This window comes from Manihot esculenta, chromosome 11 (assembly GCF_001659605.2).
Source record: "Manihot esculenta cultivar AM560-2 chromosome 11, M.esculenta_v8, whole genome shotgun sequence".
NCBI lineage: Eukaryota > Viridiplantae > Streptophyta > Magnoliopsida > Malpighiales > Euphorbiaceae > Manihot > Manihot esculenta.
In genome coordinates, this window is record NC_035171.2 from 8,354,097 (window position 1) to 8,605,659 (window position 251,563).

General features: G+C 30.9%; 12 protein-coding genes and 1 non-coding gene across 26 annotated transcripts; 9 read left to right on the forward strand and 4 right to left on the reverse strand.

Moving 5' to 3' along the window:
- Positions 1-2,948: 2,948 nt before the first annotated feature.
- Positions 2,949-99,673, forward strand: LOC110607891 (receptor-like protein 15). Of its 11 annotated transcripts, XM_043961934.1 has the most exons (10): positions 2,949-3,092; positions 3,170-3,240; positions 49,732-49,831; positions 51,414-51,491; positions 62,731-63,169; positions 63,388-63,543; positions 66,030-66,167; positions 68,421-68,558; positions 70,994-71,131; positions 71,232-71,710. In XM_043961934.1, exons 1-10 carry the CDS (start codon positions 3,030-3,032, stop codon positions 71,348-71,350), a joined length of 1,440 nt encoding a protein of 479 aa, XP_043817869.1. In that variant the 5' UTR covers positions 2,949-3,029; the 3' UTR covers positions 71,351-71,710. The 11 variants fall into 11 exon arrangements, 3 of the variants coding, with proteins under 3 accessions (XP_043817869.1, XP_043817871.1, XP_043817870.1); XM_043961936.1 differs by lacking the exon at positions 71,232-71,710 and having other exon boundaries at positions 68,524-68,558; XM_043961935.1 differs by lacking the exons at positions 70,994-71,131; positions 71,232-71,710 and adding an exon at positions 68,635-68,774 and having other exon boundaries at positions 68,421-68,569.
- A 1,448-nt stretch (positions 99,674-101,121) lies between these two features.
- Positions 101,122-110,370, forward strand: LOC122721289 (receptor-like protein 15; the record flags this gene model as incomplete). Its single annotated transcript, XM_043961416.1, has 9 exons — positions 101,122-101,287; positions 102,366-102,509; positions 102,594-102,668; positions 104,324-104,461; positions 105,934-106,077; positions 106,122-106,250; positions 106,380-106,454; positions 107,926-107,997; positions 108,097-110,370. Coding segments are annotated over 9 exons (3,093 nt in total), but the record flags the coding sequence as incomplete, so codon positions are not given.
- A 660-nt stretch (positions 110,371-111,030) lies between these two features.
- LOC110626369 (glycerol kinase) lies at positions 111,031-114,348 on the reverse strand. Its single transcript, XM_021772209.2, has 4 exons — positions 113,983-114,348; positions 113,432-113,653; positions 112,073-113,039; positions 111,031-111,431 (listed from the first exon to the last, which is right to left on the reverse strand). The coding sequence occupies exons 1-4, from the start codon at positions 114,117-114,119 to the stop codon at positions 111,186-111,188; spliced, it is 1,572 nt and encodes a 523-aa protein (XP_021627901.2). The 5' UTR covers positions 114,120-114,348; the 3' UTR covers positions 111,031-111,185.
- A 10,498-nt stretch (positions 114,349-124,846) lies between these two features.
- On the forward strand, positions 124,847-130,822 carry LOC110625528 (pyrophosphate-energized vacuolar membrane proton pump). The gene is made up of 8 exons (XM_021771153.2): positions 124,847-125,217; positions 127,192-127,766; positions 127,848-128,227; positions 128,918-129,004; positions 129,090-129,420; positions 129,608-130,018; positions 130,120-130,179; positions 130,263-130,822. The coding sequence occupies exons 1-8, from the start codon at positions 124,959-124,961 to the stop codon at positions 130,467-130,469; spliced, it is 2,310 nt and encodes a 769-aa protein (XP_021626845.1). The 5' UTR covers positions 124,847-124,958; the 3' UTR covers positions 130,470-130,822.
- A 24,326-nt stretch (positions 130,823-155,148) lies between these two features.
- LOC110625567 (arogenate dehydrogenase 2, chloroplastic) lies at positions 155,149-156,274 on the forward strand. The gene has a single exon (XM_021771203.2). The coding sequence runs from the start codon at positions 155,153-155,155 to the stop codon at positions 156,272-156,274; it is 1,122 nt and encodes a 373-aa protein (XP_021626895.2). The 5' UTR covers positions 155,149-155,152.
- Positions 156,275-159,691: 3,417 nt separating this feature from the next.
- On the forward strand, positions 159,692-161,656 carry LOC110626265. Of its 2 annotated transcripts, none has more exons than XM_021772070.2 (3): positions 159,692-160,014; positions 160,263-160,840; positions 161,233-161,656. In XM_021772070.2, the coding sequence occupies exons 1-3, from the start codon at positions 159,978-159,980 to the stop codon at positions 161,377-161,379; spliced, it is 762 nt and encodes a 253-aa protein (XP_021627762.1). In that variant the 5' UTR covers positions 159,692-159,977; the 3' UTR covers positions 161,380-161,656. The 2 variants fall into 2 exon arrangements, with proteins under 2 accessions (XP_021627762.1, XP_043817587.1); XM_043961652.1 differs by lacking the exon at positions 159,692-160,014 and adding an exon at positions 160,055-160,190.
- A 2,125-nt stretch (positions 161,657-163,781) lies between these two features.
- On the forward strand, positions 163,782-163,853 carry TRNAP-UGG. The gene has a single exon. It is a non-coding gene; the product is annotated as a tRNA-Pro (tRNA).
- A 6,524-nt stretch (positions 163,854-170,377) lies between these two features.
- On the forward strand, positions 170,378-174,694 carry LOC110627130 (disease resistance protein RPV1). The gene is made up of 5 exons (XM_021773375.2): positions 170,378-171,026; positions 171,114-172,206; positions 172,321-172,752; positions 172,845-173,774; positions 173,875-174,694. Exons 1-5 carry the CDS (start codon positions 170,533-170,535, stop codon positions 174,565-174,567), a joined length of 3,642 nt encoding a protein of 1,213 aa, XP_021629067.1. The 5' UTR covers positions 170,378-170,532; the 3' UTR covers positions 174,568-174,694.
- Positions 174,695-176,506: 1,812 nt separating this feature from the next.
- Positions 176,507-190,034, forward strand: LOC110626503 (leucine-rich repeat-containing G-protein coupled receptor 4). Of its 3 annotated transcripts, none has more exons than XM_021772422.2 (16): positions 176,507-176,661; positions 178,128-178,426; positions 178,514-178,642; positions 178,738-178,945; positions 181,522-181,668; positions 182,390-182,464; positions 183,132-183,203; positions 183,557-183,628; positions 184,013-184,084; positions 184,201-184,272; positions 184,870-184,941; positions 185,631-185,702; positions 186,780-186,923; positions 188,438-188,509; positions 188,972-189,118; positions 189,440-190,034. In XM_021772422.2, the coding sequence occupies exons 2-16, from the start codon at positions 178,229-178,231 to the stop codon at positions 189,622-189,624; spliced, it is 1,737 nt and encodes a 578-aa protein (XP_021628114.1). In that variant the 5' UTR covers positions 176,507-176,661; positions 178,128-178,228; the 3' UTR covers positions 189,625-190,034. The 3 variants fall into 3 exon arrangements, with proteins under 3 accessions (XP_021628114.1, XP_021628115.1, XP_021628116.1); XM_021772423.2 differs by lacking the exon at positions 176,507-176,661 and adding an exon at positions 176,744-177,160; XM_021772424.2 differs by lacking the exon at positions 176,507-176,661 and adding an exon at positions 177,221-177,858.
- Positions 190,035-194,308: 4,274 nt separating this feature from the next.
- Positions 194,309-203,953, reverse strand: LOC110626254 (topless-related protein 1). Its single transcript, XM_021772051.2, has 27 exons — positions 203,788-203,953; positions 203,170-203,305; positions 202,879-203,058; positions 202,661-202,774; positions 202,425-202,583; positions 201,845-202,022; positions 201,638-201,764; positions 201,409-201,518; positions 201,050-201,221; positions 200,818-200,927; positions 200,640-200,709; positions 200,457-200,530; positions 200,267-200,362; positions 200,095-200,190; positions 199,802-199,929; positions 199,445-199,679; positions 199,199-199,360; positions 199,017-199,115; positions 198,783-198,929; positions 197,703-197,813; positions 197,419-197,598; positions 197,206-197,334; positions 197,027-197,122; positions 196,437-196,625; positions 196,182-196,348; positions 194,754-195,031; positions 194,309-194,480 (listed from the first exon to the last, which is right to left on the reverse strand). The coding sequence occupies exons 2-26, from the start codon at positions 203,247-203,249 to the stop codon at positions 194,818-194,820; spliced, it is 3,423 nt and encodes a 1,140-aa protein (XP_021627743.1). The 5' UTR covers positions 203,250-203,305; positions 203,788-203,953; the 3' UTR covers positions 194,309-194,480; positions 194,754-194,817.
- Positions 203,954-211,468: 7,515 nt separating this feature from the next.
- LOC122725011 lies at positions 211,469-215,989 on the reverse strand. The gene is made up of 3 exons (XM_043961417.1): positions 215,725-215,989; positions 215,368-215,562; positions 211,469-211,509 (listed from the first exon to the last, which is right to left on the reverse strand). Exons 1-3 carry the CDS (start codon positions 215,987-215,989, stop codon positions 211,469-211,471), a joined length of 501 nt encoding a protein of 166 aa, XP_043817352.1.
- A 25,050-nt stretch (positions 215,990-241,039) lies between these two features.
- LOC110626853 (amino acid transporter AVT6E) lies at positions 241,040-243,426 on the forward strand. The gene has a single exon (XM_021772984.2). The coding sequence runs from the start codon at positions 241,355-241,357 to the stop codon at positions 242,861-242,863; it is 1,509 nt and encodes a 502-aa protein (XP_021628676.1). The 5' UTR covers positions 241,040-241,354; the 3' UTR covers positions 242,864-243,426.
- A 1,878-nt stretch (positions 243,427-245,304) lies between these two features.
- Positions 245,305-249,868, reverse strand: LOC110625941 (pentatricopeptide repeat-containing protein At4g02750). The gene is made up of 4 exons (XM_021771653.2): positions 246,922-249,868; positions 245,657-245,743; positions 245,519-245,583; positions 245,305-245,403 (listed from the first exon to the last, which is right to left on the reverse strand). The coding sequence occupies exon 1, from the start codon at positions 249,783-249,785 to the stop codon at positions 247,029-247,031; it is 2,757 nt and encodes a 918-aa protein (XP_021627345.1). The 5' UTR covers positions 249,786-249,868; the 3' UTR covers positions 245,305-245,403; positions 245,519-245,583; positions 245,657-245,743; positions 246,922-247,028.
- Positions 249,869-251,563: the final 1,695 nt, after the last annotated feature.

Here is a 251,563-nt window from a genome sequence, read left to right on the forward strand (position 1 = left end):
GGGAAGTTTTTTAATTAGCAAAGCGATCTCCTACTTAAAAAAATAAATTAATTTTTAAGTTTGAATTTCTATACTCAATCTCCTACTTAAAAAAATAAAAATACATTTATATATATAATGTATAATTAGCAAAGCGATCATAATATATATAAATTATGAGTGATTGCACTCTTATGAAATGAAAGTTTTGTGTAGAATAACTTAATTTTAATAAAATTTAGATTTTATATGATTTTATAATTTTTATTTTTTATAATTTAAAAAAAAAAATTTTTTTCTCATTTTAATCCAGAATATTGAAAAAAAAAAAGTATTGAAATGCCTATAAAATCTTTAATTTGAAAAGAAGTATGGGAAATCACAAAATTTTCACTCACCCAATGTTACTAACTAGTCAACCAGCTTTCTCTAGTCCTAGCTACCAATCGATATTAAAATTCGAGCGGCCCAAATTATGATTTGTTCGGTTGAGAACTTGAGATCTAAGGTTTAATGAGTTTTTATTTGTATTTTATTTTTTATAAAAATTTAAGTAATTATTTGGACAAAAAGCTTCAAACCCTTAATTATTTCCCCTCCCCTTCTTTGGACAAAATAAGGAACAATATTACAATATTTTTTTTTTAAAGAAAAGAAACAAAATTGAATCAAATAAGATATAGGATATGACACTTTATAAATAGCATGAAGAAAATGAATTTAGAGAATTTAATGAGTATTGGAGAATAATGTATTTTACATATTTAAGATTTTTTACTTTTATAGTATTGGAGAAGGATGGCAATTTTTTTAAAAATTTATTTGAAAATGCTTTTTGCCTAATCAATAATTAATAACAACTAATTTATTTTCAGATATTTTGATATAATTATTTTTTAAAAAAAACAAAATTCTGATATGATTATCGAGTCACATTATAAATATTGAAAAGGACAATTAAACTTCCAGTGAAAGTGTGTCTTGATACTTAAAATTAAACTATTGATTATCCAGATACATAATGTTTAATATGAACAATCTAATTTCAATCAAGTATGTCTTGATACTTAAAATTACATTAAAAGCTGAATTACAAGTAGAAGAATAACCATTAATTATATGAATAAGGTCAATCAAACTATATTATAAAATATTGAATAAATTCTCATAGAGATTGAAATTGAAATGTCAATGGCCTAAATATGTCAATGGCCTAAATTTTTTTATTTGGAATTAGATGAGTCACTCAAATTAAAAATTGTTGGACCCTCAATACATCAGGATATGTAATATTAGATTTTTTGAGATGATTCTCAATTTGATTTTCTAAACTTTCTTCTTAAATATCTTTCATTTTCATTAGAAATGAACCTTATTATAAGGATCAAGTTAGACGGAATATTATATTTATTAGTGAAACTAATTTTTTACAGAATTATTATTATTTTTAAAGATTAATCCATTGTATTCAAAATTTGAAGGCAAAGTTAATGTAAAATCAACTTGAAATATTTAATTTAGTAACTCAATTTAATATTATGTATATTAATTTATAAATTTATAATATATACAAAATTATAAATTTATAATTTTTGTATATTATAAACAAAAATATAATATGATTAAAAATAAAATATTCAATTTAATATTTAAAATATAATTAAAAATTATTATATACGAGACTGTGAAACGAGTTGTCATATCACAGATTTTAGCTTTTTTCCGTACTGCACTTAGCTCTAACCTTTTATTTACCATTTTTTGTAAAAATTATTTATATTTAAAAAATAAAAAAATATTTTCTATAAAAAAATATTTTTCAACAAAATAAATTATTTTTTATTATTTAATTTTAATTTTAAAAATAAAATTTATTAATAAATTTATATATAAAAATAGTGTAAAAAATAGTTTTTTTAGGAAGGAAAGTTATTTTTTTAAAAATAACTTATTTCTTTCTTTAACTATTTTCGATTAACTAAATTATTTAAACATTTTATATGGTAGAAAATATGGAATTTTTTTTAAATAAACAAAACTTAAAATTTAAAGAATATCGTACATAACCTATTTTGTAATGTATAATTTTATAATTAGTTTAATAACTGTAAAAAGTAAAAAGGCCAAATTTATCTTTCAATTATTAATAAGATAAAAAAATATAAAATTTAATTTCTTTATCCAAAAATGCCTTTGAACTATAGTTAAAAAGTCAAATAGGAAAATCATGCTCCATCTGATTTATTTTGCATTATTTTAAATAAATTTAATTTTTTAATGATAATTTACGGATATTTTTAAACTGAAAAATAAATTTAATATTTTTGACACTTATGAATAGAGGTGAGCAGTATTCGGTTTAAACTGAAAAAACCGACCGAATCGAATTGATTTAAAAATTTAATTCGGTTTTTTATATATTTCGGTTCAGTTCAGTTTTTAATTTCAGAAAATTTGGTTATTTCGGTTTGGTTCGGTTTTGATCAGAAAAAAATCGAAAAAACCGAACCGAACCGATTAGTGATAATAATATATTTTTTCAATAATATTGAGAAATTAAATCATATTAAAATTAAAATATTTTAATTAAATTTTAAAATACTAAAAATAAAGTGTAAAAAATAAAAAATTATTAAAAATGAAACTGATCAAATCGAATCGAATCGAACTGAATCAGACCGGTTCGGTTCGATTCTGTTTCTGACCGAAATCGGTTTGGTTCGATTTTTATAAACACTAAAATTTCGATTTCCGGTTTTTTTGTTTCGGTTTGATTTTAAACCGAACCGACTGAATGCTCACCCCTACTTATGAATATAAATTTCACCATTTAGCGAATTGAAAATTAAACTAAAGTTGGGCCGTATAGAGAGCTTTTCTGGGCTGGCCTGCTTCCATTTAAAGCCTATATCTGCTACTCTTATTCTCTCCCTTGCTCGCTCGCTATAGATGTAAAACAACAGTCGTTTTTCTTCATAGCTTTGTTCGTTTTCCTTCCTTCCCTTTCTCCTCCCAATTTATGTCTCTTTTATCGGCCATTGTTTTGCCCTATGCTTCCTATTCTCCTTCGATTCCTGCGGTTCAGTTTTCCTTCCTTTGATTTGAGAATGCACGTATGCTATTTTCACCAGCTCTTTCTTCTCTTTGCTATTTTAGTTTTGATGTTAAATTGAGTTGTTTTCTCTTTTAGAGGTGCCGAGTGGTGGATTCAACACTTCGGGAACTCTTTTTCCCTTCCAAGTCGGGTGCCATTTATCAGTTGTGAAAATTATGAATTCCTTGGTATGTTTGGCTATTCAGTTACTGATAAACTGGATGCTCTTTTTCTATATTGATTTTTGGATTGCTAATTGTTTGAATTTTTTACTTTCAGTTTCATAATTCATTTAGATTCTGAGTCATTTTGGGCTAAATGCAGTTTAAATGTACTAAGAGTCATTTGGATTTGAGAAATTGATGAAACTGTGAACTGTGTTTTAGGAAGAGCATTGAAAGAGCTCGGTTATGAAGTGAAATCAGATGTAATGTTCATTTAATCAATTTTGTTTTTGATATATAATGTAAATCTTAAAATCAGTATGAGCTAGTATTTTGGAATGCTTTTAGCTCTTCAGAGCTATATCTGTAGCAATTTGTCACAAAAGCTATCATAATAAACTCTTAAAAGGACAAGCGAACTTTGAATTTTTTATGTTGTATATATGCTTGCTATATTCCATTTGCTTTCACTCTTCTTGGTTAGTGTGTTCAGTTAACATACCTTTTACTATATGTTTATTCATGTTGAGGTATAAATACTACATGTTCTGGTAGGGTTACTTTGTCATTAGGATTAATTACATTTAACTAATATTCATGTGTTATAAATTATAGGTTCTATGCCATGGATGATTGTGCTGTTCAGTTTGAATTTGGAATTCTTTTGAGGATGCTGGTAGCCCTGTGCTTATACTGTCATCTAATTCAGAAGTGGGTTAGTACAGATGGTGCCATTCATGCTTCATAAACATCATTTCCCTTGGTTGCTCCATTATTAGGCGTGATTTATGGTGGAGAGCTGGTGAGTATTTTTCTAATGTTGATGGGTAATCGAGTTTTGTTCTTGCTTTCTCTCTATGTCTAAGTTTATTTATATTTATGATTTTCATTTTTTTTCTTTTCTATGTCTTGCTGTGATTTATTTTTGGTTTTGATTGGGAGATTCTGCAATGATAGGTAAGTTGAGGATGTAACTAATGCTTCTCTAATTGTTTGCTTATTTTATTTGTTTTGAATGATTTGCATGTTTTTTTATCCTCCATTCAGTCGTTTAACTGCGGTTTCGTTTATCTTTAATTTTCGTACATTTTTAAGTTTTCTTTTGTTTTATTATCTACTTTTTCCTTAGAGGTTCATGGGTTGTTTATTTTCTTATTCTTTTTCATGTTTTCTTCCTTCCTTTTGTCATCATTTTCTTCTCGGCTTTTGTGGTTGTTCTACTAATTAAAATTACAAAATTTCTATTCCACTGTGATCTAGTGTGTGTATGCTTCTGGTCTTTGCTCTTTAGTTTACCTATTGTGGCTTGATTTATCTTTAATTTGCGAAATTTCTGAAAAATCTCTAACAAAACTTTTGTTATATTTGTGTAGTTACACAATTCATTACCATTGTTATTCCTTTAAAATGCAGTGCTGTCTTTTTTTTTTTTTGTCATGTATTTTTTGCCTAGACTTTTTGTTGGTCGTAAGTTGCTGCTAAATGTGTGCAAGGAGATATTTCAAATACATTTGGTTCTTATGGTATGGTGTATTGGATGCATGACTTACCTATAACAAAATTTTATATGCTCAATGTCCTTGCTTTTGTTTCTTTCAGGATGCTTCTTCTCTAATGTGATTATCAGAAAAAGACGAGAAGCATCTTAAATTGAATCATGTCTCCAGAATTATATATGGAGTTATGGACGACATACTGTAAGTTTATTTCTATTAAGATTTATGCAGCTTTATATGTTACATACTATAGTAACATGTTGATTATAGATCAGAGGAGTTTGAAACACATATTTCATTTTGTACCTTGTATAGGTATTTTATCATCCTCATTATTTGCAGTTTAAGCTGGCTTCTTATCTTAAGCAATGGGTTATAGTCATGTAAATTACTTTGGTTTTTCAGGCGATTGAGCTTCACATATTAATACTTTGCATTTCATATATTGGAGGGTTGTTTTTGCATACGTAAAGGTGCAGCCTATTTTATATGTTCCCCAAATAAAGACAGTTAGAAGATGCTTTTATGTACATATTTATCAAGTGATATGGCCTTTGCAACTTTTAAATCTGCTTCAGTTAGATATGTTAAACGCATGCAGCTGCTAGCTTTAGAAATTTGTATATTTGTAGTGCACATAGAAGCTCAATGGTCAATGGAATGGGTGCAAGATTGATGTGAAAAAGCCCTTTACGGATTTCTGCTTTCTTGCATAATTCAATGCTAAAACTTTGTAATGAATTTATTTATTTTTGGTATGTAATTTATTAATAAATTCTGAGAAATGTTTATCTTGATAAACCCCCTTTTTGGGTTTAATTTTTAGTGCTTTATTGCTGTAAGAGGATCGCTTACACTCATCAATGGCTTTGAGTTGATTGGATGCCTTCACTTCACTTCACAGGTATGTAATTAATTTCCTTCCTTTGAGCATACTTACCTAATAATACTTGATCTCTCTCACACTTTCTTACATTCTATTTCCACCCGAGCTGATTGACATTTGATAAATAAACAACGAACTACTGATTGCCTTAAGAATGGTTTCTCGTCAACAACAAAAAAAATTCTGGAACTGTCCAACTCAGGGCAGTATCAACAAAAGAATATATAATGAAGTGTGTGTATGCAGAGAAGTTATACAATGATAAAGATATAGGGGGAAAAATATAATCTTTAATCATCCTAATCCATTTCTAAGCATGAAAATTATTTACCTGATCGAAATTTTCTAAGATTTCCTTCACATTAGTTACTTCCTTATTTTGATAGGAGTAGGACTAGAAAATACCAATTCCTCAATTTCAAATTTTTACTACTTCTATGTCTTGGTCCACTATTTCACTAATACACTAACATCATACATACTTGTTATAATGTTTAATAACCGTAAGTTTTACTCCACAAATCCTATCTTAGTGTTGCAATTATAAAAGCTTCGATCCATCTCCCCTTCAATGCTTTGTTGATGTCATTAAGATTGCTGAACTGATTTGACTAATCACCAACATCCTGAGATGACAGATTTTTTTTTATCTATAAATGCACATCTTGAAACTCACCTTACATTAATTTAGCATTTAAATAATGTTAGAGTCAAAAACAAAAGTATACTAAGTAGATATTTTATATCAAATTGCTAGCACAATATGGACATTTAATGAATGTCTATCTCAACTTTTCTTTCAAAGTGGTGAAATAATGGATGAGAATGCGAAGAATCATATTGAAATGGTTATCATTTAGGAATTCCTAGTAGTCTCTCACATGTACAATGCCTTACTATGCCAATTCCATCCACGTAAAATAAAAGTTATGTTTACCAAACTGTAAAGAAAACTTCGAGAAAAATGATTCAAAAAAATCCATACATGACAAGACCGACAAACGTGAATATAGTAATCGAACTACCAAGAGAAAAATTGGGTTGATTTTACTAATAGATTCATAATCCGTTATCCGTTGATAAAGTCTGCAATAAAATCTCAGATTTTGAAATGTTTCAGGCTCACTAAAAAAATGTTTCAAGCTCACTAAAAAATTAGTACGAAGTCATATATTTATAGTTATTCCTTATATTATAGAACATTGAATAACTACATGAGTGGGCCAATTAAATTGAGGTGGGTATCTTAGGATTGTTGTGCCATTGATGATTACATTAGAATATGTAATATGAGATTCTTGTGATAATTCTCCATTTGATTTTCCAAACTTTTCATCAGGAATTCGAACCTTACCATGGGATCAGCTATGAGTGGAAATTTGATTAGTCAAACCAATTTTTTAAAAGAATTAAAACACTAAAAATAAGTAGTATTAACAATATTATTGATAATTTGAAATTATAATATTTTGAGAGAGATAAAGACATGGAGAGACGACCGAAAACAATAGAGAGAAAGAAAGAGACCCAAGAAAATTGAAAGAAAAAAAACCATATAGATTATTATATACGTCAATAATTATTCTCACGGATCAAAATTTTAAAAAAAATATTACCATTGAAGAAAATAAATCGGTAAATACTTAATAAAATTCCAAGTCTATTGCAATGATTTTTTTTCCTTCTTTAACTTGTATTTTTTCAATGACTTTTCATCCGAAATTATTTTAATTTAATTTCTAAATATTTTTTTTCTCTTAAAAAGTCCCTTCATTAGATAAACTATTTTTTTCTCTTAAAAAATATATTTTCAAATTTTTTTATTGATTCCTTCTATTTTTTTTGAAAAGAATCTGTAAAGAGATATTAAGTTTCTATTAATAAATTTAAATTTTAAAAAATTAATTTTATTTTATTTTAAATTTTAAAAATAAAATTAAGCATAGAAAAATTTTGAAAATAAAAATTCATTAGATTTTACTTTTTTTTTTCAATTTTATATATTCTAATTTTAGAAGTCCTAATAAATTAAAAAAATAATAAAATTATAAGTTTTACAACTAGTAATTAATAAGAAAAAAAAAATAATTGTGAGATGAGAAATTTATAAAATGCTTCAATCTCACTAATAATTAGTATTTTTTATATTCCATGTATTATGCAATATAATTAACCTCATTTAGATGAAGAATGGACTAAATTTTCTCGTACCCAATTGGGTGGGCCACTGGGCCACTTAAATTGAAGTTGGTTATGAAGTTTGGGTGGGCCACTTAAATTGAAGTTGATTATGAAGTTTGGCCACTGAATAGTAAATGGTAATTAGGAAATTTTGAATAAATATGGGACTGCATTTGATGTCTCAAACTTGCTTTCTATACTAATAATATTTTAAATTCATTCATAAAGTAAATTATTATTTAATTATTTATTAAAACGGAAATGTTAAGTTTAATATGAAAATATTTTTAAATATATTTCATTAATATATTTGTTGTGTTTTTTTAAAAAAACATAAATAATAATGCAAAACAATCCTAATTAAAGTTTGGTCTTGATACTAAATTAATAAATTATTGGGATGCTCATCTAAAAAGAAATTTTTAATGATTTCAGTCAATACGAATAGATTAAAATTCTTGAAATTTTTATTATATTATTATTTTAATTAAAAATTTTGAGAGAATATAATAAACCACTTATCTACCATTGACCTATAGTGGCTCACCAAAATATCATTGTTTAAAATTATTTCAATAATAAATAATAATAATAACATATATTAAATAGTTTAAAGCACTTTGTAATTAAAATAATAACATTAATTTTAATTTCTAGGCAACTTCAACTCATCTTAATTTTTGGTAACTTTTTAAATATATATATATATATATCTTAAATTATTTTTTGTAGTTCCAATAGTTCACTTAATGAAAATGGGATCAAAGCATTCTAAATTACCTCAAACTAATTGATGTTTCAAAATTTTAAACTTGCTTTCTACAATAATTTTTGGTAACTTTTCATATATATATATATTTTAAATTATTTTTTTTGTTATGTCCAATAATTCTAAATTATCTCAAACTAATTAAACTTGCATGTTCACGTGTTTCAAACTTGCTTTCTACAACAATAAAATATATTTTAGATTCATTCATAAAGTAAATTATTATTTAATTATTTTTTTAAACGGAAATGTTAAATTTTAATATGAAAATATTTTTAAATATATTTCATTAATATATTTGTTGCATTTTTTTATAAAAAAAAAAGTAAATATCAATGCAAAACAAATAGTGGTACTAATTAAAGTTTGGTCACATATAAAACAACTCACACAGTATTAATGAACTGTTGAAATTGATGTTTGTATTAAGTATTTACTGCTATATTTATACAACAGAGAGTGGTTACTAAGGATAAGATTTACAGATACAAAATACTACATGTATATCAAAATACAACAGAATAACAAACTATGACTTATTTGTATTTGGTGCTTCAACACTCCCCCGCAAGATGGAGGGTCCTCGGCACACTCCAATCTTGAACCAATTAGCTCTGAAAGCAGTTTTAGCCAATGGTTTAGTAAGAAGATCAGCAAGCTGATCCTTGGTAGACACATGAGCAACCCGTAGCTTATGCTGCTATATGAGCTCTCGAAAAAAATGTATATCGATCTCGATATGCTTCATTTTTGAATGATAAACTGGGTTCTTGCAGGCATACGTCGCAGAAATATTGTCGCAGTAAATAACTGGTGAGGAAACTGTCACACCAAGTTCTTGGAGTAAATAACCTATCCACACAACTTCAGCCGCAGTGGTAGCCACCGCTCTGTACTCAGCTTCGATGGAAGATCGAGCAATTGTCTTCTGTTTCTTCGAAGCCCATGAGATTGGGATATCTCCAAAATACACAACATACCCAGTAGTTGAATGTCTATCAGTCGGGTCTCCAGCCCAATCCGCATCCGAATACGCATGGAAAACAAATCGAGATTGCGGTTTGATTATAACGCCATAATCATACGTAGACTTGAGATAACGCAGAAGACGTTTTAGAGCATCCCAATGGTGAGCCGTGGGACTCTGCATAAATTGAGAAAGCTTATTAACAGAAAAGCTTATATCTGGTCTAGTCCACGTAAGATATTGCAAAGCACCAACCAGCCGTCTATATAACGTTGAATCAACCTCATGGTTGTGAACAGTATTTTTAGATAACACTGTGGTAGTAGCAAAAGGTGTGGAAACTGGTTTTGCACCATCCATCCCAGATTGTTCCAGAATTTTCCGAACATAATGATGCTGAGATAAGAATAAACCGCCACTAAAATGATGAACATCAATGCCCAAGAACAGACTTACCTGTTGTGGTTCTTTCAATGAAAACCGGGCTGCTAGCTCTGCAATAAATCGCTGAATAAAATCTGAACTACTGCCAGTAAGCAATAAATCATCCACATAAATAAGAAAATAGCACACAACATCATCTTTGCGAAAAATAAATAGAGAGTGATCACTCCTTGACTGTTTAAAACCAAATTCAAGAGCACATGTTGTCAACGCTTGATACCAGGCTCTGGGTGCCTGACGTAGCCCATATAGTGCTTTAACCAGCTTACAAATATATGTTGGTTGTGCAGAATCAACAAAACCAGGAGGTTGGAGCATATAAACCTGTTCTTGCAGAGGCCCATGCAAAAAAGCATTGTTTACATCTAGCTGATAAATTCGCCAGCGATTTGAAATCGCTAATGCCAAAACCAAACGAATCGTAGCAGGCTTCAAAACCGGACTAAACGTCTCTCCAAAATCAACTCCAGGCCGTTGATTGTAACCCTTGGCAACCAGTCGTGCTTTATATTTGGCTATAGTCCCATCTGCATTCCTTTTGACCCTGAAAATCCACTTACAACCAATCAAATTAGTAGCATCAGAAGGAGGAACAAGCTCCCAAGTCCTATTAGACAGCAACGCATTAAACTCAGAGGACATAGCCTCTCTCCATTCTTTGATTTTAAGAGCTTGGGACACACATGTTGGTTCTATAGTGGGAGGTAGTGGATGTTTGGAAACAGAGTGAAGAATCTTTGGTTTAAAGATGTTGTTTTGAGACCGGGTAACCATGGTATGATTACGAGTAGGGTGAGGTGGTTCAATTTCAGCTGATGACGCAGAAGAATTGACAGGCGAATGAGAAGAAGACTGAGAAGGGATCGAACTGGAGGACGACAATAATGGAGAAGACACAGCCAACATAGGCGATACAGGAGAGACCGACTCTTGGGGACAACTCGAAGAAGACAAAGAAGACAAAGAAGATGGAGTTGTCGAACTAGGTGATGAATCCGACAATCGTGAAGACTCGAGAGAACCAGAGGGAGACAGATTTGATAAATCCCTAGAATTGAAAGAAATAAGATCAAACCCCTTTGCAGAAAGCGGCAACGTTTCATGGTCTGTGGACAACTCCAAATTTGGTTGAGGAATATTATACCAACCACTAAAACTCAAATTCTCTGATTTAAAGTTTATTCCTGGAAAGCTAGTCTCCACAAAGACAACGTGACGAGAGACATAAACCCTTTGACTTTTTATCTCATAACAAATATAAGCACTCTGATTTAAGGAATACCCCAAAAATAAACATGGTTTCGATTTGACCTCAAATTTCCCATTGGTATACGGCCGAAGAAAGGGATAGCACAAGCAACCAAATATCTTAAGTCGATTATAATTAGAAACTTTATTAAACAATTTAAGAAAAGGTGATTGCATTTGAAGCACAGGTGTTGGTAACCTATTAATAAGAAAGGCGGCTGTTTGAAAGCATAACTCCAAAATTGATGAGGTAAAGAAGCAGAGTGTAACAAAGTGAGTCCAGTTTCTACTACATGCCTATGCCGCCGTTCAGCAGCACCATTGTGCTGTGGAGTGTGAGGAGGTGTGTTTAGATGAGTAATTCCAGAATCTTGAAAAATTTTCCTTAAGGCAACATATTCCCCTCCCCCATCTGTATAAATACTAACAATCTGAGTATCAAACATATTCTCAACTAATTTCTTAAACACAGGAAAAAGAACGGCAACATCAGACTTAAGTTTCAAAGGGTAAAACCAAATGTATTTGGTAAAATGATCAACAAAAATAATATAATATTTAAAACCATCAATAGATGGAACGGAAGCTGGCCCCATAAATCAGAATACACCAATTCTAAAGGACGAGAACTAGTAAGTGATGAAACTCCAAAAGCGAGTCGATGACTCTTATTACAAAGACACGAATCACAATCAAAACCAGAAGATGACTCAGGTAAATTAAATTTGGACACAACATAACGACAGACTCTATTGGCAGGATGACCGAGGCGTTGATGCCAGACATAGGAAGAACCATGAACAGAGGAATATGCAGCAAACGGAGACCGAGCTTTTGGAACTGTAGAAAGACGATAAAAAGAGTCTTTAATTCTACCATTTGTGAGTATCTCCCCCGTGACCAGATCCTTAACAAGAAAACAATCAAAAAAGAATTCAATCGAGACATTATTGGCAAGACAAAATGCAGAAACAGAGATCAAATTCTCAGTAGCACGAGGAACACACAAGACATTATCCAAAGAACAAGTTTTTGAAGGAAAAGAAATGAATTTAGAACCAACATGTGTTATACGTAAACCTTTACCGTCAGTCAGATGAAGCTCATCAAGACCCTCATAAGGAGCATGTATGGACAAGTTCTGCAAATCATGAGTGACATGGTGAGAAGCTCCTGTATCTAATATCCAATTCTGTGGTTCAGCAGCAGTGACTTGATTAGCACGCGGCTGAGGAAAATTGTCTTTGAAAAACTCTTTAGCACGAAAACATCGCTTCGCACCATGGCCAGGAAGTTCACATATTTGACATAAAATTGAGGAACCACCAGAACCTTTTTTATTTGTTGTTTGTCCAGAATACTGCCGAGAACTATTTTGAGCTAATGAGTACTCCTGCCTACCACCACGATTATTAGAAAAATTCTGGCGATTACTAGAATTCTTTCGCACATTATGAGCAACAACTGGTGCATGATCATCAATAGAATTAATTCGTTTCAAATATAACTCATGAGACAGAAGCTTTTCCTGAAGAGCTTCAAATGAAATTACTGTGTCTCTAGCTCGAACCGCAGCAGCAATATCCCTGAAATCAGACCCCACACCATTCAATACATGAATAACAAGATCAATCTCAGAAATCGGACTCCCAGAAATAGCCAAATAGTCTGAAATTGCCTTAACCGTCTGTAAATAGTCAGATACAGATCGATTTTCACGTTTCAGATTAGCAAGCTTCTCACGAAGCAACAGAATTCTCGTGGCATTCCTATTAGCACATGATGATTTGATTTTATCCCATGCCTCCACTGAAGTCTCTGCAGAAGAGACTACATGCATAAAAGAGAAACTAGTGGAAGCAATAATCGCTGCCAGTATCAACTGATCTTGGCAGACCCAAAACTCATGATCAGAATTAGGTACCTCTTTCCCTTCCTTTTGAACACCTTGAGACGGACAGGGAAAGTTTCCATCAACATAACCCATTAGATTATGCCCACGCAACACCGGCACGATCTGAGCGCGCCAAGCAGGATAATTTTCTCTCGTAAGCTTCAATGGAAACTGTGATGCAGCATTAAGAGAGACTAGCATCTTTCCAGAAGAATGAGTAACACCGGTTGTGTTCGAAGCAGAAGCCATTAAAACAGAATGGATTCGCAGAGGAAGAAAACTAGATCTGTAGTGGAAAACTCAAGAGTTTTCTAGCTCTGATACCATAAAACAACTCACACAGTATTAATGAACTGTTGAAATTGATGTTTGTATTAAGTATTTACTGCTATATTTATACAGCAGAGAGTGGTTACTAAGGATAAGATTTACAGATACAAAGGATAAGATTTACAGATACAAAATACTACATTTATATCAAAATACAACAGAATAACAAACTATGACTTATCTGTATTTGGTGCTTCAACAACATAATGGTAATTAGAAAATTTTGAATGCATACCGAATCATATTTGATTTTGATTTAAGAAATTAATGAATTATTGGGATGGTTATCTGAAAAAGAATCCCAATCAATACGTTTAGATGGAATAAAATTTTTTCAATTTTGATAATATTATCAATTTAATTGGAAATTTTGAGAAAATACAATAAATCGCTTATATATTATTGATTGTGGTTGTGAAACATTAATAATTCATTGAAATTATTGTCTGTACTGAAAGATTTAAATATCCCGGTCAACAAGTTTGGATAGAATAAAATTCTCAAAAACTTTATGATATATAACTGTTTTGATGAAAAATTTGAGAAAAATATCACACATCAGCATTTTTGAAGTACAAAATATTAGCAATAACATAATTCAAGAGTAATATTTTAAATTTATTTATAAAGTAAATTGTTATTTAATTATTTTTAAATTTTTATAAACGGGAAATGTTAAATTTTAATATGAAATATTCTTAAATATATTTCAGTAATATATTTATTATATATATATTTTTTAAAAAAAGTAAAATATCAATGCAAAACAAATAACAATCCTAACTAAAGTATATGCACTCATATATACTCATTGGAAATTATCACTCATGGAAACATAAAAGTTATTTTTTTATCAATTGGTTGTATTTCATGCATTTATTTTATTAGTAACAGAGTTCTTCCAAACATGTGAGATTTTGAATTTGAATATTAGTTAAAATCAATTATTAAAAGAATGAAATATAATAAAAAAAATATAAAATATAATTTACATACTTTTTATTAATGCACCATATATTTTATTTAACCAAAATTCATATGACTAGATGAGAGTTACCGAAGGATATTCTAAAGTTCAAAATTCAGTATAAATATAACCAAACTAAAATATAAAAATAGAAATAAATCAAATCAACTAGCCAACAGGTAAATCAAATCAACTAGCCAACAGGTAAATCAAATCAACTAGCCAACAGGTAAATAAAATCAAAAAACAAATAGTCATGATTAACTACTGACTTTGCCAAACTACACCGCCACAACATCGATGACTCTCATCCGTATCCTGTTGTGAAGCGAGCACAACAATAAGTAAACAATAAGCAAAGAAAACAATCAATACCAAATTCAGAAAAAATAAAAAAATATATATATAATAAGAAAAAAAAAACAAAATAAGAGTCTTATCATCCAAACACTACTATAATGGAAAGGCATTCAGCGCTCAGCAAAATAATGATATACGGGAGCAGAGATCGTTGGACGTAATAAGAGTCTAATGTTACTGAAATCAGACTCTCTTTAGAGTCATATAAAAACCCTCAAGCAAATCAAATTTATAACAACATGTAAAATAAAAGCCGTCCTGTAAGGAAAATTAGAAATAGAGATTAAAAAAAATAATTATAATCTAACAAAATCACAAAATATAAAAGCACCAGAGTCTAAATTTGGAGAGAGATAAAGGCATGGAGAGACGAATGGAAATGATGGTGAGAGAGAAACTGAAAGGAAATTGAAAGAAAAAGAACTATGTAGACTATTATACACGTTAATAGTCATTTTTGGACCACAATTTTAAAAACATCACACTCCGACAAAATAAGTTTGTAAAGACTTAATAAAATTCTAAGTCTAGTGCTATCATCTTTCGTTTTTTTAGCATTCTTAATTTCTTGTATTTTTTTAAATGATATTTCATCTGAAATTATATTAATTTAACCCATTTTACTTCCAATACTAGAAATAAAGATAAAATTACATAATTTTTTCAATTCTCATGAGTGTCAATAATTGCATCCATCACCACTTTAACCATATGTAAATAATAATAATAAAAAATAATATAACCTTTTCCACTTCAACTATATGTGAATAATAATAATAAATAATAATATAAACTTTTAATAAAATCGATTGTTTTATTTTATGAACAAAAGATTATTATTTAAACTTATTAGTTGATTTTTCAATTTTGAAAAATATATTAAAACGTTTGAAAAATACATTAAAACGTCCCTCACTCACATTTTAAAAACACTACTAATTAGTTTTTTGTTAATGTTAATCGTTAAGTATTATAAAAAAAAATTTAAAATGTCCCTGATATGAAAAAATTAATTAGTATATTTTTTTTAAATTTAAGAGATTAACTAATAAGTTTTTTAAAATTATAAGAATTATTTAATAAAATATTTAACAGAAATATTAATTAATATACTTATTAAAACGTCATAAATATTTTAATATATTTTTTAAAATTAAAAAATCAATTAGTGAATTTTTCCTAGAGATTGAATAGTAATTTTTTTTTTCATTTATTAATGACACCCTATTATTACATTGGAAATTAGATTGTGACTTGAGCACATTAAACCAAAGATTCCATAAATGGATTTTTCACGTACTTTATCATGTTTTTCCTCTCTTATTTGGGAAAAAAAATCCCTTCATTGAATAAACTATTTTTTTTTATAAATATATTTAAATTTTTTTATTGATTTTGAAAAAAAATTAAATTTTAAAAATAAAAATTAATTAAATTTTACTTTTGTTTTTTCTATTTTATATATTCTAATTTTAAAAGTATTAATAAATAAAAATATAAAAAGTTCATGAGTTTTACAACTATTAATTAACAAGAAAAAAAAGTTTTATACTCATAATTAACCTCATTTAGATTAAGATTTTCATACAGAAATGGTCTGAATTTTCTAATATGAAATTGGGTGGGCCATTTAAATTAAAATGATTATGAATTTTGGCCATTGAATAGTAATTAGGAAATTCTTTTTTTTTTAATTTTGATGATATTACCAAAAAGTAAATTATTATTTAATTATTTTTTAAACGGAAATGTTAAATTTTAATATGAAAATATTTTTAAATATATTTGTTGTATTTTTTAAAAAAAATAAATATTAATGTAAAATAGATAGTCGTCCTAATTAAAGTTTGATCACAAAATGGTAATTAAGAAATTTTGAATGCATATGGACCATATTTGATATTGATTTAAAAAATTAATGAATTATTGAGATGGTTATTTGAAAAGGAAATTTTGATGATCCCAGTCAATACGTTCATATATAATAAAATTTTTTAAAATTTGATAATACAATTTAATTAAAGTTTTGAGAAAATACAATAAACCACTCATCTATCATTGACTGTGGTTGTTAAACATTAATAATTCATTGAAATTATTGTGGAAGACTTAAATATCCCAGTCAATAAGTTTGGGTAGAATAAAATTCTCAAAAATTTTATGATATATATAGCTATTTTGATAGAAAATTTAAGAGGAATATGACACATCATTAAAAATATTGGCAATGACATGGTCCCAGAATAATATTTTAAATTTATTTATAAAATAAATTATTATTTAATTATTTTTAAATTTTTATAAACGGAATATTACATTTTAATATGAAATATTTTTAAATATATTTCAGTAATATATTTATTGTATTTTTTTATAAAAAAAAAGTAAAATATCAAGCAAAACAAATAGTAATCCTAATTAAAGTATATGGACTATCATATATACTCATTGTAAATTATCACTCATGAAAACATAAAAGTTATTTTTTTTATCAATTGGTTGCCATACTCCATCGCCACAGCACTGATGACTCTCATCGATATCCCGTTGTTGTCGACCAATACGGAAGCGAGCACAACAATAAGCAAAGAAGCAATCAACACCAAACTCATAAAAAATAAAACAAACATAATAAGAAAACAAAACAATTAGCATGCAGTAAATTGGAGAAAGCCTTCGAAATAAAACAAGAGCGTTGATCATCCAAGCACTACTATAAAAGGAAGGCATTCAGAGCTCAGCTAAATAATGATATATGGGAGCGGAAATCGCCAGACGTAACAGCACGATCTCGGGAATCTAATGCTACTGAAATCAAACCATCTTTGGAGTCATATAAATACCCTTAAGTAAATTAAATTTATCGAGTAAATCTCTCATTGTAGAAAACTAGAACATGCAAAATAGAAGTCGTCCACAATCGACAAGGAAAATTAGAGATAGAAGTTAAAAAAATAATTATAAATTTAACAAAATCACAAAATGTAAAAAATCACCAATCACAAAATAACTCAGCAAATTGTAGGCAAAGTCGAGGAAGTTACCAAACTCAATCATGATGAGTAATGATAATTTGCACAATATCAAAATAAAAAAGAAAAAATAAATAAAAAGATGTCAATGAATCAAATCATTTGATGACAAAGCCTAAATCATTCCAAATCCTGAATTCCAAAATAGAAGTGACTGTGGTCCATATACCACACCAAATTGCACTCCTTTTCATCTCACTCTCTTCTATTTTCGTTTTCCAAGTCCATCTGCTATGATTTATGATTTATGATTTTTTTTTATATTCTTAACTTCTTGTATTTTTTTATGACTTTTCATTTGAAATTATATTAATTTAATTTCTAAATATTTTTTTTCTCTTAAAAAGTCCATTAAATAAACTATTTTTTCTCTTAAAAAATATATTTTTAGATTTTTTTATTGATTCCTTCCATTTTTTTTAAAAAAGAATTATTGTAAAGAGATATTAAGTTTCCATTAATAAATTTAATTTTTTAAAAATTAATTTTATTTTATTGTAAATTTTAAAAATAAAATTAAGCATAGAAAAATTTTGAAAATAAAAATTCATTAGGTTTTACTTTTGTTTTTCAATTTTATATATTCTAATTTTAGAAGTCCTAATAAATTAAAAAATAATAAGTTTACAAGTTTTACAACTAGTAATTAACAAGAAAAAAAGAAAAAAATTGTGAGATGAGAAGTTTATAAAATGCTTCAATCTCACTAATAATTAATCTCATTTAGATTAAGATTTGGATGCAGAGATGGACTGAATTTCCTTATATGCAATTGGGTGGGCCGGTTAAATTGAAGTTTATTATGAAGTTTGGCCACTGAATGATAAATGATAATTAGGAAATTTTGAATAAATATGAGACCGCATTTGATGTCTCAAACTTGCTTTCTATATTTATAATATTTTAGATTCATTCATAAGGTAAATTATTATTTAATTATTTTTTAAAACGAAAATGTTAAATTTTAATATGAAAATATTTTTAAATATATTTCATTAATATATTTGTTGTATTTTTTTAAAATCATAATTAAAATTTAGTTATGGTAATTAGGAAATTTCGAATGAATAAACTACTTATCTCAATAATTTATTAATTTTTCTCAAAGTTTTCTTAATAAATATTTTATTGAGATGGTTATTAATTTTTAAATTATTGAGATGGTTAATAAATTATTAAATATTTCCATTTGATAGATTACATTTAATACTGATTTATGAAATTAATAAATTATTGAGATGATTATTAAAAAAAATATTTAATGATTTCGGTCAATTCGTTTAGGAGAATATAATAAACTGCTTATCTACCATTGACCTATATAATTGACATCAAGTCAATACAATTACTTTTTTTTTTTTTCTAGTGACTTACCAAAATATCTCACTCTAAACATCTTTAGTCTGTCTGCAATATATAAAAAAAAATATTATAAAATATTTTTTTAATTAATATTTTTTAAATATAAATTATTTTTTACGGATAAATAAAATCTAAATCACTGAAATTAGTATTAATAACAATATATAAAATAATTTATAATTATAATATTTGGAGAGAGATAAAGAAATGAGTTTTTTCATACTATATAGATCAAATACTAACTTTTCCTTTTTACTAATAAAGCCCCTACTGATGCATTGGAAATTAGATTGTGACTCGGACACATTAAACCAAAGATCCCTTAAATGGATTTTTCACCTCCTTTATTATTTCTTTCCTTTTATTGGATAATTTTTTTTAAAAAAAATATATTGATTCCAAAAAATTTTAAAAAAAATATTATTGTAAAGGAATATTAAGTTTCCATTAATAAATTTAATTTTTTTAAAAAGTTAATTGTAAATTTTAAAAATAAAACTAAGCATAGTAAAATTTTGAAAATAAAAGTTAATTAAATTTTACTTTTGTTTTTCTATTTTATATGTTCTAATTTTAAAAGTACTGATAAATGAAAATATATATTACAGTTATTCCATATATTATAAAACATAATTAGGCTCATTTAGATTAAGACTTGCATACAGGGATGGTCTGAATTTTCTTATATAGAATTGGGTGGGCAATTAAATTAAAGTGGGCAATTAAATTAAAGTGATTCTGAAGTTTCTTATATAGAATGGTAATTAGAAATTTTCTTTTTTTCTTTTCTGAAAAAAATATCAGTCAATACGTTCAGGATAAAATTTTTGAAAATTTGATAATATTATCAATTTAATTAGAAATTTTGAGAAAATACAATAATAATTCATTGAAATTATTGTCTTTACATGAAGACTTAAATATCCCAGTCAACAAGTTTGATATAATAAAATTAATTTTCAAAATAAAAAATTTAAGAGAAATATCACACATCACTAAAATAGAAAATTCATAATAAAATACTGTAATCTACTAAATTATGAAACAAAGAGTTTATTATAAATTAAAATGGCTGAATATATAATTATATTTTATATTAATTGTGATTAATCTGCATTAAAATTTTAATTTATTCAACATTAAAACTTATAAAAATCATAATAATTAAACACAAATTAATTATATTATTTTTTATAAATAATTAATTATATTATTAATAATTTATTAAAAAAATAAAAATTGATCACATATTACTAACCGTATTTTAAATTTTGCTATGCTATGAATTATTATAAATTAATTATAATTTTATTATTTTATAAAAATTTAAAATTTAATCAGTAAAATTTTAAATACAATTAATAATAAATTAAATATGGGCAATAACATGATTTCCAAAGTAATAACAAACCACTCCGTTTTGAAATACAAAATATTGGCAATAACATAATTCTCAGAGTAATATTATAGATTTATTCATAAAATAAATTATTATTTAATTATTTTTAAATTTTTATAAATGGAAATGTTATTTTTTTAAAAAGAAAAAGTAAAATATCAATACAAAGCAAATAGTAATTCTAATTAAAGTATACAGACTATCATACATACTCATTGTAAATGATAACAATAGAGGAAAAAAAAAACGTTATTTTTTATCAATTGGTTTTATTTCATATCTTTATTTTATTAGTAACAGACTCCTTCCAAAGATGTGAGATTTTAAATTTGAATATTAATTAAAGTCAATTATTAAAAAAATAAAATATAATAAAAAAATATAAAATATAATTTGAATATTTTTTATTAATGCACCATATATTTCATTTAACCAAAGTTATACGAGAGAGTTACTAAAAGATATTTAAAAGTTTAAAATTCAGTATAAATCCAATCAAACTAATATTTAAAAATCAAAATCTAAAAAATTAAAATCTAAAAAATAGGAATAAATCAAATCAATTAGACAATAAATAAATCAAAATCAAAAAATAAATAGTCAAGACTAAGTAGTGACTTTATCAAATTCTACTGTATCAAAAAACAAATAGTCAGGACTAACCACAGATTTTATCAAATTCTACCGCCACAGCACTGACTTTAAAATATATAATAAATTTCATAAAGTTGATTTAATATATTAAAATAAAGAATTGTTATTATCTTTAATAATGAAAATAAAATATAATAAACTACTGCATTTTGAAATATAAAATATTGATAATAATATGTTTTTTAGAGTAATATTTTAAATTTATTTATAAAGTAAATTATTATTTAATTTTTATAAATGAAAATATTAAATTTTAACATGAAATATTCTTAAATATATTTATTTTATTTTATTTTTTAAATTTCATAAATATATATGAACGTTTACGCCAGCGATCTTAGTTTTCCACAATCTTTTTAAAAGAAAAATATTTTACATTTTTAACATTTAAGTCAATAAAAAAATATTTAACAAAAATATTTTTTTTATCAAAATAAAAATATATTATTTTCTGTATTTTAAAAATTTTATTAAAATATCAATATATAAAATTATTAATATATTTTAATTTTTAAATTAAAATTAATTAATAAAAAATAAATTATTTTGTTATAAAATATTTTTTTTGATTGATATTTTTTAAATATAAATTATTTTTTATAAATAACTAAAATCTAAATCACTAAAATAAGTATTAGTAACAATATATGAAATGATAATAAAAATGATGGTGAAAGAGAGAGAAAGGAAATTGAAAGAAAAAAAATCATGTAGACTATTATATACGTTAATAGTCATTCTCCAGACCACAATTTTAAAAACATCAATGTATGGAAAAATAAGTTTGTAAAGACTTAATAAAATTCTCATAGAGTGGTAACTGTATCCATCACTTCACCACTTTAACTATATGTAAATAATAATAATAAATAAAAATATAAATTTTTAATAGAATAGTTACTTTATTTTATGAAGAAAAAATTATTATTTAATTTTTATAATATGAGAAAATTTATTAATTGATCTCTCAATTTTATAAAATATATTAAAACGACTTTGATCTTTTAAAAAGTCTACTAATTAGTCATTCTATTAATTTTAACCGTTAAATATTGTAAAAAAATCTAAAATATCCCTAATACAAAGGAACTAATTAATATATTTTTAAAAAAATTTAAGGGATCAACTAATAAATTTTACTTTTATTTTTTTCTATTTTATATATTCTAATTTTAAAAGTACTAATAAATGAAAATATAAGAAGTTCATGAGCTTTATTACTACTATTAACAAGAACAAAAAAGTTTTAAACTCATATATATTTTACAGTATTATGGAATATAATTAACCTCATTTAGATTAAGACTCTTGAATTTTCTCATATGGAATTGGGTGGGCCACTTAAATTAAAGTGATTATGAAGTTTGGCAATTGGTAATTAAAATTTTTTTCTTTTGAAATTTTGATGATATTACCAAAAAATAAATTATTTTTTACACGGAAATATTAAATTTTAATATAAAAATATTTTTAAATATATTTTATTAATATATTTGTTACATTTAAAAAAAATAAATATCAATGCCAAACAAATAGTGGTACTAATTAAAGTTTGGTCACAGAATAGTAACTAGAAAATTATGAATGCATACTTAACCATATTTGATGTTGATTTAAGAAATTAATAAATTATTGGGATGGTTATTTGAAAAAGAAATTTTGATGATTCCAGTCAATACATTTAGATATAATAAAATTTTTAAAAATATTGGCAATTAATTGAAAATTTTGAGAAAATACAATAAATCATGGTTGTTAAACATTAATGATTTACTGAAATTATTGTGGAAGACTTAAATATCCCGGTCAATAAGTTTGGGTAGAATAAAATTTCCACAAATTTCATGATATATAGCTACCTTGATGGAAAATTTAAGAGGAATATGACACATCATTAAAAATATTGGCAATAATATAGTCCCCAGAGTAATATTTTAAATTTATTCATAAATAAAATAAATTGTTATTTAACTATTTTTAAATTTTTTAAACGGAAATGTTAAATTTTAATATAAAATATTATTAAATATATTTCAGTAATATATTTGTTGTATTTTTTTATAAAAATAGTAAAATATCAATGCAAAACAAATAGTAATCCTAATTAAAATATCATTTGGTTGTATTTTATTCCTTTATTTTATTAGTAATAGAGTTGTTTCAAAATTGTGAGATTTTGAATTTAAATATTAATTAAAGTCAATTATTAAAAAAATATAATATAATAAAATTTAGATATTATCATTTAAATATTTTTTTTATTAATGCACCGTATATTCTATTTAACCAAAGTTTATATGGCTGTATATGAGAGAGTTATTGAATAGTATCCAAAAATTAAAAATCCAGTATAAATCCAACCAAATTAAAATCTAAAAATAGGAATAAATCAAACCAACTAGACAATAAGCAAACCAAATCAAAAAACAAATAGTCAGGACTAAGCACTGACTTTGCCAAACTCCATCGCCACAGCACTGATGATTCCCATCGATATCCCATTGTTGTCGATCAATACTGAAGCGAGAACAACAATAAGCAAAGAATGCAATCAACACAAAACTCAGAAAAAATAAAACAAACATAATAAGAAAATAAAACAACTAGTATACACTAAATTGGAGAAAGCCTTCAAACTAAAACAAGAGTGTTGATCATCCAAGCACTACTATAAAAGGGAAGCATTCAGAGCTCAGCTAAATAATGATATAGGGGAGCAGAAATCGCCGGACGTAACAGCGCGGTTTCGAGAATTCAATGTTACTAAAATCAAACCCTCCTTGAAGTCATATAAAAACCCTCAAGTAAATTAAATTTATCGAGCAAATCTCTCATCGAAAAAGACTAGAACATGCAAAATAAAAGCCGTCCACGATCGGCAAGGAAAATTAGTGATAGAAGTTAAAAAAATAACTATAAATCTAACAAAATCACAAAATGTAAAATCACCAATCACAAAGTAACTCGGCAAATTATAGGCAAAGTCGAAGACCTTACCAAACTCAATATGATGACTAATGATAATTTGCACAATATCAAAATAAAAAAAATAAAAAAGAAAAAATAAATAAAAAGAAGTCGATGAATCTAGTCATGACGAAGTCTAAATCATTCCAAATTCTGAATTCCAAAATGGAAGTAACTGAGGTCCATATACCACACCAAATTGCACTCCTTTCCAAGTCCATTTGCTATGATTTATGATTTATGATTTTTTTTTTCTTTTACATCCTTAACTTTTTGTATTTTTTTATAACTTTTCATTCGAAATTATATTAATTTAATTTTTAAGTATTTTTTTCCTCTTAAAAAGTCTCTTCATTAGATAAATTATTTTCTCTCTTAAAAAATATATTTTTAGATTTTTTTATTAATTCCTTCCATTTTTTTTAAAATTATTATAAAGAGATATTAAGTTTCTATTAATAAATTTAACTTTTAAAAAATTAAGTTGAGGTGGGTATCTTAGGATTGTTGGGCCATTGATGATTACATTGGAATATGTAATATGAGATTCTTGTGATAATTCTCCATTTGATTTTCCAAATTTTTTATTAGGAATTCGAACCTTACCATGGGATCAGCTATGAGTGGAAATTTGATTAGTCAAACCAATTTTTTAAAAGAATTAAAACACTAGAATGAACAGTATTAACAATATTATTGATGATTTGAAATTATAATATTTTAAGAGAGACATGGAGAGACGACGGAAAACTATGGAGAGGAAGAGATCAAGAAAAATTGAAAAAAAAAAAAAGAATAATATAGATTATTATATACGTTAATAATCATGCTCACGGATCACAATTTTAAAAATATCACAGTCGAAGAAAATAAGTTTGTAAATACTTAATAAAATTCCAAATTTACTGTTATGATTTTTTTTTTTTTGTGTTCTTAATTTATATTTTTTCTATGATTTTTCATTCGAAATTATATTAATTTAATAGATTCACAATCCATCGGTAAAATCTGTAATAAAATCTCAAAGTTTAAAATATGTTGGACTCATTGAGAAAATGCTTCAAGTTGACTAAAAATTAGTATGTTTTATATTCATATATTTGTAGTTTTTTTAATCTTAATTCATATATTTATAGTTATTCCAGATTATAGAACATTGAATAAAACCTCATGCAGATTCAAATTGAGATGCAGATGGGCTAAATTTTCAAAAATTGAGTGGGCCAATTAAATTTTCATTATTTATTTTTTTTATCAAAATAAAAATATATTATTTTCTGTATTTTAAAAATTTTATTAAAATATCAATATATAAAATTATTAATATATTTTAATTTTTAAATCAAAATTCATTAATAAAAAATAAATTATTTTATTATAAAATATTTTCTTTGAAAAATTATTTTTCATAAACAAATAAAATCTAAATCACTGAAATAAATATTATTAATAATATATGAAATGATTTATAATTATTATATTTGGAGAGATATAAAGATATGGAGAGACCAATGAAAATGATGGTGAAAGAAATGATGGTCTAAAATAATTGTTAATTATGCTAGAAATGCTCTCTCTTCGTAAGTCTTGTGCTTCACGTTTTTTGTTCAAAGTCTAGGGTTTTCCTAGGGTTTCTGCATTTTTCTTCTCCCATGGCAGATAATTTACAGCATCTTTCCTTATCTGATGAGGAGGATCAAGTCCTGGAGGTTGTACCCTTGGTGGATACTTCTTCTTTTTCCTATAATATGTGCTTTGTGGGTATGTTTTTGACATATAGTAGGATCAATTTTAATTCAATGCGGGACGTTCTTGCTGAGTTTTGGCATCCTCTTGGGGGAGTTAGTATTACTGATCTTGGTGCTAAAAGATTTTTGTTTCGGTTTTATATCCTTGTTGATTTTGAACATGTTTGGAATGGAACTCCTTGGCTTTTCAATAATCATCTCTTGATTTTACACCCTCTTCAACCTGGGGAGGTTCCATTATTGGTTCCTTTAATTTACGTTAGTGAATGGGTTTAGATTCATGACCTCAAGGCGGGATTTTTTTCTGAATCAGTGGCACATTCCTTGGCTAATTTTATTGGGGACTGGACCATGATTTGACCAGGGTTTCTACTATTGAATCGGAATCTTATATTAGGGTTCGTGTCAGGATGGATGTGAGGAATCCTTTGAAAAGGCGTCGTCAACTAGTTGCTCCTGATGGTACTTCTTTCTTTGCCCGTTTTGCTTATGAACACTTTCAGGTTTTTTGTTTTCTGTGTGGACAGTTGGGCCATACAGATTATTTTTGTGACCTTTTGCTCCATCATAAGAAGGAGCCTTTGACGCCTCAATGGGGTCCTGAGTTAAAAGCTGTTCAGCGTAGGTACCAACGTCCAACTAGCTCTTGGCTGCGGTTTGAAAATTTGAGTTTACACTCACAGGCTCCTGCTTCTGGTGGAAACTCTTCTTTCCAGAACCAGTTGCCTTCACAGGTTTTCCTTAATTCTTTATTGTGAGCGCTTGCTACGGATGGTGAAAATGATTTTAGTGCTGGTTCTATGGAGACTGATTGTAATGGGGATAAGCAGGATGCAGGAAAGAATGATCCTTTATACAAGCCTGATGATAGTAAGAAGCGTCAACGGGTTGTTTCTACTGTCATTGTTTCTGATACTATGGATTCAAGGTCAGGCTCTTCTTCTCTATTGGCCGAACCCGCTAAGCGGGTCGCCCGTCAACAATGAGGATAATTTGCTGGAACTTCCAAGGTGTGGGCAATCCTCAGGTAGTAAATGCTATGGTGGATATTGTACAGTATTATAAACCATCTACTCTTTTTCTTATGGAAACAAAAGCTAATGGTGTAAGGATGGAACAAATAAAGTCTTTATTACGTTTTTCTCATTGTTTTTCTGTTGATTGTGTTGGTATTGGGGGTGGTCTCTCTCTTATGTGGAAAGATGATGTCAAGGTAGCCATTACAGGTTATTGCTGTAACGCCCCGAAAATCGGACCGCTACCGGCGCTAGGATCCGGGTCGACTTAAGGCCGCCGGGACCCGTAGCAAGCCTAACATGCATCCTGTGAACCTGCTTAATCCCATACATGATCAACAAAAAGCATAAAAATTAAACTTTCCTTTGCATACTCATCAACCAAACTCAACCTGTGCATAACATAAACATAACTTTGATCCCTCTGTGGGATCTCATCTGTGCCCTCAATGGGTAACATACATCTGTTGAGCTGGTTTACATAAACATCATCAAAATCTCTAAGATCATGTACAAAAAGGGATACAACATTCTATGGTCAAGCACATGCTAACATCCATAAAACTCATTACAACTATACTGTACTTTTACATTACAATTTGATCATGTCCATTTCTATCTATTACATAGGCATGACTTCTTCACTCTATTCGAACTCCCGCACTATATCCTGTACCTGTAAGCCTGGGGGAAAAGGGAGAGGGGTGAGCTAAAAGCCCAGTGAGTAGAGCTAGTAAAACACATTTAACACTATGCTCAAATGGGATGCATCATAACACAAACAATTCACATAAGGGTTGGGTGAACTCGTCACCAATTAGTCCAAGTTAACTCTGTGCCAGGCCTGTAGAATGGGGCCTGGTCTTCCTGTCAGAACATACATCACTTACCATTTTTCCAGGGCCTCCTCTGACTCCTGGTCTTCAAGTCCCATAACCGTGCTAGACCATAGGATGAAATCCTGGTCTTTCCTTACTCTGTGCCAGGCCTGTAGACTGGGGCCTGGACTTGCTTACTCTGTGCCAGGCCTGTAGCATGGGGCCTGGACTTCCTGTCTTGGACTAGTTGGGTCATCCAACATTCACCCACATCAACAACAATTTATGCAATGCGGCATATTCGTGAAAACTAATGCAATCATCCTATTGCATAATCATGATGCATGAAACATGATAAAACATTTAATTTAAAAGATTAAGTTTTAGTTCCACTCACCTCTGGCAGACTCTGACAACACCGAAGCAGCTGAACTCACTGCTGGGGTCCTCGGTTCCTCAGGTCCGAACCTACACAGGTGGACTCAAATGAGGGACCAAACATATATAAACATGACTCTAATATATCCCCCAAAAACCCCCTAAAACATCCTGAAAACATCACATAAAAACATGCAAGAAGTGGCTGAACAGGGCACTTTCGGCGGCAGGTTCGGCGGCCGAAAGTCCCTCCAGAGCCGAAAGTCAGGCAGGTTCGGCGGCACCTTCGGCGGCCGAACCTCCCAGACAGATCCGAAAGTCTTCTTTCGGGGGCAAGCTTCGGCAGCCGAATGCTGCCTCCACAAGGGGGTTCGGCGGCCGAAACTCCCTTCGGCGGCCGAACCTGGTTTCTGCCAGAAGGGCAGAAACTTGGTTCACATGAACCTCTTGCCTCCCAAAACCTCAAATCATGCATAAATCTCAACTAAAACATGCATACAAGTTCCTAGGGGCCTCAAACATGCATATACCCCATCTACAACACTTCAAACATACTCAAACAACACACATTGTTCAAAACATCAAAATATATCCATAACTCAACATATACCCTAGCATGCATTTCTACCCTTTAAAACTTCATAAAACTTGTTAAAATCATACATTGAGCTTAAGATCGGCTCTTACCTCTTGAAGATCGAGGGTTGAGGAGATCTAAACTTGGAGATGGGAGAAGTTCCAACTTTTGGTCTCCAAGCTCCAAAACTCGTTCTAAGCTCAAAGATCTTCAAAACCAAAGTTATAAACTTGTAAAGATCATGGAAAAAGGAAGGAAAAACTCAAGATTGGGGAAGGATAGCGGAATGCTCACCTTGGCCGAAATGGGGAGAAAAAGCTCGCCCATTTTCGGCTAAGGGACCCTTTTATAGTGGCTGGCCAGACCACGTTCGGGGGCCGAATGTGCCTCCGCATCCATGCCATGTTCGGCGGCCGAACATGAGGTTCGGCGGCCGAACCTTGACTTCCCTCACTCATGCTTTCGGGGGCCTAAAGTGTCTCCAAAACGCATGCATGTTCGGCGGCCGAACTTGACTTTCGGCGGCCGAACCTGGGTTTTCCTCCAAGGACTTTTCTTATAAAAACTCATTTAATTTCATACTTAAAATCATAAAACACCTTAAAACATTTTTATAAAACATGATTCTACCCTCCTAGAGGTCTCCGACATCCGAGATTCCACCAGACGGTAGGAATTCCGATACCGGAGTCTAGCCGGGTATTACATTCTCCCCCCCTTAAGAACATTCGTCCCCGAATGTTCCTCAACTAGCACATGCAAGGCATACAACATAACATACACATAAAACACATAGAGACTAACCTTAGAAGAGGTGAGGATATTGCCGGAGCATAGATTCCCGTGTCTCCCAAGTGCATTCCTCTATATTGTGGTGGTTCCACAGGACTTTCACCATCGGGATTTCCTTGTTCCTTAGCTTTCTGATCTGGGTGTCAAGGTTCCGTACTGGCTGCTCAACATAGGTGAGATCCTCTTGGATCTCCACATCAGGTTCACTAAGAACCTTGCCCGGATCTGACACGAATTTTCTCAACATAGAAACATGGAAAACCGGATGGATTCTCTCCATTGAAGCAGGTAAATCCAGCTTGTACGATACATTCCCAATCTTTTGCAAGACTTCAAAGGGTCCGATGTACCGCGGAGCCAGCTTACCTTTCTTCCCGAACCGAACCACTCCTTTCATTGGAGACACCTTAAGCAACACCAGATCCCCCTCCTGAAACTCTACTAGCCTTCTGCGGATGTCTGCATAACTCTTCTGTCTGCTTGTAGCCGTTTTGATTCTCTCTCTGATCATGGGCACCACCCTGCTGGTGATCTCTACTAGCTCGGGTCCTGCTAGGGACCTCTCTCCTACCTCTTCCCAGCAAACAGGTGATCTGCACTTCCTTCCATATAAAGCTTCATATGGAGCCATCCCGATGCTAGCATGATGGCTGTTATTGTAGGCAAACTCCACCAAGGGTAGATGCTGCCTCCAAGAACCGCCAAAGTCCAGTACACACATTCTCAGCATATCTTCTATGGTCTGGATGGTCCTCTCTGACTGTCCGTCAGTCTGGGGGTGGAAGGCAGTACTGAAATCCAACCTAGTACCCATGGCATTCTGCAGACTCCGCCAAAACCTGGAGGTGAACTGGGGCCCTCTATCTGACACTATCGAAACAGGAACCCCATGCAGTCTGACTATCTCATCAACGTACACCTGCGCCAACTTGTCCACAGAATAGCCACTCCTGACAGGGATGAAGTGAGCAGATTTGGTGAGTCTGTCCACAATCACCCATATGGAGTCCAATCTGTTGGACGTCGCCGGTAACCCCACTACGAAATCCATAGCTATATTCTCCCATTTCCACTCTGGAATGGGTAGCGGGTTAAGCATTCCGGCCGGCTTCTGATGTTCCAGCTTCACCCTCTGACATACTTCGCAGGCTGACACAAACTGTGCCACTTCTCTCTTCATAGCTGGCCACCAATAAACTTTCTTCAGATCTTGATACATCTTGGTGGCTCCGGGGTGAATGCTGTATCTTGCATTATGAGCCTCTCTCATAATGTCTCCTTTTAGCCCAATGTCATCTGGTACACATAATCGACTCCCATAGCGGAGGATCCCCTTATTGTCGAATCTGAACTCACTGTCCTTGCCTGACTGAACAGTCCTGGCAATCTTCACTAACTCTGGGTCCTCATGCTGTTTCTGAGCCACCTGCTCCAGAAACACGGGTGTCACTTTCATCTGAGCAACCAAGGCACCTGTACCAGACAACTCCAACTGTAGACCTTCCTCAATGAGCTTGTAAAACTCCTTCACCACTGGTCTCCTCTCTGCCGTGATGTGGGATAGACTGCCTAGTGACTTCCGGCTTAGGGCGTCTGCCACGACATTCGCCTTACCCGGATGATACTGAATCTTGCAATCATAGTCACTCAGCAGCTCTACCCATCTCCTCTGTCTCAAATTCAAATCCCTCTGACTCAAGATGTACTGCAGGCTTTTATGATCTGTGAAGATCTCACATTTTACCCCATAGAGGTAGTGCCTCCACATCTTGAGTGCAAAGATTACTGCTGCCATCTCAAGGTCATGTGTGGGGTAATTCAACTCATGCTTCTTTAGCTGCCTAGAAGCATAAGCAATCACCCTCTCATTCTGCATAAGCACACAACCCAGTCCCACACGGGACGCATCACAAAAGACCGTAAAGTCCTCACCACTAGATGGCAGAGCTAAAACTGGTGCTGAAGTCAACCTTTTCTTGAGCTCTTCAAAACTCTCCTCGCACTGGTCGGTCCACAGAAATTTCTGATTCTTCCTGGTTAGTCTGGTTAGAGGAGCTGCTATCTTTGAGAAGTCCTGGACGAACCTCCTGTAGTAACCTGCCAAACCCAAGAAACTCCTGATCTCTGTCACTGAAGTGGGTCTAGGCCAGTTAGCCACAGTTTCTGTCTTCTTGGGGTCTACCTCTATACCATTCTCTGACACTACATGCCCCAAGAACGAAATGCTCCTCAGCCAGAACTCACATTTAGAGAACTTGGCATACAAGCCATGTTCCCTCAAGGTCTGTAAAACCAACCGCAGATGATGGGCATGCTCCTCTGCATTCCTGGAATACACTAAGATATCATCTATGAAGACAATAACAAAGTGGTCCAGGTACTGGCTAAACACTCTGTTCATGAGATCCATGAATGCTGCAGGGGCGTTAGTTAACCCGAACGGCATTACAAGGAACTCAAAATGCCCATATCTGGTCCTGAAAGCTGTCTTTGGTACGTCCTCTTCCCTGATCCTCAACTGATGATACCCGGACCTCATATCTATTTTGGAGAAACAACCCGCTCCTGCTAGCTGGTCGAATAGATCGTCGATCCTTGGCAATGGGTACTTGTTCTTGGTAGTGACTTTGTTCAACTGCCTGTAGTCGATACAAAGCCTAAGGGATCCATCCTTCTTCCTCACAAACAGAACTGGAGCACCCCAGGGTGAGGTACTCGGTCGGATGAAGCCCTTGTCTACCAGATCCTGCAACTGCTCCTTCAACTCTTTCAATTCAGCTGGTGCCATCCTGTAGGGAGGGATAGAGATCGGTCTGGTACCAGGCATTAACTCAATCTCGAACTCTATCTCCCTAGCAGGTGGTAACCCTGGCAGCTCGTCCGGGAACACATCTAAGAACTCTCTAACCACTGGCACCGAGGCGGGCTCTCTAACCTGACCATCTAGCTCTCTCACATGAGCCAAATACCCCTGACATCCCTTCCTAAGCAACCTACGAGCCTGAAGAGCTGAGATCATACCTCTAGGTGTACCCCTCCTGTCTCCTCTGAAGACAACCTCTGATCCATCCTGACCTCTGAACCTGACTACCTTGTCCCTGCAGTCCAAGGTAGCACCATGGGTAGATAACCAGTCCATCCCTAGAATGACGTCAAAGTCTGTCAAATCTAGAACCACAAGGTCGGCGGACATGCATCTCCCCTCAACAAAAACTGGACTACACTGACAGACTGACTCTGCCACTGATGGATCACACTTGGGTCCACTGACCCAGAGAGGACACTCTAACTCAGAGATCATCAACCCCAACCTCTGGACGGCTCTCGGAGCAACAAAAGAATGAGATGCACCAGGGTCCATCAAGGCATATACATCTGAACAACCAATAATTAAGTTACCTGCCACCACGGTGTTAGATGCATCTGCCTCTTGCTGTGTCATTGTGAAGATCCGTGCCGGAGCTGATGGACCTTCACCTCTGAAACCCGCTGAAGAAGAGGCTGCCCCTCTCCCTCTGCCTCTGCCACTGGCCTGAGTCATGGCTGGAGCTGCTGGCTGCGCTACACTGCCTGAAGCTGTCTGCTGGGACTGAGCCATTGGGGCCGCTCTTGGACAGTCTCGAGCTATATGCCCCTCCTGACCACATCTGAAGCAGGCGTTCGTCCCAAGCCGACATATTCCCTTGTGTGGCCTACCACACCTTGCACAAATTGCATTATCCGCACCAGAGCTTGAGCCACTCCCAAATCCCAGACTGGACTTAACTTTACTCCAGAACTTATTCTTCTTACCCTTGGGTTTACTCCATCTTTTACTGCCTGAAGCTGCTGCACTCAAGGTAGAGGGATCTAACCTTCCCCCACCCGGAGTTTTGGAACCAGAAGCTTGTGCCACTGTCTGCTTAACTGTCCCCTGAATGATGGCACTAGCCTCCATTCTCCTAGCCATGTCTACTATGGCGTGAAAACTTTCTCTATCTGCTGACTGTACCAAGGAGGAATACCTGGGATGGAGCTTCATGATATACCTCCTCGACTTCTTCTGGTCTGTGCTAAGGTCTTGCCCTGCAAATGGCAGCAACTCCATAAACCTGTCAGTATATTCGTCTACACTCATGTCATCAGTTTGCCTCAACTGCTCGAATTCTATCATCTTCAATTCCCTTGAACTATCAGGGAAAGCCCATCCTGCAAACTCGTTTGCAAACTCTTCCCAAGTCATGTTGTCCACTCTCGGGTTCACATAATTCTTGAACCACTCCCGTGCCTTCTTGCACTTAAGCGTGAACCCGGCCATCTGAATGGCTCTACTATCATCCGCCCCTATCTCATCTGTAATTGCCTTGACCCGCTCCAAGTACACGAACGGATCATTACCTGTCTCAAACTGGGGAGCACCCAGCTTCATATAGTCTGTCATCTTAACCTTGCTCCCACTGGCTGAGCTAGGTCTATGAGGTTGAGCAACTGGGGCTGCTGGTTCTGCAGGTGGTGGAGGTGGTGCAACATCCCCTGGGGTAGGGTTTGCTGTACTGGTATAGGGAGGTGGAGGTGGGTATGTGGGGTACTGAGAGTATGGTGGGTAGTAAGGTGGGTATGGCATGTGTGGAGGATAAGGGCTAAAACTGGGGTAATCCGATGTACCTCCCATCGAATACCCTGGATGGTGTGAATAGGGTGGGTAGTGATGTGGCTGGACATAACTCGAGGCCTGAGCGCCTCCTTCTGATTCTCCCATGCCCTCTTCCGGCATGCTCACACCGAGACTGCCATCCCTTCTCTGATCTACTTCCATATCCTCAGACATTCCTCCCTGCACTGTTCCCCTTACTGATCTGCTTCTACCCAGATCCAAAGACCTTCTAGGGTCTCTTGCTACTCTGTCCCTGTTGGACCTGCTAGACATTGCCCTAGGCAATGCTGGAGGACGGGCGCTCATGCCCTCATCCTCAGGTGGTACTCTAGTCAATCTTGCTGATCGACGAGTTCCTCTCATCCTGTTTTCTGAAAAACAGTACACATCACAAGCAACATTAGCATCATATGGTTCATGTGGGCACACATGAACCCTCATCACATACATCACATATCATAGCATATCATTAATGCACATGCATAAAATCATGGCATTTCACATCATCATGCAAGACAGGACTCCACATCCTATCCTAGTGGACATGACCTTTTCCTATTGTGCTTGACCTTCTATAACCTCTATGAGCCCGACACTCTAGGTCCGACCATATGAACCTAGGGCTCTGATACCATTCTGTAACGCCCCGAAAATCGGACCGCTACCGGCGCTAGGATCCGGGTCGACTTAAGGCCGCCGGGACCCGTAGCAAGCCTAACATGCATCCTGTGAACCTGCTTAATCCCATACATGATCAACAAAAAGCATAAAAATTAAACTTTCCTTTGCATACTCATCAACCAAACTCAACCTGTGCATAACATAAACATAACTTTGATCCCTCTGTGGGATCTCATCTGTGCCCTCAATGGGTAACATACATCTGTTGAGCTGGTTTACATAAACATCATCAAAATCTCTAAGATCATGTACAAAAAGGGATACAACATTCTATGGTCAAGCACATGCTAACATCCATAAAACTCATTACAACTATACTGTACTTTTACATTACAATTTGATCATGTCCATTTCTATCTATTACATAGGCATGACTTCTTCACTCTATTCGAACTCCCGCACTATATCCTGTACCTGTAAGCCTGGGGGAAAAGGGAGAGGGGTGAGCTAAAAGCCCAGTGAGTAGAGCTAGTAAAACACATTTAACACTATGCTCAAATGGGATGCATCATAACACAAACAATTCACATAAGGGTTGGGTGAACTCGTCACCAATTAGTCCAAGTTAACTCTGTGCCAGGCCTGTAGAATGGGGCCTGGTCTTCCTGTCAGAACATACATCACTTACCATTTTTCCAGGGCCTCCTCTGACTCCTGGTCTTCAAGTCCCATAACCGTGCTAGACCATAGGATGAAATCCTGGTCTTTCCTTACTCTGTGCCAGGCCTGTAGACTGGGGCCTGGACTTGCTTACTCTGTGCCAGGCCTGTAGCATGGGGCCTGGACTTCCTGTCTTGGACTAGTTGGGTCATCCAACATTCACCCACATCAACAACAATTTATGCAATGCGGCATATTCGTGAAAACTAATGCAATCATCCTATTGCATAATCATGATGCATGAAACATGATAAAACATTTAATTTAAAAGATTAAGTTTTAGTTCCACTCACCTCTGGCAGACTCTGACAACACCGAAGCAGCTGAACTCACTGCTGGGGTCCTCGGTTCCTCAGGTCCGAACCTACACAGGTGGACTCAAATGAGGGACCAAACATATATAAACATGACTCTAATATATCCCCCAAAAACCCCCTAAAACATCCTGAAAACATCACATAAAAACATGCAAGAAGTGGCTGAACAGGGCACTTTCGGCGGCAGGTTCGGCGGCCGAAAGTCCCTCCAGAGCCGAAAGTCAGGCAGGTTCGGCGGCACCTTCGGCGGCCGAACCTCCCAGACAGATCCGAAAGTCTTCTTTCGGGGGCAAGCTTCGGCAGCCGAATGCTGCCTCCACAAGGGGGTTCGGCGGCCGAAACTCCCTTCGGCGGCCGAACCTGGTTTCTGCCAGAAGGGCAGAAACTTGGTTCACATGAACCTCTTGCCTCCCAAAACCTCAAATCATGCATAAATCTCAACTAAAACATGCATACAAGTTCCTAGGGGCCTCAAACATGCATATACCCCATCTACAACACTTCAAACATACTCAAACAACACACATTGTTCAAAACATCAAAATATATCCATAACTCAACATATACCCTAGCATGCATTTCTACCCTTTAAAACTTCATAAAACTTGTTAAAATCATACATTGAGCTTAAGATCGGCTCTTACCTCTTGAAGATCGAGGGTTGAGGAGATCTAAACTTGGAGATGGGAGAAGTTCCAACTTTTGGTCTCCAAGCTCCAAAACTCGTTCTAAGCTCAAAGATCTTCAAAACCAAAGTTATAAACTTGTAAAGATCATGGAAAAAGGAAGGAAAAACTCAAGATTGGGGAAGGATAGCGGAATGCTCACCTTGGCCGAAATGGGGAGAAAAAGCTCGCCCATTTTCGGCTAAGGGACCCTTTTATAGTGGCTGGCCAGACCACGTTCGGGGGCCGAATGTGCCTCCGCATCCATGCCATGTTCGGCGGCCGAACATGAGGTTCGGCGGCCGAACCTTGACTTCCCTCACTCATGCTTTCGGGGGCCTAAAGTGTCTCCAAAACGCATGCATGTTCGGCGGCCGAACTTGACTTTCGGCGGCCGAACCTGGGTTTTCCTCCAAGGACTTTTCTTATAAAAACTCATTTAATTTCATACTTAAAATCATAAAACACCTTAAAACATTTTTATAAAACATGATTCTACCCTCCTAGAGGTCTCCGACATCCGAGATTCCACCAGACGGTAGGAATTCCGATACCGGAGTCTAGCCGGGTATTACAATTGCTCTAATTTTATTGATTCTACAATTGGGGACGATTCTGATTGTTGGGGGTTTACTGGGTTCTATGGTTGCCCTGAGTCGGGTCGTCGCCGAACTTCGTGGAATTTGTTGAGGGCTTTGGCTTATAGGAGTCAGCTTTCTTGGTTATGTAGTGGTGACTATAATGATATTGCTGATCCGTTGGAAAAAGTTGGTGGTCCTCTTCGTTGTATTTCTTTGATTAATGCGTTTTGTAATGCTCTTGCTGATGCCAATTTAAATGATATTCAGGCTATGGGGTCTTTTTTGTCTTATACATATAGAGAGGGTACTGATCAGTGTTCGAAGGAGAGGTTGGATCGTGCTTGTTCTAATGCAACCTGGGATGCTCGTTTTCCTGATGCGATTTTGTCTAATTTAGTTGCTCCAGTTTCTGATCATACTCCTTTATTGATTGAAACTGTTGGAACTCAAGTTAGGGAGGCTAATCAACGATTTCATTTTGACAATTCATGGCTTGAGGATGATGAGTTAGGGGAAGTGGTTTTGACGTCTTGGCAGCAAGGTTTGGGGTTGGATTTTATTCAACGTAAAGACCAGCTTGTGAAGCGTGTTCAGTATTGGGGGAAGAATAGAAACCGTATGCGTTGGCTTCAAAAAGAACGAATTAAGAAGAGATTGGGGGAGTGTTCTGAATTGCTTGATACAAGGGAAGTGCGGCAACTGAAGGATGTCTGGAATCAAATTTTGGCAGAGGAGGATATTAGACTACGCCAACAAGCAAAACAGTTCTGGTTTAGACATGAGGATATGAACTCAAAATATTTCCATAATAGTATCAAAGCTCGTCGCAGATGTAATCGGATTCAGCAAATTGTGACATCGAATGGTTCATTATCTTCGGATGTGGGTACTATTCAGGATGCATTTTTGCAATATTTTTCGAGTTTATTTTCCAATTAGCCTATTGATTTTGCGGAGCTTCTCCCTCTGGTTCAGCCTAGAATTGGGGCCGAAGATAATGTTGAGTTATTGGCAGATTTTACAAATGAAGAATTTCGTTCAGCGCTCTTTCATATGGACCCGAATGATTGGATGGTCTTAATCCGGCTTTTTTCCAGAAATATTGGCCAATTATTGGGGTGGATGTTTGCAATATTTGTCGGTTGTGGCTTGCACAAGGTACTATCCCTTCTGAAATCTCTAGTGCTTTAATTGTTCTTATTCCGAAATGTGTGAATCCTGTTGATGTGAAGGATTTTAGGCCTATTGCTCTCTGTAATGTGATTTATAAGATCTTGTCTAAGGTCTTAGTCAATAGATTGAAGAGGGTTCTGCATAAAATTATTTCGCCAAATCAGTCTGCTTTCATCCATGGGAGACTAATTACGGATAATTTTATTGTTGCTTTTGAGACCATGCATGGTTTGAAATTACAAAACAGGGGTAGTGTGGGGTTGTGTGCTCTGAAAATTGATATTGTTAAGGCCTATGATAGAGTTGAATGGTCATATTTGTTTGCTATGTTATTGCATTGGGCTTTTCTGATACTTGGGTTGGTTGGATGCGTATGTGTTTTTCAAACATGAGCTACTACATTGCTGTTAACGGAGCAGAGATTGGTCCTGTGGTTCCAAGTCAGGGTCTCTGGCAGGGGATCCCATTTCTCCCTATTTATTCTTAATTGTTGCTGAAGGACTGTCTTTGTTGATTCAGGATAGTGAAAATAGGGGCCTTTTGCATGGGTGTTGCGCGAAAGTTGGTTGCCCTCCGGTTTTTCACCTTTTCTTTGCAGATGATTCCTTACTATTTTTTGATGGTACAGTGGAGGAAGCTACATGGATTAAGCAAATTCTTATTGTTTATGAGAAGGCTTCAGGTCAGGTTATAAATTTTGATAAATCTGGTATCATGTTTAGTTCGTGTGTGTCTGAGGAAAACCGGTTGACCATCTTTGGTATACTTGATGTTCATCTTCCTTTGGGTAGCGGTAATTATTTGGGGTTACCATCTCTTATTGGCCGTAGTAAAAAAGCAAATTTTCTTTCTTGAGGGATCGCATTTGGAAACGTATTAGTAGTTGGAGTAATCGTTTTCTTTCTCGTGCAGGCAGAGAAGTATTAATTAAATCTGTATTACAGACAATTCCAACATATTGCATGAATGTTTTTTTTATTACCTGTTTCCACTTGCCGTCAGCTACAGGTCATGATGAATAAATTTTGGTGGGTGGTTGTCGTGAGGATGGGAGAGGGGTGAATTGGCTCTCGTGGGATTGAATGTGTGGGCGTAAATCGGAAGGTGGGATGGGCTTTCGGGATTTGGCTAGTTTTAATACCGCCTTATTGGGAAAGCAAGGTTGGCGTTTGTTGGTTGACACCAATTCTCTTCTATATAGAGTGCTCAAAGCTAAATATTTTCCAAATGAGGATTTTTTGTCAGCCCGGTTAGGTTCTAACTATAGCTTCTTTTAGAATAGTATTTTGTCTTCTCAGCAAGTGTTGCAACGTGGGGTAAGGTGGCGAATTGGTGATGGTAAGCAGGTTTTTATTGTTAATTGCCCTTGGATTCCTCGGGATATTGGTTTTATGCCTTTAGATGAGTCGATGTTTGTTCCTGAAGCCATGAGAGTATGTGATTTGTTTGTTGAAGGTGAGCTGCGTTGGGATGTAGAGAAGCTAATGAATATTTTTAGTGTTGCTGATATGAGAGCTATTCTTACTATTCCATTGCCTCTATTCCTAAAAGCGGATAAATTAATTTGGCACTTGCATAAGAAGGGTGTGTACTCAGTTAAATCTGCCTATTTTTGTGTCTTAGAATTGTTGGGTAGGACTGGTGTGCTGGGTTATACTGATGGGTGGAACTGTCTTTGGTCTCTTGATGTTCCTTCCAAAGTTCGTGACTTTCTTTGGCGTGCTTGTCGTGGAGTGCTTCCTACTCGGGATATTCTTTTGAGGCATGGGATACATGTACCTGCTGCATGTCTTTTTTGTGATCATGATAAATCTATTTCACATGTTTTTTTGCATTGTCTAATGGCTGTTGAGTTATGGAGACGACTTGCTGGTTTTTCTACTGCTGTTGATTTTCCTATATTCATGGATTTTTTTATTCATATTTATAATACTTTTGGCAGCACGTATGGCTATACATGCATGCATGGAAGTTATGGCATGCCAGGAATGAAAGATTGTGGGTGTCAATAAAGTTTTGTCACCTAGTGAGGTTCATTATACTGCTAGTTCCTATTTTAATGATTATGTGGCTTCACTTGTGTCTCGGCCAAGGACGTTATCCCACCCATCTATTTCTCGTGTGCTCCCATTGGTTGAAGCTACCACTCTTGAAGTTGATTGGATTGCATTCATTGATTGTGCAGTCTTTGCTAGTGCTGATTTGTTCGGTTTTGCAGCAGTATTTGAGGACTTGGAAGGCTTCTTTTCCATTGCAATTTCGGGTTTCTATGAGGGGGGTGGGCAACCTGTTATTGCTGAAACTTTGGCCTTGCGTCAATGTTTATCTTATGCTAGAGATTGTTTTGTTCAGGCTGGTTGTATTTTTACGGATAACCAATCCTTAGCCTTGGCTATTCGCTCCCCTTTGGATGACTTTTCGGAGTTTGGATTAGTTGTTTCTGATTGCAAGGATGCTATGCGGTCTCATAGTAACATTCATGTTCATTGGGTACGGCATTCAAAAAATAGAGCCGCCCATTTATTAGCTAGAGAGTCTATTCATCATGGTAGATTCAAGATCTGGATTGACATTCCTGATTGTCTCTTGGATTATTATTCTATAAAATAAATAAAGTCTTTCTTGATTCAAAAAAAAAAAAAAAGAAATGATGGTCTCCACTGAAAGGAAATTGAAAGAAAAAGAATTAATTAGATTACTCTATACGTTAATAGTCATTTTCCGAACCACAATTTTAAAAACATCAGTGTTTAAGAAAATAAATTTGTAAGGACTTAATAAAATTCTAAGTCCATTACTATGATTTTTCTTTTTTTTTAGCCTTCTCAACTTCTTGTATTTTTTTGTAATGATCTTTCATTGGAAATTATATTAATTTAATTTTTAGATAATTTGATAACTCATCTATGATTTAACCCATTTTACTTCTAATAATAGAAATAAAGATAAAGTTACATAATTTTTTCAATGAGTCTGCATCCATCGCTTCACCACTTTTAACTATATATAAATAATAATAAATAAAAATATAAATTTTTAATAGAATTGATTATTTTATTTTATTTTATAAAAAAAATTATTATTTAATTTTTATGATAAGAGAAAATTTATTAATTGATCTTTCAATTTTAAAAAATATATTAAAATATCTCTGATATTTTAAAAAAAATCTATTAATTAGTTCTTCTATTAATTTTAATCGTTAAATATTATAAAAAATCTAAAATATCTCTAATATAAAGGAACTAATTAATATATTTTTTAAAAATTTAATGAATCAATAAATAAATTTTTTAAAATTATAAGAATTATTTAGTAAAATATTTAACGGTTAAAACAAATAAAAGAATTAATTAATAATTTTTTTTAAATATTTAAAATATTTTAATATATTTTTTAAAATAAAAAAATTAATTAGTGAATTTCTTTATATTATAAAAATTTAATAATAATTTTTCAAGTCCCTATTATTGCATTGGAAATTAGATTGTGACTTGAGTACATTAAATCAAAGATCCCTTAAATGGATTTTTCACGTCCTTTGTCATTTGGGGAAAAAAATCCCTTCTTGAATATTGATTTGAAAATTTTTTTAAAAATATTATTGTAAAGATTCCATAGAGATATTAAGTTTTCATTAATAAATTTAATGTTTTAAAAAAGATAATTTTATTTATTGTAAATTTTAAAAATAAAACAAAAATTTTATTTTTGTTTTTTTATTTTATATATTCTAATTTTAAAAGTACTAATAAATGAAAATATATTTTATAGTTATTTCAAGCATTATGGAACATAATTAACCTCATTTAGATTAAGATTTGCATGCAGAGATGGTCTGAATTTTCTCATATGAAATTGAGTGGGCATTTAAATTAAAGTGATTATGAAATTTGGCCATTGAATGGTAATTAGGAATTTTCTTTTTTCTTTTCTGAAAAAAATCCCAGTCAATAAGCTTTAAATAGTATAAAATTTTGAAAATTTAATAATATTCTCAATTTAATTAGAAATTTTGAGAAAATGCAATAATGATTCATTGAAATTATTATTTGTACAGGAAGATTTAAATATCCCGGTCAACAAGTTTGGATACAATAATGATTCATTTAACCAAAGTTGATATGACTCTTTTCGACATCCCAGTCAACAAGTTATTAAAGGGATATGTAAAGTTTAAAATCCAGTATAAACCCAATCAAACCATACCAAACTCTATCGCCATAGCACTGATGACTTTTTTCGACATCCCATTGTAATCGACCAACACGGAAGTGAATACAACAATAAGCAAAGAAGGCAATCAACACCAAATCTAGGAAAAACAAAAGAAACATAATAAGAAAACAAAACAATTAACATGCAGTCAACTGGAGGAGGTGTTCGAAACAAAACAAGAGTTTTAGTCATCCAAACACTACTATAAAGGGGAGACGTTCAGAGCTTAGCTGAACAATGACATGCAAAAGTAGAGATCACCGAATGTAACAGTGCGGTCTCGAGAGTCCACCGTTACTGAAATCAAACCCTTTTCATAGTCATATGGAAATCCTCAAGTAAACAAAGTTTATCGAGTAAATCCCTCACCGGAGAAGCCGTCTACAACCGGCAAGAAAAATTAGAGATAGAGATTAAAAAAATAACTATAAATCTAACAAAACCACAAAATGCAACAAATCACCAACCACAAAGTAACTCGGCAAATCGTAGGCGAAGTCGAAGACCTTATCGAACTCAAGCCTAACAATTAATGATAATTTGCACAATATCAAAATAAAAAAAAAATAAAAAGAAGTCAATGAATTAAGTCATTTGATGACAAAGTCTAAATTATTCCAAACCCCGAATTTCAAAGTGAAAGTGATTGTGGTCCCACATACCATGCCAAATTGTACTCATTTTCATTTCGTTTTCGTTTTCTTCTATTTTCGTTTTCAAAGTCTATCCGAGCTACGATTATATTTGAAATTAGATCGTTAGCTCAATTAAGCTCGAGATGGAAATCGATTAATAATTTTTAAGTCAAATTTAAGATTGAAAATATCTCTGTCCAGGTACAGTTATGTTTGAAATTATACCATTAGCTCAATTAAGTTCGAGATGGAAATCGATTAATAATTTTTAACTCAAATTTAAGATTGAAAATATCTAAGATAGTCGTTCTAAACACTTCCTCTCAAATTTTTATGAAAAGTATTGAAATTGGCAATGTAATCTCTAGAATTTGATATGCTTTCAACTGTGAATTCTAAAAAATAAAAGTTATATATATAAAAAAAAAAAAGAGTGCTAGATGGTAGCATGACATTTCCAAAATATAAGTTTTTAATATGTATGAAATAAAATTTAATAAAATTTAATGTATTTTAGATTGTATAATTGAAAAGTTAATAAAAAATTATATTTTTTAATAAATGTGAAAAAGCGGACAAAAATCATAGGAAATAGATAATATTTTGCTTTAAAGGCTTATTTGATTTATTTTTTAAATTTTATTTAATATTTTTTTAGAAAATTTAATAATTTTATTTATTACACATTCAAAAATTAAAATGGCTTATTAATTTATTTATTGATCTAGAGTTTAAAAGTTACCTTTTGTTAAAAAAAAATCCAATATTTATCAATTAGGTATGTGATGGGAGACTAATAGTTATGAATGAATATAAATAAGGGGAAGGAGTGGTGTATGGGAGCACCGCATTTCCAAATGGAGTTGGCTAACATAGCAAAGTGCTTATTGTTGGGTGTTGTGATTCTGTGGATTCAAATCCATGGAAACAAAGGTTGCTTTGAAGAAGAGAGATTGGCTCTCTTAGATTTCAAGGCATTTGTTGGATCAAATGGGTTTGACGCAGACCATCTTCTTCCTTCATGGACAGACCATCTTCTTCCTTCATGGATTGATGATCCAACCAGTAATTGTTGTCAGTGGGAGTGTGTCATGTGCAGATCAACTACAGATCACGTGACTGAGCTCTCACTCAACAATACACAACAATATGAAAATATGAAAATATGAAAATAATTTTAAACGGAAATGTTAAATTTTAATATGAAAATATTTTTAAATATATTTTATTAATATATTTGTTGCATTTTTTAAAAAAGAGGTAAATATCAATGCCAAACAAATAGTGATACTAATTAAAGTTTGGTCACTGAATGGTAATTAGAAAATTCTGAATGCATAATAAACTATATTTGATATTGATTTAAGAAATTAATGAATTATTGGGATGGTTATTTGAAAAAGAAATTTTGATAATTCCAGTCAATATATTTAGATATAATAAATTTTTTTAAAATTTGATAATATTATCAATTTAATTAAAAATTTTGAGAAAATACAATAAACTACTTATCTATTATTGACTGTGGTTGTTAAACATTAATGATTTATTGAAATTTTGAGAAATTATTTAGGAAAAAAAATCCTTCATTGCATATTGATTCGAAAATTTTTAAAAAAATATTATTGTAAAGATTGTGTAAAGAGATATTAAATTTCTATTAATAAATTTAATTTTTTTAAAAAGTTAATTTTATTTATTGTAAATTTTAAAAATAAAAATTAAATAAATTTTACTTTTGTTTTTTTATATTTTATATATTCTAATTTTAAAAATATTAATAAATGAAAATATAAGAAGTTCATGAGTTTTACAACTACTAATTAACAAGAAGAAAATGTTTTATACTCATATATATATTTTATGATTACTCCATGTATTATGTATTATGAAACATACTTAACCTCATTTAGATTAAGATTTCCATATAGAGATGGTCTGAATTTTCTCATATGAAATTGGGTGGGCCACTTAAATTAAAGTGATTATGAAGTTTGGCCATTGAATGGTAATTAGGAATTTTTTTTTTAAATTTTGATGATATTACTAAAAAGTAAATTATTATTTAATTATTTTTTAAACGAAAATGTTAAATTTTAATATGAAAATATTTTTAAATATATTTGTTATATTTTTTTTTAAAAAAAGTAAATATTAATATATAACAGATAGTCATCCTAATTAAAGTTTGGTCACAGAATGATAATTAGGAAATTTTGAATGCATATGGGACCATATTTAATATTGATTTAAGAAATTAAAGAATTATCGGGATGGGTGTTTGAAAAAGAAAATTTGATGATCCCAGTCAATACGTTCAGATATAATAAATTTTTTTAAAATTTGATAATATTATCTATTTAATTGAAAATTTTGAGAAAATATAATAAACTACTCATTTATCATTGACCGTGGTTGTTAAACATTAATAATTTATTAAAATTATTGTGGAAAACTTAAATATTCAAAGTCAATAAGTTTGGGTAGAATAAAATTCTCAAAAATTTCATGATATGTAACTGTCTTGATAGAAAATTTAAGAGGAATATAACACATCATTAAAAATATTGGCAATAATATGGTTTCAGAGTAATATTTTAAATTTATTCATAAAATAAATTATTATTTAATTATTTTTAAATTTTTATAAATGGAAATGTTAAATTTTAATATGAAATATTTTTAAATATATTTCAGTAATATATTTATTGTATTTTTTTATAAAAAAAAAGTAAAATATCAATGCAAAATAAATAGCAATCCTAACTAAAGTATATGGACTATCATATATACTCATTGTAAATTATCACTCATGGAAATATAAAAATTATTTTTTTTATCAATTGGTTGTATTTTATACCTTTATTTTATTAGTAACAGAGTTTTCCAAAGATAAATTTAATTTGAGCTATTAACCAGATAAAAAATATAAAATTTAATTTCTTTTATTTAAAAATGTCTTTGGACTATAATTAAAAGGTCAAATAAAAATATGCTCCATCCGATCTATTTTGCATCATTTTAAATAAATTTAATTTTTAATAATAATTTATAGATATTTTTAAACTGAAAAATAAAATTTAATATTTTCCACATTTATAAATATAAATTTAACCTTTTAGCGAATTGAAAATTAAACTAAAGCTGGGCCGTATAGAGAACTTTTCTGGGCTGGCCTACTTCTATTTAAAGCCTATATTTCTGCTACTCTTATTCTCTCCCTTGCTCGCTCGCTATAGATGTAAAACAACAGCGTTTTTCTTCATAGCTTTGTTCGTTTCCCTTCCTTTCCTTTCTCCTCTCAATTTATATCTCTTTTATTGGCCATTGTTTTGCCCTATGCTTCCTATTTTCCTTCAATTCCTGCGATTCAGTTTTCCTTCGTTTGATTTGAGAATGCACGTATGCTATTTTCACCATCTCTTTCTTCTCTTTGCTATTTTAGTTTTGATGTTAAATTGAGGTGTTTTCTCTTTTAGAGGTGCCGAGTGGTGGATTCAACACTTTAGGAACTCTCTTTCCCTTCCAAGTCGGGTGCCATTTATCAGTTGTAAGAATTATGAATTCCTTGGTATGTTTGGCTATTCAGTTACGGATAAACTGGATGCTCTTTTTCTATATTGATTTTTGGATTGCTAATTGTTTGAATTTTTTACTTTCAGTTTCATAATTCATTTAGATTCTGAGTCATTTTGGGCTAAATGCAGTTTAAATGTACTAAAAGTCATTTGGATTTGAGAAATTGATGAAACTGTGAACTGTGTTTTAGGAAGAGCATTGAAAGAGCTCGGTTATGAAGTGAAATCAGATGTAATGTTCATTTAATCAATTTTTTTCTTGGATATATATGTAAATCTTAAAATCAGTATGAGCTAGTATTTTGGAATGCTTTTAGCTCTTCAGAGCTATATCTGGAACAATTTGTCACAAAAGCTATCATAATAAACTCTTAAAAGGACAAGCGAACTTTGAATTTTTGATGTTGTATATATGCTTGCTATATTCCATTTACTTTCACTCTTCTTGGTTAGTGTGTTCAGGTAACATACCTTTTACTATATGTTTATGCATGTTAAGGTATAACTACTACATGTTCTGGTAGGGTTACTTTGTCATTAGGATTAATTATATTTAACTAATATTCATGTGTTATAAATTATAGGTTCTATGCCATGGATGATTGTGCTGTTCAGTTTGGATTTGGAATTCTTTGGAGGATGCTGGAAGCCCTGTGCTTATACTGTCATCTAATTTGGAAGTGGGTTAGTACTGATGGTGCCATTCATGCTTCATAAACATCAGTTCCCTTGGTTGCTCCATTATTAGGCGTGATTTATGGTGGAGAGCTGGTGAGTATTTTTCTAGTGTTGATGGGTAATTGAGTTTTGTTCTTGCTTTCTCTCTATGTCTAAGTTTATTTATATTTATGATTTTCATTTTTTTTTCTTTTCTATGTCTTGCTGTGATTTATTGTTTGTTTTGATTGGGAGATTCTGCTATGATAGGTAAGTTGAGGATGTAACTAATGCTTCTCTAATTGTTTGCTTATTTTATTTGTTTTGAATGATTTGCATGTTTTTTATCCTCTATTATGGTGTTTAACTGTGGTTTTGTTTATCTTTAATTTTTGAACATTTTAAGTTTTCTTTTGTTTTATTATCTATTTTTTCCTTAGAGGTTCATGGGTTGTTTATTTTCTTATTATTTTTCATGATTTCTTCCCTTCCTTTTGTCATCATTTTCTTCTTGGCTTTTGTGGTTGTTCTACTGATTAAAATTACAAAATTTTTATTCACTGTGATCTAGTGTGTCTATGCTTCTGGCCTTTGCTCTTTAGTTTACCTATTGTGGCTTGATTTATCTTTAATTTGCGAAATTTCTGAAAAATTTCTTACAGAACTTTTGTTATATTTGTGTATTTACGCAATTCATTACCATTGTTATTCCTTTTAAAATGCAATGCTGTCTTTTTTTTTTTTGTCATGTATTTTTTGCCTAGACTTTTTGTTGGTCGTAAGTTGCTGCTAAATGTGTGCAAGGAGATATTTCAAATACATTTGCTTCTTATGGTATGGTGTATTGGATGCATGACTTACCTATAACAAAATTTTATATGCTCAATATCCTTGCTTTTGTTTCTTTCAGGATGCTTCTTCTCTAGTATGATTATCAAAAAAAGACGAGAAGCATCTTAAATTGAATCATGTCTCCAAAATTATATATGGAGTTATGGACGACATACTGTAAGTTTATTTCTATTAAGATTTATGCAGCTTTATATGTTACATACTGTAGTAACATGTTGATTATAGATCAGAGGAGTTTGAAACACATTTCATTTTGTACCTTGTATAAGTTTTTATCATCCTCATCATTTGCAGTTTAAGCTGGCTTCTTATCTTAAGCATGGGATATAGTAATGTAAATTACTTTGGTTTTTCAAGGGATTGAGCTTCACATATTAATACTTTGCATTTCATATATTGGAGGGTTGTTTTTGCACACGTAAAGGTGCAGCCAATTTTATATGTTCCCCAATGTGCCCGGCCCTCGACGGGACTCCCCAGGACTTCCTCTTAAACATAACATAATGCCAGGACGCGTGGAATGGGCAGCCCTGGACTTGCTTAACCGTCATAACATATTGTATCATCTCGAGGGCTAATGGGTCATCCAATATCCATCCACATCAACATTAAATTATGCAATGCATCATATTCGTGAATTCTAATGCAATACAACATATTACATAATGGCATTCATGATGCATGAACATGATTAAAAGTTTATTTGCTTTGAAGTAAAAAGAGTTGTGTTCTACTCACCTCTGGCTGACGCTGGACTAACTCTGAAGCAGCTAACTCACTGCTGATTCCCTCGGTTCCTCAGGTCCGATCCTACACAGGTGGACTCAAATGAGGGACTAAACATACTCTATAAGGATTCTAAACAACTCTTCAAAAATACCCTAAAACATCATCAAACATGCATTGAAAACAGCCAAAGAAAGGCTGAACAGGGGACTTTCGGCGGCAGGTTCGGCGGCCTAAGGTCCCTCCAGATCTGAAAGTCAGGCACTTTCGGGGGCAAGGTTCGGCGGCCGAAAGCTTTCACAGATCCGAAAATCACTAACCTTTAAGGGCAGGTTCGGCGGCCGAAACTCCCCTCCAAAGCCGAAAGTCCAACTTTCAGAGGCGAGTTTAGGCGGCCAAAACTGCCTCCACAGGCAGGTTCGACGGCCGAACCTTGCTTCGGCGGCCAAACCTTGCTTCGGCGGCCAAACCTTGCTTCGGCGGCCAAACCTTGCTTCGGCGGCCAAACCTTGCTTCGGTGGCCAAACCTGGATTCTCCTGGGTGGCCGAACCTGGAATGCTTTTAGCTCTTCAGAGCTATATCTGGAGCAATTTGTCACAAAAGCTATCATAATAAACTCTTAAAAGGACAAGCGAACTTTGAATTTTTGATGTTGTATATATGTTTGCTATATTTCATTTAGTTTCACTCTTCTTGGTTAGTGTGTTCAGTTCACATACCTTTTACTATATGTTTATGCATGTTAAGGTATAAATACTACATGTTCTGGTAGGGTTACTTTGTCATTAGGATTACTTATATTTAACTAATATTCATGTGTTATAAATTATAGGTTCTATGCGATGGATGATTGCGCTGATCAGTTTGGATTTGGAATTCTTTTGAGGATGCTGGCAGCCCAGTGCTTATACTGTCATCTAATTCGGAAGTGGGTTAGTACAGATTGTGCCATTCATGCTTCATAAACATCAGTTCCCTTGGTTGCTCCATTATTAGGCGTGATTTATGGTGGAGAGCTGGTGAGTATTTTTCTAATGTTGATGGGTAATTGAGTTTTGTTCTTGCTTTCTCTCTATGTCTAAGTTTATTTATATTTATGATTTTCATTTTTTTTCTTTTCTATGTCTTGCTGTGATTTATTTTTTGTTTTGATTGGGAGATTCTGCTATGATAGGTAAGTTGAGGATGTAACTAATGCTTCTCTAATTGTTTGCTTATTTTATTTGTTTTGAATGATTTGCATGTCCTTTATCCTCCATTCTGTTGTTTAACTGTGGTTTCGTTTATTTTTAATTTTTGTACATTTTAAGTTTTCTTTTGTTTTATTATCTATTTTTTCCTTAGAGGTTCATGGGTTGTTTATTTTCTTATTCTTTTTCATGTTTTCTTCCCTTCCTTTTGTCATCATTTTCTTCTTGGCTTTTGTGGTTGTTCTACTAATTAAAATTACAAAATTTCTATTCCACTGTGATCTAGTGTGTCTATGCTTCTGGTCTTTGCTCTTTAGTTTGCCTATTATGGCTTGATTTATCTTTAATTTGTGAAATTTCTGAAAATTTTCTTACGAAACTTTTGTTATATTTGTGTAGTTACACAATTCATTACCATTGTTATTCCTTTTAAAATGCAATGCTGTCTTTTTTCTTTTTTGTCATGTATTTTTTGCCTAGATTTTTTGTTGGTCGTAAGTTGCAGCTAAATGTGTGCAAGGAGATATTTCAAATACATTTGCTTCTTTTGGTATGGTGTATTGGATGCATGACTTACCTATAACAAAATTTTATATGCTCAATGTCCTTGCTTTTGTTTCTTTCAGGATGCTTCTTCTCTAATATGATTATCAGAAAAAGACGAGAAGCATCTTAAATTGAATCATGTCTCCAGAATTATATATGGAGTTATGGACGACATATTGTAAGTTTATTTCTATTAAGATTTATGCAGCTGTATATGTTACATACAGAGGAGTTTGAAACATATATTTCATTTTGTACCTTGTATAGGTATTTTATCATCCTTATTATTTGCAGTTTAAGCTGACTTCTTATCTTAAGCAATGGGATATAGTAATGTAAAATTTTTCAGGCGATTGAGCTTCACATATTAATGCTTTGCATTTCATATATTGGAGGGTTGTTTTTGCATACGTAAAGGTGCAGCCAAGTTTATATGTTCCCCAAATAAAGACAGTTAGAAGATGCTTTTATGTACATATTTATCAAGTGATATGGCCTTTGCAACTTTTAAATCTGCTTCAGTTAGATATGTTAAACGCATGCAGCTGCTAGCTTTAGAAATTTGTATATTTGTAGTGCACATAGAAGCTCAATGGTCAATGGAATGGGTGCAAGTATGATGTGATAAACCCTTTACGATTTCTGCTTTCTTGCATAATTCAATGCTAACTTTGTAATGAATTTATTTATGTATTTATTTATTTTTGGTATGTAATTTATTAATAAATTCTGAGAAATGTTTATCTTGATAAACCCCCTTTTTGGGTTTAATTTTTAGTGCTCTATTGCTGTAAGAGGATCGCTTACACTCATCAATGGCTTTGAGTTGATTGGATGCCTTCACTTCACTTCACAGGTATGCAATTAACTTGCTTCCTTTGTGCATACTTAGCTAATAATACGTGATCTCTCTCACACTTCCTTACATTCTATTTTCACCTGAGCTGATTGACATTTGATAAATAAACAACGAAATACTGATTGCCTTAAGGACGTTTTCTTTTCAACAACGAAAAAGGAAGAGTTCTATCTACCCAATTCTGGAACTGTCAAACTCAGGGCAGGATCAACCAAAGAATATATAATGAAGTGTGTGTATGCAGAGAAGATATACAATGATAAAGATATAGGGAAAAAATATAATCTTTAATAATCCTAATCCATTTCTAAGCATGAAAATTGTTTACCTGATTGAAATTTTCTAAGGTTTCCTTCACATTAGTTACTTCCTTATTTTGATAGGTGTAGCACTAGAAAATACCAATTCCTCAATTTCAAATTCTTACTACTTCTATGTCCTGGTCCACTATTTCACCAATACACTAACATCATACGTACTTATTATAATGTTTAATAAGCATAAGTTTTACTCCACAAATCCTTAGTGTTGCAATTGATTTAGAGTTCATTTCTTAGTGTTACAGAAGAAAGATAAAAGTTTCAATCCATCTCCCCTTCAATGCTTTGTTGATGCCATTAAAATTGTTGAACTGATTTGACTAATCACCAATGTACTGTGATGGCAGATTTTCTTTTTTCTGCAAAATTTAGCATTTAAATAATGTTACAGTTAGAAACAAAAGTATACAAAGTAGAAATTTTATATCAAATGGCTAGCAGAATATGGACATTTAATGAATGTCTACCTCAACTTTTCTGGCAAAGTGGTGAAATAATGGGAGAGAATGCGAAGAATCATATTGAAATGGTTATCGTTTAGGAATTCTCAGTAATCTCTCACATGTACAATGCCTTACTATGCCAATTCCATCCACATACAACAAAAGTTATGTTTACCAAATAGTAAGGAAAACTTCAAGAAAAATGATTCAAAGAAATTCCATACACTACAAGACGGACGGACGGCAATATATTGGTAATCGGATTACCAAATTCATTGCTGATTGTGAGAGAAAAATTGGGTTGATTTTACTAAATAGATTCACAATCCATTGGTTAAAATCTGCAATAAAATCTCAGATTTTGAAATGTTTCAGATTCACTAAAAAAATGCTTCACGCTCACTAGAAAATAGTATATTTTATATTCATATTTATTTTTAATCTTAATTCATATATTTATAGATATTCCATATATTATAGAATATTGAATAAAACCTCATGTAGATTGAGATGCTGATGGGCTAAATTTTCTTTTTCGGAATTGAGTGGGCCACTTAAATTGAGGTGGGTATCTTAGGATTGTTGGGCCATTGATAGTTACATTAGAATATGTAATATGAGATTCATGGGATAATTCTCCATTTGATTTTCCAAACTTTCTTTATTAAATCTCTCTCCTTTTCATTACTAATTCGAACCTTACGATGGGATCAGCTAAGAGTGGAAATTTGATTAGTCAAACCAATTTTTTAAAACAATTAATTTTTTTAAAGATTAATCAAATCCAATCAAATTGACTAATTTTTTAAAACAATTAATTTTTTTAAAGATTAATCAAATCCAATCAAAATTTGATGGCAAATTTAATATAAAAATCAACTTGAAATATTCAATTTAGTGACTTAATTTAACCCTATATATAATGTATAATTTAATTAATATTAATTTATAAGCTTATAATATAAATGAAAATATAGTTATATATTATTAAAAAACAATATATACTTTAGTATCATTGATAAAAATATAAATAATATTTAGTTTAGGTATATTAGTTAAAGAAATTAAATTACTTCCATTATTAACTAAATCATATATTATCAAAAGTAATTAAAATGAATTGATGCAAATCAAACTTTTTAATTGCAATTGAATAATGCATGATGAAAACACTTACTCAACCGAAGCATAAAAGTTCTCTTCTAGGACCAGAATTTTAAAAACATGATACTCAAACAAGGCTTAACTTAATTCTTCGTTGCAGAAGACCGAAAAATGAAAAAAGTTCCAAATCCACTGCCATGATTTTTATTGTATCTTTTTATTACTTCAATCATAAAAAATTATATTAATTTTTAGGCAAGCTTTCTTAGTTTTCCACAATTTGTTTTTCAAAAACCATTTAACATTTCTAAAATTGGTTAATTAAAAATATTTTTTAACAAAATATCATTTTTACAATTTCAAAATCTTAGTAAAATACCAATATAAAAATTTATTAATATATTTTAATTTTTAAATAAAAATTAAATAATAAAAAAAAAAGTTATTTTATTATAAAATATCTTTTATGGAAAATATTTTAGAAGATATTTTTTAAATATCTCTTTAAATAAATAAAACCTAAAACGCTAAAGAAGTATTATTAACAATATTATTGACTAACATATGAAATGATTTGAAATTATAATATTTTGAGAAATAAAGACATGGAGAGACGGCCGAAACGATGGAGAGGAAGAAATTAAAAGAAAAACAAATCATATAAACTAATGATTTGAAATTATAATATTTTGAGAAATAAAGACATGGAGAGACGGCAGGAAACGATGGAGAGAAAGAAATTAAAAGAAAAACAAATCATATAAACTGTTATATATGTCATTTTCATGGACTACAATTTTAAAAACATCCGTTAAAGAAAATGAGTTTATAAAGACTTAACAAAATTTCAAGTCTTACTGCTATGATTTTTTTTTTAGCGTTATTAACTTCTTATATTTTTTCTATGACCTTTCATCCTATTACAACGACCACTCGCCTACCATCAACCTAATATAGTTGAAAATTTGATAATTACCAATTTAATATTACCACTTGCCTACCATCAACTTAATATATTTGAAATTTTGATAATTATCAATTTAATATTACCACTTGTCTGCATTCCGAGGCTTAGCCTGGCGGAAAGTGCATCCTTGTAGCCTTGTGAGGTCAAAGGTTCGACTCCCCCACCCCCTATTTCAAAAAAAAAAAAAAAAAAATATTACCACTTGCCTACCATCAACTTAATATATTTGAAATTTTGATAATTACCAATTTAATATTACCACTTGCCTACCATCCGATTATACTAAATTTTTGAAATTTTGATAATATTAACAATTTAATTGGAAAATTTGATAGATTACAACGAACCACTTGCCTACCGTTGACATCAAAACAATACAATTACGGACACATTTTGTTCTATTGGCTCACAAAATGTCACTTTTTAAGCGTCTCTTGTACGTCTACAATTATTCATACATGAGAAAGATATCGTGCAACTTTTGTGTGATTGCATAATGACGATATAACTTTGTGCAATAAAATTGCATTAAATGGTGAATAGTATGTGTATTAATAATATTTTAGCTGCCCATTAAGTAGTAAAAACTGGAGGAATATTTTGCTGTGTTTTTTTTTTTTTTTTTTTTTTTTTTTTTTTTTAAATTATAGATGATGTGCTTATTTTTTGAGTTGGAGATTGGGGTTATAGGGTGTTGGGATTCAAACCTAAATTTCTTAGATTAATAATATGCCTTTAACAGCTGAATCAAATCAGACTAGGTATATATAATATGCTTATTAAACATTAATGATTTATTGAGTCTCGTAAAGGAAAAATTAAATATTCTAGTTAATAAGTTTAGATAGATGGAAAATTTGAGAAATTGTTTAAAATTATTTCAATGATAAATAATAATAATAACATATATTAAATAGTTTAAAGCACTTTGTAATAAAATAATAATATTAATTTTAATTTCTAGGCAACTTCAACTCATTTTAATTTTTGGTAACTTTTCATATATATATCTTAAATTATTTTTTTATTAAGTCCAATGGTTCACTTAAAAATAATAAAAACGGAATTAAATATGAAATTTCAAAATCAAGTGAGATGTTTTTAACTGAACAAATTAAGTATTTTAAACTATCTCAAACTAACGGATGTATCGAATTTTCAAACTTGCATGTGTACTTGTTTCAGACTTACTTTCTATAATATTTTAGATTCATTCATAAAGTAAATTATTATTTAGTTATTTTTTAAAACAGAAACGTTAAATTTTAATATGAAAATATTTTTAAATATATTTCATTAATATATTTGTTGTATTTTTTAAAAAAATAAATATTAATGCAAAACAATCCTAATTAAAATTGATAATTAGAAAATTTTTAATAAATATTGGATCACATTTGATATTTATTTATGAAATTAATAAATTATTGGGATGGTTATCTAAAAAAAAATTTTAATGATATATGGTCAATGCATTTGAATAGAATACAATTCTTGAAATTTTAATATTATTATTAATTTAATTGAAAATTAAAAATATAATAAACCATTGACCTATATAATTGACATCAAGTCAATATAATTATTATTTTTTTTCCTAGTGACTCACTAAAATATCTCCTTCTAAACGTCCTTAGTCGCCTATGATATATGTAAAATAAAATCATACTAACTTTTTAACACAATCAACTTTTTAACAAAGTGTTTGGTAAAATAAATAAACATTAGTCATATTATCGAATGAGTAAAAATTAATCACTGTATTTTAAATTTTACTAATTATGCTATGAATTATTATAAATTGATAAAGTTATATAAATATAATTTTATCATTTTATAAAAATTTAGAATCCAATGCCATTAAGAATAAATTATATCGTTTATAATTTATTTTTATAAATTATCAATATTATTGATTAATGTGTTTAATCAAATATTTTGAATTACTAAGAAATGATAAGCGGTACAAGTATATATTTGGAACAATTATATATTTAAAATTATTTCTATAATAATAATAATAATAATAATAATAATAATAATAATAATAATAATAATAATAATAATAATAATAATAATAATATTTTAAAGCACTTGAAATTAAAATAAACGAAAGTGGAGAAAATCATATATATATATATATATATATATATATATATATATATATATATATATATATAGCTGTATTTCAAATTTTGTTAATTATATTATAAATTATTATAAATTGATAAAGTTTTTTATTTTTTGAATTGAGAATTGATGGAATAGAACTTGAGATTAGATGTATTTACCATCAGTCTAAACCTGTGAATTCAAACTTGTGAACTCAAAGTTACATGAATATAATTTTATCATTTTATAAAAATTTAAAATTCAATCAGTAAATTTCAAATACAATTAGTAGATAAATTGAATTATTTATTATTTATTTTTATAAATTATCAATATTACAATTAATGTGTTTAATTGGTACTATTTTTGTAAATTTTGGTATTTAATAAATTATAATTTTATTTTTAATTTTTAATGAGTTAACATGAAATAATAAGGTGGCATAAGTATATATTTAGAATTATTTCAATAATAGCAATAATAAATAGTTCAAAACACTTGAAATTAAAATAAACGGAACCGGAGGAAATCTCATATATGTATATAAAGTAAATAAAATTCTCGAAAAAAAAATAAAATTAAAAAAAAGGTAAGTTGACGATGTACTTTTGTTGTTATTAAACAATATTAATATATTAATTATATAAAATTTATAAATATACAACAAATAAAACTAGTAAAAAAATTAAAATATATAGTAAATTTCATAAAATTGATTTAATATTTTAAAATAAAGAGTCATTATTATCTTTAATAATGAAAATAAAAATATAATAAATTATTGCATTTTAAAATACAAAATATTGGCAATAACACAATTTTAGAGTAATATTTTAGATTTATTTATAAAGTAAATTGTTGTTTAATTATTTTTAAATTTTTATAAATGGAAATATTAAATTTCAATGTGAAATATTCTTAAATATATTTATTGTATTTTTTTTAAAAGTAAAATATCAATGCAAAATAAATATTAATCCTAATTAAAGTATACAGATTATTATTTTATTAAAAAAATGAAATATAATAAAAAATATAAAATATAATTTAAATATTTTTTTACTAATGCACCATATATTTTATTTAATCAAGATTTGTATGATTGTATATGAAAGTCAAAATCTAAAAAATAGGAATTAATTAAATCAACTAAACAATAAGCAAAAAAAAAAAACAAAAAGTTACGATTAAGTATTGATTTTATCAAATTCCATCACCACAGCACTGATAACTCCCTTTGACATCCCGTTGTAGTCGACCAACATGGAAGTGAGCACAATAAGCAAAGAAGGCGATCAACACTAAACTCACGTAAAATAAAAAAAAGAACATAATAACAAAACAACTAACATATAATAAACTGGAAGAGGCCTTCTAAACAAAGTAAGAGCATTGATCATCCAAGTATTACTATAAAGGGAAGACGTTCCACTACAAGAAATTCAGTATTTACCAACGGACATTTCCGTTGGTAAATACTGATATTCCGTTGGTGAAACGGATCACCAACGGATCTGTGACGGACTAAGTCCGTTGGGAAAATCCTCGTTGGTAATTTTAATTACTAACGGAAATTTGTACCCGTTAGTGACAGTTACGGATCACCAACGGAAATTTCCGTTGGTGACAGTGACGGATCACCAACGGAAATTTCCGTTGGTGTCAGTGACGGATCACCAACGGAAATATCCGTTGGTGACAGTGACGGATCACCAACGGAACCGCAACCTGGATTCAGGTTTCTAGATGAAGGTGAGGTTCAGCCCCAACTGCAAGGTCATCATGTGCTTGGGTCTTCCTGAAGTTAGATTGCACCTTCATCCTCACCTTCCTATTTATTTACATCAGAAACCTGAATCCAAGTTTCCTGTCACCAACGGAAATTTCTGTTGGTGACAGTGACGGATCACCAACGGAAATTTCCGTTGGTGAAACTTATGACAAAATTTCAGACCCCTCTACATATACATCCCACCTATTCATATATATCCATTTGTACATCCTGTACATATACATCCCACCCATCCCACCCTGTACATTCATATGTATCCATCTGTACCCTGTACCCTGTACATTCATATACATCCATTGACAATAATAATATTATAAACAGACAAAACCAAATGACTCATTCAAATATATTTAAAACGTAAAGAATTTGTACTATAATTATAATTTTAAATAAATATTATCAACTGATCATAATAATATATACAAACTAAACTAAACTAGCTAGCTCATCATCTGTATCATCATCACTATCTGTATGATGATCACCACTACCGTATCTGAAGTTCCGTATTTGAAGTTCCGTATCCCCCACTCCCGTCGGTGCCTGTGGTGAAAATGGCTCCTGCTCTTGTCCTACATCTGTATTCGTGTCCTCTTGACTTGCTCTAGCTGGGAGTTGATCCGGTCCTTTGTGCTTATTACCCCTTCCACGTCCCCTCATCTGTGAACAAACAAAAATGGTCATTGACAAAATTAATATAAAGTTCATAAAATTTGTATTAAACATATACAAATGTATTCAAATACTCACTGAGGAAAAAAAAAAGAAATATACACCTTGGTGCTGATATAGTATATATACAAATTTAGTCTGATTCATATGAATTGAACTCATTATCACCTTGGTGCATTTCCAATTGTGCACCTGCTGGTGCACTTGGCAAGTGCACCAGCAGGTGCAATTTCAAAATGCACCTGCTGGTGCACTTGCGTAGTGCACCAGCAGGTGCATTTCCAATTGTGCACCTGCTGGTGCACTTGCGAAGTGCACCAGCAGGTGTGCACTTGAAATGTGCACCTGCTGGTGTACTTGAAACCAGCAGGTGCACACATTAAAGTGCACCAGCAGGTGCACACATTGGCAGTGCACCTGCTGGTGCACTTGTCCAAGTGCACTAGCAGGTGCACAAGTGCACCAGCATGTGCACTTTAAATGTGCACCTGCTGGTGCACTTGAAATGTGCACCTGCTGGTGCTCCTGGTACTGATAAATCTTTAATTTCATCCTACTCCTGCTAGCACAAATAAAAAATGGCAATTCGACTCAAATCATATATCAATTAGGAAAAAAATTTATCACTCTGTAAGGAAGACTAATATACATACTTCAGGCTCTCCTTGATTAGCTGCAAGCTTTTTTTCGTACTTTTTTCGAATATCTGATACAGTTTGACTATTACTGTCCCTGCCAATTTCTTCTATCTCATTCCCAATCTCTCTACTAGTATAGCGGCCTCCAAATTTTTCTGCTAATTCATCCTCAAATTCTAAAGTTCGTTGTAGTGCCTGGACACAAATTTTGAAACAAAAGTAGTATTAGCACTTAGCAGATGCAAAACTGGCATCCTGAAATCAAAGAATTCTTGAGACAGGAATATTGATCATACTGTGCATTGACATCTCATTAACATCACCAAAGAAAGGTAGAGGATAGGTACTCCAATTTTAATTGCTTGAAGCTAAGTCAGACAAGTAATAGCTAGCAAATACTCAGAAAAAAAAAATTTCCAGAACCCCAAGACAAGTGCTGGGAAAACTCCTTCAAGGGAATCCCCTAATAGTAATTTGCACTAAGCAGAACAGAATCCAATTTATTTAGGATGCAAGAAAAACAAATTATCAGACAGACAAGACGGCAAAGGTTAAAATGGTGCAAAGATTTTATTTTAATGTTATTTAATCTAATTCAAAGATCAGTACAATGGTGAAACAGATGAAGTTTCAACACATTAGACAGTAGATGTGCCAATATGTTCAAAATAGTTTAAGATATACAACTTATTGCAGGTTTCACTGCTAAAGTAGAAAGGAAAGAATAGAATGGTTAAAAATATTAAATAATAGAACTCATAATATAGGTTTTCCAGTGTCTTTACCAGCAACAAAGTTCGAAAATCTGGCTTCTCTTTGAGATTTTCGAGTATTCCCTCTAGTTGTTTCCTGAAAAGACAGACCATGTGAAACTTTTTACAGCAAGTACCACAACCACTTATAGAAATAATGCTATTCATGGTCCTTCCAAAATTAATCTCTCAGATTCTAACATGGTGATGTAAACCTTTTTAGCCTTATTTTTCCTTTTAATATCTCAACCAGAGAATGGATATAGTATTTTCAGTTTAATATTACAGTAATATGTACAAGTCTAGTGGATGTGTTTAATTGGTCAACGACCTGGATATGACAAGCCTAATATTACAAGTCTATTAGATGTGTTTAAGTTGGTACGCAACCTGGATTTAATGAACCTAAGGAGTAAAATCCAACATTATCCCAAACTATTATAAGCATGCTGCATCAAATAGAGTCTGAACAGATTTATATTTAACTTCCCTATGCAAGTTTAGATATGTCATTCAACTCCAAATTATCTTATTTCCATCTGGTCAAAACTAAAACACAGGAAGGGCTCAATAATCAAATGAATAGCATGGCACAGAACAAGTACCCACTTTAACTTCAGTAACTTGTCATAACCCAGTCTACAGGCATTTAACATGGTTCATATGTTCTGTTGCTTTTCATTTCTCTAGTTTTCTAAAATAAAATGTATAACCCGAGTCATACTGTTCAAGTTATTCAAGCATGCAAGTAGTTCCTAGATTTCAAAAGAAATATGCAACCTACCAGTTTGAAATAGATGGCGGCGAACCTGTGATGGCGGCGGACGTTGGATGCCTGCGGCAGTGAACGAGCGTTCCGTTGGACGCAAGTTCAGATTTCAGTGAGCACGAGGACAGTGATGCCGAGAAGAAGTTGATAGCGCAGGACGATGGATGGCGGCGACAGTGGATGGCGGCGAACCGTTGATGGCGCAGGAAGATGGATGCCGGCGACAGTGAACGACCGAGAAGTTGGAGGGAAGTTCAGATTTCAGACTGCTTTTGATTTTGATTTTACAAGCAAAGGATTTAGGGATTTCATTTAGGTTTTGTATTTGGCTCCAAAAATCCACTTACGGATTTCTAACCCGTTAATATTTCACTAACGGATCTCTAACGGATGGTTCCATCCGTCGGTAGAAAATACGATTAAAATTATCCGTTAGAGTAAACCGTCAGTATCACTAACGGACTTCAATCCGTTGGTGAATCCGTCAGTATCACTAACGGACTTCAATCCGTTGGTGAAGTCCGTTAGTGTTCCGTTGGATTCTTGTAGTGTTCAGAGCTCAACTGAACAATTTGTAGGAGCGAAAATCGCCAGACGTAACAGCGTGGTCTCGAGAGTTCAACGTTATTGAAACCAGACTCTCTTCGGAGTTATATTGAAACCCTCAAGAAAATTAAATTTATTGAGCAAATCCCTCACCAGAGAATATTAGAGAATATTAGAACATGCAAAATAGAAGCGGTTTACAACCGACAAAGAAATTAGAGGTAGAGGTTAAAAAAAAATTATAAATATAATAAAATCACAAAATGCAAAAAACACTAACCACAAAGTATTTCGGCAAACCGTAAGTGAAGTCGAAGACTATCGAACTCAAGTCTGATGACTAATGATAATTTGTACAATGTCAAAAAAAATAAATAAAAAATAAATAAAAAGAAATATGACAAAGTCTATATCATTTCAAATCCTAAATTTCAAAACGGGAGTAATTGTGGTCCCACATACCGCACCAAATTGCACTCTATTTTATTTCGTTCTCTTTTATTTTCGTTTTCAAAATCCATTTGGATACAGTTATGTTTGAAATTAGACCATTAGCTCAATTAAGCTTGAGATGGAAATAGATTAATAATTTTTAATTCAAATTTAAAATTGAAAATATCTATGATGACCCTTCTAAACACTTCCTCTCAATTTTTTATTAAAAATATTGAAATTGGCAATATAATTTAGAATTTGATATGCTTCCAACTATGAATTCTAAAAGATAAAAGTTATATTAAAAAAAAGAGTGATGGATGGGAGCATCGCATTTTCAAAACATAAATTTTTATTATGTGTGAAATAAAATTTAATGTATTTTAGAGTATATAATTGAAAAGTTAATAAAAAATTATATTTTTTAATAAATGTAAAAAGACGAATAAAAATTATAGGACAAAAGAACATTTTAAGGCTTATTTGATTTACTTTTTAAAATTTATTTGATTTTTTTTTTAAATTTGATAGTTTTATTAATTACACATCAAAAAGTTAAATGGCTTATTAATTTATTTATTGATCTAGACCTTACAGGTTACCTTTTTGTTAAAAAAAAAAAAAAAACAATATTTGTTGTTAGGGATGTGATGGGAGACTAATAGTTATGAATGAATATAAATAAGGGGAAGGAGTGGTGGATGGGAGCATCGCATTTCCAAATGGAGTTGGCTAACATAGCAAAGTGCTTATTGTTGGGTGTTGTGATTCTGTGGATTCAAATCCATGGAAACAAAGGTTGCTTTGAAGAAGAGAGATTGGCTCTCTTAGATTTCAAGGCATTTGTTGGATCAAATGGGTTCGACGCAGACCATCTTCTTCCTTCATGGATTGATGATCCAACCAGCAATTGTTGTCAATGGGAGCGTGTCATGTGCAACTCAACTACAGGTCACGTGACTGAACTCTCACTCAACAATACACGACAATATGATATAGATAGTAGATCATTTTATTATGATGAGAATATTTGGTATGTAAACTTGTCAATGTTCCAGCAATTGAAAGAGCTCAAAACTCTTAATTTATCCTATAATCATTTCGATTGTTCCATTGATGACCAAGGTAATATACTATACTCTTTTAATTCTATTTTTATTTTCAGCTTTCTATTTATTTTTAAATATAAAAATATTTAAATATAATTTCCATGATATGTTTAGATAAAATTTTCTACTATTAATAACATGATATGAAAATGTCTAGGAATTGATGGAAGATGTATGATATGAAAACTTTGATTAGTATGGTTTATATATATATTAATTTCCAAACATATGCAGGTTGTGAAAGATTATCAAAACTGAAGAAGGTTGAAGTTTTGGACCTTACTTGGAATAGATTCAATAATATCATCTTACCATCATTGGGTACTCTTACATCACTTAAGACTTTGATTCTTGGCTCCAATAGAATGGAATGTTCTTTTCCTATACAAGGTATGTTTGATCTTTAAAAATTCAATCTTAAAATCCAATTAAACTCACTCAACCATGCTCTCTGTTTTCAAATGATAGTTCTGCAAAATCAAATTGTCAAATATTTTTTAGGCAACTTAGAATTATGGATTTGAAATTCAATGAATTGGCTTCTTGCAAGTGATTAATTAATTAATTGTGACATGACATAACATAAAAATTGTATGGTATACAGGTTTTTCAAAAATTAGAGAAGTTAGACATTAATTTGAATAGTTTCAATAATAGCATTTTATCATCGTTGACTGTTCTTCCATCACTAACTCTTTGATTCTCAATAACAATTACATGGAAGGTGCATATGCAACTTTATTGTTTATTACTGATTGAATCACTACTATACTCTTGATCTTATTCTCAAATTTTTAAAATTATCCTTAAAATTTTATTTAATAAAATAAAATGTAACATACTTAAATAAATATTTCATTTGTCTCATACTTTGCTTTTTTATATATATTAAAAAAAATAAAAAAATTTTTATTAACTTTTCAATTATATTCATCTTAAAATATTAAATTTTATTAAATACTAAAACATATTTTGAGAGATTTTTTTAAACTAAAATAAAATTAAATAGAATTATAATAGTTAATTTATATGTTATTATAGTAAAAAAAAAGAAAATAAATAATAATTTTAAAACAATAAAAAAATATATAAATAAAAGTTATGAAGGGATGGAGTATATGTTATATTTATATTTAAAATATATATAGATATAATATGTCTAAATACAATAAATATAATTTTTTTACTATTATGTTCCCAATGTATTTCATTCTAATTTTTTTAGTTGTCTCAAAATTATTATTTATATTTTTTTAAACTGTAGTAATATATAAATTAATTATTATAATTTTATTTTATTTTATTTTCACTAAATTTCTCAAAATATTTTTTAATATTTAATAAAATTTAATATATTCAAAATGAATATAGTTGAAAAATTAATAAAAAAAATTATATTTTTTAATATATATAAAAAAATAAAATATAAAAAAATTATGGAACGGATGGATGGAGTATATTTTTTTCTCATATATAATTTATATATCTATTGAATATATGCCCGTCCAGAAATAAAATACATTTTAAATAAGGGTGTTAAAATAATTTTTTATTAAAATTTTCACTATTCATTGTAAAAATCTTCACCAAATTAATTAATACAGTAGTTAATTTGATCTTTTTAATTGTTTGTACAATTTGATAAATTTTTTAGTTTTATTTAATTTTTAAGAAAATAAGCAGTAATCTATTGTTTAAGAAAATAAGCATTTATAAACTGATTTCTTTTATACAAAATAAATGGTTTTCTCTGTTTTTATATATGATTTTACAGAATCATGTATTTCTCTTCATTATTTTTAAGATTTATTATATAAATTATGTATATACATAAATTCATATTTTGCGTTAAAATAATATAATTGAAATTAAATTTTAAGATAAATAAAATATAAATTATAATTTTATTAAAATATTTTTAATTGTCATAAATGTCTAGCTACCAAATAACTAAAATTTATTCTAAAAGAAAAGGTTTTTTTTTTTATAATTGAGAAATATAATCTCGAGTAATATTATTTTTTTTAATATTATCCTTTAAATTTTTTGATCTATATACATATATAAAGCAAATTAAATTAAGAATATTAAAATCAATAAATACTTAATTATATAAACTATGGGTAAACTTTAAATCCTATGGATGAATTGTCTTTGCATTTGTAAAGTAATTATTTTTTATAAAAAGTAAGTGGAATTGTCAAATGTTTTAATAATTCTGCAAAATCATAATAACTAAAAAAAATTAAAAATAACTGAAAGATAATTATAAACATGTCAAATTAATACAATATATAAGTATAATATTTATTATAATTGAATAATATAATTAAGAAACATAGATATTTCATTATAATTTGCTTAATATATAAAGTATAATATTTATTATACAATTTGATATTTTTTTATTTATTCTTTATAAAAATTTAAGATAAATTATTCAATTCACCTATTTTACCTATATTTTATTACATTAAAACAAAATAATGAATGAATTATATATATATATATATATATATATATATATATATAAATATTTTAATAAAATTATTCTTACAAATTAAATGCGTAACTCATATCGAAAAATAATAAAAACATTATATTTAGTATATTTTAGGCTAATATATATTATATTTTTAAATTAATTAAAAATTTTAATTAAAAATCCTTTTATTAATAAAATAAAATTTGAGAAATAATTAAAATTATTTTTTATTATTTAAATCACAATTAATAATAAATTTGAATAAAGTATTCATCGCATTAACTTTAATCATAATATTTCAAGGACATTTATTTTTTGCAACTTAATTATGTGAAAGTGATTAATTAATTAATTGTGTTATGAAATAACATATAAGTCCTATGGTATACAGGCTTTCAAAGATTAGAGGAGTTGGACCTTAGTAGGAATAATTTCAATAATAGTATCTTATCATCATTGGCTGCTCTTCCATCACTCAACACTTTGATTCTCCGTTTCAATTACATGGAAGGATCATTTCCTAATCAAGGTATATTTATTACGATTAGTTATTAAAGTTCATCATAATATTACTATCTCATATTTCATTTTAAATATTTTTATTTTTTTATTAAAATCACAAGAAATTTCAAAAACCATTAGCTCCTTTAATTTAAAGCGAAACAAATCAGCCATTAAAATTTGATTTTATTAATAAAATGATAATTTCATATGCAACTTTATTGTTTATTACTGATTGAATCACTACTATACTCTTGATCTTATTCTCAATTTTTTAAAATTATCCTTAAAATTTTATTTAATAAAATAAAATGGAATAACTTTATATTTAAATAAATATTTCATTCCCTCATACTTTGCTTTTTTTATTAATTTTTCAATTATATCCATCTTAAAATATTAAATTTTATTAAATATTAAAAGACATTTTGAAATTTTTTTTTAAAATAAAAAATAAAATAAAATAAAATTATAATAATCAATTTATATGTTATTATAGTAAAAAAAAATAATTATGAGGGGATGGAGTATATATTATATTTATATTTAAAATATATATAGATATAATATGTCTGAATACAATATATATAATTTTTTTACTATTATGTTCCCAATGTATCTCATTCTAATTTTTTTAGCTGTCTCAAAATTATTATTCAATTTTTTTAAACTGTAGTAATATATAAATTGATTATTATAATTTTATTTTACTTTATTTTCAATAAATCTTTTAAAATATCTTTTAATATTTAATAAATTTTAATATATTTAAAATGAGTATAATTGAAAAGTTAATAAAAAAAATTATATTTCTTAATATATATAAAAAATAAAATATAATAAAATTATAAAACGAATGGATGAAGTATATTTTTTTTTCATTTATAATTTATATATTTATTGAATATAAGTCGGTCCGTGAAATAAAATACATTTTAAATAAGAGTGTTAAAATAATTTTATTGAAATTTTCATTATTTATTGTAAAAATCTTCACCAAATTTATTAATACATTAGTTAATTTGATTTTTTTTTACTTGTTTGTACAATTTGATAAATTTTTTATTTTTATTTAATTTTTAAGAAAATAAACATGTATAAATTGATTTCTTTTATACAAAATAAATGGTTTTCTGTTTTTATACATGATTTTACAAAATCATGTATTTCTCTTCATTATTTTTAAGATTTATTATATATATTATGTATATACATAAATTCATATTTTGCGTTAAAATAATATAATTGAAATCAAATTTTAAGATAAATAAAATATAAATCATAATTTTATTAAAATATTTTTAACTGAAATAAGTGTCTAGCTACGAAATAATTAAAATTTATGCTAAAATGAAAAATAATTTTTTATAATTAAGAAATATAATCTCGAGCAACATTATTTTTTTTTTTAAATCGTCCATCATCACTATTTTAAAATTTTTTATCTATATACATATATAAAGCCAGTTAAATTAAGAATATTAAAATCGATATATACTTAATTATATAAATTATGGATAAACTTTAAATCTCTATAAATGAATTGTCTTTTCATTTGTAAAGTAATTATTTTTTATGAAAAATAAGTGGAATTATCAAATGTTTTTAATAGTTCTGCAAAATCATAATAACTAAAAAAATAAAAAATAAAAATAACTGAAAGATAAAAACATGTCAAAACAATACAATATATAAGTTTAATATTTATTATAATTGAATATATATAATTAAAAAACATAAAAATATATAAAGTAGATACTTAATTATAATTTGCTTAACATATTAAGTATAATATTTATTATATAATTTGATATTTTTTTATTTATTCTTTATGAAAATTTAAGATAAATTATTCAATTCACCTCATTTTACCTATATCGTATTTTACCTATATCGTATTACATGAAAACATATTTAATGAATTATATATATATAAATATTTTAAAAGAATTATTCTTACAAATTGAATGCGTAACTCATATTAAAAAATAATAAAAATATTATATTTAGTATACCCTAGACTAATATATATTATATTTTTAAAGTAATTAAAAATTTTAATTAAAAGATTTTTTTATTAATAAAATAAAATTTGAGAGATAATTAAGATTATTTTTTATTATTTAAATCACAGTTAATAATAAATTTGAATAAAGTGTTCATCACATTAACTTTAATCATAATATTTTAAGGCATTTATTTTTTTACTAACTTAATTATGTGAAAGTGATTAATTAATTAATTGTGTTATGAAATAACATACAAGTCCTATGGTATACAGGCTTTCAAAGATTAGAGGAGTTGGACCTTACTATGAATAGTTTCAATAATAGCATCTTATCATTATTGGCTGCTCTTCCATCACTCAACTCTTTGATTCTCAGAGGCAATCACATGGAAGGTTCATTTCCTAATCAAGGTATAATTTCAATAATTAATGACTATTATTAGTTCCTTTTGTTTAAAGTGAAACAAATTAATTATTAAAGTTCATCATAATATTACTATCTCATATTTTATTTTAATTTTTTTATTAAAATTATGAGAAATTTCTAAAACCATTAGCTCCTCTTGTTTAAAGTAAAACAAATTAGCCATTAAAGTTTGATTTTATTAATAAATGATAATTTCATCTGCATTTTATTTACGGATTAAAACACCACCATACTCTTCATCTTATTCTCAATTTTTTAAAATTATTCTTAAAATTTTATTTAATAAAATAAAACCAGTTTTATATTTAAATAAATACTTCATTTGTCTTTGTTACATATATTAAGAAAAATAATTTTTTATATTAACTTTTCAAATTATATTCATCTTTAAAATATTAAATATTAAAATTTATTTTGAAATTTTTTAAAAATAACATAAAATTAAATAGGATTATAATAGTCAATTTATATGTTATTATAGTAAAAAAAATAAATAATAATTTTAAACAATTAAAACAATAGATAAAAATTATAGAACGAATAGAATATATATTATATTTATATTTAAAATATAATAAATATAATATGTCTAAATATAATAAATATAATTTTAATTGCTATTCTAATTTTTAAGAATTTTTTTTGAAATGTTTATGTTGTATATTATAAATACTCCATTCTTCTTATAATTTTTATCAATTTTTTTTAACTATCTCAAAATTACTATTTATTTTTCTTTTTTAGACTATAATAATATATAAATTAATTATTATAATTCTATTTAATTTTATCTTATTTTTAATAAATCTCCCAAAATATCTCTTAATATTTAATAAAATTTAATATATTTAAAATGGATATAATTAAAATTAAAAAAAATTATAAAACAGATGGAGTATATTTTTTTCTCATTTACAATTTATATAGCTATTGAATATATATAAGTCTGTGAAATAAAATACATTTTAAATAGGAATGTTAAAATTTTTATTATTTATTGTAAAAATCTTCATCAAATTAATTAATACATTAGTTAATTTGATTTTTTTACTTGTTTGATAAATTTTTTATTTTTATTTAATTTTTAAGAAAATAAACAGTAGTAATCTATTGTTTATAATGCGGAGCACACTCTTTTTTTTATATAAATTATGAAAATGATGATAAATTATTACACTTAATAAATATTTGATGAATAAATTATAAATATGAATATTTAATTGAATTGTTCTTGAAATTCAATGTGTGAAGTTACTCTTAATAAATATTAAATATGAATATTTAATGAATAAATTATAAATATGAATATGATAAATTTAATGTGTGACTCTAATGGGAAGTAATTATAAAAAATTATATTTATTGTACTCTATACATATTATGTTTTAAATATAAATATATAAGCTATAACAGTTTCAATAGTATCCTATCATTTAAAGGTAAATTTTAAATTTTTATCTTTGTATTTATAAATTGATTTCTTTTAAAGAAAATAAATGGATTTCTCAAATGTTTTTATATATGATTTTACAAAAAAATCATGTGTAAACTAAAATATTTCTCCTCATTATTATATATATACATAAATTCATATTTTCTTTAAAATGATATAATTGAAATTAAATTTTAAGATAAATAAAATGTAAATCATAATTTTATAAAAATGTTTTTGAATAAAATAAGCGTTTAGCTACAAAATAAATAAAGTTTATGCTAAAAAAAAAGTAATTTTTTTATATAATTGAGAAATATAATCTCCAATGACATTATTTTCTTTTAACATCGTTCATCATCGCTATTAATCTATACGTTAAGATTTCTAATTAATATGAATTACATAAAATTTTAAATATATTTTCAAAGTTTTTTGTTAGTTAAAATAATAGTAGTTCTTTGACTCTTTGAAATTATTCGCTTTACATAGTTAGTTAAACCCACTCAACCATGCCCTTTATATATATAAAAATATAGAAAAATACTTATTTAAATTGAATTTTTGGATTCAACTATAAGTGAATTTATATAAAATTTTATATATTTATATTATAAATTCATGTGAAATTAAATTTATACTTTTTGCTATTTGTTTAAAATTAAGTATGGTTTTAAAGTAATGTATAAATTGTCTTTGCATTTATAAACTAATAATTTTTATAAATTGTTATATAATTCACAAAATCAATGTTTATATTGAGATTTTTTAAATAAAATATATAGTAACAGAAATTAATATTAACATTTCAAATTAATACTGTTAGTATAAAATTTTAGTTTATGATAATTTAGTAAATTATCATAAATATAAGATAAAGTATAAACTAGTAAATTATGAAAAGTAAAATTATTGGATTAAATTGTAATTTTGAGAAAACAAGTTGACTATATTTTTTTTTTCTTATTATCCTTGAATGGTTTACAGGTTTTGAAAGATTGGAGAAGTTAGACATTAGTTGGAATATATTCAATGGAAGTATCTTATTATCATTGGGAGCTCTTACATCACTCAACACTTTGATTTTTAGTTACAATGACATGGGAGGTTCATTTCCTATCCAAGGTATGTTTGGTTTTTAAAATTATTTTCTTTACAGTCATTCTACCACAATATCTTATTAACTCCCTTCTTTTTTTTTTTCTCTTTTTTGCTATTTGTGCAGAATTAAAGAATTTGAAGAGTTTAGAATTCTTGGATATAAGTGGTAACGGTTTTAACAACACTCTATCATTTTTAGGTAAACTTCAAATTCCTTTATGTAATTTGTCTTTGCATTTATAAATTTGATTATTTTTATAAATTATGTATAAATTTGATTTATTAAAATTTATTATATAAATTATGTATATCATAACTTTCATATTAACTTAAATAAAATATTAAGATAAATAAAATATAAATCACAATTTTATTAAATTGTTTTTAAATAGAATAAGTGTTTAGTTGTGAAATAACTGAAAGGCCATTATATACATGTAAAAAGAAAATAATAATGATATACCGTCAAATCCACAGACTGTATATTATTTTGAGTGTTATTAGACCTTTACAAATTTAGCTAATCACTTAATTTAAACTTTTAGTTATTAGAATACCAAAAATTCCAAACTTTTTAACTTATTTTTATAGTTAGGATTAAAGTAACCGATTTTTCATAAAATTTAAATATAAATATTCATAAATTTTTTAATAATATTTTATTATTGTTTTATTCATTTATTAACAGTGTAAGTTACCATATTTATTTTAAAACTTGATTATTAAAATTTTAATATTAAATTTATTTGTTAACGTAGGGTTTAATAGAGATTTAATGATGTTGGTTTTTTTTATTGTTTTACCTATTTCTTTTTTTTTTGAAATAGGGGTTGCGGGAGTCGAACCTTAGACCTTTCAAGACTACAGGATGCACTTTCCACCAGGCTAAGCCTTGGAGTGCTTGTTTTACCTATTTCTTAAATTTTAAGTTCTTAAATAGCAATTATAAAAAGTTTAAAAATCTAAAAATAATACTTTAAGTTTATCAATTTAAATAACTTTTGACAATTTTTCAATGTTCAAAATGTTATATAATTTATACCAGCAATGAATTAAATCAGCCTAGTGCTGCAATAAAAATTAATATTGCAATTTAATTCCACTAAAATAATATAATTTTAATCTTGTAATAGTTATGAAAATAATATATAAGTGAAATCAAATATTAGGATAAACAAAATCTTATTATTAATGTATAATAATGTAGGGTTAATAACATAAACCTTTTCTCATTTGGATTAATTTTAATTTATATTACATAAAACGTTACCATTTATTTTTAATTTATTACAAAAATCAATATGTATATCAATGATTTTATTTAGAACCATTAATTTTATTATTGTAAATTAGTCGATCTAATTTCTTTGGTTATACAGAATTTTCGACTTTTAAAAGGTTAGAGACTTTGAATTTGGGGGGCAACGCTTTCACCGGAAGTATTTCGGAAGGTATGTGGGCTCCAACTTCTCTGAAAGCATTATATTTATATAGTAACAAACTCAACGACACTTTACTAAAGCAAAGTTTACTTGAAACACAGCCAAATTCCAATTTTGTGATATCATTTGCAAGAAAAGTCGTTAATGTTAGTAATCCTTTTATTTGTTATAATATAGGTTTGTGTGGTTTAAAAGATCTTCAACATTTAGATCTCAACTATAATAAATTTGGAGGCACTCTTCCTCAATGTCTTGGCAATTTGACATCTCTCACATTCCTAGATCTGTATGGAAACCAATTAATAGGGTATCTTCCTTCATTTTGGCCACCTAAGCTCCAATCTCTTGATCTTAGATATAATCATCTCGAGGGCGTATTCTCTTTCAATTATTCCAGCCTTGAGGTGATTAGATTAAGTGGCAACAAAATTACATTTGAGAATGGTTGGATTCCATCATTTCAGTTAAGGGCTCTTATAATGCAAGATTGTGGTCTCGAAAGTATTCTTGAGTTTCTGTTTCACCAGTCTAAAAGGAAGATTTCCCTATTGGTTACTTCAAAACAATGGAGGACTTGAGATCCTAAATCTCATGAATAATTCTTTCAATGGCCAGCTTGAAATTGGGGCAAAGATGCTTCCGAGCATGACATATCTTAATTTAGCCAGAAATCATTTTGAAGGTGATATTCTTTTCTCTGCCGGCGATGACTGTAAATTGAAGACTTTAGATTTGTCTCATAACAACTTTTCAGGGGAAGTTCCAGAGAGACTGCTTTCAAATTGCACTTCCTTGAGCCTTCTGAGGTTATCTCATAATAATTTTCATGGTCAGATAGCATTGTTTAACTTGACTCAAATTGATGATTTGCAATTGAATGACAACCAATTCGAAGGAACCCTATCAAGTTTACACACCAAGTTTAGTCATCAAAGTTATGGCCCGATTGTGTTACATTTGAGCAACAATCGATTGCACGGTGAGATTCCACACTGGATGGGTAACTTCACAGGATTGATATATCTCAACTTGCGCGATAATCTTTTTCAAGGTCAGATTTCATGCCAACTTCTTTCAACAGAAATAGAGTATCTAGACCTTTCTTATAATTCTTTTTCTGGGTTGTTACCTTCTTGCTTCAATGGAAATTCTTTGCGACAGATAAATTTGCAAGGTAATAGATTCAGTGGTTCAATACCTGAAGCGTTGCTTAATATCTCAACACTGAACTCATTAGACTTAAGTGACAACGAGTTGTCAGGCACCATTCTTAATAAATCTGGTGGAAATTTAAGTAGTTTATTCTTTTATTACGAGGAAATCATTTCAGTGGCTTCATTCCAAATTGGTTCTGTCAGTTGAATAATGTCAGCTTATTGGATCTCTCAAGGAACTCCTTTTCTGGGTCTATACCCCATTGCTTATATAATCTCTCATTTGCAAGGGAAGGAGGACACCTCTATGCTCCTCCATTCAGCGATGCACTTTTTACATGGGGGATAGAATATAGGGGTAGCAGCAAAACTCCCTTAGCTAACACATATATTTTTCAAGCCGAGGTTGATGAAGAAAGTGAGTTCGTTACAAAATATAGAGCCGACACATATAAAAATAAGGCTCTTAACTATATGTCTGGATTAGATTTGTCAGATAATAACTTAACGGGTGAAATCCCATATGAACTTGGAGCGCTATCTCATATTCATGCATTAAACCTATCACACAATCAATTGACAGGATCTATTCCGACATCTTTTTCAAATTTATCCGAAATAGAAAGTTTGGATCTCTCTTACAACATTTTAAGCGGACAAATTCCAGTAGAATTAATCGATCTAAACTTTCTAGAGGCATTTAGCGTGGCCCACAACAATTTATCAGGCAGAATTCCAGATATGAAAAGACAGTTCAGTACATTTGAGAGTAAAAGTTATGAAGGGAACCCATTTCTTTGCGGAACTCAAGTGAGAAGAAAATGCCACAATGATAATGATGAACCATCTCCATCACAAATGGAGTCACGACAAGAAGCAAGTGGGAAATGGTATGAAATTGATCGCGAGATTTTCTTTGCAAGTTTTTCAGTAACTTTTATAATATTCTTTTTGTCTGTCATCACCATTCTATATGTCAATTCTTATTGGCAACAGAGATTGATCTATCATACTAGACGATATCTATTTTCATGTTATTACTTCTTGTATGATAATTTAGTGAAGTTATTTATTTGATTTTCATATAATGTAATCAGTTCCTAAATCATCCGGAACTAATAGACTGGTAATGTGAATTTACAATTGTTGTATTTATAATAATTTTGAGTGTTAATCACCAAATTAATTTTAAATCAGATATACAAAATTATTTAATTTATATTAGAATTTTTAATTTTGAATAGTCTAATTAAAAGAATAATGAACAAGCTAGAGCATCTAGACTTGAGCTGGAACTTGCTTATTACTCTCTCACCCAGTCTTATAGACCTTTTTTATAACTATTTGACAGGATTAATACCTACTTGTCTAAAACTACAAAATACATGGGTCGTACCAAAATCTGTACTGAACTCTTCAATACTAACAACATTGGACATCATAGACAATAATCTGTCCGGAAAGATTCTTGATTCAATAACTTCACTTCCCAATTTATAAGTTTTTCTGTTAAAAGGAAATCATTTGGTTTTTGTCAACTTGTCGCATAATACAAGAGAAAAACTAATTCAGATTCATGCATTGATTTTTGGTTTTTGTTACTTGTACTTTGTCGCCAATTACATTGGCTAGTTAAATTGTGAGTAACTATTTTCTATTGGTCAGAATTACCACATACTAACGAGTCACTTGTTTGAAAATTGAATTAACTTACATTAATTTAGTGAAATAGTTTCTCTATTCACTTTCTCATCTTTCGAATCAGCGACAATCAAGGATTCAGAACAGAAAATTTCCCACGATCATAAGCCAAAAAGGCAGAGAGCTGGCAGAAAAAATCTTTGGTGGCGAAGCATTAACAAAACAGAAAGTTTCAATACAATAAATTTACCAAGAGGGACGACACATTAACATGTGATTTCCAATTTAGTAAATAATATCAGCAGGTAAAACAACTGGCTAATCAGATTTATTATTTTAGAATCCACATCAATATTAACATAGGAATTAACAATTTATCTATTAAGGATTTATCTTGTCATTTAAATGGAAAGCCAAGGGGAAAGATCAGCCAAGCTAAAAGTCCTTTCCACGGCTTTGAACCAAGAATCCACCCTCTTCTTCCTTAGCTGTTCATCTATTAAGGGGCGGAAAATGGTATCCGTCTTAGCCTTTTCTCCAGAAGCAAATATCTCCTCCTCTTTCCAAATCCCCACAGCCAAACCAGCAGCATAGGCCGCTCCAAGAGCTGTTGTCTCTATATCAGCAGTTCTCACAACTGGAGATCCCAACAAGTCCGCCTACAAACCATTATGAGTGCAAACAACTAAGATTGAGCTCCAGAAAAAAGGCAAGAAATTTAGATAAATATAATACATAACTATTGTGAAATCTTTTGATAAAGAAAATTTTATTAAAAATCCAGGAAAAACTTATCAGGTCATACGCCACTAAGATCCAAACTTAGAACAAAATTAGCCCCAACATGCTAATGCTAAGTGAAAAAACCTGGAAAACCTCCATGCAATAAACAAACAACGCTAACACATTAAACCAGCAGCACTAGTTACTTCAGGAAACCAATACACATCACAAAGATGCAACAAAACCTACTAAAAACCAGATATAAAAAAGATACCAAAGGTTACTCAAAACAATGAAAACAAACATCTTTAACTTGAGTTGAGACTTATTTGTGCATTGAGTCCAATACATCTTTAACTTGGAAACACATGCTTTCAAGTACTGCACGAGCAATATGAGACTTATTTGTAAATTATTTTTTACAAATAAATAAAATCTAAATCACTGAAATAAGTATTAGTAATAAATGACTATTTAGATTCCGTCAGAAATTTTAACCAATATCGTTTGGATAAGATAAAATAAGATAAAAGATAGGCTCGAAGACAAAAAATCTTGCTGAAATTCCTTAAATATTAAAAAAGTGAGTTTCTAATAGTCAAAGGAGGCTATTTATAATAAAAAAAAACTCTAATATGCAAAATTATGAAAATACCCAAAATATCCAAAAAAATAATTAAAATACAAAATTGACCCTCTAAACGATGAAATTTCAATATCGAACTTTGTGACAAGCCTACGGCCCTTGTCACACTTTCGAAAGTCGTGCGTCTCAAAATTTCTTTTCTGAAAAGCTATCGTTGGTCTCTATCGGACATCGGCAGCAAAAATTAGGTCCGGTCCAAGTCTGCCGTAAAGTCCAAAACTAGTTATTTCATGTCTATTAGTAACAATATATGAAATGGTTTATAATTATAATATTTGGAAAGAGATAAAAGACATGGAGAAATGAATGAAAATGATGGTAAAAGAGAGACAGGAAAGAAAATTGAAAGAAAAAGAACCATGTAGACTATTATATACATTAATAGTCATATTGAAATGGTTATTATTTAGGAATTCCTAGTAGTCTCTCATATGTACAATGTGTTATTATGCCAATTCCATCCTCATATAACAAAAGTTATATTTACCAAATAATAAAGGAAATTTCAAGAAAAATAATTAAAAAAACCCCATATGCTACAAGACCGACCAACGTGAATATATTGATAATCGAATTACCAAATTCATTCCTAAATTTGTAGGAGAAAAATTGGGTTGATTTTACTAATAAATTCACCATCCATGAGTAGAATCTACAATAAAATCTTAGAGTTTGGAATGTTCCGGGCCCACTAAGAAAATGCTTCAAGCTCACTAAAAATTAGTATGTTTTATATTCATATATTTATAGAACATTGAGTAAAACCTCATGTACATTGAAATTGAGATGCAGATGGGCTAAATTTTCTTTTTTGGAATTGAGTGGGCCAATTAAATTGAGGTGGGTATCTTAGAATATGTAATATGAGATTTCTTGGCATAGTTCTCCATTTAATTTTCCAGACTTTCTTCTTAAGTTCCAAATCTCTCATTTTCATTAGAAATCCAATCAAAATTTTATGGTGAAGTTAATGTAAAAATCAACTTGAAATATCCAGTTTAGTTGCTTAATGTAACCCTATATATAATATATAATTTATAAAATATTAATTTATAAAGTTATAATATAAACGAAATTATAATTATATATTATTAAATAAAATAAATTAACTCCATTATTAATTAAATTACATATTATGAAAAATAGTTAAAATGAATTGATGAAAACACACATTGAAAGTTCTCTTTTAGGACCAGAATTTTAAAAACACGATGCTCAAAGAAAACTTAACTTAATTCTTCATTGCAAAGACTCAAAAATTAAAAAAAAAAAAAAAAAAAAAACCTCAAGTCCCACTGTCATGATTTTTATTGTATTTTTTTTAGTACTTCAATCATAACAAATTATATTAATTTACTTTTTACTCAAGCGATCTTAGTTTTCCGCGATCTTTTTTCAAAATAATATTTTACATTTTTAACATTTAAGTCAATAAAAAAATAGTTAAAGAAAAATATTTTTGTTATTAAATAAAAATATATTATTTTTTTATATTTTGAAAATTTTATTAAAATATTTTATTTGATTGATATTTTTTAAATATAAATTATTTTTCATAAATAAATAAAATCTAAATCACTCAAATAAATATTAATAACAATATATGAAACGATTTATAATTATAATATTTGGAGAGAGATAAAGACATGGAGAGACGAATGAAAATAATGGTGAGAGAGACCGAAAGAAAAAAAAATCATATAGACTATTATATATGTTAGGTAATAGTCATTCTCCGGACCACAATTTTAAAAATATCACAATCCGAGAAAATAAATTTGTAAAGACTTAATAAAATTCTAAGTCCACTTTTATCTTTTTTTTTTTAGCATTGTTAACTTCTTGTATTTTTCTTTCTTAATGATCTTTCATGCGGAATTATATTAATTTGATTTCTAGGCAATTTGGCAATCCATCTATATTTTATTTTACGAAAGAAAAAATATTATTTAGTTTTTATAGTATGAGAAAACTTATTAGTTGATTTTCTAGTTTTGAAAAATACATTAAAACATTTCTGACATTTTAAAAAGTCTACTAATTAATTTTTTCATTAATTTTAAAAAATATTATTGTAAAGAGATATTAAATTTCCATTAATAAATTTAACTTTTTAAAAAAGTTAATTTTATTTATTGTAAATTTAAAGAAAATTTTTTATAAAATATATATTTTTTTTAAATGGAGGACTGGAGATTGGGAGAGTAGAATCTGAGATCTCTCAGATGCACTTTGCTACCGGACTAAGTCTGCAATTTTAAAAAATATTATTGTAAAGAGATATTAAATTTCCATTAATAAATTTAACTTTTTAAAAAAGTTAATTTTATTTATTGTAAATTTAAAGAAAATTTTTTATAAAATATATATTTTTTTTTAAATGGAGAACTGGAGATTGAGAGAGTAGAATCTGAGATCTCTCAGATGTACTTTACTACCGGACTAAGTCTGCAATTTTAAAAAATATTATTGTAAAGAGATATTAAATTTCCATTAATAAATTTAACTTTTTAAAAAAGTTAATTTTATTTATTGTAAATTTAAAAAATAAAACTAAGTATAGAATTAAATTTTACTTTTGTTTTTATATTTTATAATTTTAATTTTTTTTAAATAGAATTGAAAATTAGAGAAGTAGAAGCTGAGACCTCTCAAATTTATACAAATACACTTACCACCAGACTAAGTCTGCAAATAAAAATACTATGGAATATAATTACAATTATTTCATGTATTATGAAATATAATTAATCTCATTTAGATTAAGATTTGCATATAGATGGTTTGAATTTTCTCATATAGAATTGGATGGGCCACTTAAATTAAAGTGATTATGAAGTTTGACCATTGAATGGTAATTAGGAATATTTTTTTTATTTTTTTTAAAAGAATTCTGGTTAATACGTTTAAATAGAATAAAATTCTTAAAATTTTGATAATATTATCAATTTAATTAAAATTTTTTAAGAAATACAATAAACCACTTATCTATCATTCACACATAACCCATATATTATGTGGTTATTAAATATTAATGATTCATTGAAATTATTAAAGACTTAAATATCTCAGTCAAGAAGAAAAAATTTATAGCAATTAAATATAAATTAATCATATTTTTTTTATAAATAATTATTTATATTATTGATAATTTATTAAAAAAATGATCACATATTACTAACTGTATTTTAAATGAATTATTATAAATTAATAAAATTATATGAATATAATTTTATTATTTTATAAAAATTTAAAATTCAATCAGTAAAATTATAAATAAATTTAATAATAAATTAAACTATTTATAACTTATTTTTATAAATTATCAATATTATAATTAATATGTTTGATTGGTATAATTTTTATAAATTGTGGTATTCAATAAATTATAATTTAAATTTAAATTTTTAATGAGTTAACATGAAATAGTAAAGTGGTATAAGTATATATTTAGAATTATTTCAATAAGAATAATAATAAATATTTTAAAACACTTGAAATTAAAATAAATGGAACGGGAGAAAATCATACATATATATAGAGTAAACAAATTTAAGATTGAAAATATTTAAGATGACTGTTCTAAACACTTTCTTTCAATTTTTTATTAAAAATATTAAAATTGGCAATTTAATATCTAGAATTTGATATGCTTTCAACTATGAATTTTAAAAAATAAAAATTACATTAAAAAAAAGTGATGGATGGAATTTTCAAAACATAAGTTTTTAATATATGTGAAATAAAATATAATGTATTTTAGAGTATATAATTAAAATTTTAATAAAATAAATTATATTTTTCAATGAATGTAGAAAAGCGAATAAAAATTATGGGATAGTGGGAATATTTTATTTCAAAAGCTTATTTGATTTATTTTTTAAAATTTATTTCACTTTTTAAAAAAAAAACTTAATAATTTTATTAATTACACATTAAAAAAATAAAATGGCTTATTAATTTAATTTTGAGACAAGCTCACAAAGTAGCTCACTAGAAGTGCTTTTTGCTCATGAGTTGCAAAACTCACAACTTTTTTCTTATTTAATTGAAAATTCTTAGATTGAAAGGTTTTAACCTTGGCCAATCCTGTAGTTTAAGGCGATGGAAAGTTTTAGAAAGCGCGACACAAATTTTGTCAAGCCATCTAAATAAAGATAAGATAAGTTTCAAGTTGGATCAAATACAATTTAATATAGGGATAAGATAAGAATAGTAGAGTTTATTTTAAATTATTAAATTTTATATTTTTGTACTTATATAAAGTCTCCTAGAATTGCATTCACAGGCTTAACTGGTGGTAAGTGCATCTGAGTAAATTTATCCATAAGAAAGAATTGGTGGAATTCGCGTGTTTGACCACTATAACCAAACAATAGATAATAACATGAATTATTATTTTCTAACAAATAATCAACTGCAAAACACCTCAATTTGATTATGTTCAGCTAAAATTTTCAATTAATTATTTGCTTCTCAATTTTCAATTGCATTATTTATTTATTTTTCATTTAAGTTTTTTTTTTCTTGTTCAAAGCAAAACCATTCTCATCAAAAATTCTCTTTTTCTCATTTTTGTATTAAACTACCCTTCTATTTTAATTGGTCATCTAAATTAAACAAAATTATGGTGTACATGGATCAATACTCACTTATCATATCTATAAATTCTTATTAACCAACGAATTTGAATATATTGAAATTGGTAATTTGTGAGAGAAAATGGGTTGATTTTACCAATAGATTTCACAATTCATTGATAAAATCTACCATAAAATCTCAGATTTTAAAATGTTTAAGACTCACTAAAAAATTATTTCAAGCTCACAAAAAATTAGTATGTTTTATATTCATATATTTATAGGTTTTTTAATCTTAATTCATATATTGATTTATTTCGTATATTATAGAACATTGAATAAAACCTCATGTAGATTGAAATTGAGATGCAGATGGGATGAATTTTCTTTTTCGGATTTGAGTGGGCCAATTAAATTGAGGTGGGTATCTTAGGATTGTTGGCCCATTGATGGTTACATTAGAATATGTAATATGAGATTCTTGTGATAATTCTCCATTTGATTTTCCAAACTTTCTTTATTAAATATTAGGAATTCGAACCTCACCTTGGGATCAGGTAAGAGTGGATATTTGATTAGTCAAACCAATTTTTTAAAAGAATTAATTTTTTTAAAAAAGATTAATCAAATCCAATGAAAATTTTATGGCAAAAGTTAATGTAAAAATCAATTTAGTTACTTAATTTAAACATATAATATATAATTTATTTAATATTACTTTATAAGCTTATAATATAAATGAAAATATAATTATATATTATTTTTTGTTGATAAAAATATAAATAATATTTAGTTTAGATATATTAATTAAAGAAATTAAATTAATTCCATTATTAACTAAATCATATATTATCCAAAGTAATTAAAAAGAATTGATGCAAATGAAACTTTTTAATTGCAATTGAATAATGCATGATGAAAACACTTACTCAACGGACCAGAATTTTAAAAACATGATACTCAAAGGAGACTTAACTTTGTTCTTCGTTGCAAAGACTGAAAAAAGAAAACAAGCTTTCTTACTTTTCCACAATTTTTCTTTTCAAAAACATTTTACATTTCTAATAGGCCAATTAAAAAAATTAGTTAATAAAAAATATTTTTTAATCAAAATAAAAATAAGTTATTTTTACAATTTAAAAATCTTATTTTATTAATATATTTTAATTTTAAATAAAAATTAAATAATAAAAAAAGTTATTTTGTAATAAAATATCTTTTATAGAAAACATTTTGAAAGATATTTTCTAAATATAAATTGTTCTTTGTAAATAAATAAAACCTAAAAAAAACTAAAATAAATAATATTAAAGATATTATTGACAACATATAAAATGATTTGAAATTATAATATTTTGAGAGAGACAAAGATATGGGGAGAGGATTGGAAACGATGGAGATGGAGATGGAGATGGAGATGGAGAGAGAAAGAGAGACCGAGAGAAATTGAAAGAAAAAAATCATATAGACTATTGTATACAATAGTTATTCTCACGGACCACATATAGACTTTTATAAAGACTCAATAAAATCTTCTAAGTTTTTTTATGACCTTTCATATGAAATTATATTAATTTAATATTTAGATAACTTTTTTCCTTTTAAAAAGTCCTTTCATTACATAAACTATTTTCTTTTTTTTTAAATATATTTTTAAATTTTTTTATTGATTTCTTCTGATTTTTTTAAAAAGAATTATCGTAAAGAAACGGTAAAGAAATATTAAGTTTCCATTAATAAATTTAATTTTTTAAAAAATTAAATTTACTTTATTTTAAGAATAGAAAATTTTTAAAAATAAAAATTCATTAAAATTTACTTTTGTTTTTCAATTTTTATATATTCTAATTTTAGAAGTACTAATAAATTAAAAAATAATAAGTTTACGAGTTTTACAACTGTTAATTAACAAGAAAAAAATAAAATAATTGTGAGATGAGAAATTTATAAAATGCTTCAATCTCACCAATAATTAGTATTATGGAATATAATTAACCTTATTTAGATTAAGACTTGCATATAGAGATGGACTGAATTTTCTCATATAAAATTGAGTGGGCCACTAAATTAAAGTGATTATAAAATTTAGCCATTGAATGGTAATTAGAAATTTTCTGAAAAAAAATCTCAGTCAATACATTTATATAGAATAAAATTTTTAAAATTTTGATAATATTATCAATTTAATTGGAAATTTTGAAAAAATATAATAAATTACTTATCTATTATTGACATATATATGATGTGGTTGTTATTGATCATAACGATTAAATGAGTTAAAAAGTTTAAAAATCATAACAATTAAACATAAATTAATTATATTATTTTTTTATAAATAATTAATTATATTATTGATAATTTATTGAAAAAATAAAAATTATCGCAGATTATTAACTAACTGTATTTTAAATGAATTATTATAAATTGAAAAAGTTATATGAATATAGTTTTATCATTTTATAAATATTTAAAATTTAATCAATACAATTTTACAGTTAGTAATAAATTAAATTATTTATGACTTATTTTTATAAATTATCAATATTATAATTAATGTGTTTAATTGATATAATTTTTTGCAAATTTTGGTATTCAATAAATTATAATTTAAATTTAAATTTTTAATGAGTTAACATGAAATAGTAAAGTGGTATAAGTATATATTTAGAACTATTTCATAAAGTAAAGTGGTATGAGTTAACATTAATTTTGATTTAAATTTTATAAATATATAACAAATAAAGCTCGTAAAAAAATTAAAATATATAATAAATTTCATAAAGTTGATTTAATATATTAAAATAAAGAATTGTTATTATCTTTAATAATATGATTCTTAGAGTAATATTTTAAATTTATTTATAAAGTAAATTATTATTTAATTTTTATAAATGGAAATATTAAATTTTAACATGAAATATTCTTAAATATATTTATTTTATTTTATTTTTTATATTTCATAAATATATATATCAACTTATTTATTATTCATACCACTTTATATTAAAATTATATTAATTTACTTTTTACGCCAGCGATCTTAGTTTTCCACAATCTTTTTAAAAAAAAAAAATATTTTACATTTTTAACATTTAAGTCAATAAAAAAATATTTAACAAAAAATATTTTTTATCAAAATAAAAATATATTATTTTCTGTATTTTAAAAATTTTATGAAAATATCAATATATAAAATTATTAATATATTTTAATTTTTAAATCAAAATTAATTAAGAAAAATAAATTATTTTGTTATAAAATATTTTTTTATTGATATTTTTTAAATATAAATTATTTTTCACAATAAATAAAATTTAAATCACTCAAATAAGTATTAGTAACAATATATGAAATAATTTATAATTATAATATTTCGAGAGATAAATATATAAAAAGACGAATGAAAATATGGTGAAAGAGACCGAAAGGAAATTGAAAGAAAAAAAAATCATGTAGACTATTACATACGTTAATAGCTATTTTTTGCACTACAATTTTAAAAACACGAAAAAATAAATTTGTAAAAACTTAATAAAATTCTAAGTCCACTACTATGATTTTTCTTTTTTGAGCATTCTTAACTTTTTGTAATTTTTGTAATAATTTTTTATTCAAAATTATATTAATTTAATTTTTAGATAATTTGATAATTCACCTATGATTTAACCCATTTTACTTCGAATAATAGAAATAAAGGTAAAGTTACATAATTTTTTCAATTCTCAGCAAGTCGGTACCTGCATCTATCACTTTACCACTTTAACTATATGTAAATAATAATAAATATAAATATAAATTTTTAATAGAATCGATTATTTTATTTTATGAAAGAAAAAATTATTATTTAATTTTTATAATAAGAAAAAATTTATTAATTGGTCTCTCAATTTTAAAAAATACATTAAAATGTCTCTAATATTTTAAAAATCTACTAATTAATCATTCTATTAATTTTAACCGTTAAAGATTATAAAAAATCTAAAATATCTCTAATATAAAAGAACTAATTAATATATTTTTTAAAAATTTAAGGGATCAATAAATAAATTTTTTAAAATTATAAGAACTATTTAGTAAAATACTTAATTGTTAAAACTAATAAAAGAACTAATTAGTAAATTTTTTAAATATTCAGAATATTTTAATATATTTTTTAAAATAAAAAAAAATTAATTAATGAGTTTCTTTATATTATAAAGAACTGAATAATAATTTTTTCAAGCCCCTATTATTGCATTGGAAATTAGATTGTGACATGGCACATTAAAAAAATCCCTTAAATGGATTTTTCACGTCCTTTGCCATTTGGGAAAAAAATCCCTTCATTGGATATTGATTCAAAATTTTTTTAAAAAATATTATTGTAAAGATTCTGTACAGAAATATTAAGTTTCCATTAATAAATTTAATGTTTTAAAAAAATTCTTTAAATAAAAAAAATTTACTTTTGTTATATTCTAATTTTTTTAAATAGTGTTATATTCTAATTTTAAAAGTACTAATAAATGAAAATATATTTTACGGTTATTCCATGCATTATGAAACATAATTAACTTTATTTAGATTAAGACCTGCATATAGAAATGGTCTGAATTTTCTCATATGAAATTTGGTGGGCCACTTAAATTTTGAATGCATACTGGACCATATTTAATATTGATTTAAGAAATTAATGAATTATTGGGATGATTATTTGAAAAAAAAAAATTTAATGATTTCAGTCAATACGTTTAAATATAATAAAATTTTTTGAAAATTTGATAATATTATCAATTTAATTAGAAATTTTGAGTAAATACAATAAACCACTTATCTATCATTGACATGGTCGTTAAACATTAATGATTTATTGAAATTATTGTGTAAGACTTAAATATCCTTGTCAATAAGTTTGGATAGAATAAAATTCTCAAAAATTTTATGAGGAATATGACACATAATTAAAAATATTGGCAACAATATAGTCCAAGAGTAATATTTTAAATTTATTCATAAAGTAAATTATTATTTAATTATTTTTAAAGTTTTATAAACGAAAATGTTAAATTTTAATATGAAATATTCTTAAATATATTTCAGTAATATATTTATTGTATATTTTTTTTGTAAAAAAAAAGTAAAATATGAATGCAAAACAAATAGTAATCCTAATTAAAGTATATGAAGTATCATATATACTCATTGTAAATTATCACTCACGGAAACATAAAAATTATTTTTTTTTATCAATTGGTTATATTTCATGCTTTTATTTTATTAGTAACAGAGTTCTTCCAAAGATATGAGATTTTGAATTTGAATATTAATTAAAGTCAATTATTAAAAAAAATAAAATATAATAAAAAATATAAAATATAATTTAAATATTTTTTTTATTAATTTACCGTATAAATCCAATCAAACTAAAATCTAAAAAAAGGAATAAATCAAAGCAACTACACAATAAGCAAACCAATATGAAATATAATTTGAATTTCATGACTGTATATGAGAGAGTTATTGAATGGTATCCAAAAGTTAAAAATTCAATATAAATCCAATCAAATTAAAATCTAAAAATAGAAATAAATCAAACCAACTAGACAATAAGCAAACCAAACCAAAAAACAAATAGTCACGACTAAGCACTGATTTTGCCAAACTCCATCGCCACAGCATGGATGACTCTCATTGATATCCTGTTGTTGTCGATCAATACGGAAGCGAGCACAACAATAAGCAAATAACGCAATAAACACCAAACTCAAAAAAAAAATAAAACAAACGTAATAAGAAAACAAAACAACTAGCATGCAGTAAATTGGAGAAAGCCTTCAAAATAAAACAAGAGCGTTGATCATCCAAGCACTACTATAAAAGAGATGCATTCAGAGCTCAGCTAAATAATAATATACAGGAGCAAAAATCGCCGGAACGTAACAGTGGTTTCGAGAATCTAATGGTACTGAAATCAAATCCTCTTTGGAGTCATATAAAAACCCTAAGTAAATTAAATTTATCGAGCAAATCTCTCATTGGAGAAGATTAGAACATGGAAAATAGAAACCGTCCACAGTCGGCAAGGAAAATTAGAGATAGAGGTTACAAAAATAACTATAAATCTAACAAAACCACAAAATGTAAAAAATCACCGATCACAAAATAACTCGGCAAATTGTAGGCGAAATTGAAAATCTTACCAAATTCAATCCTAACAACTAATGATAATTTACATAATATTAAAATACAAAAATAAAAAATAAATAAATAAAAAGAAGTCAATAAATCAAGTCATTTGACGACAAACTCTAAATCATTCCAAATGCTGAATTCCAAAATGGAAGTGACTGTGGTCGATATACCACACCAAATTGCACTCCTTTCCATCTCATTCTCTTCTATTTTCGTTTTTCAAGTCCATCTGCTATGATTCTAATAATTCCGGTCAATACGTTTGGATAGACTAAAATTCTTAAAATTTTATAATATTATTGTTTTAATTAAAATTTTTGAGAGAATATAATAAACTATTTATCTATATAATTGACATCAAGTCCATACAATTACTTTCTTTTTTCTTAGTGGCTTACCAAAATATCTCCTTCTAAACATCTTTAGTCGCCTGCAATATATAAAAAAAAAATATTATAAAATATTTTCTTTAATTGATATTTTTTAAATATAAATTATTTTTCACAAATAAATAAAATTTAATTCACTAAAATAAGTATTAATAACAATGTATGAAATAATTTATAATTATAATATTTGAAGAGAGATAAAGGCATAGAGAGACAAATGGAAATGATGGTGAGAGAGATTTTGAAAGGAAATTGAAAGAAAAAGAATCATGTAAACTATTATATATATTAATAGTTATTCACCGGACCATAATTTTGAAAACATCACATATTAAGAAAATAAGTTTATAAAGTCTTAATAAAATTCTAAGTTCACTACTATTAATTTTTTTTAGCGTTCTTAACTTTTTATATTTTTTTAAATAATATTTTATCTGAAATTATATTAATTTAACCCATTTTACTTCCAATATTAAAAATAAAAATAAATTTACATAATTTTTTCAATTCTCAAAGTGTCGGTAACTACATCCATCACTTCATCACTCTAACCATATGTAAATCATAATAATAAATAATAATATAAACTTTTCCACTTTAAGTATATATAAATAATAATAATAAACTTTTAATAGAATCGATTGTTTTATTTTATGAAAAGAAATTATTATTTAAACTTATTAGTTGATTTTTTAATTTTAAAAAATTATATTAAAACGTTTGAAAAATGCATTAAAACGTCTTTCACATTTTAAAAAGTCTACAAATTAGTTTTTTCGTTAATTTTAACCATTAAATATTATAAAAAAAAATCTAAAATGCCCTTGATATGAAAAACTAATTAGTATATTTTTAAAAAATTTAAAAGATCAACTAATAAATTTTTTAAAATTATAAGAACTATTTAATTAAATATTTAACAGATAAAATTAATGGAAAAATCAATTAACAGTCTTATTAAAATGTCATAAATATTTTAATATATTTTTTAAATTAAAAAATTAATTAGTGAGTCTTTAGAAACTGAATTGTAATTTTTTCATTTATTAACGATACCCTATTATTACAATGGAAATTAGATCGTGACTTGGGCAAAGATCCCTTAAATGGATTTTGAACGTCCTTTATCATGTTTTTCCTCTCTTATTTTGGAAAAAAATCCCTTCATTGAATAAACTACTTTTTTTATAAATATATTTAAATTTTTTTATTGATTTCAAAAAAAATTAATTTTAAAAATAAAAATTAATTAAATGTTACTTTTATTTTTTCTATTTTATATATTCTAATTTTAAAAGTGCGAATAAATAAAAATATAAGAAGTTCACGAGTTTTACAACTAATTAATAAGAAAAAAAAAGTTTTATACTCATATATATTATGAAACATAGTTAACCTCATTTAAATTAAAATTTGCATACAGAGATGGTATGAATTTTCTCATATGGAATTGAATGGGCAATTAAATTAAAATGATTATGAATTTTGGCAATTAGGATTTTTTTTTTTTTTGGAAATTTTGATGATATTACCAATTTGATTGGAAAGTTTGATAGATTACAACAAATCACTTGCCTACTATGTCATCAAATCAATAAAATTACATCAAGAGACATATTTTATTCTAATAACTCCTAAAGTATTTTTTTAAGGGTTTTTAGTATGCCTAGAATTATTCATACATGAGTAACTTTTGTACTATATATGATGTGGCTATTTTTTATATATTTTTTTAAAAAAAATTATATATGATCGGCTTATTTTTTGAATCGGAGATTGAGGTGCAGGGACTATTTTTTTAAAAAAATTAATAATATATATTTAACCGCTAAATTAAATCAGTATTAATATTAATGATCCGTTAAAATTATTGAACCCAGTACAAAAAACCTTAAATATCCCAGTCAATAAATTTAAAATTATTTAAAATTATTTCAATGATAAATAACAATAATAACATATATTAAATAGTTTAAAGCACTTTGAAATTAAAATAATAACATTAATTTTAATTCCTAGGCAAACTTGAACTCATCTTAATTTTGGTAACTTTATATATATTTTTATTGTGTCGGATTTGAGACTTGAAAATCAAGAGAGATGTTTTTAACTTGAACAGATTAAGCATTCTAAACTACCTCAAACTAACTGATGTTTCGAATTTTTAAATTTGCATGTGTATGTGTTTCAATATGCTTTCTACAATAATAATAATATTTTAGATTTATTCATAAAGTAAATTATTATTTTTTAAAATGGAAATATTAAATTTTAATATGAAAATATTTTTAAATATATTTCATTAATATATTTATTACATTTGTTTTTTAAAAAAAGTAAATATCAATGCCAAACACTGATAGTAATTAAAGTTTGATCACAAAATGATAATTAGAAAATTTTAAATGCATGCTGAATCATATTTGATATTAATTTAAGAAATTAATGAATTATTGAGATGAGTATCTGAAAAAGAAATTTTGATAATATTATCAATTTAATTGGAAAGTTTAAGAAAATACAATAAATCACTTATCTATTATAATAAGTTTACAGTTTTACAACTACTAATTAATAAGAAAAAAGAAAATAATGGTGAGATGAGAAATTTAGAAAATGCTTCAATCTCACTAATAATTAGTATTTTTTTTATACTCATATATTTTACAGTTATTCCATATCTTATGGAACATAATTAACCTGTTCCATAATTAACCTCGTTTAGATTAAGATTTGGATGGAGAGATGGTCTGAATTTTCTCATATGGAATTGGGTGGTTCATTTAAATTGAAGTTGATTATGAAGTTTGGCCACTGAATGGTAATTTGGAAATTTTGAATAAATATGGGACCGCATTTGATGTCTCAAACTTGCTTTCTATACTAATAATATTTTAGATTCATTCATAAAGTAAATTATTATTTAATTATTTTTTAAAACGGAAATGTTAAATTTGAATATGAAAATATTTTTAAATATATTTCATTAATATATTTGTTGCATTTTCTTAGTGGCTTACCAAAATATCTCCTTCTAAACATCTTTAGTCGCTGCAATATATAAAAAAAAATTATTATAAAATATTTTCTTTAATTGATATTTTTCAAATATAAATTATTTTTCATAAGCAAATAAAATTTAAATCACTGAAATAAGTATTAAGAAAATAATATATGAAATAATTTATAATTATAATATTTGGAGAGATAAAGGTACGGAGAGACGAATGAAAATGATGGTGAGAGAGATTTTTTTTTATAATTATAATATGTCCTTTATAGTTATTTTATATATTCTAATTTTAAAAATACTAATAAATGAAAATATATTTTATAGTTATTCCATACGTTATGGAACATAATTAACCTCATTTAGATTAAGACTTCCATACAGAAATGGTCTGAATTTTCTCCATGGAATTGGATTGGCCACTTAAATTAAAGTGATTATGAAGTTTGGCCATTAAATGGTAGTTAGGATTTTTTTTTTTTTTGAAATTTTGATAATATTACCAAAAAGTAAATTATGTTTTAAATGGAAGTGTTAAATTTTAATATGAAAATATTTTTAATTATATTTCATTAATATATTGTTGCATTTTAAAACAAAAAAAGTAAATATTGATGCCAAACAAATAGTGGTACTAATTAAAGTTTGATTACATAATGGTAATTAAGAAATTTTGAATGCATACGAGATCATATTTGATATTGATTTAAGAAATAAATGAATTATTGGGATGGTTATATGAAAAAGAAATTTTGATGATTCCAGTCAATACGTTTAAATATAATAAATTTTTTGAAAATTTGATAATATTATCAATTTAATTAAAGTATCTGAACTATTATTTATTCTCATTGTAAATTATCACTCATGGAAACATGAAAGTTATTTTTTTTATCAATTGATTGTATTTCATATCTTTATTTTATTAGTAACAATTGACCTTATTAGTAAAAGAATTTAATTAAAATATAAATACATGCAAAAGTTGAGTTTTTTTGGATCAATCGACCTTATTCTATGATGAAGAAGAACAAAGAGTAGAGGTGATTCCGTTCGAGCAGAGGAAGGCCAAAGTAATCCAAAACAAAAAACCAAAGAAGACCAATCAATAAAAGCAACAAAAAAGACAACAAAGAGATGCACAGAAGCCTGGAAGCCTTGCTGAGGCTTACTTTCCCTTCGTCTCCCCATGCTCTTTCTTTTCACTTTGGCTTTACTTGATCCTCTTCTCCACTCGGTTATTTATTTCAAAAGAATATTTTATATTTTTAAAATTTAAGTCAATAAAAAAATAGTTAAAGAAAAATATTTTTATTATTAAAATAAAAATATATTATTTTTTATATTTTGAAAATTTTATTAAAATATTAATATATAAAATTATTAATATATTTTAATTTTTAAATCCAAATTAAATAATAAAAATAAATTATTTATTATAAAATATTTTATTTGATTGATATTTTTTAAATATAAATTATTTTCTATAAATAAATAAAATCTAAATTACTGAAATAAATATTAATACTAATATATGAAATGATTTATAATTATAATATTTGGAGAGAGATAAAGACATGAGAAATGGATGAAAATGATGGTGAAAGAGAGAGACGGAAAGAAAAAGAAGTATGTAGACTATTATATACGTTAATAGTTATTTTTTGGACCACAATTTTAAAAACATCACAATCCAAGAAAATTTTAAGTCCGCTGCTATCATTTTTCTTTCTTTAGCGTTCTTAACTTTTTGTATTTTTTCTTTTTTTGATGATCTTTCATCTGAAATTATGTTAATTTAATTTCTAGTTAGTTAGTTCTTCTATTAATTTTAACCGTCAAGTATTATTAAACAAATTTAAAATGCCCCTAATATAGAAAGACTAATTAGTATATTTTTTAAAAATCTAAAGGCTCAATTAATAAATTTTTTAAAATTATAAAGATTATTTAATAAAATATTTAACAGCTAAAATTAATAGAGAGACTAACTAATAAAATTTTTAAAATGTTAAAAATATTTTAATATATTTTTTAAAATTAAAAAATTAACTAATGAATTTTTTCGTACTATGAAGATCAAATAAAAACTTTTCTTTTTTACTAATAAAGCCCCTACTGTTGCATTGGAAATTAGATTGTGACTTGGGCACATCGAACCAAAGATCCCTTAAATGGATTTTTGACGTCCTTTATCATTTCTTTCCCGATAAACGTTTTTTTTTCTTAAGAAAATATATTGATTCGAAAAAATTTTAAAAAATATTATTGTAAAAATATTAAGTTTCCATTAATAAATTTAATTTTTTAAAAATGTTAATTGTCAATTTTAAAAATAAAACTAAGCATAGTAAAATTTTGAAAATAAAAGTTAATTAAAATTTCTATTTTATATGTTCTAATTTTAAAAGTACTAATAAACAAAAATATATATTACAATTATTCATTTAGATTAAGACTTGCATACAGAAATGGTCTGAATTTTCTCCTTTGGAATTGGATAGTAATTAAAGTGATTATAAAGTTTGGCTATTGAATGGTAATTAGGAATTTTCTTTGATGACAAGTCATTTTATGACAAAATCTAAATCATTCCAAATCCTAAATTCCAAAATGGAAGTGACTGTGGTCCATATATCACACCAAATTACACTCCTTTCCATCTCATTCTCTTCTATTTTCGTTTTCCAAGTCCATCTGCTATGATTTGTGATTTATGATTTTTTTTTTCTTTTACATTCTTAAATTTTTGTATTTTTTTATGACTTTTCATTCGAAATTATATTAATTTAATTTCTAAGTATTTTTTTTCTCTTAAAAGTTCCTTCATTAGATAAACTAATTTTTTCTCTTAAAAAAATATAGTTTTAGATTTTTTTATTGATTCCTTTCATTTTTTTTAAAAAAAAAATTATTGTAAAGAATCTGTAAAGAGATATTAAGTTTCACTAATAAATTTAATTTTTAAAAAATTAATTTTATTTTATTTTAAATTTTAAAAATAAAATTAAGCATAGAAAAATTTTGAAAATAAAAATTCATTAGATTTTACTTTTTTTTTTTCAATTTTATATATTCTAATTTTAAAAGTCCTAATTAATTAGAAAATAATAAGTTCACAAGTTTTACCAATAGTAATTAACAAGGAAAAAAGAAAATAATTGTGAGATGAGAAATTTATAAAATGCTTTAATCTCACTTATGTTTTACGAGTTAACAAGGTTTTTAAAATTATTTTTTTTTTTACATAATTAACTTCGTTTAGATTAAGATTTGGGTGGGCCACCTAAATTGAAGTTGATTATGAAGTTTGGCCACTGAATTGTAAATGGTAATTAGGAAATTTTGAATAAATATGGGACCGCATTTGATGTCTCAAACTTGCTTTCTATACTAATAATATTTTAGATTCATTTATAAAGTAAATTATTATTTAATTATTTTTTAAAATAGAAATGTGAAATTTTAATATGAAAATATTTTTAAATATATTCCATTAATATATTTGTTGTATTTTTTTAAAAAAGTAAATAAAATCATAATTAAAGTTTGGTCAATAATTAGAAAATTTTGAATGAATAATAGACCACGTTTGATACTGATTTATGAAATTAATAAATTATTGAGATAGTTATCTATACAATTACTTTCTTTTTTTTAGTGGCTTATCAAAATATCTCCTCTAAATATTAAAAATATTTTCTTTAATTGATATTTTTAAATATAAATTATTTTTTACAAACAAATAAAATTTAAATCACTGAAAATAAGAATTAATAACAATATATGAAATAATTTATAATTATAATATAGAGAGATAAAGGCATGGGGAGATAGATTTTGAAAGGAAATCGAAAGAAAAAGAATTATGTAAATTATTATATATATTAATAGTTATTCTCCGCACCACAATTTTAAAAATATTACAGTTCGAGAAATTAAGTTTGTTAAGACTTAATAACATTTTAAGTCCGCTGCTATTATTATTTTATTATTATTATTTTTTAAGCGTTCTTAACTTTTTATATATTTTTTTAATAATATTTCATCTAAAATTATATTAATTTAACCCATTTTACTTCTAATACTAGAACTAAAAATAAATTTACATAATTTTCTCAATTCTCAAAGTGTCAGTAATTGCATCCATCACTTCACCACTTTTAACCATATGAAAATAATAATAATATAAACTTTTCCACTTTTACTATACCTAAATAATAATAATAAACTTTTAATAGAATCCATTGTTTTAATTTATAAAAAAATTATTATTTAAACTTATTAGTTAATTTTTTAATTTTAAAAAATTATATTAAAAGGTTTGAAAAATGCATTAAAATGTTTTTGATATTTTAAAAAGCCTACTAATTAGTTCTTTCATTAATTTTATCTGTTAAGTATTATAAAGAAAATCTAAAATGTCCCTAATATGAAAAAAACTAATTAGTATATTTTTAAAAAATTTGAAAAATCAATTAAATTTTTTTTTAAATCATAAGAACTATTTAATAAAATATTTAACAGATAAAATTAACAGAAAGATTAATTAATAGATTTATTAAAATGTGATGAATATTTTAATATATTTTTTTAAATTAAAAAATTAATTAATGAGTCTTTCTATATTATAGAAACTGAATTGTAATTTTTTCATTTATTAACGACACCCTATTATTACATTGAACGTCCTTTATCATGTTTTTCCTCTCTTATTTGGAAAAAAAAAAGTTTTATACTCATATATATTTTACTTTTATTCCATATATTATAGAACATAATTATCCTCATTTAAATAATTAAAACTTGCATAGAGATGGTCTGAATTTTCTCATATGGAATTGGGTGGGCACTTAAATTAAAGTTATTATGAATTTTGGCCATTGAATGGTAATTAGGAAGTTTTTTTTTTTGGAAATTTTGATGATATTACCAATTTGATTGGAAAGTTTGATAGATTACAACAAATCACTTGCCTACTATCAATGTAATATAGTTGTCATCAAATCAATACAATTACATCAAGAGGCATATTTTATTCTAATAACTCATAAAATATTTTTTAAGCGTTTTTAGTACGCCTAGAATTATTTATGCATGAGAAAAATATCTTGTAACTTTTGTATTATATATGATGTGGCTATTTTTTATATTTTTTTCAAAAAAATTATACATGATCTGCTTATTTTTTGAATTGGAGATTGAAGTGTAGGGACTCAATCTTTTTTAAAAATTAATAATATATCTTTAGCCGCTAAATTAATAAGTAAAAAAAAAACTTAAATATTCCTGTCAATAGGTTTAGATAGAATAAAATAGTATAATCTACTAAAAATGAAAGAGAAATAAAGCTGGAGAATGAGATAAAGATGTGCAGTTATTACAGCCTAAAATTGTTTAAAATTATTTCAATGATAAATAATAATAATAATAATATATATTAAATAGTTTAAAGCACTTTGAAATTAAAATAATAACATTAATTTTAATTTCTAGCCAAACTTGAACTCATCTTAATTTTGGTAACTTTATATATATTTTTATTATGTCGGATTTGAGACTTGAAAATCAAGTGAGATGTTTTTAACTTGAACAGATTAAGCATTCTAAACTACCTCAAATTAACTGATGTTTCGAATTTTTAAACTTGCATGTGTATGTGTTTTAATATGCTTTTTACAATAATAAAAATATTTTAGATATATTCATAAAGTAAATTATTATTTATTTAGTTTTTAAAACGGAAATGTTAAATTTTAATATGAAATATTTTTAAATATATTTCATTAGTATTTTTGTTGTATTTTTTTTTTTTTAAAAAAAGTAAATATCAATGCCAAACAAACAGTGGTAGTAATTAAAGTTTCATCACACAATGGTAATTAGGAAATTTTGAATGCATACTGGACCATATATTTTATTTAACCAAGATTCATATGACTGTATATGAATCCAATCAAAAGTTACTTAACGATATTCAAAAGTAATTAAAGTTTCATCACACAAGAGTTACTTAACGATATTCAAAAGTTCAAAATTTGGTATAAATCCAATCAAACTAAAATCTAAAAATAATAATGAATCAAACCAACTAGACAACAAACAAACTAAACTAAAAAATAAATAGTCACGACTAAGTACTGATTTTGCTAAACTCCACCGCTACAGCACCGATGACTCCCATTGACATCCCGTTGTTGTCGATCAACACAGAAGCCAGCGCAACAATGAGCCAAGAAGGCAATTAATACCAAATTCAGGAAAAACAAAAGAAATATAATAAGAAAATAAAACAACTAACATGCAGTAAACTGGAGAAGGCCTTTGAAACAAAGTAAGAGCGTTGATCATCTAAACACTACTATAATTGGGAGGTGTTCAGCGCTAAACTAAATAGTGATACACAGGAACAAAGATCGCCGAACGTAACAGCGCGGTCTCGAGAGTCCAATGTTATTGAAATCAGACCCCTTTCAGAGTCATATAAAAACCCTCAAGCAAATCAAATTTATCGAACAAATCCTGATCAAAGAAGACTAGAACATGCAAAATAGAAGCCGTCCACAATCGACGAAGAAAATTAGAAATAGAGATTAAAAAAATAACTATAAATCTAACAAAACCACAAAATATAAAAAATCACCAATTACAAAGTAACTTGCAAACTGTATGTGATGTCGAAAATTCCACCGAACTCAATCCTGACAACTAATGATAATTTGCACAACGTCAAAAGAAAAAAGAAAAAAGAAATAAAAAGAAGTAGATGAATCAAGTCATTTGATGACAAAGTCTAAATCATTCCAAATCCTCAATTTCAAAGTGGAAGTGAATTGTGGTCCCACAATTCACACCAAATTGCACTCCTTTCCATTTCGTTCACTTCAACGTCCATTTGAAATTAGCTCAATTAAGTTTCATATGGAAATCGATTAATGATTTTTAACTCAATTTAAAATTGGAACTATCAAAGATGGCAATCCTAAACCTTTTTTCTCAAATTTTTATTGAAAATATTGAAATTAGCAATATAATCTCTACAATTTAATATGCTTCTAACTATTAATTAAAAAAAATAAAAATTATATAAATTTAAACTGAGAAATTATTAAAAATTGATCCACAGTTAGTTTAAAATATGAATTAATCATCAAAGAAAGTTAATCCCATAGATAAAAAAGGAAAAAAAAAAAGAATAGAAAGTAAGAACTTATTGATCAACTTTAAAATTTTGAATATGTTATTTTGCTTTAAAGGCTTCTTTGATTTATTTTTTAAAATTTATTTAATATTTTTTTAAAAAATTTGATAATTTTATTAATTACACATTAAAAAATTAAAATGACTTATTAATTAATTTATTCTAGACTTTAAAAGTTATTTACTGAACTCAATCCTGACTACTAATGATAATTTACATAAACGTCAAAATAAAAAAAGTCATTTGATAACAAAGTCTAAATCATTCCAAATCCTCAATTTCAACGAAGTGATTGTGGTCCCACAATTCACACCAAATTGCACTCCTTTCCATTTCGTTCTCTTCAAATCCATCTAGTACGGTTAAGTTTGAAATAAAACCATTAGCTCAATTAATGACTTTTAACTCAATTTAAGATTGGAACTATAAGATGACAAATCTAAACTTTTTCTCTCAAATTTTTATTGAAAATATTGAAAGTATGAATTTAAAAAAAAAAATTAAAGTTATATAAATTTAAACTAAATCAAAATTAAGCATGAACCATTAAAAATTGATCTACAGGTAGTTTAAAATATGAATTAATCATAAAAAAAAAAGTTAATTCCATAGATAAAAAAGAAAAAAAAAAAAAGAAAGTAAGAACTTATTGATCAACTTTAAAAATGAATATATTATTTTGCTTCAAAGGCTTATTTGATATATTTTTAAAAATTTATTTAATATTTTTTAAAAAAATTTGATAATTTTATTTATTACACATTAAAAAATTAAAATAGCTTATTAATTTATTTATTGATCTAGACTTTAAAAGTTACCTTTTGTTAAAAAAAAAAATCCAATATTTGTCTATTAGGGATGTGATGGGAGATCACTAATGGAGTTATGAATGAATATAAATAAGGGGAAGGAGTGGTGGATGGGAGCATCGCATTTCCAAATGGAGTTGGCTAACATAGCAAAGTGCTTATTGTTGGGTGTTGTGATTCTGTGGATTCAAATCCATGGAAACAAAGGTTGCTTTGAAGAAGAGAGATTGGCTCTCTTAGATTTCAAGGCATTTGTTGGATCAAATGGGTTTGACGCAGACCATCTTCTTCCTTCATGGATTGATGATCCAACCAGCAATTGTTGTGAATGGGAGCGTGTCATGTGCAACTCAACTACAGGTCACGTGACTGAGCTCTCGCTCAACAATACACGACAATATGATATAGAGAGTGATTCGTTTTATAACGAAAATTCTTGGTATGTAAACTTGTCAATGTTCCAGCAACTGAAAGAGCTCAAAACTCTTAATTTATCCTACAATCATTTCGATTGTTCCATTGATAACCAAGGTAATATACTATGCTCTTCTAATTTTATTTTTATTTTCACGTTTCTATTTATTTTTTAGATATAAAAATATTTAAATATAGTTTCCATGATATGAAAATGTCTAGGAATTAATGGTATGATATCAAAACTTTGATTATTATGGTTTATATATATATTAATTTCCAAACATATGCAGGTTGTGAAAGATTATCAAAACTGAAGAAGCTTGAAGTTTTGGATCTTACTTGGAATGGATTCAATAATAACATCTTACCATCATTGGGTGCTCTTATATCACTTAAGACTTTGATTCTTAGAGACAATAGAATGGAAGGTTCTTTACCTATACAAGGTATGTTTGATCTTTAAAAATCATTCAATCTTAAAATTCAATTAAACTCACTCAACCATGCTCTCTGTTTTCAAGTTTTATTTCACATTATTTTTAATTATATAAGCTATAGGTAAACTTTAAATTCCTATAGATGAATTGCCTTTACATTTATAAAATAAATATTTTTTTATAAAAAATTAACTGGAATTGTCAAATGATAGTTCTGCAAAATCAAATTCAAATGTTTTTTAGGCAACTTAGAATTATAGATTTGAAATTCAATGAATTGGCTTCTTGCAAGTGATTAATTAATTAATTGTGACATAAAATAACATACAAATTGTATGGTATACAGGTTTTCTAAAATTAAAGGAGTTGGATTTAAGTGTTAATAAATTCAACAATAGCATTTTATTATCATCTTAGATTTAAGTGTTAACAAATTCAATAATAGCATTTTATTATCATCTTAAAAATATTAAATTTTATTAAATACTAAAAAATATTTTGAAAAATTTTTTAAAAATAAAATAAAATTATATTAAATATGGCTATTAATAGTCAATTATATGTTATTATAATGAAAAAAAGGCAATAATTTTAGAACAACTAAAAGAAATATAAATAAAAATTATAAAATGAAAGGAATATATATTACATTTATATTAAAAAATATTGACATAATTAAAAAATACATATAATTAAAAATACTCTAAAATTTTTTAAATATATTTTCTATGTGTTATCATAAAAATAAAAGTAATTTTGGAATTGCATGACATATATATATATATATATATATATATATATATATATATATATATATATATATATATATATATATATATATATATATATATATATATATATATATATATATATATATATTCAGTGATTTTTTGTTAGATTAGAATTAAATAATAAAAAATAAATTATTATGTGAAAAATATTCTTTTAAAAAAAATATACATTATTTTCCAGAAGCTCTAATTTAATTTTTTTTTATTTATTTACGTAAAATAAATAATGCAAAGCGCGTTAATTTATTTATTTAAAATATAAAAATTTAAAATAAATTATACGATTTATCTCATGTTATATATGTCTTATTATATTAAGACATATTTAATAAATAATTTGTATATATAAATATTTTAATAGAATTATTCTTACAAATTGAATGTGTAATTTATATCAAAAAATAATAAAAATATTATATTTAGTATACTCTGGACTAATATATATTATATTTTTAAATTAATTAAAAATTTTAATTAAGAAGCCCTTTTATTAACAAAATAAAATTTGAGAGATAATTAAGATTACTTTTTATTTCAAGACATTTATTTTTTGGTAATTTAATTATGTAAAAGTGATTAATTAATTAATTAATTGTGTTATGAAATAACATACAAATTGTATGGCATACAGGCCTTCAAAGATTAGAGAAGTTGGACCTTAGTTGGAATAGTTTCAATAATAGCATCTTATCATCATTGGCTGCTCTTCCATCACTCAACACTTTGATTCTCAGAGTCAATGACATGGAAGGTTCATTTCCTAATCAAGGTATATTTGATTATTGGAATTGTTTTCTTAGTTCCTTTTGTTTAAAGTGAAACAAATTAGTTATTAAAATTCATCATAATATTACTATCTCATATTTTATTTTATTTTATTTTATTTATTAAAATTTTGAGAAATTTCAAAAACTATTAGCTCCTTTAGTTAAAGTAATATATAAATTAATTATTATAGTACTATTTAAATTATCTTATTTTCAGTAAATCTCTTAAAATATCTCTTAATATTTAATAAAATTTAATGTATTTAAAATGGATATAATTAAAAAATTAATAAAAAATTATATTTTTTAATATTTGTGTAAAAGCACATTAAAAAAAATTGAAACGGAGAGAATATATTTTTTTTCTTATTTATAATTTATATATTGAATATATGCGAATCAGTAAAACAAAATATATTTTAAATAGAAGTGTTAAAATTTTCATTATTTATTGTAAAAAAAATCTTCATCAAATTAATTAATACATTAGTTAATTTGATTTTTTATTTTTGACAAATTTTGATAAATTTTTTATGTTTATTTAATTATTAAGAAAACAAACAATAATCTATTTTATAATGTGAAGCACACTATTTTTATATATATAAATTATGAAAATGATGATAAATTATTTAATTCTCCTAAACTTACATATCTTATTACACTTAACAAATATTTAATAAATAAATTATAAATATGAATATTTATAACTCATATTGAAAAATAATAAAAACGTTATATTTATTATATTTTACACATAATATATATTATATTTTTAAATTAAATAAAAATTTTAATAAAAATATTATTTTATTGATAAAATAAAATTTGAGAGATAATTAAAATTATATTTTATCATTTAAATTACAGTTAATAATAAATTTAAATAAATATCACCGAAAATAATATAAGAAAATACTATATATATATATATATATATATATAATATTTATTAGTATTGAATATATAAATAAAAAAATATATATGTATGACAACCAAAACTATTAGATTAAATTGTAATTTTGATAAAAAATTTGATTTTTTTTTATTACCCTTATTTAAATGTGGAATATTTTACAGGTTTTGAAAGATTGGAGATGTTAGATATTAGTTGGAATAGATTCAATAAAAGCATATTATCATCATTGGGAGCTCTTACATCACTCAACACTTTAATTCTTAGTCACATGTATTATACTATGAATGGTTCATTTCCTATCCAAGGTATGTTTGATTAATCTTGGATTTGTTTTCCTTACATTCATTATATTACAACATTCTATTTCATTCTATCACAATATTCTGCAGAATTAAAGAATTTGAAGAATTTAACATTCTTGGATATAAGTGATAACAATATCAATGGCACCCTATCATTTAAAGGTAAACTTTAAATCCCTTATCTTTGTATTTATAAATTGATTTCTTTTAAAAAAAATAAATGAATTTCTCAAATGTTTTTATATATGATTTTACAAAACTATGTATAAACTAAAACATTTCTCTTCGTTATTATATATATTATGTATATACATAAATTCATATTTTACATTAAAATAATATAATTAAAATCAAATTTTAAGATAAATAAAATATAAATCTTAATTTTATTAAAATATTTTTGAATAAAATAAGTGTTTAGCTAATAACTAAAGTTTATACTTAAAAAGAAAAGTATTTTTTTTATATATATAATTGAGAAATATAATTTCCAGTGATATTTTTTTTGAATATTGTTCATCATCACTATTAATCTATACGTTAAAATTTCAAATTAATATAAATATATAAAGAGACTAAATTAAAAATATTAAAATCGATGAATATTTATTTTTTATTATGTGAATTAAAAATACACATAATTAAAAACTACATAAAATTTTAAATATATTTTTAAAGTTTTTTCTTACTATCATTGGGTGCTTTTCTTATATAAGGTATGTTTGATCTTTAAAATCCAATTAAACTCACTCAACCATTCTCTCTGTTTTCAAGTTTTATTTCCTATTATTTTTTTAAAAATATTTTTTTTCTGCTCTCATTTAAGTGCTATTTTTAATTATATAAACTATGGGTAAACTTGAAATGAAATTGTCAAATGTTTTTGATAGTTTGCAAAATATATATATATAATTAAGTTATTTTCATATACTTTCTATTTTTTTATTTATTTTTTTCAGCTATTTATCCCGAATTTATGGATTGATATAAAAAAGTCCAACATTTACATTTTAATTCAATTTTTTTAATTTAATTAATCCGATATGGTATAATTTTAATTAATATGTAAATTTTTAAATTTGATAATTTATGTGATAATTTGATAATTTAAATGGCATGCCATGTAAATTATTATTATTAATTTTTAATTGGCCAATTGACTGAAAAAAGTCATTTGTATTAAAAATAATATATGTCAAAATAATATTATATATATGTATAATATTTATTATAATTGAATATATATAATTAAGAGATATAAGAATATATAAAGTAGATAATTATAATTTGCTATGTGAGTTTTAAAAATTTTAAATATATTTTCAATGTTTTATCAAGTAACCTTGGAATTGTATGATATAATAATGATTTTATTTTTTAAATTAAAATTAAATAATGAAAAATAAATTATTTTTTTGAAAACATTTTAAAAAATATAAATTATTTTCATAAACAAACGAAGTTTTATTTTAATAATTATTTATTTATTTTAAATTTTAATATTTTTTATTTATTTGCACAAAATAAATAATGCAAAATAGGCTAATTTTTTTATTTAAAGTATGAAAATTTAAGACACATCATTCAATTCATCTCATTTTATATATACCTTATTATATTAAGATATATTTAATAAATAAATTATATATATAAATATTTTAATAGAATTATTCTTATAAATTTAATGTGTAATTCATATAAAAAATTAATAAAAATATTATATTGATTATACTCTAGGCATAATTTTTACAATTTAATTATGTGAAAGTGATTAATTAATTAATTGTGACGTAAAATAACATACAAATGATATACAGGTTTTCAAAGATTAGAGGAGTTGGATTTAAGTAGTAACAGTTTCAATAATAGCATCTTATCATCATTGGCTGCTCTTCCATCACTCAACACTTTGATTCTCAGTTTCAATGACATGGAAGGTTCATTTCCTAATCAAGGTATATTTGATTATTGAAATTATTTTCTTCACACTTAAGTTTAATATATGACCTAATTAATGACTATTATTAGTTCCTTTTGTTTAAAATGAAACAAATTAATTATTAAAATTCATCATAATATTACTAACTCATATTTTATTTTATTTTATTTTATTTATTAAAATCATGAGAAATTTCAAAAACTATTAGCTCCTTTAGTTTAAAGTAAAACAAATTAGCCATTAAAGTTTGATTTTATTAATAAATGATAATTTCATCTTATTCTCAATTTTTTAAAATTATTCTTAAAATTTTATTTAATAAAATAAAACCGCTTTTATATTTAAATAAATGAAGTTTTTTACATATATTAAGAAAAATAAATTTTTATATTAACTTTTCAAATTATATTCATTTTAAAAATATTAAATATTAAATTTTATTTTGAAATTTTTTTAAAAATAATATAAAATTAAATACAACTATAATAGTGAATTTATATGTTATTATAGTAAAAAAATAAATAATAATTTTAAATAATTAAAAAAATAAATAAAAATTATAAAACGAATAGAGTATATATTATATTTATATTTAAAATATATACATATAATATGTCTAAATATAATTTTAATTACTATTCTAATTTTTAAGAATTTTTTTTTAAAATGTTTATGTTGTATATTATAAATACTCCATTCTTCTTATAATTTTTATAAATTAATTATTATAATTTTATTTAATTTTATCTTATTTTCAATAAATCTCTCAAAATCTCTCTTAATATTTAATAAGATTTAATGTATTTAAAATGGATATAATTAAAAAGTTAATAAAAAAATTATATTTTTTTAATATGTGTGAAAAAATAAATTAAAAAAATTATAAAACAGAGTATATTTTTTTCTCATTTACAATTTACATACCTATTGAATATATGAGTCTGTAAAAATAAAATACATTTTAAATAGGAATGTTAAAATTTTCATTATTTATTGTAAAAATCTTCATCAAATTAATTAATACATTAGTTAATTTGAATTTTTTACTTGTTTGTACACTTTGATAAATTTTTTATTTTTATTTAATTTTTAAGAAAATAAACAGTAATCTATTATTTATAATGCAGAGCACACTATTTTTTTATATAATTAAAATTATTTTTTATCACTTAAATTACAATTAATAATAAATTTAAATAAAATATCATCACATTAACTTTAATCGTAATTTTATAAAATATTTTTTAATCGAAGAAATTCTAATAAAATTAAATATCACCGAAAATAATATAAGAAGTTACTATATATAATATTTATTAGGATTGAATTGAATATATAAATAAGATATATATATATATATATATATATATATATATATATATATATATATATATATATATATATATATATATATGACAATTAAAACTATTAGATTAAATTGTAATTTTAATAAAAAATTTGATCTTTTAAATGCTGAATATTTTACAGGTTTTGAAAGATTGGAGAAGTTAGACATTAGTTGGAATAGATTCAATAAAAGCATATTATCATCATTGGGAGCTCTTACATCACTCAACACTTTAATTATTAGTAGCATGTATGATACAATGAATGGTTCATTCCCTATCCAAGGTATGTTTGATTAATTTTGGATTTGTTTGATTAATCTTGAATAGTTCATTCCCTATTATCATTGGGAGCTCTTACATCATTGAGAGCTATTTCTGCAGAATTGAAGAACTTGAAGAATTTAACATTCTTGGATATAAGTAATAACCATTTCAACGGCACTATATCATTTAAAGGTAAAATTTAAATCTCTTATCTTTGTATTTATAAATTGATTTTTTAAAAAAAAATAAATTTCTCAAATATTTTTATGTATGATTTTATAAAACTATGTATAAACTAAAACATTTCTCTTTGTGCTGCAGAATTAAAGAACTTGAAGAATTTAACATTCTTGGATATAAGTTACAACAATTTCAATGGCACCCTATCATTTAAAGGTAAACTTTAAATCCCTTATCTTTGTATTTATAAATTGATTTCTTTTTATTTAATAAAAATTGATTTCTTTTTAAAAAAATAAATAAATTTCTCAAATGTTTTTATATATGATTTTACAAAACTATGTATAAACTAAAACATTTCACTTCATTATCATATATATTATTTATATACATAAATTCATATTTTGTATTAAAATAATATAATTGAAATCAAATTTTAAGATAAATAAAATGTAAATCATAATTTTATTAAAATATTTTTAAATGAAATAAGCATTTAGCTACAAAATAATTAAAGTTTATGCTAAAAAAAATATTTTTTTTATATAATTGAAAATTATAATCTTCAATGACATTTTTTTTTAACATCGTTCATCATCGCTATTAAGATATTTCCAATTCATATAAATATATAACGTAGATTAAATTAAAAATATTAAAATCCATGAATATTTATTATTCGTTATGTGAATTAAAAAAATATACATAATTAAAAATTACATAAAATTTTAAATATATTTTCAAAGTTCTTTCTTAATTTAAAATAATAGTATTTCTTTGACTCTTGGATTTATTGCTTTACATAGTTAATTAAACCCACTGAACCTTAGCCCTTTATATATATAAAAATATAAAAAAATACTTTTTGCTATTTTTTTGGATTTAAATATAAGTGAATTTATATAAAATTTTATATATTTATATTATAAATTCATGTGAAATTAAATTTATACTTTTTGCTATTTGTTTAAAATTAAGTATCGTTTTAAAGTAATGTGTAATTTGAACTTTTAGCTATTAGAATACCAAAAATTCCAAACTTTTTAATTTATTTTTTTAATTAGGATTAAAGTAAAGGATTTTTCATAAAATTTAAATATAAATATTCATAATTTTTTTAATAATATTTTTATTATTGCTTTATTCATTTATTAACGGTGTAAGGTATCATATTTATTTTAATATTAAATTTATTTGTCAACGTATGGTTTAATATCCAATTTTTTTTAATAGAGATTTAATGATGTTGGTTTTTTTTTTTATTGTTTTACCTATTTCTTAAAATTTAAGTTCTTAAATAGCAATTATAAAAAGTTTAAAAATCTAAAAATAATACTTTAAGTTTATCAAATTTAAATAACTTTTCACAATTTTTTAATGTTCAAAATGTTATATAATTTATACGAGCAATGAATTAAATCAGGCTAGTGCTGCAATAAAAATTAATATTGCAATTTAAAATTTAAAATTTAAACAAAATCTTGTTATTAATGTTTAATAACGTAGGTTAATAACATAAACCTTTTCTCATTTGGATTAATTTTAATTTATATTACATAAAACGTTACCATTTATTTTTAATTTATTACAAAAATCAATAAAAATCAATATGTATATCAATGATTTTATTTAAAACCATTAATTTTATTATTGTAAATTAGTTGATCTAATTTCTTTGGTTATACAGAGTTTTCGACTTTCAAAAGGTTAGAGACTTTGAATTTAAAGGGCAACGCTTTCACGGGAAGTATTCCGAAAGGTATGTGGGCTCCACCTTCTCTGAAAGCATTATATTTATATAGTAACAAACTCAGCGACACTTTACTAAAGCAAAGTAACCAAATTCCAATTTTGTGATATCATTTGCAGAGAAAAGTTGTTAATGTTAATAATCCTTTTATTTGTTATAATATAGGTTTGTGTGGTTTAAAAGATCTTCAACATTTAGATCTCAGCTATAATGAATTTGGAGGCACTCTTCCTCAATGCCTTGGCAATTTGACATCTCTCACATTCCTAGATCTGTCTGGAAACCAACTAACAGGGTATCTTCCTTCATTTTGGCCACCTAAGCTCCAATCTCTTGATCTTAGCCATAATCATCTCGAGGGCATATTCTCTTTCAATTATTCTAGCCTTGAGGTGATTGGATTAAGTGGCAACAAAATTACATTTGAGAATGGTTGGATTCCATCATTTCAGTTAAAGACTCTTATAATGCAAGATTATGGTCTCGAAAGTATTCCTGAGTTTCTGTTTCACCAATTCAAATTGGAATTACTTGACCTTTCTCACAACAATTTAAAAGGAAGATTTCCTTATTGGTTACTTCAAAACAATGGAGGACTTGAGATCCTAAATCTCATGAATAATTCTTTCAATGGCCAGCTTGAAATTGGGGCAAAGATGCTTCCGAGCATGACATATCTTAATTTAGCCAGAAATCATTTTGAAGGTGACCTCTTTTCTGCTGGCGATGCCTGTAAATTAGTCGCTTTAGATTTGTCTCATAACAACTTTTCAGGGGAAGTTCCAGAGAGACTGCTTTCAAATTGCATTTTCTTGAGCTATTTGAGGTTATCTCATAATAATTTTCATGGTCAGATAGCATTGTTTAACTTGACTCGAATTGCTGATTTGCAATTGAATGACAACCAATTCGAAGGAACCCTATCAAGTTTAGTCACCAATTTTAGTCATCAAAGCTATGGCCCTTTGGTGTTACATTTGAGCAATAATCGATTGCACGGTGAGATTCCACACTGGATAGGTAACATCACAGGATTGAAATATCTCAACTTGCGCAATAATCTTTTTCAAGGTCAGATTTCATGCCAACATCTTTCAACGGGAATAGAGTATCTAGACCTTTCTTATAATTCTTTTTCTGGGTTGCTACCTTCTTGCTTCAATGGAAATTCTTTGCGACAAATAAATTTGCAAGGTAATAGATTCAGTGGTTCAATACCTAAAGCTTTGCTTAATATCTCAACACTGAACTCATTAGATTTAAGCGACAACGAGTTGTCGGGCACCATTCTTAATAAATCTGGTGAGAATTTAAGTAGTTTACGAGTTCTTTTATTACGAGGAAATTATTTCAGTGGCTTCATTTCAAATTGGTTGTGTCAGCTGAATAATGTCAGCTTATTGGATCTCTCTAGGAACTCCTTTTCTGGGTCTATACCCCATTGCTTATATAATCTCTCATTTGGAAGGGAAGGAGAAGGACATCTCTATGATCTTCCATTCAGCGACACACTTTTTGGATGGGGGATAGAATATGGGGGCAGAAGCGAAACTTACTTTGATAACATAGTTTCTTTTGATGCCGAGGTTGATGAAGAAAGTGAGTTTGTTACAAAATATAGAGTCCACACATATAAGAATAAGGCCCTTAATTTAATGTCTGGATTAGATTTGTCCGATAATAATCTTACGGGTGAAATTCCAGATGAATTTGGAGTGCTATTTCAAATTCATGCATTAAATTTATCACACAATCAATTGACAGGATCTATCCCGAGATCTTTTTCAAATTTATCCCAAATAGAAAGTTTGGATCTCTCTTACAACATTTTAAGCGGACAAATTCCAGTAGAATTGATCGATCTAAACTTTCTGGAGGTATTTAGCGTGGCCCACAACAATTTATCAGGCAGAATTCCGGACATGAAAGAACAGTTCAGTACATTTGAGAGTAAAAGTTATGAAGGAAACCCATTTCTTTGCGGAACTCAAGTGAGAAGAAAATGCCATGATGATAATGATGAACCATCTCCATCACAAATGGAGTCACCAAAGTCACCACAAGAAGCACATGGGAATTGGTACAAAATTGATCGCGAGATTTTTCTTGCAAGTTTTTCAGTAACTTTTATAATATTTTTTTTGTCTGTCATCACCATTCTATATGTCAATTCTTATTGGCAAGAAAGATTGATCTATCGTACTAGACAATATTTATTTTCATATTATTACTTTCTGTATGATAATTTAGTAAAGTGATTTGTCTTCGTATCATTAATTAATGTAATCAGCTCCTAGATCATCTGGAGCTAATAGTGCTTAGACTAGTAATGTGAATTTACAATTGTTGTGTTTATAACAATTTTGAGTATTAATCACCAAATTAATTTTAAATCGAATATGCAAATTGCTTGATTGTGATTTTATTTATATTAGAATCTTTAATTATGAATAGTCTAATTAAAAGAATAATGAACAAGCTAGGGCATCTAGACTTGAGCTAGAACTTGCTTATTACTCTCTCACTCAATTTCATAGACCTTTCTTACAACTATTTGACAGGATTAATATAAACTTGCCTAAAACGACAAAATACATAGGGTTTGTACCAAAATCTATACTCAACTCTTCAATACTAACAACATTGGACATCAGAGTTCCTTTGTACTATTGAAAAGTAAAAATTGAGGATTCACTAGGTTAGTGTGCTCCCTCAGTAAAACTCTTCAATGAGTAAATGCTTGACAGGTTTTAGTATGTGAGTAATTATTTCCTAAGGTTAGGTCAATGAAATAGTTTCTCTATTCACTTTCTTACTAAACTAAACAAATTGTTGTCTTTCATAATTAAGAAATTAAAATATCCTTTGTGCAGCTTCTGAATCAAGGATTTAGAACAGAAAATCTCCCATGATCAGAAAGCCAAAAAGGCAGAGAGCTGGCTGAAAAAAATCTTCGGTGGCCAAGCATTAAACAGAACAGAAAGTTTCAATCTAATTTAGTAAATAATGCATCAGTTTGGAGAAGTGCAGAATATCAGCAGGTAAAACAACTGGCTAATCAAATTTATTATTTCAGAATCCACATCAATATTAACATAGGAATTAACAATTTATCTATTAAGGATTTATCTTAGTCATTTAAATGGAAAGATAAGGGGAAAGAAAAGGGGCATACAGCAGCACCACCATGAAGTTTTTCATATTGAAAGATCAGCCAAGCTAAAAGTCCTTTCCACGGCTTTGAACCAAGAATCCGCCCTCTTCTTCCTTAGCTCTTCATCTATTAAGGGGCGGAAAATGGTATCCGTCTTAGCCTTTTCTCCAGAAGCAAATATCTCCTCCTCTTTCCAAATCCCCACAGCCAAACCAGCAGCATAGGCCGCTCCAAGAGCTGTTGTCTCTATATCAGCAGGTCTCACAACTGGAGATCCCAACAAGTCCGCCTACAAACCATTATGAATGCAAACAACTAAGACTGCGCTCCAGAAAAAAGGCAAGAAATTTAGATAAATATAATACATAATTATTGTGAAATCTTTTCATAAAGAAAATTTTATTAAAAATCCAGGAAAAACTTATAGCATGTCACAGACCACTAAGACCCAAACTTAGAACAAACTTAGCCCCAACATGCTAAGTGAAAAAATCTGGAAAACCTCAATGCAATAAACAAACAACGCTAACAAATTAAACCAGCAGCACTAGTTACTTCAGGAAACCAATACACATCACAAAGATGCAACAAAACCTCCTAAAAACCAGCTATAAAAAAGATACCAAAGATTACTCAAAATAATGAAAACAAACCAAAACCAAAACAACAAAACCCAGGCTCATAAAGAGCAGCAAGGAACCAAGTGAAGCCTCCACAAAACAGCAGCCGAGAAGCTACGAAGCAGATACAGAAAAGCAGAGAAAAACAGACCATCAACATGGAGCTGAAATGCAATTCAACTTAGTAGAAACCAACCAAACCATGTTATCATTCTTTAAAAGAACTCCTTTTCTAGGCATAGCCACAAGTTATTCACATTACTGATATTATAGTTTAAAAAAATTATTAAAGAATGCACAAAAGTCAAACCTGCAATTGCATCAGAAGGTTGTTAACAGTTGCACCACCATCCACTCTAAGCAAAAACTCCCCCTTTGCATTCCTGTTTTCACCCTTTTCCCCTGCATCTTTGTGCATTGAGTCCAATACATCTTTAACTTGAAAACACATGCTTTCAAGTACTGCACGAGCAATATGAGACTTATTTGTAAATCTTGTGATCCCAATGCAAACCCCACGAGCATCATCACGCCACCATGGAGCAAACAGTCCATTAAAAGCGGGCACAAAATATACCCCACCAGTTGAGTCAACCTGCTTTGCAAGTTCCTCAATCTCACTTGCACTACTAATTATTCCAAGACTATCTCTAAGCCATTGAACTGCAGCTCCAGCAATAGCAATTGAACCCTCTAAAGCATAATTAGTGGGTGCTTTTGGGCCAAGCTTAAAAGCCAAAGTGGTTAGAAGCCCATGCTTTGAGTGAATTACATTTTCACCAGTGTTGAGGAGTATGAAAGCACCAGTTCCATAAGTGCTTTTGGCCTCACCCTTTCTACATGCTTGTCCTAACATTGCAGCGTGTTGGTCACCTAGACATCCTGAAATTGGAACACCAGCAACTGGCCATCCCTTACCAACATTTCCAATAATCTCAGAATTGCTTACAATTTTGGGCAGAATTTCAGCAGGAATTCCTAGGGTCTGCAATGTGGGTTTATCCCAATCAAGAGTTTTGATATTCATGAGCATGGTTCGAGATGCATTAGAGACATCAGTCACATGCAAGCCGCCCTTTACTCCACCAGTTAAATTCCAGATTAGCCAAGAATCTACGGTTCCAAATAGAGCATCTCCTTTTTTGATAGCCTGTTTAACAACATCCACATTTTCCATCAACCACAATATCTTTAATGCACTGAAGTATGTACTTATTGGCAGACCACAAGTTTGAACGAAATGAGTTCTTCCTCCAGATAATTCTTTCTCCAATTTCCTTGGATGGAAAGGAAAAAAAAAATCAGAATGCATATTTCTCCAACCATATTAATCAAATGCTTACAAGAATAGTGAAATTAAAACATGGTCAATAAATAGTTGAAGGAATTTCGGTAACAAAATATCAGCAATCAGTTCCAGATATCAAGCAAAGCTATTCTAAACTATATGTTCAAAAAAAAGAAGGCAAAATCGGGCAAATTGAGCATCAATGATAATGAAAACCATGAACACCCAATGCAATAGTATAAATAGAAATAACGAAATTGCATCTAGAATACAAAGAACAACAAGAAGTAGAATTTGACCAAAACTAAAAACGACAGTATCCCGTACCATTTATTCTTCAAACTTTAATTAAGAATAAATAAAAAGGAAAAGAAAGGGTACCTGCAAATGGCACTGGTTCGAGCATCCATCCAAACAATGGCATTATAAAGAGGAACACCAGTAGATTTGCTCCAAATTATAGCAGTCTCTCTCTGATTAGTGAGCCCAATTGCTTTCAATGCACCGTCAACATTATGGCCACCAGCTGTGGCCTTGTCCACTGCCTTGGCCATACACATCCGTACACTCTCCAGTATCTCCATTGCATCATGCTCCACCCATCTACCACCATCAATCAGACAATCAATTTGATACAACACAGCTTCGATATATAGAATAAAGGCAAATTTAGGGTCTCACATGCAGGAAGTGAGTAAGTTTTAGAAGGTTTTCCTCCTTGCTGATAACAGTCACAAGACGAGTTTGTTATAATGGCTACTAAAGCTTGTAATTAGTTGAGAATTTTATGCTAATCTCGAATGAAAAGTTGAGACTCTGGAATTTCTTCCTCCTTCCATTTATGTTTGCCCCAAAACTGAACTCCTATTTTGCACGCAGACACACACAAATACATACATACATGAACAGGGAAAGAAAGAAAGAGAAAGTACCCGGCTTGAGGGTAAAACTGGGTGAACTCGACCTGGTGAGATCCGATAGAGCTAGCATTGTGATCGTAAATTATGAATCTGGTGCTGGTGGTTCCTTGATCGATTGACCCAATGAATGCTACATCTTTCTTTGACATTTTTGACGTGATAATGGATTTGATGCTTGCAAAGAGAGAGAATTGGGAGTTTAAGAGAGCAGAGTATCCAAGAAAGACAAATACGAGTTTCTCCAAGCGATGATGATGATGAAGAAGAAGGAGAAAGCTGCGAAGAAAACGAGGGCAATATTATAGAGATATTGTTCTTGGGAATGTAGACTGGGTTTTCCTTATCCAATTGTTTAGGATTCTCAAACCTAACTAAAACTCTCCCCTTTTTCTTTCTTTTTTTTTTCTCTTAAAAATATATAATAATAATTTTAAAAAATAATAAATTATAAAACAAGATTTCAATTTTTTTATAAAACAATTTTAACTTTAAAAAATAAACATTAAAAAAATCAATTAAAACAAATTTTTACAAAATCTTTTATTACAAACATAGTGTAAAATTATCTTAATATCTTTTATTACAAACATAGTGTAAAATTATCTTAATTTTATTTCCATAGAGATTTTTTGCAAGATGAGGAAAAGTCAATCTCAATCCATTCAAATAAAAAATCGAATAAATATTTAACAATTTTTTTATTTTTCATATATATAACAGTTTTTATTTTTTCTTAATTTATTGATCTATGAATTAAACCCATTAATCATATATCAATATTTATAAATTTATCGTTATTAATTAAAATGAAAATTTTACAAATTTAGATGCGATCATTAGAATAAATTCTTACAAGTAAGTTTGGATGCCTAGAAAATGGAAGCCAGAAAATTTGGAGAAGAAAGACGAATACAAGCAAGAAAGGGGCTCGGGCGAAAAAGGCAAGGGGCTCCTTTAATCAATGCGTCAGCGTCACAGCTCCGGATTTCTTGGTTTGCTATTAAAACTACTGATGCTGTGAAGGCTACACTTGTCGCCACGTGGGTTTTTGTGTTTGGTTTCTGGTTGTTGACTTTCACGGTAGGCTCGTGCTTCGTCACCAGCTCACCGCTTAACATTTGGGGAACTCGCTTTACTGCTATAAACATTTGTACTCGCCATGTAATTGTAGCGATTTTATAAGCTGCACGTGTAAGACAAATGAAGCGAGTGATGTAGGACGACAAGTCGCTTTGTTCGTGGTTTATAAAATATATATATATATATAAGTCAATTTGATTGACCCGTCATAGCATTGTTTGAAAGTGATCTAATTATTTAGATAGGCTCACTTAAATTTGTGAAAAATAATTTGTTTTATGTAATATATTTTTTAATAAAATAATTTATTTTTATTATTTAATTTTAACTTAAAAATAAAATATATTAACAGTATTATATGTAAATATTTTAATAAAATTTTTAAAATATAAAAAATGACATCCTTTTGTAAGAGAAAAAAATTATTTTTTTAAAAATAATTTATTTTTTTATTAAAAAAATTTTTTTTATTCATTAAATTTTTATGAAATAAATAGAGTCTTAAATTCTATTTAAAATTTAATTAATTTTAAATTAAAAATAATTATTATCAAATTTGATTTATTATGAGATTAAAATATAAATAAATGGAATTTATATATTTATAATTTGAATCTATAATTAAATGGATTTTTTTTCTATATATTTAATTTATGATGTCCTTATCCAATAATAAATTAAAAAGAGATTAATTGGATTAGATCCAAATTTCGGGCAAATTTAAGTTGGCAACTGAATATAGAGTTGGCTAACAACTATGCTAAAATACTAACCTCTTTTGGCCTATTGCATTGAAATACTAAATATCTTTTTTTTATATAAATAAGAGTTTCAGCCGCCAAAAAAAAAATTCTAAAACTCATCTTTATTGAGGTAGATGTCTAATCAATAATATTTAATTTTAAATAAATTTTATTTTTAATTTTTTTTTATGCTTTTCAGACCATTTAAGATTCTAAACCTGCCTCTAATTTAAATAATTTATTGAAAAAATTATTTTTTAATCCTTAAAATTTTTAAAATTTAACATTTTTATTCACTGAAATTTAATTTTATCAAAATTTAAAATTTTTCTAAAAAAATTTCACATTAACTTAATGATTTCCGCTTTGATAGAAGAAAAGAGAATAAAAATAATTCTAAAAATATTTTTATCAATAAAAAATAAAAAGAATAACAAAATATTATTTAGTATTTATAGTATAAAAAAATTTACTATTTAATCTCTTAATTTTAAAAAATATATTAAAATATTATTGACATTTTAAAATTCTACTAGTTAGTTTCTCTTTTGATTTGTCACTAAATATTTTACTATTTATTCTCTATAGTTTATAAAAAAATATTAATTGATTTCTCAAATCATTAAAAAGTTTACTAATTAGTCCCTCCATATAAGGGATATTTTAAATTTCTTTTTATAATACTTAACGATTAAAATTAATAAAAAATTAATTAATAGATTTTTTAAAATATCAAAGACATTTTAATAAATTTTTTAAATGATAAACAGTGATCGACAATGAATAGTATCTCACAGAATTAATTTTTATTAAATTTTAACTTTTTACTTTTAATAATTTTAATTTTTATTATTTTACTGAATTTAAATATTAAATTTATTGAAATTTTTATTTGTTATGGAGATTGAGTTTGAAATTTTCTTTCTTGAATTTTGATGAAATTAAACTTTAGAGACTAAAATATTGAATTCAAAAAATAGAGGGATAAATCTATTAATTATGTAATATTTTAGGTACAAAAACATATTTTTTTCTTTCAATTATTTGAGAGAGAGACATATAAATTTATACAAATTAAATTTTAAGGACTAAAATGTTGGGTTCTAGAAATGGTAATTCGATCATTTTTTCTATTACTAACGGCATTTTTTTATGGAGGGATTTCTAATTTTGATGAAATTAAATTTTAAAGACGAAAATATTATATTCTAAAAATAGAGAGATAAATTCATTAATTACACTATATCTCAGGAATTAAAAAATAATTTTGCTAACTTATTATATAAATTATATAAAAAAATATAAAAAGTATGCGGAATAAGTTCTTTAAGTTAAAAAAATTATTTTTTAAATAAACACATTCAATAAAAAAACTATTGAGCATTATAAAATCTTCAAAAAAAATTTTGGTTAAAAAAAGGATGAGGTTTGGTTCCTCCAGATTTTATTGTTCCTATATTAACTTTCGATTGCCTTAATTAAAAAAAAATGTTCAAGTTAAAATTAGGGATTTATCCTGAACCCTGTTAATGCATTTCTATTTTGATCAAAATAAGAATTTAACTTTGGTTTATATTTTAAATTTACTACTAAAATTTTCTTTAAAATAATACCGAATAAATCTGACAGCAAGAAATTTTGAAAATAATTCAAAAGTCTAAATAAATTTTCCTTTTTGCTGACTTTGAATGCGATCATCTTAATTGTTGAAATACGTAGAAGTTTTAATGAAGTTCACATTTTCATGCAGATTTTTAGCAGCCGATTTTCCAAGACTTTGAAAAGCTTCAATGGCTCATATGATTCTTATGATGTTTTTAATTGACAATCAATCTTAGCAATTGGAAGGTTCTGAGAGCCCTGAAACATGGAGTGAGTTCGGCCCATATCCCTCAAATTTAAGCCCCTTCAAGAAATAAATTCATATCCATTAAGAAAATGGGCTAATAATATATAATTATAATGAGGCCGTTGTCTCTTACAGATCAATTAAAATATTTTTTATATTTAATAAAATTAAACTATTTATTTAATAAAATATAAATTATAAAATGAAATAATATATATTGTTAATTTATTTTAATAAAATATAAAAATGCTTTAATTAAGTGTTATAAGAAATAAGGGTCAAAATCTGTAAAATTAAGAAAATGAAACTTATGTTCTAAAATTTGAAAATTAAGATTTACGGTATATGAGTGAGTTTAACACGATAAGATCAAGTCTCTCCTTTTCAATTTATTTTTTTTATCTTTTAATGATACATAACTACCATCATATTATTATGTTATTTATCTCTATTACTTAGATCCGTATATATAAACGTGCCAACGTATCTCTCTGTCAAGCGGTCATTTAATTTCTTTAGACGCGCATGTTGAAAGAATTACGATGTGACTGAATCTGCTCTTCTATCTCTTGTCACGTCACCAGACTAGTCTATCATCTAGTAGATTTACGCGTGCAGTCAGTCCAATCTGTTTTAGACATAGATTGAACATATGACTTTAAATCGATCTACTTTAAAAAATTTTGATGAATTTTGAGTTTATATTTTTTTTTAATGACCCGATCTCACCCCAAATACAAGAAGTGGACTGGTCTACTTTAGAAAATTCTCATAGTTTTGAGTTTACACTCTTCTCCATGACCTCACCTCATTTCAGATGCAAGAAGTTGGATGGTCAAATGCAAACTAAAATCCAATCATACCAATCTTTCGCAAAACTAAAATTTTAATATAATAGAAAATTTTAGTGTTTTCTTATTTGAAAGGGAAAATTTAGTTATTTTAAATTTTATTAGTTAATTAATACATTTTTTCCAAAAATATATATAAATCATAAGCACATATATGAATAAAAACACTCAACGTGTAATACAGTAAAAAAAACACGTGATTGAGGATTTCAATAATTCACAAATTCGAGTGGTTGAGTCGTAATCACTTCAATTATTGTTGATAAAAATCTATGAAAGTGGCTACAACAGAAGATTGCAGATAATCTCAAGGCGACGATCCTAATTCAACCTGTCTGGATAAGCCTGCTTTTCTATATCAACTCCTTTAATTTTTATTATTTACCTTTCACCATTTTTAATTATTAACATTTTGAAAATCCTGATTAGTCTCATTTTATATCTGAAAATCTCAAGTATCTGCAGCCACGTGTGCAATGAATCTAGATTACGTGCGAATCATATGCTTTGAGGATAAAACAAAATGCTAAATTATTATTTAATAATTTTTAATGCTTAGTCTAATATGAAATAATTTATTTTAAAATTTATGATAAATTTAAATCAAATTTAACTTTTATTATCAAAGTTTATAAAAAATTTATGATAATCTTTTTGGAAAGAGAATTCTCTGATAATTTTTTTTAAAAAGAGAACTTTGAACAGTATAGGGAAAACTATAAATTTATTATAAAATTTGATATAAAATTTTATTGTTTAAAAAATTAATTTTATATTTTAATTATTTTTTAAAATATTTTTATAATTTTAAATATTAAATTTTTTTAATTATAAATAATTTTTTTATTTATTTAAAATTCATTTTTAATTTTTAAAAATTTTAATAATTTTTTTAATTTTTAATTTATCATTTCTCTTATATTATCTTAATTAAATAATATTTATTAAAATTTTTAACGGAATTTAATTAACTTTTTATTTGTAATATTTATATTTTAAAAATTAAATTAGTAATATCTCAATTATATTTCTGTTACGCACTTGATTTTTCATAATTTTATTTTTTAATTTAAAATTTTTTTATTTTAAAAAAATTAATTCTAATATAATTTTATAATAATTTATTTAAATCATTTTTTAAAATGAATTATATTAAACAGAAGCTATTAATTGTAATTTTATCATATTTTCATTTATCTGCTCTTAAAAATAAAGTTAATAAATAAATTATATAACTATAAAATTATGTGATAAAATGATAAATAATTATAATAATTTGTTTTAATTTATTAAAAAGTAAATAAATAAAATAAGTTAAAGTATTTATAATGATAGACCAAATAATTTAATTTTTTTAAAAATGTGAAAGCTAAATGTAAGATTAAATTATAAATTTTCTTGAAGAAAAATGGCAAATTCGGTAGGTTCTAGAGAATGGGAGGAATAAAATGATCATATTCTTAATCAAAGCTTTAATCAAATCCCATTTGAAAAGTACAAATAGCAGGTAAACACTTCCGTTAATAATTAAAGATATAAAAAGCTATTCAAATTCAACACTTTAATATTCTAATATGGAAAATTTTGTTTACCTCCGATTTATGATGGTTAAGTGATACAAACCACGTAAAAATTAAAACCCAATAATTTAGGGTTTGGATCTGGTGGGCATCGATTTTAAATGTATCATTTCGTATTTGTAAGAGTCAAAATATTGTTATTTAATAATTGAAATCATAAATTATGAAAAATTATTTTTTATAATATACTAATATTATCAGAATAGTTATTTATTATTAAAACGATTAATCCTATTAAAACAGGTAATATTTTCGAATAAAATCTTTAATATCAAACTCTCGTAACAATACACATATAATCTTTTATTAACTATTTCAAATAGTCTATCAACAATAACATAGGCAACTTGTATATCAATTGATTTAATCTTATATTAATAGCCTCTTGTTTTATAAGTCTGGCTTTCTTATTAGAAAATAGAGAAATTCTCTCAAATTATTTTTTCTCTTTCGAGAACAAGTCCTTTTTCTTTGTTATGATTATCGGCTTCCTCTACCCCATTAAGGTAGGAAAAGCTCTATCTTCTTCTATTCGAGGTGAATTTTTGTCTCCCACCATTGAATGAGATATATATAAATATATATATAATTTTTCTAGATAGATTTATACTTTGAGAAATAAGAAATAAGAGAAATCTTTTCAATGTGTATCTTGCTTAGTTGTATTGTGATTATCTATTTTCTTGTAGATTTACTGATGGCATGTGGATGATTTGTCATGTATTTTTTTATGTTGTTTTTTTCTTGTTTTGGAATAACATTATCCTGCGACTATTGTACTAGAAATTCTCTACAGATGATATCCTCACCGGCAGTACATTTTGCTTCCTCCTCCTCATGAGGCTGTGTTCTCTTTTTGAATAAAGCCAAACTCAAATTTTTAGGATTTTTATTGAATCCAAATGTTTTGAATTAATCTTTAGATTTATGAGATTTTTTTAAAGTTGGTTTAATTATATTAATTTTTTTAATTGGACTATATTTTCAAGTCTTCGAACTCAGGTTGATTTAGAATTACATTAATGAATTTCTACCTTTTTTTTAAAAAAAAAAAAACTAACGTTATAATTAATTACCCAATGGATCATGATTAAAATTAAAGCTTACCCTGTGTACAATAAATAAATAAACCCTCTGTTCATTCATCACTCAAAAGAAATAATAAAATAATGAAGGAATGGTAGATCCATCATCCATGTTTGTTTCACATCTCCAGACAAAAATCAATACGGTTCGGTGGATCTGCAATTATATTAAACAAATTAAAAAAATAAATTAAAAATCCCCATAAAGAGCTGTCTCTCTCTAGCCCTAACATAAATAATTGCTCTTAATCTCCAAATAATTTATTTATAATTAATTAATTAATTACTAATCGACGATTGCTTGCCACTGTAACCGACACAAACGTTGTACCTCCACAGCTATTGTTGCAATAAACTCGACGCATCATGTAGGGACAGGTTTTGAAATTTTGATTAATCTCAATTTCACACTCATATTTGGAATTTGGAAATTTTTAATTTATTTTATTCTCAATTTTTTAAAATCAATTCACAATTTTTAGTTTCAAATTCACTTTAACGCAAAAATCGACAAAAGAAATATTAATTTAAATTAAAATTAGCAATTAAGAAATTTCACCTAAAAATTATTAATATTCTCAGTTTATAAGCCATGTAAAAAAAGTCCATAATTTTATTTTTTAAAAATTAATTTTAGATGAACTTCTAAGCTAATTAAAAGTTAAAAGTAAATTAAATTTTATGTTATTAATTTTGTCAAAAATAATAAAATTATTTCTTTAAAATTTTTTTAAATTTTAATATTTCAAGTAAGGGTATAAAGAGTTTTAAGGAATTCAATTCCCATGTAGACTCATCACTGATAATAAAGTATAATTATTGATTTATTTAAAATTTCTCTTTGATTATTTTTTAAAATTGTTATAATTATTTTCTTAGGCAGAGTATTGTAGCCTACTTTAACGTGTTTAGGCTTGCGCCTTTTTGAAGTTTCTTAAGGCTTTAAGGATGGCCCACTGACCAATCAGCTACTCAATTCCCACATTGCTTTGTGTGTCCTCTCTTCCTTTGCTTGCAAATGCCAAATCCAAATCATTCCAGCCTGGTCAGCACAGCAATATCTCAGCATATTCCTTTTTTATTATTTTATGCTTAAAATGCCAAATATTATTAAAAAATATTACATAATATCATCACTTGTGATAATTTAAAAATATAAATTATACTTTTCTTAATTTATTTAATTTTATTTTAATATTATTTTAATAATAATTTAAAAATAATTTTAAATTAAAAATAAAATTTAATATTTTTCACTCTTTATATACAGTTCCAAATTTAGCCATATTGCCATTATTTTTAATAATATCTATTTCTTCTTCATATGCTAAACTGCTGTCCTTTGTGTGATTGCATCCCCTTAAAAAGGTTTTTCTTTTTTTTTTTTTAATTGGCCCATCCTTCCGAGTCCGGCTGTGTTTTTTTCTAAAAAAGTTAATAATAGAAATTATTTAATATAATTATTAAATATTAATTGTATATATTTTTAATATTTAAAAACACTAATTATATAAAAAAAATTATTATTTAATCTTTATTGTAGGAGAGAATTTACTAGTTAATTTTTTATTTTAAAAATAAAACTATACATAATTGTAAAGATTTTCTTTAATTTTTTTTTATTATAAATGATGTTTCTAAATAAAGTTAAAAAAATTAAGACTCCAATTGTTTTCAGAAAATAATTAGTATTTAAACTATTTGCTATAGTAAAAAATATTTTTCAATAAAATTAATTTATTTTTATTAATTAATATTCATAAATTTACATATAGACGTTTAGTAGAATTTTCAAAATAAAAAAATAATTTTTTCTTTTAAAATCAGCGGAGAATGCAACAGTTCTACGTAATGGATTACTTTTTTCATTATATTTTTCCGCAAGTATTGTGGGCAGACAGATTTAGGTGTGGACATTGTTGAAATTGATGTATTTGGTCATTGCGTGCGAACCTCGAAAAGTTTTTGTTGGGACATTTGCTAATTGATTCAAACTAAACAATAACAACATAATATTTACTGAATTTATAATTTGGCTGTGGAATTTTACATAAAAGTCGGTTATTATTTTAATTTAATTATATTAATAAATTATTTTGATTTATGTAAAAATAATTGTATGTATATTTTTATGTAACAGATAATTATTTCTTTTTAAAAAATAAGGCAAAAAAAAGAAAAGAAGGGTAAGGTTGCTAGCGCACAAGTATGATATGACGAGGATGAGGAAGGCTTTTTCACGTAAAGGCTGTGAGCTGTGTATTTTGTTTGTAACCTAAATCGGATTAAAAGTCTGGTGCGATTTAAACGTCTGGGTTCGGTTTAGATTTAAGGCCTCGAACCAAAAAATCGAAAAAGAATAAAACTGGAAGTTTAGGAACCAATCAAAATCAGCGGTTCGTGGGGACCACCATTGAAAGCATAGTCTCTTCGAACATCTGTTTTCTTCTCCTCTCCCTCCTTACTTCAAGATAAAGCAAACAAAAACAAAAACTTCACTATTTGCTACCCAACAAAATTATTTATTCCCACCATTCCTTCCCTTTCCTTTTTTTTTAATTTCTTAATTCAAATTATTAATTGAGTGATTAATTAACAAACTCTTAAAAATTTAAAAACATTTTAATATAATTTTTATTAATTAATTAATTTTTTCATAATATATATACTAAAATAATAATTTTTTTATAAAAATAAAACAATTTTAGAGCGTGCATAATTGACAAGTTATGCTCAATCATGTAAAGGAAGGTGGTTAAGGTGTCATATTACCAAGTTCATATCACTTATTAGTTATTCATTTGAAAAAAAGAAAAATCATACATCGAAGAAAGTTGAATGAGAAATTACTTTTATCTCTCGGAGACAGTAAAAAATAAGTGTCTCCTAGATTAGTGGAGTGCAAGAAGATAGGGTTTTAAGTGGACATAGAGGGAAAGAAACTGGAAAAAAAAAAGAAAAAAAAAGAAAAAGAAAAAAGAAATAATTAAATAAATATAATATTATCCTATCAAGAGAGTTGCACGCCATTCAACACAAGGGACTTCGTGAGTCACTCAAAAACCGTTCCAAACAATATCCTCAACTATTTTTCCCTGCTTCCAAGTTCACTGTAACCCTCGTGATCTTCCCTTTCTCTAAAGCGAAGTGAAACTTCCTACATTATTAACAATCTGTACGATCTGACTTTTAACGGTCCAGATTATTTTCATCTGTATCATCTTTGATCGTTGTGCGAGCACGGAATAGTATTCCTTCACCATGAGGAAAACAACAAAAGTTAAACTATCGAGTAAAAATGAAAGGACTCCGACATTGATGCGTCGAAAATACGCGCTCAAGTTATCTGTTACATCGTGAATTGGTTCCATGGGTCTTAGTTTACACCTAGATCAGTGACCGTTGATAATCCCTCGATTACTTATCTACCTGATCGAAAAGGATTTAACGGTCACTTTCGTGGATATAAAATATTTTCTAAATTTTATCCCGCTTATCTCTATCCTACAATCATGTGACATTCTTCTTCACAGATCACCGCGAGTCTTATCATGTACCTACATCAGCAAAACGTTTTAAGAATCTGACGGTCCTTATGCAGCATGATAGAATAGGCTCAAACGCATTTAATCATTTCTCACTTTCCCCCAAATGCTATGCTGTTCCAGTATAAATAAATCGCTCGGACCGTACTTGAGAGCTTCGTTCTCTTTCACACTCTCCTCACATAATTTCTCTATTTGGAAGCAGTTTCCGGCGTTCTGAGACCGGAGAATTGTTGAAGGTTTCAGGTGAGGAGGATGGGATCGGCTGTGTTGTCGGAGCTGGGGACGGAGATACTGGTGCCAGTATGCGCTGTGGTTGGCATCGTCTTCTCATTAGTTCAGTGGTACTTGGTCTCGCGCGTGACGCTCACGGCGGAACGCCAGGGACCCGGGTCGTCCCCAAGTGGTGCTAACAAGAATGGCTACAATGATTACCTGATTGAAGAAGAGGAAGGTCTCAATGACCCCAGCGTTGTGGCCAAGTGCGCAGAGATACAGAATGCAATCTCTGAAGGTATGAACAAGTTTAGATCTTAGAATTTTGGTTTTAGATCTGGTGTTGTATGATTTTTTATTTTATTTTATTATTTGTTCTCATATTGTGTTTCTTTGTGGCTGCATGAATTATTTTGCTGAGTGTGCTGCTGATTTCAGGTGGAAGCTTTTTTGTAATTCTGGCCAGTTGAACTCAAAAATTGCAGTTTTTCAGCTAAAAAATTATAATATACCTTTTTGGGGTGTCCTGGAAGAGACTTGGGAATGCTTGGTTTTCCATTTTCCTTTTTTTGTTATGATGTTCTGCTAAGGTGGTTTAGCTGTGGCATCCATTTGGTTGTTGACAAAACGACGGAAAGTGAGAAGGAAATTGAAATTTTTTGCTATTTATAGTACAAATTGAATTTTGATTCAGATTTTAATTATTAGAAATTTATGATTCAAAATTTATTTATTTTTTCTTCATTACTACATTTAGTAATTACGTTTTGTCCCTTGAAGAAATCTAATAAAGCTCCTTATTGCTCTTTGGAGTTATCTCTGTTTCATTTTTCATTTTAGGTTCTGAACTCAAGCACCAGAGCTTTTTCTGACTGCATGTATGTTGCTCTGTTTAGATCTACTTTCGCCCGTTTATGACAAATTAAAAAAAAAAAAAAATCAGCTGTTTAACCTTAGTATATCTGGTCCGTCTTTGATTTTTTCAGAATGAGGATGGTAATATAGTATAATACAGCACTATGAGGTGGTAATGATTATGGGCACTTCTTCATTATTATTTTTTGTCTTATGTATATGAGTGTATGTGGCTTTTGGGTGTAACTGTTACTGGTGTATACATTCCGCTGATGCTGCACGTGGATGTTGTCTACTTGATAACAAATTTTTTCATATACTGATTATGAAGAAGAAAAATATCAACTATTAAAAATGGATTGTTTGGAAATTCTTTAGGGGGATAAATATATTCGATTATTTGGATCTCAAGCAATTTAGGGAATACTGTTAGCTGGTTTACTTATTTGCTTCTGGTCTGATATAAGAGTTATTATTTTGTCCTGTTCAAATATTTCTTACCGGCACTTCTGAGTTCTGACATAAGTAGTGTAAATGACCAGTCCAGAACTAGTGTTAGTTAAGATGTAAAGCAGGAATCTGAAGCCTTCTTTTTGCACCCAAAAAAGTAAATGCTGTATGCGGATATTAAAAGAAAAAGAACGTTGTGTACTATTTTTATCTATTACTATCTGGATTAGATGTAATCATCTACACTCTGCATTACTACAATACATAGTGCATAAGAATGTTTTAATTTATGCCCATGGACAAATTGGGTAGAGAAAATATACATTATTTTTATTGAGAGTAAAATTAGAAAAAAAGAAAGGCCGGTATGGGGGGGATAAACTGCAAAGGGGTCTGCCTTGCTCAGTTGCTTCACTGCTAACGTTAGCATTCTCCATAAGGGGATTCGTAGTTCCTTTTGGAAAGAATGTGGCTTCCTTACCATTATGCAGATACATGATATGTGTATAGACTATAGGTATGCGGCTTTTTGAGTGTTAGTATCATTCAACTATACTGCACATAGATGATGTCTATGCTGCCAAGAACCTTGCAAGATATTGAATTATTGACCATAGGGTGAAATAAAAAAGTTCTGGATTGTACTAGGAACATTCTCTTTGTCAAGTTAATGTCAATCACATCTTTTATTTCAACTGGTTATTGCCACCTTCCATTTTGTTAGATATTTCTTATAGTTCTTTCTTACTTTTTCTCCCTGATATGATCTTTGTTATTATTCTTTGTTTCCAATTGCCATCAATTTTGTGCCATTTGCTGCTACTTTTTCCCCCCTTTTTAACTTTGCTTCCACCTTTACGTGTCAAACGGTCTTTGCTTTGCCTCCTTTTTGCTAATTGATGACCTTTGTGCAAATATACAATTAATATATATGTATGCCAAATTTATGGATGTATGGATGCAACAGGTGCCACATCTTTTCTGTTCACTGAATATCAGTATGTGGGGGTCTTCATGGTGGCTTTTGCAATTCTGATCTTCCTTTTTCTGGGTTCTGTTGAGGGCTTTAGCACAAAGAGCCAACCTTGCACTTATGATAAACAGAAGACGTGCAAGCCAGCACTTGCTACTGCAATATTCAGCACTGTCTCATTTTTGCTTGGTGCTTTCACCTCAGTTGTCTCTGGCTTCCTAGGGATGAAAATTGCTACCTATGCCAATGCAAGAACAACTTTGGAAGCAAGAAAGGGTGTTGGCAAGGCTTTTATTACTGCATTTAGGTCTGGTGCAGTAATGGGTTTTCTCCTTGCTGCAAATGGTCTACTAGTTCTCTTCATTGCTATAAATCTCTTCAAGCTTTACTACGGTGAAGATTGGGAAGGACTCTTTGAATCTATTACTGGCTATGGTCTTGGGGGTTCTTCCATGGCTCTCTTTGGAAGGGTTGGTGGTGGTATTTATACCAAAGCTGCTGATGTTGGTGCAGATCTTGTGGGAAAGGTTGAGAGAAACATTCCAGAAGATGATCCTAGAAACCCAGCGGTAGGTGTTGCTGCTCCCATTGAACATAAATTGACTCCTGATTTGGGTTTTACTAACCACATTTAATGATCATCCTTACAGGTCATTGCTGACAATGTTGGTGACAATGTTGGAGATATTGCTGGTATGGGGTCTGATCTTTTTGGCTCATATGCTGAGTCATCTTGTGCTGCTCTTGTTGTTGCCTCCATCTCATCTTTTGGAATCAACCATGAATTCACTTCCATGCTGTATCCTCTGCTCATTAGTTCTGTGGGTATCCTCGTTTGTTTGATCACAACCCTCTTCGCTACTGATTTCTTTGAAATCAAGGCTGTAAAGGAAATTGAACCAGCATTGAAGAAGCAGCTCATTATCTCCACTGTTCTTATGACTGTGGGCATTGCAATTGTAACCTGGATTGCCTTGCCTTCATCTTTCTCAATTTACAATTTTGGAACACAGAAGGTTGTCAAGAACTGGTAAGTTTTATAGAACTCTTTCTTTGGCAAATAAATATGTTGTGGCTAAAGCTTTTTCTTACATTTTACTATGTGGTGTGGGTTTTTATATTGGTTAACAGTTTTGTAGAATTTCCTGTTGGTTTGGAATATCAAGGGTTGTGGTTAAAACTGTTCTGTTCAGCTAGGTGATGAAAAGGGCATGCATGTGCCCACTCAAAGGCAGACATTTTTGCTATTATTTTGTGGCTTAAGGAAAAGTTTAGAAGTGCAGTTTGGTTATAGAAGTTTCAGTTTCTTGAGTTTATTTGACAGTTGCACCCTATGGAGGGTTATAAATGATATTTGCATATGCAACGTCTTCCAACATAAAAATTCTTTAAGGAATGCCATGGTAAAGAACATGTCATGCTTGTTTAAGCACAGATAAGCTGTCTTAAATCTTGATCTGAGCTTGGTATCTAGACTTCCCTGGTTTACTTTGACTTCTAACACGTACTTCATGGTATATTATATTTTCTTTTTCCAACATATTATGGTGAACACAACCGTAGCAGTCACCAGAAAAAGAATTTAAACAGCAAGTTGTATGTTGAAGTGCCAAGTGAATTGAATTCTTTTTATTTATTCCATTAATTTGCTCTTTTATTTTATTTGACTGCCTGCCTTTCTAAAGATCTGGTCAAGTAATATCATCATATATATTTGCAGGCAGTTGTTCTTGTGCGTGGCTGTTGGTCTTTGGGCTGGACTTATTATTGGATTTGTTACTGAGTATTACACAAGCAATGCGTACAGGTAAAACAAAAATAACTATGCCGTTTGAATTGATATCTTATTTCTTTTATTTATTTTAAGCTGAGCTTGTATTTTATGTCTGCAGCCCTGTGCAAGATGTCGCCGACTCCTGCAGGACTGGTGCTGCAACTAATGTCATCTTTGGCCTTGCCTTGGGATACAAATCTGTAATCATTCCAATTTTTGCCATAGCAATTAGTATTTTTGTTAGTTTTAGTTTTGCAGCCATGTATGGCATTGCTGTGGCTGCTCTTGGAATGTTAAGCACCATTGCCACTGGATTGGCCATTGATGCCTATGGTCCAATCAGTGATAATGCTGGAGGCATTGCTGAGATGGCTGGCATGAGCCACCGCATCCGTGAACGAACTGATGCACTTGATGCAGCCGGCAACACCACTGCTGCTATTGGAAAGGTATCAAGATAATGCCTTTAGATTAAACATACCATTGGCATTTTATGCTGTGAATATTCCTTTTGTGGTTGTGCAAATACTGATTTTGTTAAAGCAGTTGTACTTTATTGCACATCTTTCAGAGTTTTATTTGGTCTTTCCTACCTTTCATTAATTAAGCTCAGAACATTTCTCTTTTGTTTTCTAGGGATTTGCCATTGGATCTGCTGCACTTGTGTCTTTGGCTCTGTTTGGTGCTTTTGTCAGCCGTGCATCTATTTCAACTGTTGATGTTTTGACCCCAAAGGTCTTCATTGGTCTGATCGTGGGTGCCATGCTTCCTTATTGGTTCTCTGCCATGACCATGAAGAGTGTGGGAAGTGCAGCTCTGAAGATGGTTGAAGAGGTCCGCAGGCAGTTCAACACCATTCCTGGTCTTATGGAGGGTCATACCAAGCCTGATTATGCTACATGTGTCAAGATCTCTACTGATGCATCCATCAAAGAGATGATTCCACCAGGTGCCCTTGTCATGCTTACACCCCTTATTGTTGGAATCTTCTTTGGCGTTGAAACTCTCTCTGGTGTTCTGGCTGGTTCCCTTGTTTCTGGTGTTCAGGTAATTAAATTGTATTACTTTATTGTCACTTCCAACTCAACAAAGATCACCGATTATATGTTTTATCTGACTTCTTACTTTATCTTGCCTGGTTTTATCAGATAGCAATTTCTGCATCCAACACTGGTGGTGCTTGGGATAATGCTAAGAAGTATATTGAGGTAAGACCTAATTGACTACACGTACCTACTTATGTTCATTGTCGTGAATTTGACAAGTAATATATTTGAGTTGCTATTTTTAGGCTGGTGCTTCAGAGCATGCAAGGACACTAGGCCCAAAAGGTTCAGAGCCACACAAAGCAGCTGTGATTGGAGACACCATCGGTGACCCACTCAAGGACACCTCAGGCCCATCACTCAACATTCTCATCAAGCTCATGGCTGTGGAATCTCTCGTCTTCGCTCCCTTCTTTGCCACACACGGTGGCCTGCTTTTCAAGATATTCTGAAGTGGAGAATGACGAAGACGTAGGGAAGGGAAGTTGATATAACGTTGCCTACTCTTGTAGGATCCAGCCCTCATTCTACTTCTTCAGTTATCGTTTATCCCAGTTAATGGGATTTTAAAACTAGTTTCCGTAGTTCAGTCAATACTATTTGTGATGGGCTGATGATGGCAATTAAAGATGGTTTGAATGGTGGAGAGAAAAATGGTCATAGGTTGGAAATTGCAAATGGTGAGTCATGTCCGAGAGAAGAGTCTGAGAATTTGACACGTTTAAGTAGTTTTGGAACAAGTTGCGTTTAAAATTTTGTATTGTTACCCTTTTGCCTGGGGAAAAGTTGGCATTTTGGACTTTGATCTTCTGCGGTTCAGGTTCTATATTCACACGCTGTCGGCCATTAAGGCTTTTATCATTTCTTAAGTGGTCATCTGAATATGATCGTCTCTGGTAATTCACCATGAATATGCCTTTTTTTTTTAATTGAATTATGGGCAATTTTTTAATAAACTACCATAATATAACAACTTGATCTTTTTATAAGATGAGGACAAAAAACATGGATGATTGAAATTTATTACTAATTGGCAATTGGCACTTCTTGCATGAACCTTAAAAGAAAAGTATTTCCCTCAACCTTCAATCCTCTAGACATGTTTCTTGAAAGTTGGCGGAGCACTTTGTGAGGCAGAAAACTTTAGAGAGGGGTATTAGATGGCAAGTTCACAATCACTTTGTGAGGCAGAAAACTTTAGAGAGGGGTATTAGATCGCAAGTTCACAACGAAAATTCTATTATTTACAAGTATTAAAGAGCTCAGACTATTCGCTTTGTGGTGCTAACAAATCTCTTGAGCACCTTTCTTCTCTTGCCCTCAAGCAGAGCAAGTCTGGAGCTTGTCCCCTCTAATGCTCTGTTCTTCTTAACTTAGGGGTCAATCTGTGTTAGAAATATTAGAAAGTTCTAGCTGATATTCTACAGAAGCTTGATCCTGACGGTAAGGATGTTGAGCTCTCATTGTTTTTATCTTTGGCCAAATCTAGAAAAACAGGAACAAATGTATTTTTGGGAATCAAATACTTGAGCTACTGAGAATGTTTTTTTATAAAGTTCTTATTGAAGGAGATGCAATTTCTATTATGCTCACATAATATCTCTGATATTAATCTATTGTCTGAACGAGTTTATGATATCTCCATAGAAACTTACTTTTATAAATAATTGATTATGAGAATTGATTAAAATAAAGAAAATAAAGGAAGTATTTAATTTAATTGGAAACCTATTAAAATCAAATTTCTAATTTTGGGTCTAATTATTATTTTTTAAATAAAATAAAACTTTAACAGTTTCATGTAAATATATATTTACAGTTGATAAAATATTCCACTAATATACAGGAGAGAAAACTTATACAGTGAACCCATTATAGTAATTAAAAAATTTTAATTAGTATTTTGGGACAATAAAATCTTAATAATTAATATTTTTTTAAAAAAATATTTTTAAATGAAATTGATGGTTGCGTCATTTTCAATAATAAAAAAATATATAAAAGAAAAAAAACCACCTTATTTATATAATTTTTCTCTTATTTTTAAAAAATAATTATAAATGTACATATTTATTGATTTATTGTATAAATTAGAAAAGTGTCTTAATACAATGAATTTACTCTATAATTTTCCATTAAACAATGATGTTGGAGGTAAAATAAAGTTCCAATTCCACACTTTCTTACTTGTGAAGAATTAAAATAGTAGGTATCAGTCCTAAACCATATTGAAATTCCTAGCGCCGTTTCTTTATCATGTTGAAGGCCAGCTAATTAAGAGATGGCAGGTCCACAATTTTGCTTTCTCAACCGCCAATATTTTGCTATATATATATTGACAAAAAATTTAGAGCGAGAAAAGATAGACATTTGAGAGATATTTGAGAGAGAATTGAGGGTAAAGAAAAAAAAAAACAAAAAGTATGGAGGATAGGTTTAAAGAACTAAGTTAATTATGAGAAATTTATTTTGTATTTACGAGAGCGCGTGAAATAGTGCTATTTAAATTTTCGGGTCGTTACAGAGTGGTATCAGAGCTCTAGATTCATATGGTTGGACCTAGAGTGTCGGGCTCATAGATGTTCTAGAAGGTCAAGCACAATAGGAAATGTCATGTCCACTAGGATAGAATGTAGAGTCCTGTCTTGAATGATGATGTGAAATGCCATGATTATATGCATGTGCATTAATGTTATGATATGATATGTGATGTATGTGATGCGGGTTCATGTGTTTCCACATGAACCATTTGATGCTAATGTATACGTGATGTGTGCTGTTTTTCAGAAAACAGGATGAGAGGAACTCGTCGATCTGCACGATTGACTGGAGTACCACCCGAGGATGAGGGCATGAGTGCCCGTCCTCCCGCATTGCCTAGGGCAATGTCAAGTAGGTCCAACAGGGAAAGAGCAGTAAGAGACCCTAGAAGGTCTTTGGATCTGGGTAGAAGCAGATCAGTGAGGGGAATAGTACAAGGTGATATGTCAGAGGATGTGGGGGATCAGATGGATGTGGACCAGAGGAGGGATGGTAGCCTCGGAGTAAGTATGTCAGAAGAGGGAACGGGAGAGTCCCAAGGAGGCACTCAGGCCTTAGGATTTGTTCAGCCACCTTACTACCCACCCTTTTCACATAATCCTGGGTATTCGATGGGAGGTACATCAGATTACCCCAGTTTTAGCCCTTATCACTCTCAGATGCCATACCCACCTTTCTACCCACCGTACCCACAATACCCTATGTATCCACCCCCATCTTTCTACCCAAGTACAGCAAACCCTACCCCAGGGGATGTTGCACCTCCTCCACCACCAGCAGCACCTACTGTCCCAGAAACCCAAGACCCTAAACCTAGCTCATTTGGAGGGAGCAAGGTCAAGATGACCGACTACATGAAGCTGGGTGCTCCCCAGTTTGAAACCGGTGATGACCAGTTTGTGTACCTGGAGAGGGTCAAGACCATTACAGATGAGATAGGAGTTGAGGACAGTAGAGCCATTCAGATGGCTGGGTTCACACTAAAATGTAAGAAGGCCCGAGAGTGGTTTAAGAATTATGTGAACCCGAGGTTGGATAGTCTACCCTGGGAGGAGTTTTCAAATGAGTTTGCAAGATGGGCTTTTCCAGACAGTTCAAGAGAATTGAAGATGATTGAGTTTGAGCAGCTGAGGCAGACGGATGAGTTGAGTGTGGATGAGTTCACAGACAAGTTTTTGGAGCTGTTGCCATTTGCTGGGCAAAATCTGGATACAGATCAGAAGAGGTCAAGGAGGTATATCATGAAGCTCCATTCTAGGTATTCCTCCTTGATCCAGTCAGCAGAGAGGGAGAGCTTCCATGCCATAGTAGATATGGCTAGGAGGATGGAGGCTAGTGCTATCATCGAGGGAAAAGTCAAGCAGTCAGTGGCACAGCCTTCGGGTTCCAAGACCCCAGGTGGGGGAAGAGTGGACCCTTCTTCCTTAAATTCAGGCAGTAAGAGGTGGAGCAGTACCACTAAGAAGACAAAGAAGAACAAGTTCTGGAATAAGATCAAGTCTGGTCTGGGATTAGGGAGTGACTCAAGCTCTGGTGCAGATAATGCAGTATGCAAGAAATGTGGGAAGCCGCACAAAGGGGTGTGTCTGGTTGGGACGTCAGCCTGTTTCAGATGTGGGCAGGAGGGACACATAGCACGGGAGTGTCCTAGGCCAGCTTTTGGGGCACAGTCTCAGCAGACAGCTTCTGGTAGTGTAGCGCAGCCAGCAGCTCCAGCCATGACTCAGGCTAGTGGCAGAGGTAGAGGGAGAGGGGCAGCCTCTTCTTCAGCGGGTTTCAGAGGTGAAGGTCCATCAGCTCTAGCACGGATCTTCACTATGACACAGCAGGAGGCAGATGCATCTAACACCGTGGTGGCAGGTAACTTAGTCATTGGTTGTTCAGATGTGTATGCCTTGATGGACCCTGGTGCGTCTCATTCTTTTATTGCACCGAGAGCCGTTGAGAGGTTGGGGTTGATGATCTCTGAGTTAGAGTGTCCTCTCTGGGTCAGTGGACCCAAGTGTGATCCATCAGTGGCAGAGTCAGTCTGCCAGTGCAGCCCTGTGTTTATTGAGGGAAGATGCTTGTCCGCCGACCTTGTGGTTCTACACTTGACAGATTTTGATGTCATTCTAGGGATGGACTGGTTATCTACCCATAGTGCTACCTTGGACTGCAGGGACAAGGTAGTCAGGTTCAGAGGTCAGGATGGGTCAGAGGTAGTCTTCAGAGGAGACAGGAGGGGTACACCTAGAGGTCTGATATCAGCTCTTCAGGCTCGTAGGTTGCTTAGGAGGGGATGTCAGGGGTATTTGGCTCATGTGAGAGAGCTTAGCAGTCAGGTTAGAGAGCCCGCCTCGGTGCCAGTGGTCAGAGAGTTTTCAGATGTCTTCCCAGACGAGCTGCCAGGTTTACCACCTGCTAGGGAGATAGAGTTCGAGATAGAATTGATGCTTGGAACCCGACCGATCTCTATTCCTCCCTACCGGATGGCACCAGCAGAATTGAAAGAGTTGAAAGAGCAATTGCAGGAGCTGGTAGACAAGGGCTTCATCCGACCGAGTACCTCACCTTGGGGTGCTCCAGTTTTGTTTGTGAGAAAGAAGGATGGATCCCTTAGACTTTGTATCGACTACAGGCAGTTGAACAAAGTCACTACCAAGAATAGGTACCCTTTGCTAAGGATCGATGATCTATTCGACCAGCTAGCAGGAGCGGGTTGTTTCTCCAAAATAGATCTGAGATCTGGGTATCATCAGCTGAGGATCAGAGAAGAGGATGTGCCAAAGACAGCTTTCAGGACCAGATATGGGCATTTTGAGTTCCTTGTAATGTCGTTCGGGTTAACCAACGCCCCTGCAGCATTCATGGATCTCATGAACAGAGTGTTTAGTGAATACCTGGATCACTTTGTTATTGTCTTCATAGATGATATCTTAGTGTATTCCAGGAATGCAGAGGAGCATGCCATCATCTGAGGTTGGTTCTACAGACCTTGAGGGAACATGGCTTGTATGCCAAGTTCTCTAAATGTGAGTTCTGGCTGAGGAGCATTTCATTCTTGGGGCATGTAGTGTCAGAGAATGGGATCGAGGTAGACCCCAAGAAGGTAGAAACTGTGGCTAACTGGCCTAGACCCACTTCAGTGACAGAGATCAGGAGTTTCTTGGGTTTGGCAGGTTACTACAGGAGGTTTGTTCAAGACTTCTCGAAAATTGCAGCTCCTCTTACCAGGCTAACCAGGAAGAATCAAAAGTTTGTGTGGACCGACCAGTGCGAAGAGAGTTTTGAAGAGCTTAAGAAGAGGTTGACTTCAGCATCAGTGTTAGCTCTGCCATCTAGTGATGAGGACTTTACAGTCTTTTGTGATGCGTCCCGTGTGGGACTGGGTTGTGTATTAATGCAGAATGAGAGGGTGATTGCTTATGCTTCTAGACAGCTGAAGAAGCATGAGTTGAATTACCCCACATATGACCTTGAGATGGCAGCAGTAATCTTTGCACTCAAGATGTGGAGGCACTACCTCTATGGGGTAAAATGTGAGATCTTCACGGATCATAAAAGCCTGCAGTACATCCTGAGTCAAAGAGATTTGAACTTGAGACAGAGAAGGTGGGTAGAGCTGCTGTGTAATACCCGGCTAGACTCCGGTATCGGAATTCCTATCGTCCGGTGGAATTTCGGATGTCGGAGACCTCTAGAAGGGTAAAACTATGATTTCATGAAATGTTTTAATGATTTTTGATGATTTTAAGTAAAAAGAAAATGAGTTTTTGCATGAAATCAACCTTGGAGGAAAGCTCAGGTTCGGCCGCCGAAACTCAAAGTTCGGCCGCCGAACATGCATGCATTTCGGGTGAGCCTTAGGCCCCCGAAGGCATAAGTGAGGGAAGTCCAGGTTCGGCCGCCGAACCTCAAGTTCGGCCGCCGAACATGGCATGCATGCGGAGGCACGTTCGGCCCCCGAACGTGGCCTAGCCAGCCACTATAAAAGGGTCCCTTAGCCGAAAATGGGCGAGTTTTTCTCCCCATTGTAGGCCAAGGTGAGCTCTCCGCCGTTCCTCACCAATCCTTGAGTTTTTCCTTCAAATCTTTCAAGATTTTCACAAGTTTTTGCTTTGTTTTGAAGATTTTCGAGTTTAAAGCAAGTTTTGGAGCTTTGAGGTTCAAGAACTCAAAATCTCCCACCTCCGAGTTTAGGACGTCTCTCTATCGATCTTCAAGAGATAAGAGCCGATCTTAAGCTCATTTCATGTTTAAAGTAAGTTTTATGCAAGATCTATGGGGTAGAATGCATGTTTAGCTCATAGTTAGGTTTTTGAGTTTATGTTGTGTTTTTGAGCAATGTGTTGTTGTTGTGTGTTGTAGTTGGGGTTTAAGTTAGTTTGAAGCCCCTAGGAGCCAATGTATGTATGTTTGCATGTTTTGGTTGAGCTAAATGCATGATTAAAAGTTTTGGAGGCAAATGTGCTTAAAGGAGCCAAGTTTCTGCCATTTGGCAGAAACCAGGTTCGACAGCCGAAGGAACTTTCGACCGCCGAACATGGCTAGGGAGGCAGGCCTTTCGGCTGCCAAAGTTGCCCCCGAAAAGAGACTTTCGTCTCTGTCTGGAACTTTCGGCCGCCGAAGGTGCCGCCGAACCTGCCTGGGTTTCGGCTCTGGAGGGACTTTCAGCCGCCGAAGGTGCCGCCGAACCTGCCCTGTTCTGCCTTCCTTTGCATGTTTTTGCATGATTGTTTTGAGGTGTTTTAAGGGGTTTTTGGGGGATGTTTTTAGAGTTATGTTCTAGTTGTTTGGTCCCTCATTTGAGTCGACCTGTGTAGGTTCGGACCCGAGGAACCGAGGACCCCAGCAGTGAGTTAGCTGCATCAGTCTTTGTCAGAGCTAGCCAGAGGTGAGTAGAATAAACCTTATGTTTTTAAAGCAAATGAATTATACAGTTGAGCATGTTCATGCATCATGAATGCCATGTGATGAAATAAGTTGTTTGCATTAGAATCCACGAATATGTTGCATTGCATTTATGATGTTGATGTGGATTGGTTATTCGATGACCCTTTAGTCCTCATATGATATGATGATGCTACGGCATGAGATGGTATGGAAGTCCAGGTTGTACCCATTCTACATCCCTGGCACATTGGTATGTATGACATGTTATGTTAAGAGAAAGACCGGTTGTACCCATTCTACGTCCCTGGCACATTGGAATGTTATGATATGTTATGTTAAGAGAAAGACCGGTTGTACCCATTCTACGTCCCGACACTTTGGAATGTAGAGGACTATTGGTGACAATACCATCCGAGATGTGATTTGTTGTGATGTGTTGCATTACATGATGGCATGAGATTTAAATATTGTTTTCTACTATTCTGCTCACTGGGCTCTTGTAGCTCACCCCTTTTCCCTAATCCCCTAGGATTGCAGGTACGGGCTAGTCAGAGAAGTCAAGAAGAGTAAAGTCATATGTTGCAATAGATAGGAAGTGGACATGATGAATTGTATTATGATGTAAAGTTAAATAGTTATGTTATGTATAATGATATTGAGGTTTAGAAGTGTGCTTGACCATAGTTTATTGAAATCCCTTGTTGATACATGATCTAAATGTCTATTGATGTTTATGTTTAACCAACTCAACTTATGATGTATCGCCCATTGGGGCATTGTTGAGATCCCACAGAGGGGTCAAGTTTATGATTATGATTATGTTTAGTGCATGCACAAGTTGAGTTTGGTGTATGAGGAATGAATGCCAGAAAAGTTTTTTTTTAATTTTTGCGTATGATTATTGATCATGTATGCGATTGAATAGGTTTACAGGTTACATGTCAGGCTTGCTACGGGTCCCGGCGGCCTTAAGCCGATCTGGATCCTAGCGCCGGTAGCGGTCCGATTTTCGGGTCGTTACAGAATGGTATCAGAGGTTGTCTTCAGGGGAGACAGGAGGGGTACACCTAGAGGTCTGATATCAGCTCTTCAGGCTCGTAGGTTGCTTAGGAAGGGATGTCAGGGGTATTTGGCTCATGTGAGAGAGCTTAGTAGTCAGGTTAGAGAGCCCGCCTCGGTGCCAGTGGTTAGAGAGTTTTTAGACGTCTTCCCAGACGAGCTGCCAGGTTTACCACCTGCTAGGGAGATAGAGTTCGAGATAGAATTGATGCCTGAAATCCGACCGATCTCTATCCCTCCCTACAGGATGGCTCCAGCCGAGTTGAAGGAATTGAAAGAACAGTTGCAAGAGTTGGTAGAAAAGGGCTTCATCCGACCGAGCACTTCACCTTGGGGTGCACCAGTTTTGTTCATGAGAAAGAAGGATGGATCCCTTAGACTTTGTATCGACTACAGGCAGTTGAACAAAGTCACTACCAAGAATAAGTACCCATTGCCAAGGATTGACGATCTATTTGACCAGCTAGCCGGAGCAGGTTGTTTCTCCAAAATAGATCTGAGATCGGGGTACCATCAGCTAAGGATAAGGGAGGAGGATGTGCTGAAGACAGCCTTCAGGACCAGATATGGGCATTTTGAGTTCCTTATAATGCCGTTCGGGTTAACCAACGCCCCTGCAGTATTCATGGATCTCATGAATAGAGTGTTTAGCCAATACCTGGATCACTTCGTTATTGTCTTCATTGATGATATCTTAGTGTATTCCAGGAATGCAGAGGAGCATGCCCATCATCTGAGGTTGGTTCTGCAGACTTTGAGGGAACATGGCTTGTATGCCAAGTTCTCTAAATGTGAGTTCTGACTGAGGAGCATTTCGTTCTTGGGGCATGTAGTGTCAGAGAACGGGATAAAGGTGGACCCCAAGAAGGTAGAAACTGTGGCTAACTGGCCTAGACCCACTTCAGTGACAGAAATCAGGAGTTTCTTGGGTTTGGCAGGTTACTACAGGAGGTTCGTTCAGGACTTCTCGAAAATAGCAGCTCCTCTAACCAGGTTGACCAGAAAGAATCAGAAGTTTGTGTGGACCGACCAGTGCGAAGAGAGTTTTGAAGAGCTTAAGAAGAGGTTGACTTCAGCACCAGTTTTAGCTCTGCCATCTAGTGATGAGGACTTTACGGTCTTCTGTGATGCGTCCCGTATGGGACTGGGTTGTGTACTAATGCAGAATGAGAGGGTGATTGCTTATGCTTCTAGGCAGCTGAAGAAGCATGAGTTGAATTACCCCACACATGACCTTGAGATGGCAGTGGTAATCTTTGCACTCAAGATGTGGAGGCACTACCTCTATGGGGTAAAATGTGAGATCTTCACAGATCATAAAAGCCTGCAGTACATCCTGAGTCAAAGAGATTTGAATTTGAGACAGAGGAGGTGGGTAGAGCTGCTGAGTGACTATGATTGCAAGATTCAGTATCATCCGGGTAAGGCGAATGTCGTGGCAGACGCCCTAAGCCGGAAGTCACTAGGCAGTCTATCCCACATCACGGCAGAGAGAAGACCAGTGGTGAAGGAGTTTTACAAGCTTATTAATGAAGGTCTACAGTTGGAGTTGTCTGGTACAGGTGCTTTAGTGGCCCAGATGAGAGTGACACCTGTGTTTCTGGAGCAGGTGGCTCAGAAACAACATGAGGACCCAGAGTTAGTGAAGATTGCCAGGACTGTTCAGTCAGGCAAAGACAGTGAGTTCAGATTTGACAGTAAGGGGATCCTCCGCTATGGGAGTCGTTTGTGTGTACCAGATGACATAGGGCTAAAAGGAGACATTATGAGAGAGGCTCATAATGCAAGATACAGCGTTCACCCCGGGACCACCAAGATGTATCAAGATCTGAAGAAGGTTTATTGGTGGCCAGCGATGAAGAAAGAAGTGGCACAGTTTGTGTCAGCCTGCGAAGTGTGTCAGAGGGTGAAGCTGGAACATCAGAAGCCGGCTGGAATGCTTAACCCGCTACCTATTCCAGAGTGGAAATGGGAGAATATAGCTATGGACTTCGTAGTGGGGTTACCGGCAGCGTCCAACAGATTGGACTCCATATGGGTGATTGTGGACAGACTCACCAAATCTGCTCACTTCATCCCTGTCAGGAGTGGCTACTCTGTGGACAAGTTGGCGCAGGTATATGTGGATGAGATCGTCAGGCTGCATGGGGTTCCTGTTTCAATAGTGTCAGATAGAGGGCCCCAGTTCACCTCCAGGTTTTGGCGGAGTCTGCAAAATGCCATGGGTACTAAATTGGATTTCAGTACTGCCTTCCACCCCCAGACGGACGGACAGTCCGAAAGGACCATCCAGACTATCGAGGATATGCTCAGAATGTGCGTGCTGGACTTTGGCGGTTCTTGGAGGCAGCATCTACCTTTGGTGGAGTTTGCCTACAATAACAACCATCATGCTAGCATCGGGATGGCTCCATACGAAGCCTTGTACGGAAGGAAGTGCAGGTCACCGGTTTGCTGGGAGGAAGTTGGAGAGAAGGCCTTGGCAGGGCCTGAGCTAGTAGAGATCACCAGCAGGGTGGTACCCATAATCAGAGAGAGAATCAAGACTGCTGCATGCAGATAGAAGAGTTATGCAGACATCCGCAGACGGCAAGTAGAGTTTCAGGAAGGGGATCTGGTATTGCTCAAGGTGTCTCCAATGAAAGGAGTGGTTCGCTTTGGGAAGAAAGGTAAACTAGCCCCACGATACATCGGACCCTTTAAAATCTTGCAGAAGATTGGGAATGTGTCGTACAAGCTAGATTTGCCTGCTTCAATGGCAAGAATCCATCCGGTTTTCCATGTTTCAATGTTAAGGAAGTTTGTGTCAGATCCGGGCAAGGTTCTTAGTGAGCCTGATGTGGAGGTCCAAGAGGATCTCACCTATGTTGAGCAGCCAGTGCGGATCATAGACACTCAGATCAGAAAGCTGAGAAACAAGGAAATCCCGATGGTGAAAGTCCTGTGGAACCACCACAATATGGAAGAGTGCACCTGGGAGACACGGGAGTCCATGCTCCAGCAATACCCTTATCTTTTCTAAGGTTAGTTCTTATATGTTTCATGTGTTTCATGAGTATGTTATGTTTATGCCATGCTATGTGCTAGTTGAGGAACATTCGGGGACGAATGTTCTTAAGGGGGGGAGAATGTAATACCCGGCTAGACTCCGGTATCGAAATTCCTACCGTCCGGTGGAATTTCGGATGTCGGAGACCTCTAGAAGGGTAAAACTATGATTTCATGAAATGTTTTAATGATTTTTGATGATTTTAAGTAAAAAGAAAATGAGTTTTGGCATGAAATCAACCTTAGAGGAAAGCTCAGGTTCGGCCGCCGAAACTCAAAGTTCGACCGCCGAACATGCATGCATTTCGGGTGAGCCTTAGGCCCCCGAAGGCATAAGTGAGGGAAGTCCAGGTTCGGCCGCTGAACCTCAAGTTCGGCCGCCGAACATGGTATGCATGCGGAGGCACGTTCGGCCCCCGAACGTGGCCTGGCCAGCCACTATAAAAGGGTACCTTAGCCGAAAATGGGCGAGTTTTTCTCCCCATTGTCGGCCAAGGTGAGCTCTCCGTCGTTCCTCACCAATCCTTGAGTTTTTCCTTCAAATCTTTCAAGATTTTCACAAGTTTTTGCTTTGTTTTGAAGATTTTCGAGTTTAAAGCAAGTTTTGGAGCTTTGAGGTTCAAGAACTCAAAATCTCCCACCTCCGAGTTTAGGACGTCTCTCTCTCGATCTTCAAGAGGTAAGAGCCGATCTTAAGCTCATTTCATGTTTAAAGTAAGTTTTATGCAAGATCTATGGGGTAGAATGCATGTTTAGCTCATAGTTAGGTTTTTGAGTTTATGTTGTGTTTTTGAGCAATGTGTTGTTGTTGTGTATTGTAGTTGGGGTTTAAGTTAGTTTGAAGCCCCTAGGAGTCAATGTATGTATGTTTGCATGTTTTGGTTGAGCTAAATGCATGATTGAAAGTTTTGAAAGCAAATGTGCTTAAAGGAGCCAAGTTTCTGCCCTTTGGCAGAAACCAGGTTCGGCAGCCGAAGGAACTTTCGGCTGCCGAACATGGCTGGGGAGGCAGGCCTTTCGGCTGCCGAAGTTGCCCCCGAAAAGAGACTTTCGTCTCTGTCTGGGACTTTCGGCCGCCGAAGGTGCCGCTGAACCTGCCTGGGTTTCGGCTCTGGAGGGACTTTCGACCGCCGAAGGTGCCGCCGAACCTGCCCTGTTCTGCCTTCCTTTGCATGTTTTTGCATGATTGTTTTGAGGTGTTTTAGGGGGGTTTTTGGGGGATGTTTTTAGAGTTATGTTCTAGTTGTTTGGTCCCTCATTTGAGTCCACCTGTATAGGTTCGGACCCGAGGAACCGAGGTTCCCAGCAGTGAGTTAGCTGCATCAGTCTTTGTCAGAGCTAGCCAGAGGTGAGTAGAATAAACCTTATGTTTTTAAAGCAAATGAATTATACAGTTGAGCATGTTCATGCATCATGAATGCCATGTGATGAAATAGGTTGTTTGCATTAGAATCCACGAATATGTTGCATTGCATTTATGATGTTGATGTGGATTGGTTATTCGATGACCCTTTAGTCCTCATATGATATGATGATGCTACGGCATGAGATGGTATGGAAGTCCAGGTTGTACCCATTCTACATCCCTGGCACTATGTAAGAGAAAGTCCAGGTTGTACCCATTCTACGTCCCTGGCTCATTGGTATGTATGACATGTTATGTTAAGAGAAAGACCGGTTGTACCCATTCTACGTCCTTGGCACATTGGAATGTTATGATATGTTATGTTAAGAGAAAGATCGGTTGTACCCATTCTACGTCCCGGCACTTTGGAATGTAGAGGACTATTGGTGACAATACCATCCGAGATGTGATTTGTTGTGATGTGTTGCATTACATGATGGCATGAGATTTAAATGTTGTTTTCTACTATTCTGCTCACTGGGCTCTTGTAGCTCACCCCTTTTCCCTAATCCCCTAGGATTGCAGGTACGGGCTAGTCAGAGAAGTCAAGAAGAGTAAAGTCATATGTTGTAATAGATAGGAAGTGGACATGATGAATTGTATTATGATGTAAAGTTAAATAGTTATATTATGTATAATGATATTGAGGTTTAGAAGTGTGCTTGACCATAGTTTATTGAAATCCCTTGTTGATACATGATCTAAATGTCTATTGATGTTTATGTTTAACCAACTCAACTTATGATGTATCGCCCATTGGGGCATTGTTGAGATCCCACAGAGGGGTCAAGTTTATGATTATGACTATGTTTAGTGCATGCACAGGTTGAGTTTGGTGTATGAGGAATGAATGCCAGAAAAGTTTTTTTTTAATTTTTGCGTATGATTATTGATCATGTATGGGATTGAACAGGTTTACAGGTTTACAGGTTACATGTCAGGCTTGCTACGGGTCCCGGCAGCCTTAAGCCGATCTGGATCCTAGCGCCGGTAGCAGTCTGATTTTCGGGTCGTTACATGCTGAGTGATTATGATTGCAAGATTCAGTATCATTCGGGTAAGGCGAACGTCGTGGCAGACGCCCTAAGCCGGAAGTCACTAGGCAGTCTATCCCACATCACGGCAGAGAGGAGACCAGTGGTGAAGGAGTTTTACAAGCTCATTGATGAAGGTCTACAGTTGGAGTTGTCTGGTACAAGTGCTTTAGTGGCCCAGATGAGAGTGACACCTGTGTTTCTGGAGCAAGTGGCTCAGAAACAGCACGAGGATCCAGAGTTAGTGAAGATTGCCAGGACTGTTCAGTCAGGCAAGGATAGTGAGTTCAGATTCGACAGTAAGGAGATCCTCCGCTATGGGAGCAGACTTTGTGTACCAGATGACATAGGGCTTAAAGGAGACATTATGAGGGAGGCTCATAATGCAAGATACAGCGTTCACCCCGGAGCCACCAAAATGTACCAAAATCTGAAGAAAGTTTATTGGTGGCCAGCAATGAAGAAAGAAGTGGCACAGTTTGTGTCAGCCTGCGAAGTGTGTCAGAGGGTGAAGCTGGAACATCAGAAACCGGCTGGAATGCTTAACCCGCTACCTATTCCAGAGTGAAAATGGGAGAATATAGCTATGGACTTCGTAGTGGGGTTACCGGCGACGTCCAACAGATTGGACTCCATATGGGTGATTGTGGACAGACTCACCAAATCTGCTCACTTCATCCCTGTCAGGAGTGGCTATTCTGTGGACAAGTTGGCACAGGTGTATGTTGATGAGATCATCAGGCTGCATGGGGTTCCTGTTTCAATAGTGTCTGATAGAGGGCCCTAGTTCACCTCCAGGTTTTGGCGGAGTCTGCAGAGTGCCATGGGTACCAGGTTGGATTTCAGTACTGCCTTCCATCCACAGACAGACGGACAGTCAGAGAGGACCATCCAGACCATAGAAGATATGCTCAAAATGTGTGTGCTAGACTTTGGCCGTTCTTGGAGGCAGCATCTACCTTTGGTGGAGTTTGCCTACAATAACAGCCATCATGCTAGCATCGGGATGGCTCCATATGAAGCTTTATATGGAAGGAAGTGCAGGTCACCTGTTTGCTGGGAGGAAGTTGGGGAGAAGGCCTTGGCAGGGCCAGAGTTAGTTGAGATCACCAGCAGGGTGGTACCCATAATCAGAGAAAGAATCAAGACTGCTGCAAGCAGACAGAAGAGTTATGCAGACATCCGCAGACGGCAAGTAGAATTTCAGGAGGGGATCTGGTATTGCTCAAGGTGTCTCTAATGAAAGGAGTGGTTCTCTTTGGGAAGAAGGGTAAACTAGCCCCACGATACATCGGACCCTTTGAAGTCTTGCAGAAGATTGGGAATGTGTCGTACAAGTTGGATTTACCTGCTTCAATGGAAAGAATCCATCCGGTTTTCCATGTTTCCATGTTGAGAAAGTTCGTGTCAGATCCGAGCAAGGTTCTTAGTGAGCCTGATGTGGAGGTCCAAGAGGATCTCACCTATGTTGAGCAGCCAGTGCGGATCATAGACACTCAGATCAGAAAGCTGAGAAACAAGGAAATCCCGATGGTGAAAGTCCTGTGGAACCACCACAATATGGAAGAGTGCACCTGGGAGACACGGGAGTCCATGCTCCAGCAATACCCTTATCTTTTCTAAGGTTAGTTCTTATATGTTTCATGTGTTTCATGAGTATGTTATGTTTATGCCATGCTATGTGCTAGTTGAGGAACATTCGGGGACGAATGTTCTTAAGGGGGAGAGAATGTAATACCCGGCTAGACTCCGGTATTGGAATTCCTACCCTCCGGTGGAATCTCGGATGTCGGAGACCTCTAGAAGGGTAAAATCATGTTTTCACAAAATGTTTTCATGTTTTAATGATTTTTAAGTAAGAATGAATTTGAGTTTTTTTAAATGAAAAAGACCATGGAACCTTTACCAGGTTCGGCCGCCGAACGTGGATAGGTTTTGGGAGCACCTTTGGCCTCCGAAAGTCTTGTTTGAAAAAGCCAGGTTCGGCCGCCGAACCTCATGTTCGGCCGCCGAACATGCATGAGATGTGGGGGCACGTTCGGCCCCGAACATGAACTGGCCAGCCCCTATATAAGAGCCCCATGGCCGAAACGGGCGAGTTTTCTCCCCATTTTCAGCCACGGTGAGTTCTTGCTCCTCCATGGTTCGTTTTTGACGATTTTCCTTCAATCCTTCATGTTTTGACAAGGTTTATGTCGTTTTGAAGAGATTTGAGCAAGTTTTGAGATTGGAGACCAAGGAATTTAAATCTCTCCCAACTCCGAGTTTCGGTCGTCTCTCCCTCGATCTTTAAGAGGTAAGGGCCGATCTTGACTCCTTTCCATGTTTTAAACAAGTTTTAAGTAAGATCTATGGGGTAGAATGCATGTTTAGCTTATGTTTAGGTTTATGGTTTTTTCATGAGTTTTGAGCAATGTGGCTTGGATTGTGTTGTTATTGTGTGTTGTAGTTGGGGTTTAAGATAGTTTGAAGCCCCTAGGAGCCAATGTATGTATATATGCATGATTTGAATGAGTTATATGCATGTTGGTAAGTGTTGGAGGCAAATGTGCATAGAGGAGCCAAGTTTCTGCCCTTTGGCAGAAATCAGGTTCGGCAGCCGAAGGAACTTTCGGCCGCCGAACCCTCTTGTGGAGGCAGCATTCGGCTGCCGAAGCCTGCCCCCGAAAGGAGACTTTCGTCTCTGTCTGGCAGTTTCGGCCGCCGAAGGTGCCGCCGAACATGCATGAGTTTCGCCTCTGTCTGGGAGTTTCGGCCGCCGAAGGTGACGCCGAACCTGCCTGACTTTCGGCCGCCGAACCTGCCGCCGAAAGTGCCCTGTTCAGCCTTCCTTTGCATGTTTTTGCATGATTGTTTTGAGGTGTTTTAAGGGGTTTTTGGGGGATGTTTTTAGAGTTATGTTTTAGTTGTTTGGTCCCTCATTTGAGTCCACCTATGTAGGTTCGGACCTGAGGAACCGAGGACCCCAGCAGTGAGTCAGCTGCTTCAGTCTTTGTCAGAGCTAGCCAGAGGTGAGTAGAATAAACCTTCATGATTTAAAGCAAATAAATTACAAGTTTTGAGCATGTTCATGCATCATGAATGCCATATGATGATTTAGGTTGTATGCATTAGAATTCACGAATATGTTGCATTGCATTTATGATGTTGATGTGGATTGGTTATTGGATGATCCTTTAGTCCTCATATGATATGATGATGTTATGGCATGATACGGTATGGAAGTCCAGGTTATACCCATTCTACGTCCCTGGCACGATGTAAGAGAAAGTCCAGGTTGTACCCATTCTACGTCCCTGGCACATTGGAATGTTATGTTATTTTATGTTAAGAGAAAGACCGGTTGACCCATTCTACGTCCCAGCACTTTGGAATGTAGAGGACTATTGGTGACAATACCATCCGTGATGTGATTTACTTGTGATGTGTTGCATTACATGATGGCATGAGATTTTAAATGTTGTTTTTATTATTCTGCTCACTGGGCTCTTGTAGCTCACCCCTTTTCCCTAATCCCCCAGGATTGCAGGTACGGGCTAGTCAGAGAAGTCAAAAAGAGTTTGAAGTCTTATGTTTGTAATAGTTAGAAAGTGGACATGATAAATTGTAAGATTATGTAAAGCTAAATAGTTATGTTATGTATAATGATATTGAGGTTTAGAAGTGTGCTTGACCATAGTTTATTGTAATCCCTTTTGATGCATGATCTTAAATGTTTTATGATAAAGATGCTAGCCAACTCAACACATGTATATCGCCCATTGGGGCATTGATGAAATCCCACAGAGGGATTAATGTTTATGTATATGCTATGATCAGTGCATGCACAGGTTGAGGTTGGTATACGATTATATGTATGAAAGAAAGTTTTAATTTTTATGTATGTTGTGGATCATGTATGGGATTAAACAGGTTTACAGGTTACATGTTAGGCTTGCTACGGGTCCCGGCGGCCTTAAGCCGACCTGGATCCTAGCGCCGGTAGCGGTCCAATTTTCGGGTCGTTACATTGTGGTTCTAGATTTGACAGATTTTGACGTCATTCTAGGGATGGATTGGCTATCTACCCATGGTGCTACCTTGAATTGCAGAGACAAGGTAGTCAGGTTCAGATGTCAGGATGGGTCAGAGGTTGTCTTCAGAGGAGACAGGGGGAGTACACCTAGAGGTTTGATATCAGCCCTACAGGCTCGTAGGCTACTCAGGAGGGGTTGTCAGGGTTTTCTAGCTCATGTGAGAGAGCTGGATAGTCATGTCAGAGAGCCCGCCTCAGTGCCAGTGGTCAGAGAGTTCTTAGATGTCTTCCCAGACGAGCTGCCAGGTTTACCACCAGCTAGGGAGATAGAGTTTGAAATTGAATTGCTGCCTGGAACTAGACCGATCTCTATCCCTCCCTACAGGATGGCACCAGCAGAATTGAAAGGGTTGAAGGATCAGTTGCAAGAGTTGGTAGATAGGGGTTTCATCCGACCGAGTACCTCACCATGGGGTGCTCCAGTGCTTTTTGTGAAAAAGAAAGATGGATCCCTTAGACTTTGTATCGACTACAGGCAGTTGAACAAGGTCACTACCAAGAATAAGTACCCATTGCCAAGGATCGACGATCTATTCGACCAGCTAGCCGGAGCAGGTTGTTTCTCCACGATAGATCTGAGATTAGGGTATCATCAGCTAAGGATAAGAGAAGAGGATGTGCCGAAGACAGCCTTCAGGACCAGATATGGGCATTATGAGTTCCTTGTGATGCCGTTCGGGTTAACCAATGCCCCTGCAGCATTCATGGATCTCATGAACAGAGTTTTCAGTCAATACCTGGATCACTTCGTTATTGTCTTCATAGATGATATCTTAGTGTATTCCAGGAATGCAGAGGAGCATGCCCATCATCTGAGGTTGGTTTTGCAGACCTTGAGAGAACATGGCTTGTATGCCAAGTTCTCCAAGTGTGAGTTCTGGCTGAGGAGCATTTCATTCTTGGGGCATGTGGTGTCAGAAAATGGAATCGAGGTAGACCCCAAGAAAGTGGAAGCTGTAGCAAACTGGCCTAGACCCACTACAGTAACAGAGATCAAAAGCTTCTTGAGTCTAGCAGGTTACTACAGGAGGTTCGTTCAGGACTTCTCTAAGATTGCAGCTCCTATGACCAAATTGACCAAGAAGAACCAGAGGTTTGTGTGGACCGACCAGTGTGAAGAGAGCTTTGAAGAGCTAAAGAAGAGGTTGACTTCAGCACCAGTGATAGCGCTGCCAGATAGCAATGAAGACTTTACGGTCTTCTGTGATGCGTCCCGTGTGGGATTGGGTTGTGTACTGATACAGAATGAAAGGGTGATTGCTTATGCTTCTAGGCAACTGAAGAAGCACGAGTTGAATTACCCTACGCATGACCTGGAAATGGCAGCGATGATCTTTGCGCTCAAGATGTGGAGGCATTACCTGTATGGGGTAAAATGTGAGATCTTCACTGATCATAAAAGCCTGCAGTACATCCTGAGTCAAAGAGATTTGAACTTGAGACAGAGAAGATGGGTAGAACTGCTAAGTGACTACGATTGTAAGATTCAGTACCATCCGGGTAAGGCGAATGTCGTGGCAGACGCCCTAAGCCGGAAATCACTAGGCAGTTTATCCCACATCACGGCGGAGAGGAGACCAGTGGTGAAAGAGTTTTACAAGCTTATTGATGAAGGTCTACAGTTGGAGTTGTCTGGTACAGGTGCTTTGTTTGCCCAGATGAGAGTGGCACCCGTGTTTCTGGAGCAGGTGGCTCAGAAACAGCATGAGGACCCAGAGTTAGTAAAGATTGCCAGGACTGTTCAGTCAGGCAAGGACAGTGAGTTCAGATTCGACAGCAAGGGGATCCTCCGCTATGGGAGCAGATTGTGTGTACCAGATGACATAGGACTAAAGGGAGACATTATGAGGGAGGCTCATAATGCCAGATACATCGTTCACCCTGGAGCCACCAAGATGTATCAAGATCTAAAGAAGGTTTATTGGTGGCCAGCTATGAAGAGAGAAGAGGCACAGTTTGCGTCAGCCTGCGAAGTATGTCAGAGAGTGAAGCTGGAACATCAGAAGCCGGCTGGAATGCTTAACCACTACCTATTCCAGAGTGGAAATGGGAGAATATAGCTATGGACTTCGTGGTGGGGCTACCGGCGGCGTCCAACAGATTGGACTCCATATGGGTGATTGTGGACAGACTGACCAAATCTGCTCACTTCATCCCTGTCAGGAATGGCTATTCTGTGGACAAGTTAGCGTAGGTGTATGTTGATGAGATCGTCAGGCTGCATGGGGTTCCTGTTTCAATAGTGTCCGATAGAGGACCCCAGTTCACCTCCAGGTTTTGGCGGAGTCTGCAGAATGCTATGGGTACCAGGTTGGATTTTAGCACTGCTTTCCATCCACAGACGGACGGACAATAAGAGAGGACCATTCAAACAATAGAAGATATGCTCAGAATGTGTGTGCTGAATTTTGGCGGTTCTTGGAGGCAGCATCTACCTTTAGTGGAGTTTGCCTACAATAACAGCCATCATGCCAGCATAGTGATGGCCCCATATGAAGCTTTATATGGAAGGAAGTGCAGGTCGCCTGTCTGTTGGGAAGAAGTAGGAGAAAAGGCCTTGGCAGGGCCTGAGCTAGTAGAGATTACCAGTAGGGTGGTGCCCATAATCAGAGAAAGGATCAAGACTGCTTCAAGCAGGCAGAAGAGTTATGCAGATGTCCGCAGAAGGCAAGTAGAGTTTCAGGAGGGGGATTTGGTATTGCTCAAGGTGTCTCCAATGAAAGGGGTGATTCGGTTCGGAAAGAAAGGTAAGCTGGCTCCACGGTACATCGGACCCTTTGAAGTCTTGCAAAAGATTGGGAATGTATCGTACAAGCTGGACTTGCCTACCTCAATGGAGAGAATCCATCCGGTTTTCCATGTTTCTATGTTAAGAAAGTTCGTGTCAGATCCGGGCAAGGTTCTTAGTGAGCCTGATATGGAGATCCAAGAGGATCTCACCTATGTTGAGCAGCCGGTACGGATCCTAGACACCCAGATCAGAAAGCTAAGGAATAAGGAAATCCCAATGGTGAAAGTCCTTTGGAATCACCACAACATCGAGGAGTGTACCTGGGAGACACGGGAGTCTATGCTCCAGCAATATCCTCATCTCTTCTAAGGTAAGTGTTATGTGTTCCTATGTGTATGATTATGTGTATGCCATGCTATGTGTTGTTAGTGAACATTCGGGGACAAATCTTCTTAAGGGGGGAGAATGTAATACCCGGCTAGACTCCGGTATCAGAATTCCTACCGTCCGGTGGAATTCCGGATGTCGGAAACCTCTAGAAGGGTAAAAGTATGTTTTTATGAAATGTTTTAATGTATTTTATGATTTTAATTAAAAAGGAAATTGAGTTTTGAATGAAAAAGACCAAGGAGATATTTCCAGGTTCGGCCGCCGAACCTCATGTTCGGCTGCCGAACATGCATGAGATGTGGGGGCACGTTCGGCTGCCGAAAGGTGGTCTGCCAGCCCTATATATGAGTTCCATGGCCGAAACGGGCGAGTTTTCTCCCCATTTTTGGCCACGGTGAGTTCATGCTCTCCTTTGGTTCGTTTTTGCTGTTTTCCTTCCGATCTTTCATGTTTTAACAAGCTTTATGTTGATTTGAAGAGATTTGAACAAGTTTAGAGCTTGGAGACCCAAAAGAGTTAAATCTCTCCCAACTCCAAGTTTAGGTCGTCTCTCTCTCGATCTTCAAGAGGTAAGAGCCGATCTTGAGCTCATTTTATGTTTTAAGTAAGTTGTAAGTGGTTATATGGGGTAGAAATGCATGTGTAGGCTTATGTATAGTTTATGGGTTTTTGATGTGTTCTTGGACAATGTGGCTTGTATATGCTTGTTTGATGTGTTGTAGTTGGGGCTTAGGATAGTTTGGAGCCCCTAAGAGCTGGTATGCATGATTGGGAGTGTTGTAGAATAAGTTTGTGCATGTTTGAAAGGTTTGGGAGGCGTTTGTGCATGTTGGAGCTGAGTTTCTGTCACTTTGGAGAAACTCAGGTTCGGCCGCCGAAGGGACTTTCGGCCGCCGAACCCGCTTGTGGAGGCAGCTTTCGGCTGCCAAAGCCTACCCCCGAAAGAGGACTTTCGTCTCTGGAGGGCAGTTTCGGCCGCCGAAGGTGCCCCCGAACATGCATGAGTTTCGTCTCTGTCTAGGAGCTTCGGCCGCCAAAGGTGCCGCCGAACCTGCCTGACTTTCGGCTCTGGAGGGACTTTCGGCCGCCGAACCTGCCGCCGAAAGTGCCCTGTCCAGTCCTCCTTTGCATGTTTTTCTATGATTGTTTCACAATGTTCTAGGGAGTTTTTGGGGAGTAGTTTAGAGTTATGTTCATGTTTGTTAGGTCCCTCATTTGAGTCCACCTGTGTAGGTTCGGACTCGAGGAACCGAGGACCCCAGCAGTGATTCCAGCTGCATCTGTGTCAGTCAGAGTTTCAGCCAGAAGTGAGTGGAATAAACTTTATGCTTTTAAAATTGATGAGATATGAATTCAGAGCATGAAACTCACATCATTAATGCCATGCGATATACTAGGGTGCTTGCATTAGAGATCACAAATATGTTGCATTGCATAATATGTTATTGATGTGGATAAATATTGGATGATCCTTTAGCCGCACTACGATATGATATGATACGGTATGGTATGGAAGACCAGTGAGGCCCATTCTACGCCCCTGGCACTATGAAATGTTATGCTATGTTATGTAATGTAAGAGAAAGACCAGTGAGGCCCAGTCTACGCCCCTGGCACTATTGGAATGAGTAGTGGGCTATGGGAGACAAATTCATCCTTGATGTGAAATGTCTGTGCTGTGTTGCATTCCATGAAAGCATGAAATATAAATTAAATGTTTTATTATTCTGCTCACTGGGCTTTATAGCTCACCCCTCTCCCTTAACCCCCAGGCTTGCAGGTACAGGGTAGACCAGGAGGTCAACAGGAGTAGAGTAAAGTCTTGGTCATGTAATAGCAAGTAGTGGACATGATTAATATTGTAATGGAATGTTGAGTTATGTAATGTAATGATGATATTGAGGTTTAGAAGTGTGCTTGACCATAGTTTATTGTAATCCCTTTTAAATACATGATCTTAATGTTTATTGATGTTTATGTTTAACCAAACTTAACGCATGTTTATGTCACCCCATTGGAGCATTGTTGAGGACTCCAAGGTGGGACTAATGTTAATGTCTATGTATAGTGTATGCACAGGTTGAGTTTGGTTTATGGATGGAAAGAAAAGTTCAATATTTTTATGTATGTTGTTGATCATGTTTGGGATTAAACAGGTTCACAGGATGTATGTTAGACTTGCTACGGGTCCCGGCGGCCTTAAGCCGATCTGGATCCTAGCGCCGGTAGCGGTCCGATTTTCGGGTCGTTACACAAACCCCCTACGATAGTGTTCGTTTTAAATATAATTTCACCATGCTGCTGCACCACCCTTTAATTTAGAAGTCACCATCGGAACCTTTCAATCCTCTTCCACGTTCATAACTTCGAAAAACCAATCAACTTCCTCTAACTAATCAAGAACAAATTTTACATCCAACGAACCATAAAAGTTTTAAAGGTCTATCTTTATCTTGTAACTTTCGTGATAATCCTGTTGGATATTTGCGGCTATAGAATTTGCGACCACATGATTTGGAACTAGATGTGGGTGTTTGGCTGCAGCGGATTAGTTATTACCCGTTGTAGGGTTAGCTGTCTGATTATCTCCCTCAATTCTGTTAAGAATGCCTCAATTGCAGCGAGTCGCGCTTATTGATTGTCGGCCATGGATGAACTTCACTTTAATACCAACTGAAATAGAACTATTTAGACTTTGCAAGAAATTTTAACCAATATCGTTTGACTAAAATGAAATTCAGAAAGATTAGAAGTCAGAATTTCTTATTGAATTCTCGAAAATTAAAAAATATCACAAATGACTATTTATGATAATAAAAAGTCAAGAAAATAACTATTTATAATAATAAAAAATTCTAATGCGAAAAGATATAAAAATTTTTAAAAATAATAAAAATATAAAATTGACCCTTAAATAATGAAATTTAGACCTTAAATTTTGTGACAGACTTATGCCTTTATAACATTTTTGAAAGTCGTTATTTTTAAAATTTTCTTTCTAGAAAGTTATTGTGAGCCTCCAATAAACATCATAAATAGAATTTAAACTCGATACAAATCTTCTATGAACTTCAATGCTATTTATCTGCATCTATGTGTTTTTAATTAATAAAATATTTTAATGTTTGTGTATAAATTAAATTCAATTGATTATTAAATAATTTTACTTTAATTTCCAACATCAATTAACCCTTTGATACACCTAGGAATCCTAGTTGGGGGACGTGTACCCAAATTAAATAAAAGCAATGCCACCAATAATGGCGTAGGCATCTTAGAGATTTTTTTTAAATCAATTCATCCACTCAATATTAGTAATAAGCAATTCTCATTGATTTTGTCTTCTTAAAGAAAAATTTACCTAATTAGAGAATTTCTTTCCCTTCTATAAGAAATAATAATTTTTTTTTTCACAAATTTAACAAAAAGTCCTTTTAATTAGCTGAAGTTTTTTTTTTTTTTCTAAAACTTGATTAGATGAAGTCCCATACCACTAAAATATTGTTGATGGTCTTTAGCGCTTGTAATAATAAAAGATACGATGAAAAAATTAGAACTAGTTTTCATTATACATATTTATTGTAATCTTTTACAGTATAAATCTAATATCTCTCAGTTAAATGAAATAATTACTGAATATAAGTAAACTGTAATTTACAAGTACAAGAATTTTTTTAAATTTTAATGATTTATTACATAAATTATATAATTAATTATAATAAAATTAATACCATAAAATAAAGTTCATTTTTAAATTAACAATTATGTTTTGACCTTTTTTTTTTTTTTCTCTCGCAAACTCAACAAGAAGATTCTTACTTATCAAAAGTTAAAAGTTAACCCAACTTTTGACATTTGTCAAAAAAGCACATTTTCTTTTTTCTTTTTAAATTTCCCCTAAATTTACATTTCTTATTTCCCATGCACCTAAGATTACACTCCTTGTTTGGCTTTCAAGTCCAGCAGCAAGATCAACAATGCTTCCATTTTCTCGCACAACCCCAATTTCCTCCTCTCTTTTCCTTCGTTTTCCTCCCTTTCTTCCCTCTTCCTTCCATTCCATTTCCCTCCCCCTCCCTCTTCCTCTCCTTCTCAATCCCCCCAGATCCTCCCCCTTTGGTCTCCTTCCTCCCTCTCTCTGCATTCGCTCCATTGACGCCGTCTACGAGTCCAAACTCCAGGCCCAAGACTTCAACTTCAAATCTCTCAAGATCGCCATCATAGGCTTCGGCAACTTCGGTCAGTTCCTTGCAAAAACCATTTCTCGCCAAGGCCATACCCTCCTTGCATACTCCCGCACTAATTACAGCGATGCTGCTAAAAATCTTGGTGTCACATTCTACTCCAACCCACATGATCTCTGCGAAACCCATCCTGAAGTGTTGATCTTATGCACTTCAATTATCTCTAGTGAAAATATGCTCAAGTTTTTTCCATTTCACAGATTGAAACGAAATATCCTTTTTGTTGATGTGCTATCTGTGAAAGAATTTGCTAAGAATATTTTGTTGAAACATTTGCCTGCTGAGTTTGATATCTTATGTACCCATCCAATGTTTGGGCCTGATAGTGGGAAATATTCATTGCTTGGTTTGCCATTTGTGTATGATAAAGTTAGAATTGGAAAACAGGAAAACAGGATACACAGGTGTGAGAATTTTCTTGATATTTTTGCTAAAGAAGGATGCAGGATGGTGGAAATGAGCTGCGCAGATCATGACAGGTACACAGCAGAGTCACTGTTTGTGACTCACACAATGGGGAGGGTGTTAGAGAAGTTTGGTTTGGAGTCATCGCCAATTAACACTAAAGGTTACGAGACTTTGTTGAATTTAGTGGACAATACTGCTAGAGATAGTTTTGAGCTGTATTATGGGTTGTTTATGTATAATAAGAATGCTATGGAGCAGCTGGAGAGATTGGACATGGCATTTGAAGCAGTCAAGAAAGAGTTGTTTTGGAAGTTGCATCAAGATTTTCGGAGGCAGCCGTTTGCAACAGCAGAGGGATTAGAAGAACGTCCTAAGAAGCAGCTGCTTGAAAATGGTGCTCCTGTGGAACCTCCTCTGATGGAAAAGAAAGAACTTGAACATCAATGAAACTGTTTCATTTGTTGATAGCTCAAAAAAATACAAGTGAAACGGCAATGCAGTTACTGAATTGGTCTTCCTGGTCGCTATTACATGATGGAGGTTTACAATCTCGTAACAATTTGTTTCTATTTCTTAATAAATAGTAAGTTGTACAGGATAGGCCGACCATTCAGATTTATTTATTTATTTTAATCTTTTAACTTTTCCTTATTGCAAGCCATGTCAATCTCCCGGTGAAATTACAAAACTTTTGGCAAAAAGTGGAGTGGAAATTATAAAGGCTTCCATTTGTGCAGTAACGGAAACGAGCAGGGTGTTATGCAGGTGCCTTGTTTCGTCAGTCCCCTCCCCAAATGAACCTGGGCAGTTGCACCAAGGCGTGTAACCTTTTCCAGGGGCGTGTCCCTAGTTTGGAAGTTCTTCCGACCGCTAGGGACACGCCTGGGTATGAAGCCGTCCAAAGTGCAACGCCATTTGGAAGTTAAAAGGGGAAGGAAATCAAGCAATGAATCCGAAGGCTTTTTGGGACATTTTGTTTAGGTCTTTTAATCATGATTTTCATCAAAGTTAATCTTTAGTCAACAATAATCAATCCTAGCCAATTTTGAAAAATCAAACAAGAAATTCTATTTTAATATTAATTTACTTAGATTATGAATTTTAAATCAATTAAATTTGAATTAAAATTATTTTTTAGGACTTCTTGATATTAACTTGAGACTTTATTAAAATTAATTTATTTAGTGTAATTTTTTTTATTAGTATATGGTTTATTGTGAAGTTTAACATCTTTGAATACTATTTTGACATTTGATCCATACATGGAGTTAAAATGGTTTATGCATTACTATAATTTTTTTTTGGTGTAATTATAAACTATCCAATACTTTGGTCTAATTAATTTTGATTCAAGTTCATTAGATTTATTAATATTTTATTATCTCTAATCAATTTTTTTACAATTTTATTATTCCCATGCCATAAGTTTTATTTACTTTTTCTTTTTTATTGTTTTAAAATTATTTTCCATTTTCTTTATATATATTATAATAACATATAAATTAATTATTATAACCTTATTTAATTTTATTTTATTTCTAAAAACTTCTTAAAATATCTTTAATATTTAATTAAATTTAATATTTTTAAAATAAATATAATAAAAAAATATATTTTTTAATATATATAAAAAATAAAATAAATAAGCATTATAGAGAAAATAAACACATTTGCGAGGGAGTGCTTTGCACTATTATTTTATTTTTATTTTTAAATTATATTTTTATATTTAAAAACATTATTAATTAATATGCCAATAATAAATAAAATTTATTATTTTTATTATTACAATTTATATATGACTTTTTAATTTTATATCCTACTATTAATATTTAACTTTTTAATTTTCTATCATTATTATTGGTATGTGACTTCTTAATTTTCTATAATTTTTTTAATATAATATATCAATTACAATAAAATAAAAATTTTATTATATATATTTTATTTTTATTTGTAATAATAAATAAATTGTAAAAAAAATTATAATCAATATTATTAATTAATTGATACTATATTATATTTTTCATTTCTCATGTGAATAATAATATATGAGAAATCGACAAGTGCACGATTAGTCCTATATGTTTTTTATATAAATTTATAATTTTTTATATATTTATAATTTTATTTTTATATAAAATAATAATTAATATATATATATATATATTAAATACAATTTATTATTATTATTATTATTATTAATATACGACTTTTTAATTTTCTATTTTTAATATAATAAATACAATTTATTATATTGACTTCAAAAAAAAAATACAATTTATTATATCGATTGTTATTAATTTACTACTTTTTAATATAATATATTATTAATATTATAATAAAAATTTTATTATATTTTATTATTAAAAAATTATATTTTTTATTTTAATAATAAATATAATATTAAAAGTATATTTATAAAAATTGCATAATCACTATATAAAAAAGTGTTTAAATAATAAAAATAAATTACTGTAATATATATATATATATAAGTCCATAATAAAATATTATAATTTTTATTATTTTATAATAGTGTTAATTTATTGATTTGATAATTTTTTAAAATTATATCTAATATAAATAATTAATAAATGTTATATATTTTTATTTTTCTAATATGAATAATTATATAAAATAAATATACATAATCAATTAAAATTATTATAAAAATATTAATTGTGATAAAGTATAAATAATTAAAGAATTAATAAAATTAATTGTATAAAATATTATTAAATTAAAATTTTATTCAATTCAAACAATTTATAAAAAAATAAATCAACATAAATAATTAAGTATAATAAAAAAATAGCGTAGTTATAAATTTTGAATAAATAAATTATTAAATTTGAGTTATTAAAATTTACTAATAATTTTAGTTTATTCACTTTGATATAACTTTCGTATCTACATTTTATATAAAATTTAGTAGTATAAATTTATTAATGTATGATTTTATACTTGATTAATATTTGAAATATTTAATTTTTTTATTCTAAAATTGAAAATCAAATTTTTAATTCTCTTCTATAATTGTCTTTTTTTTATAATAATAAATTATATATAAAATATTTTAATATCCATACAACAGGGAGATAAACCACTAGTTTTAACATAAATAGCATGATTTAATTGATCAGATGTGTATTCTGGGATGCGGTTAGACTTATATTATTAAGGCTTTAAATAGATTTTCAACAAAAATTTAAAATTCAAAAAATCTCAACAAAATTCTATAACTTATTTGAATAATTAAAATTTTAGAATAAAAAATAATAATCGAATGTTGAAATTTCATATATACTTCATTTCAAAGTATCATCATAAACTATGGTGAAGGAAGAAACTTGAACAGAGACAGATTACATCTCCAAAAGCACTTTTTTTGTCAAATTATCTTTGGCTTTGTTTGTTTGATAAATGAAATATTTGAGAAGAAAGAATCCACAAGCAAGAAATTATGCAGCATTAAGACATGCTACTGCTGTGCTCCTATTTTATTTGCTTAATAGTATCGTAAGGTAATTAAATAATGGAGTTCAGGAGTTCAGCTACTAATCTTTTTTTTGGTTCATTTCGCTCGAGATTCAAACTCCAGAACTTACAGTCCAGCTGCTGACATGATTATGATTTAGTTGTTCACACGTTCTTGCTTTACTGTCTAATTCATGAATTTTTTTTATCCAACGGAGTTGGTTTGACGACTGTGGACGATGAGGCATTTCTTGCTAGGGGCATGAGGAAGAGAAGGAGTTAGTTGTAAATTATCAAAAACTTAAGTGCTCTTTTTGTACTTACAACTATTAGTTGCTTAAAGGTGAAGCAAATCTGGCAGAGCCTCTGGTCTAATGGAGCCGAAATTTGCCCCTTTAAGTATAAAAGAAGCCAAAGTATATTGCTGCTAACTGATTATACAGTTCTCAAATTGCGACTCTGTTAACTGCAACCGCCTACCAGCAATCTCTTGGCAACTGCCTGGCAACTTCCTATGAAAGCCCATATCTCAATCTCTCTCTCTCTCGCTATCTCTCTGACAAGATTTTATGAGTTAGATGTTCCTTTGGAAACCTAGTCATCCCCTTCTTGTCTCCCAAATAATCTCCCTCCATCTCGTTGAAGAAAAGCAAAGGGAAGATCTCCAAGCATGTTCTCTCTGTCCTTCAACACTGCAGTTGTGTCAGGTAAGCAACCATCATATACTAACACAATCATGTTCTCCAACCAAATCTTTTGTCTTCTCCAATACTGTGGGGAGATTCATGGCGAATCAAATCTTATTGAGAAATTTAAATAAACTTCAATAAAGCTTACACTGTTACTCTTTTGATATTCTTGTTTGCCTTCCGGGATTATCCAGGTAAAGTTCTCGTCCTGTTTTGTGGTTTAGTTTCTTGTTTCCTGACATGGGTTCCTTGCTCTTTCCTGATAGGTAACATGGAGAGCCAGCATTCTACTAGACCCGGTAACGAAATTTTTCTGGCCTTGCAAAAACTCAAGAAAATTCTGCACCAGAAAGCCATGCAATTTTCCTACGTTGAGTTGGACGCTGATTCCTCGCAAAACAATCCTTCTGTTGTCAAGAATTTGAAGAGTAATATTAACGCAAGCAGGCTTAAAGCGATAAATGAACTGAGATCGGTAGAAGAAATATCAGAGGATTTGACCTGTCCCCATGCTGCAATTAAAGAAGAAGAAGACAGAGGCATGCATAAGGTGATAAATGGTAGAAAACTATTAACAGATTCGAGGGCCTCAAATTCAAATGGGGTAGCAAATTCTTCAAAAGGTAAGGTTTATAGTAATTCTCGTGAAGGCAAACAGGTTGTGCAGGATAGAGATATAGAGCAGCTGAGCAAGCGATTGAAGTTTCTTGAAGAAGAAAACAAAATAATGAAGCAAGAGTTTTTTGAGCAAGTGGCAGAAAAGAAAAAGTTGGTGAATGAGATATATAAGCAGTTCCAGACTGTATACCGTTGCCTTCAACTTGAAAATCTAATAAACGGAGAGGTAGGTTTTGATGTATCTTTACTTGTCAACCCTTTTCAGGTAATAATAATTTTCCCATACATCCTACAAGATATTAGACAATTCAGTTAATGGCCATGTAAAGATTTGATCCATACCCGAATTGGAGAAAACATACGAATTTGTGTTGGGTTTGAGAATTATTAGAGATTGTTGCCCATGGACACGAAGTAGATTAAATTTTCTACGTCTATTTTCTTTCTCTTTCTCTTATGCTGTCATTGACGAATGTCTGTATGTCTAGTATTATGAGTTGTCTTCAACAAAATTTGTAATCCTGATACTAAGACCTCATGCTCCTGCAATTTGCAGGGAATGTGGATATTTTTGTAGAGGCGTTATGGTTTGATAGTGAGTCTGTGGTCTTGAAACAGGAGACAGGATTGGAGACTGGCCTGCCAGAAGTAGGATGGCAAGATTCAATGCCAAGCAATTTCACCAGGGACCCAAGAGCCAATATCTTGGCATTGGAGGAAGTTCCTGAAGGAACATGGCAACAGGATCATGCTCAGAATGAATGAAAAGTGTTGGTTCTTAAACCTACACGTACAATTTGCTGTTGTGTCTTGTGTGCTCGCTGTTTTCTTGCTTGGATTTCTGAAGAACTTTAGGTATAAATATGTAAATATTAAACAAAATAAGTTAAGATTCCATCTTGTAAGAAAGCATTTGTAACAGACAGGAAAATCTAGTATTATTTGCAAACTACACATTAGATTTATAATCAGTAAAACAAAGATTAGATTTTTGTAATAAAAATGGGAGAAAATGGAATGGGTTGTTCGTCATTTTCACCTTTTCAAGGATTTGGGAATCTAGAGAATTTTCTCGTTGATTGGTTTTGTACTGAGTTTTAATTGTACTTCAAATATTTTACTGGCTTTTTGAGAAAATGGCTAAACTTATGCATTGAATCAAATGCTAGCTTATTTTTGTATTATAAGTTTAAATTTTTTAAATAATAATGAATTGTTTAATAATTATAGTTAAATTTCAAGAGGTAAATTCATGGAATAGTAAATTTGTTTTAAACATGAATTGAAGTAGGCTTGTGATTTATAGTCTTAAAGTAGGCCCAACTCTGAAAATTGCAGAAAGAAAATGAGTTATATATATTCAGAAAAAAAAATTAAAGAAAATGAGTTTTCTTATGTAATAATTTTTATAGTTTTTTAATTTAATCGGATTAAATTAACAAATGAAGCAAACACAATCTTCCAAGCTTGGACGGACATCTAAATGAAAAGAAAAATGTTTTGAATGTTTTAAGTGCTAGCAATGCAATGTCACTCAACTTTCAACATCTTTATCATAAAATATATACATATATGTATATATATGTTTTAAATGTTTATCAAATGTAATCAATGATGTTTCATTTGATCCCCAATTTTAATAACAGAATTAGCTTATTTATGAAAAAGTATTTTTCATAAAATAAAATAAAAATATTATTTAGTTTCTATGATATCAGAAAACTCATTAGTTGATCATTCGATTTTGAAAAATTATTAAAAAGTTTATTAATTAATTTTTTCATTAGTTTTACCCGTTAAGTATTGTAAAAAAGTTTAAAATGTCCTTAATACAGAAGGACTAATTAGTAAATTTTTTAAAATATAAAGAATTAATTTTTAAAATTATAGAAATTAAATAATAAAGTATTAAATGAAAAATTAAGTAGACTTTTTAAAATATCATACACATTTTAATATATTTTTCAAAACTAAATGACAACTATGGAGTTTTTACATTATAGAAGCGGATAGCAGTTTTTCTTAAAATAAATCCATTATTCTTAGTAGGCACGTAAAGGGAAATTTCGTGCAAAATTAGCTAGTCAATATATGGTGAATAAGCACAATGGCAGTCGGGCCTATGCTTCAAAACAAGTCTTTTGACTTTCTATGACCCAGATGGTTTCAATTTTCTATGAAATTGCTGTGATTAAACAAAAAGTTTTTTATTGTATTGTCATGTATGGAGAACTTGCTGTATTTGTTCAGTTGATTGAATAGATTTTGCTCTTGTAGCCAAACTGATTCATTCTGTAAGTTGCAGCTAACAGATCTTGGCCACTGCAGCAGCTTGATCTTCACTAGCTTGGGCTTCCAGCCTTACAGATTCTACAAAATACGTTTAACTCTGGTTAGATATTTAGCATCTTTCCTTCATGGATATTGTACCTCAGCACATTAAAATTATATTTGTGAATGTGTTGCTCAATTTCACAGTGTTCTTAAAACTTTGCAGATTCTACTGTCATTTAGCTCAACTATCAGTTTTGAATCTAAGCTGTTGAAATTTGTTCTTGCCTTGGCCCAATGAGGCTGGGCATTTCTGTTTTTGCCAATTGCCACCACAGAGTCAAGCATTGGCCCTTATCATGTAATGAACAGAGGCAGAAGAAACGATGAAGTGATAAGCATGAATCCACTTCTTTAAAACTAAACCATCGCTAAGCATGAATCCACTTCTTTAAAACTAAACCATCGCTAAGCATGAATCCACTTCTTTAAAACTAAACCATCGCATTTGAAATATTTTCTTATGAGAAATCTCATCAATTCCCACAGTTAAAACTAAAAATCAAAATGATGATAACTTTGATGAATCTAGCAAAACACTTCATGATACTAGCTTGCATATGGACACTGAGATTGCTTGCATATAAATTTAATGAGCCCATAATTAGAAATGCCAGTGAAATATATTAATCTTTCTGAGAATTAGCTACGATGTTATGCATTAAAATAAGCACCTGTGAGTAAAGCCATTGAAGCATAACAATGGTGGCTCGAAGAAACTTATAGCATTGACGATGAAAGAAAGGGAAATAGGGAGAAACACTTTCAACTCATTGACTTCCTCAACAACAGCCCGGTTTACCAAGAAAGCCAAAGTTACCTGAGATTGATGTACAGGGCGTTTGGTCTAGTGGTATGATTCTCGCTTTGGGTGCGAGAGGTCCCGAGTTCGATTCTCGGAACGCCCCTTTTTCTCTTTCTAACGTTTTTAATTTTCTCGAAATTGCCTCAGAATTTCTCTGTTTCATAATTGTCTGCACGTTCTCCTGATTAACAATTTTCGATTCTTCCATATTTACTATGGTTTTCCCTCTTTTTGGTAAAATTACAAGAGAACACTCATCACTGTCGCTATTGTTGTTACTGCAGAAGTGTCAAGTGTGTATGCTGGCGAATGAACGAAAGCTGTTTGACGAAATATCCAATCAGATTTTAATGAAGTGAGAGGGAGTACCGAGAATTTTGAGATTTATGAACTTGTAATTTCTTTATTATTCTTAATTAATTTCTTAGTTTTTAGTTCAATCATGTTGTGATTTTGTTTAATATTATGGATTCCTACTATGAGATTAATTCTGCCTTTAATTAATTTTGATTATGCAAATGATGCCGTTAAATTTTGCAAAAATATATTAATTATATCAAATTTTTACTCGCTGTAATTTAATTTTTATTTTAATTTCGTTACCCTAATCTTTCATGTTGATCCTCCCTTTCCTTGAACCTTTCTTTCCTGCTTCTCCCTCTCCTTCCATCTTTCTTTCCCCGCCTCTCTACTCATTTCTCATTACTTGCTCTCATTTTTTACCTGATATTTTGTTCTTTTCTTGTTGACTAACCTTGCGAATATCCCACCAACAGTACGAGTGCATGAAGTAGGAGATTAATGTTAATTGATTTTTGGGGTTTGAGGTCTTGAGGGGATTTTCTTCAAACAGTATGAATGCATGAACAGAGCTAGTGCATTAGACCTATCTAGTAACACAAATCAAATTGAAGTCTTGTTCAAAAATGAGTGCATGAAATGCGCAGACTTATTGATGGGCAGTAAGTTCAAATTTATCGATCAATTCAATGCAATGGAGATAGTTCATCTGGATCATTATTTTTATCTTTGTCGCAACTTCTTGAACCTTGGGCACACCTCATCAACATCTTTGGTGGAATTTAGATATGCTTAGGGTAATATTTAGATGTTTTGCACTAGATCCATCAGTTGTGATAAATGGCAAATTCATTTGAAAGCATTCCCTCGTAATAAACTTGATCTCTTCCAAGATAAAACTCGTTGGAAAAAAAATCAGTTGCCTTTGCTAGTTCTTCATAAGTGAATAACATTGCTGGAAAACCATAACCCAAATAAAAAAGAACCGTTGGCTTTGTCATGGATGCATTGATATTAGTAAAAAAATAAAAATAAGTAGGCTTTGAATGTGCTTACACTTATGCCTCCACTATATATTTTGCTGCTAGATTAATGGTAGAATTCCTCCAGGACATACAAGGTTAAAACAAGAAGTTTAAACAACCATATTTAAATTTCTGCAACGAACGAATTCAGAGAATAAAATATAAGATGAGAAGAAAGAAAATCAGAATAAGAGTAAATATACTTTTGTTTTTTAATAAGTTCCATAGGATATTAATTTCTTTTCATTTACAATTAGAAAAACTAGAGATTAGATTAGTATTTTGTGTTAATATAGTATTTGAAATTTTATTAATTAAATTATGGATCAATGTTTTAATTAGTAGTACTAGAATCATTTTTTAAAGTTAATGAGGTTTTGGTTCAAATTCTGAAACGCAATAAATTAAGAGAAAATATTATAAAAGTAAAATTTTTTACTGGACACATTAAATATACATAGATATTTTTTACTGTATATCCCACCTTCTTTGTTAGTGAATGGACAAGATTTACAGCATCAAACAGAGAGAAACACTTGTTTGTGCCTTGTAAGCGCCTTGATCTATGGTGGACTGGATCCAGACAAGTATTCCTTATTTCAATGTCTTAAGTTTGGGATTTGGCATTCAAAATTTCAGAAAGTGTTTTATTTTACCTGGAAAACTTGTTACAGTCTTCAAAGCTCTTTCAGAGGATTTCTGCTTGTTCACGTTCACCTTGATCGGTATTTTTTGCTGCAGGAACAAATATATCAATGTTCAATTAATTTCTATATATCATATAGTATAAATTTTATATTCCTTATTACGAAATTCAACTATTCCATTTAAATAATTAATAAGTTGCCACCTATTTTCATTAAAGAAAAGGGACTTAGAGAGAGAAGTTGAACATACTCTCAAGGGTCCATGTTTCGGGGGAGAAAGTGTCCTCTGTTTCTTCACTCGGATCCTCTGTTTCTTTGATCGGGTTCTCTGTTTCTTTGCTTGGATACTCTGTTTCTTCGATCAGGCCCTCCGTTGCTTTGTGTAGAAAACGTGAAAGAGAATTCTAGAATTTAGGAGAAAAGAGTTTCTATTATTTGCTCAGAGGGGAGGCTTGGTCAAGATATCTGCAACCTGCAATTGTGAGGTCAGATGAGTGGTATTGATGAAACCCTGATTTTTCACAATGTGGCAGTCAATATCCAGGTGTTTAGTCCGTTCATGAAAAACAGGGTTGGATGCAATATGTAAAACTGCCTTGTTATCACATTTGAGATTAATGGAAAGAGAAATATAAAACCTGCAAATCTTTTAAAACATTAACAATCCAAATAAGCTCACACACAGTAGAGACTATAACCCTATATTCAGCCAAGTAAAAGACACAAAAATCAGTAATAGATTTCCTGGAAAAAAGACAGGAAGCCTAATCTAAATCACAAAATGATGTGATTTGTAATGTAGAGGAAGTTGAAAAGTATAACCCTTTTAGACACAGAAGACTTAAAGATATTTGAGAACACCAAGAGCAGCATCCAATGAGACTTCTTTCGCTCTTGTTAGTTAGAATTGTATAGCTGTATAGTATTGAAATCAAACCCATTCAAATGGACTATTTAGTTGAGTTAAAACTCCCTCCATCATTTTTTTTATTATTTTAAAATTATTGTTCATTTTTATTTTTAAATTATAATAACATATAAATTAAATATTATACTTCTATTTAATTTTGTTTTATTTTTAAAAAATCTCTCAAAATATTTCTTCGTATTTAATAAAACATAATATATTTAAAATATATATTGATGATCGCTGGATTTCTTCAATATTCTCCTCGAGAGCCAGGTCCAGTCCGCTCAGTCACAGGGCCGGACTCCGCCTAGACTCCTCAATCAAGCCGGCCCAAACCTCTCGGCCCAGTAATCAGACCCTCACCAGGCTCAACTTCAGCCCTACCATTCAACCCAGCCCGGAAAGGGGAAAATGACCAAGATGCCCCGCTGGTAGGTCCTTCCACATGCGTATCAGAGGAGAATCATGCGTATCAGAGGAGAATTAATAGCCGTTACGCATGGAGCAGGCGCCTGACACATCCGTACATACGGAGCTAGGCGGCAGAAGACAGCTAGCATTGTGGCAGAGAGACAGATATATATATCACGGTAGAGGCTACGCAGAGGGGTTCTCTCTTCTTCTTCCTTCTCCTTCCTGGATACCATTTTTATTCTTTCTACAACTCTTACTTAAATATACTACTCTGAGCCATAAAATCTGACTGGAGCGTCGGAGGGTCTCCACCGGGGCACCCCCGGTAGGCCCCTGACCATTCTTTCTTATTTTACAGGTCCTTTCACCAGGAAAAACATGGAGAGATCCATCAGGGAGTCCAGTAAGAAGGGACCCAGAAGAAAACCAGATCTATTATGGATCAGGAAAAGGAAAAGATTTATCAGATATAATTGAAAAAGTTAATTAAAAAAATTATATTTTTTAAAAATAAAGTGGATAAAAATTATGAAACAGTGAAGTATATATATATATATATATATTATTTTTTTCAATAATACTCAATTTTCTAACTCTATTTCAAATAGAAAATAATAATTATTTTAAAAAATATTAAAACTTTTAAAAAAGGAAAATATTTATAACAATTGTAATTCTATTATTATAAAAATACATTATTATTATTATTAACATGATAAAATTTTTTAAAAGTCAAATAATTAAGTTTTAAATAAATTTTTTAATAACTTGTTTTAATTATGAAAAATATTAGTATTTTAATTATTTTGAATTTAAAAATGATTTTTTTTATTATTGATAGGTGAATGCATTTTTTTAGTTTTCCATTATTTTTTTTATAAAAAATAATAACTATATTTTTAAAAAAAATGAAAATAAAAATAAGAAACTATTTTTGTAAGTAAACACACTTTAAAATATTTAATTTTTAGATTATAACAAAAAATTATTCACCTATAATTAAAAAAATAATTTCATTTATTTAATGTATTTTTATTAAATATTTTAATTATTTTAATCGTTTATCATGTATTAAACAAATTTTTGCCTTCCCCACCCCATCTCTATTTCCATCTTAGCCTTCTCCTTCTCTTGAACACTTTAATTATTATAGAACACTTCAAATAATATCTATATATATATATAATATTTTTGTGGTATCAACCAAAATTTCTTAATTGGTAAGTTAATCTATTTATATTTCAATATGTATATTGCAAAAAAATTGCAAAAAAAATAGGAAAGGTAATTTATTTTTAAAAATTTATTAAAATATTTTAATTTTTACCTTTATTAATGAAATAATTTTTCATATAATTCAATTTCGTCTATTTTTATTATTAAAAATATATTAAAAAGACTAAATCACTTTTATTATTTAATTAATTTTTCTTATTTTTTTTATTGTCTTTCTCCGTTTGATGATCCATTTTATTACTAAACAAATCACTCTCACCCACACCAAACACTTTGCCTTAGCAACAATATATTTTATTATCTCTCTTTGCAGAGAAAACTTATGAGAAAATTTTGGAGAAAGGATTTGAGAGTTAAAAATTTTATTACAAATCAAAAAGTAAGGGTAGTTTAGGATTTTAATAATTTTCTCTTTCATTTGATTAAAATTTTAATGAACAAGTGGTTGAAAATAGATGGAAAAATATTTTAATAAATTTTTAAAAATATAAAAATTAATTTATAAATAATGTTAATATTTCGAAATTAGATAGTAAATATTTTTTTATTTTATTATTTCTCTCTTATTAATTTTTTATTAATATTATTAGATTATTATATAGGCATTGTATTTTAAAATACTCAAATATAGAATTTCCTTCACTTATTTTACAGTTTGAAACTATTTGGTTTAGGTGGCATTCAAAAAATATCATCTTCCCGGTTACTGAAAAAGTTTGAAAATAAATAAAAGTATTTATAATGTATTATTCTATTTATTTCATAATTTTTATATACTCTATATTTTCATGTAAATTAAAAAAATAGAATTTTTTAGTTAAATGATGAATTTTCTCTACTCACTTTTCAAATTATATATATTAAATATTAAAGTTTATTGAAATAATAAAATCAATATTAACAATATATAGTTTAAATTAAATGCCAATAAATAATTTAAATTTTTATTTAAAATATTTTATAAATTTATATTATTAAAATATTTATTTGTGAAATTAAAAAAAAATTAGAAACGGTGCTCCATTATCAACAAGCATGATATTTTTTTTATTAAAAATTATTTATTTTTAATAAATACTTTTTATAAAAAATATATTTTGAATACAAGTTATTTTTCAAAATAAACACAAAATTTTCAAATATTACTATTCACTACTAAAAAGTTGAGGCTTTTGGGTTGTGATACTTAAAGAAAAAAATTATCTTTTGAGTTTCACTCAAATTTATTTACTAAATAGGAGTTTAACTTTAACCGTCTAAGTGGTGGTTAGACCCCACAGATAGCGTCTGTCAAGTGTAGGTCCCTATTAGACAGGCGCCACCTGTTTATTTTTGTTTTATTCTTTTTTAAATCAACAAAGCTAGTATTTTTTGGCTTTGTTGATTTTGCCTGTATTTTTTATTTTTTAATTATTATTATATTATAATAATATATTTATATTATATTAATTTAATAGTATTATTTATAATAAAATTTTTTTATAGTAATAAATATTTTTAATTATTTTCATAATATATTTTAGTTTTTTAATATATTAATATAATAATATTAGTTATAAATTTATTAATAAATAATTATCTTATTTTTTTAATTATAATAACATAAAATAAATATTATATTACGATTAAACGTATATGACTGTCCGTTCAATAAAAATTTAATTTAATTTTTATAATATTAAATATTTATATTAATTACTTATTTAATTAATTTTTTTTAATAAATTATAAATAATTTATATTATATAAATTTAATAGCAGGATAATATATTTTGTAAAAATAACGATAGATATCATACAGATTTATTAAAAAATAAAAATTTTAATTATTTTTCATAATATATTTTATTATTTTCTTTGTTAAAAAACAAAATTATGGCGCATTTGTGCGCGCAAGGGCAAATAAATTTAAATTAAATTCAAAAAGTAAAAAGTCCAGAAAGTTGAGAAACCTAATCAAATCTATACTAGACATTCATCTATAGCTGAGGGAGGAAGGGAGGGATAAAGAAGTCATTTAATTTCTTTAAGAAATCACAGTAAAAGTCAACTCTCTTTTAATAAAAGTATACATATAATAGTAATCCTTTGGACAGCTCGTCCTCGATATTCTCTTTCTACCCCTTCATCTCCATTTTTCTCATCTTACTGTTAGCGTTTGGTTTATGAAAATTTCTGAAAATTTTAAGAGATCGAATCGTGACATTTGGCTTCCACACGCTAAGTTTGATCTCAATATCTTTTTCTTGAATGGCAGCTACAAAAACCCAAGAAGCCTCTTCTTCATCAGTTCCATGTTCTTACCATGTCTTCTTGAGTTTCAGAGGTGGAGATACCCGCAAGAATTTTACTGATCACCTCTACACAGCTCTGGTTCAACAAGGAATCCATACATTCAGGGACGATGATGAAATCCAAAGAGGAGAGAACATTGAGTTAGAAATTCAAAGAGCAATAAGAGAGTCAAAGTTATCCATAATTATACTTTCACAAGACTATGCTTCTTCAAGATGGTGCCTAGACGAGCTTGTGATGATCATGGAGCGCAGAAGACTTGTTGGGCATGTTGTGGTGCCAGTTTTCTACGATGTGGATCCATCCCAAGTCAAAAACCAGACAGGAAGATACGGTGAAGCATTTGCTAGGCATGAAAAGGACTTAAAGGAGGAGATGAACAAAGTGGAGCAATGGAGGGATGCTCTAAGAGAAGCTGCGGATATGAGAGGGATGGTTCGGCAAAATGGGTATGTACTCTTATATGGGTATTTTTTATTTTCTTTTGGCAATGAGTAAGATTGGGATTCTAATTGTTTAATGTTTATGAATTTTAGGTACGAGTCTCAATTTATTCAAAACATTGTAAGAGAGGTTGAGAACAAATTGAGTCGAACAGTACTCAATGTCAGTCCCTATTTAGTTGGAATGAATTCTCGTATAGCTCAAATCAATCATTGGTTGCAAGATGGGTCGGATGATGTTGAGATAGCAACAATCTATGGGATTGGTGGTATTGGGAAAACAACTATTGCCAAGATAGTTTATAATCTAAACTTCAACAGATTCGATGGAAGTAGTTTTCTTGCTAATGTTAGAGAAATTTCAGAACAACCTAATGGACTAATTCGATTGCAGAGGCAACTTCTTTCTGATCTAGTAAAGGGGAAAACAAGCAAAATATACAATATTGATGAAGGGATTACTAGGATTAGAGATGTTTTGTATGGCAAAAGAGTTCTACTCATTCTTGATGATGTTGATGATGTGGATCAATTCAATGCAATAGTTGGAATGCGAGAATGGTTTCATCCAGGAAGCAAAATTATTATAACAACAAGGCATGAGCATTTACTAAGATTTATTTTCAGATTTGAAGTTGAACAACTGGATGATAAAGAATCAGTTCAGCTCTTAAGCTGGCATGCCTTTGGCCAAGATCATCCTGCAGATGGCTACCAGAAGCATTCTGAAAATGTGGCTCGTCATTGTGGTGGACTTCCATTAGCACTTCAAGTCTTGGGTTCTTCTCTATCTGGCAAAACTACAACTGTTTGGGAAAATGCCTTACAGAAGTTGGAAAAAATTGCTGATAGTAAAATTCAGCATATTCTTAGAATAAGCTTTGATTCTCTTCAGGATGATCATGACAAAAGCTTATTCCTTGATATAGCTTGTTTTTTCACTGGAATGGTCATAGAGTATGCTATTAGAATACTGGATGGTTGTGATTTTTATGCTATAGTTGGCATTCAAAATCTTATTAATAAATGCCTAGTAACTGTCGATGAAGAAAATAGGTTGATGGTGCATCAATTAGTCAGAGACATGGGACGGGAAATTGTTCGCCAAGAATCACCTGATGATCCTGGAAAACGTAGCAGACTGTGGGATCCTAAGGATGCAACTGTAGTATTGCGAGAAAATGCTGTAAGATATTTGCCATGCTTGTGAATACTAGTTAGGAAAAGATGTGTGTGCAATTGTGCAAGCTTATAACTCATGCCTTTCTAAACTTTTTCCTTCTATTATGTGGGGTTGCAGGGTACAGAATCAATAAGGGGCCTTAGCCTCAACCTACCAGTGCCGGCAGAGGACAAGCGCACAAGGAAAAATCCTTTGTTGAATCTTGCAAAAAAATATGATGATCAAGATTCTATTGAAAAATCAAGGTTTCTTGATGAAGAAAATTTTTTGAAAAGGCATAAGCTTAGCAACTTATCATGGCAACCAGCAAAAACTGCTCCAATAAGTTCATTTTCTGCAAGGGCATTTGAGAAGATGGTGAGACTAAAATTGCTTAACATCAACTATGTAAAACTTAATGGAGACTACAAGGAATTTCCTACAAGTTTAGTGTGGTTGTGTTGGCGTGGATTTCCTTTGAACTCTATGCCAATTGATCTCTGCTTAGACAAGCTGGTTGCTCTTGATATGCGCAATAGCAAAGTGAAATATCTATGGAAGGGAATCAAGGTATGACACGTATCTTTATCTCTATCGATTCGTGCGAGTGGTTTATGGACCTTTTATATGCTGAAACAGGCTAACTACTTCCTTTTTAACAGTTTCTTGTGGAGTTGAGAATACTTAACCTTAGTCATTCCCATGGGCTTGTTAGAACCCCCAACTTTAGGGGGCTCCCTAGTCTTGAGAAATTGGTGTTCAAAGATTGTACAAGCTTGGTTGATATTGATGAATCCATTGGAGGCCTAGAGAGGCTTGTAATATTGAATTTAAGAGACTGCAAAAGCCTTAAGAAGCTTCCAGAAGAAATTACTATGTTGGAATCTCTTGAAGAACTAGTCATATCAGGTTGCTCAAATCTTTTTGAGCTACCGAAGGAGCTTGCTAAGTTACAATCATTGAAGGTGTTCCATGCAGACAGAATAGCCATAAACCAAGTGGACTCTAGCACTGGAGTTTTGAAGGAACTCAGTTTGTCATTGTGGCATTCAACCTCATGGTCTTGGCTATTACAAAAAAGATGGGCAACATCAACCAGATTTTCGTTAGCTTTTCTACCCCGCTTTTTAGTAAGCCTAAGTCTTGCAAATTGCTGTCTTTCAGATAATGCTATTCCTGAAGATCTTAGTTGCCTGCTTTCTTTAGAGTACTTAAATTTAAGTGGAAACCAGATTCGTTGCTTACCAGAGAGCATCAACGGCCTCGTTTCACTAGGTTCCCTAGTGTTAGATCAGTGTGCAAGCCTCCAATCGCTTCCAGAGCTTCCAACGAGTTTAAACTCTTTGAAGCTAGAAGATTGCACATCATTAGAAAGGCTTACAAATCTGCCAAACTTATTGAAATCACTAGACTTGGAAATTTTTGGTTGTGAAAAGCTAGTTGAGGTTCAAGGTATATTCAAATTAGAACCACTAGGAACCAACACAGAAATACTTGATAATTTGGGATTGTTCAATTTGAAATCTTTGGAAGGAATTGAAGTGGAAATGTCAAATTCTCTGTCATGCACAGAAATGAAGACAAGCATTCAGGTAAAAAATTTAACTTCTTCTGTTTCCAACTTTATCTCTATTACACTTGATACATTTTCTCATGACTAAGTAATTATAAATTACAATTCCAATGTAATAGGTACTGCATGAATGTGGAATATTCAGCATATTTCTTCCAGGAGGAACAGTTCCAGATTGGTTTGAATTGATAAGTGAGAGTCCAGCAATATCTTTCAACGTCGAACCAGTTCCTGCTCACAAGGTCAAAGGTCTAAGTTTGTGCATACTGTATATGAATCTTGATGATGGTGGGCAAATTGATGGCAATTGTGCAAAAATCAACAATAAAACTAAGGGTGTAAAGTGGACATATAGCCCAAACTTCTATGGGATTCCAGAAGTGTCTCAAGATATGTTGTGGTTAAGCTACTGGACATTTGGAGATCAGCTGAAAGCTGGAGATGAAGTGCAGATTTTAGCAGAAATGGCATCAGGCTTACATGTAAAGGCATGTGGGGTTCGACTTGTATACGAGCCAGAATACAAGGATGTTCCAGAAATTGTCCAAAGCAGCAGCTCTAAGTACCCAACCATGGCGGATACAGATATGTCAGATTATGAATTGGGAACGGCTTCGTATTTTCTGTGCCATCATAACTTTCAAACACATCAAGGAGCAGGAAGATATGACTGGGATGATTTGAGTGGCTATGAGTACATATTTGAAGATAGAGAGAAACACCATGAATCTTATGAGAATGAAGAGGAAGACATTGAAACTGACCAGAATGAGGAGCAAATTTTGGACAGTGAAACTGAAATTTGGACATAGCCTCAATGTACTCGTTCAATCATCCTTGTACTCGTGCACTTTTTCATGCAAAAGCACGTCAAATGAAGCCTTAACTTACAGTATTTGTCATGAAATTCGACATTAACATTGAGTTATTTTCTTGTCATCCATGGATAGCTCAAATTCTATTTGGAAATATTTTTAGAGGAAGGAAAATTAAGAGTATAAAGCACTGCTTATTTGCAGAAGTTTATTTGTATGTGAAAAAAATATTTTTTAAGAAAATAAATTATTTTTAATATTTGATTGTAATTTAAAAAAAAAGGAGGAAATTAGTAAATTCATATGTCTAATGTTAATCATATGTTCAAAGTTTAGAAAATTCTTTGAAATTGGCTTTTTTAAATGTTTTTAATGTTATAAAATATGAAAAATATTTTATGTAAAATAAATGGATTTTAAAATAAAATATATTTTTTTGTTATTTTCTTTATTTTTATTTGAATATAATGAAAATTAAGTTTGATTACAAATTTTTTTAAAAAAGAGAAACTTATAATAAATTTATAATTTTATTATATATATGTTAAAAAAAAGCTTTAAGAATAATATTTTTTTTATATCTTATAAATTTATTATTTTTTCTCTCAATTAGAAAGAAAAATAGTGATGAAAATTCATTGAAAAGCTTTAAGAATAACTATTTTAGCTTATAACTATAACACGGTGGAGAAATTATATAGTTTCTGTTTGGTATTATTTATTATATAATAAAAGAATTTAAACAATTTTTTAAAATCACACATCATTTTATTTTTTTTAAAATAAAATTTTTATAAATAAAAAAATAATTCTTTCATTCCATATAAATAATTAATAAATAAAATTAAATTTTTGTAAAATTTTTTATTCAGATAGAGCGATAATGATCTGGTTATATTAATCGGGATTTTAGTGGTTCAAAACATCAGTATAATTCATCCGATTTTGGAATCAAGTCTCCTCCTTTCTCTTTTACAAAATGTCTATTAAATGATTCAAAAATAATTAAATTCATGATAAAAAAATATGAAATTAATTTAAAATATAAAATTATTTTAAATTATAAATAAAATATTACATTATAAGTTTAATAATTTTTTTATAAAATATTTTTTATAATTATTTACAAAAGTATTTAAATTAGAGTATTTAGAGCCTCCTAAATATAAAACAGTTGTCTCATATTGACTATTGAGACTTATTATAAAGTCTACTGCATCCAAACGCAATAATTAAATACCTAACAAAATATGACCATTGGGGGCTATGAATTACAAATAATATATATTTTAATTAATTACAGTAATTTTTTTTTTAATTTTCTTCCCCCGAATATTAAAGATATATTTTTTAAAATTAATTAATTAATATATTTTTCTATACTATAAATACTATATAATAAATTTTTTTTAATGTTTAATCTAATAATTTTTAGATTTATTATTATAAAAGTTATGAGATTGAAATTATATTCATTTAATTTTCTTATATAAAAATATAAAATAATTAAATATATTTAATCAATCATATAAAAAGAGATAAACTTCTTTATATTTTTAAAAGGAATGATGAGGAGATTAATTAATTTATTATATATTAATTTCTTAATTACTTGCAATATAATCATCATTATATTATGATTATAAAAAAATTAAAGAAACTTTGCGTGTACTATCCTCAAAAGAAAACCCAATGCCAGTGGGCCCCATTTACGCTAATGGATAAAGCAAAGCGTTTCAGAAAGAGAATTGAAAATTAAAAAAGAAAAAAAAAATCTAAAACCCCATTCAACGGGCCCCACATTTCTCTCATTATCTCATCTTTTTTCTTTTCAGTGCACCTAACGCCGATCCTACCTTTTGTCATTCTCACTGACTCTATTCCACGTGTCAACCATTGAATGGTCTGGACTCTGGTTCGGTCACAGCCACCTTGCCTTCCTTTACTATTCTTTTAGTCCGGCTCACACTATTCTGTAATGGTACCTCCACTCTCCTCTACATCTCTCTTTCTTTCTTATGTTTGTTAATTTTCGGTGATTATGAGATTTTCCGAGAAAATAGAATCGGTTCAGTCATCGATCATGATAAGGTATTGATGGAGATTGGAGAATCGGTTTTGTGTTTTTTTTTTTCCCTTTCTATTTCCTTTATCTGTTTTTTAGTGGTCTAATTTCCAGTGTGTTTGTTTCCTTGGAAAATGATTTCCTTGAAAATGATTTGTGGAAATCTTTCTGGGGAATGGAATCTTTTTTTTGAGCCTTAGTCCTCATCCTGATATGTATATGTGTGTTTGCTTTATGAAAAAAAATTCCGTCTTTTTCTTTCCTCTCCTTGTTTTAGCCTTTTTTTTTAGTGATCAAACTTCACTATTCGTCTTTTTTTTTTTTCTTTTTTTGAAATAATGGTTGTTATCTCTTTGGATACAAAGTTGCCTTTTTATCCCACCTTTCCTTGCAGTTTTCTGTTTTCTGTTTGCTTATTTTGATATTTCAGTTTTTTTCGGGCCTAGAATCAGAACATGAATTTGAATTCTTTGTTTTTGACGATGTGACATGGTTGAACTGGGCTATAACTTTGAATCTATAACAGTATGGTTACCTCTTCTATGAGTAGTTCAATTTGATTTTTCTTTTGGAGTGAAAAGCGTTAAAATATATTATTATTATTGTTTACCGTTGGTTTTTCTGGAAATAAAAAACATTTATGTTGCATAGACCTTGTGGAAATATTGGCCTTTTGTAGTTATAATATTTATTATTTTTGCTTTTGGGAGATAATAGTTCATTTGTACTTATTATGTGATTATACTCACTATAGCCCACTTATTTAATGAGCTAAAGCTTGCTAAAATGGTTATTATTAATGACCATGTCAAACTTGTAAAATGACATTAATTTATTATTAGGGAATGGTTTAGGTAATCGCTGATGTTTTTATTATATCTTCAGTATTTGGACAAATTTCATGCTGGTTTTAATACCTTGTGGCATTAGCGTTTTTGGTTTTGCAGAGCTTTTGATAGGCCTTAATGTTTTAAATGTCAACTGTTGCTATTTAACCTTATATGAAATTGCTGTTTCCAGCAACAACATTGATTTTATGTTTGCACTTCTCAATTAGAAAGCATTATGGGAATTTTGCTATGCGCTTTTCTTTCATTATTTCTTTCTTTTTTTTTTTTTTTGCATTTGTAATTGATATTTTTTCTCGAGAAGAAACCTTATAATTACTTCTTTTTGGAGTGAGGTGGACATGCCTGTGTATGCAAGAGTTCTACCCCCTAAACGTAAATCAACTGTTCTCCTAACAACTGCTGTATAATTTATCAAAACAACATTCTTTGTGGTGCTTACATTATGTACTTTGATTTTCTATGCATGTTATTCAAGAAAAGGAACTTTTCAGAATTCCCTCCTCAAAAGTATTTGCAAGAATTTCCTGTTGAAAGAAAATCACTTATATAATGAGGAATTATTGGAAAGCTTTTTAAGAGTTCATTACTTGATGATACTTGTACTGAATACTTATTCTGCTATACTGTTTCTTATTTTACAGGGTGAAGTAGAGTGCATATTCTATTTTTGGTAATTGAATGGTTAGGGTAGTATTCTGCTGCGGTTTTTATGACATATAATTGATTACAAGATATTTCCTCAATGGGGGGAGCTTGTTCTAGGAAGAGAGGTCAATTGGACAATGAAGATAATTTTCATTGTGGGCTTTCTAGAAGATATAGCAAAAGTGCGAGCTCAAAGTGGTTGGCAACTTCATTTTCTAGACCTGCTTGTGAACTGCAGCGAGGTAATCAGAGATGTCCATCCCTTATGGAATTGTGCATCCAAAATATACGTGAGGTAATTCTACTGGATGCTATATCAACTATCAAGCTCCCTAAATTGTTTTCCAGACACTCTGATTGCTATATCTTTTTTCTCAAACAGGATATGGATAAATATAGTACCTTTTCTATGCTTCCAAGGGATATTAGTCAGCAAATCTTCAATGAATTAGTGTGTTCTCAACGTTTGACTGATAATTCTCTGGAAGCTTTCCGAGATTGTGCTCTCCAGGTAATTTCCTGCAAGTTATTAGGCAAATTCCTTGAAAATCTTTTTCACTGTTTCTGTTGATTGTTGCATTTGCTAATATACTTGTGGATCTGCAGGACCTTCACTTGGGAGAATGCCCTGGGGTTAATGATAGTTGGATGGATGTAATCTCTTCACAAGGGATATCTTTACTTTCTGTGGATCTTTCTGGTTCAGATGTCACTGATTCTGGATTGATTCATCTAAAAGACTGCACAAACCTTCAAGCCTTAAATTTTAATTGTTGTGACCAGATTTCAGACCTTGGACTTAATCACATTAGTGGTAATCTCTTTCTATCCTTCACTTGTCCCCTGCCATTATTTTGTATTTAGTCCAGTTATACAGTTCAGAAGCACTATAATGATATTTTCCTGATGGAAAGTGGTGTAGGACAAAAACAGGAGTAAAATAAAGCAATAAGATAATAAAATGGTAGAGGAAAGCAATGGAACACAGTGATTTTATATGCAATGGTACAATTCTGGACCTAAGAATATAATGAAATTTTCCTGATGGAAAGTGGTGTAGGACAAAAATAGGAGTAATATAAAGCAATAAGATAATAAAATGGTAGAGGACATCAATGGAACACAGTGATTTTATATGAAATGTTACAATTCTGGACCTAAGAAATTAGAACAAAGGGGAATCCTTTATCTTGCCCCACATGCATTTCTTTTAGCCAGTTGACCTCCATGCTTCAGAGGAAAGCCAAGTGTCAACTGCTTAGCAACTCAGATTTCTATTTTTATGTAATGTAGTCTGGACAGATATTATGTCTCTCTGGATTTATTTAACATTTTTTTGTCTAATGCTCTCAAACTACTTTAAAATAGTCTTAGATTGTCTAGTAACTTCCCTCTGGAGTCTGGACTTTCCTCTGATGGGAAACTGTTTATGCATGAATAGAATTCTATGTGCTGTTAACTTGGTGTGTACCTCTTAGGCATATTGATAGTGTGACCTTTATCAAGTTTAAGCATCAAAGTACAGTAGGAGGAGAGGCCTAAAAGGATTAAATGGTTTCATAATATTGGGATGTGAAAATCTAATGAGTTATTGTCTGGTTGCATGAGTATTTTTTTTCTTTCCCCATGTTTATTGTTATATTCAACAGCTAATGAAACTTTGGAGTCTAAACAGGCTAAATATAGAAAAAGGATTTATTGCTAATTCAGACAGTTTGTGCTGTGTTTAGTTGAGTTCCAATTCTTCATGTGCTTTAGTAATGTGTTTGTCCCCTGGCCATTATTGTACTGGTTAACACATGCTCTATTAGCTTAATTTCTTTTTCATGATTATTTAGCTATTTATTCCCCTTGTATTCTATTGGTTGAGACAGAACCTTGAAAGATGTTCATATCCAGTTGGCATGCTTATCATGTGAATTGAATAACAAAAATTTAAGTTGACTTTTGTGGAACTTTTCAAATAAAATGGTTTGGCATTTCATGCCAATCACTAACAAATGATAAAGAAGCTCAGTAACTTATAATGAGCTGTTAGTATCATCTTATATGTCTGGCTATAGGCATTCATGCATATTGATTATTGAAGTTCTACTATGTTGATTTGTGAAGATCACTGTGATGATACTTGAAAATAATGATCCTAAAGTTGTACATCAGTCGAGTACTTAACTAGCTTTATATCAAATAGAAATAAAGAGGCTGAAAATCAAATATAGTCAGCATTTGGGTAATACCCATTAACATAATTTTTAATGCTGTCCAACATTAGCTTATATGTCTTCTGGATGCAAAGTTGCTGTATTTTGGTTCTGATTTGTTTCTCATTTATGACTGGTTCTTTTGTGTATAACTTGGTGTTTCTTTGTAATTTCCTGCTCTCTTTGGTTTTATGTAAAGTAAGATGGGGTATCTCACATCTCACTTATGACTGGTTTTCTTGATTATAACTCATGTCTCTTTTGTAATCTCCTGTTCACTTTGGTTTTATGTAAAGTGAGATGGGGTATTTTCTTCATTGGATTCATGGATTGAGTGAGATTGTTGGGAGGCCTTTTCAACTATTGGACAACTTTTATCGTATCTAAATATGGAGTCTTTTATGTGGTATTAGAAAAAGGCTATCACCCAGAATTTTAAGGCAATGATAAAGGATTACTGGTGTCACTGTCCAAAACACCATTATTTTACAGTGGGTGCTTCGAAAGCTTTATGCAAAACAAGGTTTTGGTCTTCTTTATTTTTCCAGCTATTATTTGTTTTAGACAACTATAAATTTTTTGGTCGAGCTGCCTATTTAGTCAAGTTCCTGTTTTAATATTGATTCAAGTTATTTTGTGTCCTTTTAGAAAATTTTCTCTATAGCACTGAGTGTACACTGCAAACTAACCAATATGAGTACCGTTATTCAGAAACTGATTCCTTTTACCTACTTTAGTGGGTAATCTCCCCGTTCTTAATATGAGAGGTGTGGGTGTCGTATCAGGAAGTGGGGAGTTAGGAATCAAGGAAGTTTGCTGTTCTTTATCTTTTTTTCTAAATGAAAAATTGAGGATTACCTATTTCCCCATTTCTGTGACGCATAGGCCAATTGATAGTTGTACCTCTAAAGAGGAGACTGTGGGTACAATTTCTTTTTCAATTCTCACGCCCCCACCCACCCCACAAAACTGGGTTACTGTTTTCCTGGCTCCAATTGTTTTCATTTATTTATCTTTTTATGACTCTTTTGCACTACCTTCCTTTCTTTTTTTTTCTTTTTTTTTTTTATCTTTTCTCTGTTGGGATATTTTTGACCCTTCATTTTTCTCGAAAGTCAAAATTACGGGAATAACAAGCAATCATACTGGGATTAGCTCTTGTAATATTCTCTTTTTGAAAAATTTACAGGCCTCTCAAACTTGACAAGTTTGAGTTTTAGAAGGAATGATTCAATTACAGCAAAAGGCATGAGTGCCTTTGCTAGCTTGGTTAACTTGGTGAAATTGGATTTGGAGAGGTGTCCTGGCATTGGAGGTGGACTTGTTCATCTTAAAGGTATTTTTAACCGTTATCTGATTTCATTAGAAAACTTTATAGAATATTTTATTTGTAAAGAATTGCATATGGCTTTTCCTTGAGAATATGGCTTTTTTATTGATTACATGTAATTGAGTTTAATTGGTTTGGCTAAATTGTCTGAATTCATTTAAGTGACCTTTATTAGTTTATTGGTTTCCATTCTACTAAAATAGCAGCTCTAAAACTGTGTATTCTTTATGCTTATATATGACAGTTTTTTGCTTTGCTGATAAACATGTGCACTTGTGCCTGTGTATCGTATGTACTTATTCTGAGAATTATATAATGCTATTGTTATTATGTTCTCATGTATTGTATCCCTTATAGTCTTGAAGCTAGGTGGTTATACTCTTGGAATTTTATTTCGAAATCCTTCAAAGCTCTATCTGTGTGTGTATATGTAACATTATGCACATGTGTACTGACAGTGGCATCAGGAATCATTCATGTAGAGTTATTACATTTATCTATTCTTGCATGTTTGTATGCACATGTGTACTGACAGTGGCATCAGGAATCATTCATGTAGAGTTATTACATTTATCTATTCTTGCATGTTTGTATGTTGTGGGTCTTATAATTGAAGAATTTAAGATGGTGAAGCTTGAACTCAGATCTTTCAAGCTGCAACATTATCCAGTGGATGTGTTAGTATTTCCATTTTTAATTAATCCTTATGGGGTCTGTCGTTCTACAGGGCTGACAAAGTTGGAGTCTCTTAATATCAAATGGTGTAACTGCATAACAGATACAGATATGAAGCATCTTTCTGGTAATATGCGTCTCTTTCACAGACAAACCCACTCCCCAGAAAAAAGAAAGAAAGAAAAACACTTTAAAAGAACACAAAAGAAAAGGTGAATTAACTAGATATGTACCAGCTTGATTGGGTTTTGGCTGGGTTAGTGTAGTTGGATGGCTTGCATTGACAAATGAGTTGATAGAATTCCTGATTTAGATTTACAATTAACAGCATGCATTTACAAGTTTTTGGACTTGAGAATGAAATAAACAGTAATTTGAAATAGTTCTTTGGCTAGGTTAGTGCTGTTAGAAGGCTTGCATTGACAATGACTTGGTAGAATTACTCATTTACTATTAAAGTGTGCCTTTGCAAGGTTTTGGACTTGAGAATAAAATGAACAGTAATTTGAAATAGTTCTTTGGCTAGGTTTGTGTTGCTAGATGGCTTGCATTGACAATGGTTTGATATAATAACTCATTTATTATTTAAGAGTGTGCCTTTATGGGGTTTTGGACTTGAGAATAAAATGAAGAGAAATTAAAATGCATTTCTTTTTAAATAAAATGAACAAAACATTGAAATAGATTCCTTTTTATGAAGCTAATTTGATGTGAAAATTGCAAATTAAATTCAACTTTATGTATTAACCTCCAGTTTTGCCCAGTGGGTTAATTGCTTATGAATTCTGTTCAAGGGTTGACGAACTTGAAAGGATTACAAATTTCCTGCAGCAAGGTTACAGATGTTGGCATTTCTTATTTGAAAGGTAGTAATCTCTTATTTTTGTTAATATTAGAAGTATAAATTTATGCCATATTCTTGGAAAATATGCCAGTTCCATGCTTTTCTCTTTAAGGGTTAACGTACAAAAGAGAAGCAATCAGTAGCTTTATTTCCTGGAAGAGCACATACTTATTGGTTATATGATACTGTAGTTTTAGAGGTGCCCAACCAGTTCTTTTAAGCATTCTCTCACATTGTGACTACTTTATATAGCAATTTCGACTTTTCATTTTAGTTCAGAGTAACATATAAGTTTTTCTTAATTATCATTGAAGTTGATTAATACTTCCCAAAAAGCTAAAAAATAAAATGTTGATTTCTACTTGTGCGGTTCAGGTTTGCATAAGCTTAATCTGTTAAACTTGGAAGGATGCCCTGTCACAGCTGCATGCTTGGAGACTCTCTCAGGTTCACATCTGTTTGACTGTTTAATGTTTCCATTGGTCACTAGTCTTTTTTTTTTTTTAAATATTGATAAAATGGCTTGCAGCCTCTTGCTTAGCAAACCTTGAGAATCTCTTATGATGATTTGTGGCATACTATGCACATAACTTATACCATCTGTTTGAAATTTGACAATTGATGCTCTCGCTTGATAGGCTTGTTTTTCCTATGATTGTAAATATGGAGAATCTCTTGGGAGTTGGGAATACAGTATGATGAATGTCTGTCTGTGTACATCGTTTTTTTTAAGTTGCATAATTTATCTTGATTTCGAGCTAAATTTATTTAATATCTTTCTATTGCTTAGGTTCAAACTGACTTTATTTCCCTGTTTTTTTTTTTTTGCAGCTCTTACTTCGCTTTTGTATTTGAATCTTAACAGATGCCATCTTTCTGACGATGGATGTGAGGGTTTTTCCAGTAAGTACACTTATATTTTTCAACTGAATCTTGTAAGGTACTTTAAAATCGCAGCTAAAGCATGCTAAATGTGTTAGAAGTGATCCCACTCATTGGACTTGCCTTGTCATTTACAGACCTCACACAACTAAAGGTGCTAAACTTGGGGTTCAGTGACATTACAGATGCATGTTTGGTACACCTGAAAGGTAGTTTCTCTCTCTCTTATTTATTGATGCCAATACTTGTGTGTAATAATTTTTTAATGTTTGTTTCTGTCACTTGTAGATAAGATTTCTGGAAATTAATTAATAATGTGGTTGAAAGAGATGAGAAAGCAGGGGGAAAATGGATTTTTGAAGGAAACTGAAAGATATACCATGGTGGAAGTCCTCCATTGGTTCATAAACACTAAAAATACAGTTCCTTACCTTAAGAGCTCTGAAATTTCTTCTTCCATGGATTTTGTTGTGCTATTTTTTACCCACTAACTTTTCTCCTTGAGTTTTTCTTGCCCTGCATAATGCTAGTTAAACATCAGTATTGTTCAGTATTTGGTTAATTTTTGGCAAAATGATTCTGAAATTTATTGCATCTGTTTTAAATTACAAATGTATGAGCATTATTTCTTGTTAGCTGTTCTAAGTGGATTTTTGATGTCTTGAATATTTTTGGAAGTTTTGCAATTTGATGTCTAAAAATGGGGAAACACAAATCACTTTGTGCATCAAATAGGTTAATAAACTATAATAAATGAATTTTATATGATCTTTTGGAAATTTTTCTCTTGCATTGTTTTTGAGCAGGTTTGACAAATTTGGAGAGCTTGAACTTGGATTCTTGCAGAATTGATGATGAGGGGCTGGCGAATATTGCAGGTCATTAAATGGCTTGCCTCTTCCTTGTGGAAGGGAAAAAAGGCTATTGTGTTTATTTCAATTTTTGAAATATATTCTAATTAAAAAGGTATTTAGAAGATGCTTGTATATGATTGTTAAATGTCAGAACTATGCCAAGATTTTTGTATCCATGTAAAGGTATTTGCTGAATCATCTTTATGTGCATTTGCATCTTTCATTTAGTGAAATTTATACTCTTTTATGTCATGCATGAAGTCTCAAATTAGAATGAAATCAGAAATTTCTTGAATCTGCGTAGTTGTGTTAAACATTTCTTATGTTACAAATCCTTGCAGAAATATTAGTTGATTGAAAATTATTGCAAATTTTTTAAAGAATAAAAATAAGAGAATGTATAGTTTTTCGTCAAGACTCAACAGTGATTTTTCTATTGAAATGAAGCCAGTCTTTTTATCAGAAGCCTTGTTATGTGGCAACAAATTGATTCTGGCTATTTCTTTTCTCAAAAAGCTTTGTTGAGGTATAGTCTGAAGCATTGAGTTCAATAATGATCAATCTAATATTCTAACGTGTACTAAATTTTTCCTCTAATTTTTTCATCCTTTTCTTTTCTCTCTGTTAATTTAATGTTGTCCTGGGTGTAACATGCAGCCCTTTTTTCCAATTCCTTCTACCAGCAGTGCTGATTTCTTATCATTTGTTTTTAGGTCTCCAACGTTTGAAATGCTTAGTGTTGTCAGATACTGAAGTTGGAAGCAGTGGGCTTCGCTACCTATCTGGTTAGAAATTGATATCCTACTTGTGACTTGTACTTGAAATAAGTCCAAATAGATGTTACGTTTCTCTTAACTGATTGTGTTATAGATTCTATTCTTGTAGTTCATGTCTCTTTGATAGATTAATCTCTTCCCTTGGTTGTCAGCGTTGCTTATTTTGGAGTCTTTAGGGTTATTGATTTCATTCAGCCATTTTTATTTTTGGTAGTACTTTACTGCTGCATTTGAAATGTTAGCATCTCAATTTGAATGCAACTTTGACAGTTTTATCAAGTTAGATCATTTGGATACTAGTCCTCCCTCTTCCCTCCCACCACCCCCAAAAAAAAAAACAAAAGAAAAAGGCTCAGTGAAATCTCATAAAGTAATAATTTTAATTGCTCTGAGGAAGCTATTATATGATTTCCAAGCCTTGGAATTATAGGGTTTATTGGTTGATCTATTGGCAAAGATAATAAGCATTTGGATAGATATTGATCTTAGATTTAGCTTCGAGAATCTGGTTTTCTTTTTTTCAAGGAGCAGCCCCTAATAACAAGAAAATTGTCCAAATTATTTTTAATTATGTTCTTCTTTTGGTTTATTACAACCTTTAAGTTCAAGTTTTTTTAAGAATGTCCAAGTTCATTTGTTAACTACCTAAATGAAGGAACATTTCTGGAAAGGCTACTTGATATAAAGATATTTATGGTTGCTACCACCATGAATTAAATCATGAATCAGTCTGGCAGTCAACTGAAGGGAAATAGAAAGGTACCATTTCAGTGAGCTCGTGTGCACTTGTGCATGAGAACTCCAACTCTTGGATGGAAAATTTCATTCTCATCCAACAGCATGCTCATCCTTATATGCTTAGGCATGCTGAATCAAGGGCAGGGGCTAGGGGGAGCCTTATTCCTCCCAACTCTTCTAAAGCTTCTTTATATATATATATATATATATATATATATATATATATATATATATATATATACATCATACATATATGTACGTGTGTGTGTGTGTGTGTATTTAGGACAATTTATTTCCTGGTTTATCTACACTGCATAATCTAATCTCCTCTTGATTTGTTCATTTTAGGTTTGACCAATTTGGAGAGTATAAATCTTTCATTCACCATGATTACAGATGGCGGTATGAGAAAATTGTCTGGACTGTCATCTCTTAAATCTCTTAATCTTGATGCTCGCCAAATTACTGATAGTGGACTTGCAGCACTAACTAGTAAGTGTATTCTTGGATGTTGCCTATAGATACTCTGTTTCTTGATCTTGTTGTTCCCTAACTTTTCTTCTATTGTGTTGCTTCATTTCAAATGAACTTATCTTTGGAATTTCTAAGATACATGATCTTCAAGTAATTGGTTTTCCTCTTGAGGTGTCCTCTTGTGGTACTTCTCTAATTCCACATGGATATTGTATCTATTATTTAACCCCCTGATTGCCTCAAAAATAGAAAAAAGAAAAAGAAAGAAATTGGTATTACTGAGAGAGAGATCTAGATGCCCTCTTATGGTACTTTATTAATTTGTTTGTGTATCCTACTTAGAGCATGTCCTGGTGCCATGGATTTTAGGCTGCTACTTAGCTTTCAAGTTTTCCAAAGCCAACACTACTGGAAATGTTTAGCTTTCCAACTGGGTGCAAAATTTTATCGAACAGTATCATCCTCTATAGGATGGAGAAACCTATTTATGATATGATTTTCTTTCAAGGCCTTTGGAGTTAATCTGCAATTGTGTACCCTTTAGATTAAAGACAATTATATCTCAACTGTTCTTATTGGCTAAGGAAAGCAGAAACAATTCAATTTGATGAGAACGTGATGAAAGTTGCAATAAAAAAAAAAAGTTGAATGCATAAAGTCAAATGCTTAATTAATAATGCGCTCATCCCCTCCCCTCAATGCCAGGTGATGTATAGTTTTATGTCTCCCAAATTATGGTACTTACAGCGTCCTGGAGCTTTTTGCTGCTTGTTCAGGTCCCCTAAAACAGGGTGTACATGTCCACTAAAACGGGGTTTCCAACAAAGAATTAAGAGAAGGAATAAAGGATGAGGAGATAAAATGGGACTCTACCTTTTATATATATATATATATAGTCATTCGGGTTAGGTGAGAGCAATATTTGACTAATTAACTGCATGGGTGAGACTTTTCTATGAAATACAAACACTAAAGGTCTATTCTTTAATTTAATTTTGTTTTTATCTTTAAAAAATTAATAATAATAATTTTAAATTGCGATATGTTTATTGTGTCAAAAATGTACCATAATAATTAATAACTCATATTAAATCAAACTAGATGTATTATGCAAAATAAAATTAAAGAAAAAAAAAGTGATTTGTGCACAAAAATATAATCCATGTACTGTATCAATACAATTCTTATACCGTGATCTAAATTGGTGTCCCAAGTAAGTCTATCACCTATATACCCCATATTTGATTAAATGGCATACAAGTTCCCATATTTGTACCAACTACTTGTAGGTATCCTATTCCAAGTAACTATCGTTGAAGCATTCTTAGTCTCAGAGGCTATGTTTACAATTTTTATATAAGAATATATCTCATATTTATTTTAACTTCTTTGGTTTGCAAGTGGCAGGATATGTGAATCACGCAAGGATATGTGAATCACGCATTTACTATTTATTTTTGTTATTGAATATCTTAAGCATCTTGGTATCTAGATGCATGAAAGTACTTTACATTTCTTCTTTCTTTCTGCAGATTTGACAGGATTAACCCATCTGGATCTCTTTGGAGCTCGTATTACAGATTCTGGAACAAATTATTTGCGAAGTATGCTATGTCACACTTTAATATGCCTGCCAAAGGGATAAAGTTATTTGTACTGCTGAGTGCATAATTGCTTTAACTGCCATTTTTTACTGCATTGCTGAAAAGTTTCTTTGGGAGAATAGGGCATTTGCTTAACTTTATCCTGTTCAGTTATTCCATTATCTGTGATTGAAAGATTTGTTCAGTTGTTCTATTATGTGATTGAAAGATATGTATAATACCAAAGTCACTTGAAGATAGTAGGAAAACATAACTAGTTCTTTTTTATATATATAGATGAGAACATCTTATTGATGATGGGCCTTGTTGATACATATTAAATAGTTTCATGACACCACTAAGAACGTGTTTGAAGTTGGCATTTTTTCAAGTTGGATTTTGCATTCCTTCTAGAAGAAAGCTTCTGTCATCATTTTTTGGTCCCCTTCTCACACTCTTTCAATTGCTGCTCTGCTTCTTTAGATTTCAAAAATCTGCAGTCCTTGGAAATATGTGGTGGAGGATTAACTGATGCTGGCACAAGGAACATTAAAGATCTTTCATCTCTGATGCTGCTAAATTTGTCACAGAACTGCAATCTAACAGATAAATCTTTGGAACTGATATCCGGTAAGGTCTGAAGCACTGTGCATTATATGAATTATCTCACTTTGTTTTCTCCTTTTGGATGTACTGTATATATGGTTTGTTTCGACACACAAGTTCTTAAAATGCTGAAACTTTTCTGATAAAGTTATTCTTGTAGACTCTGCATGCTGTTTAGAGGAACTTGTACGTTTTTTTTTTTTTTTTTTTTTGGTAAAAAAGGATCAGACTTTATTACCATCAGCAAGCCTTGTATGCATCAAAAGATAACTGGTTTAGCTAGTCTTTTTAGTGTTTATAGACTTACTGAGGGTTTTACTCTTGCATCTGTCTTTGTACTTGCAGGGTTGACAAGATTGGTCTCTTTGAACATGTCAAATTCGCGCATAACAAGTGCAGGACTGAAGCATTTAAAGCCACTGAAAAATTTGAAATCATTGACCTTGGAGTCCTGCAAAGTGACAGCTAATGATATTAAGAGGCTTCAATCAACTGACCTCCCTCAACTGGTGAGCTTCCGGCCTGAGTAATCGAGGAGGTAATGTTGGACATTCTGTAAATATCTAGTGTGGAATGAAGGAGTTCTGATATTCTAAATAAAAATATGAAGGCAGAAAGACAAATGAACCAATGAAGTGGTGTAAATATGGGTGTTGGGATGCTTGGAAAAGAAATTTGCTCATTATGTGAAGCTTTCTTTCATATTGTTTAGTATGAAAGAAACTGTATATAAGCTTCCTTGGCAAGTCTTTTGAGCAATGGCTATTTGGTATAAACAAAAGGGCCTTGTGTATATTCTTGGGTGAAGGCTTTTCTCTCTTTTTTTTTCTAATTTTTTTTATTTTTTTATTTCACTGGTTTATAAATAAATATTTGTTCAGCATAACTGCAGACTGCACAGCCTCTTAAATCAATCTCATTTAAGTTTTATATTTGGATATGCTATTGTGCTTAATTGCCTGTGTGCGCCATATAATCCAATTTTTTTAGGGTACTGCTGGTGTAAATTTGACTTCACATAAGAATGAAAATAACAAATAGGTGTGTATTATTCGGCTATAATTGAATAATCAAATCGAACCGATTATTTTAATAGAGGTTTATTTGGTTCAATTTGATTATTATAATGATTTTTTAAAATATTTGGTGTCCAATTTACTATCTGAATATATTTAATTTGATAATTGAATTGAAATAATTAAATTTTTATTAAATAATATGTTTAATTATAATCCTAAGTTTTATATTTGAATATGCTACTGTGCTTGATTGCAAATAACTCAATGCTTGTTGATGGTGAAATTTATAAATAAAATAATTCCTTGTGTTCAATATCCGTGATTAATGCAGCTTCGAAGTGTCAATTCAGCATTGAATGAAAGGTTACACATCCATGTCTATGGTTATGGATTTTGTATGACAGGTTAAACTTACATCACTAGTACTAGTACTAATAGGTGCATACAAAAAGGAAAGAAGTACTACGCTTAGAAATTAATAATGTAAAAATTTTGCTAGAAATTATTTCTTTACTGGAATTGGGACTAAGGTAAATGATTGAGATAACAAACATTCATTTCGTTTATGTCTTTCCTTATTGAAATTGGGTTTAAGAGAAATGGTTGGGATGACAAACATTCATTTTGTTGGTACTCATTTGGTTTGTCTTTTTTTATTGGAATTGGGATTAAAAAGAAATGATTGAGATACCAAACATTCATTTTGTTCATACTTTGGATACTCGTAATCATGGAAGACTATTAAAGTGATAATTCCTATAAATTAAGGGAGATTGAAAATAAATAAATTATTGAAGTTAATTTAATATTTTTATTTAGTATTAACATGCTTGATATTAAGGAAATATTAACATCAAATATCTTTTGTCCAAAGATTGACTAGAGATTTCTTATAAAAATATTAACCAATTTTGTTCAGTTCATAATAAGAATATTTTACTCTCCTTTTTACTCGATATTATATATTATTCTCATTATGTATATAAGAAAAAGAGTATTTAAGAATATTTTACTCTCCTTTTTACTCGATATTATATATTATTCTCATTATGTATATAAGAAAAAGAGTATTTCACGTACGATTTTAAAATAAAAATTTTTTGAATTGAATGACGACAGTTATAAATTTTTGTCAAATTCAAAAAAAAATATACATAAATTTTATAGAATTATTACGAAACTATGTGCCAAATATAACAATAGATTATTATATATTTTTTAATTAATTTTGCATAAATATCTAATAGCTGTTGAACTGATGTTAATGTAGTAGTATGAGAATGAAAGATTTTAATTATGGAAAATGAGAAATGAAAATAAATTCATCTACCACTATGAGAATAATTCATGAAAGTGACAACATACCATCCTTACTAATTGAGTTTACAGTTAGCATTAAATTTATTTACTTAATTGAGTTTTAGGATTAAATTTTAATAATATATAAATTAGTTAATATTATATTTTTCATAGAAATTTTACTTTACCAGATCCCAAATATGATATGAAAAAATAAACTAATAATAACACATTGGTTAAAGAATACTACTCTCTATTTTTTTTTTTCTGAAAAAAGAAATATATTTTAACTATAACACACTGGTTATAGAATAATCACATTACTTACAAAATAGAAGTAAAAAATAATGATAGTAAATTTATGGAGTTTGAAATGTTATAATGTTAAAATTATTTTACAATTGAAATTAAAAATACTAATTAATTAAATATTATAAATATTTTACAAATATGAAAATATTAAAATAAAGATATAAAAAGAAAAAAAAGGATAATAGAGGTAACAAGAAACAAAATCTAAAATAAGATGTGTTTTTAAAATTTTTGTAGATCTCCATCATTCTTTATTACTATTATTGAGTTTGATAAAAACAAATAATCAAATTGCAATTTCTTGCTGAATAGGGTATAAAGGGTAAAAGTGTGTATTTTTTTAAAAAAAAATCTAATAATTTATAATTGTATATATTTACTTCTAATTTCTCTTACGATTTTCATTTAGGGTTTTCAGACTCGACCAAAAGTTCAAATATCACAGAGATGTGGTTTATCAAATTATTGCATTTAATAGTATTAATAGATTCTATCTAACCTCTTGACTCTATTATTTTTCAAAATATCAGTTTTTTAAATAAAATAATGGTATGTTATAGATTTTTTATACTTATTTTTTTAAAAATAAAGTTGGATACTTTAATTTAAAAAAAGTAGGATTACTTTTTTCTAGAAAAAAAAAATCACATGTACTTAATGATTTGATATATATATAAATGAATTGAAAGGATTAATTCTAATAAAAAAAAAAGTTATTTTTCATCATCAAATTAAACTAAAATTAATTTTTTTAAAAATTAATGATTTAGTCTCAGCATTTTGACAAAATTAAATAATTGAATGATGTCAAATCAAAAACAGACGTTTCTCACTCTTCCAAAATCCAACGGTTCAGTTGTATTTTGTAGTAATGCAAAGGCAAGGTCGTTAATTTTCTAATAATAATAGCTTGTCGATATTGTGAATTTGTATATCACAGAAATTTTGTTAAAATTATTATGACTTGAATTTAGTAGTTGTGATTTGTATATATAAATTTTATTTTTTGATTAAAAATAAGAGTAAATTTTATTGTTCAATAAAGAAAAAGAGCTTGCAGTGGCTACAGCACACTTGATGCTCTTCGCCGACCCCTTTGAAAGGTTTTCAGCAGCATTTGTCTATCTTAACAGCATGACTTTAGATATATTAATTTATGGATTTTGAATTGGGGAATGGTTTGTGAATGAGGTTCAACCGTTACTATATGAATAATCATTATCCATCAAAAGGCTTGCAAACGACCTTGTTACATCTTCCGTGTGTGTGTTTGTCATTACTGCAAATGAATCTTAACTTGGTCTTCCATCACTTATTGGGAAGAAGAAGAATGAGGTGTTTCATTTTGTGGTTGATAAGGTCTAGCGCCGATTACAAATCAGGCTGATAAACATATATTGTTAAATTCAGTTTATTGGTTAACAGAGATGTTGACCTGATTAAACAAATTCCTCTGCTGATTCGTAGGTGGTTGGGATCCCGCTCAGAGATACATTCTGTTAAAAGTGGTTATTGGTCAGCACCTCCTCCATTTTTGGAATGCAGGGAGTGGCGTGAATTTAAATATATGGCTTTGACTGGATTCTTCGTAACAGGAGTGGTTCATTTTATGTATGAAGCAATGATGCTCAATGAAGGTTGTTATTCCACTATAATAGTTGAAGCTTTGGGAATCCGTGCTGGTTGAAAGAGGTTAGGCATTTTAATATATGATATCAAAGCTCTACTTCATGAGCTAAGTGATGAATTTATTTCTCATGTCCGTAAATCTACAAATCAGTTGCTCAGAGTGCTGTTGATGTATTGTTTCATGATATGCTTAATATATATTCAAAAAAAAAAATATTAATATCATTAAAATTATATTGAAGGTAAACGAAGATGGAATTGGTAACGATCCACTCTCAGAAATTGAATCAACCTATGCTTATCTATTTCTTTTTGAAGAAAAGGAAAAAACGATAAATAAAGGATCAGATTCCATTCTACTAACTTAATAATAATCATAAGCCTCGGAAAAAATAAAAAATAAAAAATAAAAAATTCCAACAGAAACTTGCTATCTATCACGCCAGAACATGTCGAAGAGACACTACTCCTTGTTCTTCGCAAACCCATATATTTAAGATTTACAACTGTCCATCAATTACAAACTAAAATCTTCCGCTGTTAAGGCCATTCTTCCCAGTGAACAAATAAATGCTGCTAAGCTTCTATTGAGTCGTGAATTTTGTTGATTATACAATCAAACTTTAAGGGAATGGTCTCTTTTTCAGTACAACAAATGAAAGGAAACATTTGGGAAACTAACTGTAAATGGCAAAAACATGAACTGGAAACCCATAATGCTTTGCAAAAGGGTTAACAGTAAGTTGAAAGATGAGAAACCTGAGATATTATACTACTACATATGGTGCAACTGAATTCCATGAAGATGGGAAACAGAGCTAAGGGGAAAATAACCATACATAGACAAACAAAAAATTGAAGCAACTTTAATATTTTGCGGATGCAAAAAGGTTCAGAAGAAATAATAAAGTTTTTCATACTATTGAACAATTGAAAGGAAAGATAATAAACACAGTAACAAAAAAATAAATAAATAAATGTTCAAGATATATTTTCTAAATGGTGAATTGCATTTACTAATAATATTCCTACATCATTTACCTTACACAGTATCTGACAAAACATGCTAAATCTACATCTGTTGCAAGTTGTTCCTCTTGAGTAAATTACATATCATCAACATCAAACTGCAAACAAAAAACAGAATTAAGATAACAGGCGTAAGAAGGGAGGAAGAAAGCAAGAGTGCATCGACTTAAATCTAAACAAAAAAAAAAAATATTATGGATTTGGCAAAAGGGAATAATAGTATAAAGATAGACAAGTTCATACTGTAACAGTATAGTTCTGCAACTGAACTGACTGAATCAAATGATTTCTCCTGACGATCATGTACCAAAATAGTTGGGTTGATCAAGCTCTAAAATCAACACTCAAAAAGGTATGGAAGCCAGTCATACCTAACTTAGGAGTAGGCCAGCAAACCAAGCATGTAAAAGAACTTGTGCTGTGGCAGGCTAATGATCATCTCTGTGCTTGTTCTGAACCTGAAGGTCCAACAGAAGGAGCAGCTGGCACACTGCTCGCTGACCCATTCTCAGCAGGAGGCGGCACACCCCATTTGCCTTCAGATTCAAGGGGTTCAAAGACATGAACCCCACCATCAGATAGTCCCAATGCAAACTGATTTGATTCTTGTGGATGTGCAGCAATCACAAGTGGGTGGACATTAGAAATGCTGCAAGTTAAACAAGTGTCAAAAATTATCTTTTCTTTTTATATAAGTATTAAACGTTCTTACTAACCAAACTAGCAAAAATAAAGAAAGAAATATAAAGGAAAGTAATTAATAATGCAGCATCCCAAGAATGATTATGATAGGTCAAAGAGAAGGCAACTTAATCATATTTTTGAAACTCATTCCTGCTAGTTCAGCATTATCCATGATAAGATATCCCAAATCATTTTTTTTTCCTTCCTTTATTTGTTATTAGATATTGCCTTAAGTTAGGATATTAAAAAAAATTGAGAAGATTTAAAAGACTTCATGATACAAAAAATTGCCCATGTCTTGGTTTCCACTTTAGACAATTTCCCTTCTGTAGAACAACATAATAATGTGATAAGCCACCACCTTGTAAAGGTATTAAGGGAAAGAATAATCCAAATCAAATTATAAAAGTGTGTACAGGGGGTGGACCAATGTGTCAAAGTTAGAATAATTAAAAAGAAAAAAGAACATGACATGAGAAGATCTATGTGGTTTGGCTATGAGAGCCTATATCAACAGCACAAACCTCAAAGAACTACATCTTTATTTAATTGTATTCTACATCTCATAATACATAAACTTCACTATTTATAATGGAAGACCAAAGATATATATGGCACCATAAATTAAGAGATTTTCCAACTAAATGAAAATATAAGAAAACCCCTTAAATAGGAATATCAAAACATAAATTATTCTTCTACCTATAGGAATACAAATCCAAACCCCTTAAATAGGAATATCAAAACATAAATTATTCTACCTATAGGAATACAAATCCTACACTAAATAAGAATAACTTTCCATATTATTCCCCTTTAATTGGAGCATGTAATCTTATTAATTCCAAAACAAGGCAACTCCCATTGCAAAATGTTGGTTAGATTTTATTTCTGCAGTGCTGGGGTAACTATTCATTCAAGTTTTGCTAAAACAATTATTAATCAGATCAGAAAACATAACGGTCACCAAATAGGGAATTATTTCACATGAAAATACCTACCAACCAAAACTAATGCGAAAACATGTTGTCCAAGTAGGGGATAGATGAATTTAGATGGAGAAATGTTGAAAAATAGTGCAAGGGAAATGTTGAAAAATAGTGCAAGGGAATTACCTGACATTAGCAGGAAGATAAGACGAAGGATTGATACGACAACGTAGTCTTAGATTTTGAGCACTAAACACACACACTGTTGCATCTAAGAAGCTGGCATATACCAGCTGACTATCACATGAGAAAGTTGCATGAGAGATTGGAGCAGACGATTCACGTGTGACCCACTAAACAAAGAAACCAAAACAGAAAAAAAATTAAGAAAAGAAAAGGTACCATTTGCTTCCACAAGGCAGACAATGCAACAAAAGCTACCTGCTTTGTACACTCTAGTTTAGTTGCTTCATACATTGCAAGCTGAGTATCATGCACAACCAGGAATTGTATCTGGTCCTGATGAAATTGTACACGTGTATCTGATTGTCCTGTCGTTGTCCTCCCAGGAGGAACTTGCAAGAATCTTGTCTTCTGCTTTTCCCATCCATCAGAGTTCCATACACAAAGCTGGAGTAGAACCATAGACATGATCAGGGAGCAAAAATCAAAACTTCCACTATTAATTTAAAGTAAAGGCCCCAAAAGAAAGGAGCCGAAGACTTTGGAATCGTGGCTCCACATATTTGAGTGACAAAGTGTAGATAATATAAAGAAGTTGAGAATAGGCAAAAAGCAGTTCACAACAGAGAGGCACACAATCTTATCTTTGTATCACTAAAAAACCTAAAAAATTATTTTGTATAGCATAGACAAATTAATGATGCACTGAATTATATCAAAGGCCAAAACCATTATAAATGCATATTTATTAAGGAAACAACTTCAGTAATCTAAATAGGTAGTAATCCTACTAAACAAAAAATAATGGAAGTGATTAAACATTGGACATCTAATAGGAATATAATTACTTGAGCATCTGCTCCTGATGACACTAGCACATTCAGCACATGAGAGAAGGCAAGGCCAGTTATTCTTTTAGAGTGGCCTTTGAGCTTGCTCTTGACCTGCACCAATAAAAACAGTGGTAAATAACACGTGTTAATCCTAAACATGAACAGTGGAATAACAGTTTACAACTAAATTATACCTCATCTACACGGACATTATAGATCTGAATTGTGGAATCATCCATGCCAATAGCAATAATATTATTATCTTGCGGATGAAATGCAAGAAATGTTGCAGCAGGTGGTGGTGGCATGAAAGTCGTCATTGTCTGCTCTTGGTCCAAGAGAAGATGAGTTTAGCAAAATGAAAATGGCAGAATAATCCAAGTTACAACTGAGGGGTTATACAGTACCTTAAATGTCATCATATTGAAAAGAGAAATCTTTCCTCCAGATGCTGACATAACATAGGAATCATTTTTGGACAAAGCAAAGCATGGCACAGCCTCTTCAGGGTTAGTGTCAGTAAAGTCATTTGTCATCAGAATGCCACTTGATGGTTGCCATAACTGAGGTGACATACTGGCAGTTGCCTAAAGGATGAAGCACCATTGTTAACACATAATGAAATTCATTCAGAAATTTATGTACAATCAATACAAATGTAGATGGTTAATGAAAGCACTTTGCATATTACCTTGCCAGTTGAATTACGGTCACTTCGTTGCCACTTCCATAGCAGATGAATTGCATTTGATGCTAATGCCAAAATGGCATTACCTGAATTTGTATAAATTAACCTTGATATCTGCAATATCCAAAAGAAACTGGTAAGGATATCATTTGTTGGAAAAAGGGAAGAGGCAAAAGAAAATTTCAGTAGTGGGATTCAATCTACTTATACAGAATCACAACTTAATTAATCATTTAGGCCACAATTGATGCTGGCAAGATGGTCTTAGAATTAATACAGAAATTTGAGGCTTTGTGGAAGCCAAAATGAGCAGGAATTTAGATGGAGAACTAGGGTTTGCAAAAGGAAGGAATTGAGAAATGAATTTAAACAGCAATTAGAAGATTTATCATCTGTAACAGTAAAATAAATGGTTTAGGCTTCACACCTGAACTTCCTTAGGCATAACAACTTGGGTTGAATTGCATAACATAACTCGAAGCATAATTGCTAAATTCATATTGATAAAATATCAAGTTATGAACATCACTATACAATTATTACTGATGCAGACAAATTCCAAAGTCATGTACTACCTAATTAAGTTTGCATGGCTCATAGGCCCCCAAGTTGTGCACATTCAAGTTTAAGCATAATTAGCATCTTCAAAAGTTAGTACCCACTATGTTGTCTGCCTTCATGAGGTTATTTAAATATTTTCAACCCTCACTACCTAATAAACACTCTTGAATTTTGCATAAAAAGCATAAAAAGATTTAAAATCCTTTAACAAGATTTCATAAATGGGAAATAGCTTCACTTGCCAGTTGCCTCATGGAACCAATCCTTCTCATGCCATATCACCTCATAAAGGTATATATGAAGGCATTAAGGAGAAGCTTAGTCCAAGCCAAAAAAATCAAACATTAACATTGATCAAATACTTCAAAACAACATTACAGTCAAAATATCAGTGAAAAAGCACCAAAACAATACATAGAAATACTATTTAATTAAAAAAATAATGAACCCATTATCATCCGTGAAAGTATATGAGGGCAAGCAAACAAATATAAAAGTAGGATGCAATTGAGCAAAACTTACCTTGTTCACTCTCAAGTTTTCAGGAAGCCTTAAGGACCGACATTGAGATTGTTCATTAATTTCAGTGAGCTTCCATATCTTCGATTTGTCATTAGATTCTTCATTTATTCTAGGTTTCACATCTCCCATGTTCCGAGCATCTCCATTCTACCAAAATAAATTTTCTTTTTAAGTTGGCTGTTTTTAGAATAAAATTCTAATACTTGAAGTAAACATGAAGCGTGTTCAACTAACCATTCCAGGAATAGTAACCACAGAAGCATTTCTATCTGCAAGTCCAGCACTAGTTGCAGCTGCAGCTGCTGCTGCTGCTGAGATTGGGTTAATTATAGGCTGCACAAGAGAAAACATTTCAGGCAAGAATTGATTACTAACAGGTCCATGTTGCATAAAGACCAATAATCTAATAATGCTACCTTGGTAACTGTTTCAGATGCTCGAGAGGCATCATAAGAGAGATTCTCAAATGATCGCAACAATCTAAGACCGTCTGAATTAGCCAATATTTTAATACCATTATCATTAGCGGAAACTGCCAAGAGAGTTCCATCTTTGTTGAAGCGGATACGTGGGCTTGCCTACAAATTAGTAAAGCAAAGTAAGAGCATCTATCATCCTCGAAACAGTCTCTTCTACAATTTACTGGTACAAAATAAACTTACAGGAAGGCCTCCATCAGCATCAATTGATGTCAAAAGTTGAACATTGTCCATATCCCAGAACTTGATAGAGAAATCATCACCAGCAGCCAAAAATCGATTCTTTGTTGTATCAAATTGCACAACACCCAGAGAACGTTTGCGGAAACCTTGATAGCTCCTTTTCACATTACCTTCACTTTCATTCCACTCAACGATATGTGACTCCCCCTCCTTACTTGTCCCACATGAAAAGAGCCTATGTTTTCATCCATAAACACAAAGAAAAGGAAACAAATGAATAGGTAGATGTTAGTTTGGCAATGCACAAACAAATCTCAAAATACAAGCATTAATGCACGCTAAGTTGAGTATATTAACCTTGTACCATCAGCACTGTAAGCCATGGTTGTGCACCAACGACCAGGAGCCTCATAATCAACTCGAGATCCCAAATTGTCATACAACCATGCCTTTATCTTCCCATCCAATGCAGTTGAAAAAATAAACTGAGGGGGAAAAGCAAAAGAAAACATCAAACACATTGGAATATTGACGATTTTTTACTATAGGAAGAGAAAAATGCATCGCAAGCCCAAAGTAGGAAACAAGAAACAACTAAAAGAAGGCCTCCCGCCATAAGGGAAGAGGTAATGTGAAAATTGACAAGCTACCTGAATGTTTTCCTTGTAATGAGGGCAGACAGAATAAACAGGAGCCTCATGACCTTCAAAAGTATACTGTTTTGAACCAGTACCAGCATCCCACACCTAGCATCACAAAATATAATAAGCAACCAATGACGGCTAAAATGTCTTAAACAGGCATATAACATGAAAAACAGACCTTGATGGTCTTGTCGTCACCGCAAGTTATTACACAAAGTTGCTTATGAGGGGTGGAGAATGCAAGATCATTTACTCCGCCAACATGAGCATCAATCTAAACATCAAAGACTACTGTCAACATGTATTCAAGAAAATCAAACAGCACATGAAACAAGCTCCATACTTTGGCAAAACTCAATATTACATACCTCCAAGTGTTGCCTTACATCATCACCACCATGGTAAGAATATATTTGTACAATGTGCCTCGAGTATGCAACTCCTGTTGTTGGAACAGAGAGGACCCATCAGAAAAGTACCTTTGCATCCCCAAAGCATTTCATAGTGTAATCCATGATGCCACAAAGGATGTTAAAAAAAAAATAGCTTACCAAATAAGGAGCCATCAGGACTCCAAATCACACGATTCACGGACACGCCAGGATCTTTCACTAAAGCAGCCTGAATTTCATGAAAAATAACTACAATTTCAGTAATTCCTATACAACAGTCAGTAGAAGCATAAAGTAAGCAAATTATCAATTACTATAAGAAACACAATGGATAAACCTGCAGAGGCATTGAACATGTACTAAGATCCCAAACTTTGAAGTTTCTCAACACCAGACGCTCCCTCGAACCAACCTCCCACAGCCCAACATCTCCCACATTGGTACCAACTATAGAGCAGCATATTAAGAATACTCAGTAACCACTTAATAATTCACATGGTAACCGTTCATGCTAACATACAAAATAACACACAGATTATCATCAAATGAAATACTCAAAAAGAAAAGACCTAGAAGAATAGTCTGTTGAACAGGATGGAAATCCATGCTCATAGGTGATGATCCCTGATTCAAAGTCCGAGAAAGAGTCTTCGGCAAATCATCTGGAGCATTAAAAGTCTGACCATGACCATGACCATGTCCTGGAAATGATACCGGTAACACATTAACTGGCAAATTGACCTGCATAAAAGAGAAAAGATCAATAACTTAAATAATTTCAGTAGACATCAGAAAAACATGATTTAGTGATTTCATAAGCATAAATAAGAAAACAAAGAGCGCTTTAGGATAAATTTCATGAACATAACAACCCATGGCTAGATAAATATATATTCCACAGAGTACAATAAAAGCAAAGAGTAGCTACCTCATCAGAAATTCCCATGGGCCTTGTTCTTTTTGCAACATGATCAGAATCTCCAGATGGATAGTCAACAGAAGGGTTAGTTGGAGGAGTCCGTGGATGCTTCAGAGCAGCTATGCAAAGCAACAAGACAAACATCTGTAGTTAAAAACAAAGAACTACCAGTTTCATAAAAACTCAGCATGATAATGCAGGAAAACTTAGATTTTCACATCAAAACTATGGAGACAACCTGCAATTGATGGAGCACCAAGGCCAATGGCTCCCCCTCCAGAAACTGCTGGATGAGTTACAGTGGAGGGATTAGACATCCACCCAGCAAGAGGTGCTGGAACAGGCGCTGGTGTAGGTTGGAAAGGCTAAATAAAAAATCCAAGCACACTAAGATTAGAATTCATTGCTCAAACAATGGTAAAACAGAGGAAGCCAGATAACCCACCCCATGTGCACCAAGTGGAGGAAAACCTCCAGCTTTTGGTAAGGATCCAAGCAGTGGATTGTTTGCAGGTGATGGAGCCCGAGCACCATTGGGTTGCCCACATGAATGATCCACAAAGAGAGTTTTAATATCTGGATTTGGCCTTGGATTTTTACAAAGTTGATGCTGCCAATTCAAGCTGTAATTTACCCAGCAAGTAAGTTCTTTGTTTGTGGCAACATCTGGCATGAAATTTGTAATTGATGCCTACTAAACCTATAATATTAACATGCATTTTGCAGAGGCTATAACAGAATAAACATAACCGAATCCAAGTTTCTACACATACATTCCACAAACTATGACTAAAAGACATATTATTTGCAAAATACAGACGTCCAATAATTTCATTAGGAAAACCCCAATCACAGATTACAAAGATGAAACTAATTTTAACACTATATGTACAAAAATGTTTATAATAAATACCACATAATCCCAATAAAGCTGCACCATTTCACATAAAAAAACGGATATTGTGGTATAAAGCCACAAATGCCATATGGTGAACCTAAAAAATACAGCATCTCTAAAAAATTACCTTTGGTTAATGAGGGTCCGTAACCTTGAATTTTTAAGGTTAGGAAACTGCAATTTATCACGAAACAGGGGATTTGCCTCGATAAGCTTCTTGAGCTCCACCAACATAATTGCTCTTGCAGACTTCGTGTCTCCATACTTGGATAGTTGCTCATTCTCCCTATAAGAATACCATTTTCATTACAACTGCTACATATAGTTCACAATGAAATTTTTAATTATTCCCATGTCTTGTACCTGAAATTCTCCAATGTCAATAGCTGAGTGATTTCTTTGAAAAGCTCCTCATTGAATGTGGCAAACACCTTCAAATCCTTTACCAGTATATCCACTGCCTTGGAACGATCATGCCTATCAAATCTCAGACTCTTATCATCCGTATGTAGACAATTGATATATCCAAGTGACAACTACTAAAGTAGAAAATGATGTAAGAACTGGAACGTTTTGCTTACTTATCCAATGCTTCAAGATACTTTTGCTTCCTAATCTCGAAAAAGATTTTCATTGAGTATCGATTATCATCCACTTTTGTGAAACCAGAGAGGTACTTCTCCACCTCATCCCAATTACCACTGTGCACCTCATCCTCAAAATACTTCATGTTAAAGAAAAACCCAGATTCCTGTTCAAGCCTATTTTATATTTCAAACAATAATTGATGTGTCCACATCAGCAAGTGATAATTATGGAAACATTCCTAATAATAATAATTACGGAAAATTTAAATGTTAGAAAAAGCTCACTTGTGAACAGTCTCTTTGAACTTTTCCTCATCAAGGAACTGCAGGATCAGGAATACAAGCTCTCTACTGAGAGATGACATCTTAATAGTCCCGTTTCGCTTGGAAATGCGCAAATATCACCTAATTAACACTAGATCTGGGCGGGAAATTCAACAAAAATACCAGGAAAAAAAAAGTCAGCCATGACTAACCAGCCTTTTTTTTTGGAAAAAAAAAAGAGAAAAAAATAACGATTAAATTCAGAAATCGACCTCGAAGCAGATTATTTGCAACCAATACTCCACTAACAGGCAAAAAAAAAAATCATCTTTTTCGGGCATAATGACGACGCAAAATAAGCATTTAGAAAACGTGTGAAATGAAATCAGGATCACAAACAACTAAACAAAGAGAAAAACAAAAGCAAAATTAGGGTTTTATTTTTTTTCAGGGATCAAAGAAACTCAGAAAGCAGCTTTATATTAGGTAGGATTCAAGGAAACAAAGGGCAAAAATGAACCCAGACAAAAAGCGGGTCAAGCTTTAGGAGAGAGAGAGGAGAGTACTCAAAAAAATTAAAAAAAAAAAAAAAGGAGCACCAAAAAAATAGTATAGAAGCGAAATTTCTAAGAAACTCACCTCGTAAACATAGCAGAGAGATCAGAGAACCAGAGCGAGCGCTAAGAGAAGCTTTCTCTCTCTAAAAAACACAGCTTTCTCTCACCGGAAATGAAGCAAGATTTATCTCTCTTTCGAGACCTTCTCTCTCTAGAAAATTTATAATTGTACACACACAACCATTAAAACTTGCAGGAATGGCGATTTTTATAGGGAAGAGGAGACAGATAAAGAGGTGATAAGTACTACTACTTATCAACAATAGCTTATCAAAGTGAATGATAGCCTGTAGGATATGAAACTTATTTATCTATAAGTACAGTTGCTTGTGGTCCCTACTTAGCCGGCTACAATTTGTCGAGTTTATCGGCGCGGAATCTCTAGCTGACAACTGTCTATCCAGATTGAAATATCATCTACAACAGAGTTCACCGTAATTTCTTGTTCTGGCAAAAGAATGGACCCACTTGGTAGCTCAAGAGCATTACGTGATGCATGTTTCAATGATCTAACGGCCATGAAGTGAGGTGAAGGTAGAACTGAGGACTATTGCATGAAAATTAGGAAAGCGATTTTTACCCTCTCAGATCCCCTTAGAAACGACAATCTTTTCTCGGACGGGGCCCAGTGATTTTGCCCTCAGATTAGGCAGAATATTACTGGAATTGCCATTGAGGGTCAGTTTACACAGAGATGGAGACGTGGTACTGATTGTCTCACGTGATACAGTAGTTTCGGTTCATGATTTCGATATACGGGATGAGGCATGAGATGAGATGGGAAATGAAGTTTGTCACTTCAAACATGTTAGCAATTTATCGCGATATATTAAGAGGAGAAAAAGAAAGTTGCTTTTGCTTGGGATTTGATATTTGATATCAATGAAGCAGTAATTAACAGTAATGGAAAGATATCATTAAATGGATAAATTAATAATCTAGGTGGGGAAGTTTGGGTCAGAGGATGGTGTTGCGGTGTACCTCAGTTGTTGGTCCACCTTGATCCGTAATTTATTTTTTTTAATAAAATATTCCCGCAAAATTGATTAAAAATAAAATATTTCAACAAACATTTATTTAATTCATTAATATTAAAATTATAAAATTAAGCTTACATTTAATATCTCATATAATAATAAAAAAAATAAAAATAAATCATTATTTACTAATATTATATTGAATAAATGTATATATGGGTGAGTACATGGAAGAATTTCTCCTCAGTTATTATATATGAAAATTCTTGAAATTTCAAATCACGGGGGAGATCAACGGTGGAATGGAGTCCAAAAAGGCAGCGCGACACGTGTGAAATTCAGGAGACCAACTAGACGACACGTAATTCTGAAAGGACCAAAAACAAGGAAAATGGAAAGATTCTAAGCATAAAAGCCACGCCCACTCTCATGGTGGTGGACTGTGGAAGACACGACGCACTGATGATGGAACAAAGTGACCGTGTGGCTGGTGTCAGAGGGAGTGGGGTCTACAATTTTTTTAGGGTTGCAGTCTGAGGCAGACATATGATGGTACTACCTATGTGTGTCTGTATTTGGATTTCGTGTAGTTTCTAACTAAGAATAACTTAAACAAACAAAAAACTGAGTATAAAATTACATATTAAAAAAATTACAAAATCCCCTAAAATATACAAAATAATTAAAAATCCATTAAATTTAATATTTTAAAAAAAAGAAAATCTACTATTTAATAACATCGCGACTGTAAAATATTTAATTTAGATATTTTTAAAAATATATTAAAAATTAAATTCGAATATGTTTATTTTAAATTATGCAATCCAAGCATAGCCTGGAAAAATTGAAATCCATATTATAAAAATGTCTAATAGAAAATTTAAAAAGTTATTTTAAAAGCTTAATTTTATAGTCATTAAATTTACTTTCTAAACTCATAAATTGCAAACTTAACCTTAAAATCTAAGTGTATATATGATTTAACACTCCGTTAATATTAAATATATAGGCTTTTAAAAAATAAAAATGTGCACCAACAAAATTTTTAAAATTATTTTCTTATTTTTCATCTTAAGGATTTAATTACTAGTAGAAAATTGGTTCTGTGCAGATGATCCCTAGAAAAAAATGCTAAAGATATTATAAATTTTTTATAATTGATGTAGTTAAAATAAGATTATACTATAATTGGTTCACCTATAAAAATTAACGTAAGATGGTTAGTAAATTAAAAATAAGAAAGAGTATAATATAATATTTTAAATTTAAAAGTAGTTACTTTTAATTTATGTAATAGTTAGTTTTTATATCGTAAAAAAATAGAATTAATTATAATATTTTTTAAAAATTTAGCTAGTGTCTAATTGATAGATATTTCCGACTGATTGATTGAGGTTTCATGATTATAGGTGTAATGGAAATTTACCTACTAACGATAAATTTATATAAAAATTCGATTAAAAGAGAGTAAGTTTTAATAAAAAATCAGGTGTTATAATATTTAAATTTTTCGTTTAAAAGTGAAACTATATATCAATTTATCACGATATAATGATAATATATAATTTCTTTTAGATTGTTATTGTGTTAATCTGTAGTAATATATAATTATTGTATATTGTTATTACAAACTTATGGTTATAAATATTTGCAATAAAATTATCGGCAAGAATTAATCATTAATAACAATAATTTTTATTGTAAAATTTAAAATTATTTTTAATTGTGAAATTAACATTACTATAATTTTTTTATTTTCCATGAATAAATAAAATGATTATAACTTAGAGTGAGTGAAGTGAATTTTTCTTATAAAACGACAAGGAAGAAAGTATGCATTTAACTTTTTATTTTAAAAAAGAAAAGGAAGAAAAAAAAAAGAAAAGAAAAGAAAAGCGCACCCATAATGGCCGAGAAAATATCTTAAACTTTAATTTGGAAAGCCATATGCAAATATGCTACAAGGCATCTTCACATATTCTTACATTTTTAATTGTTTCTTAAGATATGACCCAATACTATTTTTAACTTTTTAATTATTAATTTTAACATATTAAATAAGAAAATTATTTTCTTGAAAGTGTTGTATTTTTTTTAAAAAAATAGTGTTGTAATGTTTTTGACAACCCATTAAGCAATCATTTTAATAATATTTCTTTATATATTTATTTTATGATAAGTGTGATTATTAATTCCTTTAAAAAATTAAAACATGTATAATTCACATTCAAATAAATAAAAATAAAATGTTTAAATTGAGTTTGTGGAAATGTTTTTAAAAAATTATTTTTTTAAAAAATATTTAAAAAATAAAAATAAAAATAAAATTTATCGATCAAATTATTAAAAAATAATCGTTATCCTAATAATAGGAATGAATTGTGAGCAGAGACAAAGCATGTGGGAAGAAGTTGTTATTGTAATATATCTCATTCATATGCTTTATAGTACATATACCTCTTAAATTTATTCCCTTTATGCTACAAACAAACCATGACAACTACTCAATCATAGCATTTTTTTCATATTTTATTATTATTTTTTTTTAATTAGGACATATCCTTGGGCACCCCACTATTGAATGTTGATAATAAATTTATATTTCTCCTTATATTTTTTCACCCACTCCTAAATAAATTTATTTTAATTTTTCAGACTAAATAAACTTATAATTTATATTAAATATTAACATATTACTTTTTAATAAAAATATAATTTCTATAATTTTATGTTAAATTAAAAACAGGTGTAATTTATCTCAAAAATTAATTCAACATAAAATAATAATTAAAAATTTTATAAAAAAATATGTTACGTGTAATTTAATATTTTAAAATATTATTTTTAATTAAAATAATATTTAAAAATAATATTATTTTACTGATTTATTTGGTTTTTAATATAAAAATATAAATTTTGATGCTATGATAGAGAGGGAATAAAATATACTAAGTGTGAGTATAATTTTAATATGAGAGATCACGTGTTCTCTTTTATTTTTTAGTGATGTATAATAGTCATTTTGTTACAGTGTTATTTATTCCTATCAATCAAATTTATATGCACATATCAGCGTACTCATCACTGTTAAACAGTTATTTAATTTTCTTCCGATGTGATAGAGCCGCAAATTAGCTGGATTTGTCCTCCTATTTCCTGTCATATCACTGGACTAATCTCTCATCGGATAGTTTCAAAGCTAGAGTCAGTCTAATTTACTTTACTCACAAACTAGATAGTACAATGATTGGTGGATCTGTTTAGTGAAATTTATTAAATTTTAGGACTATTTCTTTTTCAAGGTAATTTTCAATTCGAATGTTAAAAATTCTGAGGACAATTAGATTTATTTGATTAAAAAATTAAATTAATTTATTTTATTCTTAATTAAAAATATAGGAGTAAATTTCAACTTATTTCCAAAGAATGTTATGAGCTCACCTTAGAAAATACTTTAAAAATAAAAAACAGTTGACAATTATATTCTTAGATAAACAAAAAAGGGAAATTACTAAAATCACCGTTAACGAGTGAAATTCTCCATGCTTTAATTAATTAGTACTAGTAGCGTCCATTTATTTCAACAAAATATATTTTACAATTTTTAATATTTGAAATACTTAATTAAGAAATAATCAATAAAAATATTTTTAATTCATTTTAAAATAATTCATTTTTAAAGAAAAAATTTATCTTTTGAAAATAAAAAACTATTTTATGAATTTTGAGAATTTTATAATTTATTTTTAAAATTAAAATAAATTAATAAACACTTGTGAAACTTGGGCTCCAGATTTTGACAAAAAATTTGAAAGACTGTCTTTTGCATCACACTCAAGTTTGGCTTTTTCTTCACCACTCTCTATTCTTTTTTAAACCTTTCTCTCTTTTTTTTTTTCCCAATTATAAATTTAATTATATTTCTAAGTTTATATTATTCATAGAAACTTTTAATTTCTGGTTACTATTCACATGACCAGATTGGAATTTTCTTTAGATAATGATAAATTCTTTACGATCTAAAAATAGAATTTCAGTTCAATAATTAAACTACAAATGATCCAACTTGATAATTATATTAATTTGGCTAAATGACAAAAAAATTAAAATTTGTAACATTTTTTTCAAATTAGTCAAACTCCTTAATCTTATTCATTTAATTTTATATCTTTCATATTATTTTACATTTTAATAGTATAATTAATAAAAATAAATAAATTTACTTTTTTTTATTAACAAGAAAAGATGCTTAGCAAAGCCGACAATTATAAAAGAGTATGTAAAAATGATAAAGAACACAAAACTTGCTCATCATATTTGCCCACCTATTACAGACAGTATTCGATGAATTTGATTTAAAATTAAATTAAATTAAATAAATTAAAATTTTAAAATTTAAAATTTATAAAAATCAAACTGAATTAATTTTGTCAGAAATTGAATCGAATTAAATTAATTCGATTTAATTTAATTTAATTCGATTTGATCGATTTAAATTTTTAATAAATTTTTTATTGTTTATTCTTTATTTTTAATATTTTAAAATTTAATTAAAATATTTTAATTTTAATATAATTTAATCTATTTATATTATTAAAAATAATATATTATTATCATTAATATGTTGAATTTAGTTTTTTTAATTTTTTTATTTAAATTAAATTAAATCGAAATAATTAAAATTTTTAAAATTTAAAATTAAATTAAATCAAAATAAATAAAAAATTAATTTAATTTAATTTCATCAATTCTTTCTATTTAAACGGAACAGTGATCATTCCTGCTGCCTATTAGCAAAACATGAAAATATTGTGAAAAGAAATAGAAGGAAAAAAAAAAAAGCTACGGCTTTTTATATTAATAAATTTTTTAATGAATTAATTAATTTTTTATATTATTGAAATTAAATAAAAATTTTTCCTTTATCTTTCAGGATAAAGAGTTGAGGTGCATTGTATAGAAGCCACGGCTTCACATGCCAAGCTAGCTAGCCGAGCCCATGAGATTTTTTTTTTTTCTATAATTTTATACATTTGTTGCTTTTGGTAAAATTCGACCCTCTGGTTGACAGAGACAGCTGAATTTATTTATTTTAATTATTTAAAAGAGAGAAAAAGAAAATAAAAATAAAGATGTTGATAATGGCAAGCAATTTCATGGAGGAGAGAGCTTTCAAGGAAACTTACAATGAAAGGGACCATTTACCCTTGAAAAGCTTTTGTCGTGTAATTGGTTTTTGATTTTTGGTAATCAAATTATTTAATTTGAAAGCAAACATTTTGAAAAGGACTTTTCTTTTTTTTTTCTATAAATATATTATGATTTATTCAATTTTTGTCCCTTTCAAAGCTTGTCCAAACCACACATCTTGAACATGTCCTTAAACTACTAGATTTGAGAGTTTGGCTTACGCTTGGAATTCTTTAATTTCATGGTCAAATCCACATCGCTAGACTCTTCTTCATTAGACCCAACCATGTATAAATTAAAACTATGTTGAAACTCTATTCCACAATAACTTTTAAGATTAAAATATTAATATTTAAAAATTATAAAATTGAATTATGAAAAATTAATTATGAATTTATATAAATTATATCTGATGATCTGAGAGGAGAATGTTTTTCCCCTTCTATTCTTTTCCTTTATCTGTCAGTGACGCGTAAAGGTCTCGTTGCCATTGGGTCACCTGTCTCTGCCATACGGATACGGACGTACGAGAATATCAGATATCTGCTCCATACGTAACGGCCATTTAATTTTCTCCTGTCACGCATGCGGATGAACTCACTAGGCAGATGGGCTGACTACTTCTTCTCCTTCGAACTGGGTTGGAGGATGAGATTAAAACTGAAGTCCAGGGAAGGTCTGATCTTAGAGTCAAACGGACTGGGCCGACCCATTAAAAAGACTTAAAGGCCTTAAAATGGGGACTGCCGTTATGAGTCCGGCCTCGTAACGGGATTGTGAAATTTAAATTTAAACTAATTCTTTGAAAATTCTAAACCAAATTTCTTTTTTAAAAAAATGGGTTGATATGAATTATAAAAAAAAACTTCGAATTGAAGGATAGGATTGGATATGTGTTATGATGATTTTTTTTTTTTAAAAAAAATCAATTTTAAATAATTCTACATGCAAATTAATTAAAGGTGTTAGGTGTGGTTATCCCTAAAATCCATATCCATGTGTTTACTGTTTTGAAGGTGACATGAAAAATTATTGTGACAATTAATGGGATCTATTAAACTTATCATGCTTAATTACTTTAATTAGAAGTTAAAAATTATTTAACGATTTAAAAATTAAATCGATTTAAAATTATCGAAATCCATAGCTTGTCGAATAAATTTACTTTTTAATAATTAAAATGTATCACGTGACATTTTTAAAGTTTAAGAGATTATTAAATTTTTTCTCATAAAGTTTGAAAATGCATACTTGTATTCTACATTTTCTTTTTATCTCTTTTAATTATTCTATTATTTTTATTGGTAGATTAATACATATAAAATTGAAAGATTAAAGTAATTTTAAAAAAAATTATAATTTATTAAAACTAGTTATTATCCATTAAAATTTAAATGACTTATTTTTATATATAAAAACATTAAATAATCAATAAAGGTGGACAGAATAAATATATTTTTAGTATGATTATAGTGAGCTTCAATAGGAAAATTAATAATTAATTAAATATCTATATTTAAATTAATTTAATAATTATCAAACAATTGCAATTGAAAACGGTGCCGTGTACTGAATGACTGATACAAGAATAGATGATTAATATTAATTCTTATCCACTTTCAAATTAAGACACCAATCAATTTCAAATAATTAGGCATGATTTTTAAGTTAATTAATTAAAATCCTGCATGCCCCCACCTCAATTCCCTGGGGATAACAACCCACCACCAAATTAAGCAATTAATAGGGCTTAAAGGATACTAAATTATTATTATTTTTATTAAATTTAAATTAATATATATATATAAAAAGCATTACACAGACAAAAAGTTTATAGAGACATGCATGATGTACCAAGTCCATTGTCTATCTCATCCCCTTATTAAAGTGGGATTATATTCTTTTTTAAAAAAAAAAATAAAGTAGATTTACATTTAAGATTTATTTAGAATTAAGAATTTCTCAATAAATCAATTTAGTTGATTTATTTTTTCATAATTGTTTTATTTTAAATAAAATATTTTGATTCCTTCTAATTTAAAATATTTTTATATTACATGATTTTACAAATTTTTTTTTATAAAATGTATCATAATCTTCATTAATATTTAAAAAGCGTAAAAATAGCCATCCTTTATTAAGTAATAAGTTTTTTTTGCCAACAAGAAACTTGCACTACAAAGCTGTAAATGTAGTAAATTATTACAATAAAAATTACTGAGAAGACAAGTCATACAAAAGCCAATCATGCGATAATGATCTACTTAAATAAAATTTAACACATTATCCGTCTAAATATCAAGTAATAAGCTTATGCTAAATTGTTAGCTCATTAATCATGAGGGTGCTCTAATATATAGATATACATTTTGATATGGTTGAAATAGAACTAAACTGTAATTGATCAATTTATAAAAGAGAATATATGAGGTGGTTGGTTTTTATAGACAGTCACTCAGACGCTCAAGTCAGTAAACTGATAGAATGGACGAATATAATAAATTGTTTTGAGTTTAGAATAAGTGTATAAAAATGCATATCTTGATCTATGTGTATATTTATTTTTATACTGTAAGAAAATGGAGTTGGTTATCAAATTTTCTAGAAATCCGACTAGTACAGCTAGTGGATAGAGGATCCCGTATTAATGTGGATTTGCTAAATTATATCCGCTAATGGTAACTTTTTATGAACGCCCGGTCTATTCTATAGAAGGCATGTAACACCCCTTACCCTATCAAAGAGTAGATAGAGCAAGGAATGTCACAAACTATACATTTTTAGATATATCAGGACTAAACAATTTCTTTTATCTGTAACTACCAAGTTTTTAGGTAATGCATGTAACTTTCATCAAGTGATTAAAATAAATGTGAGATTTCTAAACCAAAATTTTTCGGCAGAATTTCCTCTGTTTCATTAGCACTTTAACCTGTAATACATATGAACATCACACTAGTTTTGATTACATAATCTTTACAACTCACTCTATTTAATATGTACATGCCAAAATAAAACTGTACTATGACTCAGAGACTCAAAAGAACCAGCTATGATAATGGCCTTGATATCTGATGTAGACCTTTGATGAACTTCGCGTGCCTACTTTATCTACAACCTGCGTGAGGTAAAAACCAACACGCTGAGCTAAGGCTCAGTGGGTGATAACAACAAATAACAAAATAGCGTAAACAAGTTCACGTTTACAGATAATCAGAATAAAAACATCTTCTTTTTCCTTTATTGCACATTTTCTATTCATAGCAAATCACCACAGCTTAGTGCATGTAATAGATGCAAACATATTAACACTCACTAATAAGTTCACAAAATCAAGTATCAATCTTAACTAAGATCTTAGCCCTTATAAACACATAGTAGGATCGACCAGGTAGATAAGGAGTTATAACGGTAGGCACAGGGTGCCGAACGGTAGGCTCAGAGGCCAAATCTGTGATAGCAGAGCTCTGTGGCCATGCTTATGAGGTACCAGATATGTAACCTCAAATATAGATCATGTATCGGTAGCAGTACTGCGAACTCTGTATGTTTATATGGCATGCCATACCCTTATACTAACCTCGACTCCTATTACGTTTACCAGGGCCAAGCACTATTAATTCAATGTATCAATGTAAAATGCATACCATTTGAAGCTATTTGAATTCATTTTCCAAGTTACATATATCATATGCCAAGATTTACAATATGGAAAACTCATGGCAAATAGTGCAAAACTTTATTGACTTAGCATTTTAATGTAGAAAACTACATTCTGCCATATATTGCATCAACTTTTCAAGTAGTTTAGAGTTATAATGTAACTTCAGTTTCTTCATAAGAAATGTACATTTATGTCTTATCTTTCCAACAAGGTATGATTCATGCAATTCTGATCATCCTAACTTAAGTTATGAATTTTTCTTTACAAGCTGCTCAATCAGGTCTTAATCAGTCCAGTATTAGTACCTGTTTATAGTATCACAAAAATTATCAGATTCATACATTTCCATACAAATTAAAGCTTAAGTGTCTTCTACAAAGTTTTAGGTATAATTCTTAGGATTCATTTGGCACTAGTATTAACAAATTTCACTGAGTACATAATTAGTTATAGTATAATCAATACACACTGTTCCGGATGCACTAACTCTGTATCCAGTTTAGGTTCACTTCAAATTTTCATCATCTTACCTACAGATTCAGAATTTGGTCAATTCATGAAAGTTTTAGATCTTTGTCTTAGCTTTCATTTGGTATATCGTAGGCTTAATTTCAATAACCACACAATAAGTTATAAGAATATCAACACAAGCTGTCCTGTTACAACCTATTCTGCCAGATTTGCACTTTTAGCTCTCATGTTAAATTTCTTTACTCTAAGCCTTTCAAACATCATTTTAACATTCATATAACATATTTATACAATCAAAACAACATTTCCAGCAAGTAAAATCGACCCCTAATTTCACTTATTCATGGCAGAATCAAAGGAAAACAGAAAAATCATACAAACACCAAACCTTTCTTCGATTCCTTCTTTCTTTTCCTCTTCTAATCTCTAGCTATCTCCTTTCCCTTTGATGTTCCTTCACCTAGGTAGATTTATGTCTTAGGAAAGGATTGAATAAACTATAAATTAAAGCTCTATAAGGAAAATTCATGCATGAAGAAATGAGAAGATGTTATCTCCTTCACCTTTCTAAGCTTACCTTGGATTTTCAAGCTTGGTGTATATGGAACCCTAAACCTTTCTTCTTCAATTCTTTCACTATATGGCTGTTCCTTTAGCTCTTGATCTTAGGATAGATTTTGGTTAAAGGAAGAAGTTGTTTTGGTGAGGTTTGGCTTGGCTTTGGTGGAGTTTGGCTTGGCTTTGGTGGAAGGAAGACAAAACAAAGCTTTGGTTTTTTTCAATGGGTGAGCTACGGCAATGGTGGAGGAAGAAAGAAGAAAATCCCTTTTTCTTTTTTAAATTTTCTTTTTCATTTCTCCTTTCCTTAGTTAGGTGACACATGGAAAGTAAAATTTGACTTTTATGTTTTAACTTTCCATATTTACACTTTAACCCACTAAACTCTTTACCATGTTTCAATTTAGTTTGTTAAACTTACAATAATCATAGATTGACCTACTAAAATATGCTTTTAGCCTTTAGAAGTCCTTTTAAGCAAGCATGACGAATATAAACAAGCACCTCAAGCAAGCACGTCGGAAAACCCTAAGCACCTTTCGAAAGTGACTCGTTCCCGACTCGCTAATCACACTATCTGCTTTATTTCTGAATACGTCTGTTTCTTTATTTGAGTTTTCTATGATTTAGTTATTAGTAGTGAAATAGCCTAGCCCTACCTAGTGATGTCACTGCTCTAGCTATGTGTTTGAGGATGTTACAACTCTTCCCCTCGTAAGAAATTTCGTCCTCGAAATTTTACCTGCTTGAAATAGCTGTGGATATTGTTGCCTCATCACTTCTTCACTTTCCCATGTAGCTTCTTCTGCATTGTGATTTCTCCACAACACTTTAACTAAGGGAATCTTCTTGTTTCGTAATTCTTTCATTTCCCTTGCTAAAATTTTCACTGGTTCCTCTTCATAAGTTAGGTCAGATTGTACATCAATGGTTTCAGCTAGGATAACATGTGAAGGATCAGATCTGTATCTTCTTAACATGGATACATGAAAGACATTGTGTATTCTGTCTAACTCTGGAGGTAAAGCTAGCCTGTAGGCTACTGGACCCACACGCTCAATTATTTCATATGGACCAATAAACCGAGGGCTTAGCTTACCTTTCTTGCCAAATCTTAGCACTTTCTTCCATGGAGAAACTTTTAAAAACACTTTGTCTCCAACAGCAAATTCTATATCTTTTCTTCTCAAATCTGCATAGGATTTTTGCCTCTCTGTTGCAGCTTTCAATCTTTCTTTGATAATCTTCACCTTCTCCTCAGTCTGTCTTACCAACTCTGGACCTACAAGTTTAGCTTCACTAAGTTCTGTCCAGCATAATGGAGTTCTACATTTTCTACCATACAATGCTTCATAAGGGGCCATTTTAATACTAGCCTGATAACTATTGTTGTAAGCAAATTCCACTAGTGGGAGATATCTTTCCCAGCTTCCTTCAAATTCAATTGTACAACTTCTGAGCATATCTTCCAAAACTTGAATTACTCTTTCTGACTGGCCATCTGTCTGAGGATGAAAAGCTGTACTAAAATTCAATTTGTCCCTAGAGCTTCATGTAGTTTTTCCCAGAATATGGATGTGAATCTTGGATCTCTGTCTGATATGATAGAGATAGGAACACCATGCAGTCTCACAATTTCATTAATGTACAATTCTGCATACTTTTCTAATGTATAATCCATTCTGATTGGCAAGAAATGCGCTGATTTAGTTAACTTGTCAACTATTACCCAGATGGCATCTTTCTTCCTTGGTGTGAGTGGCAATCCTATTACAAAATCCATGGTAATTCTATCCCATTTCCATTCTGGTATAGCGATAGGCTGCAATAACCCTGATGGAACTTGATGCTCTGCTTTTACCCGTTGACACGTCAAACATTTTGTTACAAATTCAACTATATTTCTTTTCATACCCAGCCACCAATAATGCGCCTTCAGATCTTGATACATCTTAGTGCTACCTGGATGCATAACATATGGACTGTTGTGTGCCTCTATAAGAATACTCTGTTTCAGCTCTCCAATGTTAGGTACACATATTCTGTCACCATAGTACAAGTAACCATCATCACTTATCACATGTTTCTGCTTCTTCCCCTCTTGTACTTGTCTAGTCCATAAGGCTATCTCTGTATCTTCTTTCTGTGTTCTTTAATTTGTTGCAGTAAGTTGGGTCTAACTTTTAATTCTGCTACAATAGCTCCATCATCTGCTATAGTCAACCGCGCTTTTAATGCAAATAAGGATTTCCTGCTGAGTGCATCTGCTACCAAATTAGCTTTGCCTGGGTGATAATCAATAATGCAATCATAATCTTTCAGTAACTCTAGCCATCTTCTCTGTCTCAGGTTTAGCTCTTTCTGTGTGGGCAAGTATTTCAGACTTTTATGATCTGTATAAATGTAACATTTCTCACCATATAAGTAATGTCTCCATATCTTTAGTGCAAAAACTATGGCAGCCAGCTCTAGATCATGGGTAGGATAGTTCTTCTCATGTGGCTTCAGTTGTCTAGAAGCATAGGCAATCACTTTGCCTTCTTGCATCAAAACACATCCAAGTCCATTGTGAGAAGCATCACTGTATATTATAAATTCCTTGCCAGAAATAGGTTGTGTAAGTATTGGTGCTTCAGTGAGCATAGTCTTCAATCTGTCAAAGCTTGTCTGACATCTATCATCCCACACATACTTAACATTCTTATGTAGTAATTTAGTCAATGGAGCTGCTATAAGTGAAAACCCTTTCACAAACCGTCTGTAGTACCCAGCTAGACCCAAGAAACTCCTGATCTCTGCAACATTCTTTAGTGGCTTCCATTCTAGTACAGCTTTAATCTTCTGTGGATCTACCCTGATTGCCTCTGCTGATACAACATGTCCCAAAAATGTTATTTCATTGAGCCAAAAATCACATTTACTGAACTTAGCATAAAGTTGCTTTTCCCTCAGAGTCTGTAATACTATCCTCAAATGTCTGTCATGATCTTCCCTAGTTTTAGAGTATACCAGAATATCATCAATGAATACTACAACAAACTGGTCTAAATATGGATGGAAGATACGGTTCATTAGATCCATGAATGATGCAGGTGCATTTGTTAGCCCGAATGGCATAACCAGGAACTCATAATGTCCATATCGTGTCCTGAATGCAGTCTTAGGCACATCTGCCCCTTTAACTCTCAACTGATGGTAACCCAATCTCAAATCTATCTTAGAGAAAATACTGGCCCCTTTCAAATGATCAAACAAATCATCTATTCTGGGCAGTGGATATTTATTCTTTATAGTTACCTTATTCAATTGTCAGTAATCAATGCACAATCGAAGAGATCCATCTTTCTTTTTCACAAACAACACTGGTGCACCCCATGGTGAAACACTAGGTTGAATAAAGCCCTTATCAAGTAATTCTTGTAACTGTATTTTCAACTCTTTCAATTCTGTAGGAGCCATTCTGTACGGAGCAATTGAAATAGGTGCAGTGCCTGGCACAACTTCTATAGCAAAATCCACTTCCCTTTCTGGAGGTAACCCTGGCAACTCTTCAGGAAATACATCTGGAAAATGACATATTGTGGGTAGGTTTGACACACTAGGACCTTCCTTCTTAGTTTCAGTCACACTGGCTAGATAAGCTGTACAGCCTTTTCTAATCAATCTCCTAGCTGTAGTGACAGATATGACATTAGAGAGGTAATCTGACCTCTCACCCACAACTATAACCTCAGAACCCTCTAATGTTTTGAGTGTGACTCGCTTTAACTTACAATCAACTATGACATGATGTCTAGACAACCAATCCATGCCCAAAATCACATCAAACTCTCTAAAAGGTAACTCTATCAGGTCACCTAAAAAGGTATGACCTTGCACACATATAGGACAATCTCTGTAAACTCTATTCACAATCACAAGATGTCCTAAGGGATTGGTCACTGCTATGTCATGCTCTAAAGGTTCTACTTCAATTCCCTTCTCATTATTGATGGGTATGCTGGTGTATGAATGTGTGGAACCAGGATCAATTAATGCATAAATATGTTTGCCAAAGATAGAAAATTTACCAGCAATAACATCTGGTTTGTCCTGGTCTTCCCTTGCACGAATAGCATATGCCCTGGCAGGTGCTCTAGTGTCTGGTCTATCTACTGTCTCTGATACTCTGTGACTCTGAGCACTGCTAGATTCACCTCTACCTCTACCTCTGCCTCTAGACCCTGTCGGCAAAGATCTCTCTGTCTGTATAGGCTGCACTGATTGGCCTCTAGGACAATCCCTCATAAAGTGGTCTGAGCTTCCACATAAGTAGCAAGCCCCAGTCAATCTCCTACATACTCCACCATGTCTCCTGCCACAATGCTCACATACTGGTGGCAACCTTCTGCCTGGTCCTCCTGTACTGGATACTGAAGTAGTCTGCTGTCCAGACCTCACTACTGAACTCTGCCCCGGTCTCTGACTCTGCCTAGGTAGTCCTCTCTGCCCTGTCTGCTGAAATTCCCTATGTCTCTTACTACTTGTCTGAGATATAGAGGATTGTCCCTGATACTGGCTCTGGCTCCTTTTCTGTTGCCCTTTTTGCTTTCTTATATGTGTCATATATGTACATGCCAAAATGAGTTACAGCTATGATATGGTTCTGATGTAAATCTCTTCTTTGTGTCTTTAGGTCCTATAAAAGATGTCATCTGATTCACAGAGAGCAGCAGATGAAGAGGTAGAGTCATGCTCCCTCTGAGGCAGCTGCACCTGCTGCTGCTCCTCCACCTGCTGCTGCTGGCGGACCAGGGCAGGATGCATTGTTTCAGCAAATAGCTGAGTTGATTAGGAGGGTTACACAAAATGTACCAAAGGTACCACCACCACCTGTAGCAGTCCAGGTTCCCCCACCTGTGGTAGCTAGGCCTCCAATAGAAAAACTCAGAAAGTATGGTGCAACAGAATTTAGAGGTAAAAAGGAAGATGATCCTTCAGCTGCAGAATTCTGGTTAGAAAGTACAGAAAGGGTTTTACAGCAGCTACAGTGTTCACCAGTAGAGAGCTTGATGTGTGCAGTATCATTGCTAAAAGATGAAGCGTATCGATGGTGGACAACTTTAACACAGATGGTTCGACCAGAGCGCCAGACTTGGGAATTCTTTTTGTCAGAGTTAGAAGTCCTTTTAAGCAAGCATGACGAATATAAACAAGCACCTCAAGCAAGCACGTCGGAAAACCCTAAGCACCTTTCGAAAGTGACTCGTTCCCGACTCGCTAATCACACTGTCTGCTTTATTTCTGAATACGTCTGTTTCTTTATTTGAGTTTTCTATGATTCAGTTATTAGTAGTGAAATAGCCTAGCCCTACCTAGTGATGTCACTGCTCTAGCTATGTGTTTGAGGATGTTACAACTCTTTCTTCCTCCACCATTGCCGTAGCTCACCCATTGAAAAAAACCAAAGCTTTGTTTTGTCTTCCTTCCACCAAAGCCAAGCCAAACTCCACCAAAGCCAAGCCAAACCTCACCAAAACAACTTCTTCCTTTAACCAAAATCTATCCTAAGATCAAGAGCTAAAGGAACAGCCATAGAGTGAAAGAATTGAAGAAGAAAGGTTTAGGGTTCCATATACACCAAGCTTGAAAATCCAAGGTAAGCTTAGAAAGGTGAAGGAGATAACATCTTCTCATTTCTTCATGCATGAATTTTCCTTATAGAGCTTTAATTTATAGTTTATTCAATCCTTTCCTAAGACATAAATCTACCTAGGTGAAGGAACATCAAAGGGAAAGGAGATAGCTAGAGATTAGAAGAGGAAAAGAAAGAAGGAATCCAAGAAAGGTTTGGTGTTTGTATGATTTTTCTGTTTTTCTTTGATTCTGCCATGAATAAGTGAAATTAGGGGTCGATTTTACTTGCTGGAAATGTTGTTTTGCTTGTATAAATATGTTATATGAATGTTAAAATGATGTTTGAAAGGCTTAGAGTAAAGAAATTTAACATGAGAGCTAAAAGTGCAAATCTGGCAGAATAGGTTGTAACAGGACAGCTTGTGTTGATATTCTTATAACTTATTGTGTGGTTATTGAAATTAAGCCTAAGATATACCAAATGAAAGCTAAGACAAAGATCTAAAACTTTCATGAATTGACCAAATTCTGAATCTGTAGGTAAGATGATGAAAATTTGAAGTGAACCTAAACTGGATACAGAGTTAGTGCATCCGGAACAGTGTGTAGTGATTATACTTTAACCTGTAATACATATGAACATCACACTAGTTTTGATTACATAATCTTTACAACTCACTCTATTTAATATGTACATGCCAAAATAAAACTGTACTATGACTCAGAGACTCAAAAGAACCAGCTATGATAATGGCCTTGATATCTGATGTAGACCTTTAATGAACTTCGCGTGCCTACTTTATCTACAACCTGCGTGAGGTAAAAACCAACACGCTGAGCTAAGGCTCAGTGGGTGATAACAACAAATAAAAAAATAGCGTAAACAAGTTCACGTTTACAGATAATCAGAATAAAAATATCTTCTTTTTCCTTTATTGCACATTTTCTATTCATAGCAAATCACCACAGCTTAGTGCATGTAATAGATGCAAACATATTAACACTCACTAATAAGTTCACAAAATCAAGTATCAATCTTAACTAAGATCTTAGCCCTTATAAACACATAGTAGGATCGACCAGGTAGATAAGGAGTTATAACGGTAGGCACAGGGTGCCGAACGGTAGGCTCAGAGGCCAAATCTGTGATAGCAGAGCTCTGTGGCCATGCTTATGAGGTACCAGATATGTAACCTCAAATATAGATCATGTATCGGTAGCAGTACTGCGAACTCTGTATGTTTATATGGCATGCCATACCCTTATACTAACCTCGACTCCTATTACGTTTACCAGGGCCAAGCACTATTAATTCAATGTATCAATGTAAAATGCATACCATTTGAAGCTATTTGAATTCATTTTCCAAGTTACATATATCATATGCCAAGATTTACAATATGGAAAACTCATGGCAAATAGTGCAAAACTTTATTGACTTAGCATTTTAATGTAGAAAACTACATTCTGCCATATATTGCATCAACTTTTCAAGTAGTTTAGAGTTATAATGTAACTTCAGTTTCTTCATAAGAAATGTACATTTATGTCTTATCTTTCCAACAAGGTATGATTCATGCAATTCTGATCATCCTAACTTAAGTTATGAATTTTTCTTTACAAGCTGCTCAATCAGGTCTTAATCAGTCCAGTATTAGTACCTGTTTATAGTATCACAAAATTATCAGATTCATACATTTCCATACAAATTAAAGCTTAAGTGTCTTCTACAAAGTTTTAGGTATAATTCTTAAGATTCATTTGGCACTGGTATTAACAAATTTCACTGAGTACATAATTAAAATTTGACTTTTATGTTTTAACTTTCCATATTTACACTTTAACCCACTAAACTCTTTACCATGTTTCAATTTAGTTTTTTAAACTTTCAATAATTATAGATTGACCTACCTCAAACACATAGCTAGAGCAGTGACATCACTAGGTAGGGCTAGGCTATTTCACTAAGCATATTTTAGTAGGTCAATCTATGATTATTGAAAGTTTAAAAAACTAAATTGAAACATGGTAAAGAGTTTAGTGGGTTAAAGTGTAAATATGGAAAGTTAAAACATAAAAGTCAAATTTTACTTTCCATGTGTCACCTAACTAAGGAAAGGAGAAATGAAAAAGAAAATTTAAAAAAGAAAAAGGGATTTTCTTCTTTCTTCCTCCACCATTGCCGTAGCTCACCCATTGAAAAAAACCAAAGCTTTGTTTTGTCTTCCTTCCACCAAAGCCAAGCCAAACTCCACCAAAGCCAAGCCAAACCTCACCAAAACAACTTCTTCCTTTAACCAAAATCTATCCTAAGATCAAGAGCTAAAGGAACAGCCATATAGTGAAAGAATTGAAGAAGAAAGGTTTAGGGTTCCATATACACCAAGCTTGAAAATCCAAGGTAAGCTTAGAAAGGTGAAGGAGATAACATCTTCTCATTTCTTCATGCATGAATTTTCCTTATAGAGCTTTAATTTATAGTTTATTCAATCCTTTCCTAAGACATAAATCTACCTAGGTGAAGGAACATCAAAGGGAAAGGAGATAGCTAGAGATTAGAAGAGGAAAAGAAAGAAGGAATCGAAGAAAGGTTTGGTGTTTGTATGATTTTTCTGTTTTCCTTTGATTCTGCCATGAATAAGTGAAATTAGGGGTCGATTTTACTTGCTGAAAATATTATTTTGATTGTATAAATATGTTATATGAATGTTAAAATGATGTTTGAAAGGCTTAGAGTAAAGAAATTTAACATGAGAGCTAAAAGTGCAAATCTGGCAGAATAGGTTGTAACAGGACAGCTTATGTTGATATTCTTATAACTTATTGTGTTTTTATTGAAATTAAGCCTAAGATATACCAAATGAAATCTAAGACAAAGATCTAAAACTTTCATGAATTGACCAAATTCTGAATCTGTAGGTAAGATGATGAAAATTTGAAGTGAACCTAAACTGGATACAGAGTTAGTGCATCCGGAACAGTGTGTATTGATTATACTATAACTAATTATGTACTCAGTGAAATTTGTTAATACTAGTGCCAAATGAATCCTAAGAATTATATCTAAAACTTTGTAGAAGACACTTAAGCTTTAATTTGTATGGAAATGTATGAATCTGATAATTTTTGTGATACTATAAACAGGTACTAATACTGGACTGATTAAGACCTGATTGAGCAGCTTGTAAAGAAAAATTCATAACTTAAGTTAGGATGATCAGAATTGCATGAATCATACCTTGTTGGAAAGATAAGACATAAATGTACATTTCTTATGAAGAAACTGAAGTTACATTATAACTCTAAACTACTTGAAAAGTTGATGCAATATATGGCAGAATGTAGTTTTCTACATTAAAATGCTAAGTCAATAAAGTTTTGCACTATTTGCCATGAGTTTTCCATATTGTAAATCTTGGCATAAGATATATGTAACTTGGAAAATGAATTCAAATAGCTTCAAATGGTATGCATTTTACATTGATACATTGAATTAATAGTGCTTGGCCCTGGTAAACGTAATAGGAGTCGAGGTTAGTATAAGGGTATGGCATGCCATATAAACATACAGAGTTCGCAGTACTGCTACCGATACATGATCTATATTTGAGGTTACATATCTGGTACCTCATAAGCATGGCCACAGAGCTCTGCTATCACAGATTTGGCCTCTGAGCCTACCGTTCGGCACCCTGTGCCTACCGTTATAACTCCTTATCTACCTGTTCGATCCTACTATGTGTTTATAAGGGCTAAGATCTTAGTTAAGATTGATACTTGATTTTGTGAACTTACTAGTGAGTGTTAATGTGTTTGCATCTATTACATGCACTAAGCTGTGGTGATTTGCTATGAATAGAAAATGTGCAATAAAGGAAAAAGAAGATGTTTTTATTCTGATTATCTGTAAACGTGAACTTGTTTACGCTATTTTGTTATTTGTTGTTATCACCCACTGAGCCTTAGCTCAGCGTGTTGGTTTTTACCTCACGCAGGTTGTAGATAAAGTAGGCACGCGAAGTTCATCAAAGGTCTACATCAGATATCAAGGCCATTATCATAGCTGGTTCTTTTGAGTCTCTGAGTCATAGTACAGTTTTATTTTGGCATGTACATATTAAATAGAGTGAGTTGTAAAGATTATGTAATCAAAACTAGTGTGATGTTCATATGTATTACAGGTTAAAGTGCTAATGAAACAGAGGAAATTCTGCCGAAAAATTTTGGTTTAGAAATCTCACATTTATTTTAATCACTTGATGAAAGTTACATGCATTACCTAAAAACTTGGTATTTACAGATAAAAGAAATTGTTTAGTCCTGATATATCTAAAAAGGTATAGTTTGTGACATTTCTTGCTCTATCTACTCTTTGATAGGGTAAGGGGTGTTACAATTAGTGGTATCAGAGCAAAGGTTTAGGCGATTCTAGGTCATAGTATGTAGGTGTATATGTGTCATATATGTACATGCCAAAATGAGTTACAGCTATGATATGGTTCTGATGTAAATCTCTTCTTTGTGTCTTTAGGTCCTATAAAAGATGTCATCTGAGTCACAGAGAGCAGCAGATGAAGAGGTAGAGAGTCATGCTCCCTCTGAGGCAGCTGCACCTGCTGCTGCTCCTCCACCTGCTGCTGCTCCTCCACCTGCTGCTGCTGGCGGACCAGGGCAGGATGCATTGTTTCAGCAAATAGCTGAGTTGATTAGGAGGGTTACACAAAATGTACCAGAGGTACCACCACCACCTGTAGCAGTCCAGGTTCCCCCACCTGTGGTAGCTAGGCCTCCAATAGAAAAACTCAGAAAGTATGGTGCAACAGAATTTAGAGGTAAAAAGGAAGATGATCCTTCAGCTGCAGAATTCTGGTTAGAAAGTACAGAAAGGGTTTTACAGCAGCTACAGTGTTCACCAGTAGAGAGCTTGATGTGTGCAGTATCATTGCTAAAAGATGAAGCGTATCGATGGTGGACAACTTTAACACAGATGGTTCGACCAGAGCGCCAGACTTGGGAATTCTTTTTGTCAGAGTTTAAAAAGAAGTATGTTGGGGCCTTATATATAGAGGAGAGAAGGAGGGAGTTCTTATACCTCAGACAGGGCAGGCTTACAGTAACTGAGTACGAGCGAGAATTTGTCCGACTTAGTAAGTATGCCACGGAGATAGTTCCTACAGAGGAAGAGAGATGTAGACGCTTTGAGCAGGGATTACATGCTGATATCAGGATGTACCTCACAGCTATGCATATCAAGGAACTTTCAGTTTTAGTAGAGACGGCCCACAGCCTAGAACGAATTAAAGAAGAAGAGCAAAGTAGAAAGCAAAAAGGGCAACAGAAAAGGAGTATAGGACAATCTCTGTAAACTCTATTCACAACCACAAGATGTCCTAAGGGATTGGTCACTGCTATGTCATGCTCTAAAGGTTCTACTTCAATTCCCTTCTCATTATTGATGGGTATTCTGGTGTATGAATGTGTGGAACCAGGATCAATTAATGCATAAATATGTTTGCCAAAGATAGAAAATTTACCAGCAATAACATCTGGTTTGTCCTGGTCTTCCCTTGCACGAATAGCATATGCCCTGGCAGGTGCTCTAGTGTCTGGTCTATCTACTGTCTCTGATACTCTGTGACTCTGAGCACTGCTAGATTCACCTCTACCTCTACCTCTGCCTCTAGACCCTGTCGGCAAAGATCTCTCTGTCTGTATAGGCTGCACTGATTGGCCTCTAGGACAATCCCTCATAAAGTGGTCTGAGCTCCACATAAGTAGCAAGCCCCAGTCAATCTCCTACATACTCCACCATGTCTCCTGCCACAATGCTCACATACTGGTGGCAACCCTCTGCCTGGTCCTCCTGTACTGGATACTGAAGTAGTCTGCTGTCCAGACCTCACTACTGAACTCTGCCCCGGTCTCTGACTCTGCCTAGGTAGTCCTCTCTGCCCTTTCTACTGAAATTCCCTATGTCTCTTACTACTTGTCTGAGATATAGAGGATTGTCCCTGATACTGGCTCTGGCTCCTTTTCTGTTGCCCTTTTTGCTTTCTACTTTGCTCTTCTTCTTTAATTCGTTCTAGGCTGTAGGCCGTCTCTACTAAAACTGAAAGTTCCTTGATATGCATAGCTGTGAGGTACATCCTGATATCAGCATGTAATCCCTGCTCAAAGCGTCTACATCTCTCTTCCTCTGTAGGAACTATCTCCGTGGCATACTTACTAAGTCGGACAAATTCTCGCTCGTACTCAGTTACTGTAAGCCTGCCCTGTCTGAGGTATAAGAACTCCCTCCTTCTCTCCTCTATATATAAGGCCCCAACATACTTCTTTTTAAACTCTGACAAAAAGAATTCCCAAGTCTGGCGCTCTGGTCGAACCATCTGTGTTAAAGTTGTCCACCATCGATACGCTTCATCTTTTAGCAATGATACTGCACACATCAAGCTCTCTACTGGTGAACACTGTAGCTGCTGTAAAACCCTTTCTGTACTTTCTAACCAGAATTCTGTAGCTGAAGGATCATCTTCCTTTTTACCTCTAAATTCTGTTGCACCATACTTTCTGAGTTTTTCTATTGGAGGCCTAGCTACCACAGGTGGGGGAACCTGGACTGCTACAGGTGGTGGTGGTACCTCTGGTACATTTTGTGTAACCCTCCTAATCAACTCAGCTATTTGCTGAAACAATGCATCCTGCCCTGGTCCGCCAGCAGCAGCAGGTGGAGGAGCAGCAGCAGGTGCAGCTGCCTCAGAGGGAGCATGACTCTCTACCTCTTCATCTGCTGCTCTCTGTGACTCAGATGACATCTTTTATAGGACCTAAAGACACAAAGAAGAGATTTACATCAGAACCATATCATAGCTGTAACTCATTTTGGCATGTACATATATGACACATATACACCTACATACTATGACCTAGAATCGCCTAAACCTTTGCTCTGATACCACTAATTGTAACACCCCTTACCCTATCAAAGAGTAGATAGAGCAAGAAATGTCACAAACTATACCTTTTTAGATATATCAGGACTAAACAATTTCTTTTATCTGTAAATACCAAGTTTTTAGGTAATGCATGTAACTTTCATCAAGTGATTAAAATAAATGTGAGATTTCTAAACCAAAATTTTTCGGCAGAATTTCCTCTGTTTCATTAGCACTTTAACCTGTAATACATATGAACATCACACTAGTTTTGATTACATAATCTTTACAACTCACTTTATTTAATATGTACATGCCAAAATAAAACTGTACTATGACTCAGAGACTCAAAAGAACCAGCTATGATAATGGCTTTGATATCTGATGTAGACCTTTGATGAACTTCGCGTGCCTACTTTATCTACAACCTGCGTGAGGTAAAAACCAACACGCTGAGCTAAGGCTCAGTGGGTGATAACAACAAATAACAAAATAGCGTAAACAAGTTCACGTTTACAGATAATCAGAATAAAAACATCTTCTTTTTCCTTTATTGCACATTTTCTATTCATAGCAAATCACCACAGCTTAGTGCATGTAATAGATGCAAACATATTAACACTCACTAGTAAGTTCACAAAATCAAGTATCAATCTTAACTAAGATCTTAGCCCTTATAAACACATAGTAGGATCGACCAGGTAGATAAGGAGTTATAACGGTAGGCACAGGGTGCCGAACGGTAGGCTCAGAGGCCAAATCTGTGATAGCAGAGCTCTGTGGCCATGCTTATGAGGTACCAGATATGTAACCTCAAATATAGATCATGTATCGGTAGCAGTACTGCGAACTCTGTATGTTTATATGACATGCCATACCCTTATACTAACCTCGACTCCTATTACGTTTACCAGGGCCAAGCACTATTAATTCAATGTATCAATGTAAAATGCATACCATTTGAAGCTATTTGAATTCATTTTCCAAGTTACATATATCTTATGCCAAGATTTACAATATGGAAAACTCATGGCAAATAGTGCAAAACTTTATTGACTTAGCATTTTAATGTAGAAAACTACATTCTGCCATATATTGCATCAACTTTTCAAGTAGTTTAGAGTTATAATGTAACTTCAGTTTCTTCATAAGAAATGTACATTTATGTCTTATCTTTCCAACAAGGTATGATTCATGCAATTCTAATCATCCTAACTTAAGTTATGAATTTTTCTTTACAAGCTGCTCAATCAGGTCTTAATCAGTCCAGTATTAGTACATGTTTATAGTATCACAAAAATTATCAGATTCATACATTTCCATACAAATTAAAGCTTAAGTGTCTTCTACAAAGTTTTAGGTATAATTCTTAGAATTCATTTGGCACTGGTATTAACAAATTTCACTGAGTACATAATTAGTTATAGTATAATCAATACACACTGTTCTGGATGCACTAACTCTGTATCCAGTTTAGGTTCACTTCAAATTTTCATCATCTTACCTACAGATTCAGAATTTTGTCAATTCATGAAAGTTTTAGATCTTTGTCTTAGCTTTCATTTGGTATATCTTAGGCTTAATTTCAATAACCACACAATAAGTTATAAGAATATCAACACAAGCTGTCCTGTTACAACCTATTCTGCCAGATTTGCACTTTTAGCTCTCATGTTAAATTTCTTTACTCTAAGCCTTTCAAACATCATTTTAACATTCATATAACATATTTATACAATCAAAACAACATTTCCAGCAAGTAAAATCGACCCCTAATTTCACTTATTCATGGCAGAATCAAAGGAAAACAGAAAAATCATACAAACACCAAACCTTTCTTCGATTCCTTCTTTCTTTTCCTCTTCTAATCTCTAGCTATCTCCTTTCCCTTTGATATTCCTTCACCTAGGTAGATTTATGTCTTAGGAAAGGATTGAATAAACTATAAATTAAAGCTCTATAAGGAAAATTCATGCATGAAGAAATGAGAAGATGTTATCTCCTTCACCTTTCTAAGCTTACCTTGGATTTTCAAGCTTGGTGTATATGGAACCCTAAACCTTTCTTCTTCAATTCTTTCACTATATGGCTGTTCCTTTAGCTCTTGATCTTAGGATAGATTTTGGTTAAAGGAAGAAGTTGTTTTGGTGAGGTTTGGCTTGGCTTTGGTGGAGTTTGGCTTGGCTTTGGTGGAAGGAAGACAAAACAAAGCTTTGGTTTTTTTCAATGGGTGAGCTACGGCAATGGTGGAGGAAGAAAGAAGAAAATCCCTTTTTCTTTTTTAAATTTTCTTTTTCATTTCTCCTTTCCTTAGTTAGGTGACACATGGAAAGTAAAATTTGACTTTTATGTTTTAACTTTCCATATTTACACTTTAACCCACTAAACTCTTTACCATGTTTCAATTTAGTTTTTTAAACTTTCAATAATCATAGATTGACCTACTAAAATATGCTTTTAGCCTTTAGAAGTCCTTTTAAGCAAGCATGACGAATATAAACAAGCACCTCAAGCAAGCACGTCGGAAAACCCTAAGCACCTTTCGAAAGTGACTCGTTCCCGACTCGCTAATCACACTGTCTGCTTTATTTCTGAATACGTCTGTTTCTTTATTTGAGTTTTCTATGATTCAGTTATTAGTAGTGAAATAGCCTAGCCCTACCTAGTGATGTCACTGCTGTAGCTATGTGTTTGAGGATGTTACAAGGCAAGTCTGGGTGAAGCACCAAGTGTTATAGTGTCTTGGTCTTTCTTTCTAGGAGTGAACTTTTGCGACCGTATGTCAACTTGTTAGATTATTACCATGTGACCTTGTTTTATGGTGATAGTTAGTGACTTACTTTAGGCTATTATTATGTCGCATCAGAGGTCCCCCAACGGTCTTCCTTCCTTCAGATTCAAAGATTATACTTGTCTTCATGATCTACGGTAAGTGGCTTGTCTGGATTCACTTTTCATGCTCCCGTCGCTTCGCCTATTCCTAGACATAAATGATAATTACCTTGTTGCTTGAGTCGCATTTAAATTTACCATCAAAATCTTAGTATAAAAAATCTTCTTCTCCTATAAATACCACTTTTGCTCATAACTAATCTCTGTATTTTAAAAAAGACTCGACCATTCAGCCTCTCATTCTCATATTTCCTTAAGGTAATTTCTATCCATGCTTTCTTTCATAAAAATGAATAGGAATTTTTATTTTTCTTCCTCTTATTCTGGTGGAAGTTCAACCTCAAGCTCCTTCTTCGGTAGCCCCATTTGCCCTCTTACTCCCATTGTTCCGCTGAGGATGATTCATGATAATGAAAGCATCCTGATAAATGACATTCCTTTCGTGCTGACTGAGAAGGATGTAGACTGGCTTCACGACCACTACCAGATCTCTCGAGAGATTTTTTGAGTTTATGTTCCTTATCCGAATGTTCATGTGGATGACCAGATCTCAGCGGAGGACACCATCATGGTCTACGAAGAACAGCTGAAAGCAGGTCTTTAGTTTTCCATGGATCATTTTTTATTAAAGTCTTATGATTTCACAAGTCGTCGGTCGTCCAACTGCACCCCCAATAGCTAAAAGATTTTGGTGGCATTTCGGTTCGTTTGCTTTAATAATAAAATTCAACCGAGCGTTGCACTCTTCTCCTGAATGTACCAGTTGGATACACGAAAGAATGAAGATTTTTTGTTCTTTAGCGAAAAGAAATGCCAGACACTTTTCGACTGGATCCCCTCATCCTTGAAGCACTAGAAGAACAAGTTTCTCATTCTCTGTCGTAGGGTATTTGAAGGTTTTGGCCCTCTCCATACAAGCTGGAATGTATATGTGGAGCTAAGAAAAGATAGGGTCCAGCCGCGAAGGGATAAGGAAGAGGCCTTAAACTTTCTCCAGAAGACGGTCTCGACCTAGAGGATACATATCAATGTGGCGGTGAAGAACACCGCTTTATCCTAGCAGAGTTATTTCCAGGTGGATTAGGCTCGGGCTCCTCATCCGCCCAGTTTTCAAAATCCTCAGGAAAGCATTTCCCATGCTAGTGAGCAGGGTATGTTTCTTTCTAACTGCCTTTGCCTTTAAAACTGTCTTACTTACTCACTTTTTGTTATGTGCAGGTATGGTAGGAAAGAAGGATAAATTCACCGAAGCGGCATCCGCTGCCTGCAAATGCAAAGCTGTTGCTGGAGTCACCGACCCACCTCCCAAACGAGCTTGCAGGGCAGAAGAGATTATTATGCTTCCTCCTCCCCTCTTCCACCTGCAATTGAGGAACCAGCCCCCACTCAACCAGAGTCTTCTTCAAGAGCCACTCTTGCAGCAGGCCTTGTCCAAGTTGAACCAATAGAGCAAGAGGCTGGAGCTGGAGCCACATGGACTCGGGACATCCAATATTTGGCTTTGACGCTGACTCGAATGACCTCCCTTCTCGAGGAACCCCGTCTATCAGTCCTCATTGCAAAGAATGTTCTGAGACTTGAGAATCCCACATTTATAGGTATAATGAAAATCTATTAGATTATATCTGTTAACGGTAACTTTTTGTAATACCCGGCTCGAGTCCGGCATCGGAATTCCTGTAGTCCGGTGGAATCTTGGGTGTCGGAACCCTCGAGAAGGGTAATGCATATGTTTTCCAAGGTATTTCCACTTGTTTTCATGTTTTGAAGTGTGAAAAGCATTGAGTTTTGAAAGAAAAGCAACAAGGGAGAAATGCAAAGGTTCGGCCGCCGAAGGGTACTTTCGGCCGCCTAACATTGCATGGTTGCGGCTTCACGTTCGGCTGCCGAAGGTGGTCTGGTTTTGGGGCGTTTCTTAGAGATGTTCTTGAGTGAGTTTGGTCCCTCATTTGAGTCCACCTGTGTAGGTACGGACCAGAGGAATCAGGGAAATCAGCAGTGAGTCCAGTGTCAGAACCTGCAGTGTCAGTGCAAAGATAACCAGAGGTGAGTGGAATTTAACTTAATCTTTTAATATGGACAAATACGATGATTTTAGCATGTTTCATGCATCATGATGATTATGGTAGGTTGTTTGCATTAGTATCACGAATGTGACGCATTGCATAATATGATGCATATGATGAGAGAGATGGACCAAGGCGACCCCAATAGCCGATCTGTGTAAGACCTGGCCGGGCCAGGCAGCCTATTGGTATAAGACCTGGCTGGGCCAGGCAGGCAGATCGAGTAAGACCTGGGTGAGCCAGGCAACCTTGAGAGTCTAGGGATTTTTGGTGGTTATGTCCGTCTAAACGATGAAATGTTGTGATGTGGTGCATTTCCATAAGAGCATGTTTTATCACCTGTTATTTTATTATTCTACTCACTGGGCTATCGTAGCTCATCCCTCTCCCCTAACTCCAGTTGTGCAGGTTCAGAGGTCAGAGAGAACTCAGCAGAGTACAGGAAGAGTACAGAGTTTTGTAATAGCTAGCGTGGACATGTCATTGTATAGAGATAGTGTATATGTATAGAATGGTGTTTGATTTATAAGATTGTAATCCCTTTGTAGCGTCACATGATCAGTTTATGTATGTTTCTTTATTGTTGTATGTTTATGAGCAAAACCAGGCTTAACATGATGAGTTTGATCCGCCTAGGGCCATGAGGAGCTCTAGTAGGGATTAGTAGAGAATAGAAAGATTGCATACACAGGTTAAGCCTTGGAATGAAGAAAAGTTTTATGTTTTTACAGCAAATGTATGATCATGTATGGGATTTCACAGGTATACAGACAGAATAGCAGGCTTACTACGGGTCCCGGCGACCTTAAGTCGATCTGGATCCTAGTGCCGGTGGCAGTTCGGTTTCCGGGCTGTTACACTTTTTATAAACGCTCTGTTTATAAAAGGCGAGTCTGAGTGAAGTATTAAGTGTTACGATTTTCTAGTCTTTCTTTCTAGGGGTGAGACCTCTGTAACTGTATATCAATTTATTAAACCTTGCCATATGATTTTGTCTCATAATTACAGTTCATGACTTCCATTGAGCCATTATTATGTTGCACCACTTTTTTTATTGTTAATTTAGATTTATTTTACACTTAATTTACTTTAGAGAAAGGAATTTATATTTTATGCTGTTGAATTATTAAAAATATTAGTCAATAAAAAATATTTTTTAATTAAAAATTTTATTTTAAAAAAATAATTTTTAAAAAAAAAGTAATTTGTTGTGTTTTAAAAATTCTATTAAGATATTTTTATATATAAATTTATTAATATATTTATTTTTAAAATTAAATTAAATAATAAAAAATAAATTATTATTTTTCTTATAAAATATTTTCTATTTTTCACAAACAAACAAAATATTAAAAATTAATCGCATCATCGACAATTTAGTAGATCTACACAGTGTATTTATTTTCTCACTCATAATGGATGGACCTCACTTTTCCTAATTTAAAAAAAAAATTATAAATGAGCGCGCATAACCGAGTCATACACTGCGTGTATTGTATAATTTGCCACGTCATAATATTTTCAATGCAATAATTCTTTTTCTATTGATTTTTATGTAAAACATGTTGATTAAAATTCATATATAGAAAATATCATTAATTTTTGTTGTTTGATAATAGAAATTCTTTTTACAAGGAAAAAAAATTAAATTATTGAAAAGTTTTTCACTTTTTTGCTTTCTTTTTACCAATCTTCACCACTGGTGCGTGGTGCCCTCCTTCACTTTCATTTTGCTTTTTTAGACTCTTTTTATTTAAGAAAATTACTTTATATTTTAAAAAATGTTTTCATGAAAAATATTTTATAATTTTATTAATTTTTTATTATAAAATTTGTGATTTAATTTATATTAAATTAATATATTTAATTTAATATATATTATTAATAAATAATAGGGAAAATTATTTTTTAGTCCTGAGGTTTAACGTAATTAACACTTCTGTTCCTCTATTTTGGCGACCCAACACTTAAGTCCCTCACTTTCTTTCTGTCCAAATTCATAGTCCTTCCGTCAAAAATAGCTGTTTAGAACACGTGAATTGACAAAATTAACCCTCACTAAATCCAAATGCCTCTTCTTCTTCTTCTTCTTCTTCTTCTTCTTCTTCTTCTTCTTCTTGAGAAAACATAAAAGAGAAAAAAAAATAGAAATTTCACATTGAAAAAAGGGTATTTTTGAAAAAAATTATCACCTCTCACCTTTGACTATTTGACCAAACGGTTTAAATGGACGGAAGGACTATGAATTTGGACGGAAGAGAAAGTGAGGGACTTAAGTGTTGGATCGCCAAAATAGAGGGACAGAAGTGTTAATTACGTTAAACCTCAGGGACTAAAAAGTAATTTTTCCTAAATAATAATAACTTTTAAATACCGTGAATAATATTAATATAAAAATTATATTATAAGATATTAATTTAGTATAAATTAAATTATAGATAAAATAAAAATTACGAAAATTGTATAATATTTTTTTATATTTTTATTTTTTATATTATTTATTTTTATATAAATTATTTAATATAGTTAAAATAGTAATTTGTAGCACTTTTTTAATACCCTCTATTCATATTGTTTTCTTAAAATTAAATGATAAAAATATGAAAAGTTCAAAGTCATATAAAAACTAATTTCACAAGATATTTAATTTAATGATCTTCATATGATGTTATGCTTATATTAATTAAATGCACAATTAATAATATTATTGAAATTAATAGATTTTATGTATTTAATATATATTTATGTTTTAATAATTCAGTTGTCCCGTTACAGCTGGGTGACCGTACCAATTGCATGGCTTATTTTATTGGTTGTTCTTTAAGATAGCCCCCATCTGCCTCCTCCATACCTTGTCTGGACCGTAAAATCCACGCGCCATCATTGAGAGTACTCTTTACCCTTTTTACTCAAGTGGTCTAGCAGTTTCACTGATGTGTCCTTTCCCATATTTTTTAATTATGTTTTTCCGAAATCATATCGTCACTTCCCAATTTATCGCGATAAACCCCCAACTCCCGAAGTTTAATATTGCGATAAATTGAGGTTTTGGAGATGTTTTATTTCTCGCGTCTGGTGTCAGTCGTAACTTGTCAGAGAGTGGGTCTTGTTTTTTTATGAAGGAAAGTGGAGTTACGTTATCAATGACTCCTCCACCTTCTTTTTCTTTTTTTTTTTTTAAATTTCTAATTTGAATTAATTTTTTTAATATTTTGTTTCTTTGCAGCTAATAGAAAGCGACTGGTCTCAATTCTCAAAGCTACCGAATAGGAAATTTTGTCTCTAAGCAAAGAGCCGTTCCACAGCTTGGCGCTCTCTCAAAGGGAAGAGAAAAAAAAAAAAAAAAAAAAGAACTCATTTCAATTAAAATAATAATTTTAGTATTACGTAAATTTTTTTAAATATTATTAAAAAAAATTTAATGTATTAAATAAAATATAATTATTAATTAATAATATTTAATTTACTTTTAATATTAATGAAATTTAAATTTAAATTTAAATTAAATTCCTAAACGGTAATGATCATTAATTTACTTCTTATAAATATTGTAATATAACATATCCTTTGAAGTTTAGAAATGACTTAATTTAAAAGTGTTTTTATTTTTTAAATTAAAAAATATTTTTATTTGATTAATTTTTTTAAATGCCCTAAATATTAAAAAAAATTAAAATATTTTTAGAAAATAAATGGAGCATTAATAAGCAAAAATAGAATTGCTTTCAATAAAGCCCTAACTCTTTAAGATAATCTTTTAGGAAAATCTTCTTTCTTATTTTTTTTTAAATCAACTTTTTAAATTGCAAAAATATTTTTAATTCAATAATTCTAGAATTTAGATTCGTAAAATTTCAAATTTCAGATTCTAATAAGAAATAATTTACCATATAAAACTTTCTAAAGTATAAACTTGGAGGATAAATATATAAATTAATTAATAATATTATTATTAGGAATGGAAATATAAGATCATTTTAAACTCTTAAGATCCCAATCTTGACAATTTTCCAAATAAATTAAAATCAATTTCCAAAAAAAAAAAAAAAAACCTTATTTCCATGGTTTCTAAAGAATAAAGGGAAAAAAAGGGGTTTATCCTTGCTTTCCAACATTCCATTTATTATTCTTTTCTTTTTTTATTTATATAATAAATAATTCTGAATTAGTACCACATATATTCAATAATAGCAAAATTAGCATCGTAAATTTAATAAGTTGGTATATATATATACAATTTTTATTAAATATTAATTTTAAATATTTTTTGCCTCTGAAAATATTTTTTTAAAAATAATTTATTTTCCATTATTTAATTTTATTTTTAAAAATAAATTTTATTAATAAATTTATTTACAAAAATTTTAATAAGAATTTAAAGTGTGAATTTTTTTAAAAATAATTTATTTTTTTTAATAAAAATATTTTTTATTGACTAATTTTCTATGTGTTCTAAATGTTAAGTATTAAGTTAATAATTTTAATTTTTATTATTTTTAAGGAAAATAGGCAGTATGAGCTATTTTGATAATATATTGTAAGATAAAGAATTATGGGGTACCCTAATGCCTCCTACATAAATAGTGGGAAGGTCCTACATTCTCTCCTCTTTTTGAAGCAAAAGGGCATTGGTGTCTCACATTTTCCTTATTTTATTATATCTACCGCAACAAACTTTTAAGATTTAACTCTCTCTTTGGTGGAAATTGTTCCATTCTCCACTCACTTTAATTACCAAATAAAGTTCATATCAATATTTAAAAAAAAAAATCCCATCTTCCAATCAAACATGACAAATGAGTTAAATGTTTTTTTTAAAAAAAACACTAATATATTACCATTCGCATCAAACCAACCTATTCAAACGTAAGATATTTCTAACATGTATTTACTTTTTTACGGGAATAAACTTGTGAGTACTATTTGATTTAAATTAAAAAAATCAATCGAACTGAATTAATTTAAAAATTCGGTTCAATTTTTTTATTTATTTTAAAAATTTTGATTATTTCGATTATATTTGATTTTGATCATAAAAAATTTAAAAAAATCAAGCTGAATCGATTAGTGATAATAGTTCAATAATATAAAGAGATTAGATTATATTAAAGTTAAAATATTCTAATTAAATTTTAAGTATTAAAAATAAAATATAAAAAATAAAAAATTTATTAAAAATTCAAATTAAACTGAATCAGACTGATTCGGTTCGATTTGATTTCTAATTAAAATCAATTCGATTCGATTTTTATAAATATTAAAATTTTAATTTTTAATTTATTCAATTTAGTTTGATTTTAAATTAAATCGACCGAATACTCAATCTTACTCAATCTCATTGAATGAAGAAAAGTTTCAAATCATTTAATTAAAATAAAATTTTCATTTAATTATGATTAATGTTGATCTGCACTAGCTTTTTTTTAAGATATTAATTTAATTTGAAAAAAAAGTAATATTAAGATAATATATTATAAATTTTAAAGTTAAAAAAAATTATAATATAATTTTTTTATTTTCTTCTTAATTAAAATAAAAAACTATTAAATTTTATTATTTTATTTAAATTTATCTTTAAATTATTTTTAAAATATATTATTATTGGATAAGGTTAACTATATATTATTATATTTACAAAAGTAATTTCTAATTTTTATATATTTTTAAAATATTAATTTGCTATAAATGATGATGGCCATTGAATATTGTAAAAAATGATAAGAATGAAGAGGAAAGAGATGGGACCCTTCTTGATCAGAAGGTTGTTGAATTATAATTGGAGAGTTTTCCCCACTAACCATACAACATCTTTGCCTTTATTCTTTTCTTTTCTTTTCTTTTTCAAAAAAAAAAAAAAAAACTTTGCCTTTATAAGTTGGTCCAATAATATGAACTGCATACTTTAGAATATATCTTTTTTTTTAAATAATAATTATTTAAAATGAAAATAATAACAAATATTTTTAAATTAATAGAGAGAAAATATTTAACAATGGCTTAATAAAATAATTGTTTTTTGGATTTCTGATTTGGAAACTCCTCTGGGAAGGAGGACCACTTTGTTGACTTTTGATTTTTTTTTTTTCAGAATATTTATATACCTAAAATAAGTGGATAGTAACATGGAGCTGAGGTCTATCAAGGTTGATGTTGTATAATTAAATTTTTAAAGCCCATTCTCCACGTCCTTATAATCTATCTGGACAACTCGCGACCCGTTTTCTCTCTAATTTCTCGTCGCGATATAATCTGAATGGGATTTTTTCGGGTAGTAAAATATCATTTGTTTGAGTTATAGAATGTGAATTATTCAACCTTGTAGACTTGCTACCTGTACTATTTAATTCTCGCGAGATATTGTCGGTATTTCTTAAGTTGACATGACATAATTCCTAACACATGAGTGGCGAGGACTATAATGACAAAATTTTGTCCCCTCTCTCTCTCTCCGTTTCTCACAATAATATATATATACATATATTTTTTACATTTTAATTATTTTTTAAAAAAATTATTAATATTTTAATTAAATAATTTTAAAATAAAAATAAACTAATAAGTTTTTTTAAAAATCTAAAGATATCATAAATAGGGAAAAAAAAATCTCATAATAACTTTTCCATTATGACTCTATAGTTTTTTTCACTTTTACATTTTGTGAATTTTTCAAATAAAATCACTAAAATATTTAAAATCACTGAATTTTTGAAGTTTGAATTTTATAGTCACATATTTTAATTTTAAACTTAAATAATAAATTAATCATTAATAAATAAAATGAAATAAATTAATAATTAGTGGACTTCAATTTTAACGTTAGATTTATATTTTAAATATTTATTTACCTAAATTCGTGTTTATAAAACATTGCAAATCAATATTTTAAGATTCAGAAATTAAAAAGGGAAAAGAAATACAAATTCCCTTTATTTGAAATTATGTAATAATTTAATTTAATTATTTTTTTATCATTTTTCTGTTTGGATTGAGAGAATTATATATTTTTTTAATTTAAAATTTTATTTTTAAAAAATTGAAACCATACATATTTTATCAAAATTTATATTTATTTTATTTACAAAATGAATCATAGGAGTTAAAGTGAATTACTATTTATAATTTCAATTTTGTAGGTAACCAAATGTAACATATAGATAAAATTGTGTAAATCTTTAAAGATATCCGCTCTGATTTAAGATGAGTAGTATTCGGTTTAAATCTAAAAAATTGATCGAACCGAATTAATTTACTAATTCAGTTTAATTTTTTATTTATTTCGGTTTGGCTTAATTTTTAATTTAAAAAATTTCAGTTATTTCGATTCACAACAATTTTTTATAAAAAAAACTGAAAAATTCAAACTAAACTGATAGTGACAATAACATATTATTTTAAAAAATACAGAAAGATTATATCATATTAATGGTAAAATATTTCAATTAAATTTTAAAATATTAAAAATAAAGTGTAAAAAATAAAAAATTTATTAAAAATTTAAATCGATTAAATCGAATCAGACCAGTTCTGTTTGATTCAGTTTCTAATCAAAATCGATTCGATTCGATTTTTATAAATATCAAAATTTCAATTTTCGATTTATTTCATTCGATTTAATTTTGAACCGAACGGCTCACCTCTATTTTGAATGCATTGATTTTAAAATATTTGCTAATAATAACTATTTACTATTAAAATTAAATCATTATTAAAATATTTACTCTAATTGGCATTGATTTTAAAATATTTGTTAAGAATAACTATTTACTATTAAAATTAAATCGTTATTAAAATATTTAATATTAGTTATTATGTAATTATGATATATATTATATGATAATGATTATAAAAAATTAATTTATATATAATAATTATATTATAATATTTCTTTAGAAAAAAGATAAAAATATAAGAAAATTTAGAGAAGGAGAAAGCTGATTGTGGAAAATAAGATCATTTGTATGTGAGGTTAATAAAACGTTTTTATTGGCATATATCTTCAAATTGCTTAGAAAGGTAATTTGGAGAAGTTAGGTAATGTTAGGTAATATTAGTTAATTAGTAATTGTTTTTTAAAAAATTTGATGGATAATTAATAAATTTTTTAAAAATATAAAAATTAAATAGTAAAATATTTAATAATAAAATTAATGAAAATGCTTATTAATAGACTTTTAAAATATTCAGAATATTTTAATATATTTTTTAAAATTAAAAGATTAATTAATGAATATTATAGTATTATATATGAATTAAGTAGTAATTTTATTTAAATATTAATATTTTAAATTGAATTAAAATATTATTTTTAAAATCGTTTCCTAATAAAGTTTTAGCGATTGAATTTTTGAACTTTTATGTTGCAAATTAAATATTTAATAATTGAATTACTGGCAAATGATTGATGGAAATTTATTGTTTAGCTAACAATAGAAATTTCAAATTCTAAATTAAAATTAAAATGAGGATTAAAAAGTTATATTGAGTATGAATTTACAATAACATAATTACAATTAATATTTGAATTTATTATTTTTAAATTTATATTTATATTAATATAAATTAAAATTCATGTACATTTCTTTTTTCAAACTTCTCAAATAAAGTATTTATTAAAAAAATTTATTTTTATTAAATTAAAAAAATTAATTTTTAAAATGAAAATTAAAAAATTTCAGACTAAAATTTAAAATTTTTTAAATTTATTTAAATATATTTATTACGAAATTAAATATGTGAATATAAAAAAAAATTTCTTTTACGATCTCTAAATGTATCCATCATTCATATAATTTTATTTTTAAAATATATTTTTATTCCATTAATTGGGAAGAAGCAACCTATAGATTTTGCTTAAATCACAACCTCGTCCCTTCCGACGTCGGAGCAGAGTGGAGAGATTAAGATTTACAAAGACAAGCCATCATTAGGAGGGGCCCGTATGACGTGGCATGACTTTTAGCCGAAGGAAAAAAAATCCAAAAAAGAAAACAAATTCCGCCAATGGCGAGACCTATTCTTCCCCAAGCTCCCATTTTTTTGTCTGCTAAAGCCTCCCGCTTTCCCTCTGCGTCAAAGAGAAAACAAAGGTTGACTCTCACACAGATCTTGGGGGCCTCTCATTATCTCTCTGTAAGCATTTACTTCCATTTTCTCTTCCCCATTTTCTGTATTTCAAGATCTGCAAAAGTTCTACATCAATTTGGTTGATTCTTTTGTTTATTTAATGGATAGCAATTACACAGCTATTCCCAAGAACTCCTTCGTAGAATTACAATTGAATCATGATCCTGAAGGACCTTCACACCCAGAAAACACCCACATCAAATTGCTCCCTCTTAATGATAGGGAGGAATTTATAGATCCCCAGATCGAGAATGCTAAAATTTTAGGTGATAATGATGGTGGTGGTGGGGGTGATTATGATGATGATGATGATTTTGATATTGATAGTTATCCTCTTGTTCTTTCTAAATCCAATAATGGATCTGGAATTTACGGTGCGGTTTTTAATCTCACCACAACTATTATTGGGGCCGGGATTATGGCATTGCCAGCTACAATGAAGGTTCTTGGATTGGGTTTAGGGATTGTGTTGATCATTCTGATGGGTATTGTCTCTGAAATCAGCGTTGAATTATTAATTAGGTTTTCCGCTCTTTGTAAGGCTTCTTCCTACGGTGAAGTTGTCGAATGTGCTTTAGGGAAAACTGCCAGGGTTTTGTCCGAGATTTGTATAATTGTGAACAATGCAGGTTTTATGGTTGTCTATTTGATAATTATAGGTGATGTTTTGTCTGGATCTTTCCATCATGTTGGGGTTTTAGATCAATGGTTAGGACATGGTGTGTGGGATCATAGGAAGCTGGTGATTTTGGTTGTGGTTGTGATTTTTCTTGCACCTCTCTGTGCTCTGGATAAGATTGATTCACTTAGCTTAACATCAGCTGCTTCTGTGGTTTTGGCTGTTGTCTTTGTTGTGGTATGTTTTATTGTTGCTTTTATTAAGCTTGTTGAAGGCAAAATTGAGGTTCCAAGAATGACTCCTGATTTTGGTTCAAAGAAGGCCATTTTGGATTTGCTTGTGGTGATTCCCATCACGACAAATGCTTATGTCTGCCATTTTAATGTTCAGCCTATATATAATGAACTTGAAGGTCGATCACCCCAGAAGATGAACCAAGTGGGGAGAATTACAACTATTCTTTGCGTTATTGTTTATGCTTCGACTGCCATTTCAGGTTATTTACTCTTTGGGAAGGATACTGAAGCTGATGTGCTGACCAATTTCGACGTAGACCTCGGGATTCCTTTTAGCTCTGCCATAGATTATATTGTGAGGGTTGGGTATGTTCTTCATTTGGTTCTTGTTTTTCCTGTTGTTCATTTCTCTTTAAGGCAAACAGTGGATGATATGGTGTTTGAGGGATCAGCTCCACTCGCGGAGAGCAGGAAAAGATCTTTAGCATTAACTGCAGTGCTATTGGGATTGATTTATTTTGGCTCTACTATGGTGCCAAACATTTGGACAGCTTTCAAATTCACAGGGGCAACTACAGCAGTGTCATTAGGTTTTATATTTCCGTCTCTTATTGCACTGAAATTAAGTGATCGAGGCGAGAGTTTGAGCCATGGAGAGAAGTTGTTGTCATGGTTTATGCTAATCATGGCAATAATAGTTAGCATTGTTGGAGTAATTGGAAATATTTATAGCCTTAAAGGCCAATCCAAATGATATTCTTCTTACAGCTTTTGGTGTTAGTTTCTATGCAAAAAGCATTGCCAATTTTCTCCAGATTCGAGTGGGTGATAATTTCTCTGGTGTCTGCCCATTTCAGACAACCAAATCTAATTGGGAAATTGATGGACCTCTGGCAAAATGTTGTTTCAGATTGCACAGATGTGATGAGGTTCTTACAAAAGCTCAGACAGATCTGGAGGGTGCCCTGATGTTTGACACACAGAGACTATCAGACAACTGTAACAAACCATTTGAAGAATGTTTAGGTAAAATACTTTTTATTTAGTTTATATTTATATGACACCCACTATGTTTAAGTTAATGAAGAACATACATCTCAGTTGCAGTAGGATTTTGTTGTTTCTTTTGCCACGAATGTCATTCTAAATGTATACTCCAACAGCAAGAATGCTGCAATAAGGTGATCTTTTTCTTTTTTCTTTCCCATATTATTAGACTGTATTCCTATCCTGTTTGCTCTCAATGCTAAACTTGCCATTGATTGCTATCGATTGTAGTTTGTTTTTCCTATTAATGAAGGAAGTATTATATTTTAAGTTGGTCTAAATATATGACAGATGAGATTATTTATGTCCTATTTGATAGAAGAAAACAATTTTTTATATTTTCCATTTTATAAGAGAATTTTAATTTTCATTTTTCATAAACAATAATGAAAAAGTAAAAATACATTCATTTGTTTTTGTTTCTTTGAAATAAACACCATATATGATGAATGGAAATCCAAGTCATAATACAACAAATGGCTATAATTTGGCATGGGAATAGCTGCTCTTGCTCTTACTAAAACATGAGCATACTGATTTATAAATTTATTAAAAACAATAAAGGTATTAGGGACCTCATTTTATTAATTATATTGATATCATTAAAACCTTATTTTATAATAATATAATTTTTTAGTATTGTAAATGAAATAATTACTTAATTTTAATTATGAAAAGTTAAAAGTATAATTTTTTTTTTATATAAAAAATATCAAAAATTTCATTTGAAAAACAGAATTTTTGTTATAAAAAAATGAAAAAAGTCTTAAAATAGTTTCCTATATCTTAGTTAAATTGTAGCATATGTAGACGTGAAATTTTATTTTCAATTCTACGAGAAATTTTTTTCAAAATATTAAAATTATTTCAATTTTCCACAAGCGAGCAGGATAAAAGAGCTTTATAATTAACTAGAAAGTATGTAACACCAACTGCAACACCAATCAATCCTAGACTCAAACCTAGCAACGCCTACACAAACTGATAAAATGCATGGCTAGCAAATTTAGTTGGTCTTAAAATACACTAAGAAACCATCTTCACATTGCATTAGTATGGCTGGGCAACATACCCCTTATGGAATCGAAACGTAGCAGACCCTGCATCTGTCACTTGAACTCAAATACGGGTGTCAGAAATATGCATATCTCAATATCTGATTTGTCAACTTTCTCTAGTAAAAAATGCAAGGACATGGATCTAAATTTATATTTGGGTGCTTGGATAAATAAAGTAAAATAAACAAATGCAGAAACTTAACTACACATGAATATGTCAATCAAATATGAGAGTGCATAAATATGCGTGGGACACATATTTCATATGGTATTCTATGAAGTGTAATGATGAGTCTGAGCATCAGAGCCTCCATGATCCAATTTGTTTCGACTACTCGCCTACAAACCAACACTTCCTCTGTAGGATTGAGACAAATGCTGCAAAACAATTTTGCTGGAAGAAATGCTAGACTACGGAAATTGTACAATTGAGCTTTGCCATGATCTCCTCAACAAGAGCAGGGCCTTGACAAGGTCTAAAGATCCTTCTCATCAGGATTCGGCATCGCATCAGTGATGGCACCAGGGATGAAGCCCACTTCTCCAAATCCAAGCAAATGAGGTGCTCTTTTCAGCAACCCAAGATGCCACTGATGTATTGTTCAGTGATCAACATTTGCTGAATAGCAGAACATTTTACAAGATCAATTTCACAGCTCCATCAAGGAGACTTCAAACGCCGACCTCTGTGTTATCGTGATGTAGGGAGAAGGTCATGAAAACTACTATTCACTATTCACTATTCACTATTCACTATTCCACTTGCATGCAGTCCATGTGATGTGATAAGAATAAACAGACACATGGAATTAGCAGCAGATCTATTTGCTTGCTAGCAAATTCTGGAGTCAACATGGCCTATTCATGAACTTCTGAATCCACCGACTTCACAACCTTGGACAACCAAGATCCAGTAGACCAAATGCCTCTACAATCTCCATTGTAAGTATCAGCACATCAGGCTGCTTTGTTGACTGGGATTGATGACATTAAGACAATCAATGCATCGCTTTCCAAGCTAACAAAGCAATTGTCTTCTTCACTTCTTGCATGGTGGCAAGGAAAGCAACTCGGGCAGCTAAAATTTTTGACCTGAAACATCTCAATTCTGACATTTAATCCCTGAGATGAGTCCTCATTCAAGCGAGCAGCCGTCGTTTTAGACAAACCACTATTTTTTAACCCCATACTGAAAACATAATAGAAAAGAAATAATGAGCACAACTTGTGACATAAGTATGCAGAAGTTAATCTAAAGTCCAATAACAAACTAAGATTTAACAATTACAAGATAATGATCTCACCAGCATATTTTTTATCAATCATCTTTCCCATCTTGCCTTCAATTTTCTAATTCACCAAGCTTTAGCTGCAAATAACTTCAGTGAGCACACTTGAAAGGAACTTTCTTGGTTTCAAAAATAAATGCAGCAAATGCTTACCTGTCTTAACATTTATGAATTGCATCATATCTATAAATAGCAACTGCTTGTGTCCGCTAGATCATGCCTCATTGTTGCCTCCAACACCTGTTAGTTATAAGTGAATGTCTCATTGTCATTGTTTATCGAAATATTGGAAAAAGGACATAGAAACGAATTTTCAGATTTACAAATTGATCTCTTATTGTCATAGAAAAGGAGGAAGCATGAAAGCATAAAAAATCATATATGAAAATCAGAAAATTTTAAAACCATATCATTAATGTTCCAGAAACTTAAAGCATTTTCTCAGCTTTCCAGCTCACCAAGAAGTAAACCTGTACCAATGCAGATAAATTATTTCCGTCAAAGTGGTGGCATTTGGCATGTCATTAAGCTGCAATTCAGTCGAGATTAATTTGTTAAATGTCCACAAAGCTGTCAGTAGTGCTAGTGCCTCTTTTATATGACATTTCTTTGGATGAATGCATCTCAGCCTTTACATTAAAAAAAAAAGTGCCCCTAGCTCAGCCTTTAAGTAGATGACGCCGTCCTAATTCAATTTATAACATTGAGAATCTAGTGAACTTATTATAACTTTTCATTAACTACAGGATGAAAAAAATCAAAACTTTGGATGCCAAATCACAGTTATAGCCAAATCGTTAAATTTTGCACAACAAAGTCAAACATTTTGAATTTGTTGCAATCGTAACCATAGTGCTAAATTGAATTTGAAAAGTTTAGAATAAATTTCAAGTGTCCTTGAGATCCCTATATTTTCAAAATCAAATAATTAAGTCTCTACTTTTATATTATATACAAATTAGTCCCTCATCTAATTTTCATCCAAAGTACCATTAATTTTTTTAAAAATTAACAAAATGCCCTCTACCACATTTTCCATTTGAAACAAGTAAATTTTCATAAACCTTAGCCAACACCCTCTAAATGAGTTAGGCCTAGACCAAACCTATATTCAGAAGCTTTTACGCATGATTTTTTTGTTAAAAATTTTATTTTGCGTAAGTTAAAAAAAATATAAATGCTCTTTATATACATATAAAGCTTCCTTAATGAATTTTATTCAACTTAATTAAATTATTTGACAATAAATACAGGTATGAGTGACTATGTGGATATAAGTTACTAATTTCTTGGGTCTCTCTCACTATGGATTCATGGATTTTCCAGTCTAGGTGACATAAATGTTTCTTTTCTCATGAGATCAGCAGAATGTTCAATGCAAAAAAATAGAAAAAGGAAATGATAGAGGAAAAAAAAACCTGAGTGTCACATGATAAGTTTGCATCTTGGGCACTGCAGCTCGTACAGTATTTGCCCAACAAGACGGAATCAAAGGTTTCAATTTGAGGTTTCTGCTGCACCAAGCTCACCAAAAATCCCCACAAGAACATGTACCATCCCAGATATGGTGAAATTGATTTCCATCTCGAACAATGATCTTACGTTTAGTGACTTTGGACATGAATTTCATAAAAGAATGACAATCAAGACAAATTCGGAGATTCTGCATAATCTGAATAGGAGCCCCATTTGGTGTTCTCAGAATGCCACACACAAGGGCAAGTTTCTCACTGTGGTAATCCTGCTCATTCTTTTTTTGTTCCTCCTCAACACCGTGAAGTACAACTTTTGTATCTGGATAACCTGCAGCTCTGAAGCATCTATAGAAGTCCTCTAGTGCCAAGTGAATTTCATCGATTGCATCATGTTTCTTGTCTCCCACAAGGAAACAGTGCACCTTGTTCTTGATCTGAATCCAGCTGATTCCTGGTTCTTTCTTCACGGCAATGTGTTTCATCAATTCCCTTATTTCCCTTGCTTTGTCCCACATGCCTTGATATGCATATATATTTGATAATAATAAATAAGTCTCAGACCTCTTTGTCCCCATTTCTAAAAGCTTTTCAGCAACCCTCTGGCCAATTTCCATGTTCTGATGGATCCTACAAGCAGCAAGAAATGCATCCCAAATTACACAATCTGCTTTTATGGGCATGTTTTGGATGAGAGCTTCAGCTTCTGAAAGCTTTCCAGCTCTCCCAAGGAGATCAACCATGCAAGTATAGTGACAAACAGATGGGATCATCCCATAGTCCTGGGTCATGGAAATGAAATAGTCCCATCCTTCTTTGACCAACCCAGCCTGGCTACAGGCACGTAAAACACCTAAAAAACTTATTTCATTTGGCAAAACTCCAGCTTCTTCCATTTGTCTGAAAATTTTGATTGCTTCTTTACCCAATCCATTTTGTGCACATCCAACTAAAACTGCATTCCATGTGAATAGGTCCCTGTCAAGCATCTCTTCAAAGACATAAAGACCATCTAGACTACCACACTTGAAATACATAGATATTAGAGCATTCAACACAGATAAACATGAATCAAATCCATATTTGAATAGCAATCCATGGAACTGTTCTCCAAGACAGATTGCACCCAGATTGCCACAAGCACTTAGAAGGCTAGTAACTGTTATGTGTTTTGGTTTCACTCCAGCAGACAACATATCAAGGAACAATTTCAAGGCCCTCTCTCCTTCACCAGCTTGCATATATGCTGATATGATAGCTGTCCAAGATACCACATCCCGCATTGGCATCTTTTCGAAAGTGTTCCATGCATCATTCAACATGTTGTTCTCTGAAAGCCCAGAAATGAGTGAGTTCCACGAGACTGTGTCCCTCGCATTCATTGTACTAAATGCCTGGGAAACATCTCCTATGTTATTGCACTTTGCATACATGGAAATCAAGCCATTTCCCACAAATGGATTAGAGTCAGAACGTGTCTTAATAGTAAGGGAGTGTATTTGTTTACCTATTTCAACATCTCCAATGTTGGCACAAGCAACCAAAGCACTGGTAAAGCTTGAACGACTTGGAACCATCCCAGTCCTAAGAAGCTCAGAAAACAACTCCAAACCCTCTCTAAAATTTCCATTCTGCACAAAACCAGCAATCATGGCTGCCCAAGAAGCAGCATTCCTAACAGGCATTTGCAGAAACATAGCTTTTGCTTCTTCAACCATTCCATTCTGGGCATATCCACCAATCATAGCATTCCAAGTAACTAGATTTGGATTCTCAATCTGGTCAAATATGTGTCTGGCATCATCAATCCTCCCTTTCTGCATATATGCAGCCATCATCGTGGTCCTCGTAGGAACACTTTTTTCACTCTCTCTCTCATACAATGCAATTGCATCATCCAATCTTCCACACTGTGAAAAAGCAGCAATCATACTAGTCCATGAGTACTCATTCCTTACTGGCATAGCTTCAAAAAATTTAGCAGCATTATCCAAACTCCCACTCCTCATATATGCATTCAGAATAGCAGTCCCCACCACCACATCCCCTTCATAGCCCAATTTCATCGTTATAGTCCTCAAACTGCTAATCAAATCCAAATTATTCAAACCCATTATTGCTGACAGTCCAACCACCAAAATTGACTGATCGGGCATCAGTCCACTATTCATCATTATCAAAAAGATATGCCATCCTTCTCTATACTGGCTTATCTCAACATAGCCGGACACCATCACCATCCAAGACACACAATTCCTCTCTCCCATTCTATCAAATAACTCCCTCGCTTCTCTCATCAATCCGCATCGAGAATACCCGGTTATAATTGAATTCCACGAAGAAATATTTTTCTCGGGCATCTCATCGAACAACTTCCTAGCATTTTTTATATCCCCATTCTGCACATACCCCGCTAACATTGCATTCCAACTCACTACATTACGCTCAGGCATCGATTGAAATACGGTTTTAGCTTCTTCAATAAGCCCAGCTTTTGCATACCCAGATAGCAAAATGGTCCATGTCCTCACATTCTTGTGATCAAAGGCATTAAAAAGTAATTTAGCATCTCGAATATTGTTATTTTGAATATAAGCATTGATCATGGAGTTCCAAGAGACACTGTCCCTTTGAGACATTGAGTCGAACACATGACGAGCCTCTTCAACTCGGCCAAGCTTTCCAAGTTGTTGAATCCTTAGGTTGCATTGAAACAAATGCCTTTGCGGGTACAATGGCCTTTGGGAGACATGTATAGGGAGAGGAAAGGTGGAGAGAGAGCGGACGCGGAGCAAGCGGCAGCTTATCATTGGACGTCAAAACGGCGAGCCTTTGCATTATTGTACGAAGACTATCACATGGGCAGAAAATTTTCTGCTCATCAATTCTGACTTCTGAGAGATGGGAGGCAGCCTAGAATTTGAGCCGGTGAAGGCCTTGTTGTCACCTCTCGCGTTGGGCTGTTTTAATCCCCTATAGGAATAATGGGCTTAGTTAGCTTGCTAAAAGGCATACTGTATCAATACTTATTAAAAAAAAAAATTAAATAGTTGAAAATATAAAAATTAAGAAATTTATTTTTTTAAAAAATTAAGAATTTAAAATTTAATTGAGATTGAATTATATTTTGATTAGTGTACTATTTAATATAAAATTAATTACATGTTATAAAATTAATAATAGAGAATTAATAATAATAATAGAGTATGAATTTGAGCGGAGGATACTCAGATTTGTACGTACGTATGTTGTTAGATTTCTTTTTATGCCAGATCATTCAATTTTTTTGGCGCTCATGCGAGTAGGGGTGTGAGGTGACTGGATTGTCATCTTTTCTCATGTTACATTACTGAATTAGATTTTCTTATTTAATCTGGACTCGAGGATAATCCGACTTGTTCTGCGCTATTTAGGGGTGAGCAGTATTCGGTTCAAACCGAAAAAACCGACCGAATCAAACCGATTTAAAAATTTAGTTCGGTTTTTTATATATTTCGGTTCGGTTCGGTTTTTAATTTTAAAAATTTCGGTTATTTCGGTTCGGTTCGGTTTTGATCAGAAAAAATCGAACCGAACCGATTAGTAATAATAATATGTTTTTTCAATAATATATAGAAATTAAATCATATTAAGATTAAAATATTTTAATTAAATTTTAAAATATTAAAAATAAAGTGTAAAAAATAAAAAAATTATTAAAAATCGAAACCGATCAAACCGAACCGAATCGAACCGAATCAGACCGGTTCGGTTCGATTCGGTTTCTGACCAAAATCGGTTCGGTTCGGTTTTCATAAACACTCAAATTTCGGTTTTCGGTTTATTCGGTTCGGTTCGGTTCAAAACCGAACCGACCGAATGCTCACCCCTAGCGCTATTGGATAAGTTGGTCTGAAGAGATTTGCGGGTTTTGGATCACTTCTACTTTCTTGGACTTGTCCACCGTCATCAAATATATTTAATAAATAATTATTAAAGTAATTAAATTATAATTTATAATATATTTAATTAAATATTAATAATATTTTATTACAAAATGAAAATTTATAATTTATAATTTATTGATTTAGTTATATCTTAATAATTTATTTTGTTTAATTTTTAATATTTTTAAAATTTAATTTTTAATTTTTTTAATTCGATTTAATTTTAAATTCAACTGATACTGAATTGAATGCATTTATTTGATTTAAAATTTTATAAAGATATAATTTTATATTTTTATTCATAATTCAAGATTGGTATTCAGATTCTTTAAAATTATTTTCTCTGCGATATTTTTAATAGAAAACTATTTGATTTATTTTTTTATTTTTAATTTTTTTATAATAACTTGGTTTTATAATATTTTAAATTTTTTTTGAAATGGTATAATCTTTTAAATTTAACATTGTTATTTATTCTGTTAATTGGATTTTATATATGACAATTAAAATAATTCAAGAATTATTTATTTTTTAAAATAATTTAAAATTTTATCTAGACGTTAAATAGTACTTTATGCCTTTAACATATTAATAGATAATTTATTAATATAATCAATAATTTAAGTGGTAAGTTGACGAAATTGATTAGCTTACAATTTTTT

Excerpts from the sequence above, each read along its gene's own strand:
- LOC110625528 (XM_021771153.2), top strand. The coding sequence starts at position 124,959 with ATGGGATCGGCTGTGTTGTCGGAGCTGGGGACGGAGATACTGGTGCCA. Across the intron at positions 129,005-129,089 it reads TACACAAGCAATGCGTACAG|CCCTGTGCAAGATGTCGCCG; the intron begins GTAAAACAAAAA and ends TTATGTCTGCAG. Across the intron at positions 129,421-129,607 it reads CCACTGCTGCTATTGGAAAG|GGATTTGCCATTGGATCTGC; the intron begins GTATCAAGATAA and ends TTTGTTTTCTAG.
- LOC110625567 (XM_021771203.2), top strand. The coding sequence starts at position 155,153 with ATGCTTCCATTTTCTCGCACAACCCCAATTTCCTCCTCTCTTTTCCTT.
- LOC110626369 (XM_021772209.2), bottom strand. The coding sequence starts at position 114,119 with ATGTCAAAGAAAGATGTAGCATTCATTGGGTCAATCGATCAAGGAACC. Across the intron at positions 113,040-113,431 it reads CGAACCAGTGCCATTTGCAG|GAAATTGGAGAAAGAATTAT; the intron begins GTACCCTTTCTT and ends TTTCCATCCAAG. Across the intron at positions 111,432-112,072 it reads ACCTTCTGATGCAATTGCAG|GCGGACTTGTTGGGATCTCC; the intron begins GTTTGACTTTTG and ends AATGGTTTGTAG.
- LOC110626265 (XM_021772070.2), top strand. The coding sequence starts at position 159,978 with ATGTTCTCTCTGTCCTTCAACACTGCAGTTGTGTCAG. Across the intron at positions 160,015-160,262 it reads CAACACTGCAGTTGTGTCAG|GTAACATGGAGAGCCAGCAT; the intron begins GTAAGCAACCAT and ends CTTTCCTGATAG. Across the intron at positions 160,841-161,232 it reads AAAATCTAATAAACGGAGAG|GAGACAGGATTGGAGACTGG; the intron begins GTAGGTTTTGAT and ends GTCTTGAAACAG.
- LOC110607891 (XM_043961934.1), top strand. The coding sequence starts at position 3,030 with ATGCTTCCTATTCTCCTTCGATTCCTGCGGTTCAGTTTTCCTTCCTTT. Across the intron at positions 3,241-49,731 it reads TCGGGTGCCATTTATCAGTT|GTTCTATGCGATGGATGATT; the intron begins GTGAAAATTATG and ends TATAAATTATAG. Across the intron at positions 51,492-62,730 it reads GCCTTCACTTCACTTCACAG|GGGAAGGAGTGGTGGATGGG; the intron begins GTATGCAATTAA and ends AATATAAATAAG.
- LOC122725011 (XM_043961417.1), bottom strand. The coding sequence starts at position 215,989 with ATGGCCCCTTATGAAGCATTGTATGGTAGAAAATGTAGAACTCCATTA. Across the intron at positions 215,563-215,724 it reads GCTAAGATTTGGCAAGAAAG|CTGAAACCATTGATGTACAA; the intron begins GTAAGCTAAGCC and ends ATGTTATCCTAG. Across the intron at positions 211,510-215,367 it reads TCCACAGCTATTTCAAGCAG|TCATTCAGTACACGGCACCG; the intron begins GTAAAATTTCGA and ends TTCTTGTATCAG.
- LOC110626853 (XM_021772984.2), top strand. The coding sequence starts at position 241,355 with ATGGATAGCAATTACACAGCTATTCCCAAGAACTCCTTCGTAGAATTA.
- LOC110625941 (XM_021771653.2), bottom strand. The coding sequence starts at position 249,785 with ATGATAAGCTGCCGCTTGCTCCGCGTCCGCTCTCTCTCCACCTTTCCT.
- LOC110627130 (XM_021773375.2), top strand. The coding sequence starts at position 170,533 with ATGGCAGCTACAAAAACCCAAGAAGCCTCTTCTTCATCAGTTCCATGT. Across the intron at positions 172,207-172,320 it reads TAGTATTGCGAGAAAATGCT|GGTACAGAATCAATAAGGGG; the intron begins GTAAGATATTTG and ends GTGGGGTTGCAG. Across the intron at positions 173,775-173,874 it reads AAATGAAGACAAGCATTCAG|GTACTGCATGAATGTGGAAT; the intron begins GTAAAAAATTTA and ends CCAATGTAATAG.
- LOC110626254 (XM_021772051.2), bottom strand. The coding sequence starts at position 203,249 with ATGTCATCTCTCAGTAGAGAGCTTGTATTCCTGATCCTGCAGTTCCTT. Across the intron at positions 201,519-201,637 it reads TGGTGCTCCATCAATTGCAG|CTGCTCTGAAGCATCCACGG; the intron begins GTTGTCTCCATA and ends TGCTTTGCATAG. Across the intron at positions 199,116-199,198 it reads CATCTGAAACAGTTACCAAG|CCTATAATTAACCCAATCTC; the intron begins GTAGCATTATTA and ends TCTCTTGTGCAG.
- LOC110626503 (XM_021772422.2), top strand. The coding sequence starts at position 178,229 with ATGGGGGGAGCTTGTTCTAGGAAGAGAGGTCAATTGGACAATGAAGAT. Across the intron at positions 182,465-183,131 it reads AGATATGAAGCATCTTTCTG|GGTTGACGAACTTGAAAGGA; the intron begins GTAATATGCGTC and ends ATTCTGTTCAAG. Across the intron at positions 183,629-184,012 it reads ATGCTTGGAGACTCTCTCAG|CTCTTACTTCGCTTTTGTAT; the intron begins GTTCACATCTGT and ends TTTTTTTTGCAG.